Source organism: Canis lupus, chromosome 26 (genome assembly GCF_011100685.1).
Source record: "Canis lupus familiaris isolate Mischka breed German Shepherd chromosome 26, alternate assembly UU_Cfam_GSD_1.0, whole genome shotgun sequence".
In the NCBI taxonomy this organism is placed as follows: Eukaryota; Metazoa; Chordata; class Mammalia; order Carnivora; family Canidae; genus Canis; species Canis lupus.
In genome coordinates, this window is record NC_049247.1 from 7,838,202 (window position 1) to 8,079,386 (window position 241,185).

Below are 241,185 nucleotides of genomic sequence, written 5' to 3' on the forward strand. Positions count from 1 at the left end.
GCTGATGTCTCTGCCTCCAACTGCTGCCAAACCTTCCTGGCCTCCCCCAGTCCAGGGCTAAGCCATCTCCAGGATCTTTCTTTGTATAATTAAAAAGAAAAATAGAACAGCCAATGTTGCCAAACATGTATTTAAAGGGACATCGGGGGTTCAGGGAGTGAAAAATAAAAATGTCTGAGGTTTAAATTAAAAGTCTCCATGCTCAGAGGTCTCCTGACCCTGGGATTTCTCCTCTGCTGGATTGCCTTTAATCCCCTGTCCTGACTTGTAAAAGCTTTTTAGACTGAAGGCATTTATTTCTCAGAGAAGTGTTCCAGCCTAATCATGTAAAAATGCCCAGGATCCCAGGAACAGCCTGTCAAGTATGATGTGGTTGTGTGGGGCCCCAGGGAGAGTGGGGAAGTTTTTTTTTGTTTGTTTTTGTTTTTTGTGTGTGTGGGGGGAGAATGAGTCCTTGCTTTCCTTCACTATGCCCTTCCCCCACCACATCTAATCCATCAGAAAACTCGGTGGACTATAGCTCTTAACATCTTAAAACCTGAGCACTTCTGTCCAGGGGCATCCCTTTTATGTTACCCAGGCCCCCACCATCACTCACTCAGAAGTCTGCAGCGACCTGCTCCCTGGTGCCTCTGCTTCTACTCTTGATCCTCCTAAAGCCATTCTGTAACAGCAACCAGAAAAATCTTTCTAAAACAAATCTGATCCTGTCCCTTGCCTGGTTGATTAGTTTCCTATTGCTGCTGCAACAAATTACCACAAATTTCTTTCCTGGCTTAAAATGATACAAATTTATTCTCTCACAGTTTAGAAGCTGTGAGATGAATCATAAGGGGTTAAGACTAAGGCACTAGCAGGCTGGTTCCTTCTGGAAGCTCTAAGGACAAATGCATTTCCCTGCCTTTTCCAGCATCTAGTGGCTGCCTGGATTCCTTGGCTTGTGGCCTCTTCCTCCTCCTTCAAAGCACATTTGTCCAATCTCCTCTGTTGCCACATCTCCTTTTCCCTCTGACCCTCCTGTCTGCCTCTGATAAGATCTCCTGTGTTTATATTGGGTCCATCTGGATAATCTGGGATAATCTCCCCATCTCAAAACCTCAGTCTTGATCACATCTGCAAAGCCTCTTCTGCAGTAACTATGCAGTAACATAGTTACAAGTTCCAGGGATTAGAATGTGGACATCTTTTGAGGTTCATTATTCAGACTCCCACACTGCTTAAAGCCCTCCAGTAAAACCCAAGCTCCTTACCCTTAATGGGATCACCTTATCTGATCTAGCCCTTTCCTATTTTTCTCAGGCTCTCCCCTAACTAACTTGCTTTTCACTGTTCTTTCCAGAGGTCAACTCCATTCTTGTCACAAGGCCTCTGCACATGCTGTTCCGTCTGCCTAAATGCTCTTCCCCCAGTTCTTCACAGGGCTGGCTACTTCTTCCCTTTCAGACTTCAGCTCCAATGTCGCCCTCTCAGAGAGGTCTTTCCCTGTCTTACCCACTTCTCCCTGCATCCCTGCAGTCTCTCAGTCTCTCAAGTCACCTGTGTTTACTTACAACCTGTTTTTTTTTTGTTTTGTTTTTTTTTTTTTTTTTTTAGCTTATTAACTGTCTTTCTTCCCCATTAGAAAGTGAGCAAATGAGAGAAGAACCCTTCCTTCCTTGTTCACTGCTACCTCCTCAGTGACTGGTAAGCAGTAGATCCTTGATAAATGCTTATTCAATGGTTGCATGGATGGGTGATGATCTGGACAACCAATCTGGTCTCTGAGCTTCAATGTCCAGGATTCAGGCTCAGGATGGAGGTAGGTCAGACAGGCAGGAGGGTGCAACGTTTAATGAGTACTTCCTGTGTGCCAGGCCCTGTGCTAGTCCTTCCTTCATGCGATTCAACATTTATTGAAACACCTGCAGTGTGCCAGGCCTGGTGCAAGTTATTTATTCATGCATTATTTATTCAATTCAAAGAGCATTTACTAAAAACAAAAAACAAAACAAACAAAAAACAAAGAGCATTTACTGGGTGTCTACTGAATGCTAGGCCATGTACATTTATCAAACCTCTATTGTATACCAGCTGTCTCAAATCAGTGCCTAGGTACAGACTAGTTCAATAAATGCCTGAATCAATGAATGTCCTCAAGGAGCGCCTAGTCTTCCTGCTAAAATGGTCTGTGAATAAATAACTCTAACACACAAAGATAAGACAATAATGTGGGTGTGTTCAGAGGGCAGAGGGGCCCCTTATCACCTTGTACTGGCAGGTACCTTGCTCAGAGTCTTATCTTCTTACCTGGGAACCAGCTCTTTGAAGGTCAGGTAGACTTGCCCCTCACTCACCTGCCTCTCCATACCCTGGGCAACTGGGAAGGACCTGAGCACGTGCTCAGTCACTGCCTGTTATCTGATTCCTGCTGCTTCTCCTGCCAATGGTTGTTCCTTCACTCATATGCCAGGCAAGAGGGTAACAGCCAGGTCCCACCCCTGGTGCTGCTGGATGGGAGCTGGAGGCTCTGACAAGCTGCCTACCCTCCATTTGGCCCGACTTCCAGCTTAAATGAAGAATTTGGTCCTATTCCCTTGGTATAACCCTTTGACTGGACTTCTTTTTTTTTTTTTTTTTAGATTTTATTAATTTATTCATGAGAGACAGAGAGAGAGAGAGAGAGGCAGAGACACAGGCAGAGGGAGAAGCAGGCTCCATGCAGGGAGCCCGACACGGGACTTGATCCCAGGACCCCGGGATCACAACTGGAGCCAAAGGCAGATGCTCACCCACTGAGCCACCTGGCCTGCCCTGTAGTCTATTCTTATAAAAAATCAGGTGATGTGTAGAAATTCTTAGACTCCAAAGCTCACCACAGTCTGGAGGTTTTGCCTGATCTGATACTTTTTTCCCTCCTTCCTTCCCTTCTTTTTAAATTGTTTTAAAGTACATACAACATAAAATGACAATTTTAACTATTTTATTTTTTATTGTTTTTTTTTTTTTTTAAAAGAGGGTAAGATAGAGAATCCCAAGCAGAATCCATGCCCAGTGCAGAGCTGGACATGGGGCTTGATCTCACAACCCTGAGATCATGACCTGAGCCAAAATCAGGAGCTGGATGCTTAACCCACTGAACCACCCAGGTGTCCCTTTATTATTTTAATTTTTAAGTAGACTACATGTCAAAAGTGGGGATTGAACTGAGGACCCTGAGATCAAGAGTTGCATGCTCTAATGGCTGAGCCAGTGAGGCACTCCACCCCCCATTTTAACTATTTTAAAGTGTATGGTTCAGGCAGCCTGGGTGGCTCAGTGGTTTAGTGCCACCTTCAGCACAGGGCATGATCCTGGAGACCCGGGATCAAGTCCCATGTCAGGCTCCCTGCATGGAGCCTGCTTCTCCCTCTGCCTGTGTCTCTGAGCCTGTGTGTGTGTATGTCTCTCATGAATAAATGAATAAAATCTTTTAAAAAAAGTGTACAGTTCTATGGGATTAAGTACATTGAACTGTTATGTAACAACCATCACCACCATCCTTCTCTCTCTCCTTAAGTAATCTTTACCCCAACATGGGACTTGATCTCATGACCCTGAGATGAAGAGTCACATGCTCTATGTACGACTGAGCTAGCCAAGTGCAATCCTTTATTTTTAATTAATAAAAAAATTCACTTCTTAATTATCTTTTATTTAGGTCTGAAGGCAGATGTTCAACCACTAAGCCACCCAGGTGCCCCAGCAAGTTTAATAATAAAGATTATTATGCAGTTCTAAGCTTTAAAAATAGGAAATAAACATATGTATATATGTTTAAAAATAATTACATATTATTATCATAATCAACTTAAGAGACAGAAATTCACCACTTTTATAGCAACTTTATTCACAATAGCCAAAAGGTAGAAACAACCCAAATGTCAATCAGCAGAGGAATGGAATATCAAATGTACTATGTACATACTATGAATCTTTTTTTTTTTTTTTTTTAAGATTTTGGTTATTTATTCATGAGAGACACAGAGAGAGGCAGAGACATAGGTAGAGGGAGAAGCAGGCTCCATGCGATGAGCCTGATGCAGGACTCTACCACAACCTGAGCCAAAGGCAGACTCTCAACCACTGAGCCACTCAGATGTCCCCATACTAAAAATTATTTAAAAGGAAGGAAACTCTGATCCACACTATACTATGAATGAACACTAGAGACATTATGTGAAGTGAGAGAGGCCAGACACAAAAGGACAAATATGATCTATTCCACTTATATGCAGTCCCTAGAGTAGCATATTCATGGAAACAGAAAATAGAAGAATAGAGGCAGGAGGCAGCTGTAGAGGGAATTTGGGGGAACTATTTACTCATTAGGTGTGGAGTTTCTGTCTGGTATTGTCATAGGCTGGATATGGTTTTCCAAAACTCAAACTTCGTAAGTTGAAGCCCTAACCCCCAGCGTAATGGTATTTGCAGGTGGAGCCTCTGGGAGGTGATTAGGTTTATATTAGAAGTCAGGAGAGTGAGGCCCTCATGATGGGATTAGTGCCTTTATAAAACAGACCCTACAGAGCTCCCTTCCCTCATGTGAGGTTACAGTGAGGACATGACCACCTATGAGGAAGAGGGCCCTCACTGGACACCAAATCTGTCATCACCTTGACCTTGAACTTCCTAGCCTCCAGAAGTGTAATAAGCACCTGTTGTTTAAGCCACCCTGTGTACATATTTTGTTACAGTAGCTCGAGCTAACTAAGATCAGGATGATAGAAAGGTTCTGGAGTTGGATAGTAGTAATGGTTGCACAACATGAAAATGAATGCACTTAATGCCACTGCACTGTACCCTTAAAAATGATTTACATTGGGGAGCCTGGGGGCGTCTGGGTGGCTCAATGGTTAAGCATCTGCCTTTGGCTCTGGTCATGATCCTGGGGTCCTGGAATTGAGTCCTGCATCAGGCTCCCCACAGGAAGCCTGCTTCTCCTTCTGCCTATGTTTCTGCCTTTCTCTCTGTGTCTCTCATGAATAAATAAATAACATCTTTAAAAAAAATTGGGAAGCCTGGCTGGCCTGGTTGGTAGAGTGTGAGACTCTTGATCTCAGTGTGGGTTCAAGCCCCATACTGGGTGTAGAGACTACTTAAAAATAAAATCTTTAGGGACACCTGGGTGGCTCAGTGGTTGAGTTTCTGCCTTTGGCTCAGGTCATGATCTCAGGGTCCTGGGATCGAGTCCCACATCAGGCTCCTCCCAGGGAGCCTGGTTCTCCCTCTGCCTATATCTCTGACTCTCTCTCTGTCTCTCATGAATAAATAAATAAAATCTAAAAATAAATAAAATAAAATAATAATATAATATAATTAATATAATATAATATAATATAATATAATATAATATAATATAATATAATCTTTAGGGGCTCCTGGGTGGCTCGGTCAGTCAAGTGTCCAATTCTTGATTTCAGCTCAGGTCATGATTTTAGAGTGCTGAGATAGAGACCTGTGCTGAGCATATAGCCTGCTTAAGATTCTCTCTCTCTCAGGACGCCTAGGTGGCTCAGTGGTTGAGCATCTGCCTTTGGCTCAGGACATGAACCCAGATTCCTGAGACCAAGTCCCACATCAGGCTCCTTGTGTGGAGCCTGCTTCTCCCTCTGCCTATGTTTCTCCCTCTCTCTCTGTGTCTCTCATGAATAAATAAATAAAATCTTAAAAAAAAAAACAAAAAACAACAACTCTCTTTTTCCATGTGACCCACCCAGCCCCTGGGCGCATGCTCACTCTCCCTCTTTCAAATCAATCAATCAATCAATCAATCAATCAATCAAATATTTTAAAAAATGATTTCAATGATAAATCCTATGCTATATGTACTTGTTGCAATAAAAAAAAAACCTGCTTGGGATGCCTGGGTGGCTCAGCAGTTTAGCACCTGCCTTCGGCTCAGGGCTGATCTTGGAGTCCTGGGCTCCCTGCATGGAACCTGCTCTCCTTCTGCCTATGTCTCTGCCTCTCTCTCTGTCTCTGTGTCTCTCATGAATAAAAAATAAAATCTTAAAAAAAAACAAAAAACAAAAAACAAAAAACAAAAAACAACCCTGCTCATTTCAGTGGTACATATACTAAAATTGGGACAATTCAGAGATTAGCATGGTCCCTGCATAAAGATGATATGCAAATTTATGAAGAGTTATTTATTTATTTATTTATTTATTTATTTATTTATTTTAAATAAATAAAAAATATTTCATTTTTATTTATTTGAGAGAGAGAGAATGAGCATGTGTGCCCACAAGCAGGGGGAGAGGTAGAAGCAGACACCTCTGCTGAGCAGGGAGCCTGACACAGAGCTTGATCCCAGGACCCTGAGATCAGGACCTGAATTGAGGGCAGACACTTAACTGACTGAGCGACCCAGGAGTCCCAAGACCTCCATATTTAAAAAACAACAAAAACACAGTAGCAGCTACAAAGCCCCCAACATTACCAGCATTTTCCTATGGAATTCCCAATGACCCATTAACAATCTCCTCCTCCTACCTCCCCAGAAGCAACTACTTGCCTCAACTTTAGATTTATTTATTATTATTCCACTGCTTTTTTATATATATTGTTAATCTAGCTTCTTTTTTTATTTTGTTTTTTTTATTTTTTAAAGATTTTATTTATTTATTCATGAGAGACACACATAGAGAGAGAGAGAGAGACAGAGACAGAGACACAGGCAGAGGGAGAAGCAGGCTCCATGCAAGGAGCCCGATGTGGGACTTGATCCTGGGACTCCAAGATCACGCCCTGGGCCAAAGGCAGGTGCTAAACCGCTAAGCCACCCAGGGATCCCCCCCCGAAGAACTATTCCTAAGATGCCATAGGAATATATGGCCTTTCCTCGGTACTGTGGTACTGACTCACCCTCTTTCCCTGACTCACTCCCTCTTTTATCATTCTTGCTTCCTTGGGATGCACTCCTCAATAAAGCAGTACTACGCTAACCTTTGATTCAAACTGTTTTCTGAGGAACTCAGGGAAAAATATTCTGCAATTTTTCCATTCTCCTCTTGATGAACAGTTGGATTGTTTCAGGTTTTTTGAGAGTTCATATGAGGCAACTAGGGCTAACATCCTTGTTCATGCTCTCCTGTGCACTGTGGCTGTTTCTCTAGAATGTTCCTAGAACTCGGACTGCTGGATCATAAGGTTGCACAGTCCTTCAGCTTTACCATATATTGCCCAATTAATTTCCAAAGTGCCAACTTAATTTTCTAGTTTATTTCTCCCCTGACCCCTGCCCTCAGCACACTACATTGGGGTCATCCAGGTCTTCTTTCAGTTCCTTTAGCACATGTGCTCTCCCATCACGAGACCTTTGCATCTGCTATTCTTTTCTGCTGAGAACACTTCCCCTACCCTCAGCCTAGCTAAGACTCTTCTTTCCACCGAGCTCAGCTCTAAACTGAGAGCCACTCCCTTGACTTCCTCCTCAAGCCCACATCAGGTCAACCCCATCCTCTCCATGCCCACATTATAGGTCTCAGAGCCTCTTATCCCTTTCTGTTATGATACACTTTTCAGTTGCAATACTCCATCTATCTGTGCAACTGTTGGCACAAAGTCTGTCAACTCTGTTAAGTTTCACTGGCCTCAAACTGGTAGCCACCATGTTTGTGTAAGCTTATTGCCATATCTCCAGCATCCAACTCTATGGCTGGCAAATAGTAGGCCACTGGCAGTATTAGTCCAGTAGCTATTCTGTGTTCTCACTCATATTTGAGTCCAGCATGTGGGTTTTCCAGTACATCTCAGTATATTTACTGCAGGCCAAAATCATGACAACATAAACACAATCTCTTTCCTTGAGGAGCTCACAGATGGAAGTCAATAAACATTTATTGAGCCTGCTGGAACTGGTCATATTTAGTGCTTAGCAATGGTTTAATGGACTGAGATGTCACGTCTAGTGTGAGTACTCCTATAATGAGTAGTGATGAGCGTTGTTTATTGAGCATTTATTATATGCTAGGCACTCTACAAACGCTTTGCAGTTACCATCTTATCCTATCTTCATGTCCTCCTAGGGAGGCACAATTATCACCTCCATTTTACAGATGAGGAAACAGCCTTAGGAAAGTGAAGTCACTTGTTACACAGCTAGTAAATGGTGTAGACAGAATTTTTCAGCCAGAGTGCCAACATCCTACCATGTTGCTAAAGTTCTCCTGCCTCAATTACCTTGCTTTCTGTTAGATACCAGAGACTGAGCACTTAATCATCATAATAAATTGGCAATATCTACTTTTACAGGGCACTTATTGGGCGCTAATCACTTTACATCCATCCATCTTTATTCAACAAATATTTATTGAGAACCTCATGGGAAAAAAAAAAAAAAAAGAGAGAACCTCATGGGCTGGGGCACCTGCGAGACTTAGTGGTTGAACCTCTGCCTTTGGCTCAGGTTGTGATCCTGGGTCCTGAGCTGGAGTATCATAAGGGGCTCCCTGAAGGGAGCCTGCTTCTCCCTCTGCCTATGTCTCTGCCTCTCTCTGTATCTCTCATGAATAAATAAAATCTTTTTTTTTAAAGATTTATGTATTTATTTATTCATGATAGACACAGAGAGAGAGAGAGAGAGAAAGAGAGAGAGAGAGGCAGAGACACAGGAGGAGGGAGAAGCAGGCTCCACGCCAGGAGCCCGACATGGGACTCGATCCGGGGACTCCAGGATCGTGCCCTGGGCCAAAGGCAGGTGCCAAACCGCTGAGCCACCCAGGGATCCCCGAATAAATAAAATCTTAAAAAAAAAAGGATCTCATGGGCCCAGCGCTATTTGACATGTGTGTGAGGTGACAGGGGTGGACAAAAATAATTAAAATTGTTGCTTGGTGGGGTTGTCACCCTAGTGGGAGGAGAAGAACAACCAATAAATAAAATATATGATAGATGGTGACCAGTGCCACAGAGAAAGTGAAAGCAGAGGTTACTATGGAGCATGATGACTGGGGTTTCTGTGGTCTCATTTAATCCTTCCAAACATCTATTATTTTCCCATAATGGAAATGATAATGAAATTCAGAAAGGTGAAGTCACTTACCCACAGGCACAAGGTCCTCAGGCTTTGAAGTCAGGACTCTGGAAGGGCTGAGGATCCTACCTTTTGCTGTGTGCCTACTGAGTGCCTAGGATTGTAGTAAACAAAAGGAGCACCAAACGTTCTTCCCTGAGTTTAAGATCAGGCAGGCAGGTAAATTGACCTAGGTGAGTGGAGGACTCACTAAAAGAGGCTGAAGTGTCCTGGCCTTGCCCAGGGCAGACATTAAGTATAATTCCTGGGAGATGTGGATGCAAAGGCTGAAGTCAAGGCTCAGGCTGATGAGTGGATTCCAGAGTTCAGGAGCAGAAGGCTTAGGCAGGCTGGGGCATTCTGGTGCTTCTGTTGACTCAGAGGCCCAACAGTCCCCGCCCTACCCCCACAGCCAGCTCTGGGCCCCGCGCCCTTCCTCCCTGGGTCTCCCGGACTCCAGGCAGTCAAGCTGGGATACCCAGTGGCTAGTGACCAGTGATAAACCCCAGTCTCGCCTGGGGAAGCCAAGCTCACATGCAAATAGCAGCCTCCCAAACAAGGTAGAAGTCTGCAGGCCTCAGCTGCGGCAATGACAGCTGGTTCCCTCCCCCCAGATGGCACCCCCACGACTCAATTTCTGTCCAGCAGAGCAGGTGCACCAGTGATGCAGTCTGGAAAAGAGCCTGGGCTTTGGAGCCGAAAGGTGTAGAGCACCACCTCCTCCAGACACATCACCTTGTCTGTTGGACTTTTAAGAGGGCCTCATAGATACCGTGCATCTTCTTCGAAGAGTTACACTTTAAAATGTAATCAAGCTGAAGGTACACATTTTGGAGTTTGAGGAATTCATTCATTCGACAAATGTTTGTTGAGTGTATTTTATGAGCTAGGCCTCTGGGGCTGAGAAAAAGCAGTGAGCAAGACCAAGGTTAGTCTTCTCAGGGACTTTTCCTTTTATTTCTTTAATTAAAAAAATTAAAAAAAAAAAATCTCTAAGCTCGGACAGCCTGGGTGGCTCAGCCGTTTAGCGCCACCTTCAGCCCAGGGCATGATCCTGGAGACCCCGGATCGAGTCCCACATCAGGTTCTCTGCATGGAGCCCTCTGCCTGTGTCTCTGCCCCTCTCTCTCATTCTCTCATGAATAAATAAATAAAATCTTAAAAGAAAAAAAAATCTCTAAGCCCAAAGTGGGGCTTGAACGCAGGACCTGAGATCGAGTCCCAAGCTCTACTGACTGAACCAGCCAGGTGCCCCAGGGACTCTCTTTCTTTCTTTCTTTCTTTCTTTCTTTCTTTCTTTCTTTCTTTCTTTCTTTCTTTCTTCCTTCCTTCCTTCCTTCCTTCCTTCCTTCCTTCCTTCCTTCCTTCCTTCCTTTCTTTCTTTCTTCTTTCTTTCTCTCTCTTTTTTTTTTTTTTTTTGGACTTTTCCTTTTAAAGAGAGAGCCAGACAATAGACTATTAATACTTGAGTATTTTATTATAATTGTGATTAGTATTCTGAATGAGAAAGAGTTTTGTGCTGGGGCAAAGTGGGCTAACTCACCGGCTCTCAATTTGCAAGGGATGGTCTCAGATTTCTCTCCTTGGGCTCCAGATAGGAGCCAACTGTCTATCCTATTTCAGAATGTTTTATACCTCACCAGGGTTTAAAAGGCCTGCTCTCTGCCATGAATAGATGCTATGGAGTGAAGAGGAGGCTTTCCTTCAAAGGCTGCGCCGTGTATGCATCTAGGAGGCACTCAGTAAGTAACTGGTGAGTTAATGAAGGTCATTTCAAGGAGGGTGAAAAAGCCACTGACTCCATCTGCAAAGGATGTTATAATGGCTAGCTAGGGAAAAGAGAAAGTCTCAGTACTATTACTCCTAGATTTCTGGAAGGGTGAGGAATTTGGGGACTAAGGGAGGCAGAGTAGGGATGTTGGACTTTCATTAGACAGTTACTTTTTTAAAAAAAGGTAGGCTCCAAACCCAATGTAGGGCTTGAACTCACCACCCTGGGATCAAGAGTGGCATGCTCTACTGACTGAGCCAGCCAGGTACCCTTAGACATAGGTGCTGGCACTATGCTAGGAAGGAGAGCCATCCATGAGGCAGACAGAGTCCCACCATTCCCGGGGCTCCCTGTCTGCTGAGAGCATAGGCAACAATAATGTGATAAGTATTATGAGGGGGGCAGGAAAGAGAAGATATCAAAGCTAATTCCAAAAGGGTGAGAACTCTGAGAGGAGCGCTGGCAGGAGAGACTCCTCCCCCTGGAAGGATCAGCATATGCAAAGGTCTGGAGGAGAGAAAGCAGGTTTATTCAAAGAACTCAAAAGAGTTGAGTGCGTTCAGACTTTGAAGGCTTGTTGGGCGAGAGAACCAATTGGAAAGAAAAGTGGGGACATTCCACGCATTAGGCAGCCTTGCCCTTGGAGGAAAACATTTCCCCAATCTAGAACTATTTAGGTTATGAAATCCAGAAGGTCGACCTCATTTTTTTTTTTTTTTTTTTTTTGACCTCATTTTTTTTTTAAGATTTTTTATTTATTCATTGATTAGAGACACACACACACACAGAGAAAGAGAGAGAGAGAGAGAGGCAGAGACACAGGCAGAGGGAGAAGCAGGCTCCATGCAGGGAGCCCAATGTGGGACTCGATCCCAGGACTCCAGGATCTCACCCTGGGCCCAAGGCAGGCGCTAAACCACTATGCCAGGGATCCCCTCGGTCGACCGCATTTTAAGGAAGACACAGCATTTACCGACTACCTTGATATATAATAGAACACTGGTTCATTCAATCCTCATAGAACTCTGTTGTTTGACATTATGACCCCTATTTTACAGATGGGATAACTGAGGCTCAGTTTGAGCACTTTGTCCAAGGTCCTACAGCTCACCCGGTTTGGGAATTTAGATTGTTCTTTTATGCAGATGCTTTTGTTCTAGCAGTTCTTTTTACCTGAGGTAATGCGTGTAAAAGCTTTTTTGTAATAGAGCCTCATCCACATGAGGCATTATTAACTCTGGCAGGACTTCTGGCTCCATCCAGGTCAGCCTGCAGCACTCAGGGAGCCCAGGAAGGGGCAGTAATGAAAGCCAAAAGGCCCAAAAGCCTCCCTTAAAATTCTGTCTCATCTATTCTGGTTCCCTCTCTGGGGGTACTTCCAGATACTATCTTCTGCTAAATAGAGTTTGATTCTCAGAAGTTGCAAGACGTGGGAGGTTTAAAAAAAAAAAAAAAAATCGGCAGCATCAAGGACAAAAAGCCCTGCAGCAGCCAGAACACAAAGAGTTTGAATTTTGAACAAAGGGCAGGGTGAGACCCGAAAGTAAATGCTGACACATCCTCTCTCCAGCTGTGAACGGGGGTCTGAGGGCTGCTGCAAAGGTCACCGATCTCCACATCTTTGGGGCAGGAAATGCAATTCAATCTTCTCAGTCACTGATCGCTCCGCAAGATTAATGGAATCGTCTCCAACACTGGTCTCTGTTCTGACGGCACAAAAAGTGAATCAAACTTCTCGCCTCCCCGCCCTCCTCTGACTGAGCAGGGTCAGCTGATTCCCCATTTTAAAAGTTCACCACTTTTCTCCAGGAAATTTGTCTCGGGGTGTTCCTTTGTGGGGCGAAACTCTACCTGCTGGGGTGAGACCAAAGGTGACACCTTAAGATGTGAGGACCTATCTAGGCTTTTCATCTCTTCCTACTTCATCTTTCAAAATAAAATTAAGGGCAGAATCGTCCCTGAAATGGTTAACTGCCAGCCCTGCTGTCCGGCCCTCAGGGATTGGCGGCCAATGACAGTCTAGCGTGGTGAAGTAATGCCTGGGCTCTGATTTTCATTGGTTAGTGCACTTGTCCATCAATCGAAAGATGGAAGTTTTGAAAGTATCTTTGAACTTTTATGACTCGCCTCCTGGAGTTAACCCCTTAATTAACTCACCTGTTATTTCCAAGTTCCCTTCGGATCCTAGCACGGGAAGACACAGAACTCTAGACACAAAGTCTTTCCCAAATGTCAAGAGCCAGACACTCAGCTTATATGTAAGCGGCTCTTTCTAACTTCCATCAACACAGGACTGGTGCAAAAATTTAAAAAATAAATAAATAAAAGAAGGAGAAGAAAAGAAAAAAGAAGTCTTTGGGAACTCCAAAGACTTAGAAAGAGTATGGTCTGTTGTTCCCCAAAGTACTTCTTAAATTTGCAAACGTAATGCAAAATATGACAAAAATCTAGGATTTGGCAAAGCTAGGAGGTGAATGTACATCTTTAGTATATTTGGTATATTTACTTTTGATGCCCTTTTTATGCTTGAAATATTTGATACAATTTAAAAAGACAAATTGTACATGAGATGATCTTTATATAACCCTCTCAAAATTTTCTCCCTCCTCAGCAGTGATCAAACATAATGGTTTGCGGGTCCACTGAAGCTCTTCTTTCTTCTTTTTTCTTAAACGTAAATGGGATCACAATATATGCGGTATTCTGATTTTTTTGTTTCTTAACCACTCTTGAACTTTTTGAATCATGGCATTCAGATTCATCTCATCCTTACCTAATATTTTAGAATAATGCAGTTCTACAGATAGTATATGGAGAATCTCCAAGATCATATAAAGTGAAAAAGGAAAGGACAGTGGGTATATTTGTGTGACATAATCATAACAGAAAATATATATGTGTGTAAATGCATAAAGTATTTCTGATATGATACCCAAGAGAGTGTGAACGGGAGAAACTGGGTGGGTGGGGAGAGATGGAGGAGAAAGATTTGAAGCAATTTCTTTTAAAAAATATTTTATTTTTGGGATCCCTGGGTGGCGCAGCGGTTTGGCGCCTGCCTTTGGCCCAGGGCGCGATCCTGGAGACCCAGGATCGAATCCCACGTCGGGCTCCCGGTGCATGGAGCCTGCTTCTCCCTCTGCCTGTGTCTCTGCCTCTCTCCCTCTCTCTTGGTGACTATCATAAATAAATAAAAATTAAAAAAAAATATTTTAAGTAATCTCTACCCCTACTGTAGGGCTCGAACTAATAATCCCAAGATCAAGAGTCACATACTCTACCAACCTAGACCTGAACCAATTATTTATTTATTTATTAATTAACTTATTTATTTATTATTTTATTTATTTATTCCTGAGAGACACAGAGGCAGAGACATAGGTAGAGGGAGAAGTAGGCTCCCTGAGGGGAGCTCCATGTGGGACTTGATCCTGGGACTCTGGGATCTCGACCTGAGCCAGAGGCAGACACTCAACCATTGAGCCACCCAGGCGTCCCCAGAAGCAATTTTAAAACCATTTTTAAGTTGTAGAATATTTAAAAAATACAACAGAATTTATAAAGTTTTAAAGTACATTTTAAAGACTTGCACGCAGGTGCCCACCCTAGGTTAAGAAACAGAAAATCACCAGCACCTTTCTCTGTTCACATTTCTTTCTTTTTTTTTTTTTTTTTTATGATAGTCACACAGAGAGAGAGAGAGGCAGAGACACAGGCAGAGGGAGAAGCAGGCTCCCTGAGCGGAGCCCGATGTGGGGACTGATCCCAGAACCCCGGGATCATGACCTGAGCTGAAGGCAGAAGCTCAACCCCTGAGCAACTCAGGTGCCCCTCTGTTCACATTTCTTACCCTAGACTGGAGTCTCTTCCTGCCCTTTGTGTTAATCAATTCTTTGCTTTTTTTTAATGCCTTACAGCTTATGTATCAATACCTAAACAATATTTAGTTGGTTTGGATTTGCCTGATTTTGAACTTTATAGCCTTAAAAAGGATGAATAAAATGAAATTCTTGTTTCAGTAGGGTGATAACAGGTACAGAGTACAAACTTTGAAAGGTACTACACTTTAGAAAGTGAAATTAAATCTATAAGGTCCCAAGTCAGGCAATTCTAATGCATAGTGTGGTAAAAATGTTACACTGTACCAAAGAATACATTTGCTTCCCCCCCATTCTTCTTCTTTTTTTTTTTTTTTTTAAGATTTTATTTATTTATTCATGAGACACACACAGAGAGAAGCAGAGGGAAACCCAATGGGGAACTCAATCCCAGGACCCCAGGATCATGCCCTGAGCTAAAGGCAGATGCTCAACCACTGACCCACCCAGGCATCCCCTTTTCTCAGTTCATTTCCCCCCTTTTGGATTCTATTTTTTTCCAAAGAAAATCCTGTACATATAAAAGAATAAATGTAGATATAAATGTGTCCCCTTTGGTTGATGTAACTGGTCAGCACAATTTATTTATTTTTTTTAAAGATTTTATTTATTTATTCATGATAGACACAGAGAGAGAGAGAGAGAGGGAGGCAGAGACACAGGCAGAGGGAGAAGCGGGCTCCATGCAGGGAGCCCGACGTGGGACTCGATCCAGGGACTCCAGGATCACGCCCTGGGTGCTTAAACCACTGAGCCAACGAGGCTGCCCTGGTCAGCACAATTTAGTATAAATATTCTACATCTTGTTCTGTTTTGTGTTAATTTAAGGATATCATGAAATCATCCTGCTTCATTATTTATACAATTACCATATTCTTCTTCTTGATGATTTAATAACGTTTCAATGAGCAAATGGTCCAAAAATTATTTTTAATCAGTTCTCCAACTTTTAGATAGTTTCAGTCTTTTTCTGTTGCAAACAGGGCTACCATGGATTGCATGTTTGTTTTTGTATCTATCAGCAGGATATATATCAGGAAGTGGTTACCCATTTCTAAGGCTTCCTGCCCCTTCACCAATTATCTGTCCTTGAGAAGTGTATTTGTCAGGTCTGGGCAGGTGGGACAATCTTATTTTGGACTGGATGTCCCAACTGTCATTCCAAGGTGCCTACAGTGCCATGCTATTGGCAGACACTCAGAGTGAGTGGTCTAAGGGCTAATTCCAAATGTTTACATTGTATCAGATGGCCCCTTCTAGGAAACCTTTGCAGCCATCCCTGGTCCCCTTCCCCTGGCTCATCATTCCAATACTTCATTTTCTCAGGTTCCTTCATTCATTTCACAGATATTTCCAGAAGGTTGATTGTAGAGACACAGTGCCAATCAGACTCTGAGTTATATATAGTCTGGTAGGTGAGTTAAGTTCTGAAAAACAAGGTAAGGTCGCACCATCCAATAACATAGACACTAGCTACTAAATACAGCTATTTAAATTTAATTAAAATTAAATAAAATTTAACATTCACCTCCTTAATCTCACTACCCATATTTCAAGTGCTAGATAGCCACATGTGGCTAGAGGCTGCTGTGTCATACAGTGCAGACGTAAGAATATTTCTATGATCATGTCCTGGGGGACAGCTCTGCAGGGAGGCATAGTGAGGGGTAAAGCCTGTGAGCTCTGGATTCCTACAAGCCCTGGGTGCAAATCCTGTCTCTGTAATTTTATAGCTGTATAATTTGGGCAAGTAACTTGAGCTCTTTTGAGTCTCAGCCATAGAGCTAGGGAATTACAGACCCACCCTCATTAGGGCTTAGGGGAAGATCCAAGGAAATAAATGTTAAGTGGCTTTGCTTAAACACATAGCACTCAAAAATCAGGAGCTCTTATAATCATGTATGAGAATGGCTTCAGTTTCCAACAGTTTTTAAAATCTTGTGGATTCCTAACTCTCTTGGGAGCCATCTGTCCACTCGCTGTCCAGGCTGGAGTATGTCTACTATCAGAGCTGGTTCTTATATATTCCCTCTGTCTTAAAGCACAGAGCTGCTCAATCACTCTTTGATGAATGAAGAAATGAATGAATGGGGCCAACACAGCCAGGATTTGACTGGGTCTTTTGTAAGAATGAGAAGGAGAGTCTGGGAAGTCATTATTACTAAGTTTCAAAAACAACTGGCCTGGTCTTTTTTTTTTTTTTTTTTTTCTACAAGAAAAAGTACATCTCTTGGAGGAGCACCTTAATCTGCCCTCTCCTCTCACCTACTGCCCACTCCTCTGGGACAATTAGCTAACTCTAGGAGCTCAAGGGTCTTGGCCCTCCCCTCTTTGGCCCAAAATAACCTCCTCCCCCACTTTGAGCAAATGCCTGGAATTCTTTCAACGGGAGGACAAAGCCTTTCATCTGCCAATTACTGATAAAGGGAAAATGCAAATATCGCTGGGGAAGGTGATCCATCAAAGGCCCAACATTTATTGAGTGACCACTTAGGACCAGGCGGTAGGGTAGGCATTCTGGGGGAGTCCAAGGGGAACAACCCCCCCGGTTGGCCCATTCTTCTCTCTGGTCTGTAGTTTCCTCATGGTTTGTAAAGAGAAGGGGTTAAATTAGGTGACTACTCAACTCCTTCCCACTCTGACAAGCCAGAAAGTCCCCATTAGGGTGATATATGGACTTAACTGTTTTTGCACTGAGGTGCTGGCCATTGGATCTGAGGCCACATCAGGAGGGAGAGACGGATCTCTGGGAGGAAAGGTGAATTAGGATCAAGCATTCTATTTTGGTTTTGTCTGATTGTACTTAGCTTCCTTTTCATGACCCTCCAGCCTGGAAGCCCTCCTTTGCACATGTTCATTTCATTATGTGGGAGCAAAGGAAGGTGGTCAATATCCAAAAAGGCCTGTGATGGCAGAACCAGGCTCCAGTTTGGGCTGGCAACTACACTTACAAGCTTGTGACCCTGTGTGAATGGCTTTGCCTGAGACCCAGTTTCCTCGTTTGTAACATGAGGAATAACAAGACTATTACCCTTCAAGGGGTCTTCTGTGAGAAAGAAGCAAATAAGATGGTCCCTGATTCTTGACAGAGGCTAAGGGCAAAACCCTTCTCAATCCTACTAAGCTAACCTGGGCTATTTCAGTTTGGAAACAAATTTTGACATTTGCCATCTAGTGGACTGGAATTAAGACAAAATTCAAAGAACAGTTTTTAGGGGTGGGTGGAAAAGAATATACAAAGACAGGACAGGAAATTTTAAGGTGAGTATGGGGGAAGCTGTCTCTTAGGGTGACCAATACAGAGCTGATGGTTCACATCAGATGTCTAATGGGGAAGCCACTTCCTCTCCACACATCTGTCTGAGTGGAGTGTTGACTAGGGATGATATTGGGGCAGAGGAATCACCTTGATTGATCATTTCTCTGAGCCTCAGTTTCTCTATCTGTGAAATGACCCGTTCCAACCAACCCACAGGGTTAATGATAGAACTAAAAATGTGTGTGGTTTTTTTTTTTTTTTTTGCTTGTGAGTTTTTGTTTGTTTGTTTGTTTGTTTGTTTGTTTTGGCAAAGCCTGCTATAAGCATCTATACTGTTCCTTTATTGTAGCCTTGGTGCCCTGTCCTCATGTCCTCCTGATCGTTACCCCAAAGATCAGGCCTAGTTGGACTGGAGGAATGTTTAGGGCCTGCTTTTCTCATAATCAAAGTTGATTTGACTGTTGTTCATAATAGAATTACAGGATGGCACCTTTAGGATTCCAGTTTTGGGGGTGGACACAGCCAACCAGGTATATTGAGGGAAAGCAAGAGAGAGCCAATACCTCCTGCCAAGAATTTCTACAGGATTCATTAAGGGGCGCCCCAAAGTTTCCCGTACCCCATCCCAGAGCGCCTTGCACCTTTCCACCAACTTTTCTCCAATGAACGGCCAATAAGGGCTTACCCTTCGCCTGCTTGCCAGCTGCGTTAGGAGGCGCCAGATCCGATTCTCTCGGTATTTCACTCCTGAGCATCTATTTCCTTCTCTTGGCGAGCGCAGGGACCTTTAAAAACTGTCCAACTTCTGTTCCAGGGCTTGTCGCCTAGTAAAGGACTCCACAGACGCGGGCAGGATGAATGAATGAAAGGCAACATCTTCCGGTCAGCTTGGGTCCGAAAAGGCTCTAGACTGGCCGTATTTCCTGTACCTGCGTGTGTGTGTGTGTGTGTGTGTGTGTGTGTCCATATCTTTGAGTCCGGGAGTTTAAAAGTTATGCAGTCCGTACAGGTATGGAGCTGCGCTAATTTCTTCCTGAGCCCCCAAATGTCCCCTCCATATGGCAGGTCCGCATATGGGGGTCTGGAGAGGGTCGCCCCCCCCCCAAAAAAAAAACCCCAAGACATGCGGCAGAAAAGAAAAAAAAAATCAATTATATATACAAAGCGCTTTGAATTTGGGTCGGCCACGTAGGTAATGGGGTGGGGTGGATGAAGGAAGAGGAAGAGGGGTGGCCCGCGGGGGCCGTGGGCAATGGGGGCAGGGATTGAGGTGGGGGGTCGTTTTTGGGGGTGCCAGGCCTTGGGGCTTTCTAGCCAGCAAGCTCGGCTTGCATTTCCGCGCCTCCTGCTGAGGCCAGCCGTGCAAATCTGCACCTCCCTCCCCACCCCCTCCTCCTTCCCTCCCTCCCTGCCCCGCCATCTCCGGGATGCGCCCGCCGCCTGCAACTCAGCCCTCCAAAAGTCAGCTCTGCACACAACTCCCGGGCGGCGGCGGCGCCTGCGTGCAAGGCGCACTCGTGACCCAACAACAAAACAGCGATGCCAGGGCGCTAACGGCGCCCGGTGCCTCCCGGGCGCCCTCCCCGCCCCACATCTCCTCCGGCAGCCGCCCCCGCCCCCCCCATCCCGGGCCGAGTGCCCCCTCCACTAGCCCGGCCGCAGGCTCAGAGCGCGATCGGCAACAATGTTTACGTTCCGGGGATTATGACGTCGACGCCTCCCCCCCCACAACTGCTGAAAATGGTTTCCTAGGACTTTGCAAACGGATCTGCTTAAGTGTTGGTGCAAAACTTTGTAGATCTCGGCTCTGGCTTGCTTTATTTATTTATTTTTTGGTTTGTTTTCTTTGGTCTTCCCTCCTTCCCCCCTCCGCCAAAATGCAGGGGGCAGGAGTGTTGACAATTAATTGGTGAACTCTCCTAAAAAAATGGAGGCAGAGAAAGACTCTGGAAGAAGATTGGTGTGTAGCTTTTTTTTTTTTTTCCCCAAATCTGTATCTGGTAATGATAGATCTATTTTTTTTGTTGTTGTTGTTGTTTCTTGCTGCCTTTTCTCTCCTTTTCTGTATTTTGCAAGAGGACCGGAAAAAATATAATAAATTGCATGCAAAAGGAAGCAAGCGGCTTACTCCTCCAGTCCCTTGTGAGGCTCAGAGTCTCAGACACTTAAGTGGGGAGGTGGTAGCGGGGAAAGGCGTGGAGAGAGGCTGAGCGGGCTCGGGGTTCGCCCGGAATCTGGGGGGCTGCAGGGCCCGGCGCTGGGCGGTCGAGGGAGGAGGCAGGGGATGCGGGGAGTGGTGGGGGAGTCTCCTTAGGAAGTGAGTGTGCGCGCGCGCTTGTGGGGAGATGAGGCAGCTGCTGGTGCGTTTTGGGGTCTCCGATGGGAGCTTTGTGGCGGGCCGTCTGCCTCTCCCCCTCCCAAGCCCCGACCTCCCCCTCCACCTCTTCTTTTAGCATTGGCGGTCGGTCGGCGGGGGCGGCTGGGGTCTCAGCCCTTCCATTTCAGCTTTCCAGCTTCCCGAGTAGCTCGGGGGCGGCTCCAGTCTTAGAAATGCCGCCGGCCCCCGGTTCCGGCTTCCCGGCTCTGCCGCCGCGGCCGCCCGGGCTGCTATTAGCGCCGAGCGGGGCGCTGCGGCGGCTCCTCCCGGGGCCTACAAATACCCCGCCAGCCCGTGCGCCGAGCCCCCTTAGCGGGTTACATAACCGGGCTCCCGGCCGAGTGGGCAAAACTCAACATCTATCGGGGGTGGGGGCAAGGGAGAGCCCCCCCATGTCCTTTACGTTGCCTCCAAAGATGCAGGAGGGGAGTGCCCTGCATAGGGGACAGCCGGCCCCCGGGGGCGCGGGCCCCCCTCGTTATCTTGATTTTCAGCATCTTTGGCATTTGCGCAAAGTTGCTCGGGTCGCAGTGGTGGGGTGCAAGGGGTGCGCAAGTCCTGCACCTGCTTGAGCCGGGCCTAGGGTAAGAGGCGACCCCCAGTTCCCCAATAATGCCTCGGGCTCTCTGGTTTGGGTCCCCGCAGCGCCCGATTGACCGCCAGAGATACGACGAGAACGAGGACTTGTCGGACGTGGAGGAGATCGTCAGCGTTCGCGGCTTCAGCCTGGAGGAGAAGCTGCGCAGTCAGCTGTACCAGGGGGACTTCGTGCACGCCATGGAGGGCAAAGGTGAGGCGCCCCCTCTTCGGGCTGCTCTCCGCGCCGCGGGCCGAGCGCACGTGGGGAGGGAGCTGCCGGTGGCTGGGTTCGTATTTCGCGCCCGCGTCCCCCATTCCAGGGGATCCGGTGACGAAACGAGGCCGAGCACTGGGGGGGTGGGGTGGGGTGGCGAAGGAGGAGGGCAGGCGGGAACGGGGGCCGGGCGTGGGCCTAGACCCGGCCCGCGCCCACAGCCGGCCCCAGGGTGGGCAGAGCTAGGGGACCGGCGGTCGGAGGGACCTGGGGACCGACGGGTGGACGGAGGGAAGACATGTGCGCGGCATTCCACCCCTCCCAGAGCCAGCCCAGCTCCCCGTGCTGCTTGAGGTGCGGCTGCCTGGCCGGGAGAGGGGCTGGGGTGCCCCTGGGTCATTGGGATGAGGTCCCCCCCCCAGGCCTGAAGCCTCCCAAAACCCGGTCCCGTTTCAGGCCTTGCCAGTTAGGAGCTGGTGCTGAGGATGCTCGGGTCACTGAATGATGCCCCGTCAGCCCCTCGGGTCTATGGAACCCCATAACCTTCTGGTCTCTGCCAGATTGGAGCAAGGGCTGGAGCCCGCATGTATATCTGAGGCCTCTGGCCCTTCAGCCTTGACAATTTTAAGTAGGGACTCAAAAGAGAGTTTTACCCCCTCAGCCTTCAGGCTGAGATCCCTGACCCCTGTAGTTTGAAGCGAAAACTTGCGGTACCCCTTTGGGGAACAGTCTTTTCTCAGAGTGAGACCTTGAGGGCTCTGTCCCTTGTAGGCCCTGCCAGTTTAGAGGAGAAGTTGGGGAAACCTCTGGGGTTTTGGGGTGCCACCCCAGCCTGATACCTTCAGGGCCTGAGTTTCTCCTTGACCCTAGTATTAGAATGCTGTCTGGTGGTATCCTGCCAACATTGGGGTGATGTTCTGGCTTGGGTCTGAGGCCTCCAGAGGCCCTGCGTGACCTGTGGTTCTGCCTGTGGGGTTGGAGTTTTGGAGATGCCCCTGCCTACCTAGGTATTTCCCTAAGCTCTCTGGGGTTTCTAAGTTCTTTCTTTTTCCTCTCAGATAATCAAGTTTTCTTCATAATACACCATTTCCATTTTGTTGACACCTCCTCCCTCCATCCCCCTTGGAAATCCCTTCCATCCCTCAGTGAGCTGATAACAGAGGAAGTGCCTTCCCCTCCAGGTTCTGCTTGAGTGGCTGGGACTGTAGGTTAGCCCCCCGAAGAGACTGTCCTGGCTTTGCATTTTTGAAGTTTGTCTTTTGTCCCCAACTGCTTCCTGGGGTGCTGGGCTTCAGTGGTAGGAGGTCGTGGTTGGGGGAGGGAAGAAGAAATTTCTTCCAGCCAGCCAGGTCTTAAGAACATCGCATATCCAGGCAGACAGTCTAGGGGGTGGGGGGGCTAGTCTCAAATACATTTAAATTTCCTTAGCACAAGTGGGCTTTTAATTCCTTTCATTTCTTTCCCATTTTACTGAGTTTGGTGGATCCTATGAGAAAACTACATGCAGACACTTCCTAGTCATTTGTGAGGAATTCTCAGCCCAAGATCTGAGTGTTTTCTCAAGCTCATTTGTGGAAGTTGAAGCTGAGGAGAGTTGGGGGGAGTGGGGTGGTCTGCTTTGGGTGTGGGTGTGTAGGGGGTGAATTCCAGCCAGGGAGAGACCTTAAATCTGCTGTCTGGGGTCTTTTCAAAGGAGAGAGCCCTAGCGTTTTGGTAGTTAATTCAGATCCGGCCCCAAAACTTCAAGGGAGGAGCTGAGAAACAGAAGGATCCCTTAGCCTGGATTCAAAATAGAAGCTTCTTAAACTTCTCTGCCTTTAAATCCTTAGGAATCCCCATTCACTGTGAGCCCCTGGGGATCTGAGCTGCTAAGGTCAGGGCTTTCCCCAGCTCCGGTTTTGTTCTCTTCCTCTGCTCTGAGCTGAGTTGCCTTGGCCTCCTCCCCCACCAAGCTGCCCTGGTGAACTGTTTCCATGGGGCAGGGGCTTCAGGGGCCTGTGATCTCTCCTGTCTCTCCTCTGGCTGACCAGGGAGGGCTTGTGGCCTTGTGGATTGCTTGAGTTCACCTGAGGATTTGAGGCTGTGATGGTTTATCTCTGCTTTCCTCAACTCCATATTTAGGAATGAGGTTGGGTCAGATCCCCTGGTTTTGGAACTCAACATAGAAATGAAGGCCTCCTTCATTCTCCAGGGCTTTCAATAAGGGATTTGGGGGTCTATGCTAGACAAACCCGAGACAGAGAGCTGCCTGGTGGATTTGCTTTGGGCCTCGCTGTGCCCCCTTCACGCTACCTTCACCTGAGGGGAGCGCCCTGGTCAGTTACCCAGGGGAAGCAAGGATGGCAGTAACCGGAGCAGAATTACACTATTAAGACAACAAAGCTGTGCCCAGTTCTCTAGTTATTTTGGCACCAAATACACAGTTTCCAGGGAAACCAGCTTTTCCCCCCTCCCCTTCACTATGCAGGATATTACAATAAGATCTTCCCTGATGCTCAGCTACAATGAGAACCCTCCTCCCAACCTCCTCTCTGGGGCTTCAGATCCTCCCAGGTGGTATTCTTCAATTTTGCTCTGCCTTTACTTTCTGAACTCAGCTTGGGGTGCATTTCTCTCTCCCTCTTTCTCAGTGATTGCTGGGGCTTTTTCTGTGAGGGGCTCTTTCATGAGTCTCCCTCCTCAACCTCCCTGGCCTTGGGCTGCTCATTGACAAGTTCTGACCCGTGGGGCATGCAGGGAATGACGGAGTAGGCAGAGGAGCGGATAGTTGGCATGGCTTCTCTTGGGCTTTGCCTGCTCCATTTCCCTGTCATTTTACAGGAGAGCTGGTGCCCTAGACTGGTGCTCGCATCTAGTATCACCATGTTCCTTCCTCCGGCCTGCTGATCGTGGTTCATCTCTCTTCTGTGACTTAACTAACCTGTTTTAATTCCGATATCCAAACAGATTTCAACTACGAGTATGTGCAGAGAGAAGCGCTCAGGGTTCCCCTGATATTTCGAGAAAAGGATGGCCTGGGGATTAAGTAAGTTGCTGAAATGAATTGTTTCTTCCCACATCTTTCTCCTTGACGTAGTTTATAGTTCAGGATAGATTTCTTCTATCCTTTTCCCCACCTCTCATCACAGAGAAGGCTCTTTCTTCATTATCTGGGGATAGTATCTCTTTGTTCAAGGCCTGGCAAAGGGGAAAAACCCTCCAAAGATTGGTCTCTTCCAGAGAATTTGGGCAGAGAGGACAGAGGGTACATAAACCGCGTGTTGACGTCTTTCCCTGACCTAGCCCAGTTATGTGTGGTGACTTCCTAAAGAGAATTGTGCCTCTCTCCCAAGTTAGGAAACTGAGGCAGCGCCTGAGCTGTGAAGGGATTGGCCAGTCTCTAAGCCCAGAAGAAAGGGCACCTAGATACATATTTTTCTTCTCAGACTCCCATTATGTGGGAAAGTGGTGCTCTTCTGTGCAGGGCATGTTCTCTAGGATGCTAGGCTCCAAGTCTTCTCTTTTTCTGCCTGCCCCAGCACCTGCCTCCACTGTGTCTTGTTTGGTTTACATTCTCTTAGAGATCTGTCAGAGCTCCAGGTGGGGTCGGGGAGAGATCCAGGAGGAAGGCTGGAAGAACAGGTTTCCGCCCAGGGCGGAGGTGGAAAGGAGGCTGCTGGTGTCATCCCAGCTTGCCTCTTTCTCCAACATCTAGCTACTGCCAGGCTTGCTCAAGAGTCTCGTTCCAAGGGTAGAAATCAAACCTTTGACATCACTGTTAATTAATAGTGAAGGTCACCATAGTCATTATGACCGGTGTTACGGAATTCCTGGAATTGGAATGATGTGTGTCTTTTTTTTTCCCCTTTCAACTTAAAGAGATCCCTGCAACCCTCCATACAACTCCTTTTATGGAGAGTGTTTGCTAGCGGAAGAGACACAGAGAGAGCTGCCCACCCTAAAAGAAATCAGGTGTTTGAGTGCCCAGCTCGGGACTTACCCTGGACACATGATGATTCAGTCTTCCTCTCAAAAGTGGCATGGATACTGGATTTCCTGTCTTTTCTGTGGCAGTGCTGAGCTCATATCGGGGAGAGTGAGGGGGTTGGTTTGCCTACTGGGGTGAGGAAAGGGCTCAGTGGTTGGAGATTGACCCTTTCTGGGGGGCACTGATTGGTCTATCACTTTCTCTCTAGATGATCTCATTTTGGGTTCCCAAACTGAGTCAAGGGAATGCTCTTGGAAACATGGCCTTCCCCTGCCCCCAGAGTTGGGTCTAACTCTCTTGTTCTTGGCTACCCGGCAAATGACTGTACTTCTCTTTTTCCAGGATGCCCGACCCTGATTTCACAGTCCGAGATGTCAAACTCCTAGTGGGTAAGTTGCCTGCTGTGTGTGCAGCTCAGAGATGCCCAAAGTAGGGAGTACAAGGGGCAGGAGCTCTTTACCACCCACCTATTTAGATCTTTAACTGCCCCTGAAAAGAAAGTCCCTGTGGGAGGAGGCAGGAGCAGGTGTGAGCTGCAACCGTCTGGTTCTGGAGAACAGGTCAGATTGCAAAGTCATAAGAAGCTGTATGAAAGAGTGTTTGCCAGCACACAGTTTTATGAGGCTGATTTGGACCCTAGCCTCCATCAGCAATACAATCTTAGATCTTTCCTTTGCGTTTGTTTGTGGGTTGCTGAGTAAACACTGGGTGCTTTGTGACCCCTGAAAGACTTTCAGACTTTCAGAGGGGAGGGATCATTCTTCCTGCTTCCTCAGGGTTCCAGACAGGTCTAGGGTGAGGTTTAACACCCAGTGCCCAGCAAATGCTTGTTAACTCCCTGAGCACCTGCAGAGCGTAGCTGATCACTTAGTGCTTCTGGACACCAGACCAGGTAGCCAGTGGCATTTCAGATATGGAAATCCTTTAATAAATCCATTCTTTTCATAAGTGTTTATCAATTAGCTCCTACATGATAGCAAGATCAGAGGTATGAACATGACAGGCAAGATCCCTGTCCTCTTGGCTGGAGTGACAAGCAACAAATAAGTAAACAGGTTTTAAAAATCTGTATCATTTTGGAAGGTGATAAAGCCTATGAAGAAATAAAGCAGGGTATTGGGATAGAATGTGATGGAAGCTGTATTTTATTTTATTTTTTAGTTTTTATTTATTTACTTTTTTTAGAGAGAGAGTATGTGTACACACACACACCCAATGGTAGGAGAAGGAAAGATAGAATTTTTTAAAAAATAGATTTTATTTATTCATAAGCGACACAGACAGGGAGAGAGAGGCAGAGACACAGGCAAAGGGAGAAGCAGGCTCCATGCAGGGAGCCCGATGTGGACTCGATCCCAGGATTCCAGGATCATGCCCTGAGCCAAAGGTAGCCGCTGAGCCACCCAGGGATCCCCCAGATAATCTTAAGCACGTTCCATGCCCAGTGTGGAGCCTTATGCTGGGCTAGATCTCATTACCCTGAGATCATGATGTGAGCCAAAATCAAGAGTCAATGCTTAACAGCATACTGATTGAGGCACCCAGGAACCCCTGGGAGCTGTATTTTAGATTGGGTTGGGTGGTCAGAGAGGGCCTGGGGTGTTGTGTACATTTGAACAGAGGCCTGACTGATGAGAAGCCAGCTGTGGGAAAGCACTTGCCAGATTGAGGGACAGGCTAGGAGAGGAGTAGAATGAGTAAGGGGGAAAGTAGAAGGGAGAGGTCACAGGGCTGGGGCCATGTTGGGCCTTATAGGCCCTGGCAGGGAATTTGGGTTTGACTGCTGGTGTGATGGGAAGCCACTGGATAGTTTTAAAGTAGGGCAACGGTGGTAGCTGTGCTATCTGATCTCTTTCTTTCTTCTTCTTCTTTTTTTTTAAGATTTTAATTAAAAAAAAAAAAGATTTTAATTTTATTTATTCATGAGAGACATGCAGAGAGAGGCAGAGACATAGGCAGAGGGAGAAGCAGGCTCCCTGTGGGGAGCCTGATGCAAGACTCAATCCCAGAACCCTGGGATCATGACCTGAGCCAAAAGGCAGACACTCAACCACTTAGCCACCCAGGTGTCCGTGGTCATTTTCTTTTTTTAATTTATTTTAATTTTTAAATAATTTTAAAAAATATTTTATTTATTTATTTGAGAGAGAGAAAGAGCAGAAGCAGGGAGAGTGGCAGAGGAAGAAGCAGACTCCTTGTTGAGCAAGGGGCCAAACATGAGGCTCGATCCCAGGACCCTGTAATCATGACCTGAGCCGAAGCCAGACGCTTAACCAACTGAACCATCTAGGCGCCCCTATCTGATCATTTTTTTTTTGGGAGAGGGTTAAAAACATTTTTAAAATAATGTAAAATTCATACACTGTAAAATTCACTAACTATTTCAGAGTGTACAGTTCAGCACTTTTGGCACATCCACAGTGTTGTGCAGTTATTTCATAACATAGATCACCTATAAAGTCAACCCTGTACCTTCCAGTTCCTCTCAGCTTCTAACCCCCGACAACCAGTGACAACCATGTGCTTTTTGCCTCTGTGGGTTTGTCTATTCTGGATGTTTCATGTAAGTGGAATCATAGACTAAGTGGCTTTTGTGACTGGCTTCTTTTACTCAGCATCATGTTTTTGAGGTTCATCCATGCTTCATTCTCTTTTATGGGTGAATGAGATTCCGTTGAACACATGTGCATAGACCACATCTTGTTGATCTACTTATCAGTTGATGGATGTTTTTGGTTATTTCTATTTCTTGTCTGTTATAAATAATGTTTATGGGGCAGCCCTGGTGGCTCAGCGGTTTGGCGCCTCCTTCCGCCCGGGGCGTGATCCTGGGGTCCCGGGATCGAGTCCCACGTCGGGCTCCCTGCACGGAGCCTGCTTCTCCCTCTGCCTGTGTCTCTGCCTCTCTCTCTCTCTGTCTCTAATAAATAAATAAAATCTTAAAAAAAAATAATGTTCATGGACAAGGTTTTGGGTGAACATACCTTTTCATTTCTCTTGGGTCTATACCTAGGTAACTGGGTCATATGGTAACTATGTTTAACTTGAGGAACTGCCAGACTTTTTCAAAGCAGCTGACCATTTTGTATTCGCATTAGCAACATGCGAGGGCTCCAATTTCTTTACATCCTAGCCAAGCTTGTTATTGCCTGTCTTTTTTTTTTTTTTTTTTTTTTTTAAAGATTTTATTTATTCATTTATGGTAGACACACAGAGGGAGAGAGGCAGAGACACAGGCAGAGGGAGAAGCAGGCTCCATGCACCGGGAGCCTGATGTGGGATTCGATCCGGGGTCTCCAGGATCACGCCCTGGGCCAAAGGCAGGCGCCAAACCGCTGCGCCACCCAGGGATCCCTGCCTGTCTTTTTGATGATCACCATCCCAGGGGGCATGAGTGGTGTGATATGATTTGAGTTTCATAAAAGCTGATGTTGGTGGCTGTGTGGATGAAGACAGCTGACCAGTAGTTCTGTCAGATATTCCAGCCAGAATGATTAACTCCAAAGTGTTTAAACAGATACTCAGAAGGGGGGGTTGATTGGTAGAAGAATCTCAGTTAATTGGCGAGGACTTGGCTGAGGAGATACATTTTCTTTCTTTCTTTCTTTTCTTTTCTTTTTTTTTTTTTTTAAGATTTACTTATTTATGATAGACACAGATAGAGAGAGAGAGAGGCAGAGACACAGGCAGAGGGAGAAGCAGGCTCCATGCCGGGAGCCCGATGCAGGACTCGATCCCAGGACCCCAGTATCATGACCTGAGCTGAAGACAGACGCTCAACCAGTGAGCCAACCACTCGTTCCTCCCTCTATAAGGATTCTCTAAGAGAATGAATGAAGGCTTAGCATTATGTTGGCTGACGGGTGCTTGGTGAATAGTCCTCAGTATTATTTATTATGATGGCAGGATATGGATCTGTTGAGATTTTCTTTATGAGTAAGGTTGAAAGCTAGATTCTCATGTCTGAGATTTAGGCGATATCAGAGTCTTTTTTTTTTTAAACTTTTTATTTATTTATGATAGTCACAGAGAGAGAGAGAGAGAGAGAGAGGCAGAGACACAGGCAGAGGGAGAAGCAGGCTCCATGCACCAGGAGCCCGACATGAGATTCGATCCCGGGTCTCCAGGATTGCGCCCTGAGCCAAAGGCAGGTGCTAAACCGCTGCGCCACACAGGGATCCCAATATCAGAGTCTTCACAGTGTTGCTCTTGGTCCTTTTGAGGAACTTAAAAACCCTTTGCAGTTTTATTATGCTCTAGTCATATGCAGGCTACTCTTTCTTTCTCTGTGCTCCATTCTTCTGGTTGTTGAAGCAAGAGGACTCAGTTAGATGGGTCCTGACATCCTTGCCAGCTCTCAAGTCTGGGATGGCAAAGAAAGAGGGAAGGGTAATATTTGTACCCCATCTCTCTTGGCATTTCTGTGATAATCAAATGGATTGATGGGTATTGAAGTGGTTTGTGAAGGTATAGGGTGTTCCTACATTGGGAGGGGATACAGTTAGCGTGGAGCATTATTATGACCATTTTAGTCTCTGAGAGCACACACAGGCTACTTGAGAGCGCAAGAGGGCACATACTTCGTAGTGACATAAACGGCAAATTAACTCAAGCTGGCCTAAGCAAAACAATTCACTGGCTTACGTAATAAGTTTGGGGTGTGACCTTTAGATACATCTAGATCTAGGTGTTCCAAGAAGATCTCGAGAGGCTGTTCCAAGAGATCTCTTGTTTTCCCTTTCTGGTTCCCTCTTTTGCTTCCTCTTCCTGTTTCATTCTTGGGCAAGCTTCTCCCCTTGTGGTGGCAAGATGAGGAGCCAGCAGCTCCTGGCTTTTATCCTGCCAACTCAGGTCTTCCCTCTCAGCCCACCAGTATTTCCATCAGATGTTTCTGGATTGGCTCTAGCAGGCTTAGCGCAACCCTGGTCAGTTTCAGCAGAAGCAAGTGATCTGGGAGTGGGGAAGGAGTGATGCTCCAGGGTTGCTGGGTGACATAAACATGTCCCTAACGGAAATGGGGGTTCTGCCTTGGAAGGCAGTGTCTGGGGAAGGCTGGGCCAACCCTCAGTGTGGGATCTTAGCCTCTGTCTTCCATACTCTTGCCACCTTCCCAGGCCTCGAATCTTGGGAGGCAGCTGCTTGAGAAGGGATCAGCTATTGAGGCAAGTTGGAGCTACAGATTCTTCTCTAATGCCCCCAAACGGACTTTTCTCTATCGGCCCTATTTGTATGCCATCTAGGAATTGAGGCATCTGGTCTCTGTTCTTAGCTCCTCACCTTTAAAAACAAAACAAAACAAAACAAAACAAAACAAACAAAACAAAACAAAGGCACTTTCCATTTTTAGGACCCTGTACACTTAAAATAAAAGCTTTTTATTGAAGTATAATTTACATATAGAAAAGTCCACGTACGGTAGCCATACAGCTTGATTAAGTTTAACAAATTGAACACACTACATATGGTACCCGGCACCCCAGGTGCCACCCCTGTGTTCCCGCACAGTCGCTGCCATCCATTGTCACCTGGACTTCTAACAGCATGGATGCATTCTGCCTGTGTTCCTACTTTATGACAATGGAATCAGGCAGGTGTCCTCTTTTGGTTTCTGCTTCTTTTGCTCACCTTGGTGTTTATAAGGCATCCAGATTGTTGTGTGTAGTTGTGGATGGTTTATTTTCATTGTTGTGGTTTTCCATTATGCGACTGTATCACAACATGTTTATTCATTCTATTATTAATGGGCTTCCAGGTAGCTGCCGGTTTAAGGCTCTGTGTCTAGTGCTTCTATGAACCCTCTAATCATGACCTGTGAACAGATGGATGCGTTTTTGTTGGACATATACCTCAGAGTGGAATTGCTTGGGTCATGGGGGATGTGTATACATTTGGTTTTAGTAGATATGGTCAAGTAATTGTCCACAGGGGTTGTTGGTCTGGTTCTGATTGCTCCACATCCTCACCAAGAGTTCGTGTTTCATTTTGGTCACATTGCTATGTTGGTGGGAGCGTAGTTTAATCACATGGTGGTGTTAGTTTGCCTCTCTTTCATGACTAATGAAATTGAGCTTCGTTGTTCATATGTTTATTTGCTAGTTGGGTATACTCTTTTGTGAACTGTCTGATCAAGTCTTTTTCTCTGTTATTTTGAAGGCTCATCTCCTGTTGGTTGTAAGATGCCTTATTTGCTAGGGCCACCACAACAAAGTACTACAGACTGGATGATGTGAACAACAGAAATTTATTTGTTCACAATTCTGTAGTCAGAAGTCTAAGATCAAAGTGTTGTAGGGTTGTTTTCTCCAAAGGCCTCTTTCCTTGGCTTTGTAGATGGCTGTCTTCTCCCTGGGTCTTCATGTGGCCTTCCTTCTCTGTTTCTGTGACCTAATCTCTTCTTGTAAGGATGTCAGTCTTGTGGGATTAGGGCCTTATTTTATTTTAGATCTTATTTTAACTTAATTAGTTCTTTAAAGACTGTTCTCAAATATAATTACATTTTGAGGTCCTGAGGGTTAGGACCTCAACACATAGATTTTAGGGGACACAATTCAGCCCATAACGTAAAGTTTCTTGAAATATTCTGGATATGATTATGTATTCCAAAATCACCTCTGACTTTGTGCATTGGTTGCCTTTTCATACTCCTTTCATACTCCTGTATCTTTGAATGAACAGACATTCTTTATTTTCACAAAGACCACTTAGGTCTTTTTGGTCTATTACTTCTTTTGTATCTCGTTCAAGAAACGTTTGCACATGCCAGGGTTGGAAGACATTCATGTTTTTCTGAAAAAAGCTTTATGGTTCAAACTTTCACATTGAGATCTGTAGTTTATCTGGAATTGATTTTTGTGTTTGGGACAAGATAGGCGTCGAGATTCCTTTTTTCCTGTATGGATATCCAATTGATCCCAGTACCATTATTGAAAAAACACCCTCTCCTCAATAGCACTGACGTATTGTCTTTGTCATAAATCAGGTGACTGCATTTGTGTGGGTCTGTTTCTAGATGCATGTCCCCTGAGCAGCTCCCCCATCCCACAACCAGTACTCTCAACCCTAGATAGTTCATTTAAGAAGACTGGGATATTTTCACATCTGTGGCCTGGGAGTTGGGGGGATAGGGAGCCTGGGAAAGAGTTCTAGTTGCCTCTGAAGATGCTTTAAACTTTCCTAGAAAACATATCCATAAAGTGCTGGGTCCCCACTCACTCTCCACAGTTATGTCACTGAGGGATGGCTCCCAGCCATGGTGTCCTGCATATTATGTCTTTATTGTCTTTCTCTCTAATGAGGATACCCAAGCTAAGTGATGTTTTCTTTAGCTCCCTTTCTTGAAAAATCTTCATGACAAATCACCTCATTCACTATTCATTTATTTACCCAATTATGGTAAATAAATTGGGTATCTTTATCTTTTACTGTATGTTTATCATATGACCTCATTTTGTCCTCACCAATAATCATATAAATTAAGTGTTACTGTTCCCTTTCCCAGTCGGGGATCCCAGGCTTAGAAGGAACAACCCATGTGGCCCATAGATGGACCATTGAGTTCGGATCTGAACCCAGCTCTGGGCGTTTCCCATGCTTGTGCTTCATGACTTTCTCCTCCTCTGTGTCGTGTTGTGTCCGGTGAAGGGGACTCATCAGACATGCATGTGCCCTTAACAGGCTGTTCTTGGTAAATTCTCACTCCTTAGAAATCAGCGATAGACTTGCTTCCAGACCTTTTTTTTTCAGTTGGTTTAAAAAAATCATAGACATTTTACATCGTAAACCCTGGAAGAGTTCTTAGAATCCTTGTAGTCTTGCTTTCCCCTTTTACAAGTGGGAAAAACTGAGGCCTGGAGAGAAGTGACTTGCAAGTTGCCCAGACAGCAGATGGCACATCAGATTCAAACGTGGGTTTGAATTTCAGTGGTTGGGAGACGGTGATGCTTGTAATGCAACCCCGAGGAAAAGTAGACTTGTGTGGGGGATGTGGATGGGCTTAGTTCTGGCCATGCTGGATGGAGCTCTGGAGGAAAACTCAGGTTGGACAGACGGGACGGGAGGCATCCACCTGGCGGAACAGACAGAAATGCAAGCAGGGGGAGGTGCGTGAAGTCAGGAGGGCTGAGGCCCCTGAGCCCCAAAGGAAGAAGGGTTTCAGAGGGGTTCAGTTATGTTTCCTTTTTTACTCTTTAATAAGATGAACACCTAGCTCACTGGGTTTTTTGTCCTATTTCCCTTTTCTTGGAAAGCTACTGTTCTGAAATCAAATTTTTTTTTAAGATTTTATTTATTAATTAGAGTGAAAGAGGGAGAAAGCGAGCATAAGTAGGCAGGGCGGCAGGCAGAGGGAGAGGGAGAGGTAAGGTTTCTGCTGAGCAGGGAGTACCATATGGGGCTTGATCTCAGAACCCTGAAATGATGACTTGAGCTGAAGGCAGACGCTTAACTGATTGAGCCACCCAGGTGCCCCTGAAATCAAAATCTTGACCGCATTTGGGCCTTGGGGAACTAAACTTGCTTCTGCCCTCTGTTTACCTAATAGGAATCACTCCCCTGTGGAGTAGCTCCTTAGACTGGAACTACTAGCGTTAGCTACTGCTGAGATCTTATCACAGGCCAGGGACCACTCCCATATTATTTTGTCTGATCACGTAAAACTAGGGCAGCCCTAGTGGCGCATCGGTTTAGCACTGCCTGCAGCCCAGGGTGTGATCCTGGGGTCCCGGGATCGAGTCCCACGTCGGGCTCCCTGCGTGGGACCTGCTTCTCTCTCTGCCAGTGTCTCTGCCTCTCTTTCTCTCTCTCTCTCTCATGAATAAATAAATAAAATCTTAAAAAAAAAAAAAACTAAATAAAAAACCCAAACTGTATTTACCACTATCCCCATTCCATAGATGTCAAACTGAGGCTCAGAGTGACTTATCCACAGTCAAATAGCTAATGTGTGGAATTGCTGAGATTTATGCCCATATCCATTTGACCAAGGAGCTGTTCTTTTAACTTCTGTGCAGAGCTGTGGCTGGTTCTCAGTGTCCTGTAATCCATAGCTCTTTATTGTTTTTGGCTCAGGTGTCTTTTGAGTTTTCTTGGCTGATTGGGTTTAACCTTGATTTGTTAGTCTGGGTTTGTATCTTCTTAGGCTCATCTGTCTGGGAGGGTCAGGCAAGGTCTTGAACCCAGGGCACAACAGAGACCCAGAGAGCCTCAGGGCTCTACGTGCCCAAGGCCTCACTGCTAGGAGATAGCTGAGTGAGATTTGAACCAGGGCTGGTGCTTTCTAGAATAAACAGTAGTACCTCTGCAATGGATGAGGAGATCCTGTCAAGAAGCAGAAACAAAAACCAATCCAGAAAGTGGAGGAAGATAGGGTTTCCAGAACGATGATGCAGGACAGTTGTGGGCACTCTGTGAAGAGTGGGCTCAGGAGGAGTGTGGGGTCAGTGCCCGAGTGTGCTTTATATTAGTGTTCAAAGTGACTTTTCAGCAGCCTCTTTCCGGCTCTGAGCCCACGGCTCTTGGAGCTGACTGATGGGGCCTTCAAAGCAAGGGCCATGGGGCCACGGATTAATTTCTGCTGCTGGAATTTGTTGGATGTGTGTGTAGCCTGGGAGCCCAGAGAACCAATGAGATGGGGGGAGGAGTGGAGAAAAGGGGGGTGGGCTGAGTTGCTGGCCTACTTAGGAATGCCAGGCTCTGCTCAATGTGGAAAGTTTCTCCTGTAACCCATTGATTTCAGGAGCCTGAGAGTTCCAGGGCTCCGGGTCCCTTGCAGGATCCAAAGGGCAGTATGTCCCTGTCACTTGCTCCAGGGATGGCTGCTTCCCAAAGCGTGGAGGGCCACATTCCATTCTTAGTGCTGACCTGCCCCTCCTGTCCCCTGGGGGCACATGCCTTCTCCCTTGTGCTCAGCTTCCTGCTCAGACACCTGGCACTTATGGCCAGCTCTCCTTTGCCATCCGTGGCAGACTAGACTGGGAACCTGAGAAGATGGAGGGCTAATTCTTAATCTCCCAGCTCAGACTGAAGAGGACTGGCAGGCCCCAGTGTCCCCAGTGACCCCTGGGGCAAGCCTTTAGGTCTCCTCCCCCACCTACTTCTCCCCAGTTCACATTTAAGGGATCTGTTCTGATCTGAGTATTTGAGAACTAGGCTAAAAATCAGTGTGTCGGTCCTGCTAGAGGACTGATAAAAGACCTAACCCAGCAGTTTTCAAAGGGAGATCCCTGGAATCCAGGTCTGAGTTCTGAGTGCCAAACCCTACCCCCTGCCCCCCTCCTGTTTCAACCGGAGCTACTTGTTTTTATTTACGCCTTTGGCTCTTGTCGAAGCTTCTGTTTGAAGAAGGAGTTCTATGGCGATGAAAACAGAAGTATAAAGGTCAGTTTTTCCTGTCTTTGCACACGAGGCATCTGAGGCTTGGAGCTGGGTCAGTGAGGGTTGCTGGGACTGGAACCCAGTCCAGGGCTCCTGGCACTGTCCCAGGTGCCCCACAGGCTGCCACTGCTCATTGTGTGGCCTCCTATGGGCCGTTGCTGACCAAGGAATGAACAATCCAGGCACCCATTCCTCCAGCTTGGTTCTTCCAGTGAGAATAAAAGACCCTGTTATGGGGCTGTTTCTTCAGGGTTAAACTTGCGGTGCTTGAGAAGTCCATCTACAGGCAGGAGAAAGAGCTTCCTTACCCTTTCTGCCCAGTTGGGGCACCTCCTTATTTCATATTCAGAGCCTCATGACCCGGATCAGCTCAGTGGGCTAGTGGCTAAGTGTGTTGCAGACCCTCCCATGTGCCAGACATTGTGTTGGGCTCTTTTAAGTCTATGGGCCACTTTTACAAATAAACACCTTCCAAGTCTAGAAAGGGTGAATGAGTCTCTGGAAGCCACAGAGGCAGTAGTAGAGCTGGGACTTATAAAAACACTTTTTGCTGGAGAGAATTTTAAAAAGTGATGAGCTGGCAGAAAGTGTAATGAACGCCCATGGATGCATCAGCCAGACCCAACACCTGCCCTTGCCTTACCTCTATCTACTTCCTGTTCTCCTGCAATGTTTCAGGCAGATCTAGGCATTCCATAAAGTTTTCAGTGGATAGTTCTAACTATCTCATCCATAAAGTTTTCAGTGGATAGTTCTAAACAAGAAGGGATTTTTTTTTTTTTTTTAATTTATGATAGTCACAGAGAGAGAGAGAGAGAGGCAGAGACACAGGCAGAGGGAGAAGCAGGCTCCATGCACCGGGAGCCCGACGTGGGACTCGATCCCGGGTCTCTAGGATCGTGCCCTGGGCCAAAGGCAGGCACCAAACCGCTGCGCCACCCAGGGATCCCACAAGAAGGGATTTTTTTTTTTTTTTTAAGAAGGGATTTTTAAAACCATAGCCACAATTGTGATTTCACACCTAATCTCTTATTTTTTTAATTTTATTTTTGAAGATTTTTATTTATTCATGAGAGACACAGAGAAAGAGACAGAGACATAGGCAGAAGAAGCAGGTTCCCTGTGGGGAGCCCAATGTGGGACTCAATCCCGGAGTCCCAAGATCATGCCTTGAGCTGAAGGCAGATGCTCAACCACTGAGCCACCCAGGTGTCCCTTTTTTCTAAAAATTTTAAAAAAGCTTTATTTGAGAGAGAGTGAGAGACACCTGAGAGGGTGAGCATGAGCAGGGTGAGGGGCAGAGGGAAAAGCAGATTCCCTGCCGAGCAGAAAGTCTGATGCAGGGCTTGATCCCTGAGATCATGACCTGAGCTGAAGGCAGACACTTAACCTACTGAGCCGATCAGGTGCCCCTCTAAGAATATTTTTTTTTAGATAATCTATACTCAATGTGAGATTGAAACTTAGAACCCCAATATCAAGAGTTGTACACTCTACCGGCTAAGCCAGCCAGGCACCCCTCCTAAGACTAGTTTTATTATTTATTTATTATATTTATTTATTATTTTATTTTTAAAAGATTTTATTTATTTATTCATGAGAGATACATACAGAGAGAGGCAGAGACATAGGCAGAGAGAGAAGTAGGCTCCATGTAGGGAGCCCGATGTGGGACTCGATCCTAGGACTTCAGAATCACATTCAACCACTGAGACACCCAGGTGTCCCTTATTATTTATTTTTAAATACCTTGACATTTTCAGGGTGTTAAGGTACAGTTTTGGAAATTATCGCATCCTAGTAACTAAATGATACTATTGAAATAGATTATTTTAAAGTTGCATTTCTTTTTCACAGAATATGTTTTGTCATTTTTCATTTACTAAATGATAATGAATCTCAGCTGCTCTTTATTTTGTTCTCATTTATTTATTTTTATTTTTTATTTTTTAAAGGTTTTATTTAGGGATCCCTGGGTGGCGCAGCGGTTTAGCGCCTGCCTTTGGCCCAGGGCGCGATCCTGGAGACCCAGGATCGAATCCCACATCGGGCTCCCGGTGCATGGAGCCTGCTTCTCCCTCTGCCTGTGTCTCTGCCTCTCTCTCTCTCTCTCTCTCTCTCTCTCTGTGTGACTATCATAAATAAATAAAAATTAAAAAAAAATAAAGGTTTTATTTATTTGAGAGAGTGATTGAGAGAGATAGCATAAGCAGGGGCAGAGGAAGAGGGAAAAGCAGACTTCCCCCTGAGCAGGGAGCCTGGTGCGGGGCTTGATCACAGGACCCTGGGGATCATGACCCGAGCTGAAGGCAGATGTTAACCAACTGAGCCACCCAGGTGCTCCTATTTTGTCCTCATTTAGACTAAGAATAAAGTCATAGTTTACAGATTAATATATGTGTGCTTGTGTGGGAGGGATCTATATATAGGAGTAAACAGGAGTGATGAGTGTTGCATAAAATATTTTACAAAATGCAAGTATCAAGGTATATACATATTTGAAAACATATTTGTGCCCAAAGTTTATTCAAAATTACATGTGGGTATATATGTACTGTATGGAAGGTGTTATGTGTTTTAAAAATACCACTAATTTCAAGGGGGGAAGGGAGCAGGAGATATAGTCTTCTATTTATGGAATTAATAAGTCATGGGGATGAAAAGTACAGCATAGGGAGTATAGTCCGTGGTATTGTAAAAGCATTGTATGGTGGTGACAGGTGGTAGCTACACTGTGCTGAGCATAACACTACATATAGACTTGTTGAATCACTGTATTGTACACCTGAAACTAATGTAACATTGTGTGTCCAATATATTTCAATAAAAAAAAAAACATTTATCAGCCCAGCAGTCCTTCTGGGATATACTTGGGATATATGGACTGTGAATAACTGAATATATGACATCTAATATTTAGAGTTTTTCTTAATGTACGTATACATGTATTTTATATATCCATATTAATGTTTACACATGTGACATTTATACACACATGCATATTATATGCATTATATGCATATCACACACATATATAATGTATGTTAAACAATGGAGAAATTTACCCAGTTTAAGGGGATTTTTTTTTCAAAGATTTATTTATTTATTTATTATTCATGATAGACAGAGAGAGAGAGAGAGAGAGAGGGAGGCAGAGACACAGGAGGAGGGAGAAGCAGACTCCATGCAGGGAGCCTGATGTGGGACTCGATCCCAGGTTTCCAGGATCATGCCCTGGGCTGAAGGCGGCGCTAAACCGTTGAGCCACGGGGGCTTCCCTATATATATATATATATGTATATATATTTGAAATCTTTTTATTATAGTGTTTGATTTGCATTGTATATAGGCTGGCATCATACATAAAACCAACTTTATAGAATAGTATTGATGTGATGACCTATTATTTTTAGGGTCATCAAAACTGTACGTTTCTTGTGCATTAGTTTTATTGTGCAAGTTTGGGAATCAGGTTAACGAGTTGGAAGTATTCTGAAAGAGAAGTTCCTGTATACAATCTTGCCTATGTTAGATTGGGAGGGATGGGAAGCTGTGACTTGCATGTAAATCTCTAACTTCGGGGACACCTGGGTGGCTCAGCTGTTGAGCATCTGCCTTTGGCCCAGGGCATGATCCTGGAGTCCCAGGATTGAGTCCCACGTCGGGCTCCCTGCATGGAGCCTGCTTCTCCCTCTGCCTGTGTCTCTGCCTCTCTCTCTATCTCTCATGAATAAGTAAATAAAATCTTAAAAAAAAAAATTCTCTAACTTCTGTGCCGTGAGATGCCATGGCAGATTTGGTATTCTTTTTTTTTTTTTTTTTTCAGGCTTTTTTTTTTTTAATTTTTATTTATTTATGAGAGTCACAGAGAGAGAGAGGCAGAGGGAGAAGCACCAGGAGTCCGACGTGAGATTCGATCCCGGGTCTCCAGGATCGCGCCCTGGGCCAAAGGCAGGCGCCAAACCGCTGAGCCACCCAGGGATCCCCAGATTTGGTATTCTTAAAAGCCTTTCAGTTGTATCCAGCATTAATTGTCTGAATATTTAAAACCATTTTTTAAATTGAAAGAAATTATTTTTTTCACAACTGTTTTTTGAAGTAGGTGGTCCAAGTGTCCCTTTATCATTTATTAGAGAGAGAGAGTGTGGGGGGAAAGGACAGAGGGAAAGAGAATCTCCAGTAGAATCCCCTCTGAGCTCGGAGCCTGACCACAGGGCTTGATCTCACCACCCTGAGATCATGACCTGAGTGAAATGAAGAGTTAGATGCTTAATCAACTGAGCCACCCCATACAGGCACCGCAGAAAAATAATAATTCATTGAGGTGAAATTCATGTAACATAAAATTAATCATTTGGAAGTATAATCCAGTGGGGTTTAGTGCATTCACAGTGTTGTGCAACCATTACTTCTCTGTGGTTCCAAAACATTTTCATCACCCCAGAAGGAAACTCCTACCCATTAGCACTCCTCATTCCTATCCCCCAGCCCTTGGCACCTACTTCTTACCTATTCTGGACATGGTAAATAAATGGCTTCATGCAACATGTGACCATTAGTGATGGGCTTCTTTCATTCACCATCATGTTTTTGAGGTTCATCTGTGTTGTAGCATGGATCAGGTAACTACATTCATTTTTATGGCTGAATAATTTACATTTTAAAAAAGTTTTTATCTTAGTTCCAGTTAGTTAACAATACAGTTAACTAACTGCATTGGGTATACAATATAGAAATTCAATATAATTTGCATTTCTTAGTATTTATTTCTTTAAGTTGATAGGGGGCTTTTTTTTTTTTTTTTTTGAGTAAACTTTACACTCAAGGTGGGGCTTGAACTCCATGACACTGAGATCGAGTCACATTTTCTACTAACTGAGCCAGCCAGGCATCCCCAGTTGATAGGAGACTTTTTTTTTTAAAGGTTTTATTTATTTATTCATGAGAGACACAGAGAGAGGCAGAGAGACATAGGCAGAGGGAGAAGCAGGCTCCCTGCGGGGATCCCAGTGTGGGACTCTATCCTGGGACTCTGGGATCATACCCTGAGCCAAATGCAGATGCTCAACTGCTGAGCCACGGAGGCCTCCAATAGGAGACTTTCGAAAGAGAGAGTTACATTTAGAAAAACCAACTTTGTTGGTCATTTAGTACCTGATTTTTGTGTTTGTTTCTGTATTTATTTATTAAATGTATATGGGTTTATTAAGCAGAGTTTCTACATTTAACGTTGCAGTGTGAGTGTTACAGGATTTCTTCTCTTTCAGTGCTCGTGGTTCTTGGTCATGCCACTTCAAAGGATGACAAGTAGACCAGGCAGAGTGGTGGACAGCAAAGCGAGGTTTATTGAATATTGTACAAAGCCCCCAAAGAGGGAGGGGACCCAAGAAGGTTGCCCTGAGTTTTTGTGTTTAATGACATCTTCATCGAGATATAATTCATATACCATGTAATTCAACTGTTTAAAATGTCTGAATCGGTGGTTTTTCATCTGTCCACAGAGTTGTGCAAACATTGCCACAATCAATTTTAGGACATTTTTATTACCCCCCTGCCATAAGACACTCCTCCCCCCCCATTAGCCATCCTTATTATGTTTTAGGATCTGAAGTAGTCAGTCCATTGGACTTGCCAGCAGAGATTTAAGTGGCTCTGACTTTCTATGACTTCACTTTCTCCACCTGTAATTGTAGATGAAATTGGCCAAGTCGGTAACATGACCTACCTGCTGGCACTTTATGGAAGTGTTTCATGTGCATGATCTCATTTAAGGCTCAGATCAACCCCATGGGCTAATAACTACCATTTTTGTCTCCATGTCACAGATGGGGAAACTGATACTCAGAGAAGCTAAGCAGCCTGAGACCCAGCTGGCATTTGAACCATAAAGTCTTAGCTTAGTTGTGCAGTTGTCAGAGCTGAGTTGCTGAGCTTCTGACGCTGTGATTCCCATCTACCTGCCCAGCAGTCCTTCTGCTGGCAGCTTTGCAGATGTGACCTTGTGCAAGGTTAGGGAGGAGAGGCAGAGGGAGGCGGGAGGCGGGAGGCGGGAGGCGGGAGGCGGGAGGCGGGAGGCGGGAGGCGGGAGGCGGGAGGCGGGAGGCTGGCCTGAGAGGGGCGAGGGTTTGGGGGCTTGTTCTCTTTCACCTTCCCCTCTCCCCTCCCCCATCTCATAGCAGGTTCTCTGCCAATTAGGCTTCCCAGAAAAGCTGAGCAGAGCCCACCTGTTCCAGAAGCCCTGTTTAGGAAGGAGGCAGCACTGTCCAGGGCAGGCCAAAATTTCCAGCAAAGTTCAGGGATGCCCCCTGGTGGATCTGCACTCCTGACTCAAAAACAGCTGTTTTCTGCATCTTCCCAGGATCTAGGCGGTCACTGAAGGAAGGATCCTTTTTCACGTGTGATCTAGATTCAGTATTGCATTGGGCAGGGGCAGGAGTGCGAGGATAGGGACCTGGGCTGTGGATTATATTGAATTGGCTTCAAGTTCTAGTTCTACTACTCATGCACTGGACATTTTAGGTCCAAGCCTCAAGTTTCTCATCCATCAAATGGGTATAAGTGAAGTTCTACCTCACAGAAACACAATTAACTTAAGATAACCTGTGTAGAGAGCTTGCCTGTGCTCTGTAAATGTTAACTATTCTTATTGGCAGAGTATATTCTGGAGGACTTGAGCTGATCTTGTCACCTCTAGGCACTGGATTCTTCATTTATAAGACAGGGACAGTCCTACCTCACTTCTGGGGTGGTTGTAAAAATTAGATAATGAATCTAAAAGATAGTAACGCCCAAGTTCTCCTATGTGCACAAAGGGTTACTTTTATTATTCAGTTCCTGCTACACGAAAGGCACTGTGTATTTATTCAACAAATATTGACCATGGGCCTATTATAGGGCAGGCTCTATGCACAGAGCTGGGTATATAGCACTGAACCAGATGGGAATATTACTCACATCAGCATGTAAGTTCCATGAGGATTTTGTCAGTTTCAAGGGTTGCAAATTTTTTCCGTAAAGATTAGAGAGTAAGTATTTTGGGCTTTGCCGGCCATTCACTCTCTGCCAGCTACTCAGCTTAGTTGGTGTAGCATGGAAGCAGCCAGAGACCTATGAACCAGAGTGTGGCTGGTGCTAATACAATTTTTATATATGGGTCCAGAAATTTGAGCTTTGTATCATTTTCATATCATTTTTCCCCATCCTTTACCACTTAAAAACATAAAAATCATCTGTAGCTTATAGGCCAGACAAAAACCGGCGGTGGGCCAGATTTGCCCATGGGCCATCATTTGCTGGCCCCTGCTTGCTTAGTTTGCTCTTTGTTCTTGGAGTAGCTTTGAACAAGGTGATCACCTGCTCTGGTTATTTTCTTTCTTTCTTCTGGTTTGTCCATTTCTTTTTCTTTTTTTTAAAGTATGCTTCGGGCAGCCCTGGTGGCGCAGCGGTTTAGCACCGCCTGCAGCCCGGGGTGTGATCTTGGAGACCCGGGATTGGGTCCCACGTCAGGCTCCTTGCGTGGAGCCTGCTTCTCCCTCTGCCTGTGTCTTTGCCTCTCTCTCTCTAGCTATGTCACTATGAATAAATAAATAAATAATCTTTAAAAAAAAAAAAAAAAGTATGCTTCATGCCCAGTATGGAGCCCAACTTGGGGCTTTTACTCTACCCTGAGATTAAGACCTGAGCTAAGAACAAGAGTTGGATGCTTAACCGACTGAGCCAGCCAGGCGCCCTTGGTTTCCACATTTCTAAGTTTCCATGGACCAAATATTTGTCATTGAGCTAATGGGGAATTGAGGTATTTCCTTACCAGATGGCAGGCTTCTCATTCCAGTCATGATGCTTATTTTGTGTCCTGACAGACAGGAGGTGCCAGCTTTCATCATAAAGCACCATGAATGTGGCAATCTGCTCTGTCTGTCTTCTCCCCTGTCACAGCACTTCCATTGAACCTTGGTTGTTCCTTCTACAGTGTCTGAAGTTCTGGGGCCTTGATTATTCCCATCTTAGGGATGGGGAAGCAGAGTCCCCTTGAAGGGTTGTGATTTCCTTAAAACCTTGTTTGGTTTTTTTGGAGAGAGAGAAAGAGAGTGAGGTGAGAGGGAAGGGACAAAGGAAGAGGGAGAGAGAGAATCTTAAGCAGGCTCCATGCCCAGCATAGAGTCTGAAGTGGGGCTTGATCTCACGACCCTGAGATCATAATCTGAGCCGAAATCAAGAGTCAGACACCCAACTGACTGAGCCACGCAGGCGCCCCACCCTGAAGCTTTGTTACTTGCTGGTAGTCCCAGGACTAGCACTAAACACTCCTGTCTCCCAGTCCTGAGCTTGTCTCCTTCTCTCTGGGAAGCAGGGGGTGCCAGGCAGCTCACTCCTTTTAGTAAAAAGCGAAAGATTTATGCGATCTGAAGAGAAACCAGAGTATTGCGGCTCACTCCTTTTAGTTCAGTGGTTGTTCATATGAGAAATCATATGTCACATGTTGTACAGGACAGCCAACATTCATCATTTATTTGTTCCATCTATATGTTACTGACCTCCCACTATATGCTCAGCTCTGTGTAGATACTTGGGATAAAGTAGTGAACAAGACAGACAGGACTTATGCCCTGGAGACAATTACAGAATAGTAGGGAAGAAAGACTGCAAAAGAGACAAACTTTGTGAATTGTGATTAGTGCCGGGGAGTAATGGGGAATCCACGCATTTATGCACCAGATGCTGTGCCAAGGAGTTCTTGAGCATCATCTGATTTGATCTGTAACCATTGTCTGATTTAATCCTCACAACTAGCCTATGAAAGGAGATGGCAGGATGAAGACACAGAGGTTCAGAGAAGCCCAAGTAATTTTCTCTGGCCTCACAGATTAGGGAGAGAGACTACCAAACAGCTAATTTTCTGTGGAAATAAGCACTGTTCTAGTACTTCATATAAACAGAAAGCCTTGAGTGCCATGCCAAGAGAATTTTTGGTAGGCAGTGGGGAGCATTGAAGGTTTGAAGCAGAGAGAGAAGTGCCCATGGTCAGGTCTCTGTTTTAGAAATCTCACGCTGGCAGCATGGAGGATGTATAGGAGGGGGTAGTCTGGGGATCCCTTAGGAAGTTCTGGAGGTCGTCTTGGAGAGTAGTAAGGCTGGACTGGACCAGCGTAGAGGCTGTGGTGGTGGAGGGGAGCAGATGGAGAGAGATTCAGTAAAGGAAAACCAATGAGACGAGGTAATAGAACAGATGTGGCATACGGGTAAGGCAGGTTTTGTTTATGGGGATCCCAAGTGGGATCAGGATCCTGGGTCACCAGGAGCCATCAGTGTGTGGATTCTGCCCCTAGGTAGCCGGCGGCTGGTGGATGTGATGGATGTGAACACCCAGAAGGGCACGGAGATGAGCATGTCCCAGTTTGTGCGGTACTACGAGACCCCGGAGGCTCAGCGGGACAAGCTGTACAACGTCATCAGCCTTGAGTTCAGCCACACCAAGCTGGAGCACCTGGTCAAGCGTCCGACTGTGGTAGGCCCCTGGTCTTGGTCTCCTCCCTGATACTTTCTACCTCCTCTCCTCACCCTTCTTCTCCTGCTGCCTAGGCTCCAGGCCAGCCTGTGCCAGCCCCAGCAAAGGACAGGAAGAATGTGGGGAGAATGAGGGATGGTGAGAGAACCCAATGGAAGGGCACCCCAAGACAGCAAGTGCTGACGATGGGCTGGCTTTCAGGTAGACCTGGTGGACTGGGTGGACAACATGTGGCCACAGCATCTGAAGGAGAAGCAGACAGAAGCCACGAATGCCATTGCGGAGATGAAATACCCGAAAGTGAAGAAGTAAGACTCCCTGGCTAGTGGTGGGAGCTGGGTGGGCAGGGGTTGGGTTGGGAGGGTGTCTCACAGCCCTGTGGGGTGCTGCTGGGACTCAAAGGATGGGGGTCCTTGGCATGAGCAGGCTGGCATCTTGCTTTCTTGGAACCCAGGCGCTCTGCTCTGCATTCCCCATCCAGATGGTCCTTTGGCCTCCCTGCCAGCTCTTCCTAGGGGCATGTGATTGAGGAGGGAGGAAGAATAATGGGGACCATCTCTGTGTGCATGTGTGTGCTTGTTATACCTGTATCTACTCCCACCAAGTGACAGAAAGTCCTGGGAGTGAGCATCTTCCGAGAGACCCGCTCATCATGGACGTTTTGCTTTGGCCAAGGGCTGAGGAGGGGTCTGGTGTTCTTTTGCTCCTTGCTGTTGAGACCCGGGACTTTTCCCAAATAAGCCCAAGGGCTGCTTACTCATCAAACACTCCTTAGACGGTGTCTCCACGTGGCAGGTTGGCTCTGGGCTGGGAAGGTGGCTGCATCTAATTGCAGGGACTTCACTACACATGGACCAGTAAGTCCTGAGACCAGTTGTTTAATGTGAACAGAGGCACCTATGATCCCCTTCACTTTCTAGAATTTTAATAACGGACCCTGGGGACCCTTGGGGCTACCTTCAGGCTCTCACCATCTCAGGCCGTCTGTGTTTCCATCTACAAAACGGGAAGGAGATGCTGACTGTCCCAGGCAGGACTGCTGCTCTGGGCTTCCTAGAAGAGTTGGCCCTGGCAGCTCCAAATCCATTAGCATCTCTCCTCTGCTCAACCCTGCTGCCAGGAGTGCCCCCAGGAGCTTGAAGGCTGTGAGCTTTTCATTCAATCCACCCTTCATTCAGGGCAGAGTGAATGCAGACTCAGTGCCAGGCTTTGTAAGGGAGGCCAGCGTGCTGGCCCTGGGTTTCTCAACGCTGTGCTTTCAAGCTCTCTCTTTCTTTAATTATTTCTCAGGCATTTTTCCTCCCCTTGAAGCTGAAGCTCCTTACATCCCTTGGATCAGGGCTACATCAAACACAAGGAATGGGCTCAAAGTGGGGAGGGTGGGAGGGTTTTCAGTTTCTTTCCCATTGGATTGCAACAAAATTTCTGAAGCCCCTGAGTTGGGGAAGGAAAAGATGAACAAGACCAAGAACCTTAACCCTCTGGAAAACGTGTCCTAAAACACTGGGGATAAGGTGTAAGTCTCAGCCTAGGTAGAGGGAAACAGACCCCCAGGAGGGGAACAGGGAGAGGAGGAATCCTTTTTGGCTGGTGGCATTGGGAATTCTTCTTGGAGGGGACATTGGACTTAGGCTTTATTTTATTTTTAAAGATTTTATTTATTTATTCATGAGAGACCCAGAGAGAGGCAGAGACATAGGCAGAGGGAGAAGCAGCTTCCCACAGGGATGCGGGACTTGATCCCAGGTCTCCAGGATCATATTCTGGGCTGAAGGTGGCGCTAAACCGCTGAGCCACCCGGGCTGCCCCTGGACTTAGGCTTTAAAGGATAGAGGAGATGGGAGGGATGAAGGAAGGGATAGGGAAGGATGGGGGAGAGGTGAGGGGAGTGAAGTGCTAAGGGCTTTTAAGGAATCATGAGAGGAGAGCTGGGGAAAAGAGTGTGGGACTCAGACATTAGGGGCAGATCACAGCTTTCATTGATTGATTGGGTGATTGATTGATTGATTCAGCATATGTATTAAACATCTGATTGGTGCTGAGCACTGGACATATAGTGAGGAGGAAACCAGATGAGTTCCCTGCCCTGACGACAGAGCTTTCAGTCTCTCTGGAGACAGACATTCATCCACCAATCAGATAAACAAATGGCAACTTTGCAGCTGTGTTGAAGCAACAGAGCAGAGATCCAGGGTGCTACAGGAGCCCATACCAGGGTACTTAAGGTTGTAGGGCAGGTGTCCCCAAGATGGGGTCTGAAGAGAAAGGGGTTACTTAGGAGAAGGGGCCTGGGAAGAGCTTTCCTGGCTGTGTGCAGAGAGCCAGGTGGCATGGTTCAGAAGGGTGGGGAGAAGGGGACAGATAGACCTACGGAAGGAATGCAAGTGAGGCTAGAGCAGAGCAGGGGGTGGGCAGTGGATGCAGGGTGGTGGGTGGGCCGGGCTGGTCAGGGACCGACATGCCATAGTGAGGGGGCTGTGTTTCTCCTAAGAGCAGTCAGAAACCTCTATGAGATTTTTTTTTTAAAGATTTTATTCATTTATTCATGACACACACACACACACACACACAAGCGCAGAGACACAGGCAGAGGGAGAAGCAGGCTCCATGCAGGGAGCCTGACGTGGGACTCGATCCCGGGTCTCCAGGATCAGACCCTGGGCGGAAAGCAACACTAAACCGCTGAGCCACCCGGGCTGCCCTATGAGATTTTTTTTTAAAGCTTTATTTATTTCAGAGAGAGAGAATGCAATGGGAGGAAGGGCAGAAGGAGAAAGAGGAAGAGAATCTCTAGCAGACTTCCTGCTGAGTACGGAGCCTGACACAGGACTCAATCCCGGGACCCTGAGATCACACGATCAGAGCTGAAATCAAGAGTCGGTTGCTCAAGTGACTGAGCCACCCAGGCCTCCCTCTCTGAGAGATTTTAAGCAGAGAGGGATGTGTTCAGATTTGCTTTCTGCAAGTTCTGCTGCTGTGTGGATTGAAGGAGCTGGGAGTAGAGTGATGGGAGAAACCAGTGGATAATCTCTATGAGAGCAAATGATGGAGCAGGAGGGAGCAGAGGACAAATGGTACATGCATCTAGGAAGGTAAAATAGATCACACTGGGGGACATAGATTTCAATTACTTTGCCTCCTTTAGATATATTTGGTATATTCTTCACTTTATTTTTTATTTTTAAAGATTTTATTTATTTATTCATGAGAGACACAGACACACACACACACACACACACACACACACACAGAGACTCAGAGACACAGGCAGAGGGAGAAGCAGGCTCCATGCAGGGAGCCTGACATGGGACTCGATCCCGGATCTCCAGGATTAGACCCTGGGCTGAAAGCGACACTAAACCACTGAGCCACCCGGGCTGCCCTATTCTTCACTTTATTGAAAGTTATTAAGAAAGAAAGAAGGAAAGAAAGAAAGAAAGAAAGAAAGAAAGAAAGAAAGAAAGAAAGAAAGGTATTCCTCTAAATAGTTTAATTCTATTAATACATCAATAATCCTAATTACCAAAAAAAGGCTTACATACAATTTTCTACAACGACATGTCTTCAAAACATTAGCTGGATTGTATGGCAGATATATTTACAAACCCTGTCAGCGGCTGTGGGAACTTGTTATAGGATTTGAACCTTGTTAGGAAGGAAGTTGTCACCTTGGAAGTAGTCCGTTGGTTTGGCTGAAAAGAATGCCAGTTAATCAGCGAGGTAAAAATCCTGCAATGATGAAGTCCTCTGGGACCATAGAATGGTTCTGTGGAATTTAATTAAAATGACACTGTTTCTAGAAGTCAGAGCTTCCATGCTGACAGGCCACCTGCATTCAGGTTTGCAGGAAGGAAGAGAGGAGTGTTACAGGCCCATTACTGCCTTTGCCCTGGCTCCAGGATTTGTGTAGTTTGATCATGGCGAGGGAGTTTGGAATTTTAGTGGGTTTTGGCTGAGATACTTAAGGTGAAGGGTGCTAGCATTTGTCAGTGAGTAGCTGTAACTTTGTAGGAGAGAAAAGGTGTAAAGGTTGTATTAGTGTATTCATTATCTGTTGCTGCCTTTACTGAGTGCCCACAAATGTAAGACCCTATTCTAAGTAGTTGGTAGGCTACAGTGAATAAAGCGAAGTCCCCATGTTCAGAGGGCTTATGTTCAGGTGGGGAAAAATGGGCAAGCAAACACGTGAATCATATAATTAAGGAGATGATAAGTGTCAAGGAGGAAATATAAAGCAAAATAAAGAGGGGCGCTGGCTGACTCAGTTGGTGGAACGTGTGACGAACAGTGACAGCTATTTAGGAGTACCCCTGTACTCATTGTTTATTGACACATAACATTACCCTAAAACTTTGTAGCTTAAAAAAGAAATCTTAGCAGCTTAAAGCGGCAAACAGTTTCTGTGGGTCAGGAATCTGGAAGTGGGTTACCTGGCTCAGAGTTGCTCATGAGCTTGTCTCAAGACTTAAGCCTCGGCTGTAGTCACCCGAAGGCTTAACTGGGGCTGGAGGGCCCACTTCCAAGTTGGTGCGCTCACATGGCTGTTAGCAAGAGGGCTTAGTTTTTCACCATTTGGGTCTCTCCATAGGGCTCTCCATAGGTCTCTCTATAGGTCTCTCCTCTCTTCAAGAGGGCTTGAATGTCCTTGTGACATGGCAGCTGGTATTCCCATCTCTTTCCAACCCCACAAATGGAGAGCAAAGAAGCCACAGTGCCTATATTTGAAAGTCACATGCTGTTTGCTTCTGCCATAGTCTTTTTTTTTTTTAAAGATTTCATTTACTTATTCATGAGAGAGAGAGAGAGAGGGGGAGAGAGAGAGAGAGAGAGAGAGAGAGAGGCAGAGGGAGAAGCAGGCTCTATGCAGGGAGCCCGACGTGGGACTCGATCCCAGGACTCTAGGATCAGGCCCCGGGACAAAGGTAGGCGCTAAACCGCTGAGCCACCGGGGCTGCCCAACCATATTCTTTTAATTAAAAGTGAGGTCCTATGTCTAGCCCACACTCAAGGGGAGGGGAATTTGGCTCTATTTCTGAAAGGGGGGAGTTTCAAAGACTTTGGACATTTTTTTTTTAAGATTTTATTTATTCATGAGAGACACAGAGAGAGAGAGAGGCAGAGACACAGGCAGAGGGGAAAAATAGGTTCCATGCAAGGAGCCCAACATGGGACTCGATCCCGGGTCTCCAGGATCACGCTCTGGGCTGAAGATGGTGCTAAACTGCTGAGCCACCAGGGCTGCTCTGAACATGTTTTAAAGCCTTCATAATCTCCTAGGTCTGTGACAGGGGCATACCTCTCTCACTTAGGACCACTGGGTATTATAATGCATTCCAGAAGGAAATTAGCAAGTCTTTTCTGTCCTTACATGCTGCTTGCAGAAATGAAATTTACAGCTTAATGGAAGCAGACTGTGACTGACAAACAGAAAGGAAGGGTACCCCGTATATACCATACCTTTGGCCCCAAAATAATTGGGAGTCAACTGCATTTTTCTCCCCGTACTTTCTGAGGGTGGCAGGAAGAACTGAGAAAAAAATGGATGGTGTGAAGTGAAGCTGAAACCCAGACAGGATGAAAATAGGTGCTGGGGTGAGCAAGTTTCAAGGCTGCCCCAGGCAGTCTCTGGTGGCCATGGAAATCTTTCATCTCAAGGACTCAGTTTCCCCTTCTACAAAGTGGGGATCCTGTCATCCTTGCCTCACCTCCCAACCACACTGTAGGGAAATGGAGCCTATAGTGATGTGAGATGTGGGTAGGACAAGATGTTTGTGTGGTCTCGTGTAGACACAAGGTCTCTAACTATCATCAGAATCCTTGGCTTTTCAATCTATTCTCCCTCATATTTGCATTGGGCTTTTTTTTTTTTAAGATTTTTATTTTTATTTTTTTTGAGAAAGTGAGAGGGAGCAAGCATGAGCGGGGGTGGGGGGGGAGGCAAAGGGAGAGGGAGAAGCAGGCTCCCTGCTGAGCAAGGATGCCCCCTCCCCCATGTGGAGCTCAATCCCAGGGCCCTGAGTTCATGACTTGAGCTGAAGGCAGACACTTAACCTACTGCCTCCCGGGTGCTCCTGCATTGGGCTTTTATCTCTACAACCCTCATTTACTTTCAACTCTCCTCAACCATGTTTGCTGGTACTAGAGATGATCACCCCTGTGTAATATCACACTGGGACACGGACCTAGAGAGGCTGCGGCAGTCACACAGGGATGGAGCTGTGGGCCAGGCATCACACCCCAGGCCTCTGGATTCCTGGCTTTTCCTCTCTACCTCTCTAGCTTTACAAGAGGAACAAAGAAAGCCAGCCTTTTCTGTGCTGCCATGTATAGACACAGACACTGTGTTAGACACTTAGCACGTATATCTCAACGGTACTGGAAGTGGGTGTTAACTACCTTCATCTTATAGACATGAAACTGAAGTTCATGCAGTAGTGCTTCAATGCAGGGAACAGGTGTAGCCATTGAGTATAAGATGGGGGCTGGTATGGCTGTGGATAACTTAAAAAATTCTTCTTTTGGGAAAAAAAAAAATCCAGTGCTGGCCAAACCATGCACATTTAGAGTCTAGTTTGACCCATGAGGGCCACCAGTTTGAGGCCCCTGACTAACTCAACAAATGGGGATGCTGAGTTCGAGGAGGGGGAACGATTTAGTCTAATGTCAAACAGTTGATCAGAATAAATATAGGGCTGTATTGCTGGGTGCTATACCTAACACAGATTAATCTGATGTGATCCCTGCTGGGGCTTGAGCTGAGGCACTTGTGTCCAAAAAAGTAATAATTTTCCCATGGGGATGACTCAGTCCAGCTGTCAGGGCCTTCTCTTAGCTCATTTAACTCTATGTTTTGTGTCAAATACTTTGCTCAAGGAGCTCCTAGGTGGCTCAGTGGGTTAAGCACTCGACTCTTCATTTTGGCTTAGGTTGTAAGATGGAGCCAGGGTTTAGGCTCTATGCTGAGCGTGGAACCTGCTTAAGATTCTCTTTTTCCCCTCTTCCTTTCCTCTTCTCCTCCTTTCTTAAAAAAAAAAAAAAAAGCTTTAAAAAGCTTGCTTAAGAACACCCATCGAATGGCTGGTGCTCGAATCCAAGATGGGAGATGTTTCTTGTAATTACACTTTTTTTCTTGTAAATAGGGAGAATATACTATGGTGAAAAAAATCAACCAGTTCCAAAAAGTTCACAGTGCAATCTCATAGCAGGCCACTGGCCATCCTGTAATGACCCTGGGAAGCAGCGCCCTGGCCCAAGGCATTGACCACCTTGAAATGACATCAACATTCACTTCCCTAAAATGGGGATTATAGGGTTGTTTTAAAGGTGAAACTAGATATTATGCATTTAATGGCTTTTATTATTAGCACTTGATAATCAGAGCCCATTAGTTAATATTCGTGGATAGCCCCAGTGGATGGGTTTTGGTAAAGAATGAAGAAGCTGGATTTCAGAGTCTATATACCACTGTCTTCTGCTCCCTTGGGGTTTAGGGGAATGGTGTGGGGACAGAATGGGAGGAGGGCTATGGCCCTGGGGAGCACGCCCTGGAGGGTGGGACTACTGATTTGAGCTGAACCATCTCCTGCAGCGGGAAGTCAGTGGTTGAGTTTGACTGTAACCTGCAGACCTCGCTTCTCTAAAAGAGTCTTGGGATCTGCCTGGTAGACCTGGGAGAAGGGCTGATAACCTCTGAGCCAGGCTGCTTGGGTAAGCACCATCACTAAGGTAGTGACCTTGGTGAGTCATGACCTCGGAGCCTCTGCTTTCTCATCTGTAAAACGGGGACAATCCTGGGAGTGAACTCAGAGGGTCGTGAAAATTGTATTAAATAATCGCAGTATCACAGTGCCAGGTACTGTGTTAATACGTATATATCTCAGTGAATTCCCACAGTAACTCTCTGATGTAGGGGTACACAGCTGCTGAAGGGCCAGGCAGGGGAAGGGGCAGCAGAGGAGCATCTCAGAACGCAGGGTTGAACTTAAGTCACCTCCCTGCCATTAGGATGAGAAAACCCGCTCAGGGACGGGAAGTAAGTTGCCCAAGGTCACACAGATGATCGTCTTCTTAGGGCTGGAGCAGCGTCCCTGGTCTCTGGACTGCCATGCCTCGGATCTGACACTCCCTTCAGACCCTAGCCTTGCCCCGATGGACACATCAAGGTGGCTTTTGCTGGGTCGTCCTCTCCAATGGCAGGACGGCGCCCACACTCTCTGAAAACGGGGGCGCGGGTGTTCCTGAGCGCCTGCGGGCAGAGCTGCCCCGGCGCCCCCACCCAGCCCGGGCGAGGGGGCGGCCGTGGGCGGCGGCGGCGTCCCCTGGCGCTGGCCCGCGAGCTTCCCTGTCGCCGCCGCGGCCTCCCTCCTCCTTCCTGGCGGCCGCCGCGCCGCGCGGGTGTTCAGTTTCAGCGCGGGGATGAGCGCAGGCTGCGCCCGGCTCCCCGAGGAAGGAAGGAAGAGAGAGAGGGCTGCACGGTCCTCGGCCGGCCGGGCCTGGCAGCGCCGTGGAGGGGGCTCGGCCCCGGTCGCCTGCGCTGGGCGCGCGTCGGTCCTGCGCTGCCGAAGGGGACGCCCGGGGGCCGCGCTGCCGCCGCCGCCGCCGAGGGTAACCGCGGGCGCGCCGGGCGGGGCCGGGCGGGCGTCCCTGCGCTGCGCCCCGCGGGGCCCGGGCTGCCCGGGAGCCCCCGCTCCTCCGGGGCGCTCCGGGGCGCGCCGGGGCGGGGTGTGGGTCACCTCCCGCCCGCGGGCTGCGCAGCCCGCGTCGCGGAGCGGCTCTTTGTGTCCTCCCGGGGCTGCGTGTAAGTGTAGTGTGTGTGCGCGCGCCTTCAGCCCCGGCACCCGGTGCCAGCTTTCCCCAGGTCCCCCCACCCCCCGCCAAGACCTTGGCCCCAGGGGATGCTGCCTGAGGCGCGGGGGGAGTTCTCGCTAAGTTGGAGGGAGAAGGGCGAGGTGGGGTCGCCCCGCTTCCCGGGATCCCAGGCAGCGCCCCAAAGTTGGTGCTGCAGGTGCAGCGCCCCCTCCTACCACGCTCCTCCCCGGCCAGCGCGGGCCTCGGGAGGCAGGAACCCCCCCAGAGGCTTAGTTCGGGGGCGCCTGATTCTCAAACCCCAACTTGGAGGGTGCACTTCTGCACGGAAGCCGCCCGGGCGGTGGGTGGGGGGTTGTGGAGGGGCGCGGCTTTCCGGGCAAGGGGCAGCCAGGCGGAAGCCAGGCTGGCTGGCCGGTGGGGAGAGCTTAGCGGCCGTGGCACGGAGCCGGGGCGCCCATGTGACTGCGGTGTGCTTTGGAAGAGGAAGCTGTAGAGGTCAGTGCAAAGGCGTCACGCCAGAGCGAGCGGGAGCAGGAGTGAGGGGGGAGACCCGGAATGAGCGCGGGGCGGGTGGCGGCTGCAGGGGCCCCGGACAAAGCCGCCCTGTCACAGCCGCCCTGGCCGCGGACGCCTGCATTTGCCCCGCGGGAGGGGCGGCGGAGCCTGGCGGCCAGGAAGTGAGGGACACGGGGGAGGGGCCTCCCTAGGAGAGGCGTGGCTGGAAGTGGCACCCCCACGCTCCAGAGGGCCTCGCAGGATGCTGGAGGGCGACTTGGGAGGGCAGATCAGAAGCAAACACAACTTGGAGAACTTTCCTTGCACATAGCTGCCGCAGCTCCTAGTGATTACGTCCATGCGTGTGTGTGTGTGTGTGTGGGGGGGGGGGGGCGGGAATTGGGGCTGGGGGCAGGAGGTTGGGGGTTGGTGAATACGTGGGGCCGGGTCGCCCTTGGGCCCAAGAGCCACGCTCCGCTCCGCTCCCCGCCTCTCCGCTGCGGGCGCCTGGGTGGTTATCCAGCTGCAGACTGAGGGAGGCACATCTCGCTCCACCCCACAAACACTTAAATTGTTTTCCCTAGGTTGTTTTCTGCTGAGGCCTGAAGGGGGTGGAAACCAAGGTTAGATTAAAAAAAGAAAAGAAAAAAGAATCCAGACGAAGAGGTGGTTTTAGGAAAAAAATGAGGACTAATATTTTGAAGTGGTGCTTGGAGAGGAGGCCGGTTGGTCCGTGGGGGTGGGGTGGGTTAGGGTTTCACCCCCTGCTCCCCACTCCCAGTTCCTTGGAGAGAAGAGGGTCACTCTGGTCTTCAGAGTAGGGACCCGTCTGCGCGTGCTGGGTGGAGGCGGGAGGGTGCAGAGCGGGAGCCCAAGCCGGGACTCTAACAACCCCAGCGCCAGCCCCGCAGCCCCGCAGCCCCGCAGCCCCGCAGCCCCGCAGCCCCGCAGCCCGCGCCTGTCTTCGTGACAGGGCTGCGTCCTGTGCTGTCAACTACACCCCTCCGATGGGGTTGCTAGGCAGCGGGGCTCTGATGTGGGGGAAGGCCTTCTGATTTGTCAGCCTCCTGCAGACACATGGTTAAGGCTCCTTCCAGCCTATCCGGAGGAGGGACGCTGGGCACGCTGCCTGCATACTGCCGAGCCCCGGGTCCACCTGAATGTGAGGTGCAAAAGGCAGCTAAGAGGGAGGGGGCACCTGGAGCCCACCAGCCTCCTAACCAGCTCAGCCCCACCACCCCCATTATCTCCACTGGGGCTTGCTGCTGGCTCCTCCCTGTCTGTCCCTGCCCCGTTCTGTTCCTCCCCTCTTCCCCAAACCATGGAAAAGCAAAGTGCAGCGGGGAAAAGAGGTCAGTGGGGTAAGCATGTGTGTGTGGGCCTCCGGAGGTGCGAAGGTGCATGAGCATGAGCCGTGGGGTTGCTGCCCCCTCCGTGCTGCTGGTGGCTCTTGTGGGAAGGGGTGGGAGGGAAAGAGGGGGCCCCGGCATTGCTGGCTGCCAGGCCTGGACTTGGAAGCCTGCCCTCTCCACCCCCACTGCCCCACCTCCCCTTAAGCTCTGCCCACCCCTAGGAGGGCAGAATGTCAGGGGAGGGGGGACCAGACTGGTGAGTTCCTGTAAGGAGGGGTGGGTTATCTGGCTGTTGCTAGAGCTCAGAAGGGGGGCTGCTGGCAGGTTCTGTCTCCTGAATGCACCTCCTCCACCCAAGCCTCTGAGGGTTGGGTTCTCCCCTCTGCCTGTCCACCACCCCACCCCCAAGTGTCTCCTCTTAATCCCTTCACTTTTTTCTTAGCAGCTATATGGAGATAGAATTCCCATACCGTTCATTCATTTAAAGTGTACAATTCAGTGGTTCAGTGTGTTCATAGAGTTGTGCATTCACAGTCAAATTCAGAACATTTTTATCTCCCCAAAATGAAACCCTGTACCCACTAGCAGTCATTCCCCATCCTCACCCTCCACCCCCAGCCTCAGGCTTTGGCCACCGCGAATCTACCTTCTGTCTCTGTAGGTTTGCTTACTCTGGACGATTCATATCCAGGGAATTGTATACTATGATCTTTTTTTTTTTTTTTTTTTTTTTTTTTTTTTTTTTTTAAATTTTATTTATTTATGATAGTCACATAGAGAGAGAGAGAGAGAGGCAGAGACACAGGCAGAGGGAGAAGCAGGCTCCATGCACCGGGAGCCCGACGTGGGATTCGATCCAGGGTGTCCAGGATCGCGCCCTGGGCCAAAGGCAGGCGCCAAACCGCTGCGCCACCCAGGGATCCCTGTATACTATGATCTTATGTGGCTGGTACCCCTATCCTTTTGAGCTGCACTGCTCACTTCTCAGGCAGTTGCAGTTTGTCTTGCCGATTAACTTTTCCTGTGCGGTGCTCTATTAAGAATGTCCCATCCTGAAGGGCAGGGGTCTGATGCATTCTTAGGCATTTCTCTAGGTGCCGTACCTAGCTCTGGGCTGGACCATTGGTTGGCTCTCAGTAAATGCTTATTGAATGAATGAAGAGATAGATGAGGACTTGTGATTGGCAAGCTATGCAGGTGGTTTACAGTGGAATTCCGGGTACCCAGCTGCTGCACCGGGGGGTGGGGGGGTGGGGCTGGTGGTGGTGGCTGGCATCTTGGGAGAACTGGGAGGTACAGGAGCTGGGAAGGAGCAGAAAGGAAGCCTCTCTCACTGGGGTGGGAGTGGGGGTGGGGCAAGAGTAGAAGCTGCCTGTGAGAGATAAACCCAGTGGCCTGTGGGTTGCCAGCTCTCTCCTGGGAACCTGAAAACCAAAATGCCTCCCCCAGCCTTGGGGGCAGGTGGCCAGTGCTTGAGATTCGTCATCTGATCACAGGGGCTTCCCCTGAGGGGAACTCCGATTAGAATTGGGTTTAAAAAGAAAAGAAAAGAAAAGGAAAGGAAAGGAAATTCCCCAGTGTTAGCATTTATAAAAAGGCAGCTGGTCAAGCATCTCTGAAGCTTTTGGCTCACCTCCTGTGATTCAGGCACTGAATTTTTTTTTTCTGCTCCCCTGCTTCTGTGCCACAGGTACTGTCTGATGAGCGTGAAAGGCTGTTTCACTGACTTCCACATCGACTTTGGAGGCACTTCCGTTTGGTACCATGTTTTCCGGGGTGGGAAGGTGAGTTGAGCTGAGTCTCTTAGACTTTTGTCCAACCCTGGCTATTTCTTCATGGAGGGGCTCGCTCCCTGTCCCTCTTTTCCCTGCCCCACGCCCAACCAGCTCCTACCCTGTGAGCAGTTTCAGGGCCACCTCCTCACTCTCTGTCTTCTCCTGGAGAGAAAGATCAAGGTCAACTCCTTTGCATCACATCCAGTTACCCTTCACACACCTGCTTAGCCAGTCTCTTGTTCTAAGCACCTTAGGTCAGATTAGAACTCCAGTTCTGGTTCCCAAGAACTCCCAGTATTCATTTTGCCTGCTGTGGTGTCTCAGCCCAGAGACTGCTTAACTGAAAAGTCTAGTTGCTGGCACTACCTGCCTCCAGGAACATTTTATATGAGGCACAGACGTCTCCCGGAGAGAGGAGGTGGTGTGTGCATCCAGGATGCTCCTGCTGTGTTTGCTTCTGCGTGCACTCCATACAGCTGTTGGGATGCTCCTTGAGTATACGCTTGCCTCCTTCCTTGCCTGGGTCTATGTGTATGTTTGTTTTAACCAAACGTGTTGGAAGAAATTCTGGGTAGGAAGTCATTCTGCTTGGTTCCAGATGTTTTTCCTCCTTCTCCAGAGTGAGCACAGTCTGGGTTTATTTATTGGACCATTTTATCATATAACTTAGGAAATTCCCTTCTTTTCCTTCCCTTACCTCTCCAACAAGCCTGTGGCTCAGGAGAAAGAATGTTCCACACAGTCCAGGAACTCTACCCACCCTGGCGTTTCAGCGGGAATGGAGATTCCTTAAAGGCAGGCAGGTGTGACCCAGAAGGGCGGCACCCCCTCCTCACCATCCCAGAGACCCTTTGGGCCCAGTCCTGGAGGTGGTCCCCTATCCTCCCCGCTCCTAGGCCGGTGGGGCTGTCTCCTTGGGTTGTGCACAGCCTGAAAGAAATCCAGGACTTTGGCCCAGATCTTCAGCTCATTGCCTCCTTTTCCTCCCAAGATCTTTTGGCTGATTCCTCCAACCCTGCACAATTTGGCACTGTACGAGGAGTGGGTGCTGTCAGGCAAACAGAGTGACATCTTCCTGGGAGACCGCGTGGAGCGATGCCAAAGAATTGAGCTGAAACAGGGCTACACGTTTTTCATCCCTTCCGGTAGGTTTCGGCAAGACTGGTGCTGGGCTCTCCCTCGGCCCTTGGCTCTCCCAGACACCGGGTGAAGGCTCCTGCATCCCTGTGGCCTCAGCCACGGTTTTGGGCCAAGTGATGGGGTTCTATGGGCCTGGTGGCCAGTGGCAGTCCCTGAGAGGAGACGGCCTCTGTCCCTTTCACATCACACCTGTGTCTCCCTGCCTGTTGGCTAGAATTCACTCCTGGGAAAAAGCCCAGGGCCTCCCTCAGGGAAGCATGAATGGCTTTCCCAGGACTTCCTGTGGAGAGTTCTGTATGAGGGGATGACAGTGGTACTGTGGGGAGGGGTCTGGGTTCACCCCCTTGAAGGAGGAATTGGGTTATTTTACCCAAGGAAGCGCAGTGTATGGGAATGGCAGTCCCAGGCAGGTTCTGGGGAAGGGCAGACCCCAGGGTGGGGGGTTTTACAGGGGTGCCTGAAAGCCTAGGAAATGGGCAGAAGAGAATATACCTTTTGGAAAGGGCCCAACATGGCAGCCTCCCTTCTGCGGATCAAGGTGAAATGTAGTTGAGGTCAATGTCAGCTCTTACATTTGGACTCCCTCCTTCCCCTACCCCCCAAAAAATTAAGAAGAAAAGAGAAAAAGAAATCAAGGCTACAAGTATAGTAGAGGGCAGTTATTAAGAGCGCCAGCCCTGGAGACAGGCTACAAGGCCTTAGTTTGAATTTTAGCTCTGGTGCTTACAAGCTGTGACTTCCTAGAAACGACTTTACCTCTCTGTGCCTCAGTTTTCATGTCTGTAAAATGGGAGTGAGACTTCCCAGGGTGGTAGTGAGGACTGAGTGAATGAAGAACTACATGCCTACAGCTATTTGGTGATGGACCGAGGACTTCTGGGCAATTACAAGCTGAGGCACCAGTGAGCATGACATGCCCTAGGGGTTAGGGAGTGCAGTCCTTGGCTGTATTAACAGTAACATTTTCCCCAAGATGAGGAAGGTGACAGTCCCACTGTTGAGAGGAAGGGGGTCAGGTCACATAGAGCAGGTTGTATTCCTTTTGGTTACTATACTTTGGAGAGTAAGTTGACCTGGAGATAGGAGTCTGGATGTCACATCAGGTGAGATGAATTTGAAGAAGGAATTGAGTGGATTTTACCCAGAGAAGCAAAGCAGGTGTATGAGAACAGCAGTCAGCTAGTTGAAAGGTTGTCTCTTAGAAGAAGAGGTCCAGCCACGTGGTGTTGGAATGACTCTGGTCTGCTAGGTAGTGAGCTCCCTGTCACTGGGTGTATATAAGTAGAGGCTATATATAAGGCTGTGCCAAGGAGCCTGCAGGGAATTTGCCACTGAGTGTGGGCTTGAACCTTACGAGTATCCTTTGAAGCAACTAAGATCTATTGGATGGAGAAGCTGGTCACACTTAGGTTTCTGAGAGTTGAGTTGGATGCTAGCCTTGGGTCTGGACATGAAGCACTATGGTAGCACCTTCCACTGAGGGGATGAGGCCTGCACACTTGTACAGAAAGTTGGGCAGAAAGTAGAGATTTCAATATTAGGGAAATTGGGGATTTGGAAGTGGCAGGGTGTAGTGGGGGTGACTTTGTTGCCATGGCTCCAGGTCCATCCTCAGACTTGAGGAGGGGAAGGACTCCTATGTAGGACAGAATGGGTTGTAATTGGTGGGCAGCATTTATGGTACGTACCCTGGCAGATGTGGCACAGAAGCTCGGGAAGGAAGTGGTACCCTTCTAGAGTGTGTTCAAGCCACTCATTAGGTGTTGGAAGATTGGCCATGGTAGATGCAAGGGAACTCGATAATGCTCTTGGCTTTGCTGCTGATGCTCATTGTGACCTTGGGCTGGTCTCTTCCCCTGTCTGTGCCTCAACTATCCTATCTCTACAACGAGTGGGGTGGGGCTGAACTGTGGAACCCTTAGATCCCTCCCAACCTGGCCCCCCTGTGTGCAGGCCTCCTAACCTCCCTGGGAGGACAGACCTTCTTTTTTCAGGACCTTTTTGCAGAGGGGGGAGGTGGCTCATTGCTTTCCTTTAGTCTGGGATGGGAGGGGTGTTCATTTTGGTGACTTAGCAAGTTGGAAAGGGTCTTGCGAAGCGACATTGGAGCTCCAGCAGGGGTGTGACTATCCGTTGAAGGCAGGAGGAGGATTTGAACTGCAGCTAGTGGGCTGAGTGAGACCCCGGCAAAGACTCCTGGCCCCGAGGGTTGTGAGTGAGATGCCAGCCTGTTCAGGAAGTGGAAAAGTGGACAGTTAAAATTTGTCACCTTCTCAGGGGGAGGGGGTACGTATGGTTCCCAGGCATTGATTTCTGCAGGGACCAATGAAATTAAAAAAAAGAAAAATGGGAGCTTGTAGTTATAAACTTGCAGTTTTGCTAAAGACGGGTGTTAATTAAAAACAAAGCAAAACAAAAACACCCTGGCATCTACTGTTGCTGATTTTCACAAATGGAAGATGACGCTAAAAAAGTTGGAAGTACATGATTTCAGAATAAAGGACAGTTCTTTAAATCTGACAGTTTTGAGTTTATGAAAAATCTGTGCCATCTTCTTTTTTCCCATTTTGTTGCCAACCAGTGAAAACTGAGGGGCTGGAGTTATGGAGTCACAGAAGTCATTGGGCACCTGGGGATTCTTTCCAGCCCCAGCGCCCCCTGCGCTGTGGACAGACACACATCTGGGGGTTGGGAGAGTTGGAGTGTGGTTTTGGGTGGACAGTGGAGAGCTAACCTTGGAGAAGCAGGCATCTCTCCATGTGGGTTCTTCTTCTTTTTTTTTTTTTTTAATATTTTATTTATTTATTTATTCATGAGAGACACAGAGAAAGAGAGGCAGAGACACAGGCAGAGGGAGAAGCAGGCTCCATGCAAGGAGCCCGATGTGGGACTTGATCCCAGGTGTCCAGGATCACACCCTGGGCTGCAGGCGGCGCTAAACCACTGCGCCACCAGGGCTGCCCCATGTGGGTTCTTCTGTATCAGGAGTAGAGAGGCTAATTCTGGCATTTCTCACCTCTGACCTCCCACCATGGGTCTTTGTCACTACAATGCAACCTTGGACCTGTGTCCTCGTACCTCATGCTGGCCTCACATCTCCCTGTGGGTCATTTAGCAGGTCTTCAAAGCTCTAAGTTAACCAGAAAGTTAATAGGTTCGGATGGTTTTAAATGTTACAGTGTCTTTATGAGATGTGGTTTAACTCTTTCTTTTTGTGTGTGGCCTGGGTACAGGCTGTGGCCTGGGTGACAGTTCTCAGGCCTCATTCCTGGGTGGTCTGGGAAAGCTGCCTGGAAGAGGAAGACTTGAAGGTGGCTGGGGAATGTTATCTGGAGAAAGAGGTGCAGGTTTGTCCTGTTGATGAGGCAGAGGCAGTGGGAATACAGTGGCCTCACCAGGGTGCACACAGCCAGGGGCAGGAGTGGCTGGCAAATTACCCAGACTTAGCCTGATCATTAGGTGGAAGGAAAACTTGAGGTGGAAATCATCCCCAAGGAGTGGGAAGTCAGATGGACCCAGTGACATCTTTTTCCTTCATGTGATGTGACCTGTGGCCAATGCCCTGACCATGCTGATGCGCTCAGCCTCCCCCTCTGGCTGCACCAGCTTCAGTGAACTATGGCTAATGGTAATAATAACTCATATTACTGAGCGACAAACATTTTACATACATTACTTACTTTCTTCATAAGCAATGGGAAGAAACATTTCTTTTTTTTTAATTTTTATTTATTTATTTATTTATTTTTTTAATGCGTTTCTTTTTTTTTTAATTTTTATTTATTTATGATAGTCACAGAGAGAGAGAGAGAGAGAGAGAGAGAGAGAGGCAGAGACACAGGCAGAGGCAGAAGCAGGCTCCATGCACCGGGAGCCTGACGTGGGACTCAATCCCGGGTCTCCAGGATCCCGCCCTGGGCCAAAGGCAGGCGCCAAACCGCTGCGCCACCCAGGGATCCCTAGAAACTTATTTCTTTATTTTTATTTATTTTATTGTTTTTTAAAGACTTTATTCATTTATTCATGAGAGACACAGAGAGAGAGAGGCGGAGACACAGGCAGAGGGAGAAGCAGATTCCTCACAGGGAGCCCGATGTGGATACCATCCCAGACCGGGATCACGCCCTGAGCTGAAGGTAGATGCTCAACTACTGAGTCACCCAGGCATCCTGAAACTTATTTCTTTAAACAAAGAAGATTCATGGGGGTGCCTGGCTCAGCGGTGGTAGAGCACGCAACTCTTAATCTCAGGGTTGTGAGTTTGAGCCCCACATTGAGTGTAGAGATTACTTAAAAAAATCTTTTTTTTTTTAAAGGTTTTATTTATTTATTCATTCATGAGAGACACAGAGAGAGAGGGAGAGGGAGGCAGAGACACAGGCAGAGGGAGGAGCAGGCTCCATGCAGGGAGCCCGATGTGGGACTTGATCCCAGGTCTCCAGGATCATGCCCTGGACTGAAGGTGGCACTAAACCACTGAGCCACCGGGGCTGCCCTAACAAAATCTTTTTAAAAACTTTTATTTAAAAAAATATTTTATTTATTTATTCATGAAAGACACAAAGAGAGAGAGGTGGAGACACAGGCAGAGGGAGAAGCAGGCTCCCCACAAGGAGCCCAACACGGGACTCGATCCCAGATCTCGGGATCAAGCCCTGAGCCAAAGGCAGATGCCCAACCACTGAGCCATCCAGGCGTCCCTTAAAAAATCTTTTTTTTTTTTTTTAATATTTTATTTATTTATGACAGATAGAGAGAGAGAGAGAGGCAGAGACACAGGCAGAGGGAGAAGCAGGCTCCATGCACCGGGAGCCCAATGTGGGACTCGATCCCGGGTCTCCAGGATCGCGCCCTGGGCCAAAGGCAGGCGCCAAACCGCTGCGCCACCCAGGGATCCCCCTTAAAAAATCTTAAATAAGTTTCCTGAGGCCCAGAGAGGTGAACTAGTCCAAGGTCACACAGTTAATAAGCAACAGAGCAGGGCAAGAGCCCAGATGTGCCTAGTTTCAGAGTTGACCTGGTTCTCATTCTCCATTAGCCTGGGAATCAGCAGACTTATGATCTGGTCTTCCTTCTCAGCTATGTGACTTTGGGAGAATTTTTTGCTCATTTAACAAACTTCCTTAAGGGCCCACTTGGCAGTGTGGAAAGTGTTAGGAGGGACTATAAGACAGATTCTCTGTGTCTTGAGTTCATGTCCAGCCAGGGAGCAGCCAGGATGGTGGAGGCCAGAATGGGGACCTGGGAAGGACCCTGAGGTCAGTGGCTTGATCTGGCCTGAAAGTGTTTCCCATCTTTGCCTTGTATTAAGAATCACCCATGACCTAGGGGAGCCTGGGTGGCTCAGTTGGTTGAGCATATGACTCTTGATTTTGGCTCAGGTCATGATATCTAAGTGATGGGATCAAACCCCACATTGAGCCTATGTTGGGCTCCAGGCTTCGTGGAGAGTCTGCTTAGAATTGTTTTCTCTCTCCCTCATCTTTTCCCTCTGCTCCCCCTTCATTCTTTCTCTCTCTCCCTCTAAAATAAATAAATAAATAAATAAATAAATAAATAAATAAATAAATAAATAAATATTAAAAAAAAAAAAGAAAGAATCGCTCATGACCCCAAATTCAGGGGTAGCCCTAGGTGTTTTTCTTAGTCTTGGGACATTCTGAGAAAAAGTAACCTGAAGCTACTCAATAGTGTAATGTGGCTTGGGCCTCAGATGACCTGCCTGTAAAATGGGTAGAGAGTAGGGAGATGGTAGCAGTGAAGCAGGCTAGATATGAAGCGGAGGGAGTTGGGGCTCCAGGAAACCGAATGTTTGCTGCTCATCTCTAGCCAGTTAAAGTTGGATGAAAATGGCCTAGTGGGCCCACCTTCCTGTTTTTCTAGAGAAGGAAATAATTCAGATTATCTTGTGAAATTTCCCCATTTTTGTAACACAGGTGGATCAAACTAAACATACTCCTGAGTCTACCGCAGTCTGTGACTTGCCAGTTTGGATCATTGGTACCAGCTGTGAGGTCCTAGAGAGGAGAGGCTGCACCTTGGCAGCTGGCCTGCCCAGCCTGGGGCCTGGCCCAGCTCAGGGAGTCCATGAAGGAAGCAGGTCTTGGCCCTTTGTGAGGTGCATGACTTTTGGGTTTACCCCTACAGCAGCCACAAAGACAGACAAAGGTGGATGGGGGTGGAGAGGGCTTTGGTATCTGAATCCTGAGTGTCTGGGTTGTGGGTGAGAGAGGCTCCCTGTGCTCCACTGGCCCTCAGGTCCCAGAGAACACCTGTCCGTAGGTTTTGTGGGTCGCCTGCTTTCCTTCCACGATTGGATCTGTCCCCTGTCGCTTGGCCTGAATTGCCTCTGTTATTGCCTTCGTATTGCTAGTGACTCTGGCCTGAAAGCATGCACAAGGCAGATACCAGCCCCCCCAGCCCAGTCACCAGCCTGGGACACCTGCTCTCTCATGCTTACTGGGTGCAGCTAAGGAGACATCACCAGGAGGGTGGGGATGGATGGAGTCTATGAACACTGTTGTTTCCCCTCCCTGGTTCTTCTGGAGGGGAATGTTTAAGTCATGGAGCAATCTGAGGAAGGCTCGGGGGTGGAACTTGGCAGTGACTGATCCATTTGAGGCTGCCTGACCCACCTGTGAGGTCCTGGCTTGAGGGATAGAGGGGAGTGGGTAGAAGTTTCTAGAACCCCTTGAAATGCCTGGGGGTATAGATTTCCTGTCACTCCACTTGAAACAGAATCTCTCTTCTATTTCCTGCTTTGCTCACACAGCAGGTAACAGGTTGGTGTGTCTGCATTTTCTACCTGACAGGACAGAAGGGAGAGTCCAGGGCTGATAAATGCAGATCTACGTGGGTACCACTCTTTGCAAACCTTCAAGGAGGAATGAGATGACCACAAATATCAGTGGCAGTTGCTTACATGGACTGAGTTCTTGCTCACCAGGTCCCCCACAGGGGAGGCAATGATCTCCCTCATTTCACATGGGCAGATGGAGGCCAGGAGAGGGGATAGTCAAGTGCCCCCTATTGCATAGTGAGTCAGCCATGGAACACTTTTCCCCGGAGGTCTGGGGAGCTTGGGCTTTCTCTAGGGCTCTGCGTCAGCATGTGAGGAGCATAGGAACAGGACCCAGGAATCCTTGCCCCATTCAGGCTTTACCCCACCATATGCATCTGCTTGACCTCGGCAGTCCTAGGTCTCAGTTTAGGAAATGTTGCTTAAGTAACATTGATGGTGGTAACAAGAACAGTAATAGCGTAGCTCTGCTCAGCAAAAAATATATTAAAAAAAAAAGTACAGCTGAGAAAATCAGGTGCTCCACAGCTGAGGTGGAGAGGCAGAAGCAGATGTGGAAGCCAAGTCGGCAGCTGTACTTGTCCTGCACAGAGGTGCGAAGGTGTCGGGAAGGCGCCCAGGTGTTGGCAGGAGCGCACCTGCCCAGTGGAGCCAGCAGTGTGGGGAGCTGACAGCAGAACCAGGTTACACAGAGTCTTAGTTCTTGTGCTCTGGACTGGTGGTTCCCCTGGCCTCCCCCATGACTGCCTGCTCATCCCACTCCCTGATGGCTCAGCACCCTGAGTGTCCCACAGATGGTGTCCATGGCTACCTGTGGCTGCCTGTGACACGGGGTTGGCATCTTTTCGGTGGAGGTATAGGGGCTCTGCAATTGTCCTTCAAGCAAACAAATGATTCACATGAGTTGGAGAAGAGGGGCCAGGAAAGAGAAGACGTGGGTGCCAGGGCTCAGGATCCTGGGGCTTGGGTTGTCCTGTCTGTCACCTTTGTCCTGTGCTGACCCTGTCTTTCACCATGAGTCTCTCTGCCTCTGTCTATCCTTGTCTCAGCTCTATCTCTCTTGTTTCTCTCTGTGTGTCTCTTTGCCTCCCTGGCATATTTGCAGTCCCTTTTCCTGGGACCTGTAGGCCTGGTGCACTAACTAGTGCAGAACGGGTTAGGCCTGGTGCACTAACCCGTGTAGAACAGCAGTACAGCATAGCCATCAAAAACGGAGGCGCTGTGTGCTCGCTTCGGCAGCACATATACTAAAAATGGAGGCGCTGTCACTTAGTAGTTGTGGCTTCATTCAGCAAGTCACTAACCTTCTCCTAGCCTTCGTTTCGGCATCTGTAAATGGGAGTGGATTATAATCCTGCCTGTCCCCTAGCTCTGCACTATTACTGTAGGCGGGAGTGCATGTGGGTCTGTTGAGCTCTTGAAACATTCCTTTGCCAAAGGAATCAGGTGGCTTGATTTGTCTGGCCTTCACAGACCGAACAAGGCGACACTCTGGGTTCCAATCATTATAACTTCACTTTCCTGTGTGTCGGGCAGGCATGTGTCTGGATCTTGTAGTTTTGGCAAGATGTCACTCCTGAGTTGTGGCCTCAAGCAATCCTTCGTGACTCCTCCTGAGACTGGTGGTCTCTGGGATTCTGAGGGGCGGGTGAGCACCCTGAATGAGAGGGGTCCAGCTCCCTGGCCAGCAAGGGAGGGAGACAGGGCCTGCCTCTGCTGGCTGCTGCGGCCAGGCCTGCAACAATACGAGGAAGCCTTTATCAAGGCCATCCAGCTGCCTACCACCGTCTTGAGCCAGCTAAGGGTCCGTGCCTGCTGTGGTCCATCAAGGCTGTGTGTCTGAGACCTGTCAGCCAGCCAGGAACCCTGCCTTCTGCATCAGGCAGCCCGAGTATCCTCAGTTCTGGCCCTGGTTGCTCACTGAACCTCCTGTGCCCTTCTGCATGCTTCCATAGGTGACCCTCCCACCCCAGTGGTCCAGGAACCAGTGACTGATCCTCTCTCTATGCCCTCCCCACCCCAGGTTGGATTCATGCAGTCTACACCCCCGTAGACTCTCTGGTATTTGGCGGAAACATCCTGCACAGCTTTAACGTGCCCATGCAGCTGCGGATCTATGAGATCGAGGACAGAACACGGGTAAGGCCGCTTCCTTCTCTCCTCGTGGGATTGCCCAGCCCCTGAGCTCTGTCTGGCGCTCAGGGTATGTGGGACAAGTGATTCCAGAATCCTCCTTGGTCCCCCCTCCCTCCTGTTCCCTGCCTCAAGCAGGGCCTTGGTCCTTGCAGGGGCTATTGGCAGGAGTCCCACCCAGAGCCCCTGGAGTTTCTGTTCAGCTCCAGGCCAGTGGCGGCCAAAACCCCCTTCTCAAAGAGGAAGTATCTTTTGAGAAAGCACTGTGAAATATCGGGAACCCTGCCTCTTTCTTCTCGTGTGTAGGGAGGGATGCAAGGGAGTTGGGCAGGGGATTTTGTGGTTATTACTGCTGTGGTTCAGAGGGGGGCCTTGGAAAGGTCAGCTCTTGGGCGTGTGTCCCCTCCATCCAGGGACCCCAAATGTGAAGTAGTGCCCTGAGGAAGGCAGTACCTGTGAGTCCCTCAGGATTGGCTCTGAGCTCTGTCTCAGTGTCTTGCTTGCAGGGTGGGGTGGGGTTGGGGTGTGGAGGCTCTTCCTCTTGACGGTGACAGTAACATGTAGGGTCTCCTTGACCTCCACCACCCAGGACTGGGCGGGGGGATGCTGAGGCTTAGACACCTGACCCGGTGCTCCTCTCCACTCCGCTCCATGAGCTTCCTCTGGAAAGTATTGGCTGCTTGCATCTGCACCCTCTTCCCATTGTGGAGTTTGGCCAAGTGTCCCCAGACATTTGAGACAGATTTGAGGGAGGGAAACGGGCCAAGACAGTGCCCATTCTTTCTTCTTTTTTCTTATAGTTATTCAAATATTCATTTCTTTTTTCTATTGAGATAGAATCCGCATACCATAAAATTGACAGTTACAATGCCCAGTTCAGTGGCATTTGGCGTATATTCACATAGTTGTGTAACCACCACTCTAATGCAAGGATATCTTCATACCCCAGAAAGAAACCTACTCATCAGCAGTTACCTTCCGTACCACACCTCCCCACCCCACCCCCCAAGCCTTTGGCAACCAACACTCTGCTTTCTGACTCTACGGATTTGCCTCTTACTGGACGTTCTATAAACCGAATCATATATTGTGTCCTTTTGTGATTAGTTGCTTTTACTTCTCATGATGTTTTTAGGGTTCATCCATGTTGTAGCATGGATCAGTGCTTCGTTCCTTTCTGTGGCTGAATCAGAGTCCATTGTATGGATAGACCATACCACATCTTCTTGGATTTTGCCCCAGATGACTTTTTTTTACCCTAGGGAGGTACTGTCATGCCGGGACTCTAAAGAAGCATCTCACTGAGGCAGATGCCTTGGGCCCAGAGTCCCCACCTTTCTTGGTCTTGTTTATAGGCCCTGATCTGCACAAAATCACATACATGGACCAAAATCTTAGCTGCTGTGTATCTGACTTCTCTAACAGTCTCGACGTTGAGGGACCTTGTCTGAGGGTTTCCTGGGAACAACCTTGAGCTGTATTCAGTGGTCAGGTGTGCTGACAAGGGCAACTGCACATCTTCAGATTGATGGGTTTGCTGCTGGGATGCCTGGATCTTCAGAGACAGTCTTGTTTTGTGGATTTTCTCTGTTGCCTGCCTACCATCCCTTTTCCGGTCTGGGGGAGGCCAGCCGCAGCCAGCCCTGGTCTGGTGGATGCTTCTCTGTGGCTTTCTGGGTGTGAGTGGTCATCTCAGTCTGGGTCAAGTGCTGTCTGGGGCTTCAGCCAACTGTTCTTTGGCCAGCCCTGAAGAATGGGCCAGTTTGCGTGTGAGCAGACTTGGGCGGGGGTGTATGGGATAGAAAAGAAGAAATCTAGAAGAAGTGAGGCCCACGACTTTCTAGCCAATTCCTGAAAGCCAGAATCAGGCTGGGATTTCTAAAGGCTTTGGCAACTTGCTTGACAGCTGTCCCCCTCCCCTGGGGAATCCGAATTGTATATCTCCGGGGATTTGGGCCCCATGATTCCATCAGGAGCCCAGCTCCCCTCCCCTGCTTGGTGGGAGGTGGGAGGGAGGGTAACAGTGTGGAACCCCCAGCGTCACACTGAGTGCCTGTAGGATATCATGCCCATGTTGAGATAAGCACGGCAGGGTCCCCCCCCCCCCACCAAGGCCCACCGTCCCTGTTGTCTGAGTAGGCGCCCCATCTGGTTTCCCTGAGGCACGTTGATGGGTGGGGGGCTGGTGGGCAGGCTGGCGGGCAGGCTGGGTTGGAAGCAGCGGCAGGCTGTTTAATCTGCTTTGATTTCTGGTCTTTGGAGAGGGCTTGGCTACAAGGCCCAATTGTTTATGTCTTAGGAGCCAAGGCAGACAAAAGATGCTGGGGAGAGAGCACTGGAAGCCAGATAAAATGCCAGGGCTCCTTGTCAGCTTGCTACAGCTTAATTCCTTACATCCCTGCGAGCTTTCTTAAGAAGGTTATGGCCATTTAAAAATAGTTTTTCAAGAGTCCCTAAAACAGGGCTTTGCTTGGAAACCAAAGGCAGGGGCTGGGACATGAAACTGTCAATCTTTAAGCCTCATGGTGTGGATTTGTCTTAGAAAAAGGATTTGCCTTTATGGCCCAAAGTGAGGACCCTTTCCATCCAGACCAGGGGAAACCCAGCAGTCTCCTATGTTTAGGAAACCATGTCTTACGCACAAGGATTTTAATATTGGGGGGGGGGGGGTGGATGATAGATGACTTCACTCTGCTGCCCCTGTGGCTCTGTCCTGCCAGGGCCTGGTGGTTTCTATGTGAAGAAACCCACATGCGTACTGCCCTGTGCAGATTCAATCCTCTCATTGTAAAGACACAGGGGGCAGAAGGAACGACACCAAGGAATGGATGTGTTGCACGTTTATTATTTGAAGATAACGTCACAACAACCATCACGACATATTTTTTAACTCCAGTTAGCTTGATGAGGAACAGGGATGGTCCAGTCGATCATTCATTAAACTGCCGTCTCTCTTATGTTTATCTTTTTTTTTTTTTTTTTTTTTTCCTAATGGCTCTAGTGAAAGCAGCTTTCTCAGGAAAGGTAACGCCGCACGCTCCATTCCCCCTCAGCCAGTGAATATCTATTTGGAAATCGCAAATAATTTTCCCTTCCTTTCCTCTTTTCCTCTACCATTGGATTTTTTTTTTCCATTGACTTTTTTTTTTTTTCCAGGAGAAAAACAAATTTTAAGACTCTTCCACCCACCCTCATATTTTAGTTTTTCAAGTCCCTTGAGACCTAGGAGTTTTAGATGCACCAAAATACCTTTGGTTCTGATCTCCTAAGGTCACTCAGCTGTTAGAGGAGGGGCTAAGGCCAAGTGCTACTCTCAAGGGCCTTTGGGAACTCACAGCTACTCCTTGAGATCTGCAGATATAGACGGATTCCCCCCCAACCCCCAGGCTGGGAGCGCTGCATGCTTTCTGAATGCCTTGCCTTTCGGTGAACAGCTCAATTTGGTGAGGCTCCGAATTTGTCAACAAATAATGTTGAGCAATCGTGTGTTTAATGTTCCCAGGCATGTGGCTGAAACCTTTTGGAGGCGAAGGGTGGAAGGCGACAACCCGTTTGTAAGTCAATTCTTTGCAAATTTTTGTTTCCTGCGGTGCTCTCTTGGAAAAAAAAAAAATAAATAAAATGAAAAATTTTGAATTCCTTCATCAGCATTTGTTTTCACTCAGCTGGTTTCCCTTGGGTTCAGCAACAAGGAGGGGAGACTTCTCTTCCTCCTCTCCTGACATAGAGCCAAAAAAAAAATTTTTTTTTCCTGATCTAGAAAGATTCTTGGGCGCTGGTTGTGCCCATCAGTGCAGAGCGGCTTGCATGGTTTCCCAAAATTTGAAAGGACAAAAGCAACTTCAGAGATTTGCCAATCGAATCTGAAGTCAGGAGATGTGAATGAGGGTCGGAGAAGAGGTGGGCCTGCCCGCCTTCATCCTGCTCTGTTGGTATTGGCAATTGGTTTCAAAATCATCGCTTGGTCTTTGCTCTGGAGCGGGGGTAGGGCTGAGGCTCCCAGACCCTTCTTCACAGGAGGTCAGGCTCTGTCTCAGTCTGAAGTGCCCCTCTCCTTATAAACTCGGAAGGGCATTGATCCAGTGACGGTGAAAAAGGATGAATGCTATCTCAACATTAAAGCCGGGGTTCTCAGGAACGTAGCTGGAGCCAAGGAAACCGCTAGATGTTCCCAACTCCATGCATCCCCCCGGAGGAGCTCAAAAGCATGCGGCGGCCAGGATCTCATTCCAGCACACCCCATCCGCCAGAGGTGGGGAGGTCAAATGGATCCAATAAGCAGATGGGAGAAGCAAGACCCCCAACGTGGGCAAGACCCCCAACGTGGGCAACCGTGGGCCTCACGGTTGAAAACTGAGTCAGTGGGGCCTGGGGTGGCTGGGGGGACTGAGCTGGGACTCCCAAGGCAGAGTTGGGGACTTTTCCAGGTGGTCATTGTGAGAGGGGCAGGAAAATGCTATTTTAGGGCACATGGAGGTCTTAGGTCTGCTTGTCTTTGCCTTTATCCCACATGTAGAAAGTTGCCTATAGGCTGTCGCAGGGAAAGGTAGGAGGGTGTCCTGGCTTGACATCCAACTCCCTGGGTTTCTGGAAGTTAGGAGAGGTGAAGAGGGGTCTCTTGCACAAGCAGAAGTTCCTGGAGGCAGACACCCTTGGCGAGAGGGCAAGAAAGCGGGCCCGGAGTGCATGTGGATGTGCAAGATCTATAGGTTCAGGATGCAGTTTCCGGAATGTTCATCAGTGCAAGGCCATCAGTGGAATTGCTTCTTTGCCATCTTTCTTTGCCATCTTGTCCATTTAGACCCCGTGCTTCCACCCATCAGAATCCTCCTGGAGCCCAGGGCTTTTCATAGTTCTGATACACAAAGCTATCTGCACCTACACTTCCTCCCCTCAAAGAAATGGCCCAAAGGGGAGCTCCCTCTGGGCTCCTGCTCCAGTCCCAAGCGTGTGTCTCCTGGTGTTAGAGCCATCTGGGTCACCCTGGGGACCTGTGTCCAAGGGAATCTTCTGGGAGTACAGGTGGGGCAGTGCCAGGTGGTTGTTGGGGAGGAGCAGGGGTGGGACCCTCTGAAGCCCCTCCCCCTGGGGTAGGAGAGGCCACATCCCCTCCCTCATTGGTCGCCCCCTGTCGCCTCCCTACCCAGAGTGCAGGAGATGCTTGGTAGCCGGTTTGCAAATGGGTAAGGTTTGGGGGTGTGTGTATCAATTTCTGTCTTTCAAGGGGCAGGGAGCATAGCAGAGTCTGTGCAAGAATTTTTGAGAACGAGGAGGAGCCTGTGTTTGTTGTAGCTGGAATCAGGCTCACATCTGCAGGTACCCGCACCCTCTGTCAGCAGGTCAGGGAACAATTCTTGTTTCTCTGCATCTCACAGAAGCACAAAGTGGACCCCAGTCCGCCTTCCCCTGGTGGCCTGTAGCTCCGGGGGCTTTGAAATGATGCTCTCACCTAGGCCTCTTTTTCCCCCTCTTCCTCTTCATTTATGCATGCTACTGGTATCTTGCCCCTTTCAGCGCCTCTCTCCTGCCTTCCAGCTCCCACCTCCCCCATTTTTCCTCCTCACACCATTTGTGCTCTTGTTAAGATGGTGAAAATAACTCCTACCCGCAGAACCCCACCCCCACCTCCCCATTTTCTCCCTTGGTTCTCCTTTGCCTTACAGAAGTTGACTTCCAACCTGGGTCTTTGCTTTCAGGTGCAGCCCAAATTTCGTTACCCCTTCTACTATGAGATGTGCTGGTATGTCTTGGAAAGATACGTGTACTGTGTGACCCAGCGGTCCTACCTCACTCAGGAATACCAGAGAGAATCCATGCTTATTGGTGAGTGCAATGTGGACCCAGCCGCTTCCACTGCTCAGTTGGGCAGGAAAAATTTTTTCAGTGTGGCCCTTGAGAGTCTCTGGGTTCTTGGAATTCTTTTGAACCAGTGTTGGGCAGATTCCTAGAGACCCCTTAGGAGGGGAAGCCATCTTTGTCAATGTCCCATTTGGAATACAGAGTCCAAGAAATTGAAAGTGTGATCCTAACAGAGTCACCTTGGTGGCCTCCAGGTCATGCTGAGGAGTCATTCCCAGGCATGGTTGCTGAAACAGGATCCCTACAGAGCAAAGAATCCTGGTTGTTTTATTCCTCCGTGGCCACCAGCTGATCCCCTATTCTTAGCCCTCCACTGCACCTAGGGGTTGGGTTTTTGTCTATATAGGAGCAGGCCCATGGGATGCAGCCAATCCCCCAAAATCTGAGGCCAGCTTGGAACCAGCGGGGAGGGGTGACCAGGGCTGGAGACACAAGCATGGCAGAGCATTGGGTGGTTCTGACGGAGGTAGGGAAATAGCCTTTAGAGCCATGGCTGCTGCAGGGAGCCCTGCCTTAATGCCTTTACTTAAAGGGACATCACCCCCCAAATGGCTTGATCCTGGAATCTAGACTTCTAGATGCCTGCCTGAACTTGCCTGTAACTGTGACAGTGAGCCCTGAGGAGCAATCTGGAAGAACATGGGTCTTCCCCCACTGCCTCTGAGCTGAGGGGTTTTCTGGATCCAGAGTCTGCTGAGACTCATTTACTGCTTCTTTCTCATCACAGGATAGAAAAATAGGATCGATCTGTCTCCTGTAGGGTCTACACAGTTTCTCCTGCAATCTCCATGATTTTTAGATACCTTATTATTTTTTTTTTTCTCATTGTAGAAAGCCTCTACCCTCCTTCCCTTGACTCTCATCCTTAGTGACTTTTTTAGAGCTTTCAGATTGGGCATATGATGGAGAACAAATAGTTCTCCTGAACTATTTGTAATAGAACTCAGCAAAATAGTTCTGCTGAGGTCTGTATCGGGAAGTGGTTATTTACTTCCTAGAAATTCAGTTTTGCCTGGGGAGTCTCTTATGGGTCTCGTACATGTCAGATGATGCAATATTCAGGTGTTGAAAAGTCCTGAAACCCCACAACCTGCTCTTTGGAAGCTCCCAGCCTGGTAGGAAATGGGAAGTTAGTCTGAAATAATGAGGGTGACCCCTGTGGTTGTAGTAGCTTACACATTCCTGTGAGGACCAGAAGTTTGATTTTTGTGGCAGTCCTCAGGACCAGGAAACGGAGGGTCACTTCTCTCATTTGGATATTTTAGAGCTGTAGGAGAACATTCCCAATTCCATTCACAGGCACCAGAGGAAAGCTTGAGGCAGCATTTGCGTTGTTGATGCCTGCTTTTTTCTTGAAATTTCTTGCCTCTGATTCCTCTGAAGCCTCACTGCTTCTCCTGCCAAAGTAAAGGGGAGACATCAGGGAGATGCCTCATTTATCAAATGCTGGTTGTGTGCTAGGACCCAAGCTCAGCGAAGCCTTATTGGATCCTCACCTCAAGTGTTCAAGGCAGCATTTTTTGTCTTGTATTTTTTAAAAAAGCATTATTGGGATATAGTCCCCATACAATTAATATACTATTTAATGTGTACAACTCAGTGGTTGTTTTTCATATATTCCCAGAGCTGTGCAACTATCACCAGGCAATTTGGGGTTGTTTTCTTTACCCCAGAAACATGTACCCTTGTGTTATCTCCTTATCTCCCCCACCCCCAGTTTAGGTACCCATTAATCTACTTTTTCTGTCTCTATAGATTTCCCCTTGTTCTGGACATTTCATATAAATGGAGTCGTTATAGAATATATGCATTTTTGGCCTTATTTTTATATGTTGACAAATAAAATGCCAGGTGCATTCAAGGAGGTGAAACAACCTGTCTGGGTATACATAGCTGGAAAGAAACAGAGCTGGAATTTGATCCTATATCTGATTGACCACAACCTTTCTAGAGGCTAAGGCACAGACAATGTATTAGAATTGTCAAAAGGAGCTTGATGTCCAGAGTAAAAGGGAGGCATAGTGAGTGGAGTTTCCAGGGACTTCCAGTAGGGAGTTTAGGGCATTAACCTCCGTGTTTCTGTGACCCTCCTGCTTCTTGTAGATGCCCCAAGAAAGCCCAGCATAGACGGCTTCTCATCTGATTCCTGGTTGGAGATGGAGGAAGAGTCTTGTGAGCAGCAGCCTCAAGAGGAGGAGAAGGAGGAGGAAGAGGAGGAGGAGGAGGAGGAGGAGGGTGCAGATAAGGTGCCCAAGCCTCCCGCCGATGGCCCTCCGTCACCCACCAGCACCCCTTCAGAGGACCAGGAGGCCCCTGGGAAGAAGCCCAAAGCACCTGCCATGCGGTTCCTCCAAAGGACTTTGTCTAACGAGTCAGAAGAAAGTGTGAAGTCCACGACGGTGCCCACAGACTACCCTAAGACACCCACTGGCTCCCCTGCCACGGGGGTCTCCGCCAAGTGGACCCACCTCACTGAGTTTGAGCTGAAGGGCCTGAAAGCGCTGGTGGAGAAACTGGAATCCCTCCCAGAGAACAAGAAGTGTGTCCCTGAGGGCATCGAGGACCCCCAGGCACTCCTGGAGGGTGTGAAGGTGGGCAGGGGTCACATCTGGGCCTGGGCAGCTGAGAAGGGCTAGGTAGGCTCCCAGGGGCAGCTCAGTGCAAACTGTCCTGAGGTCTCTCTGTGTGGAAGAGGGACTTCTGGTCCAAGCAAGCCTGTCTAGGGCTTCTGAGCTGAAGCCATCATTGAGAGCTAAAGGGGAAGCTGCCTCTGTAGTTGACAAAGACTTCTTTCTTAGCACTTGTTGAAAATCTGAGGCTTTACTGGCAGTAGGCATTATAGCTATACCCATAGTGAGTGCTCTTATTAGGTCTGGAGACAGACCCTTTCACCCTGGGCTGGAAGACTTGCTGTTCTGGGCTGGCTTCCCCTGGAGCATGAGTCTGTGACCAGGTTGCATATGAGCATGTTGCACATCTGGGCAGTCCTCCAAGTGCCCAGCTAAGGTGGGCCATGTAGCCACCTGGGGTTCAGGGGTCTCTAAGTAGAGCCTAATTATTGAGAGTATGTTCATTGAGCACCATCTGGGCTGGCCACTGAGGGAACAGAAAGCAGAAGCCATAGTCACTGCCCTCAGGTAGCTCACCAATTAGCAGGAAAGCAAGCAGGAGAAGAAGCCAGGAGATAGGGAAAATTAAGAAGCACGTAGCATGGTGTGTACCCAGGGCATGGAAGTAGGGTGAAGGATACTCATCAGCCACACCAGGTGCCAAGGGCTCTGGAACAGTTACGCAGAGGGCATTTGGCTTGGCCTTTAGAGGCTGCATAGGCGTTCTCCAGATGGGGAAGGCTGTTACAGGCAGAGTGCAGATATGCAGTGTGTGCATTTCCCAGGAAATAGACTGAGAGGTCTTCTGTAGTAATCATCATCATAACATATTTGTTGAAAACTCCCTACCTGTCTGGGACCAGTGCTAGGCAAGGTACTTGAGTTGTCTGTACTTATCTGACATGGAAGTAGGTTCAGAGAGGGTAAAGGATATGCCTGAGGTGACAGAGCAAGTATTTGCCCTAGGGCCCCCCATCAGGCAGTCTAACAGGGACCACCAAAAGAGGGAGCCAGCATACAAAATCATCAGTCCAGATCTATTTCACTTTATGTAGAAGGTGTTTCCTTTCAGGTGCTGGGAAAGGAAAATCTTATAACTGGGGGAAATTGCCAGCTAAAAGAACTCTGTGGTGATCGTCCCTGTAAGGCAAATCTTTACTTGCTTTGGGTCTTTTTCATTGACTCTTGACTTTTTTGGAAGTTGTTGACCTCTGTTGAGGGTTTTATGAAAATTATGAAACGGGCAAAATTTTGTATGCTGTGTCAAGGGGCCTTGGACTCCTGAGCCTGTTCCTGGACCCCAGGTTAAGAATCCCTAATCTCGTGGCATGGAGTTTTATATGTTATGTTTCCTAAAGGAGACCTTAGAATTCTGTTATGAGGCTCCTTTTTCCTTCTGAGGTCCTTTAAAGTAAAAACAAGGAATTTTCATCAATAATAAAACCATTAACAGCATTGGGGCCCCCACAATGTTGTAAATGAGTTAAAAACGCATTCATCTTATGAGGAAGTATTGTTCTTTGCTTGTGGAAAGCTCTTTTTTTTTCCTTTAGAAGTATCTTTGTGTCTGTGATCTGTTTGTGTGCAGTGTTTCTGATTGGTCAGATTTCTTTCTAGATTTGGGACTTGGCCCCTCCTGTCTCTCACCTATACTCACCTGATGTGATGAGACTGGAGTCAGCTGTTGATGGTGTGGAGGAGGACTGGGGTAGGGGTTTAGATGCATTTCAAGGAGCCTGGCCTCCTCCCTCCTCCTGTCCTCACCATGGGGTGGGTTAACTGGCAGGTTGTGATAATACTTTTCAATGGCCATGTGCTGTTACAGGTGTTTTCCATATATAAACCTCCAGCAACCCTTGATAGTGATTTTATTATCCTCATGTTGCAGATGAGAAAATCGAGGCACAGTTAGGTTAAGTGATTTGCCTAAGGCCACACATGCTCAGTTGGGGAATCCTTGCACTCACTCCCTACACTGCACTGCTTTGTTTGGCTGCTGTAGAGAAATTTTTTTCCCTTCTCAGAAGCCATCCTACACTTATGGAGAAGGTAGTAAGGGGATTGCTTTGGTGTCCTCTACAGAACAAGCAATGGTTCTGGCCATGGAACAGAGTTTGTAAATTGGCAGTCCCTGGCCGAATCAAGCCTCTAGGCATTGTTTTTGGCCTGCACAGTTTTAAACATATTTTTATAATTACTTGCCAACATTAAAATATCAGAAGAGTCATAAAAAAATATCCTAGCTATCCTGGCCCATGTTCTTGACTGGCTGCAAACCACAGGAAGTGAGTAGCAGCTGACCTCATATACCCCAGTCCCCACCACTCCCTACTGCCTCCTTGAGCATGTATTTATTATTAGGTTCACACATCATATAATATAGCCACTTAGTTCATTTATTGAATTTATCTATTTTTTTTAAAGACTTTAACTATTTATTTGAGAGAGAGAGCACACGAGAGACAGCACAAGTGGGAGGGAGGAGCTAGCTCCCCACTGATCACAGAGCCTGATGTGGGGCTAGATCCCAGGACTCTGGGATCATGACCTGAGCTGAAGACAGATGCTTATCTGACTGAGCCACCCAGGCTTGAACTTACCTGTCTTTTTCTTTTTCTTTTTCTTTTTTTTCCCCTAAGACACCAGAAGAGATGATTTATCATGTACATGTTAAATTCAGCCACAAAAGAAAACAGAATTAGTCTCAAAAGTCACAGGTCCAGGACAAAGGGCCAAAAGGGACTATTTTTTGGTATGAACAAGGTGGTTCTCTCAGAGGTGGTAGTAGTAATCAGATGGCGGTGGGTGTTCTAGATCCATTAAATCAAGTTCTAGAAAGTAGGCATGCAGTCCAACAATTTGTACCAGCGTCACTGGCCTCTGGCTTTTCTTATTTCTTCTTCTGTGTCTTTTGTCGGTACATAGGCTAATGCTTTACTTGGACCTCTGCCTCATCTTTTTTGCTTCAGTGTGCACATTGGCTTCTTCCTCCACTTGGCTGTCATGGCGTGGAGGTTTCCAGAAGATGGCGCTAAGGCCAAGAGAGCTGCAACTTGCCTTATTTTTAGAGATAAATTTATGTTCTTGAGTTTTGTCTGGGGAGGCCTTTTGCAGCTTAAAGAGCTTGTAAATTGGGTAGACAGGTCTTTTTAGAGCCCCAGGAGAACTGGAGCATCTGCTTGTGTCTCTAAATGCTGTGTGGCCAGGAGTCTGTATGGGGGAAGTGGGCCAAACATCTCTTCTGGAACAGGAGGGTTCTTGGCTGTCCAGCCTGGCCATCGGCCTTCTCAATCCCTGGATACCCAGAAAAGAGGTGGAATCTCAGACTAACCTTCAGAGTGAGAGTGTTGTCACAGAGGATGAGCAGCTTCTTGGCTGTACTTGATGCCTTGGTTTTCTCTCTCCTCAGATTTTGGGGTTTTGTTTGCACTGGCTGAGAAATAAAACACAGGAAATGTGCAGAAATCTTGGCTAGTGCCTACTGCTGTCACTACTGTTGAGTGATTTGTGTGTCTGGCAAGTGGAGGTTCCCCTTTGGTAACTAACCAGTTTTGATCTTTGGTCCACTGCTTAATGGAATGGTTCATGGTAATGGGAACCCCTGAGATTGGAGACAGTCCCCTAAACAACTCAGTCTCCGGAGAAGTAGGTTTGGGCTTTTATCAGAAACCCATTTTTGGGGCACCTGCATGGCTCAATTGGTTAAGTATCTGCCTTCGGCTCAGGTCATGATTCCTGAGGTCCTTGGATTGAGTCCCACATCGGGCTCCCTACTCAGCAGGGAGCTTGCTGCTCCCTCTCCCTCTGCCTGCTGCTCCCCTTGCTTGTGCTCTCTTGCTCTCTGACAAATAAATAAACTCCATTAAAAAATACACTAGGGATGCCTGGGTGGCTCAGTCGGTTGGACATCTGCCTTTGGCTAGGTCATGATCCAGGGGTCCTGGGATCTAGCCCCACATTGGGCTCCCTGCTCTGTGAGGAGCTGGCTTCTCCCTTCCCTCTGCTGCTGCTCCCCTTGCATTTGTGCTGTCTCTCTCTCTCTCTCAAATAAATAAATAAAATGAAAAAAATATACTAGAATTAAAAAAACAAACCATTTTTTCTTTCATTTGTAATATATTTTTAAAACTTGTGCTAAAATGCACATAACACCATTTTGTCTTAAAATTTTTTTGTAATATTTATTTATTTATTCATGAGACACACACACACACACACACACACACACACACACACACACAGAGAGGCAGAGACAGAGGCAGAGAGAGAAGCAGGCTCCATGCAGGGAGCCCGATGTGGGACTCAATCCCGGGACTCCAACGATTCACGCCCTGGGCTGAAGGCAGGCACCCAACCACTGAGCCACCCAGGCGTCCCCCCAAAATTATTTTTTTAAATTTACTAGATCACCACTTTAGAATCTTCAAGAGTCTTCAAGAATGTGCCATCTCAACCATTTTATTTAATTAAAAAATGTTTTTAACATTTTTTTATTTTTAGGTAATCTCTACATCCAGTATGGGGCTCAAATTCACAACCCTGAGATCAAGAGTCATGCACTTTCCTGACTGAGCCAGCCAGGCACCCCAACCTTAAAGTACCCAGTTTAGTGACTTAAGTACATTCACGATATTGTACAGCCCCCACCTCTGTGTGGTTCAGAACATTTTCATCACCCTGGACAGAACCCTGTCTCCGCTAGTGGTCACCCCCCATTCCCGTCCTCCTTACCTCCCTCCTCCCACCCCCGTCTGCTTTCTATCTTTTTTTTTTTTTAAGATTTTATTTATTCATGAGAGACACAGAGAGAGAGAGAGAGACAGAGACAGAGACAGAGACATAGGCAGAGGGAGAAGCAGGCTCCATGCAAGGAGCCCAATGTGGGACTTGATCCCGGGTCTCCAGGATCATGCTCTGGGCTGAAGGCGGTGCTAAACTGCTGAGCCACCCGGGCTGCCCTGTTTTCTATCTTTATAAAGTTTATAAAGTTTCAAGTATTACAGTGTTACATGATCTATGTAAGAAAAATTAAGCGTTAGAGGCTAGAGGCTAGAAAATGTCCCCCTCCCCACTTTCCCAGCCCTGGAGGTAACCCTGTTACTCATCTGCTGAACATACTTTTGGAGCTTTCCTCTCATCCCCAGGTATACATAATTTGTTAAAAATTAGAGCATACTGTTTTACAACTTGCTTCTGTCCCTTCAAGCTTTCTTTTTTGTGTCTTCCTGTAAGTCTAGCCTCCTCTTTTTGTGGGCAGAACTTTTGAAAGTTGAGTTTGTCCTTCCTATGACCCTGTGGTTTTGGCAGGTCTGAGAGAGCTCATTTGTACCTTGAGAACTTGCCTTGAGGGGTCTGGCTTTAGATTCAAACTAAAATGACCACCCTACTTAATTTATTTTGTAAAGAGAAGCAAGATTTCAGGATCTTGTAAAAATCTAAGAAAATTATTTCTGGGGCACCTGGGTGGCTCAGTCAGTTAGGTGTCTGACTCTGGATTTTTGGCTCAGCTTATGATCTCAGGGTCGAGAGGTTGAGGCCCCCATCCAGCTCCATGCTCAGCATGGAGTCTACTTGGGATTCTCTCTCTCTCTCTCTGTCCCTCCCCCCCTCAAATAAATAAATAAAATCTTTAAAGATAAAGATTTTATTTACTTTATCTGAGAGAGAGAGGGAGGGAGGGAGAGATCACGAGCAGGTGGAAGGGCAGAGGGAGATTCAGACTTCCTGCTGAGCAGGGAGTCCAGTTCAGGGCTTGATCTCAGGATCCTGGGATCGTGAGCTGAGCCAAGGGAGGATGCATAACTGACTGAGCCACCCAGGCTTCCAGAAATAAAATATTTAAAAAAAGAAAGCCATTTCCTTTCCCTGCCTTTATGAAACCCTGTGGGATTTGGCACTGAGATACCTCCAGTGACTTCCTTCTTTCGAGACACTTGTGTTAGAGATGCAGGATATTGGCCTGTACCTAATGGGAAGAATAAGAAATCAGGACATGAGACCCTTGAGTTTAATTTCGGCTTCTGTTCTTTGCTGCTTGCTGTGTAGTCAAGCACTCCACCTTTCTGTTTATCTGCAGGTAAAACAAGGGTATTGGACTGGCTGTGCTTTATCTTTCTGGGGACCAGATTCAACAGTCCCTTGGCCACTCTGAAGTGATTAACCAATCGACACCTGAGTGTCTTCACTGTAAAATGGGGAAAATAATGGGGATCTGTGTCGTCAGATTATTTTGAGGGGCAGTGAGGTAATGAACACCTAGCACTCCTGGTAAACTCTTGGAGAAAAATTAGGTATTCTTAGGTACACAGTCAAAGGAGAGCCAGACTGGCTTTGGCCGCTCCCCCATACCTCTTATAGGTTAATGATCACCATCCATATAAGTTTCTCAGGGCTGCCATAATAGAGCCACAGACTGGCCTAAAACATCAGAAACTTATTTTCTCATGGTTCTGGAGACTGGGAGTCTGAAATCAAGGCTACGCTTGCTCTGAAGGCTCTAGGGGAAGAAGGATCCTTTCTTGTCTTTTCCAGCTTCTCATTGTTACCAGCAGTCTAGCAGTCTTTGGCATTCCTTGGCTTGTAGCTACATCACTTCCATCTCTGAGTTCATGCAGATGTTCATCTTTGCTGTGTGTCTTCTCTTACAAGGACACTATCATTGGATTAGGGCCCACCCTAATCCACTATGACCTGTTCTTAACATGATTATATCTGCAAAGACCCCATTTCCCAAAAAGGTCATATGAGGTTTGGCTGATGGATTTTAACAAAGGGGCACCCTATTCAACCCAATGCATCATCGTCTTTTTTCTCTTCCATCTTGGGTTGGCAACAGTAAGATGGGAGTTGCTCTGCATACTATTCCTTCTAGAAGAATCTGTACTTTCTACTAGAACTCAGGGAGAGAGCTGTGATTTCCCAATGGAAGAAAAGGAAGGTGTGCAGCTATTGGGGGCAGATCTACTCCTCAAATCGATTGTAGATGACTTAAAAATGCATGCCATGGTTGTGAGGGTTTGGGTCTAAGTGGGTAGTCACCACTAAGGTTGGCTGTAAAAGAGTGTTTGTCAGATACCTGCAAGGTGATTCTGTAGGGGTCATTGTTTTTTTTTTTTTTTTTTTAATTTTATTTATTTATGATAGTCACACAGGGAGAGAGAGAGGCAGAGACATAGGCAGAGGGAGAAGCAGGCTCCAAGCACCGGGAGCCTGACATGGGACTCGATCCCAGGTCTCCAGGATCGTGCCCTGGGCCAAAGGCAGGCGCCAAACCGCTGCGCCACCCAGGGATCCCTGTAGGGGTCATTGTTAATGAAAATAATGCCAGGCTCTCTTCCCACAATGCCTTGCCCCCCTAGCTGCCAGAGTGTAAGCTTGGTATGAAAATATCAGCTTGCTGCAGATAGCCACCTTTTTTATTACATGGAATTGTGGGACTCTCTGGAATTAGGGGGTGGAAGAGCCAGTGAGGGGCCATTGTTTTCAGGTGTTTTATATATATATATTTGATATTTAAGAAAGAAACCAGTTGTATTGTTCTTTCATCAAAACACAAATGTAAGAGGAAAGAAAATAATCCTAAATGAAGGGTACATTATCCAAACAGGTATTCTCTCTTAAGACCAAAGTTTCTGGAGTCAGGCTAAATCCCATGTGCCATCTGTTAGCCAGCCAAATGCTCTTGGAAAACATGATAAAATAGAGAAAGAACACGTGCCTCATTAAATTCAGCGAGGCAACATGCATAAAACCTTGTTTAGCACAAGGACTTTAATAGAGCTTATTATTAATATTATTTCAGACAGCTTGGAATGAAAACAGGCCCATTTAGGGTTAAGTGTGAGAGTCTGTGAAACCCATGACCATGGAAAGTGTGTACAGTTTTACTGATCAGTCTTGATCCTGGAATACACCTGCTTGTTTGAGCAGCCCCACCTTGCTGTTTTGCAAAATAGTAAAGTGTAGGGCTCAGACTCCTGGCACTGCTGGCTTTTTAATTTATCACCATCATCCCCTACCCCACTCTCATAACTGCTTCAGGGGAGCCAAGAAGCAGGAAGCCAGTGAGGGGTCTGCAGCCTCAGGGGCTTGCTCCCATCCAAAAGATGACCCAGAGCAGAGAATGGCAGATCAGTTTCAACCAGGCTGGGTTGCTCAGGCTCTCCTGCTGGGGCCTGGGTGTAATACTGAGCCCTGTGCTTGGTATTTTTGTTGGGCAGTGTGGGGATGGAGGGTTGATACAATGATGAATGAGACAGGTCTTTCACCTAAGGAGCTCCCACTGTGATGACAAAACAAACCACGCATACTCCTACTTCTCTGCCTGTACCACCTCAGGGAACGAAGGAGAACAGCAAGAGCGAGATATCTGAGTTCCAGACATCTAGGGCAAACCCTAGACCTGAAAAATGGGTAGGTTTATCTGTGTCACTTGGGACTTTATTTTTGCCTACAATTAACTGGTGGGCTCCTGAATCACATTATTATCCTTTCTCTTTATGTAGCTAAATCAGCTTTTTATTTTTTATTTATTTTTAAAGATTTTATTTATTTATTCATGAGAGACACACACACACACACACAGAGGCAGAGACACAGGCAGAGGGAGGAGAAGCAGGCTCTATGCAAGGAGCCCAATACAGGACTCGATTCCGGGAAGCCAGGATCAGGCCCTGAGCCAAAGGCAGACATTCAACCGCTGAGCCACCCAGGCGTCCGTAAGTCAGCTTTAAAATTTTTGTTTTTAATTTGAGAGAGAGCACGAGCAGGGAGAGCAGCAGAGTGAGAGGGAGAAGCAGACTCTCTGGCTGAGCAGGGAGCCCGATGTGGGGCTTGATCCCAGAACCCAGACATCATCACCTGAGCTGAAGGCAGATGCATAACTGACTGAGCCATCCAGGCACCTGCTAAATCAGCTTTTAGATTGCCCTTCCAACTAAATAAACTTTTAAATTTCTCTGTGCTTAGAACTTCTTAAGTGGTTGAATTCTGCAAACAGAGGACAGGGTGGTGTGTATTCCAGTAGGAAAAATAACATAAGCCAAAAGAGATGAGCCAACAGTTGTTGAGCATTTACCATGTACCAAGTGCCTTCCATGCATTATGATCCTCAGCACAACCTGGCAAGGTGGGGACTGTTATCATCCCATTTCTCAGATGGAGAAACTGAGACTCAGGTGTTGTCACTTGCCAAGTTATGTAGCTAATAGGCTTGTAACCACAGTGCACTATGACAAGGGCAGTGTGTTAGCTGCCTGTGGCCACTGTGACAAATGACTACAAACTTGGGAGCTTGAAACAACAGAAATTTACTCTCTACAGTCTGGTCTACACCCTGGGAAGGCTTCTGGGGGAAATTCTTCCTTGTTCTTCTAGCTTCTGGTGATTCCTGGTGTTTCTTGGCTTGTGGCTATGTCACTAGTCTGTCTCTGTCTTCTCATGCCTTCTTCCTTACTGTCTCTGTTCAAATCCCCCTCTTTTTTCTCTTACAAAGACACCAGTCATGGGGCATCTGGGTGGCATATTCGGTTAAGCATCAGCCTCTTGGTTTTGGCTCAGGTCATGATCTCAGGGTCATGAGATTGAACCCTGCCTTGGACTCCATGCTGAGTTTGGAATCTGCTTGGGACTCCCTTCCTCCCCCTCCTCCCCTGCGCCCCCTCTCCTGTGCAAGCGTGCGTGTGCTTTCTCTGTCCAATAGATAAATACATCTTAGAAAAAAAAAGATACCAGTCACTGGATTTTGTACCCTAAATCCAGGATAATTTCATCTGATATTCTCCACTAATTACATCTGCAAAGAACTTTTTCCAAGTAAGGTCATATTCATAGGCACCAGGGATTAGGATTTGAACATACCCGCTTGAGAGATCTAGTCCAATCCCATACAGATAAGTGTTTACAGGCAGGCATGGGATGGTTGGCTGGGGCGGAGGCAAGGATCTTGGGCGTTCCAGAGTGCATGACGCCCAGTTACCTGTGGTATGGGGAGGACCCCTCAGTCTACTGGGCTCCCCAGAAGAGCAGCATGAGCTGCTCCGTGCCTTGTTACTCTTCCTTTATCTGTTGGTTTGGTTGGTGGTTAGTGATTCTTTCCTGATGCCTGCCTCTTCTTTATTATCATTAATTATTATTAACACCCCATCCTAAGGAGCAGTGGGGCCTGAATCCATTTCGCTAATTAAGTCCACAGAGAGAGTTGACATAAGAGGGAGCAGAGGCCCAGTACATCCGTTGTCTGTGGTTATCTTGTTGGGTCAAAAGCAAGGCAGTTTTCAACAGAAAGGGCCTCGTAGCCTCCATCTTTCTCTTTTAGAAAGCCTGCCCTGGGCTCTCCTACGCGAGAGGTTTATGGGATGTAATGCAGAGGGCCCTGGGCTGGTCCTGGCACCTGGTTTCCTAGTCTCTGCTTCCAGGAGTCCCAGGGAGTGTATGAATTCTGGCGGAGCCTAGCGATGCCAGTGACATGATTCTCTTCAGCACAATTTATTTCTCAGAGAGACAATCTCCAATTAGAATAATCTCTTCTTGTAGCTTGTCAAAAAATGCAAATACTTCCCTGTGCGACAGAACCGTAAGCGCCTCCTGGTGGCCACCACGGGCCATTGAGGGGATTTGCTTCCTGCAGGGATTGTGTGTGTGAGATGCCCACTCCAGAGTACTTGGGGAGGTATTTATTAATTATTATTATTTTTATTTATTTATTTAATGACTTTTTTTTTAAGTGAAAAGGAAGCTGGGCATGGAGCCCAATGCGGGGCTTAAACTCATGACCTGATCAAGAAGAACTGAGCTGAGATCAAGAGTTGGACTCTTAGCCAACTGAGCCACCCAAGCACCCCCTCTATTAATTTTTAATTATTATTTATCATTAATAATATGTTTATTATTAATAACACTTACACCTTCAGAAATAGCTTTTTGTAACCACATTCCTCCACAGAGACCTCACCTTGCTTGTGAGTTATGGACTCCAGCTCTGATATTGAAATGACAGGAAATCTTGAGACAGTTCAGAAACTCCAGGAAGACCAAGGCGAGTGGACATTATTTTCAGTCTTACACAGAGAAGCGGTTGTATACTGGTAGCCTGTAACCCAGACTGGCCCACAGATACTGTTTGTTTGGCTCACATTTTTTCATTTTCATTTTGTTTTTTGTTTGTTTGTTTGTTTGGTTTGGTTTTGGTTTTGGCTTTTAAATTTTTCAACCAGTTGCCAATATTTAAGCAATTTAAAGTAAAACTCTGGATCTTTGATTTCTTCTGAAAAATCAGAGATTAGGTGGAGCTTTCATTCCCACAAAAGGTTAGTAGGTTGGAAGGCAGCATTTGCTACCTTTATTTATTTGTTTTCTAAGAGATTTTCTTTCTTTCTTTGACAGACACCATGAGAGTACAAGCAGAGGGAGCAGCAGAAGGAGAGGGAGAAGCAGGCTCCCCACTGAGCAGGGACCTTGAAGCAGGGCTTGATCCCAGGACCCCAAGATCATGACCTGAGCCAAAGGCAGACACTTAACTGACTGAGCTGCCCAGGTGTCCTGCATTTGCCCTTTTTAAACTAGGCCTGCATGCCTGGGTGGCTCAGTGGCTGAGCGCCTGCCTTCGGCCCAGGGCGTGATCCTGGAGACCCAGGATCGAGTCCCACATCGGGCTCCCGGCATGGAGCCTGCTTCTCCCTCTGCCTGTGTCTCTGCCTCTCTCTCTGTGTCTCTCATGAATAAATAAATAAAAAAGAAAAAGATTCTATTCATCTAATCACGAGAAACACACAGAGAGAGAGAGGCAGAGACACAGGCAGAGGGAGAAGCAGGCTCCATGCCGGGAGCCCGATGTGGGACTCGATCCTGGGTCTCCAGGATCACGCCCTGGGCCGAAGGCAGGCGCTCAGCCACTGAGCCACCCAGGCGTCCCTAGAATCTTTAAAACAACAACAACAACAACAACAACAACAACAACAAAACCCTGATGTATTGTAGAAGAGGGTGTGAAATTCATGTGGATTATTAAGAACCATGAAATGTCAACAAAATTTTATGCTTATTCAAGCCCACATTGGGCATACGTGGGTCTTCCCTTTTGTGATTGGGGCAAACTTTGAAAAATGCTTTGTAGAGTTAGTGGCTGAATTAGTTCTCTGTCTTGCGAGGAATAGGCGAGGATGACTCACTTCTGTATTTGTTAATTGGATGGTGAATGTGAGCCCAGATTGTCTCCTAGGTGTTGTATTTTTTTAATAATGGAGTATAGAAAAAAAATAGAAAAAAAATAATGGAGTATAGATCAGCTCCAGAGGTTGCTGGAATGGTATACTGAGGCTTTATCACCCAGTGTTACTAACTGGGCTTATAGTTAGATGGATCTGGTCAGTGTCAGGATCTATCACCTCCCAGACCCAGATGTGTGACCTTGGGCAAATCAAATAACCCCTCTGCACTTCAGTTTCTGCTTTTGTGAAAGGGAGAGAATCAGCTCTATCCCACAGAGGGAATTAGTTCAGAGCAAGCACCCAATAAATGCTCCAAAGAATGGTAGTAAAATCACACCTCACTTCATGGAGTAAAGTCAAGGTTAGTGATATCACTGTTCTAAGCTGTGGCTTCCTCAAGGTCATACAGTCTGCAAGTTGTAAAACTTGAACCCAGGTCTTCAGACTCTAGAATCAGTGTTGTCAAAGGCATAACAGTAATGGCTTAACTAGTGAGATGTCAGGTCTCCTGTGGGTAATTTTTAGAACTTCTGAGTCCATTCCTTAGAAAGAGACTGCTTTGCTCCATTCTCTCCTCCCTTTTTAAAAAAATTGTGGTAAGGGCAGGGCACCTGGCTGGCTCAGTTGGAAGAGCCTGTGACTCTTGATTTCAGGGTCATGAGTTATAGTCCCATGTTGGGTGTAGAGATTACTTAAATAAAAATAAAACACACACAAAATTTTTTAAAATTGTAGCCAATTATACATAACATATAATTTATTATTTTAACCATTTTTAAGTGTCTAGTTCAGTGGCATTTTTTTTAAGATTTTATTTATTCATGAGAGACACACAGAGAGGAGAGAGAGAGAGAGAGAGAGGCAGAGACACAGGCAGAGGGAGAAGCAGGCTCCATTCAGGGAGCCTGACCTGGGACTCGATCCCGGGTCTCCAGGATCAGGCCCTGGACTGAAGGCGGTGCTAAACCGCTGAGCCACCGGGGCTACCCGAGTTCAGTGGCATTAAGTATATTCACCCTGTTGTGCAGCCATCACCACCATGCATTAAACAACTCCCTGCTTCTCCCTCCCTCAGCCACTGGCAGCCACTACTCTGTTTTATGCTTGTATGACTCTGACTACATTAGGCACCTCATATAAGTGGAATCATGCACTATTTGGCCTTTTGTGTCTGGCTTATTTCACTCAACAGAATATCCTCCAGTCCATCCACATTACAGTATGTGTCATGATTTCCTTCCTTTTTCGGGCAGAGTAATATTCTCTTGTGTGGATAGATCACATATTATTTATCCATCCATCCACACTGATGGACGCTTAGGTTGTTTTCAAGTATCATTTGGCTGTTGTGAGTCATATTGCTAGGAACGTGGCCCCCTCTCTTCTTGAAGGTTAAGGTTGAGTAACACCATAGTTAGAGCACAGGTTGTGAAAAGGCAGGGTCTCCACCCTCTACCGGCTGAGTGGTCTTGGACTGTTCTCGCACGCCCTAGGCCCCAGTATTCTCATCTGGAAATGATGGTGGTCCATCTCACAGTGGGGTCAAGGGGGTTGGATGAGATAGTAGATATGGCGTTTTTATCTTGGTGCCCAGCACAGAGCAAGCACTCACTACATCCTACTTTTATATATTCATTTGACGACATATGTGGTGTCTGCCTCCTGATGGTTCCATTTAACTTCTCACCTAGCCAGTCCCACCTACCTTGTGTGGTGGACCAAGTGGGAATGGCTCACTTGGGTGCATGTACTAATGGGTGCAATGCCTCTATTTAATTCAAAACCAAAACTGATAAATTCATCGGCTTTTTATCCTCATTGGGAATTGGCAATTCTAAACAATGTCAGTGATGAAACACTCCTCCCCCCAGGCATGGATCCTTCCCACTGCCCCAAACATTCGATAGCATCTTTCATGCCCCATGTGAGGTCCACACTGGAGCTGAATCATGCTTATATTCTTGGTTCCCTTATATTGTATTTCTTGTTAAATATGCTACATCCATGTTAGAAAAATTGGCAGCCTAATAATCCCATTGTCCTTTATGGCAGCTGTTACTACTGTCTGATTGACATTTTAGGGGGCACCTGAGTGGCTCAGTCGGTTGAATGTCCGACTCTTGATCTCCACTCAGGTCTTGATCTTGGGGTTGTGAGTTCAAGTCCCACGTTGGGTTCCATGCTCGAGCCTACTTAAAAAAAATTGCTTCTTATGATAGGACTTTACGTTTCAGAATGGTGTTAGATGGACAGGAAAATTCAGATACTACAGAGAGTTTCCACTTATCCACCCCCCACCCTGCCCCAGTTTACTCTAGGATTAACATGGTATATTAGTGGAGTACATTGGTTACAATTAATCTAACATTGATACATTATTACTACTAACTAAAGTTTAGAGTTTATTCACATTTCCTGAGTTTTTACCAAGTGTTGTATATCTATTTCAGGGTCCCACCCATGATAGCCCTGTGTATTTGTAATGTCTCCTTAGGGCTCCTCTTGGCTGTGATGGTTTCTCAGACCTTTTTTGGTTGTTGTTTTTTTACTTTAACAGATTTGAGGAATACTGGTCAAGGATTTTGTAGAAAATCCCTCTTTGGGGATTTGTGGTTTTATTATTTTTTTAAGTTATTTACTTGAGGCTTAGTGTAGGTTAGTCATTGTGCAAGATGAGGGATATAGCAGTGAACCGAGACGTTTATAAACAGCATTTATAAATCAGTGACATTGATACTGGACTTGAAGAGAGCTATATGGACTGAGAATTGAACCCAGACAGCCCCGAGTTTGACTCTTGATCACTGTCGTATTTGCTACCTCCCATGGGCAGAGGAAAGTTCTGCAGGTGGATTTGGCGTAGTAGGCACATTTTGAAAAATGTGGTAACCACAGGATGATGAGAAAACTAAGACAATAGAATAAATAAGAAGTAAGTTGGATTCATTTCCGGTGAATAGATTAGGGAAAGTGAGTTAAAATAATCTCTTTTTTTAAGTTAAAATAATCTTTATCTACATTTCTCTTTTGAACTCTTCTGCTCTTCCTATTAAGTTCTACTGTGCAACTTTTTCTGTTTTTAGATGGTCCTGCAGGAATGTTTTTGTGCAATCCAAAAATTAATGGTCAAAGTCAGGATAGCCCAGTGGCAGATCTGTCTATCCCTTAATGCTTTTTCATGGCACACTGTGGATGCAATAAAAAAAACCGATGTGTGAAGTGGTCATGGGGTGGGAAGTCTGGTGCCAGAGAGTGGGGTTCAGGGGCTCTATCCTCCTGGTCTGGGCCAGGATCCAAGTCCTTTGAGTCTTTCTGAGCCTTGATTGCCTCACCTCTAAAGGATAACTCCGTGGAGTAGCAACACATGGATGAAGTTCTAAAATGAGCCACCACATTAGGACAAAATCTGGTAGAGTCAGAATTACCCTTGAAAAGTCTTCAAACTACCCACAAAGATGTGAACACAGTGTGCCGTGTGGAAGACCCTCACACAAGCTGGGAATATGTCTCACAGCCCACTTTTCTGCCAGCATTTGGTCAGATGACTCCATCCTTGGTTAAATCAGATGAAGGATCTACTTGTATTTATGGCCCACGTTGTAATAAGCGATGACATGTCTTTACATGCCAAGATTAGAAGAAACATGGCTTGCTGGCCGATGGAAGAAAAGCGATCTCACAGGTGTCAAGACCTTGTGTTTGGTTTTGGTTTTTGTTTCTCTGCATACATAGTTGAGTTTATGTACCTTAGGGCATTGTAGTGCACCACCCAGCGCACTTCCAGTGTACTCGGTAAGGATTGAATGAGATTGTATGCATGAGAGTCCATGGTGCTCTAGACAAATGTTTGATTATCATAAATGTGATCAGTGAGCAATATATTCATGGTAGTCATAAGGAGGTGTGTGATATGCTTTTTAAAAAAATTTTGGAAAGGAGGATATTGCATGTCTTGTGGCATCTGAGGAAGCCCGGTGACTTGATTTCTACTGAGTCTGTGTTTGGTGATTGACTCTATAGAGGGCTCTGTCTTTTATTGGGTTAGGTTTGGTCTTAGCCTCCTTCAGGGACCTCCCCTCTACTGTGGGCTAATATGGCTCCTTTGTTTGGCCACAGAATGTCCTGAAGGAGCACGCGGATGACGACCCCAGTCTGGCCATCACTGGGGTCCCTGTAGTCACTTGGCCAAAGAAGACTCCAAAGGTAAGACACAGATCGCCCGCAGCTGGGATACCAATCCCACTGCCTTTCACATCTTCTGTAAGATGAATGTTGGCAGCTTTGCAGTGAAGACTCCTGGCAGAAGGCACCCTAATTAAGATGAATGGTTTTGGTGATTTGTCCATTCCAAGTTTTTGTTTTTCAGGCAGTGCCCTCTGGTGGTCACTCAGAAAACTGTGGGGCAAGTGATGCCTCACTTTTCCCTATCCTTAGGTGACTTCTATCCCTTCTTCCCTCTCTCCTTTCTTTTCTTCTTTCCTTCTCTTTTTCCTCCAGGTGCGTCAAGGGCTGTTCCCTTTCTTTTGAAAGTTAACTTTTTTTCTCTTTTAAAACTGATTGATGCTCACCATGAAGATGTCTAATCAAGTAGGAAAGTACAAAGACGCTGGGGGGAACGAGAATAACATCACTGAGTACTTACCAGGAGCAGGTGGCTTTACCTCGTTGTCTGCATCCCTCACCTTTCTTAGACTCCAATAACCCTGTGAGGCAGACACTTGCGATTCTCATTTTACAGATAAGGAAACTGAGGCTGGCAAAGGTCAAATCAATTGTGAGGGCTCTTGGTAGAGCCGAGGGCAAGATGACTAGTTTATGTGACAGCAGAGACTAAACTGTTAACCAGTATCCATCTCGAGTCCACTATCCAGAGAAAACCAGTCTTCTTCCACAGTCTATGCTAGGGTGGGACATGTATGTATCAATCCATTTGTCCACACTTAGCCTCACCACTTTCTTAGGCAAGTTATAGAAACTCCCTGAACCTTACTTTCCTTGTCTGTAAAATAGGGTTATAGTAGCACCTACTTCAAATGTTGTGACTGGATGAGACACTAGATGAGACACTAGATGAGACAATGCATTGTTGAATTTGTTTCTGGTTAACTATAAAAAGAAAAAATAGAACAATGCATGCAAAGTTCTTAGGACAAGGACTGACCAGTAGTGAGTGCTCTTTAAATGTTAGTTTTAACTTAAGCAGCCTCTTCACTGATGGATGTTTTTTCTGATTTTTTTTTTCTGTCATGGGAAACATTTAGAGGAACATTCTAAATCTGTGCTGTCCAGAATGGTAGCTGCTAGCTCTATGGCTTTTGAGCACTTGAAATATGGCAAGCCCAAATTGAGATGTGCCAGAAGTATAAAATACGCAGCAGGTTTCAAAGCCTTACTGCAAAGAACACTGTAAAATTTTACTTGTTAATTCTTTTTTTTTTTTTTAAGATTTTATTTATTTATTCATGAGAGATACACAGAGAGAGAGAGAGGCAGAGACACAGACAGAGGGAGAAGCAGGCTCCATGCAGGGAGCCTGACGTGGGACTCGATCCCTGGTCTCCAGGATCACACCCTGGACTGAAGGCGGTGCTAAACCGCTGAGCCCCCCAGGCTGCCCGTTAATTATTCTTTTTGAAAAATTTTGTTTATTTATTCATGAGAGACACAAAGAGAGAGGCAGAGACACAGACAAAGGAGGAAGGAGGCACCATGCAGGGAGCCTGATGCAGGACTCCATCCCAGGACCCCAGGATCATGCCCTGGGCCAAAGGCAGACACTCAACCACTGAGCCACCCATGCATCCCGCTCATTAATTAATTTTTTGTATTGATTGCAGTTGAAATTAGGGTTGTTGGATTTTAAAAAGGATGCCTATTTAAATTTGAATTTCAGGTAAACAAGTAAAACTTTTAAGTATAAGTACAGCCCACATATCACATGGGATACACTTACACTGAAAAAGATTATTCATTGTTCATCTGAAATTTAACTGGGTATACTATATTTTTATTTGCTACATCTGGCAACTCTAGTTGAAATGATAGTATTTTGGATATATTGGTTAGACAAAATGGATTATGAATATTAATTTCAGCTTTTTCTTTTTGCCTTTTTAAATGTGGCTACAAAAAATGTAAATGTACATGTGTGGCTCACTTTATATTTCTGTTGGACATTGATGTTCTGGGTTATTCCTTCCACCTTTGTTTGATTATCTTCTCAGGGTATATTCCTAAATGTGGAATTGCTGGGGAGAAGGAATCCCTATTACTTCTGATTCTCTTTGAAGCTTAGTGGGAATTTAGGTGATGATAGAAACAAAAAAGGGATTTGCCTTCATAGCTCCTGCCTTTTGTATCTCGATCTGTAGGAGCATATGGGGTTTTAATGTTTGCTTTCCTCTACATGGGCAATAAATACAACTGCCATTTCTGAGACCACAAACTGTACTTGCAAACATAGCACCTTGCAGCAACCCAGCCAGGCCCCATGACTACTCTGAACCTGAAGAGGAAACCGTGGCTTTGCCTCACTGCCTGCTTCCCTCTCAGGGGAAGATGCTCTGGGGGAGAGATCAGGGTTTGCAGAACACAGGCTTTTAAAAAACAAACTTGCCACTACCCACTATAATCTCAGAATTAATGGAGGAGTCCAAGTGTGCTTCTCTGGAGGAAATCTACTACCAATGTGTCCTGTGCTCTGTGCCTGAGACCATCCAGTTTATACTGGAGAGGCCTATAGGCATTATTTTTTTTTTTTTAAGATTTTATTTATCTATTCATGAGAGACACAGAGAGAGAGGCAGAGACATAGGCAGCAAAAGAAGCAGGCTCCCTGCGGGGAGCTTGATGTAGAACTTGATCCCAGGACCCTAGGATCATGGTCTGAGCTGAAGGCAGATCCTCAACCCCTGAGCCACCGAGGTACCCCGAGGCTTATAGTCATTAAAAAAACAAACCAAACCAAAAATCATCAAGCCTCTGCCTCCTTCCTTCAAAGCGCTGGAAATTGGAAGCAGGCTCCTGGGGGGAGTAACCCTTATCTAAGATTTTCCTGGAGGATTGGTGTACAAGCACTGGTCTGTACACAAGGTCGTATGGCTCGTATCATCAAATCTGGAGAGGGGATAGACTGGAGCCTTAGGCTGATGAAGGGTGAAAGGAGAGCATTCACTATGTCACAATACTTTGGGGATACTAGTATGGGTTTTTTTTTTTTTTTTTTTTGACATCTTATAATAAAACAAATATAATTTGCTTACCATAAAGTTCTCTCACTTAACGTGTACAACTCACTTTTTAGTATATTCAGTATATTCAAAGAGTTATGCAACTATTCCACAATCTAATTTTAGAACATTTTCATACCCTCTGAAAGAAATCCCATCAGGTGTCAGTTCCCCCCCGCCCAACCCCTAAATCTTCCCCTTCCGCCAGTCCCCAGCAACCACTAATCTCTCTATCTCTATGGATTTGCCTGTTCTGGACATTTCACATAAATGGAATTATCCAATACCTGACCTTTTGTGACTGGCTTCTTTCACTTAGTATAATATTTTTAAGCTTCATCCACATTGTAGCATCTGTCAGTACTTCATTCCTTTTTATTTTTATTTTTTTAATTTTTTAATTTTAATTTTTAAAAAATATTTTATTTATTTATTCATGAGAGACACAGAGAGAAAGAGGCAGAGACACAGGCAGAGAGAGAAGCAGGCCCAATGCAGGAAGCCCGATGTGGGACTTGATCCCGGGTCTCCAGGATCATGCCCTGAGCTGAAGGCGGCACCACTGAGCCACCCGGGCTGCCCTTCATTCCTTTTTATGACCAAATAATATTCTACTGTGTGTATATACCATACTTCATTTATCCATTCACCAGCTGATGGACATTTGGGCTGTTCCTACCTTTTGGCTGTTGTGAATAATGATGCTGTGACATTTGTGCACAAGTATGTATATGGACACGTGTTTTCATTTCTTGGGTTGGCACATATGAAGTGGAATTGACTAATCATGTGGTAACCCTGTGTTTAGTTTTTTGAGGAATGGCCTGACTTTTCCGGGGTAGCCGCATCCTTTTACATTCCTACCAGCAATGTATGAGACTTTCAGTTTATACCTACATCTTTGCCAGTGCTTATTATCTGTCTTTTTTATGAGAGCCATTGTAGCACCGTCTTTTTCTTTTCAACTTGCTTTAGGATTTCTCAAACTCATTTAAGTTTATCCTGATTTTGCAAGGGCTGCCATCACAAAGTACCACAAACTGTGTGTGTGGCTTCCAGGACAGATGTTCATTTTCTCATAGTTCTGGAGGCCAGAGGTCTGAGAACAAGATGTCAGTTGGCATGATCTATTTCTTCTGGGGACTGTCTTCTGGGCTTGTTGATAGCCGTTGTCTCTGTGTATCATCACATGGTTTGTCGTCTGTGTGTCTGTGTTCTAATCTCCTCTTAGAAGACACCAGTCATGCTGAATCAGGACCCACCCTAATGACCCCATTTTAACTTCATTACTTCCTCTTTTCTTTTAAGATTTTATTTATTTATTCATGAGAGATACAGAGAGAGGCAGAGACATAGGCAGAAAGAGAAGCAGGCTCATGCAGGGAGTCTGATGTGGGACTCGATCCCAGGACCCCGGTATCACGACCTGAGCCAAAGGCAGACACTCAACCACTGAACCACCCAGGCATCCCTAACTTCGTTACTTCTTGAAAGACTTTATCCCCAGCTACTCACATTCCAAGGTGTATGGGGGTTAGGGCTTTCATGTAAGAATTTGGTATGTGTGGGGAGGTGGGGGATACTATTCAACTCATAGTGTTTACCGTACATTATTTTAGAGCCATAAAAAGATGTAAATAATGTAATAATGTATACCATGGCCCCCTACTCAGCTCTAGAAATAAATTATTGCCGGTACAGCCAAAACCCCCTGAGTACTCCTCCTCAATGTAGGCATCAATCTTTAGATGTCTTTTTTATCTCTTATTTGATCCTTACAACGATGCTGGGAAGTGTGGATAGTGTTATCTCTGGGTGCAGTTGAGACTGGGAACTCAGAGAGGGACACAGGTATGCCTTGGGCCACACAGCTTGTGAATAATGAGGCTTTAATCCCTAGATCTGAGGAACTCAGTGAAATGTGGTGGTGGTGGTGGGGGAGGCATGCCGTTATATGTAAGCATTTCCTGGCTGGTGGGGTTAAAAAGTTAACAGGAAAAGGAGAAGTTAAGTGAACGACTGACTGCCTGGGCCGCCCAGGGTCTCTCTGTTCCCAGGTTTGCAGTCGGCTTGCTCCCAATTTCATGTGGGTTGGGTTGAAAGATCAAGGGTGCTCGTTGAGGCTGTCAGGATGCGAGGTAGGGAGCGGTACTGGGTCTGGGTCAGGTTACTTAACAAGTAATTAATGCTAAATGATGATGAGCAAGAAATGCTTTGATCTCCTACCTTGCCTCCTGGAGAACAAAGTCCTTTTCTGGAACTGATTAGGTGTCGTGAGGTCATTTCTGATGCCGCGTCTTTCAAATCAAAGATGCTACTGAACCACCATTCGTCATCATTCACCCGATTGGCTCTTTCCACCAGTGGTGATAGATTTGTTTTGATCTGTCTACACTCTGGCTGCTTTCTTTTATGACCAGGTGGCAGGATTTGGGGGGCCTGTCTGTGACCTTAGAACCAAGCCAAGGGAACTTTGCTTATTTGAGGCCCGACCTCTGACCTCAGCCTTATTAGCAAGTTGACCTTCTGCTCAGCAGCCAGAAGGCTAGCTTGCTGGTCCCTTCACAAAGAGGGAAATTGAGGAAACCAGGGGGGGGGGGGGGGGGGGGGGGGGGGGGGGGGGGAGGGAGGCGGGAGACTGAGCCACAGCTGCCTCTGGAAAAGTGAGCCTGTCGATGCATCCTGTTCTTATTCTTAATCCATTACCGCTAGGGGCCAAACCGGGCTGCCACTTGAATTTCAATTATTGGCAGTTTTTCTGGAGAATAGGAGCAGAGGCTGAACTATGTATGAATAAGTGCCCTGATGGGGGACATGGGACAGCCCTTCTCAGTTAATGGATCAGCTTCCTTTCAGGGACATTATGGGGCACACAGGAACCACAGCAGGAAGTGACACACACACACGCACCCCTGATGTATGTGTTCCCCTTCGTTCTACTTACTCTGTCTCTCTTCCCCTTCCTCTGCAGTTTCTCATTTAGATCTGGAAGGCCTGAAAAGTGTGGGGTCCCTTTGGAGTGACACACAGCCTTTACCTGAAGGAGAGGCACATAATTCACTAAAAAGAGGCCCCATGTACTTCCTGTTCTTTCTCTGCTCTGGTCTCAATTCCTGTCACCCCTGGAGTAATTAGGTTGAGGAAGAGGAGGAGGAGGATGACGATAATGAAGACCTTTCATTGTTGCCTTCTTGGGCCCAGGTAGTTTCCCAGAAAGGCATCGTGGTCTGATGAGAGCCGGTCCTCAGGCCAGCGGCATTAGCTTTACCTGGGGAACTTGTCTAAAAAATAAAATACAGCTTCCTGAGCCTGGTCTGGGACACTGAGATTTAGTAGGTTTGGTATGGGGCCCAGGAGTCTACACTTTCTTGACATTTGTTGGGTAATTCTCATGCATGACTAGGGTGGGCTCTGGAGTCAGACGCACCTGGGGATTGAACCCTGGCTTTGCCACAAACTAGCTGTGTGGCTGTGGGCACATCTGAGCCTCATAAAAAGGGGCTCATAATGCCTTTCCTGCAGAGTTGCTGTGAGATGCTGTCTCTAAAAGACCTCAATAGTAGGCCATTAGTCAGTGATAGCTATTGTAATTTTTTATAATTGTGGTTTACAAGTAAAGGACGACCCTGAATCAGCCCTCTCAGAAGGCGATGCTCTCTAAGAAATAGAGGATGCAGAAGGAAGGGACTGGAGCAGGGGAGGGGGGTGAATAGTTGAGAGACATTTCCCATCCTTCAGTTATTGTTGGCTGGTGCAAAAACTTAATCTCAAGCAAAGACCCTCATGGCTTCACCTCCCCAAAGTAGTCATGGCTGAATGGAAATGACTGGTTCAAGAAAGTGCTTCTCCTCCTGCATCTCTTCCTCTCTCCCCCAAATGGAGTCCTAGTTGTTGTGGTGACCATTGCCTTAGACTGTGCCCCTGAGGGTTTGAAGCTGCTGAGACCACAGGCTTTGCTCCTGGGCCAGGGTAGGAGTTGGGGGTATCTAGTCCTTCCAGCTTCCTGAGAGCAGGTAAAGTCCAGAGGAGAGCAGCCTCTGAGAGTGGGCATGTGTAATGCCCACAGGCAGGGAGGAGACCAGCAGTGGGAGCGCTGGCACTAGCAGTGCAAAGAAAGACAAGAGAAGCGAGTGGATGGTGGGGAGGATACAGTGAGGGAAACCAAGGGAAAAACAATCTGGGGCCCTCGCTTGGAATCTCGACGGTTTTCCTCAGTGACAGCTGAGTCATTAGTAAAGTCCAACAGGTTCCCAGGAGCGCAGCAACAAAACCTGTGATCAAAGAATATCCACAGATGTGGCCTGCTTGCTCTGAAAAGTGCTGTATACAACATCAGTAAACAGCAAGATCCAACTCAAAGAAAACCATCAACAGTGAAGTTGGGACCCAGGTCTCTGGACCAGCTTTTATGAGCTCCATTTCCAAATTTGTTAGTGGCTGAACCTATATGATGTGGTACCTTCTGGTGAGCCAACTGACAAGGATCCATCAGAGCCCTCTGATGGTGGAGTGGAATGGAGGGCTTTTTGGTGGAGTGAACCCAAACAGATGGTAGAAGTTTCTAGACTCATACCACACATGAGACCTAGAAAGGACAGAACTGTGACTTTACCTGCTGGCTTTTTGTAGGTAAGAGTTCTGACTTCTCCCCATGTCTTCACATTCTTTCTTGGCTCTGTACATGCCCAGGTCTAAATTGCCTTTCTATAAGGACACCAGTCATTACTGAATTAGGGCCCTAATAGCCCCATTTTAATCAAATCACTTTGGTAAAGACCCTGTATCACATTCTGAGGTCCCAGGGTAAGGGGTGGATAGTACCTCACTGTATGAATTTTGGGGCAGATACAATTCAGACTGTAAACTTGAGTTGAGCCTTCACTAAATCTCCATCTTCTTTGAATCGTGTCCCAGATCCTTGACCTGGCCTGGAGTGCCCAAGTCTTCAGCTGTGGTTCTACCTTAAAATCTTTAAGATTTTCTCTCATCTGCTCAACATTGCAGGGGAACTGAATGACTCCATATTTTCCAATTACTTGGTCTTTACTCTTGCTACTCCCCTTCTAGAAATGCCCTTCTTATTTCCCCTGTGCGTAAAATTTCCACCTCTGAGCCCAACCAAGCCCCCTTTTTCACCAGGAAGCTTCCCGGGCTGGATGTTCAGCCAGATAGTTGTATCTCCAGAGCCCCCCACTTCAGCCTTCTCTGGCCTGTTGGCCTATTCCGTGGGCTGTACCAAAGGGCTTTCTTGTCTCTCTGGCTTCTAATTTGGCTCAGCCAAAGAGAAGTGACCAGCAGGAGATGAGAATGTGGGAGGAGAAAGAGGTTGGGGTATTTGGGATACCTCGTGGGATCATGGCAGGTTGTCTGTTTCTTTCTTTTGAAGGCCACGATTCCTATTTTGTGGCCTTCTCCAGTTTTCTTTCGGCATTTCCAGTAACTGGCCCATCCTGTAGCCCATCAGCCAAAGGGAGGTAATGGCTTGTGGCTGTCACCAGACTCAGGGTGTAACACTGAGCCTTGTAGGTTTCCCTAACCCTACTTACGCTCTGTAAATTGAGTCTCTGTTAAACTCTCCTCCATGACCTGGTGTGAGGCTGCCAGGGTGCCATCCATTGCCTGCCAAGATCCTGACGGCTATACTTCCCCGTCTTTCTTTCCATTGGACATCTACATTCTACTCTGCATTTTGTGGCTTCCACTGGCTTCTTGAAACTGGAGCTCATCTTATTAATATTTCCTTCCCCATTTTTGTATCCTATTATGCACGATTGCTCCTAGATAGCAAGGGCTCAGGAAATGTTTGTTGAATGAATGAACTCAATCACAAGGTTTTCCCAGCTTTTCTAAAAGATAAAATTGGACTCAATCCATTTCAGGCTCTTGGCTGGCTTTCTTTTACCTGCGTCTCTTTGGTGAGAATGTGGATCTCTCCTTAATGTAACTGCTATGTCCCAGTCCCAGCTAACTGTCGAAAGAATGCTAAATGGAATGTTCAGGGCTCCTGGGTGCTCTTGGACCCTTTTGTCCCTCAGATTTAAGCATCCTTCTTTATCCCACCGGACTTAGAAATCACCTGGAATTTCTCAGCCAACATCTATGTCATTTTAGATTCGCTTTATTGGAACTTTTAAGTCAGCGTTCAGCTGAAATAACCTGTAATTAAAGTCTGCACCAAGGATTTCTTTCTTAGTCTGATAACCTGCTCAGCTGTCTGTGTTAATAATGCCAAAGACAAATTCTTGGAAAGCAACTGAAATATTGCGGGCTCCTGCCTTCGGTGGGGTAATTAGAAAGCCAGGCAGGCACTGTAAGTGATTGCCTGCCATTATCATGGTTTTATTTCGGGAACAATGGCCTATCCTTCAGACTTTTCTTTTTGTCGAATGTCATCATATATTTCCCATTTTAAAGGAGGATACTTGATCATTGACATGAAGAATAAATTGTCATGCTCTTTTATTCTCTCCCCACCCCGACTCTGTAATTTGGCTTTGTTAGAAGGATGGATGTGTATGCTACCAAATGATGTTGTCAGGTAATACGTTCTCCAAATTTGGGTGATCTAGAGGGGGGGGGGAAGAGCACAAGTAGGTGAATACAGTTTAAATATGTGCATTGTTTAACTTTGCTTTTTGTTATAAAGGTGACAAGAGCAAGTGCATTTGTTGGGATGAGGGCAACTGTGTGTAATTATACAGGAGGAAGGTAGGCAAGAAGTGAACACTGTAGTAAAACTTGCTCTAAACCACTGACCTTCTTTACCAATGCATGTAAATAACTAAACAGCAAAAACACTTTTTTTTTTTTTTTTTTTTTTTTTTAGCAAAAACACTTTGAAGGAGTTGAGATCATATAGATTCATTTCTGTCTTGGTTAGTGTTTATGGGACAGGATGCTACCATGGAGTGGATCATTGGTTTGAGTGTTCCATATTGATTGACCTGTTCTTCAGGGAGAGGGTGTTTTTTATTTCTTTTTCTTTGATTTTTATCAAATTAAAAAAAAATTTAAATCCTCTATTCATGAGAGACAGAGAGAGGCAGAGACATAGGCAGAGGGAGAAGCAGGCTCCCCGTGGGGAACCCGATTCAGGAATCCATCCCAGGGCACCAGGATCACAACAAAGGGGATGCTCAACCACTGAGCCACCCAGGTGCCCTCATACTTTTTTTAATTGTGGGAAAACATATATAACATTAAATTGACTGTTTTAACCTTTTTTGGGCATACAGCTCAGTGGCATTAAGTATATCCACATTGTTATGCAACCCTCAGCCCTGTCCATTGCCAGTGCTTCTTTTGTCATCTGCAAGTAAAACTCTAAAGCCCTTAAAACAAAAAGTCCCTGTTCCTCCTCCCCTTGCCCCTGGCAACTACCCTTCTACTTACCGTTTCTATGAATTCTAGGTACCTCATGTTAGTGCAATCCGATAGCATTTGCCCTTTTGTGACTGGTTTATTTCACTCAGCATAATGTCCTCAAAGTTCATCCATATTGTAGCAGGTATTAGAGTCTCCCTCCTCTTTCACGCTGAACAGTATTTTATTTATTCATCCACCCATGGACACTTGTGTTGCTTCCACTTTTGATTACTGTGAATAATGCTGCTATGAACATGGATGTATAAACATCTTTTTGAGTCCTTACTTTCAGTTCTTTTAGATGTACACCCAGAACTGGAATTGCTGGGTCATATGGTAATTGTATGTTTAATTTTTGCAGAACTGCCATACCATTTTCCATAGCAGCTGCATCAATTTATACTCTTACCAAGGGTACACAAAGGGTTCCCGTGTCTCCACATCCTTGTGGAGTTGACAGTTGTAGCTTTCTGGTTTTGATAATAGATGTCCAATGGGTGTGAAGTGATGGGTGTTATTTCTTTTTAGCTCACTTTATTTTTATGGTGAAATATTCTATAGAAAGTTATGGGCATCAAGACATTCTGCCCCTAAATACTTAATACTTAATTGCATCTTTGAAAAAGAATAATGTTTTTCTACACAGCTGAAATCATGTGATTACATGTACCCAAATTTACAATTTCTTAATACCACCTAATGCCTGGTCATATTGAGATTTCCCAAATTATCCTTTGCAGATGCTTTATCCAAACCAGGCTCCCATCCAGAACCGTACATTAAATCTGTTTTTAATTCTCTTTCAATCGAGACCTTTCTCAGGACATTGATTTGTAGAGAAGACAGAACCATGTGTCTTGCAGAATATCCCACTATCAGCATTTGTCTGATTGCTTCCTTGTGGTATCATGTAGCTTTTCTCCCTATCTTTTGTAATTTTTGTACACTGGAAATTAGATCTAAAGGCTTGGTTAAAATTCAATATCATGGGTTGTGGATTAAGATGACGGTTGTCTGATACCCCATTATTCAGTTAGGTTTGTCCTTCTTTCCTGCAGAGAATAATCTGGAAGGGGAAACATTGACCTCTGCTTTGCTGCTTTCCTCCATCATTCACTGATGGTTTCAGTACCAGCTAGTCATTCTTTCCCGTATCAATAATTCTATCAGGAGATGAAAATAAAACTTTAAAGTTTATCATCCCTCCCTTGTGAATTAGCTGGCATTCCCATCCCCCAGTATTATTGAGAAATAATTGGCTTACATCACTAAGTTTTGTTTTGTTTTGTTTTTGTTTTTGTTTTTGTTTTTGTTTTTGTTTTTGCAGAGCATTCCCTCATCAGTTGGGGCTACCCTTAAACACAGTTCCTCCTGAAAGGACACTATGCGTGCTCAATTCTTTTCCTTTTAAATACCAATTTTCAAAGTAAGAAGTTGGTTTAATGGCCACTTCAAATGGTGACAGATAAGCTTGTCAGGCTTTTTCTATGTTGAGTGTCATGATACACATGGATTTTCATAGATCCGGGGGGCTTTTCGAGGCAAATTGGCCTGGTGGAGATGAGCCATTCTTTCAAGGAAAGCAAGAATGGTAAATGAAGAGAGGCCTATGGCTCTAGTCAAAGTGTGTGTGTGTGTGTGTGTGTGTGTGTGAGAGAGAGAGAGAGAGAGAGATCTCCTATCCCTACTTCCAGCCACACCAGCCATTATGTATTTGTATTCTCTAAACAAAAGGCATTAGAGTACCTAGTACCTACCACAAGAGCCAATCAGACCACCACCACCACCACCACCACCACCACGCCTGTTAGCCGCTCATTTAAGAGGTGATTCAACTCTCTGGTTTGGTTAGTTTCAACATGCCCCGCGGTTTAGGACTTATACATTTCCTAACCAGGTTACCTTTCAGGAATAGAAACTGAAGATCACTCTTAAGTGGTGGCAGGATAAAAAATATATATGAATGTATCCCACTGTATGGATATGCCACATTTTGGTCACCTGTTCATCAGTGGATGGAATTTGGGGGTTGTTTCCGCAGTTTGGTTGTTGTGAACAGAGCTGTTCATCAACAATGAACATAGTTTTACTCCTGTTTAGTCTCTTGTCTCTCTACTTTATCATCCTGTCTTGAGCAATCTTTGGATTTAGTCTTTTCCTTTGAAAATTTTGAAAACACAGAACTTTTTATCCTGATTCTCTAAGGTGCTTCTCTGGAGGATGGTGAGGCAGGTAATGGGACAGGTGCCTGGTTGGGAAGGAAACAAAGTGGGGAGAGTTGGTTTTGTTAAGAAAAATATTTTTAAGTTACGGAAATCTTGGTGGTAGGCCAGAATTATGCTCACATTTTATGTACTTTTAGCCCCTCCTATTCCACCCTCTCACCCCCTTCACTCCTCCACCCCCACCCCACCCCCACCTCCCAAGCCCCAGGGGAGAGGGGTTTGTAAAGGAAACTCATTTATTTTGTCCAAATTGAGTGCTCAGCCTTAGCCTGGATTTTTGTAGGGCAATGAATAGAGAAGGGAAGTAACTTCCTAAGGTCAGCGAATGAACTGGAAATGGGGTGGATGGCAGGAAAACATTTCTCAGATCAATGCCAATCACCTGTTAAATTAGTTAATCTTTTAAAAAAAAAATCCTGTACCTGGTCACAAATCTTCCAGTGAATGTAAATATTTGTTGGTTGATTTTTGGCAATGTAGAGAGACATTATTAGGAGAGGGACAATATTTAACAGAAAGCCCAATCTGTTTAAAGGACCCATATGACAAATATGCATGGGTTTTTGTTTTTGTTTGTATTCATGAGAGACATAGAGAGAGGCAGAGACATAGGCAGAGGGAGAAGCAGGCTCCCTGTGGAGAGCCTGTTGCAGGACTCGATCCCAGGACCCTGGGATCACGACCTGAGCCAAAGGCAGATGCTCAACCACTGAGCCACCCAGGCACCCCATATGCCTGTTTTGTTTTGTTTTTTTTTTTAAGATTTATCTATTTATTTATTCATGAGATACACACAGAGAGAGGGAGGCAGAGACACAGGCAGAGGGAGAAGCAGGTTCCATGCAAGGAGCCCGATGTGGGACTTGATCCTGGGTCTCCAGGATCACACCCTGGGCTGCAGGCGGCGCTAAACCGCTGTGCCACCGGGGCTGCCCTATGCCTGGTTTTTATTTTTATTTTTATTTTTTTTAAAGATTTTATTTATTTATTCATGAGAACACACAGAGAGGATTAAGAGAGAGAGGCAGAGACACAGGCAGAGGGAGAAGCAGGCTCCATGCAGGGAGCCCGACGTGGGACTCGATCCCAAGTCTCCAGGATCACGACCTGGGCTGAAGGCGGTGCTAAACCGCTGCGCCACCCGGGCTGCCCCTATGCCTGGTTTTTAAATGCTTGTGGAATCACTCTCCAGGGGGAAAATAGAAAGCAATTTAATAACATTAGTAATTTCCTCAACAGAAATCACAGTAGCCCTTGGTCGGTCACATGGACACTCCCTGAACTGTAGTTTTATCCAGCCAACCCTAGAATCAGCCCTAAGTTGCTATGTGACACAATGTAAAAATTCCTCTTATTTACATTTTATTACAAAAACTACTCTCCAAGAGACCTCCTTTCTCCACTAAGGGGGGAAAAGTCTATTGAGAGACAGAGAGACAAATGATAAAATATAGTAAAAGAACTGAAACATGCATTCTCTCTTGCTTAAAAAGTATAAATGATTACTTGCACTAGGAAGCTACTCTTCACATGCCTGTTCCATCATTTCTATTCCCTCCTTAGGGGCACGTTTACAAATGGGTTCCATTGGTTTAGGAGATTGCTGGCCAGTTACTGGTCTGGATTCAGAGACTCCATTCTCTTTCCCTGCCCTGATCCTCTGGGGGAATAACGTTCCCAAGCTTTAGCCATGCCCTTTCTGACATGGGCACAAGGGAAGGGGCCACATGCAGGACGGACCCTTATCCCCGGAAATGGGGATGGAGAGGATGGTTTCCTTCCTTTGACCTAAGCTCACTGCCTGTCTGGGCACTGGAGACAGTGTGCTATGCCCGTAGGTGGCTAATTCTGGGTACAATCTCTCAGCAAATCAGAGGTCATTCTTGATGTCTCATGATCTGATAGGCAGACCAGAAAATTAAATGACACTCAGAGAGAAAACAGGGAAGTGGGTGCCCACTGTGACTGAGGCTGATTGAGCTCCCATCTGTTTCTTTATTTTCTCACCAAAGTTCTGGATCCTCCTGGCTCAGGGTGGCATCAGCTTTGGGAAGTTCTTTCTAAGAACATAAGCCTTGGCTAAGTGGAGCCAGGAGCGTGTTCAGCTCTTAAGGTCACTCAGAGATGAGGTCAAGAGGGAGAAAGGACAAACCTAAAGCCCAAGTGTAAACTAAATTTTTGGGTGGCAATTTTATTGGGCCAGGGCTAGCATAATGTATTTTATATACAGTCCAGCATGCTATTAACACAAAACAAAGGTTGGATAATTGTGTGTGCCATTTAGCTAAAGGAAACTTGATCAAGGGAAGTAGAGGAGTAAGAAGTTCTTTGCAAGTGTCAGAAGAGGAATTTTTAAGAGGTGTTAGGATAGTGGCTGGCAGGAGCCTTCTTAATGTTTGGAGAGGACCGATTGCATTATCATGTCTTAATCCTGGTTTCCTACTTGCACAGTTGGCCCCTGACAGATGATCAGATAGCAGTTTGACTACCAAAGGTTACCAAAATCATACCTATCTGCCTTCAAAATTGAATTTGAACGGAGAATACAGAATTTGCAAAATTTAATTAGAGACATTAATTTAATTCTACATAAGTCTGAGTTTTTCACTTGGATTCTTATATCGGTCTTATTTGGCATCACCCTCTTCTTTTGTCTCTGGCATGAGGCATTGGAGTGGTGTGATTAGCAGCCTAGGCTCCAGGCTCCAGCTGCCTGCAGGTTCAGATCCAGGTCCTTTCATTTCCTAGCAGCAATATACCTCAGTTTCCTCTTCTATAAAATGGGTGAACAATGGTACATGCCTGATGGGACTGTTTAAATGGATAAAAGAGATAATGTCTACAGAACACTTGGCACTGGCTCTCGCCCTTCAACCATGCTTAGCAAATATTAGCTGCTATTATTGCCTGGACCCCTGGAAGGTGGCAGTGGGGGGAAGGATGGTGTCTCTGGGTGGTATTATTATATAAGGGACCCTGGGCTTGAGAGCTACTTCCTAATTTCCTTTGGATCTCTGTTTCCTCACTCGTGAAGTGAAGGGGTCTGGTTGAGGCCCCTTCTCATTCAGAAATGATGTGGTGGAAGGAAGTTTTGTGTTAGCTACATAGCTTGTTTATCAACATTTTTCCTTTCTCTTCTTTGCGCCATGATTAATGAGAACCGAGTTTTTTTACTTCCTTAAATACAGAAAAGAGCTTTTGAGAGTTCAAAAGAAATCGGCCCAAAGACAAGTCTTAAGTAATCTAGCACTCCTGATAAGCAATGGGAGAGATTTTCAAGAAAAAGTCCCGCTTCCTTACCCTCTCTCCTGATGCATTATGGTATTTGGGTGTCTTTGTACCTTTGCAGTTCTGACCACAGTGAATGACAATGAAGTGAAAGCATGATTAGCATTTTATCAGCCCCTCCCCCTTATTTTAAGGGACTTCCTACAGGGTAGAATGGCCCCTAAGAGGTCATCAGATAGATATAGACTTAAGTCCATCAGGATAGCTTTTTAAAAGCTGAGATCTTTGGGGATGTAGTGAGGTGGAGGAGAGGGATATTCTTTTGCTTTTTGTTTTTGTTAACCTTGAGTGGATTGTGAAAACTATAAGAAGGGAGGAGGAAACTCAGAATAGATATGTTTTAGTAAAGATCAAGTCTGCTGGGATTTCTTCCCATACTGTCAGTGGGTGTATAAATTTTCATACAGCCTTCAAAATCTACTCAGTAAAGTTGACATCCCTGTTTACTCACTCCTGCCGACCCCTTGCTAGAAACCACCTGAACTTTATTTACAAGGTCTCTGCCACACACATTCTGCCTTCCTTGAAAGCACAAGTGATGTCTTGCCTGTGGGTCCCTTGTGTTCTCACAGTGGATTTTGTGGTCAGTGGCCTGGGCATGAATAACAGTTGGACAACACTGCAGAGTTGATCACTGGGTTTCACAGCTAATGAGATTTTTCATGGGAAAGCTTTTGATCTCCTTGCAGAACGTTGCTCATCTTTCCATTGGGTAAACTTTCCCATTTTACAGATGAGATTGAGCAGGTGTACGGGTATGCGTGTTTAGTGTCATATTGGACATTCCTAGTTAGTTGGTAAGAAGAGTGCCAGCTGCTCAATAAGTCATTCTGCTCCTTGTTTTGGTTGTGGTTTTGATGCTTATAAGAGCATCGATCAGTCCAGCTAATGGTCAGAACTCCTCCTTCAGAATAAGGGCTGTGGGCATAAGTACCGCATAGACTTTTTTTGTTGCCGTTGTTAATGAATCTCAACCCAGATTTCCAGTAACAATTTTATGCAAGAGTGGGCTGCTTTTGGATTAAGCATTAAGAGGAGCCTTTACAGTTTAAGAATTCAGGAGCCCACACCTTCTGGGCCAGTGTCGGGTCTCTGCCAATCTCCTAAGAGAACTAGGTTCAGGCCTGTAGCTCTCTGCCCCCTCTGAGATCACCTCCAGGGCACATCGCTTCCAGGAGACCACCAGAAGGAGGGTTCGTGTCCAAGAGGGTGGGGCGCCCACCTCGGGGGGCAGAGTGCATTCAGGGCGTTCTCTCTCGTGACCTCCAAATCAGCAAGCAGCTCTATGGGAACTCCCGTCAGCACTACTGCACATTTCATGCTGACTCCTTCTCCATCTGTTAAGGCAAACCTGAGGGCAGAGAGGGCAGCATCAGGGGACCGGCCCAAGGTAACTGCCCGCTTCCGGGGAACTGGCCCGCCCCCCGGGTTCGCGGGCATCAGGTCCCGGACCCAGAGCATGTGCAAACCCGGGAGCTCGTGTGCCCGCCGCCGGGTGCACAGGCACTCTTGCCTGGCGTCGCGTGCAGAGCCCCCCCCCCCGCCCCGCCCGTGGCCTGTGCGCCCCGGGGCTCCCGCGAGACGCCCCGCAGGACCACACAAAAGACCCCACCCCAGGTCGGGCGTGCATTTCCTGTTCGAGCGGCGGCGGCGTGCAGCCACCCATGTGCATCCCGGGCGCGCGGGCCGGCGGGCCGTGGGGCACGCCCCCACGCAGTCCCAGTCCCCGCGCGCCGGCCGCGAGGGGCCGCCCTCGGCGGGCCCGCCCCCATGTCACCGCAGGCCGGGCTCCCTTTGTGTGCGGCCCCTGCGCCGCGGCCGCGCCATTGGCCCGCCGGCCCGGGGGGCCAGCCCCTTCCTGGCTCGCTTCATGCATATGCATGAGCGCCCCGGCCCTCCCCTCGTCGGCCCCTCCCCGCCCCCTCCCGCGCGGGCGTGCGAGGCGCGCGGCGCGGCTCCCTCCTCGCGGCAGCAGGCGCCCGAGCCGAGCCCGAGCCCGAGCCCGAGCCCGAGCCCGAGCCCGAGCCCGAGCCCGAGCCAGGGCGAGCCGAGCCTGCTCCGGGCGGCGGCGGCGGCGGCGGCGGCGCCGCTCCAGCCATGTCAGCGCGCGCGAGCCTGGGCCCACCATGAGCCATGGCCATGTCCGTGAGCGCCGAGGACGACGACTATGAATCGGAGCCGGACCAGGTCGGCGGCCCGGGGTGGGGCTGAGGGAGGGATCCGCCCGCCCGCCCGCCCGCCCGCCCGCCGACCTCCCGGCCGACCGACCGACGCGCCCGGGGCGGCCGCGACGCCGCCGCCGCCGCCGCCGCCGCGATGAGGAGAAAGTTTTGCAGCCGCCGCCGGCGGGGCCGCCAGGGCCGGGCCGAGCGGGGCGCGGAGGAGCGCGGCAGGCCGGCGGCCGGCCCGGGCAGGGGGCGTGTGCGAGCGGCGGGGCGCGAGGGCGGCCGGCCGTGCGGCGGGGACAATGTGGGCCTCGCCGTCGGGCGGGCCCTGCGGGGCGCGGGCCGTGGCCCGAGAGCAAGTTGCGGGCGCGGGCGCGGGCGTCCAGGGCGCGCCTCGCCGTCCCCTCGCGCCCTCCGCGGCCCACGCGCGTGCCGGCCCCCCGGGCGCACCCGGACCTGCGGCCGCCGGCGCCTCCCTCCTTTCTCTTTGCAAAGTTGCACCGGGACCCTCGGCCTCTGGGCTGGAGGACGCCGCGGCCCGGGGCCCGTGGGCCCGACGGCCCGAGCTTTTGTCTGGGCGCCGCGCGCCCGCCGCCCGCCGCCCGCCGTGGGCAGACGGAGACAGGAAGGGCTGCGAGCCGCGGGCCGGCGCGGGGAATCCGGAACCGGCGAGTGCGCTCCGCCGCGGCGGGGCGGGAGGAAGCCGTGACCCCAGATGGCAGTGCGTGGCCTCAGTTGGATTCAGAAGAGAAAGCAACCTCTCCTGGGACCCGGGGGCAGAAATCTGTGTATAAAACAAAGCCGGGGTGTGTTTACGGCGTGAATTTACTCCGCGAAGATCCGTGTTTGGCAGCGGGGGAAGAAAGTTGGGGATTGACCGAGTATAATCTGCACAGTATTCGCAGCAGGACGCAGGCTAGGCAGACTTGTCCGAGGAATTAAGCGTCGGGTGGGTTGAGTTATCATGTGGGCACGGGACCAGGCGAATAAGGTGCTTATTTATAATCCTGGGTGCATTTCCTCGGTGGAATAAAGATGTTTTGGAATGTTCAGGCCGAGATGTAGGAACGTTTTTCTCCTCCATTAGGGGTGATTGAAGAAGCGCTGTATGTGCTGCACTTAAATTGTATGGCACATGTCATTAACTGTTTTAATCTAACAGACCAAGTTAAATTTTACTGTTTAGTTCCATTTTGTTGTTTTCCGAGTTTTGCTGGATGTCTTTCAGGTGCATGCCCCTTATGGTGTTCCTGAACCTCGCTGGTCTCCTAGATGGGATTAACCCAGAGTCAACTCAAGAGGTTTTGTCTTGGAACTTTTATCAAGTCAGTAGCACAGTGTGTGAATGGTTCTCAGTTCCTGCTTCTTGGTTCACACCAAATCTTGGCTTGAAACTTTTTCAGTTCAGTTTGATTCTACCTAATTAATCCCTGCCAGCAGTTTACCCTTCCTGCATCTGCTCATTCATAAGAAGACACTTGTACTCAACATTGACTCTTCTTTGGTGTTTCAGGATTGAGGTTCCTGTTACCTGCTTTGTTTTGTTTTGTTTTGTTTTGTTTTAAGTTGGCCACACCCTGTGGCTTAGGGTAGATACAATCTTTGACAGAGTATGAGACAAGACTTCATGTGTCTCTGGGCTAAAAAACACGTTTTCAGGTCTGCCACTCCTGTGAGAGAGTTCCATCAGGAGAAGACCTGTACTCCCTGTAGCCACATTACATTCCTCCTCCACTCAGCAGTCAGCACTGTGTGGCACTTCTGGAGCTGTCAGTCAAGTTCTTGAGGTTCACCTTAAGATGATGAGTTCCACTCAGGTGTATTGAGATGACTCCTAAGGCAGGTCAACGGGCAGCAGGTTTTTCCCATATTCCCAATAGAGACGGTGGTTGTTAGCAAAGGACCCTGCATTTGCGGAAGCTCCAGGCTATGGCTCAGGGCCCCTTGCCTCCTCCTTCCCTTCCTCACTAGTTTCCCCAGCCTCAGGATTTCTCGGGCCTGATAACAGTGGCTTCCTCTAAGGATCTCAGAAGCACTTGTGATGTCCACGGGAGAGTGAGTCTCTGGGCTCTAGACCCCACTCTTCCGTGAAGTATCCTTCATGGAGGGGTGCCAGTCTTGGAGTATGAGTATGCAGGTGTGCTTACCATCTGCTGTTAAGTGACCAGTGGAGGCCCTATTGGAAAGTAACTAATTGCCCAGTTACCCCCAGCAACTGCACCTAGCCCCTTACCACCACCCCTCATCAGAATTTTACCTGTTCTACTCTAAAATTCTGTGCATGTCTCTTGTCCCCACTTGAGGCCGGTGTCTCTTGTCCTTACCTGGGAAGCACTTCCTTAGGCCTGTCTGCCCCCTCCTTCCCACTGCAGCCTAGGTTTTCTCTGCTCCCAGTGTGGGATGGGAGCCAGTGGGTGGTGGTGGCGGCGGCGGTGGCAGCAGCAGCGGCAGCAGCAGCAGCAGCGGCGGCGGCAGCAGCAGCAGCAGCGGCGGCGGCAGCAGCAGCGGGGAGGAGACCCCTTGCATGCTCTTTGCCAGTGCTCACTCCTGGGTAGGCTGTCTCCTGTGGACTTCCATTTGCTTCTCCAGTGCAGGATGTGTCAGAAAATTGTTTAGCTGTTTTCAGTTTGAGGAGATACCCCTTAAAGAAGGGCTGTTCATGAGAATTCTTGTTGCATTTTGTTTTTCATTGTTTTTTAAACCTTGAAATGAAAATAGCTTTGTTCCTTTTTTTTTTTTTTTTCTCCCAACAAAAGTGATTGTTGAGGCATCTGGGGGGGCTCAGTGGGTTTAGCATCTGACTCTTGATATCAACTCAGGTCTTGATCTCAGGGTCATGAGTTCAGGCCCTGCCTTGGGCTTCATGCCAGCTGTGGAGCCTACTTAAAATATAATAATGAAATAAAAGTGATTATTGTCTGTTTAAAAAAAATAAAAACAATTAGAAAACAATGAAGAGGAAAGTATCTCAGGAGTTTATGCAGCTGGGGCGCCTGGGTGGCTTAGTCGTTTGGGTGTCTGCCTTCAGCCCAGGTCTTGATCTCAGGGTCCTGGGATCAAGTCCCCATCATGGGGCAGGGGATGGGGCGGAGTCTGCTTCTCCCTTTTCCTTTGTCCCTCCATCCCACTTGTGTATATGCTCTCTCTTTTTCTCAAATAAAATCTTAAAAAAAAAAAGTTTATGTACCCATAACTAATGTGTTACTCATTATAGCTTATTGAAATTTAAGACTGAGAACCATAAACCTTCCTGAAATTTTATGTAAAGGTTTGTGACTGTGTGCATTTTTCTGGGAAAAGGTCCTTAGCTTTCCTCAAGTTCTCCAAAGGTCATCCCAAACCCTGGGTTTCTGGTAGCTCTTGTGTTTTTATTCTCTTGCTCCTTACCCTTAGTATATGAACAAATCAAAGCCATCACTGGAGTCTACAGGTGTGTATTAAGGGACCCCACATTGCTGTTAAAGTCCAGCTTTTCCTGGAGTGTCCATTATGCCTAAAGATTTGGGAGTAGATGAATGTTGAGATAAATCTGTGTTATGCAGTAGAATATAACATTAGCATGACAAAATAATTCCATACTGTTTGGGGGGTGATGGCTACCCCTTGTGGGGCTAAGTATCAGTGTGCTGCTGTTGGGAGTAGCTTCTTGGGAACTGCAGCCATGTTTCACTGTTTTTCTCACTCATCTTGACAGTCGTCCGTTCTTGAAACTCTTCCCTGGTTCAGGGAAATGACACAACCTCCTGCTGCTCTGCCTGCCTTTCTGGCCGTTCCTCCACAGGTTGGTCTTTCACACTAGCCTTTGAATATTTGTAGTCTTGAATGTAGTAGTGTCTAGGACCCCCTTTTCACTCTGCCTTTTCTGCCTGGACAACCTCATGGACTTCACTAATTTGATGGTATGTGATGCTGACTCCTGATTGTGGCCGGCCGTGTTCCCTCCTGGCCACCTTCCTTGAATGTCCCATTGGCCCCTCAGATTTTGTGTGTCCACGATGGAGTCTTTGATCTCTCTCTCCTCCCTCTCCTAAGCCCCTTGTTCTTCTGTTGCTGAAACCAGAAACCTCAGAGCTTTTCAGGACTTCCCGCCTGTGTACCCCATGTTCAGGGAGCCTCTTGGGTCTGCTTCTGAAACATCTCCTGAATCATCCCCTCCTTGTCAACCCATGTGTGTGTGCCTTCATCATCTTCAACCTGGGCTACTGTAGTATACTCATCTCCTCTCCCTGCCTTTCATCTTGCTTATTACCCCCCAAAATTTTTACACACTTGCCAGAATGTGATCATGTTGCTCCTGAATGTAAAGTCCTTTACCTCCCCTTTACAGGGGACACCACTTCTGTGCCCTATGAGGCCCTGGAGGATTAGGCTCCTGCCATCTCAAAGACTCTCTTCCAGTAGCCATATCAGGCTACTGCATGTGTTACGTAGTTTCACATCTCTATCTTATTACTCTTCCTTCTGACTAGAATATCTCCTCCCTACCCCACCCCTATTCCTGGCCTGCATAGGCCTATTCTCCCTTAAGACCCTTAGTCACCACCTCCTGTGTCTGTGACCCTCTTCCCAACCTCACCTCCCAGTGAGATGAGGCATTTCTTCTGGGTCGCACGCCAGGATTCAGGCTTTAGAGCCCCTGCCCAGGCTTGTATCATGGCTTCTTGTTCCCTGGCCATATGACATTAGGCAGATGACTTGACTCTGCTCTGCTGTTTCCTCACTTCTGAATGGAGAGAATTTGTTTTAGAGATTACTGATACAAATATTGAAAAGAGTCAATAAGTGTTACTTTTAATATCATTATCATCATCACTATCACCTTGCATTTCATTTACATGGTTGTCTGTCATTCTCCCCCTGGATTGTAATGCCTTTGAGAGTATGGAACACATCTTACTCGTCTCTGTAGTCCCAGCACCTAGCATTGAATCTGACACATAGTTCTCAGCCAGAAAACACTTGGGTAGGCAGGTGGGTGAATGTGTGACTCATTAATGAATGAGTCTCCAGTGCAGATTACATGCTCTGTTGGCTATTGAAGTTGAGTATCTTTTCATGTGCTTATTCCCCATTTGTATACATGGGGTTTTGTGGTTTTGTTTTGTTTTGTTTTGGAAGGGGGGGGGGCAGAGGGAGAGGAAGAAAGAGAATCTTAAGCAGCCTCCATACCTAGCATAGAGCCTGCCATGAGGCTCAGTCTCACAACCCTCAGATGGAGACCTGAGCTGAAATCAAGAGTTGGAGGCTTGACCAACTAAGCCACTCAGGTGCCCCTGTATATATGTTTTTGAAGAAATTCCTTTTTAAATCCTTTGTCCATTTTCAAATTGGAATATTTGTCTTTTCCTTGTTTAGTTCTTAGAGTTCTTTATATATTCTAAGTACTAGTCCCTTACCAGATATATTATTTGCAATATGTTCTCCCATTCTCTGGGTTTTTCACCTGATTGTGCCCATTTTAAGCTAAAAACAGAAGTTTTTAGTTTTGAAGTCTAGTTTATCTGTTTTGTTGCCTGTGCTTTTGGTGTCATGTTCAAGAAATCATTGCCTAATTCAAGGTTATGAAGGTTTACCCTTATGTTCTAAGAGGGTAGAATTTTAGCTCTTACACTTAGGTCTTTGATCCACGTTTGAGATAATTTTTGCATACAGTGTGAGGTAAGGGTTCAACGAAATTCTTTTTTTTTTTTTTTAACTTCATTCTTTTTGCATGTCCCTGCACCATTTGTTGGAAAGACTATTCTTTCCCACTACTAAGTTGTCTTAACACACTTGTTGAAAATCACTTGGTCATTGAAAATTGTTTGGCCATAAATATTATAAGGGTGTATTTCTGGACTCTCAGTTCCATTGATCAGTATGTCCTTATGCCAGTACCACATGGTCTTGTTTATTGTAGCTTTGTTGTAAGCTTTGAGATCAGAAAGTACTAAGCCTCCAACTTGTTCTTCATTTTCAAGATCTTTGTGGCCTTTTCCAGGTCTCTGTCATTTCCACATGAATATCAGGATTGGCTTGTTGATTTCTACAGAAAACCAGCTGGGACTTTGATAGAGATTGCATTGAATTTATCGGTCAGTTTGGGGAGTATTGCCATCCTGACAATATTTTTTTTTTTCAGTCCATGAACATGGGATGTCTTTTCATTGATTTAGGTTACTGCAAGTAATTTTAATCCTAGTGTTTTAGAGATGAAGGATCAAAGAGGTTCTGGCCATGAATATTCAGGAGAAGAGTATCTGATGTATAGGAAGCACTCCATAAATATTTGTGGAATGAATGAAAGAACTGCAGTCATAGTGTTCTCTTAAAGGAAGATGCTTAGGAGTAGCTGGTGGAGAAGAGATACTGGAATACTATGGTTTCGGGGTGGGGGGGAGCGCATGTGGACTGTAGATTTCCTGAACAGGTGGAGCTGGGCTGATCTAATCAACAAGTAGCCTTGGGATTGAAAAGGCTGGTTTGTAAGTGAAAGTCAGTGGATGTCATCATTCCCTTTTGCTGAGAAGAATAGTTCGTGCTGAAATTAACAAAGACTCATTCTGGGTTACTTGAACAAATAGAGGTGAAGATAGGATAGAGTGGAATTTAGAATTGGGTTTTGAGGGGATCCCTGGGTGGCTCAGCAGTTTGGGGCCTGCCTTCAGCTCGGGGCGTGATCCTGGACACCCAGGATCGAGTTCTGCGTCGGGCTCCCTGCATGGAGCCTGCTTCTCCCTCTGCCTATGTCTCTGCCTCTCTCTCTCTCTCTGTGTGACTATCATAAATAAATAAAAATTAAAAAAAAATAAAGATTTTTTATTTATTTATTCATGAGAGACACACACAGAGAGAGAGGCAGAGACACAGGCAGAGGGAAAAGCAGGCTCCATGCACCGGGAGCCCGACGTGGAATTCGATCCCAGGTCTCCAGGATCACGCCCCGGGCCAAAGGCAGGCGCTAAACCGCTGTGCCAAAAAAAAAAAAAAAAAAAAGAATTGGGTTTTGAACCTTTAGATATCATGCAGAAGAGATTAGGACAGAAGCTTCATGCCAGAATGATAGGGCTTTGGCTTGTTTACCTTAATAGAGACCCTCCAGTGTCTTTCTCACCTGTTGATTTTTCTGGGTGATCTGTCTTAGGATCCTGCATTTCCAGTGTTGCTCAGTTGACTTCTGACAAGCCTGCTGGCGCCCACTTCCCACAAAAGCTGGCCATGAGGCTGCAGGCAGCAGCGGCTTCTCTAGCTTGACTTGGCAGCCAGCTAGAGAGGGCCTGAATCAAGGTCTTCAGAAACAGGGCTTTCTCACACCTCTTCCAGGATGTTGTCTGTCATTTGCTCTGTCATATTCCAGGATGTCTAAGCTGCCATTGGGATCCAGGAGGGAAAAGTGCTTCTCTGGGTGGGAATATGCTTTAGAAAGCACTGGAAGGTAGGCTTGTTTCATAGTTGCACATGTGCTCTGTGACATTGCCTGGATCGCCCCAGTGTTTTACTTCAGAGAGACAGTGTCCTCGTGGCCAGTAACAACAGAGGTACCCAGTGGCTATTTATACCTGACGTTCCTGAGTGGGAGGAGAGTTGTGTTTGGACTCTAGGAATTTTTTGCTGTCCTTCACCAAAGCAGCTAGTCCTTAGACTCTCCTGCTCTGGGAGTGGGGGTGCGGGTCAGAGTTTGAGCCCCTCATCTGTGGCTTGTCCTTGGAGGCTGGACTGCACTGCCCTCTCTGTACCAGACTTGAGGCTTAGAATCCTCCAGGTCGTTGCCAGTTTGAGGGATTGGAGGAGTGAGTTGCTTCTAGGACCTGTGCTCTCTCTCTACAGGGGTAAAATTGGATTCGTGAGCTGTGAAAAGAGGGAAAAGCCTTCTTGGTTTCCATTTCGCTGAAAGTGAATGTGCTTCTCTGTGCCTTTTTCCGGCACCTGTCCTGCTATGGGCACGAACCGTGGACGCACTCCAGGGGTGTGTGCTCCCGTCCCGTGGACTCCCACCCTGCTGCGCTTGCTCATCTGCTCTGGGTTATGGTGTTCAAGGCACTTTTTGGGTGTATGCTCATCCTCTGCTGGCTCTGTTATCTAGGGCAAGTCACTTAACGTCCAGTCTCTTCATCTGAGAAATGATGGCTCTCACAGGGTTATTGTTGGGAAAATAAGGTCCTATCATATATAGAATGATCACAGTTGTAGGCAGTCAGTAAATATCCACCGTCGTTGTCAGCCTCCTCATCGGCTGCTTCCACCTGGCACATTTGCTGCACTTCGGTCAGCTGCTTAGTGTTCAGGCCCGTGGCCCCTACATACCATTCTCAACTCCAAAAGCTCTGAAAACTACTTTTTTTTTAAGCTACTCATCTGGCAGCAGTATCTGACATGAATGGATGCATGTAATTTATCCCACTTCCGATGTTAAGGACTGCTAAGCTCCTCCTATGTGTGACAAGAGGTGCCCCAGATCTCACTGGGGGGCAGCATAAGGACTGGTGGGAGGGGGCTGTGAGACCTTCACTGCTGGAAGAGAGTGGCTTGCGTGGGAGCTGTCCCTTTGCCGACGCAGCTGGTGGTGTACAGACCAACCTATGGGCCTCCTTGGGAACACGGCCACTGGCCAGGCCACCCTACAGCTGAGGATGGGCCTGAGTGTGGAGTGGCTCTGTGGGAGAAGTGGGATCGGGGTAGGGTCTTGAGGACTGACAGGCCACTGGAGCCAGGTCTCCTGTCTCCCTTTCCTCTGGAATTCAGAGCTAGTTGAATGGGATAAAGGTCCAGGGTAGCAGTGCTTCCTGAGGTGAGCACTTCAGATGCTTTGCAGTTCCTTTGAGTGTTGGCAGGCTGCTAGGAAGATAAATTGAGGGAAGGATCCACCTAGGTGTCAATACCAAAGGGGGGTGGTGGTATGGAGTGTGAGATTTTCAGCTCTCTGCAGGGACCACTGCACTGCAGAAAAAATGGTTAATGGCGAGGCTTTATTCACAGGTGGGCTGTGTTTCTTCCTGGTGTGGTTCTGTGATCTCGATAACCCCTGTGATGTTGGGGGGAGGGGTCTCTGGAGGGAGGACCCTTTGCACTGTTGTGATACATAGTCACCACATTTCTGGACCCTCGAGCTGAGAAGAGGAGGGGATTTTGTTAGGGATCCAAGTGTGGGAAGCAAGTAAAAGGCTGGGACTGGACTTGAGATTAATTGGCTGCAAAGGGTCTATAAGCATTAGATGCCAATTTGATCAGATAGTTTTGGGGTAAGGAGTGTGTCTCCCTCATCAATGAACCATTTTTCAGCAAACTCCTGTTACTTGGAAAGATGCTTCAGGCAGCACACTACCACCCTGGTCCCTCCCACTGCCGGTCCCTGTACACTGGAGACCTCAGCAGACAGTGTCCTCCAGCAACTGGCCTGGGAGCTCCCCCACAGATCCTGGTTTGCAAGGGGCTCTGAGGCTGCTGGCCCAGAGAGCAGGACCTGTGGGCTGGCTGGTTTGGTTTTGTGTTTTGCACTGCCCTTGCGTTCATCGTCCTTTTCTCTGCTTTCTTCAGAGTCACAGGGAGTGAAGCATTTGGAGCCCATGTAGAGAACTCAGAAGTCAAGGCTCCTTAGGGTGAATGTCTCATTCTGCCAGGGTTTGTTTGGTTTATTGAGCACATCCTATGTGCCAGGTCATCCTGTTAGAGGATAGCGGTGACAAGATAGTCTTGATACCTGCCTTCCTGAGCTCTCTGTCTCAAAGTGAAGGCTCCTGAGAAATACTGCCCGTGGGAGGTGCCCTGCCGAACACAGGCCAGGGAGGGCTGTCAGAAGACTGGGGCCTGCAAATTGAATAGGTCTTACCCAACTGGAGTAGGAAAGGAGTTTGTGTTCCTGGCAGAGGGGACAGAGTCTTCCATGTGGCTGTGTATGGCCTCTCCAGGGAAATAGAACCTGGCTGGAGGCAGGCAGGGGCCTGTGCTGAGACGTGGTGGCCGTGGAAGGGTCTTGAACCAGGACTTGCTCTCAGAAGCAGGGTGTCCTCTGTTCACTTGCTGGGGCTGCCATGATGAAGTACCCAAAACTGGGGCGCTTAAAACAACAGAAACTTATTCTCTCACAGTTCTGAAGGCCAGAAGTCTGAAATCAAGGTGCTGACAGGATTGTCCTCTCTCTGAAGACTCTAGGGGAGGATCATGCCTTGTCTCTTCCAGCCTCTGGTGGCTACCAGCTTCCTTGGCTTAAAGACACTCCAGTCACATGGCCATCTCCTTCCTGTACCTCCACACTTACTCTCTCTGTGCCTGTGTCCAAATTTCCCCTTTCGTGAGGACACCAGTCCTATTGGATTAGGGCCCACCCTAATAACTTTAATTGGATCACCTCTGTAAAAGCCCTGTTTTTAAATAAAGTCACCGTCTGAGGTCCTTGGGTTGGGACCTGAGCAGATCAGCTCTGGACACCCCACACTGGGGGTCTGGCCAGGCCCGTGGCCCATCTCACCCGTCCTGTGTGCTCTCCTGCAGAACCGGGCGGTAGGTCGGCCCAAGGGGAAGCTGGGCCCAGCCTCTGCCGTGAAGTTGGCCGCCAACCGGACAACGGCGGGAGCTCGCCGGCGCCGGACGCGATGCCGCAAGTGCGAGGCCTGCCTGCGGACCGAGTGTGGAGAGTGCCACTTCTGCAAGGACATGAAGAAGTTCGGGGGCCCCGGGCGGATGAAGCAGAGCTGCATCATGCGACAGTGCATCGCGGTGAGTGTGGTGGGCATGAACTCTCCAGAGATGCCCTGGGGGCAGAGTAGGGGTGGCCACACTGCCTTCCTCTGGTTGCACCCTGGCCCTCTCTGAAGCCAGACCCCACCTCCCTGGCTTGTCTTTCTGCTTGTTAGTCTGTCTGGTCTCTCCCTTAAAGAGAATGTTCCAGATGCAGAATCCTTTAAGTGATGCTCTCTTGTGGAGAGAAAAGGGACTGTGACCAGTGCTGTTTCAGATTTCACATTGCAGGATGTGGGGGCATACTTACTGCACCAGGCTCCTTTTTCTTCATAGGCTGTTGGGGTTAAAGACTCCTTCCCTCCCTGGATGACTGAGTACTTTGAAGTCTCTGCCATTAAAGATGTCAGCCTGTCCTGTCTGTGACCCCATTGCCAGCATTTACGGTCCAGTTCATGATGGTTCTAGGCCCTCCCTTCCTTCCTATCCTGCTTTCAAAGTCAGAGGTCCTGGTGGAAGGTCAGTGCCCCTCCTGAGGGGGCTGCCCCAGATGAAGAGGATTGATTTATGGTGCTTCGGAGCTAGGCTGCTAGAGAGCTCGGCCAGCCCCTTGGCTATCTCACTGCCCCAGCCCCACTCCAAGACAGGGCCAGTGCACACAGGCTCTGGCAACTGGGCACAGCCCCAGGTTCAGTCCGTGTGTCTGTCCAACACACACATTGCCTTTCCGCAGGGTGCTGCTCCCAGGCCCCGAGGTCCTCCCTGTGGGAACAGTGATCTCTGCTCCTGTGGGAAAGCAGGCTGGGCAGGAGGGACAGGATTCCTGGGTGAGCTCCTCCGAAGGCTCAGCCTGGCATGGGGCACATCCTTCTCTTTGGGTGCTTTTCCTCCTCTGAGCCCAGGGTCACTTTCCCCTTCTTCCTCTGCACGTACTATGTGAGTTTTTGTTTTAGTTTAGTGGTTTTTGGTTTTTGATTTTTTTATTATGGTCAAAAACACAACAGAATTTTAACCATTTTCAAATGTCCAGTGCAGAGTGCAGTCATATTACATATACCCCCATTGTTGTGCAAGCTGATCTCTGGAGCCTTTTCATCTTGCCAAATGGAAACCCTATCTCCATCGAACAACCCCATTTTCTCTCCCTCAGCCCCTGGCAACCACCTTTCTACTTTCTGAGGTGGCTGCTTTAGATACCTCATAGAAGTGGTGTTTCTCCTGCGACTGGCTTATTTCACTGAGCATAACCTTCTCAAGGTTCATCTGTATTGTAGCAGGGATCAGGATTTCCTTTTTTTTTTTTTTTTTTTTTTTTTTTAATTAGTAAACTCTGTGCCCAACGTGGGGCTTAAATTCATGATCCCAAGATAAGGAGTTGCATACTCTACCAACTGACCCAGCCAGGATTTCCTTCTTTTGAAGACTGATAAGGGGCACCTGGGTGGCTCAGTGGGTTAAGCGTCTGTTTTCAGCTCAGGTCATGATCTCAGGGTCTTGGGATGGAACCGTGCATTGGGGGCAGGCTCAGCAGGTGGCCTGTTTCTCCATCTGCCCTTCACCTTGCTCCAGTCTTTCTCAAATAAATAAAATCTTTTTTTTTTTTTTAAGATTTTATTTATTTATTCATGAGAGACACAGAGAGAGGCAGAGACACAGGCAGAGACAGAAGCAGGCTCCATGCAGGGAGCCCAATGTGGGACTTGATCCCAGGATCACAACCCTCACTAGCTGAAGGCAGATGCTCAACCATTGAGCCACCCAGGCATCCCTCAAATAAATAAAATCTTAAAAAAAAAATGAATGAATGATATTCCACCATTTGCATATGGTACATTTTCTTTACCTGTTCCTCTTTTGATGGACATTAGTTGCTTCCACCTCTTGGCTTTATGAATAATGATGCTGTGAACATGGGGCGGGGGGTGGTGGTGATGCCCAGCATCTCTTTGAGATCCTGTTTTGAATTATTTTGGATATATACCCAGAAGTAGAATTGCTGGATCATATGGTACCTCTACCTTTTAAAAGATTTTATTTATTTGTTTGAGAGGGATAGAGATCATATGTGTATATGCGCACATGAGTATGGGAAGAGGAGAGAATCTCAAGCAGGCTCTGTGGCAAACGTGGAACCCATCGTCTAGGGGCTTGACCTTATGACTCTGAGATCATGACCTGAGCTGAAATCAAGAGTCGGGTGCTTACCTAACCCTAACCCAACTGAGCCACCCTGGTGCCCCAGTAGCTCTATTTTTAATTGTTTTGGGGATCACCATACTGTTTTCCATAGAGGTTGCTCCACCTTAAATTCCCACCAGCAGTACACAAGGGTTCCATTTTCTCTACATCCTGCCAATACTTGTGATTTACTGTTTTTTTTTTTTTTTGATGCTGGTTACCCGAATGGATGTGAGGTGTTACTTTGATGTGGTTTTCATCTGCACTTGCCTGATGATTGCTGATGGTGAGCATCATTCAAATGTTTGCTGGCCATGGCTTCTTTGGAGCAATATCTGTTTAAGTCCTTTGTCCATTTTTAATTTGGGTTGTTTTTGTTTTTGTTGAGTTGGAGTTCTTCATGTGTTCCACATATTAGCCCCTCATCACATACACAGTTTCTAAATATTTGCTTCCATTCCATAGGTTGTCTTTTCACTCTGTGGATTGCTTCCTCTGCTGTACAGTTTTTGTTTCATTGCTTGTGTTTTTGTTACTTGTATCCAGGTCATTTCAGTGAGTTTCAGGAAATGTGGGAGTCCTCTTGAAATGTTGTCTCTAAACATGCCTATATATATATATATATCCCCTGCCCCCTGGAGTGAGGGTCCACGTGACCCACTGCATTCTGTCAGGATTTGAGAGGTTGTCTATAGGGACTGTTGGTCTTGAGAACAGTGTCACCTAAAAGCTGGCACAGGGCCGTGACCCAGCGCTGTCTCTTGCTCTTCAGCCTTGCTCTGCCCCTGCCCATGTTCTAGGCCCAGCTGTGGGACCCGTCTCTGCTGTCACCTGTGCTTTGCAGCTCTGGTGCCTAGTTCAATGTCTGCCACAGTGTGACTGTTGATTGAAGGAAACCTCACTTTTGCATGTCTTTCTCCAACCTGATGGGGCTTCTGGAACTTATAGTCAGTGTAGACTTGGCCTGACCCTCAGCATCCTTCTTAACTCTTCTAACCTTTCCACTTTGTTGTGGCTCTTCCTGCCATGGTTTACCCACCTCTGGCACATGCAAGCCACCTCTCTTCCCTTTCCAGGCCCTTCTGTCTTGATGTCCCACAATCGATCTCTCCCCATGATCAGCCTTCCCTTTGCTCCTCTTTGAAAAGCTTCATCCCTCACACTGTCTAGCTCTGTCTCCCTGCTGGCTTGGGCCTGGGTTCCCCTCCTGAGTCTACGCAGTGGCTTTGCCTGTGGTTCTGCCTGACGATTTCAGAGTCTGTCCCCTACCCTGGCCCACTCCATCATAGATCATCTTCTGGCCAGCAGGTGCTCCCCACCCAGTACCCCCAGCTCTGGGCTTCCTGTGCTCCTCTGCCCCAGGTGCTCCCCGTTGCTGAATTCCTCTGGCTCTTGCTTCTGTGTCCCTTTCCACTTGGGTTGGAGATCCTTTTTCCTATTCCTACTCCCTACTTCTCTCTGCCTATAGAAGCCCAAATACCCTCTCCTGGGAGTCCTCCAGAAATCAGCCACTTGCTGTTTCCCATTGCACTTGGCACATGACTTTCCCATGTCTTCCTAGGATGTCAGCATGTTCTGCCTCCGAAACAGCTCGAGGGAGCAGCTGCCTTCCTCGTTACGGTTGCCCCCCTTTGGTTGCTTGCTTCAGGCTTTAGCCGATGTTTATTAAGTATTTGTTGAACAAATGATGGCTCTTTTGCCTTGAGTATTCTATTTATTTGAATTCAAATATTTGAGCCACTTTATAGACTTTTCACTTATTAGTGGAGCATATATCTTATTTGAAGCTCTTCTAATTCAGTGTAAAAAAAAAAAAAAGTATGTTTCTCTGGATTCCAGGTACTGAGGTGTGCATAAGGGGAAGAGTGAGTGTCCACAAGGTGTTTATAGTCTAATTCATCAGTTCTCAAACGTGGTCCTGAGAACTCCTGAAAATTATGAGTACCTGGAAGAGCTTTGTTTATATGGGTTATTTATTTTTATTACTTGTATTCAAAATTAAAATGGGGAAGTTTAAAAAATACTTTGAATTCATTTGAAAAAATAAACCCACTACACGTTAACAAAAATAACATTTTTATGAGAAATAACTACATCTTCCAAAATAAAAATGATTAGGAAGAATGCATTGTTTTATATTTTTGTGAATCTCTTCTTTTATGTGGGTTCATTAGACAAGACCTGCGTTTTCATTTATGTGTGTGTCTGCATTCTGTCGCAATACCTTGTTTTGGAAGAACTATGTGAGGAAACTGGCTTCACACAGATCTGTAGTTGGAAAAGGGAGAGAGGATTTTCATAGTCTTTTCAGGTAGTGGTGGATATCTCTGATACTCTGCTGGTACTCAACAGGTGACAGTTTCTTAAAGGTTAGTTGCAATGTGGAATCTGAAACTGTATCAATGAACTTTTCATAGTGTTACATTAAAATTCATTAGTCTTTCTTGCCCCTGGAAAAGTTTATTTGCTCATGCATGATGTTACAACATCATGCATTGGTTATTTGAAAAATACTGGCTCACTGAGTTATACAGATTTTCCAAATATGGGCACACAGTGTTATACAATGTAAAAAAATAAGGGGGGGGGGAGTAATAACCACATTTGTTAACACTACTACCACCAGTCTCCTGAGAGCTAAGTCTTTAAGGAAGCTGTCCAGTTCATGGTGACTAATATAAGTTTTCCAAAATTCTAATTTCTATTTTAAATTTTGAATTTTATCATTTATAACAAATGCTTTACATTCGTTTTTCTGGAAGTGACTGGCTCATTTCATTTTGGTCTTTGAGAAATCTACCAATACTCTTTTTATTTTCTTTTTAATCAGTTATTCTGTCAAGTAGAATGATGTTCTATGGAGAAAATAACCAAGTCAGATCACAGCTTAGTCACGAGTGCCTTTCCTTTAGATAACCATCGTCCTTTGGTATGCAGCAATAGTGCTTTATGTGTACTTCCTATTTTGTCATACAGAACGTTCAAAGGATACGTACTAAAATAAAAAAAATTTTTAAATTAAAAGGTTATATACTCTTGGGCCAAAGTTTTAATAAAATTAGTTTTTTTCTGCTTTGCCAAAGACCTTTCTTGGTGCAACCTGGTGATCTTTGTCACAAATGTGTGGCAGTGACAAACTCTGTGCTGCCCTGACCAGTGCCAGCAGTTGTACTCACCAGAGCAAATGTCAACATAGTTGGAAAAGGCAGATAACATCTTAGTGTTCCTCTGACTGTGCTTTTGACCCCGCAGACCTCCCTGTAAAGGTGGTGGGGCCTGTGCTGTGATAGCGCTGGTGACGCGCAGCCTTGTTTCCCCACCCCCACCCCCACCCCATGGGTCTTTCCTCCTGTGTGATGCTGCCTGTGGCCTCCATGGTTCCAGGGCATTGCCAGGCATTGCTCACTCCTGGGCCTCCTGGCTGTATTTTTCTCCATATCCCCTGTCACAACATACACCGTTGTTCATTTGTCTGCCTCCTTCCACTAAACTGTAAGCTCAGGATGGCAGAGACTTTTTTTTTTTTTTTTAAGATTTTATTTATTCATGAGAAACACACACAGAGAAAGGCAGAGATACAGGCCGAGGGAGAAGCAGACTCCATGCAGGGAGCCTGACGTGGGACTTGATCCTAGGTCTCTAGGTCTCTAGGATCACACCCTGGGCTGAAGCCAGTGCTAAACCGCTGAGCTACCCGGGCTGCCTGACTTTTTTTTTTTTTTTTTTTTTTTTTTTTAGATTTTATTTATTCATGAGAGACACACAGAGAGAGAGGCAGAGACATAGGCAGAGGGAGAAGCAGGCTCCCTGTGGGGAGCTTCATGTAGGACTCGATCCCAGGACCCCAGGATCATGACCTGAGCTAAAGGCAGATGCTCAACCACTGAGCCACCCAGGTGCCCCAGAATGGTAGAGACTTCTTTGTCTCGTTCGGTGCTGTTCCCAGCACTTAGTATCTGGCATGGAGGTAGTAGCCAGATCAGTATTTGAATGAACGAGTAGATGAACGATGGGCGGGGCTTGGGCTGGCTGGCTGCTGACTCCTGGCCTGTGACCTGCTCCCCACGGGGCCTGCCTCCTGCTGACTTGGCTGTGCTCTGTCCGGCTCTTCAGCCAGTGCTGCCCCATACCGCCGTGTGCCTGGTGTGTGGCGAGGCAGGGAAGGAAGACACAGTGGAAGAGGAAGAAGGAAAGTTTAACCTCATGCTCATGGAGTGCTCCATCTGCAATGAAATCATCCACCCTGGATGCCTTAAGGTGAGCAGTCCCGGGGGGGCTCTGGCCATGTTGCTCAGCTCCCCCCTGAGGGCCTCTGGTGGTGCTGATGTCAGGGGGCTGTGAACTCCCTTCCCCAGAGGACCTCTGAGTCTGTAGGGTGCTGAGGACAAGAAGGGTCTGGAGCAGCTCAGCCCTCCACTACCCATGTCTTGAAGGGAAAGAACACGTACCCACCAACTTCCCAGCCCCTCAGCCACAGACTGGAGGGAGAGACCGGATGGTTGTGTTGCTTGCTGGCATCCTGGGTTGGGGCTTCTGGGAGAACAAGGCCTGGCCAGAGGAGGACAGGTCCTGTAACAACAGGTGGTTGCGTTAGTGTTGCCGGCTGCCAAGAACCTGCTCCCTTGGTGTGCCCAGGGCAGGGCTGGCTTCTTGTGTGGACTGCTGTGCTGTTCCTGCCTGTCTTAGGCAACAGGTTCTACCTCTGAAAGGAAGAGGCTGCTGTCCCCACCCCAGAGCCCAGAGAGTGTCCTCATACCTGGCACCTCCCCATCAGCGCAGGTGTCAGCCTGTGTGTATCTGTGTTTAAGCAAGATCAAAGTTGGCCTGCCCCAGATGTTACCTCCACCCTGAAATGACTCTATTCCTCGGTGGCAGTAGTGGGGGGTTTGTCCTGAGGCTCATCGTCCTGTACACACCTCCCACTCTGAAGGGAGCACTGTGATTTTTTTCCTCTGCCTTTGGAAGTCAAACCTTCATGTTTTAGTTGCCTGGTTATTTCGTCTCCTGGATCAGAAGCTTTGTGAGGGCAGGGACAGCCCCTCGGAATTGCTCCCACTTAGCACCCAGTATGGTGCTACTAATGATTGAACAAAGGATGGGGTCCTTTCTGCCCTGAGCCAGCTGCTTTACCCAGGTTATCTCACTGAATTGTTGCAGAATGATGGTGAGACAGGTATGTTGCACTTCACGATCTAGGGCACTGGCCCATGGAGATGGGGTGATTTGCCTGTGATCCCTGTGCAAAGGTGGATTTGGGACAAAGTTAGGATGTGACCCCTGGCCAGAATCCACAGCCCATCCATCTTGACCATCTCTGTTTCCTCTTGGTCAACAATGGGACAAATGACATTTGGGAGGGGGTGTTGATGTTTCTGGCAGATGTGGCATCCTCTGCCCCCTCCCCACTTGCTGACTGGCGTGTGTCCTTTGCAGATTAAGGAGTCAGAGGGCGTGGTCAACGATGAGCTTCCAAACTGCTGGGAGTGTCCGAAGTGTAACCACGCCGGCAAGACCGGGAAAGTGAGTGCCGGGCTCCAAGTCCCAGGGGTCAGCCTGGGAGGGGTGGACCTTGGCCTTGCCAGATGCAGCCTGTCCCTGCCCTGTTGAACGGTGGGGTGTTGCGGGTTCCCGGAGTGGGGCACGTTCAAAGATATACAGTTTGTTTGTTCCTTCTCTCTTTTTGGCCTACAAGCAAAAGCGTGGCCCTGGCTTTAAGTATGCCTCCAACCTGCCCGGCTCCCTGCTCAAGGAACAGAAGATGAACCGGGACAATAAGGAAGGACAGGAGCCCGCCAAGCGGCGGAGTGAGTGTGAGGAGGCGCCTCGGCGCAGGTCCGACGAGCACCCCAAGAAGGTGCCCCCGGATGGCATCCTGCGCCGAAAGTCGGACGATGTGCACTTGAGGAGGAAGCGGAAATACGAGAAGCCCCAAGAGCTGAGCGGGCGCAAGCGAGTACGGACTTGGGGGAGCGGGCAGTGTGGGTGGCCTTGGCTGGTCCTGGGGGCGGGAGCACGGGCAGAGGCGGGCACGGGCAGTGAGGACCACTCAGGGTCCTGGCCACTGGCTGCCCTGGGCAGGTCACATAAGTCCTGAGAGCCCAGCCCAAGAGAGCCCAGCGAGTCACTCCTCTTCCCACTCCTTTAGGCCTCGACGCTTCAAACGTCCCCCGGTTCCTCCTCTCACCTCTCGCCGAGGCCCCCTCTAGGCAGCAGCCTCAGTCCCTGGTGGAGATCCAGTCTCACTTACTTCCAGCAGCAGGTGCTCCCACGTTGCCCCGCCCTTCTGAGGCCCTGGGGACTCCCGAGTCCCGGGCTGCCCCCACCTTCCCACCCCTCCCCGGCCCTCCGGCCCGTTGCCGCAGCCATTCCAAGGCATCTGTGCGCTGCAGCTCCCCAGGCCCCAGGCCCAGATCACCGGCTCGTGGTTCTGGCGTGGAGCCTGGGAAGCTGAAGCTGCCACGGGGAAGGCCTGCGGATCTGGGAACCTCGGAGGATCCTGGCCGCTCCGCTCCGCCCACCGGCCCTTCCCGCTTCTGCCACGAGGTGGCGCCTGGTGGTCTCCGCTGGGAACCCGCAGGCCCTGCTTCCAGGACTGGCTCCCAGAGCCCAGTCGGACCCCAGTGGGCAAATTCTCATCTCAGGGTCTGCCCCAGGGTGGGAGGTCAGTTGGGTGGGAACAGTTCGACCACACTCTTTTCCTTCCAACTTCTCTCTTAAAAGCCGCAGTCAGAGCCCACCGTCTTCTAGTACAGGGGAGATGGGATTCATGGGAAAGGTGATCCTCCATCCCCTACTCTAGAGACTGTGGATTCGTGGTGGGGTTGAGGATAGAGGGGACCAAATCCTGTGAACCCTGGGAACAAGCTCTGCATGCTTTTTTTCCTGTGACAGCTAAAACCTGGCAAAGAAGATAAGCTTTTCAGGAAAAAGGTACCGTCTTCCATTCTCCTGTCTGCCCCTCCCCCCATGCCTGTTCCTGGGTTCCAGGGTGGAGGGGCATGGGTGGGTGCAGCCCTGAGCCTAGGGGCTTAGCTGCCCTCACTCCCCCTCCTCCCTCAGCGGCGGTCCTGGAAGAACGCCGAGGACCGGATGGCTCTGGCCAATAAGCCTCTCCGGCGCTTCAAGCAGGAGCCGGAGGATGACCTGCCCGAGGCACCCCCCAAGGCCCGGGAGAGCGACCACTCACGCTCCAGCTCCCCCACAGCTGGACCCAGCACAGAGGGGGCAGAGGGCCCTGAGGAGAAGAAAAAGGTAAAGATACGTAGGAAAAGGCGGCTTCCCACCAAGGAGCTGAGCAAGGAGCTGAGCAAGGAGCTGAACCAAGAGATCCAGAAGACGGAGAACAGCCTGGCCAACGAGAACCACCAGCCCATCAAGTCAGAGCCCGAGAGTGAGAGCGAAGAGCCCAAGCGGCCCCTGGGCCTCTGCGAGCGCCCCCACCGCTTCAGCAAGGGGCTCACTGGCACCCCCCGGGAGCTGCGACACCAGCTGGGGCCCGGCTTGCGCAGCCCACCCCGTGTCATCTCCCGGCCCCCTCCCTCCGTGTCCCCACCCAAGTGCATCCAGATGGAGCGACACGTGATTCGGCCACCCCCCATCAGCCCCCCGCCTGACTCGCTGCCCCTGGATGATGGGGCGGCCCACGTCATGCACAGGGAGGTGTGGATGGCCGTCTTCAGCTACCTCAGCCACCAAGACTTGTGTGTCTGCATGCGGGTCTGCAGGACCTGGAACCGCTGGTGAGGGGCACTGGCTCAGCTTGGATGGGGGAGGCAGCGAGGGACTGGCCTGGTGTCGGGCTCCAGGCTAAGGCTTAGATTAGACCAGGAATGGCACGTGTGTGGTATGTGTCCCCACTTCAGTCACTCATGATGACCTTTCTTTCCTTTGAAGCTCAGTCCCGCTTAACACTTCTTCTCATAGAGTTCCAGGTGGCTACAGCAATCTGGTCACACTGGTCTTGTCAGAAGAAATGAACCCTGTTTGATGGCCTGATTCGGCCCTTGGAAGATGAGCTCTAAGGACCAGGTGGATTCCTTGTCCTTACAGAGGTGGCCAGGTTTTAAAAGCAAGGGTTCTGGTTACTGAGCTTACCTTCAGCTGTGATATTTCCTAGCTTTCTGGCTTCTGCCAGGTTATTGCATCTATAAAAGGGCAAGACATGATGTCTGCCTGGGACGTCGTTGTGAGAAGTGGCGTGTAGGGGGTGTAGTAAAGCCCCCGTAAATACTTAATGGAGAGCAGGTACTGGAATCTTCCGTGGGCGCCTGCAGCAGAGCAAAGGTGCCCAGGTGTGGGCAGGATAAGAGTTGAGCGGAGAAGGATCAAGGGTGGAGTCGGGGAGGAGTTGCCACAGCCATGCAGGGGGCTCCCTGCATGAGCCCGTCTGACGACGCCCCTTGTGTTGGGCCTGGCCCGCAGGTGCTGCGATAAGCGGTTATGGACCTGCATCGATCTGAACCACTGCAAGTCCATCACACCCTTGATGCTGAGCGGCATCATCCGGCGGCAGCCAGTCTCCCTGGACCTCAGCTGGACCAATATCTCCAAGAAACAGCTGAGCTGGCTCATCAACCGGTTGCCTGGTGAGCACTAGGCCAGGGACCCCGGAGGTGCAGTGGTGGGAGCCAGGAAGCATCTCCTGACCTGTCACCCTCCCCCGTCCCCCAGGGCTTCGAGACTTGGTGCTGTCGGGCTGCTCGTGGATTGCGGTCTCAGCTCTCTGTAGCTCTAGCTGTCCGTTACTCCGGACCCTGGATGTCCAGTGGGTAGAAGGACTAAAGGACGCCCAGATGCGGGATCTCCTGTCCCCACCCACAGATAACAGGCCAGGTGAGTGGCCAGGCCCAGGGCGTGCCCCAGGGGGGTCAACATGGAGCTGTGTGACCGGGCCATGCCATTGGACCTGGTTTTCACCACAGGGCCTATCTGGTGCATGTGTTCGCGAGCCTTCTCTGGTCTTAGCCCTTTTCCAGAGGATGTGGAGACTATCTCAGGTGATGTGTTCTTGGTCACCTTCAGGCTTAGAAGGGATGCATGAAAGCAGAGGCTTCTTTGCATACCCAGCAGTCTTCTGTGGGGTCTTTGCATGTGCCTGATGCTTCTCTGTTCATTTGTCCTTCATTGGCTTCAAGCCTCCATAAACATGGAGAGCAGGCAGTTGTAGCTGGGCATGGGCTCACAAGAGGGAGCCTTCCTGGGCAGCCCTGGTGGCGCAGCGGTTTAGTGCCACCTGCAGCCCAGGGTGTGATCCTGGAGACCTGGGATCGAGTCCCACATCAGGCTCCTTGCATGGAGCCTGCTTCTCCCTCTGCCTGTGTCTCTCTCTCTCTCTCTCTCTCTCTCTGTGTGTGTGTTTCTCATGAATAAATAAATAAATCTTTAAAAAAAAAAAAAAGAGGGAGCCTTCCTTCCGATGGTTGTGGGGGTCCTTGCTCACTGCCTGTAGCTTACATGGTGATCCAGAGGTGCTGTGCTGTCTCTCTGTTCCAACTGGCTGAGTACTGCTGGATAGAATGTTGGCTGTGTTTCTAAATGTTCAGATTTTTCCAGACAGAAGTGTGAGATTTGATGTGAAATCTTTGGATGTTTAAATGTATGAACTAATTGGGGGGAAACACTCAGTGGTCAAATGAAACTCATGTGTGATATGTGTAGCTGGTGAGTGTGACCAGATCTCTCCGGTCAGGCCAACATGCCACCTCTCTTCTTCCTGTCCCCTTAGGTCAGATGGACAATCGGAGCAAGCTCCGGAACATTGTGGAGCTTCGTCTAGCAGGCCTGGACATCACGGACGCCTCCCTGCGGCTCATCATACGCCACATGCCCCTGCTCTCCAAGCTCCACCTTAGTTACTGTAATCATGTTACTGACCAGTCCATCAACCTGCTCACCGCTGTGGGCACCACCACCCGAGACTCCTTAACCGAAATCAACCTATCAGGTCAGTCAGGGGCACCCACCCGGGGTGTACCCAGCAGAGTCTGCCAGGACCTCAGGGGACATTTGTGGGAAAATGATCTGTGTGCCTGCTATTGGGGCAGGTGTGCACCCATAAACAAGACAGACACCTGGCCTAGGCTAAAGGAGAAACAGTAAACACAGCAGTTGCTGGATCGGTAAGAATAGCTGTCCCCAAATGGTGTTGGTAGCAGCAAGAGCACAGAGCCATGGTTCCTGACCCAAAACCCAGGCTTGAGGAACTTCTCCCAGGTGGTGCAGACATGCTGGCTGGTACAGAGGAGAGGGGAGCAGGGTAGCGGGCAGTGAGGCCAGGCAGGCTGGCACTGATGAGATAGCTTGGTTTCTTCTGCTGGTGTGCACCCTGATATCGGGGTCTGGTGGAGGAGAGAAAAGCCTCCAGCTGGTGCCACTGAGGGTCTGCGCCTGCAGGATCCTCACTCTGCTTGCTGATGGTGCTGGAGTTGGTTTGCAGGGCCCCAGGGTGTGACTTGTGGTGAGGTGGGTAGAGAGCGCGGCCCGGCTCAGCCAGTCCTGGTCTCACTGCTTAGGACATCAGATGGGGTCCATTAGGTTTACATGGGACCTGAAAATAACCACTTTTTTCCTCTAGAAATTAGCAAGTAATAAAGGACCCCTTCACGTCACGCTTGGTAGATAAACACCTTCCAGTCAGCTGTGCCACATTTGGGGAGGAATGGGGGGTTTGGGGGGTTGAGAGAATTCTCTACCCATTCTCTGCTCAAGCCATTCCTCTTTCTGGGGGAGTTTTGGTGGCAGGGGTCATCCCACCAGGGGAGGCAGAGGAAAGCGAGCCATCCTGGGCCAAGGGTCCCAGCTCAAGCCTCCCCTTGTCGGCTTGTCTGACGCTGGAGTTGCCCTGTGAGGGGCCCAGATGGGCCTGAGTGTTGTGGTGACTGTTCCCTGCAAGCAACCCTGTATGTGCTGCAGCAGTCCTGGCACATCCTCCTCCTGCAGTGCCGTCCACGACATGCTTCCCCGGGTGGAAACTGCTTTTGCCTCTGCTTTTCCATGGTCATCCTTTCGTCTTCGTACGTAGAGACCTCTGCCGTACAGGAAGGCAAACCTCTATAACCCAGTCTCTTTTATTCATCTCTTTTTTAAAAGTTTTCCCTTGCCATCAGTATAAGTAGTTAATGTAAAAATAAGTCTATGGCACAAAATAGGCAACAGTTGACATGCTTCAGAATCCATGAACTTGAAGGATCTGGTCTAGTGACAAAATGAAGTCACAATTGTCTAGCTCTTGTTATTCAGGCTGAATTTTACCATAGAACATTTATTTGGTGCTCAAGGCACCCTTCTCTTCCCCCAATTCTCACCAACACCCCCCACACAACCAACCACCTTAAAATCTTCTGGTGTTGCCTCTGTACTTCCACACAGCAAGCCTCTGTTGCTATTTCTTGATTTTTCTTTTTCCACTTAGGCATTCTGTATTTATTAGCTTGCTGTGGACTAGAGGATTACTACTTTTACATCTTCTCCCCCCAGTTGTTTTTTTGTTTTTAAGATTTTACTTACTTGACAGCACAAGTAGGGGCTGTGGCAGGCAGAGGGAGAAGCTGAGCAGGGAGCCCAATGCAGAGCTCAATCCCAGGACCCTGAAATCATGACCCAAAGGCAGACAACCAACGGACACCCCAGGCACCCCTCCCCCCTTATCTTTTCAATTCATAGTTAAGTCTACTGTCCACTGTTGAGCTAAATAGTGTATTATATTTCCCTTATTGCACACCTTTTTTTTTCCTGGAATTAATAATTGCCTCTTTTTTGTTTAGTCTCTAAGGAGATTCTGCAACAGACTTGAATACTGTTCTATCCCCACACAAACCCCTCTGGCCCAACAAGTTTTTGTAGGAGCCCTCCATTCTGGCCAGCCTTCCTCCCAGACAGCAGTTTCCACTACCATCCGAGAAATCTTCTTGGTGTGTGTCTTGTGTAGGGTCCCCACTGTCCTTGATCTCACATTCTTTTCTTGCCTCTCTGATTTCAGAGGACATTTAGACTTTGTATGTCCAAAAACTTTTCTTTTCCCTTGCATTTAATTGAGAGCTTAACTGGCTCTGGGAACCATGTTGTTTCAGAAAGTGGGAGGTGTTGCTCCTTTTTCTTTGCCTTCTAGTCCAATCGGAACCATTTGATTCTTCATCTTTCAGTGAATATTTTCTCTAATCGGAAGTTTGTTAGGACATTTTCTTTGTTTCTAGTTTTCTCTAATTTTTGATGAGCCTTGGTTTGAATCTTTTCTTTTCCACCCACATTCATATGAGAAACAAATGTCCTGGGGGATCCTTGGGTGGCTCAGCAGTTTGGCACCTGCCTTCGGCCTGGGGTGTGGTTCTGGGGTCCCAGGATTGAGTCCCGCATTGGCTCCCTGCGTGGGGCCTGCTTCTCCCTCTGTCTGTGTTTCTGCCTCTTGCTCTGAGTCTCTCAGGGATAAATAAAATAAAAATAAAATCTTAAAAAAGAAAAAGAAACAAATGTCCTTTAGCTCTGGGAAATTTCCTTGAATTATTTAATTTCCTTTTTTTCTGTTTTGTATTTACTAGTGCTCCTGTTTTCTCTTTTTTCCTCCTGTTTTCCACCTTTGTGTCATCTTTTGTCTCACTTTTCTGGGAGTTTTCTTCCACCTTACCACACAATTCATACAGTGGTTTTGTTTTGTTTTGTTTAGATTTATCTAGAGCAAGCAGAGGGAGAGGGACAAGCAGACTCCTCCCCACTGAGCATTTAAATTAAATCCTGGAATGTTCAAAGATTTTTGACAAGGTGCCACAACCACGTAGTGGGTAAAAGATATTAACTCAAAATTATTTAGACCTAAACATCGGAGCTAAAACTATAAAACTCTTAGAAGGAAATGGGAAAGTCTTTATGACTTTGAATTTGTGTTTTTTTTTTTTTTTCAATTTTTAAGATTTTATTTATTAGACACAGAGAAGCGAGAGAACACAGGCAGGGGAAGCAGAAGGCAGAGGGAAAGGTAGACTCCTGTGCAGGAGCCTGATGTGGGGCTTGATCCAGGACCCTGGGACCATGAACCTGAGCCAAAGATAGATGCTCACCCAACTCAGAAGCACCCCCTCCCCTTTTTAAAAAAGATTTTATTTATTCATGAGAGAGAGAGAGAGGCGAGACACAGGCAGAGGGAGAAGCAGGCTCCATTCAGGGAGCCCAACATCGGGCTCGATCCCAGGATCCTGGGATCATAACTGGAACTGAAGGCAGATACTTAACTGAGCGACATAAGGCGGTCCTGAATTTGTCAATGGTTTCTTAAATACAACACCAAAAGAAAACAACAAAAAGACTGAACTAAATCAAAGTTAAAAAGATTTGGCCAGGACACTTGGGTGGCTCAGTGGTTGAGTGTCTTCCTTCAGCTCAGGGTGTGATCCTGGGGTCCCATGATCAGGATCAGGATGGAGTCCCACACTGGGCTCCCCACAGGAACCCTGCTTCTTCTCCTGCCTATGTCTCTGTCTCTCTTGAATAAGTAAAATCTTAAAAGAAACAAAAAACACATTTGTGCCAAAGACATTAATCAAGGGAGTAAAAACACAAAACACATTTGCTATCAATTGTAGTCTCTTGGTCTATATCACCTTAATGCCAGTAATACATGCTGTGGCTTTGTAGTGAGGTTTGAAGTCCTAAGTGTGAGTCCTCCAATTTTGTTTTCTAGACCTAGCTTTGGCAATTCAGGATCTCTTACATTTCTACATGAATCTTAGGATGGATATTTCTATTTCTGCAAAAAAAAAAAAAAAAAACTATTGGTATTTTATAGCAACCATGTTGAATCTGTAGGTTGCTTTTTGAGTAGTCAATGACATTTTAACACTATTAAGTCTTCCCTGAATGTGGGATAGCTCTCCATTCCGTATCTTTAAATTCTCGCAGCACTTTTTTTTAGTTTTCAGTGTACAAGGTCATGTCACTTTGTTGATTAAACTTATTCCTATTTTATTATTATTATTAGTATTTTATTATTTCTGATGCTACTGCAGGTGGAATTAATTTTCTGATTGTTCTTTGCCAGTATATAAAAATGCAACTGATTTTTGTGTGTTTGTTTTCTATTCTGACCTTATTTACTTCTTTATGCCACCTCCAAACCTGGGACTAGGATAAAACAGGCCTAGTGTCAACCTCATGAGTCTTACAGTTTGCCTGCACTGTTTTCATTCCCACTCGCCTGAGTGGGGAAAAAAAAAAAAAAAAAAAAAGTGCAGATACTAGTGATGACAAACAGAGGCCTCAGGCTGAATGCCACTGAGATGAGAGAATTTGGCCTAGAGGAGGGAACGCTGAGCCTCAGTTGGATGCTAACTGGCCTTGAAGCCAGTCGACTATGGATTTAGTTCCAAAACCGGGTATGGCAAAGTACATGTTGGGTATGTGGTAGAAGAGGACATCTGTAAGTGAGAGCATGATGGATTCTGAATTCTGGCTTCACTTGCTGTAGCCAGAATCTTGCCAGCCTCTTGTAGCACCTTGGTCTTCTGCGTGGATTTCCAGCAAACATTTAATAAGGGGATGCACAGGCATGCTGTGCCTCGCTTGAAAGCACTGGTGCCCACATGAGGGAAAAGGATCCCAAGATGACCATACAGATGTTCTCACCCTCACCATTTGCTTCCCACTGATCTGAAGAGAGTAAGCAGATAAGTGCACAATAAGTTGATCAGGAGGTATTTATCAACAATAAATTAGGTGGGAAAAGCAAGCTATTTAATATATTGTGTGATCCTATCTTTGTTAACATAGACAGGAGACCTATTTATGTAAGAATATAAACATATAAAGAGGCAAGGGTAAGCTTCTAAGTGATTTCACTTGGAAGTCTGAAGGCTTTTCAGGCATACATTAACCTTTATAACTGGTAGATGGAAGCATTCCCAATTTAAAGAGAGCCTTCCAGCAGGTACGGTTTTTCCTAGGGCACCAGGGGCTGGAATATGCCCCAGGGGCCTGGCGTGTTCTTCCTTGCTCTGAGCTGGGGTTTTGGGGGAGGGGGGCTTTCAGCCTCTACAGTTCCTGCACCTCACATGGTCTCCTCCTCCCTGCAGACTGCAATAAGGTTACTGACCAGTGCCTGTCCTTCTTCAAACGCTGTGGAAATATCTGTCATATTGATCTGAGGTACTGCAAGCAAGTTACCAAGGAAGGCTGTGAGCAGTTCATAGCTGAAATGTCTGTGAGCGTCCAGTTTGGGCAAGTGGAAGAAAAACTCCTGCAGAAGCTGAGTTAGTCCAAGGACAAGTATGTAAATAAGGGGTGGGTGGGGGAGGGGGCGTGGCTGGGGAGGGGAAACAACTTTACAAAAATTAGGGCTTTTATTTTCAAATTGGAACTTGAAGCGACAGACCACACGATTCCATTTTTCAAGACTTGCAGAGGGAGAAACCATTCTCCCACATGTTCGGGGGATGAGTGAACCGGACACTTCCCCTTTGGTCTCTGAATTAGAACTGCACTGCTTTCTGGACCATTTCTAAGGCGGCCTTTACCAAGAAGACATTCCTGCTGGAGAGAAAGATGGACTTTGAAGAAATTCTCTTACTGAAGCATGAGCTTAGAAGTTTTTGTTGGTGGTGGTGTTTTTGTTTTGGACACCTCATTCCTTGCAACTCCAGGGGTTGGTGTCAACATACAGTGGACCACACACCACATCTGCTGCCGTCGTGATATTTTTTGTTTGTTTGGTTTTGTTACATCTTACATTATGCAGAAATATTTTTGTACAAATTGTTTAAAAGTTATTTATGCAAGGTTTGAATGCATACCTGTGTTTTTATTGTTTTGAGATTGCCAACTTCCCTGGTTTCCTTAAGGTAGGAGAGAACTTAACCTGTATTTCATCGACACAAATAATCCATCTACACATGTGCCCAGATATGGCAAAGCAGGTGAAGACCTTCCGATTAAAAGCATGTTTAACTGGAAGCTGAGAGCCTGCTTTGTCCATCAAGAATTACATAAGCATGTGGATATGTTATAGTCGAAGTAAGACACTCTGCCAAGTTTCTTCTGTATAGAATTTACCCATTTCTCAAAATTTAAAAATTCAGACTTCAGCCTTTGCACTCAGGAGGGTTTTGCGCCAGCATGAGCTCTTGTACTCTACACAGATCTAATTTATACAGTGGGTCAAGAAGTAGAATAAATGATCCAACATAGCCTTTCTTTTCCTTTTTTCTCTCCTTTGAAGTGAGTTGAGTTCTCGTTCAAGGTTTATAACATGGCTATTTCCTAGTTGTAAAGTTATGCCTTCATAAGTGCCATTGTTGTAAGGTGGTGTTTTCCTAGACTTTCCCTGACGCGGTTTTACCTTTGTTGAATTTGTATAAACAATTGTACAAAAAAAAAAGCACTCTTGGCCTTGGAGAGTTTTTGTTCTAGGAGTGGATTAGAAATTTGAGAAGTCCAGGGATCCCTGGGTGGCACAGCGGTTTAGCGCCTGCCTTTGGCCCAGGGCGCAATCCTGGAGACCCGGGATCGAATCCCATGTCAGGCTCCCGGTGCATGGAGCCTGCCTCTCTCTCTCTGTGTGACTATCATAAATAAAAAAATAATAATAATAAAAAAATAGAAATAAAAAAAGAAATTTGAGAAGTCCAGAAGCCGTAGTCCCAACATTGGTATAAAGAACTTCTCTTACTCATCAGAGCAATGCAGCAGCCCCATGGTACACGGTGTCCCGTCTTCACAGAGCACACTTACTTAAGGCAGAAGTAGTTAGTGGGAGAGAGTGGCGCCACCCCTCTGGCCATGAGTGGGGATTTGGTACAAACTGCCTCAAGGGGCGAGGTAGCTTACCTGAGTGGGTGCCTCTGACCACAGCTGTATGAAATACCTTCCGTGGTCACTTGGTGTTGCCACTGCCACAGGGGAGTGGGCAGGGGGTGTCTGTTTCCTCAACCTCTCCCTGGAGGCGGCTCCTGGAGGCTGCATGCTGCACACGGGAGTCTTGGGCCGGGGCAGCTGGAGGCAGTTGGTTATGAGGTGATGTCTCCAGCTGGTAGACACAGAAACTGGGGAGAAGTCATTTTAGATCACAGAATTTTTTAACAATAGGGTACTGCAACCTTATACTCCCATATAGAAAGGACTGCTTTAGTGAAGCTGAAAATGGGAGAAGATAATCCACCTTCCTTTTTTTTTTTTTTTTTTGCCATGAAATGGTTTTAGATCCTGCCCAGCCAGTCTCATGCATCCTATTAGTTTAAACCCAGAGATCCTTTGACTCAAATTGGAGACATATGCAGCTGTTGTACCCCAGAATTTAACTCAGGAGATACACTTTACAAAGGTAAGATTAGTTTAAAAAAGAACCCATAAAGATTTTATTAGAGAGCAAGAAGATGAGCCAGAAGGGGGGGGATCGCAGAGAGGGAGAAGCAGACCCTTTCATTGAGCAGGAAGCCTGTTGCAGGGCTCGATCCCAAGACCCCGAGATCACAACCTGAGCCGAAGGCAGATACTTAACTGAATGAGCCATCCAGGGGCCCCAACAACTATGGTTTATTTATACAAATGTGGCTTACCTTTGTAAGCCTGTTCATCGTGGAGCGCCCCCACAGACATCAGCCTGAGCTCTAAAGGCCTCCTCTTCTTTAGGAATTGCTTTAAGGATAACAATGCTCCAGGTGAACTTCTGGAGTCAGAGGGCCTTGTTACTCCTGTAGCGTTTCCAGGAGTACACAGGTCTGCCAAGAGGAGGCGGAGAGGGCTTCGAGGACCAGGGAGCCAAAGCTACTATAGGGACATGCCTCATATGCAATCCTATGCGACCACTGCAGGACAGTGGCCTGCCTCAAACCTGGAGTGTGGTTGCATAGGAGTTCCCCCGCGTGTACTGAACAAACCAGTCAAGGTTATACACCAGTACAGTTTATACACAGACCTGTCATTTTTAAGCTTGCAGGTAGTTGCTCGGAGTCCATAGACCATAACTGATGAAGCAAAAAAAGGACCATAAACCAGAGGCTGTGCTTTTTCGATTATCACAGCTTCCTAACCCAGAAAAGCTCCATCCCGGCTTCCTCTAGGGAACTGAGGCTTCCAAAGGATAAACACCATGGCACATCCAAAGCATCAGATGCCATCCTTCCATATTGTGAGGATATGAGGACAGGGGTGAGGAACAGCATTGTATTCCACTGTACACCTTCAGACTCTTACCCATATATTACCTATTCAAAAAATCAAAAGCAGCAGAGCATGCCACTAGAAAATGCACATTGCAGGGGAAATATCTGCCCTCTTCCAAACCAGTTAGTACCTTTGGTTATTTGGTTATTTTAGTCATCAAGCCTCTCAGGCTAAAAATTTCTTTTGGCTACTCACTAAACCTGGATTAATTCAAAACACTATCTTAAAAAAAAAAAAATACACTTTTGAGTTTTTGTTCTCTTGCTAAAAACAAGTATCTGAGACCACTTCTTTAAATCCAAGAAGAAACACAAAACAAGCTGATTGAAGCTGAGACAATGTACAAATAAATCTCAATTTTCTAACTTAAGACAAACCAGCACCTGCTACTCAGCTTCTATTTCAGTGTGTTCACTATCACTTGCTGGCCTGGATTTGAAGACTTCTTGCCACCAAATTAGCAATTTGTGGGCAAGATTGCAGTTTTGGAGTTTACGGTCTCACAAGAGGTACAGACAGGGTAAGTGCTCCTAAAGCTTCAGCAGGGATTCGGTTTTATTGCTCCTGCAGCAACGATCTGCTCAGGCTGCTTACTGTGAACTGTGGCCAACACCCGTCCAGGGCGCTGTAGGCAAACAGGAGAGGTTACTTGAAATATCCACGAGGTTTTGACCCTTAAAACCAGAAGAGGTGGGAAGGCATGCTTTTCTCCACAAGGCAAACTTTCCTAGTCCAGGGGTGGACTATCTGCCTCCCTTGCTATAATCATCAGATGTGTGACCAACTTATGGATTCTGAGCACTTAAAAGGCATGTGTGCTACCCACTGTAGAATCAAAAAATAAACTGAACAGGCCTCAGTTCAGAAGTTAGGCATTTCTTAAAAACATACCTACACAGCCTACCGGTGGGAATGAGTCCACAGTTGGGTTTCAACCAAACACCACCCTGGTTGGAGTTAGTTAGATGTGAAAGAAAAGCAATTTCAGATCATTCATGTCCCAGGAACCATTCTGCATGAGCCCATGTCAGGTTTCTCATTTGCTGGGTGGTAGCAGAAGAGTTAAGAAAACATCAGCGTCAGAGCCAGGTTCACATTCTGATGTTTGCCACTAACTTTTTAAAGTATCAGGTATTTTATTATCACTTTTTTTGGTAACAGCTGTATTAAGAGATAGTCACATATGAAATAATCCACCCACTTTGTAAGTAATCTCTACCCCCCAACTTGGGCTCGAACTCAACAACCCTGAGATCAGAATAATATGCTCTTCTGACTGAGCCAGCCAAGGGTCTCAGCCACTTTCTAAGACTTCAGACAAGTTCTTTAATTTCCCAGAGGTTCCCCATCTGTGAAGCAAGGCAACAGCAATTTCAGAATGCTGGAGAACTAGAAAGCCCCCAGCATAATACTTGGTCACAATAAACAGCAAATCAATAGTTAAGCTAGTGGTACATCAGCAGCCAGGAAAGGTGCTGGATCAGATGCAGATACCCATTCATGCTGTACCCAAATAAATTAGGAACTAAGTAGGACAATGTAAGCAAAAGCATTTTTTAAAATCTAATTTTATTCCTAAAGTTAAATTAGCTAGCGGTAGCACTGAAAATACACTTTCACTATACAAAACAGTGTAAACTGGTTCAACATTAAGAATTTAACACACACACTTCTCTAATGAAAGCAGCTAGATGCAGCCCTTGCTCTAAAAAGCTGTACCTGAACAGAAATGGACATGTTAAGTCTAAGGCCCTGGCAGTTGACTACAGAATGTCAGTTGTTCCCAATTATGTTTAAACGCAGAAATAGCAACAATGTGGAAACTTACATTCATCAAATAGTAGCATTTAAAATATACATGACTAATAAAGTGAACATTCAGAGGGGCCACTGCTCAGTGTGTACCATGTTGGCCACTTGTGGACAGTGATCTCATCCAAGAGAACAGAAGTTTCAAACATCTGAGTAGTTTAAGTTAAAAATAGGATGAAGGAGAAATAGAGAACAGGATAAATGTTCTCCGGAGAGAGTAGCTGATGCTGTGAGCAGTCTGCCTTCATCAACAATCAGTGATCACAGATGTGGGATGAAGCCCCGCAGAACCTGGGAAATGGCGTGTCCCCAAGCTGGCAGGCACATGGCACATACCAACATTGCCACAACTTAGGATGAATCTTTCTGTCCCCAGTTAGTAGTGAAAATAATTTTTAAAAATAGTTTCAGGGGATCCCTGGGTGGCTCAGCGGTTTAGCGCCTGCCTTTGGACCAGGGTGCGATCCTGGAGTCCTGGGATCGAGTCCCACGTCGGGCTCCTGACATGGAGCCTGCTTCTCCCTCCTCCTGTGTCTCTGCCTATCATAAATAAATGAATAAATAAATCTTTAAAAAAAAAAAAGTTTCAGCCTTTGTACAGGAAGTTTCCAGGCACTCCTGTATATTGAAATGTCTGGGATCGAGCTTGGGGGCGAGTGTCCTGTCGGGAAGAACCCAGGCTTCAGGACTTGAACACGTGCACGGCGCGCACCACATACTGCCGGCAGATGGGACACTCACTCATGCGCTTGCCACACTTGGTGCAGGTGACCATGTGCCCGCACTCAAGCAGGACACAGTCAATGACGGCATCCATGCAGATACGGCACAAGCGATCATCTTCCTCATCCTGCAGCTGCAGTCGCTCGCCATCTGAAAGGCAACAGAGAGCTGGGGCTGTGGACACAGTGCTGCCTGATTGGCGGGGGGGGGGGGGTGCCCTCACCAGTCATCTGGAGAGACCACGGCGGGCCCCAGATAAACCCGGTGTCGTGAAAAAATAATCCAGCTTCTCTGCACTTCCATTCCCTCCACTAGCAATGGCAGTAGTAATAATGCCTATACCTTGTAGAGTTTTGTGAATACATGAGAAATGCTTAGCTTAGGGCCAGGTATGAAGTGCCCACAAATATTAGCTACTTAGTTCTATTTTATAGCTGTAATTCAAAGTTCTTGTGAGAAGAACAGATTACTTCTGTAAGTGAAAATAAAGAGACCTAAGGTTGTCTCTATACACGGGCCTCAGAGAACATGACTGGAATTTCCCACCCAACTGTGTGGCCTTGGGAAAAGTCAGTCTCCAGAGCTTCATCTCAGTAGGAAGAACTTTATTTCCACACTGATAGAAAAGTTCTGAAGAGTCATACGTCAAGTAGCCTGTACTTGGGGGAAAACCAGTTGGAGTCTAACTGCAAACAGACCGGCTATCCTGGCTCTGAGGCCCACCCAGATTTAGGTTCTGAGAAAATCTAAGCTCTGAATAAGAAAGGTGGTGAATGAGTTTAAAAGTTCACCTCAGCCCAAGATTTGGCCCCAGAGCTCAGGATACAGAGGCTTCCTTTTCTTTAGGGAGATCTACAGAGGATCGATGGGAATATATCACAATTATAGTTAGAAAGAACAGGAATTCACTATTGAAGGGCCAGTAGTCTCTGGATTTAAGAGAATAATGCCATTTCAAAAGATTCTTGTAAACCAGGGAAAAAAAGGATTCATGGGATAAGACAATTGATGAGCCAGTGGAGAAGACCCTAGAGGGCTCTTGAGTAAATCAGAGTCTAGGCTTTGGTCCCCTCCCCTGCATGGAAGTTTCCTTCCAAGAGTCACAAGTTCTGAGCATAAAGCAGAGGAGCCAGGGTTTATCAAGGCTATTAGGTAAGGCTATAGAGGTGAATATCTCAATCTAAGTGACTGAAGACAATTAAAGTAGGGAAGATTCCAACTGTACTCATTTTGAGTATTCCACAAGTCTGGAGGTTGAACCAGGGAGAGAGTAAGCAGTGAGGTAACTGAAAAAGGCACTTTGGCAAATGTGTATGTCATGGCCTCCTCTACCATAAACTCCCGGAGGGTGGGAATGAATGGCTATGCATGACCAGAGCGTACTGTACACGCTTGGCATTTACACTTATTAAATAAACGGATTTCTCCCCTCACTACCAGAATGCCATTTCCCAGCCACAGTCTGGGACCTCTGAAGGCTCTGAGGCTTAAGATTCTTGTATCTACCCTTGTGGCCTCATCTTAGGAAATAGGTATGCCAAAATACTTCCCGCATATTCAGGCATAAAGCTGTTTACCAATAATTGCTGCATTATAACCAGATTGAAGGGAAAAAAAAAAAAACCCTCACGATGATAAAAGTTAGTGGGAGGATTGTTTAGATAGGAACATATTTGTCAGTCTAAACACCATTGAAATATTCTTTCTTGCCTATAAATGCTCTATGGCTTGGCCCTGTTACCGACTAAGGATTTCTGTTCCATGCCTCATCAATAAATAGTTTTGGAATTCTTAACTTCAGCTTTTCCCAACTTCTAGAGAAACCTAATACTCGATGCTAAGAACTACTTAACATCTTGGCTCTAGGTAATATTTTTTTTTTTTTTTTTTTTTGCAGTTAGGATTTAAAAGCTACAGTTGAGATAACCAAAGTATTGGCCTGCCAGGTTAGTGAGAAAACATGCATTTTCATAGAGACAAGGGAGTGCATTAGAGTTCTAACAAATTATGGCAAAGAAAACCAGACTCAACAAATGACCTAACTCACTTGCAATGGTGGTTTCAGAGCCAACATCACATAATAAACTTACTAATTAACAAGTTCATACCTCTAATTCACTCAATAAAAGGATACATAGTTTTGTGAAAAATTTTGACCTCATTGTGATAGAAACAACCCAATTTTTAAAAGACTAAAGAAGGATAGTATGGGGGAAGAAAGAAAAAGGAAACCTACATGACTTTTGGTTTTCTTCATTCTCTTTGTATAACCGGTTTACTTTCTCTACCAGCTCCCATTTTTCACAACAGCCAGAATAGTTGACAAAATTCCGAGCCAGGATTTCCTTCAGCTGGCGCACGCTCATTCCTTCCACATCTTCTAGGCTTGATAGGTCAGATAGTGAAGCTCTTACTCGCTTCTCAGAGAGGCCAGGAGTCTGCAATCACAGAGGGCTTCCATTAGCTCTGTTCGTGCAAACGCAGACCTCTCAGAGCAAGGGAAACTGCATGTTCTCCTCGTCCTCTAGTCACTATGAGCCTTGGATATTCTTCCCAGACTTCTAATCATTTTTTTTTTAAGATTTTATTTATTTATTCATGGAGAGACACAGAGAGAAAGGCAGAGACACAGGCAGAGGGAGAAGCAGGCTCCCCAAGGGGAGCCTGATGCAGGACTTGATCCCAGAAACCTGGGATCACGCCCTGAGCTAAAGGCAGGCACTCAGCCACTGAGCCGCCCAGGCATCTTTCATCAGTTCTTGAAGTGTTTTCTATATTATGCTACATTCAAACCAGGAGAAACATCCAGCACTAATCTAGTGAAAGAGTCCACATAGGCACTCTCCCTGCCTGCCAGGTTGACATGTTAAGGGAATTTTATAGGAGCACTCACCCGCTCCTCCAAGTTTTCTTCATCGTCATCATCCTCATCATCTTCGTCATCATCTTCATCATCCTCCTCTTCTGTGTTTGCTGAAGCTATTTCACTTTGTACCTACACACATAATTGATCTGATTAGGTCAGGAATCATATTTTCCTAACAGTATCAACTCTGTCAATATTGAACCCTGGAGAAAACCCTTCCACAGATCTTCCCCAAGAATGTCCCTAGTACCTGGCATACTCCACAATGACCTTGGATCTGGAGTGCTGCCGCCCCTCTCAAAGAGCTGGGCCCCCCACGATTTCATAAACCTACCTTTCCTAAAGTTATCTCAAAAGCCAAATTCCTATGTGTGGGTGAATTTATAACATCTAACCAGAGTATTAACTCCCTGAGAAGGTCCCATCATGAAATGTCAAAGCCACAGCTGTCAATGCATGCAACTACCCCGCCTCATCATCAAAGGACCTGTGTAAGGCTGGTCTAACTGGAGCCTCTAAGATACAGATAGAAGCTAAAAGCTCTAAGTTCAGCCCAAGCGTCACAGGCAATTGATTTGAAAGACACCAATCCTACTACATCATACTTAGACATTCTGATTCTCAAGAATGCTTTCTAGACTTCTTCATTGACAGCTAATGCTAGCTCTAGTTTTTAGAAACTCAACAATCAGAGTTACTCTTTAGGAAGAACAGAAAGACCTTCGAAGATCTTGACTTGGGTTATGTACCTTCTTTCATGTCTTTCTCTTCAGACTCTACTTTGACCATAGCTCTTTAATAGTCTAGGTCAGTTCCCAATTTCAAATATTCCACCCCACTGGTTCACAAGCAACACACTGCAGTATCCAAAGACCCACATGTTCCAAGAGGGGTCATATACCCAAAAGCGGCACAAAAGGCAGATGTATCTTGTGTTTGCATCATTGTTATATCAGCTTTCATTTGGGAAAACAGTAACTCCTAGGTTGGACTTCTTTAATTTATGACTAGAAGGCAACTAGACCAGATTTCCCTCTGCTTTTAACTGCTTCAGTGAAGAGAATTAAATGTGGAGAGAACTCCTCAAAACAATCTATTCAGCATTTCAGAATCATTCACCTATACAAACTGATTTATTACAAGCTTTTGAATGTTATTCAATCAGGATGCCCAAGGACCTCACTGAGACAATATTGTGCCCCGGCATTTCTTTGAAATTAGTAATCATATTCTTTGATTAATTCAGATGGCTTTTTCCCATTATCTAAATCAGAATTAGAACAATTTTACTGTAGCAAGGCAATTGGACATTAGGGTAACTTACACTATTGTGTCCATGGTCACTGACAAATAATCTTGCAAATATTTACACACTACTTTTCACAGTCATTAATAGTATTTACCTTAAAGGAAACTGAAGTAACTAGTCAAGAGACTAATGGGCTCAGACAGTTGACTTTGTGGCTACCCTGCACCCAGGCTCAGAGACTCACAGCAAGAGAGCCTACATGCACAGAATTCAGCAGCGTTTGGAACCTCTACTCCCACTGGGGGTCATGAAGCCCTAAAGGCCCCATGATATATGGCCAACTAGAGGTGCCAGGCCCTTGGTGTAATTATACCCTCATACCTGTGCCAGAACTCCAGATCCCAAGATCTGGTCTCCACCCATAAAGTCTCCCTGAAATGAAGACACGGTAGCAGAAGGGGCTGTATGGTTTGAAAAAAATGAATGTGCAAAAAAGCCAGAACTCTGGGATCGTGAGGAATTCAGGCTGCTTGTGTCCAGGTCATCCTCAGAGCCCAGCCCATGGTGGCAGAGTACTAAATCTACCAAGTCTTCTTTCTCTCGACAGGTATCAATTGGGATATTTCGAAGAATGAGATATTGCCGGAGATCCTTGACTTTTAGTCGCATTAACTGAGGGCGCTGAAAGGCCGTCTCTTGTAATAAGTGACATGTGGAACATCTACGGAGATTTTCTTGTAAGACTGAACAAACGGAGCAAAAATCCTTCTTGCAGTCGCAACATACATGCTAAAGAAACAGCAAGAAAAGCAGCAGTTAATGATAGCCAGATATAAGCATGCGTTTTCTTTCTGCCTGGTATTAAAATTCAATTTTAGTTCTTATGAAGTCTCCCATGGCACCCAACTACCCTCACGGCCATGCTTGTGTTCCAAAAGCCATGAAAATCAAAACACTCACTACTGAGGCAGTTTGGATTCACAGAAGTTCAATATAGCCCTTTAAGAAAAACATACACTCTTGTGTTAATGAATTAAAACCTTTCCACCCCTTGATACAAACATGTAATTAGAACAGAGATGACTTGAAGCACATGGAGCAGAAAGCACAACCATAAACTCTTCCTACTCTTTCCCTACGTGAACAATTTCCCCATTTAAAGAGAATTTGGGGGGAGTGGGCTGGGGAGAACACAGAGAAAGAGGCAATTCACCTCTCAAGGTCATTCAAATTGAATAGAAGATCTCTCTCTTGTGGTAATCTGTACCTTACCGAGCCTTAATCACACTCAAAGCCACTGCAATAGCAAAGCTTAAAGTAGACATGAAGATGTGGTCCTTTCTGCTTGCTGTATTGTTCCCACAAGCTAACACCTTGCTCCTGACATATTTCAGATGACTAAACTGATGATGATCAAAGACTGTGAGATGGCCTTACAATATGATGGTACTCAGAAAAAATGACTTTGTCTTCGAGAAAATAACAGCCCAAATGTTTTATGCTGAATCTCTACACAGTTATTTTATACTAATTTCTTCAATTGAGTTAAGAATGTGGGTAGGGATACATTTTTTGAAACTTGAGATCAGTTATAGTAAATTATCTCTGATCAAAACTGTAGACTAATTAAATCTCTTACCTCTACAACATAAGCATAATGAGGTAGAATCAAAGTATACAGAGCTCAAAAGATAAGATCCCTGAGCAACATGAGAACAACTTGTCAGAAAACTTGAGCAGTAATACGGTCCCTTCAACTGAGTACTTTTCTAAATGGGAAATGGTTAATAAGAAATGTGGGTAATTTTAATAAAAAATGATTCATTAGCATTAACATATAATCAAGAAACGTGTCCTTTGTATATAACATTTCATCCAACTCACCTTCTTTCTAAAGACTGAAAAGGAAAGTCCACAGGCTTTGCAAACTATATTAGGCCCTTCCATAGGTACTGATGGGTAAGTGGAAAAATCAGAATTTGGTGCAAATCTGAATGGACCGGTACCTCCTGCAAATCCTGACTGCTGGCCCCTGACAGCTCCAGTTCCCATGACTTCATTCAGCAGCCCACAGCATGAAGCCCACATAGATGTGGCACCCGCCTGGAAAGAACACAGGTAAAGACCATAGTTTAAAGCTGAGTGGAGGGGATCCCTGAGTGGCTCAGCAGGTTTAGTGCCTGTCTTCGGCCTGGGGCACGGTCCTGGAGTCCCAGGATCGAGTCCCACGTCGGGCTCCCTGCATGGAGTCTGCTTCTCCCTCTGCCTGTGTCTCTGCCTCTCTCGCTCTCTGTGTCTCTCACGATTAAATAAATAAAATCTTTAATAAATAGAAAAATAACTAACTAACTAAATAAATAAATAAATAAAATAAAGCCTGTGCTCTCCGGGAATCTCAAGGAACACCATTCTGTAGATATACATTTGCCCTAAATAACTTTGAGATTATTCCTTTAACTGAGGTACAATCAATGTAGAATGAATTTTAGGTGTACAATTCAAAATATTATATTCAATATACTCAATATATACTACCAAGATATCACAAGTCTAGCTACCATCCTTCATTCAACTGAGCCCCTCCACCCATTTCACCTACCCTCTTAGTAACCAGCAAGTTGTTCTAAGAGTTTATTCACTTTTAAATTCCACATATAAGTAACATCATATAGTATTATCCGTCTTTCTTTGCCTGATTTCTTTCACTTAGCATAATTCTCTCACGATCCATCTGTGCTGTTACAAATGGCAAATTTTCCTTCTTTTTGATGGCTGGGTAGTAGTCCATTGTATGGACCTAGCACCTCTTTATCCATTCATCTACTAATGGACACTTAGATTATTTTCAGATCTACATTATTATGAATAATGCTGCAGTGAACAGGGGAGGGAAGCATAGAACTTTTTGTTTTTTGTGGGCTTTTTTTTTTTTTGGCATAGAACTTTTTGAATTAGTGTTTTCATATTCTTCAAATACCTAGAAGTGGAATAGCTGAATTATGGTAGTTCTATTTTTTATTTTTCAAGAACTCTCCATATTGTTTTCCACAGTAGCTGCACTAATTGACATTCCCACCAATGGTTCTCTTTGCTCCATATCCTTGCTAACACGTATTGTCTTTTTTATGATAGCCATTCTAATAGATATGGGAGGATATCTCACTGTGGTTTTGAGAGATTATTCTTTGAAGCATCAAAATTTTAAGCTCTGGAAAGATAAATTTTTGGTATTTTCAAAGAATATTTGGCAATGGGGAAGCCATGACATCGTTAAACAAAAGTAAACGATACAGTTATGAACCCAATTTTGTTTAAAAAAAAAAAAAAATCCACAAGGCAGTCCGGGTGGCTCAGTGATTTAGCACCACCTTCGGCCCAGGTTGTGATCCAGGAGACCCGGGACTGAGTCCCATGTTGGGCTGCCCAAGCTATAGGCTTTTAACGTATTTTATATAAATTGAGCTTTTCTCTACTTTCCAAGCTCTTCAGAAACAAATACATTACTGTGACATTAAAAAAATATATTTTTAAAAGGCAGTGATTGTGATCCTGTCTTTTCAAACTGAAAATACTAAACAGGGGCACCTGGGTGGCTTAGTGGTTGAGCATAAGCCTTTGGCTCAGGTTGTGATCCCGGGGTCCCAGGATCAAGTCCCACACATCAAGCTCCCCGTAGGGAGCCTGCTTCTCCCTCTGCCTAGGTCTCTGCCTCTCTCTCTGTGTCTCTCATGAATAAATAAAATCTTAAGACAAAAAGCACTTAAAAAAATACTAAACTATTTCTGATGACTGGATAACCACCACAATCTTCGAGGGCATAAGGGCTATTTGTCACTCCACTAAATGGCCTGAAATTAATGTACTGCCTTTTGTTTTTTTTTCCTCTGGTCTCTTCCCTGTGAGGCATCACTGCTCACATTATACTCACCTCCAACAACCTGTCTCTTTCTTACTGCAGACACAGAAACCTGATAACCACGCTTGTCAGACTTGTATGTGAAAATACATTTTTAATGAGGACTCGGTACTTTCCCATGCAAAAGTATAAAAGCTATAGCATTTGGAATCAATGAACTTTTACCCCTTGTCCTAATTCTTAAGCACATTCTAGACTCCAGATAATGTAATAGGTAATAAGAGTCCAGGTAGGTGAGATGTGATTAGTTAAAATGGCAACATAGTTCCATATTTTATTATCTAACTCTAGCAAACACTATTTGTCCAACAAGCTCTTTAAAAAAAGTTTTTTTAAAACAACTTTAAAAGGCTATTTAGAATACTATAGAAGAATCATGCTATTCTTGCTACTTCCCACATATAATATGCTATTTAAATATAGGGAAAGGAGAAGGTAAAAGCAATAAGAAACCACAATACACAGTTCAAACAGTCTCAAGTATCCGGATCATTGACTTGAGTATTAAATAGCTGCATACCCTATAATTCTAGAGAAACAGTGATGCCTTTAAAAGTCAAGTTAAATTGTAATTAATAGTTCATATCTTTAAATAAATATATACCTCAGAACTCTGGAGCCATGATATGTTTAAACATAAAAGCATGAAAATCTAGATGAGGGGATCCCTGGGTGGCTCAGCGGTTTGGCGCCTGCCTTCGGCCTAGGGCGTGATCCTGGCGTCCCAGGATCGAGTCCCATGTCGGGCTCCCTGCGTGGAGCCTGCTTCTCCACCCCTCTCTCTCTCTCTGTCTCTGTCTCTCATGAATAAATAAATAAAACCTTTAAGAAAAAAAAAACCTTCATGAAGATAATGAATATTTATAAAAGAAAAAGTAAAATCTATTTCTTCAGTCACATCCTGGGATCCAATGTATAAATTCAATATTGCATGTATTGTGCATAACTCTTCTAAAGGATCTTATTTTGTGTACTATATATGTCGGAATATAGTGTACATTGCCATATAATGTAAAAAGACAATGCAACCAACTGTCATACCAACTAAAATACCAAATAAATTTTGAACAGTGGAAAAAAAAAAAAGAAAATCTAGATGAAGTTCATTTAAAGTGAGTGTTCTTTTTTGTGGTGAGCACAGCATAATATATAGATGTGTCAAGTCATTATGTTGTACACCTGAAGCTAAGGTAACATTGTATGTTAACTACAATAAAAATTTTTTAAATAAATTTTTAAAAAAGGATTCTTTTAGCAAAAGATTTATCCTCAGTGCTTTAAACAATGACCTATTGGGGGGGCCAGACTCAGTCAGTGGAACACGTGACTCTGGATCTCAGGGTCATAAATTCGAGCCCATTAGGCTAGAGATTACTTTAAAACAAAGAGACACCTGAGTGGCTCAGTGGTTGAGTATCTGCCTTTGGCTCAGGGCGTGATCCTGGAGTCTTGGGATCGAGTCTGAAGCATCAGAATATTTTTTAAGATTTTATATTTTTTTAAAGTAATCTCTATCCCTAACAAGGGGCTCGAACTCATGACCCAGAGTCCAAGAGTTACATGCTCCACCAACTGAGCCAGGCAGGTGCCCCCAGAATTTTTTTAAAGTTCCTCCACGTGGGGATCCCTGGGTGGCTCTGCGGTTTGGTGCCTGCCTTTGGCCCACGGCGTAATCCTGGAGTCCCGGGATCCAGTCCCACATCGGGCTCCCCACATGGAGCCTGCTTCTTCCTCTGCCTGTGTCTCTGCCTCTCTCTCAAATAAATAAAATATTAAAAAAAAAAAGTTCCCCCACGTGATTTGAATTACAGTGGAGGATAAAAGGTTAACAATTCCTCAGTTTAGGTGCTCTCTTCTTCCTGCCTACATGGTTTTAGCTGGAAAACCACTCTCAGCAGAGCGCTGATGAGAAGAGGCTGTGGTTACTTCTAAAGCTTGTGCCTCTTGAGTTCCAGGACCAAGACTTCAGCCAAACACTCCTTACAACCTGTCGACAATTTTTCCCCACAGGAGTAGGACATGTATCTAGTGTTTCCTCTCCCTCTGTGGTCTGCCCTAATCCCTCCAGAAAGGCTCAGCTGAGTTTTTTTTAACAATCTCGTCTGAATCTTAAATTAGTTCCTTTCCACATACCGGCCTGGAACTTTTGCTGAAATTGGTACCTGCCTTCATTTTTACTTTGTTCCCTCATTTTATTTACTCTTTGCTTTCTGGCCCCAACTTTTTGTTTAAGTTATTCCTCTGTATGTCTTGTGTGAAATCTCCAATACTAGGAGGAAGACAGTGATTTCTGGGTTAAAGACAGTCATTGTTCAAACTATTTTTGTCTTTCTTCACCTCCAAGTTGAAGAATCCACTCAGAAGATGAATCTCAGGATGCCTGGGTGGCTCAGCAATTGAGCATTTGCCTTTGGCTCAGGGCATGATCCCGAAGTTCCAGGATCGAGTCCCACATCAGGCTCCCTGCATGGAGCCTGCTTCTCCCTCTGCCTATGTTTCTGCTTCTGTCTCTCATGAATAAGTAAATAAATAAATCTTTAAAAAAAAAAAAAAAGGATAATTCTCCCAGGCCTGATTAGACTCCCATTTCCTTGCCTCCCCTTTTGTATGTTTCATCTTCCAGCACTTTCCCATTAAGTCCACATTTCCTAAATTTTTTTCTGCATGACCCCTCAGGGCACAGGCATCCCTACCTCAAGCCATCACCTTTACATTCACCTAATAATGCCTGAAGTGTCCTATACCAATCTTTCCCCTCTCAACTGTCCACATTTTGTTGCTACTTGATATAACAGTCCCAATTTTCAAGTGGTAGAATCTATAAAAGCAATTAGGGAACTGTGTCAGAAAGCACTGTCCCAACAGTTTACTGAATGTGGGCTGTTGAAGGGGAGAGTCCCTTGGAGAGCAAGCATGCCAACCAATCCTCTGAGCTTTTGACTCTGCCTCTATTTCCTTGAAGTCTAGTTACCGTATCTCATAAAGTAATAGCCAAAAAGCCTTTCCCCTTTGCATTCTTTCCTTTAAAAGCTTTAAATTTAGGGATCCCTGGGTGGCTTGGCAGTTAAGCGCCTGCCTTCGGCCCGGGGCATGATCCTGGAGACCTGGGATCGAGTCCCCACGTCGCGATCCCTGCATGGAGCCTGCTTCTCCCTCTGCCTGTGTCTCTGCCCCTCTTCTCTCTGTGTCTCTCATGAATAAATAAATAAAATCTTTAAAAAGAAAAAGCTATAAATTTAGAGACTCAGGTTCATGTTCTTTCTGTCCTCCCCACCCTTTAAGATCTTCCACTAGTTTAAGCAGCCTGCATTCCCTTATCTTTTATTCACTCACTGTTCGTTCACCTTTTGGTAGTAAGACTGAAGCATATTTTCCAAACTACTTCATTGCCTCCTAGATTTTCTGAGCAAACTTAACTCCTAGACAGTACACGAGGTACAGCCCTTTGGCTTTTAAATTTGTAGTAAATGGAGTTGTTGCTCTGTCCCGATATCATAAAGGTGTGCTCTTTATGCAAGGGTCACCATCTTGTGTTAAAAAAACAAAAACAAAAAACTATCCTTCCATGAAGGAGGCCAAAGTCTGAATCTTTAAAAACTATAGCTATGATCTGGGTTTACGTGACTAACAATTCTAAAGGCTACTTGGGATCATGACTGAGAGCAGGACTCTACAGGCTAAACCACATGAATCCAAGAGGTTGGAAGGAACAATCTGTAAAGGTGGCTACATTTCCTAACTTGACCATAAATGTAGTTAAATAATGGAGAGTAACTAAATAAGGCAACTATCTACCCATGCCTGGCACAAAACTAACTTAGGGAATTCAGGTGTGATTGCAGTTTATTTTCTACCCACCAATGACTAGTGAAAATAAATGATTTTCATAATGATCTAATCTCTTTCCTACGTGCCTCCTGAGGCCAAAATTGCTCCTGAATAGTCATGTGACATCACCTGCCCGGCTTATACTAGCTAAGGTATCACATTAAAAACATACATGGCCTGTGGTAAAAAATAAAATTCTAAAGCCTCCTGTCTGGACTGGCTCAGACATCTAGATCTCCTTATGTTATTCTGGTATCCAATGCCAGTTCTTAGGTTTTTTCCAAAGCCAGTGCACCAAGACTTTAGGGGAACAGTAACTATCTTTTTTTCCACTCCCAGTTTGGAACTAATTAAGAAATAATACAAACAGTAAATGTTTGCTTGTTTACTTATACCAATCCGAAAGCATGCCTTTAGCTCCATAGCCCATTGGTCTTAATAACAGACCATTAGCAAAGACGACCTATAGCGGCTTACCATCTAGTTGACCAAAATGCTATCACCCATAGGAAGACAGATCTGGGAAGGTCCCAGAAAGTACTGTTTTGGCTCCTGTGCTAAAACTCACCAACATAAAAGCTCTTCTTTCTATGGTAGCATGAAGACTGAAAGTATCTGTCCTATATTGTTCCCTCCTAGAGGATGATTTAGAAAGTCTCTCCCCTCTGTAGGAATATAAAGGAGGGAAGGGGAGTGTATTCACAAACCTGAACAATTTGCATGTGAGTGGGACTGAGTTTCCACTGCTGTGACATTTATTTCCATGATACACCAGCAATTTTACAAGCACTCTCTCAGATTCCTCAGTCAGATTCATAAAATAGAAGTCCATTCTGAATCACCGTTTCAGTCAACAAAAGCAAGAAAAAATATGTTGTTTCTTTGCGAGCAATAGCAGTGTTCATTCTGGCACAGAGCCAGGGTTATTTTCCTTTTTTAAAGATTTTATTATTTTTTTATTCATGAGAGACAGAGAGAGAAAGGCAGAGACATAGTGACATAGGCAGAGGGAGAAGCCAGGACTGAACCCCGGATCCAGGGTTGGGGGGGGGGGGATTTAACATTCTTTTAGATTCCCTGGGGAGCAAACAATTCCAAAGTGCTCAATTAAAAAGTTTGCTACAAACTTTGAATCCTATTCTAAACCACATCAAGATGTGATCACTTTTAATGATCCCACAAAATATTATAGTAACCAGGCAAACTAGAATGAGTAATAAGAAAAGCCATGCTGGTTTCCACAAAAATTAAATGACAATGAGAAAGTTGATGGATTCACAAACAGCAGGGAATAACCATATTCTAAATCATTTGTTTTGTTTGTTTTTAAGTAAGTTCCACACCCAACGTGGGGTCTGAACTCAAGACTCTGAGGTAAGAGTTGCATGCTCTACCAACTGAGTCAGGTAGGTGCCCCTATACAATTTCCTTTGATTAAAATAGGTAAAGAGCAATAATAAATAATGCCACCTTATAAGAGTTGCTTGCCATAACTCTAAATTAAATATAATACTTTAAATTTGGATAAACCCCTGAATTTCAAATTCAAGAATATTAATTTTCTTGGATGTTGTATGAAGCTAAGACCAGGCAGGAATTGAGTTCTTTCACTAATGAAAGTTTCCTTGGAGTATTCACTCACCACAGGTGTTATTTTAAACTCCAAACAACTTTGTTTGCTAAAACTCAATGTCCTTGTGTTAAACAACATGAAAAGGTGTTTCAAAACTTAGCACCACTGATAAAAGAATGAGTTTATAGTTTATTTATTTTTTTATAGTTTATTTTTTTTAAGTTTTTATTTATTTATTCATTCATAGAGATGCAGAGAGAGAGAGTAGCAGAGACACAGGCAGAGGGAGAAGCAGGCTCCATGCAGAGAGCCCGACTTGGGACTCGATCCAGGGTCCCCAGGATCACGCCCTGGGCTGCAGGCGGCGCTAAACTGCTGCGCCACCGGGGCTGCCCGAGTTTATAGTTTAAATTTCAATTAGGTTAAAACTTTCCTACAAAATTTAAGACTAGCACAAGAAACAAAGCAAAACAGAAGAAACAGTTAAGATGATTATCAAAAATCTTTAACCTATTTAAAGCCACTTGAGAAGCATGTGCTCCTTAAAATGTGAAAGCATTTCTTATTCAAACTGCTGCTTCAACTGAAATAAAATTTCCGAGAAACTCTACCTTTAAAATGACCAAATAATCAGACTGTATACCACAAAGGAGGAAATTCTACATCCTAAATTCTTTCTCTCATACTATTTGGACACTAAGCAGACTGCAAAAACAGATGATCTTAAAAATATTTATTTTTAGGCAAGAAATTTCACCAAATTGATAGATATTTACAGTAAGGTGTTCTGGAGATCATAGATATTACCTTCCTCATATTTGGATTTTGTTTTTTCTTTTTTTCTTTTTTTTAATAGTATACTTGATCCTTAGCATCACTCCTCCATTCTTCAGAGAAGGGAAACAACAAAAAGGAGGGGTGCCTGGGTGGCTCAGCAGATTAAGCAGATAAGGGTTAAGCAACTGCCTTCCAGCTCAGGTCAGGATCCCAAGGTCCTGGAATAGAGAGCCCTGCAAAGGGGCTTCCTGATCAGTGGGGAGCCTGCTTCTCCCTTTCCCTCTGCCATTCCTCCTGCTTGTACTCTGATGAGCGCTCTCTGGCAAATAAAAAAATAAAATCTTAAAAAAATGAAAAGGAAATCATATCCAACAGATTACTTTCTCCTTAATTTCTCATTTTGAGCTTGAAAAAATGAGCATCATTTGTACAACCAGGGGTGAGATCAACATAAAATGGAAAAACAGTAAGGAGGATTAAATAAAATTAATACAGGACACCAAATTGGATTTTTAAACCCCTTAGAGGGAATTATTTAGGTGCTACTCTAAGGTTAAACAGTTACTTGAATCTTTGAGAGGTAACACTTCAAAACATTCAGCTTCTAAACAAACAAGTTAAAGGAAGAAAGTAAATACCCGGGACGCCTGGGTGGCTCAGCGGTTGAGCTCCTGCCTTTGGCTCAGGGCGTGATCCTGGAGCTCCAGGATCAGAGTCCCCACATCAGGCTCCCTGCATGGGACCTGCTTCTCCCTCTGCCTATGTCTCTCATGAATAAATTTTAAAAATTTTTTAAAAAGAAAGTAAATACCCATTCCCTACATACTAAAATCAGCTACTCCTGGGTTTGAGCAAAGATGTAATTTTCCGATTGTTAACTCTCAAAAGTTATTTTAATCCCACGGAAGGAAGTACTTGGTTCAATGAATATTCACATTAGAATTCCATGGCATCAAGAATCACTGACTTTGGGCAGCATGGATGGCTCAGCGATTGAGCGTCTGCCTTTGGCTCAGGGCGTGATCCTGGAGTTCCAAGACCAGAGTCCCACGTCAGGCTCCCTGCATGGAGCCTGATTCTCCCTCTGCCTGTGTCTGCCTCTCTCTGTATCTCATAAATAAATATAATCTTAAAACAAAAAAATCACTGACCCTGCCCAGAAATCTACAGGTGAGTATAATCCAAAATTAATTTCAATTTTAAATAAAGTTAAATAATAAATAGCCAAATCCTGTATTTCATGAATCTACTTTCCACAAAAACATAAATGAAAAGCAGCTAACAAAAAAAAAAAAAAAAAAAAAAGAAAGAAAGAAAAGAAAGAAAAGCAGCTATCTTCCTAACACAGTCCTCTTGTACAGACTGATGTCTATTTAGGTCCATCTGTTTGCTTCATAAAATATGTATCTTTTCTACATCTTCAACTACCACTAAACTGTTTCTAAAATGTCTACTCAGGGCCCCTGGGTGGCTCAGCTGGTTAAGCGCTGCCTTTGGCTCAGGTCAAGATCCCATGGTCCTGAGATGGAGCCATGAGCTCTTGTTGGGCTCCCTGCTCAGAGAAGCCTGCTTCGCCATCTGCCCCTCCCTCTCCCACTTGTGCTCTCTCTCAAATAACTACTTAAAAAAGAAAGTCAACTCAGAAAGCAGTTTCTTCCACTTAAGTTGATTTTAAAGAACTTAAAAATTTCAATCCTGGACCCATCCCTACTTCTCTCCTACATCTAGTTCACTGATGGGTCACAAATTTAATACTACTCAAGATTCCGACTTTCTTTGAGGCCATATATATGTATATATACATACATATATATACGTATGTCTGCGTGTGTATATGTGTATATACATATATATGTATACATATGCTTTATTTCTGAATCTTAACATAGCAAGATGATGTTTTCAGGAAAGCTAGTTTTAGATATTTTAATATTTAATATCTTCATACTTTAACATACAGTTCAAAAAGTTACCTACTTCCAAAACTCTTGTTTCCGGCGGCCAGAAATACCCTTCCTTGCTCCTGAGCGATTTGTTTCTGATACCTTACATTACATTCTGCTTTGTAATGTGGTTACCTGAGAATATTTTTTCTTTTGATTGGTAAACTCCTTAAAGGTAGAATTGCAATTTCAATTACTCCAACTCAGCAAGTCTCCCTCTTTACTAACCCATAGGAAACGTTCAAGAAAATACCTGCGGAGTTTCTCTAGCCACTTGACACTATCAATTTTCCACAGCAAATTTTTGGGAGCTTTGTGAAGGTATAGATTTAAGCTAGCACTTCACTTTTACTTCCCTTATCCACAACAAGCACGCTTCTCCATAGGGATTGATGAAATTGTCTAGGTCTGAAAGAGTAACAATCACCTTATGACTCACCCCACTTGGTTTGAATTCAGCATATGAATCAACACTTGAATTGATTGTTGTACACAGAGCTCTTTAGAACTCTCAGACATCAAGTTGAGAAAACCAGCCCCCAAAAGTAGGCCAGAATCAACCCTCCCCCCTTTTCTTAAACTTCTCAGTCACTGATGCTCCCACGCTCTCGCACCCACCTTGAAGAATTCAAGCTGTCAAATTACTTGCTGCGTACCTAGTGGCGACGGAGACACATCCAGTTTGCTAGCGCTCTAGGTCACGGCCCCAATGATAAGCTTAGGAAGAAATCCTTCAGAAGGGTGGGATCCCCGCCCCGAGGCATTTCCTAACCTGTTAGCCTAGCCCCAGCCTCACGACTTCCCGCACTACTCCTTTTCCCTCCGTTCTGCAGTCTCTGTCCTGCGACAGTCCCGGAGCGTTCCCGACATCTGGGTTAGTTCAAGGACTCGGGGCGGGAGGGGTCACGCTGTGGGCAAAAGGCACCGAGGGCTGAAGCGGGAACTAGGGGGTCCGCCTCAGGCCCCCGAGGAAGCGGACAGGGCTAGGAGCAAAGACGGGCCCACCACGCTTAAGGGCGGTGTGGGGGGGGGGGGGGGGCGGCGCCCGGCTTCCCCCCGCCTTCCCCCAGGCTCGCTGAAGGGAGGGCTGTGCGAGATGGAGAGGTCCCGGATCCCAGGGTCTCCGCTCTGGGCCGGTTAGGGCCCGGACGCCGGCCCGGGACGTCCCTCAGCGGAGCTTTCCGAGGTGCCGGCGGGGTGAACCGCTGAGGCTAAAGGAAGGCACTTCAGGCGCCCCGGCCAGTCAGGAGAGGCGAAGAGGAACTGCCCGGCCCCACTGGCCCCTCACCTTCATGGCCGCGACCGCCGCGTCTCGGTCGGCTCTGCCGGGGAACTAAGCACCATACCAGCCCTTCGCACAGCCGCCCTCCTGCCTTCTAGGCGGCGACTACGGCGCCTCTTGTGGCGACCGAGCGTCCCGACGTAAGAGGCGTAGTCACGCCCGCCTCGCGCCCCCAGGAAGAGCGCCGAGCGGCGGCCGAGTCGGCCAATCCGGAGCCAACGCTCTGGGGGTTGGTCACCAGAGCCAATGAGGAGGCGGGGGTGGGGCGGGGCCTCTGGCCTGCCGGGTAGGCGGAGGAAGACTCCGTTCCGGCCCGCGCGGAGATGGGCGGGTCTGGGCGTGGCGGGAGGGGCCGCTGGTGCTGATTTCTTGGTGGTTCGTTGAAATAGGAGTCCGCGTTTTCTGAGGAACCTGTGCGGTAGATTTAGCTTTGTAGCTATATGGTCGAGTATCCGGGGCAGGAAAGGCAGGAAGAGACGTGGTAAATTTGAAAACGCCGGTTGGTTTGAAGTTCCCCCCCCCTTTTATTTTTTTAGTAATAGCCGTCAGAGCAGGGCCTCGAATTTCCTCCCGAGGTGTTCAAGCCTCTCACACTCGGTGGTGACCTTAGTCTCCTCTCTGGAGGGTCGGCGAGCTGAGGCAAGCTGCTCACTCAGACACCTGACTTTCATAACAAGGTGTTATTGCGAACAGTTAAACCAACGGTTCTCAAATCCCAGCTGCTCTTTCCGAGCGACGTTCAAAATAACCAAATCTTAATCCTAACACAATGAGGGAATTCGGATGAAAAATTGAGTTCGAAAAATAAAGTATGGATTTCTTCAACCCGGCTGAATGTCCCAGGGTTGGTTTACCTATACTTTCTTTCCCCTGTAACTCCACCAGTGTTTAAAGAAGGAGACATTTAGATGTCAATTCACTCACCTCTCATAGGATCTGTTTTTCTTTTAAGATTTTATTTATTCATGAGAGACACAGAGAGGTAGAGACACCGGCAGAGAGAGAAGCAGGCTGCCCGCCCAGAGCCGGATGCAGACTCCATCCATCCCAGGACCCCAGGATCACCACCTGAGCCAAAGGCAAATGCTCAACCACTGAGCCACCCAGGTGCTCCTGTTCTATTTCTCTTAAGTAGACTTGTTTATATGCACTACATCAGATTAAATAAAACACAAAGGCACACCACTTCCTTATGCTGCAAGAATACTTATTTTTTAAAGTTATATTTTACCGTGCTTAATGCCGTTTAACTTCTTACCCTATATAGTCCTGAATTTTCTTCTTTGGCAATAAAAATACAAAGAAAGCCTTTCACCATGTTGGGGCAAGCAGCTGAGCTTCACTGGAAAAGAAAGTATTAATTTATTCTTCTAATTAAGCACAAAGAAACTCAATAAAAACTTGCTGGTAGTACAAAGCCATAATTCTCCCTCCTAAGAAAGGAAGCTGGCAGGCCTACCTCAAAGTTAACGAATAAACACATCAAAAGATACTCAACATCATTAGCCATTAGGGAAATGCAAATCAAAACCACAAAAAGATACCACTTCACACCCACTGGGATGGCTAAAATCAAAGAGATATTAGTGTTGTGAGGATGTGGAAAAATTGGAACCTTAGTATATTGCTGGTGGAACTGCAAAATGGTGCAGCTGCTTAGGAAAACAATCTGGCAGTACCTCAAAATGTTAAACATAGAGTTACCATATGACCCAGCAATTCCAGTCCTATGTATAAACCCAGGAAAGATAAAACATATGTCCACCAAAAAAAAAAAAAAAAAAAAACCCACAAAAAACAAACCCACAACCTCATACATGAATGTTCATAGCAGCATTAATCATAATAGCCCAAAAGTGAAAAAATCTAAATGTCCATTATTTGATGAATGGATTAAAAATGTGGTTTTTCCAGAGGCACCCAGGTGGCTCAGTCAGTTAAACATCTGAATTCCTGGGGATCCCTGAGTGGCTCAGCAGTTAAGTGCCTGCCTTGGGCCCAGGGTGTGATCCTGGAATCCTGGGATGGAGTCCCACGTCGGGCTCCCTGCATGGAGCCTGCTTCTCCCTCTGCCTGTGTCTCTGCCCCTCTCTCTGTGTGTCTCTCATGAATAAATAAATAGAACCTTTAAAAAAAAATCTGAATTCCTTCGGCTCAGGAATATTTAGCCAAAATAGGAATGAAGTACTGACACATGCTACAACATTGGATGTATCTTGAAAATGTTGATGCTAAGTGAAAGAAGTCAGTCACAAAAGGTCACATATTGTATGATTCCACTTGTAAGAAATGTCCAGAATAGGCAAATACATAGAGACAGCAGGAAGTAGAGTAGTATTTGCCAGAGGTTGAGGGAAGGGGTTAGGGAGAAATGAAGTGCCTGCTAGTGGGCAGTTTCTTTTTGGGGTGATGAAAATTTTTTTAAAGTAACTGTAGTGGGGGCACCTGACTGGCTCACTCAGTGGATCATGCAACTCTTGATCTCCGGGTTGTGAGTTCAAGCCTCACATTGGACATAGAGTTTATGTTACAAAAACAAAACAAAACACCCCAAAACAAACTAACAAAAACTTAATAAAACTAGCCATGAGGTGATATTTGCACAGCTCTGTAAATATACTAAAAACTATTAAATTGTACTATTTAAAAGAAATTTTTATGTTCCACTCCCAGTATGAGCTTGAACTCACAACCCTGGTATCAAGAGTCGCATTCTCTACCGACTCAGCCAGCAGGCACCTCTAAATTGTGTTATTTAAATGAGTAAATTGTATGATACATGAATTAAATCTCAATACAGCTTTAACGATAATAGAGATATTGAGAAAAAAACATACCTAAACAAAGAGTTAAAGCAACTGGAGAGTAGAGGAAGGCAATTAAAACAACCAAGGGTACACCTGAAACTAACACTATTTGTTAATTATACTGGAATTAAAATAATAAATAAATGAAACAACAGCAACAACCAAGGATAGAGAGAGATTTAAGTATTAGAGACCATTTAAAAACTGCAATTCTTAAGAAATTCTTGAGGAAGACTTATTTATGCTGTAAGATGGAGCCCCTAGTTGGGCTCCATGCTCAGAGCAGAGTCAGCCTGGGATTCTCTCTCCCCTCTTTTCTGAGCCCCTCCCCCACTCATGCTCACCTTCTCTCTCTAAAAATAAATAAATAGAGGGCACCTGGTTGGCTCAGTGGTTGAGTGTCTGCCTTCGGCTCAGGTGGTGATCCAGAGGTCCTGGGATCGAGTCCTGCATCAGGCCCTATGTCTCTGCCTCTCTGTGTGTCTAAAATGAATGAATGAATGAATGAATGAATGAATGAATGAATAAATAAATAAAATCTTTATATAAATACATACATAAAATCTCTTAAAAAATCATAAGGGAGTAAATAAGGCACACATGAGTTCACAGTCTCTGAATAAGTTGGCACCTCCTAAATCTTGAGAGGCATTTTGTGCTTAAGCATCATACTTTTTTAATAAAGGAGATACATTATATGATCAAAATTTTTCCTTTGTTTCAAGTTTTATCTGACACCTTTCTTTCAATTGTGTATTAATTGTACCAATTGTGATTCAGGAAAATGTAGTCTGTTTGCTAATCTAATCATAACAGCCTAGTACTTTGTATTTCAGAGTCAAAAAACTATTACCAAGATACATGGGATAATTTATTGCAGCTCAACTACTTGTTTAGGAGGTAATTAGACTGTTACTTCCAGTTGGGTGTTTTTAATCCCTCAAAAAAACTTTATTGTATTCACAATGTGTATAAGTCAATTAAATAATTTCAAAACCTCTCTCAAATTCAAAACAAAGCAAACATTATCTACAGTTTTTGAAGCTACTGAATAATCTTTCTTTCAACATCATGTGTATTCATAAAATAATAGGGTATAAAGCTAGCTATTTTTATTCTAGCAATCGATTTTCTCAGAGATAAAAGGTCATGGGGCACCTGGGTGTGCAGTTGGTTAAGCACGCAACTCTTGATTTCGGCTCAGGTCATGATCTCAGGGTCATGGGATTTGGCTCTGCGCTCAGCACCAAGTCTGCTTAAGTTTCTCCCTCTCCATCTGCTGCCCTCCCTGCTCTTACTCTATCAAATAAGTAAATAAATCCTTAAAAATATATATATTTAAAATGAAAAGTCATGGAACAGACATGTGAGTCTTTTTGCAAAGTTGTTTAGCAACCTGCTACACCAAGCTATTTCTTATTTTGGAAGATTTCAAACATATATGAAGTAAATAGAACAGTGTGATGAACTCTCATGTATATATCATCCAGTTTTCACAATTCGTTACCTTCTGCCTTCATCTCATATCCAGCACTTGCGCCTCTCCACCCACGCACCCCCCGCCTTCAGAGGTAAGTCACCTCATTAGATTAGTGTAAGACTCTGGTTGCCTAGATGTGAGCCAAATAAAAGTAGTAGAGACTTGGATCTGGTTTGTTTGTTCTGTTTATCCTTGTCACCTTCACAAATGTAACTATTTTATCCAGTCAATGTAATCCATTTTCTTTGTGGCCATTGCTTAAATTTCATGACTTACAAGACCGAGGGGATTTTCTAACCATCCTTGATTAACTTGCCTTTGCAAATACGAAGACGTAGATAGGGCAAAAAATCTACTGGCCAGTAGAATGAAAAAGCATCTCTTCAGTGAAATGCCTAAGCCAGGTCTTATCTGAATCCCAGCTGTCTGATTGACTTCTGCTACAGTAAAAATAGTTTCAACAATACTTACTGTCATTTTAGGGAACTGTCTGTGCAGCTGGAGAACAGATGGTTCCACAGGATCATTTTGTTTTGGACTCAGGCTCTTTCTGGAATTCTGCTGGTGAATTACTTTGCCAACTTGAACATATAACCCTCTTCTACCATCATCTGTAAAATGAAGATAATGGTTATTAACTAGCAGTTTATGTCTTACACTTTGCTGAATGGTAGAAGAATCCTGGAAAGTGCAACAGAAAGAGAACTTTAAGGTGTTTTCTAGAGAGTAAAACAAATAATGTGAGTCCTTTTTATATTTCTCTAAAGTAAGTGGGAGCACTTTACAAGCTTTCCTCCACCCCCTTGGCCCCCATGGGAGAAAGGGGACAGGGTTTTCTTTTCAAGGCTTGGGAAATTGAGCCACAGAAGTGAGCCCTGCTGCCTGAGGCTTTTGAGGCAGTGATGAAAATGAGAAGAGCTGCCAAATTTTCTCTCCAGCCTAGTATTATGCTCACTTTTTTTTTTTTTTTATGCTGGCTTGTATTACTACTCTTCTAACAGAGACACAGACCTTGTAAAACTAGTTAATTCTTGTACATTAGATCCGCATTCACATACAGCCTCCATGAATATTGTAAACAGTATTGGGGAAATAATTCATCTACCACTGAAATGTGGAGTTGGTACCATTTCCCCCTGGTACTGATGTTTCCTAACATTTGATTATATTAAGCACCCACTATGTAGTACCAAGCACCAAAAAGAAAGACACACCCCCTCTCCCCGTGGAGCTTAAATAGTCATAATAAAATGAAATGTCAGAAGTGGTTTGTTGGTGGGGTGCCTGAGTGGCTCAGGTAGTTAAGGGTCTGACTCTAGATTTCCACTCAGGTCACGATCTCAAGATTGTAAGGTCAAGCCCCGTGTAGAGAGCCCTGCTTCTTCTGCTTTTTTTTTTTTTTTTTTTAAGATTTTATTTATTTTTGCACGAAAGACACACAGAGAGAGGCAGAGATACAGGCAGAGGGAGAAGCAGGCTCCCTGCAGGAAGCCCTGTGTGGGACTCCATCCCAGGACCCCGAGATCACGCCCTGAACCAAACGCAGATAGTCAACTGCTGAGCTACCCAGGCATCCCAAGAGCCCTGCTTCTGACTCTATCCTAGGCATGGAGCCTGCTTAAGACTCCCTCTCTGCTCCTCCTCCCCATCCATGTCCCCCCCCCACACACACACACACTCTCTCTCTCTCTTAAAAAAAAAGAAAAGAAAATACATAATTAAAGAAGAGGAGGAGGAGGAGAGGGAGGAAGAAGAAGAGGAAGAAGGAGAAGAAGTGGAGCAGCCCGGGTGGCTCAGTGATTTAGCGCTGCCTTCACCCTAGGGCATGATCCTGGAGACCCAGGATCGAGTCCCACGTCGGGCTCCCTGCATGGAGCCTGCTTCTCCCTCTGCCTGTGTCTCTGTCTCTCTCTCTCTCTCTGTCTCTCATGAATAAATAAATAAAATCTTTTTTAAAAAAGTGACAAACAGGGATCCCTGGGTGGCGCAGCGGTTTAGCGCCTGCCCTTGGCCCAGGGCGCGATCCTGGAGACCCGGGATCGAATCCCACGTCGGGCTCCCGGTGCATGGAGCCTGCTTCTCCCTCTGCCTGTGTCTCTGCTTCTCTCTCTCTCTCACTGTGTGCCTATCATAAAAAAAAAAAAAAAAAAAAAAGTGACAAACAGGGGCACCTGGGTGGCTGTGTCAGTCAAGCATCTGCCTTTGGCTGGGGTTGTGGTCTTGGGGTCTTGGGATTCGAGCCCTGTGTCTGGGTCCCTGCTCAACGGGGAGTCTGCTTCTCCCTTTGCCCCTCCCCATTGCTCGTGATCTCTCTCTTTCTCTCAAATAAATAAATAAATAAAATATTTAAAAAACAAAAAAGAAAAAGAGGGATGCCTGGGTGGCTCAGTGGTTGGGTGCCTGCCTATGGCCCAGGGCATGATTCTGGAATCCCCAGATTCAGTCCCACATCGGGCTCCCTGCATGGAGCCGGCTTCTCTCTCTGCCTGTGTCTCTGCCAATCTCTCTTTATGTGTCCCTCATGAATAAATAAATAAAATCTAAAAGAAAGAAAGAAAGTGACAAACATAGTGGTTGTATGGTGCAGACTGGCTGTTAAATATTAGTTGTTGACTCTCATAGTGTGCTGACACTGAACAACATCAAAAGAGGATCCCAGGGACTGTGGGTAGGTCACTAGCCAGGGACAAGATCCAAATCCAAAAGTCAAAGTATGTATCTATTTATATTATCACTTTGCATCATCCTAAAGTTGAAAAATTCTAAGTCAAACCCTTGTAAGTCAGGACCATCCATACTTAAAATCTAATGTGTTTTCAATTAATTACTAGTAAGATTTTGGGACACTTGGCTGGCTCAGTAGGTAGAGCAAAGGACTCTTCACCTTGGGGTTGTAAAATTATTGTTAAGATCTTGCTTCTTTTGGCTATTATTTCCTCCTATATTAAGATCCTTTAGTTACAAGTAATCCACCCAAATAAGCATGAGTCATTAAAACAGAGGATGGACATACGAACTCAACTGAACAGGCCAATCCAGCAAAACTGAGCCAAACTTAATCTATGCTCTCACACTGGCACCAGGGCACAATTTATTTCTCCCCATTTCTCAGCTCCATACTGGTTCCATTTTCCAGCTGGTTTTCCAACTGAAGCAGACATAGTGGGGAACAGCCTCAAGCTCCAAAGCTGCATGGTTTACCAAGCCTGGTTAGCAGGAAACAGTTTTTGTTTTTTGGTTGTTGGTTTTGTTTTGTTTTTAGATTTTATTTATTTGTTTATGAGAAACACAGAGAGAGTGGCAGAGACATAGGCAGAGGGAGACGCAGGCTCCCCGCTGAGCAGGGAGCCTGATGGGTGACTTGATCTCAGGACCCCAGGATCACAACCTGAAGCAAAGGCAGATGCTCAACCACTGAGCCACTAAGATACCCTAGTGCGAAACAGTTTAAACAAATATCCAAGATCAAGTGTGATTGGTCTGACCTGGGTCTTGTGCCCAAGGCTGAACCAATCACTGTGGTGGGAGAATAGGAGCAGTCCATTGGCTAAAAATGGGACTGACTCCCCCCAACCACACGGCCGAAAATTTCCCACTACATCTGAAGATTGTTAAATACCTGTATCCTTCCCTGACACCTTCCTTACTTCTTTTTCTTTTTAAAAGATTTTATTTATTCATGAGAGACAGAGAGGGAGAGAGAAAGAGAGAGAGGCAGAGGGAGAAGCAGGTTCCACGCCAGGAGCCCGATGCGGGACTTGATCCCAGGACTCCAGGATCAAGCCCTGGGCCAAAGGCAGGCGCTAAACTGCTGAGCGATTCAGGGATCCCCCCCTTAGTTTACTTTTCAAGTACATATATTGTAGTGACACCCAAAGAACACAGTTTTTGTAATTTGCTCTTGATACTTCAATCTGTGGGTATGAATTTTTTTTTTTTAAGATTTTATTTATTTATTCATGAGAGACAGAGAGAGAGAGCGAGAGAGGCAGAGACATAGGCAGAGGGAGAAGCAATCTCCCCATGGGGAGTCTGATGTGGGATTATGGATCCCAGGACCCCGGGATCATGCCCTGAGCCAAAGGCAGATGCTCAACCACTGAGCCACTTAGGTGCCCCTGTGGGTGTGAATTTAAAGTCCCAAGTTGGAAGCTCCAAAACTTAGATTTGAGAAAAAAACAAAAACAAAAACAAAACACACACACACACACACACAGACACACACACACACATTTCAAAGCATCCTAAACATGATCTTCGAGATGGTTTAAATGTCTGGCTGAGTGAGTAACCTATTGTTAATGAGTTAGGCAAAGCAGTGCTATCAAAAATATTATTAGCAAGAGGGCTTCTGGGTGGCTCAGTCCTTGAGTCTGCCTTCAGCTCAGGTCCTGTTTCCAGGGTTCTGAGATAGAGCCTGCTTAGCAGGGAGTCTGCTTCCCCCTCTCCCTCTGCCCCTCCACTCATTCTCTCTCACTCTCTCTCTCAAATAAATAAATAAAAATTTTAATTAAAAAAATATTAGCACGTAGGGGTGCCTAGCTGGCTCAGTCAGTAGAGCCATGCTACTCTTGATCTTGGGATTGTAAATTCCAGTCCCAGGTTGGGTGTAGAGATTACTTAAAAATAAAATCTTAAAATGTTAATAGGTAAATGATATAAGCCAAGGTTTTTTTTTTTATTTGTTTATGTAAATGAGTGATCCATCACTGAGTTTTTAAGTTTGTGGTACTTAATAAAAAAAAAAAAAAAGAAAGAAAGAAAAGAAAAGAAAAAAAAAGAAAAGAAAAGAGAGTCCAGATATATTGTAACCCCTGGCTTTTCACAATTCTTGCCCAATCTCTAAAGAACTACTCTCTAAATCTTATTTCATTTCTAAGAATAGAAATATCCTGGAGGGGGAAAAAAAAAAGAAATATCCTGAAGAATTAACCCAATTAGGGTACCTTTGGTAAATACCAAAATCTATCTTCACTTTGGCAGGGAAATGAGAATTATCTTGAGCAGAATTATCTTGCTTGGAGAGAGTGAATTTTTTTTAATGTTTTCTTTTTCCTGCTTACAAAACAGAAACATATTAATTGTGGAAAATATGGAGAAACATACAAAAGAAAATTAAGATCACTCACAATTCCACTACTTCAAAATTACTACAAGCATTTTATGTATATCCTCTGACAACTATAATAGCAATAATTAACATTTACTTAACCCTTTAGAATGCTAGGTGCCATGCATTAGATCATGGATGCTCTCATTAATTATATCCTTATAGGGACACCTGGGTGGCTCAGTGGTTGAGCAACTGCCTTCGGCTCAGGACGTGATCCTGCAGTCCTGGGATGAGGTCCCGGCACTGAGCTCCCTGTAGGGAGCCTGCTTCTCCCTCTGCCTATGTCTCTGTCTCTCTCTGTCTCTCATGAATAAATAAATAAAATCTTAAAAAAAAAGGATTTCATCCTTATAACCATTCCATGAAGGGCATGCTATTATTAGATGTTTTTTTTTAAAAAGATTTATTTATGAGATAGAGTGTGAGCACCTGTGTAGACACTGAGATCATGAAAAGGTTACCTATCATGTGACTCCATTTATATGAAATGTCTAGAACAAGTATATCTGTAGACACAGAATGCAGATTGGTGGTTTTCAGGGTCTGAGGGGAGTGAGGAATGGGGAGAAATTGCTTAACATGTATGAGGTCTCTTTTGAGGTGATGAGGATGTTTTGGAACTAGGTAGATAGGGTGATGACACAACATTGTGAATGTACTAAGTGCCATTGAATTGGTCACTTTAAAATGTTTGATATCACCTCAATTTTTTTTAAGTAGGCACCACACCCAACATGGGACTTGAACTCACCACCCAAAGATCAGGAGTCACATGCTGTAACTGACTGAGCCGGCCAGCCACCCCTTCATCTCAACTTTTTATTTTTCATTTTTAAAAAAGATGTTAAAAATGAAATGAAAATGTTATTTGAGAGAGAGAGAAAGAGCGAGAGCATAAGCTGGCAGAGGGGCAGAGGGAGAGGGAGAAACAGACCATCTGCTGAACAGGGAACCTGATGTGGGGATTGATCCCAGGACCCTGGGATCATGACCTGAGCCGAAGGCAGCCATTGGATTGAGCCACTCAGGTACTCTCAACCTTTTAAAGAACAAAATAAGTAAATAAAAAGCCTTTGTTTTCTTTCCAGCCCTGTCAAAAGTTTGATAAATTCTTCATAGAATTATTGTACTATGGTATCGTACACATCCAAACTATTTTCTTTTCCCTATCATTATTTCTACTCTCAATACTTATTTACATGTAGAAAACTATTGTCATGATGCTTCACAACTTAATTTCCTCCTTAATGCTTTCTCTGGAAAAAAAATAAGTAAATTATAATTTATGTTTTAGGATAATTTGTATTTGGAAAGGAAGAATCATATTCAAAAGTTTACCATTTTTCTCCCTATTGCCCTAGAATGGCTGTAGTGAAGATTATTGAAAATTTACATTCCAATCCAAAATGGATTCGTTATCAACAGGGAACAAAATGAAATGTTCAGTCATCTCCCTAAGACTTGTGCTTGGCACCTTTTTTTTTTTTTTTTTCTGTTTTAATATTTATACCAAGATTTTTGGAGGAGGCTGGAAAGGCAGGGATGTTTATCATTTGAGCAAAAGATATTAAGGTTCAGGTATATAGTTTTGAAGGTAACCCTAAATCCACGGAGGGAAAGCCCCTAGGGTTGGTATTGGTTTCTACTCTTTCCTCCTCTGCATATTCTCCTCACACCCTGCCTGGTCTTCAAATCTGGTCTACTTCCTTCCCACCCTGAATGATCCTGAATAAAGGGCATTCAGGAAATATGTTGGAGAATGAATAAATGAATGCAGATGTGCCAAATGAGAGTTGAAGACTGTTGTTCCATCAATTCTGGGGAGAAGGAAATCATTCCAGCTGGGGTGATCAGGTAAGGCTTCAACTTCAGTATGTCTAGGCCTCTGATCCTGATATAACCTGACCCATCTGCTTGTCTTTATGGTTGTCCTCATGACTTCTGCAGACTCTTTAGAATGAATTACACTTCAGGTAAATCTAGAGGAATGCATCGCCTTATCCTTCAAACTGGCAGACTTCCTAACAGAGTATATCACAGCCAATGAAAGTGCTCCTGGAACCTTAGGCTTAAGTTTGGGGGTAGTTTAACATTCTTCTTGCTCATCACTAACCTGTTGTCAGATCTTCCTTCAAAATATCTTCAGGAGGTCTCCCTTTTTTTCTATTTGTCTTTTTTTTTAAAGATTTTATTTATTTATTCATGAGACACACACACACACACACAGGCAGAGACATAGACAGAAACAGGCTCCCTGCAGGACTCAATCCCAGAATTCTGGGACCATGCCCTGAGCCAAAGGCAGATGCTCAGCCACTGAGCCACCCAGGTGTCCTCCGCTTTTTTATTTTATTTTTTTAAAGGTTTTCATTTATTTATTCATGAGAAACACAGAGAGAAAGGCAGAGACACAGGCAGAGAGAGAAGCAGACTCCCTGCAGGGAATCCAATGCAGGACTCAGTCCCAGGAACCCAGGATCATGACCTGAGCTGAAGGCAGAGGCTCAACCGCTGAGCCACCCAGGTGCCCCCCTTTTTTATTTTAGAGAGTCAGAGAGAGACAGCATGTGCATGAGTGGTGGTGGGTGGGGGAGCAAAGAGAGAAGGAGACAGAGAATCCCAAGCAGGCTCCATGCTCAGTGCAGAGCCCAACTTGGACCAGTCTCATGACCCTGAAATCACAACCTGAGCTGAAGTCAATAGTCCAATGCCTAACTGACTGAGTCCAATGCCTCTTCATTTCTGTCTTTTAAAGACAAATGATACAAATGATCTGCTGTTTGTAGAAACCTGGAAAATGCAAATAATAATAATAATAATAATAATAATTTTAAAAAATATATATGTGCTATGGACTGATGTAGTCCCCTCCATTCATATGTTGAAGTCCTAAACCCTCAATGTGACTGTATTTGGGATAAGGCTTTTAGAAAGTAATTAAGGTTAAACGAAGTCTTTAGGTTGAGGCTCTAATCCAACATGATTGATGGCCTTAGAAGAAGAAGAAGAGAGATACCCCAATCCCCATCACTGGCCATGTGAGGACAGCAACAAGGCAGCCATCTGCAAGTCAGGAATAGTGCTTTCACCAGAGACTGAATCAGCTGGTATCTTGATCATGGACTTGCCAGTGTCCAGAACTCTGAGGAAAAAATTTTCTATTGTTTAAGCCACTGAGTTTATGGTGTTTTGTTATGGCAGCTAGAGCTAGAACAACATATAAGAAGGAGTCTGGTATTACCAGAATCTTTTAACCCAGAAGATAATTGGTAACACCACTTCTTTCCAGATTTTCTTTTTCTTTCTCATCCAAAAACTATCTTTGTCGTCTTATATACTTGCTGTCTCATGCTTTCCCCTTCTTCCCAAATTACAGCTCTCTTATTGGACTTACGATGTTCTCCTTGGTCAAATTCATCCAATTCTGCCTATACTTGGGGGCTTGCTTGTCTGGATTCCTTTAGCATGAGGTCAGAAATCTTCTTGTTCAAATCCTGCAAGAGGATAAATCCATACTAGAATGCACTGCTTTAAAATAAAATTGCGGGCAGCCCTGGTGGCTCAGCAGTCTAGTGCCACCTTCAGCCCAGGGCCTGATCCTGGAGACCCGGAATCGAGTCCCGCATCAGGCTACCTGCATGGAGCCTGCTTCTCCCTCTGTCTGTATCTCTGCCTCTGTCTCTCTCTGTGCCTCTCGTGAATAAATAAATAAAATAAAATTGCAACCATTTTTGTTGATTAGGAAAATGCCTGTCTGAGTTGGTGAAAAATCTGAACTATGACATTTATTTTAATTAATCAATTAATTTTTAGAGAGAGAGAGAGAGAGAGCATGAGTTGGGGAGGGAGCAGTGAGGGGCAGAGGGAAAGGGTGAATCTCAAGCAGACTCCCTGCTGAGCATGGAGCCCAATGCGGGGTTGAAGGGGCGCTGAGCCCACGACCCTGACTGAGATCATGACCCTAAGATCATGAGGTGAGCTGAAATCAAGAGTTGGACGCTAAACCAACTGAGCCACCCAGGCACTCCCTGAATTATAATGATTGGAAAGAGATGTGATTTTAGCATGTTCAAATCTATGCAATAACTCTGAATAATACAAACAAAATTCAGGAAAATTGAAATTCTTGGAAATTTGCTTTTATGAACAGATATATATGATTTCTCTGGTATTCAATAACAAGTTTATGTTTGTATAGTGCTTTATTGTTTCCAAAATGCTTTGCCATTATTTATTTATTTACTTACTTATTTATTCATGAGAGACACACAGAGAGAGGCAGACAAAGGCAGAGGGAGAAGGAGGCTCCCTGAGTGGAGCCCGATGCGGGACTTGATCCCAGGACCACAGGATCACGCCCTGAGCTGAAGGCAGAGGCTCAACCGCTGAGCCACCCAGATGTCCCTGCTTTGCCTTCATTATTTATTTTGATCCTCAGTCTCAGAAGTAGGGGAGACAGGTATTCTGTTTTCCATTGAAGAGGTAGTAAAAAAGCTAGTGACTACTTGGAAAGTCAAAAGTCACCCAGCTTATCAGTTTTTATTTTTATTTTTATTTTTTTCATTTTATTTATTTATTTTTTTGCTTATCAGTTTTTTTAAAGCTTTTCTTTTTTTTTTTCTTAAGATTTTATTTATTTATTCATGAGAGACACACACAGAGAGAGAGAGGCAGAGACCCAGGCAGAGGGAGGAGCAGGGAGCCTGATGTGGGACTCAATCCTGGGTCTCCAGGATCACACCCTGGGCTGCAGGCGGCACTAAACCGCTGAGCCACCAGGGCTGCCCTGCTTATCAGTTTTTAAATGCAATATAATAACAACTAATATTTATTATGGTTTGCTAAGTCCTAGGTACTATTCTAAGCACCGTACATGTATCTCCTTATTTAATGCTTATAATAATCCCTGAGGTTTGTACTGTTTGCATTCCCATTTTATAAACAAGAAAACTGAGGCACAGAGAATTAAGTAATTTGCCCAAAGTCCCGTGATAGTAAGTGGTGGGACCAGGTTCAAACCCAAGCCAGCTGCTTACAGGGCCCACACATCTAACCAGGTTCTGAAAAGTGGTAGATTCACAACAGACATTTCAGAAGGACGGAGATGTTGTATTTCAAACAGGTTAAGAGGAATCTACTATGGCCTGGTTTGCATGGTTCATATACCTAGAATTGGTTCCTATGCAGTGAGAGAAGAATCCTCAGGATTGATTGTCCAAAGAAATGCAGGATTCACAGACTCTTTGTTAATGATATTTAACTGCACTCCATTTGTAATATTCTGCATTTCTGATAACACACTTGCACTCAAGTGACAATTCTGTTTCCTCAGACTGTAAGCATCAAGGTGCAGATCTTAATGTCTGGTTTCTTGCCACCCAATATAGTGCTGTGTTTAAAATTGTTTTTTACCTTGTTGGCCAAGAGGAAACAAGGTAGGAAAAAGGACATAAAGAATCTGGGCTGTATTCTGCTACCAAATAGCTGAGTGACCTCCAGGTCTGGTTTTCCTCAACCTCTAGGCCTTGAGTTAATTATGAAAAGATTACCAGCAAGTAGCTTTTGTTAGAAAATGCAGAGTCATATACTTTGTTTATTGGGGTAAAATTCACATAACATAAAATTCATGATTTTTACTATTTTTATTTATTTTTAAAAGATTTCATTTATTTATTCATGAGAAACACAGAGGCGGGGACATAGGCAGAGGGAGAAGCAGGCTTCCTGTGGGGAGCCTGATGTGGGACTCAATCTCAGGACCCCAGGATCATGACCTGAGCTAAAGGCAGACACTCTACCAGTGGGGGCACCCAAGTGCCCCAATTTTTTTACCATTTTAAAGTGTACAATTCAGCAGCATTTAGAATATTCACAATGTTGGGCAACCATCAACACTGTCTGGTTCCAGAACATTTTCATCTGGATATGGAATACCCAGAGCAGCTAAATCCATAGAAATAGAAAGTGGATTAGCAGGGGCTGGGGGGAGGGAAACGAGGAGTAACTGTCTAATAGGCACAGTGTTTCCTTTTGGGGTGATGAAAATGTCACTGAACTATTCACTTAAAATGGTTAATTTCGTGTAATACTAATTTCACCTCAATTTTTTTTAAAAAAGTGGGAGAAAGTAAATGTAGCTTTGTCTAGTCAGAGGCAAAGCACTTCAAATATAGACAGAGATGATACGGATTGGTTAATGGGAAGAACTCCACGTGAGATCCAGCCCGAAGCCCCTGTTCCATCTACCATGCTGTACCCTGAGATTTTAAGAGTGGAGACCAGTTAGGCCATTCATCAGCTTTGTGTGATGGAACCTTCTCAAAGTATGACCAGAGGACTGGCAGGCTCAGCATCATCTGGGAGCTAGGTAGTCTTTCAGGATCCCCCACCGCCCCCAACTACCTGAATCAGAATCTGTATTTTGCCGAGCTTCTCAGGTCATTTGAATGCATCTTAAAATTTGAGAAGCACTCATTAGAATACTAAGGGGGTTCAGGCTATCCTGCTTTTGGCAACCCAATAAACATAACTGGACTTTTCTGCTGAAGATGCATTGTGGCATGATTGCTTGCTGAACTAGTTCCCAGCAGTCTTTTATTAGCATTCTCCCCTGAAGGCGCTGGAAAATTTATCCACCATCAAAAGACTTACCCATTCCTTTTGATGAACTCAGCTTCAGGGAAGAATAAGTCTGGACAATCCAAATCACCTACCAGGGGCTAGGAAAAAGTTGCAGTAGCTTCCAAATCAGCAAGGGAGAGACTGCCTTTGTATATGAGATGTGGCTGAGTATATTCAAGGAATTACATGTTTTAGAGTGCCACTTCTGAAGTGGATTCTAATTGGGTGGTTTTAAAGAGGCTGTTCCTTGGCCTGGAGTACCCTGCCTCTTTGTGATTTGAATCTGTCTGTAGCACTTGCTCAGTATTCCAAACTTGAAAATCAAAAGATAAAAGTCTACACAATGACACTATATTCTTCTAACTAATTTTATGGTAAAAGTTACTTGATTTAACTTTCTGTCAACAAAGAACCAATTGTTGGGGCACCTGGGTGGCTTCAGTGGTTGAGCATCTACCTTTGGCTCAGGGAGTGATCCCCGGGTCCTGGAATCAAGTCTCACATTGGGCTTCCTGCATGGAGCCTGCTTCTCCCTCTGCCTGTGTCTCTGCCTCTCTGTGTGTCTCTCATGAATAAATAAATAAAATCTTAAAAAAAAGAGAGAGAGATACCCAACCATTAACATATTTGACGAATATTTATCATATGACAATTATGTGCCAGATGCTGCTATACAGCAGTGGCCAAAACAAGGGAACTATAACAGGGTGACATAGAAGTTACCGCTGGGTTGTGATATGATAGTCAATTTTATTTTTTTCTGTTTTATCCTTCTTTCGTTTTTCAAGTTTTCTGCAATCATACATTATTTTGATAATTGGCAAAAATACAATGTTATGTAAACATTTTTTAGTAAGTCCAGGGTCAGGGATGCCTGGGTGGCTCAGTGTTTGAGCGTCTGCCTTTGACTCAGGGCATGACCTTGGAGTCCTGGGATCAAGTCCCACATCGGGCTCCCTGCGTGGAGCCTGCTTCTCCCTCTGCCTGTGTCTCTGCCTCTCTCTCTGTGTTTCTCATAAATAAATAAATAAATAAATAAATAAATAAATAAATAAATAACATTTAAAAAAAAAGTAAGTCCAATGTTGTATCAGTTTATTTATTTTATTTTTTATAGATTTTATTTATTTATACTTGAGAGACCAACTAAGCCACCCAGCCTCCCTTATTACAATTTTTCTACTGTTAAACCTACTTAAGTACTATATATCCTGATCAGGATAACAAGGTTAAGTATTAATATGCACCTGATAAAACAGTTGAACATGGAAATTGACCTTTCTGACTCTTCCTCGTGTATGCAAGAAGGAACCAGAGAGATTTTTCATGTGTGCCTTATGGAAGCCCACCCACATAGTTTGCAATAACACTACACATGTATAAATACACAGATATGCAGTCAAAATGATTGCAAAATGAAATAAGATACACTTCTGAAAAATTAAACTTGAGTCATTTAAAAAATCTTTTTATTTTTAAAAAAATATTTACTTATTCATGAGAGACACAGACTGAGAGAGAGAGAGGTAGAGACACAGGCAGAGAGAGAAGCAGACTCCCCACAAGGAGTCCAACGCAGGACTCTATCCTGGATCCCGGAATCACAACCTGAGCCAAAGGCAGGTGCTCAACTGCTGAGCCACCCAGGCAGCCCTAAAAAATCTTTTTAAAGTATAACTTTGTGGGGGTTACCTGGGTGGCTCAGTCTGTTAAGCGTCTGCCTTCAGCTCAGGTCATGATCCCTGGGTCCTGGGATCAAGTCCTGCATCATGCTCCCTGCTCAGCAGGGAGTCTGCTTCTCCCTCTACCCTTCACCCCCCTTATGATCTCTCTTTCACTCTCTCACTCTTTCAAATAAATAAATCTTTAAAAAAGTATAACTTGGAGTTAAATGTATAATCTAAGAGTGTATATTAATTATATACACTTTATAATTAATACACTTTGTATTAAATGTATAATCTAAAAGTGTATATTGTTTTAAATCGAGGTAAAATACACATAAGAAAATTCACCATTTTAAAATGTGCAATTAAATGGCATTTAGACATTTACTGTGCTGTGTGACCACCACCTCTGTCCAGTTCCAAAATATTTTCATCCCTCCCCCCAAAAAGAGGCCTTGCACCCATTAAGCAGTCACTCCCCTTTCTCTCTACCTCCAGCCCCTGGAAACAACCACTCTGCTTTCATCTCTATGGATTTGCCTATTCTGGATGTTTCATATAAATGGAATCATTTGTGTTCACCTCTGTTACCTTGTGTCATGTTTTCAAGGCTCATCCATGTCCTAACATGTATGTATCAGTTCTTCATTCCTTTTTGTGGATGACTAATATTCCATCACATGGACAGACCACATTGTGTTCATCCATCCACCAGGTGTTGGACATTTGGACTGTAACCGTCTTTTGGCTATTGTGAATGGTGCTGCTGTGAATATTCTATTCGTGTACAAGTTTTACAGGAATGTGTGTTATAATTCTCTTGGCTGTTTACCTAGGAGTGAAACCACTACCCCATATGGTAACTCTATGTTTAGCATTTTGAGGAACTGCCAAACTTTTCCATTCCTGCCAGTCATGCATGAGTGTTCCAGTTTTTCTACATCCTTGCCAACATTTGTTATTGTCTGTCTTTGGTTCTATCCCTCCTAATGGGTGTGAAGTGGAGTCTCATTGTGGTTGCCCCTATTTATGGCTCATCTGAACTAGACTGTGGCTTCCAGGAAGGCCTGAGCTGGATTTGTTTTGCTCATCACTCTTTTACCAGTTTCTGGCTAAGCGCCAGCATGTGCTAGATGACAGCAGACTATGTGATGAATAAGAATCTATAGCCACCATTATTTATGTCCTAGTCCTTCTAGATGTCTCCTCTGGCATTTATAAGTTTTGCTAGGGCTGGTCAGAAACATTGGTAGACATAAAGCAGTTGAGGGAGGCCTGGGTGGCTCAGCGGTTGAGCGTCTGCCTTTGGCTCAGGGCATGATCCTGGGGTCCTAGGGTTGAGTCCTGCATCGGACTCCCCACAGGGAGCCTGCTTCTCCTCTGCCTATGTCTTTGCCTCTCTCTTTTAACTTTTTATATTATTATTATTTTTTAAAGATTTTATTTATTTATTCATGAGAGACACACACACAGAGAAGCAGAGACATAGGCAGAAGAGAAGCAGGCTTCATGCAGGGAGCCCAATGTGGGACTCGATCCTGGCACCCTGGGATCACACCCTGGGCTGAAGGCAGACATTCAACCACTGAGCCACCCAGTGTCACCAAATCTTTTTTTAAAAAAAGAACATAAAGCAGTTGATAAAAGGAATGGTGTTAGAAGTGTTGAAGTTCCTAAATCTAGTTTTCAGTTCATAAATTCATTGCAATAATATTGATATCGGTTTTGGGAGAATTCTAAACTTTCGTTTGCTAATAAAGACATCAGTAATACTCTTGTCTATGAGATATTGACTGGGTTGAACAACAGATTTCCTGAATGCCTGTCCCAAGGGCTACCGTCCTCAAGGGCTGGAGGGTGGGTGTCTAGGTTGTAAGCACATCACATGGATTAGTTCACCTTTAAGACACTCTTAGAACAGATTCATCATTTCTCTGGGACAATGGCTTTCTTCTCTGAAACCTTTCTCTCTCCTTAAAGATGCTCATTCTTTTGCTCATTCATTGACAAAATGAAAATACAGAAGATGTGTTTCCTTCCTGTCTTTCCTTACACACACTGCAAATAAAATACCTGTTCAAAGAACTTAAGATAAACAGGATATTAGAAACTTTCTCTGGCAACTTAATTGCTTTTGTGGTTCAAGGCCATTAAGAGCTTGAATGTAGAGTGGAAGAATCATGCAGTTTTTAAGATTGAGTAATGCTCCGAAGTTCCAGAAACTTATGGGAATGATGACCTCCAGTGCTTTGGCTGGGAAGCATAAAACCACTTTGAATTTTCCAATACACCCGGCTTGACAAGGATCAGTTAATCACTCCCTTAAGCTTTATTTTTTAAAGATTTTATTTATTTATTTATTAATGAGAGAGAGAGAGAGAGGCAGAGACACAGGCAGAGGGAGAAGCAGGCTCCATGCAGGGAGCCTGACCCGGGACTCGATCCCAGGACTCCAGGATCATGCCCTGGGCTGAAGGCAGGTGCTAAACCACTGAGCCACCCGGGGATCTCCTCCCTTAAGCTTTATTTATTTTTATTTATTTATTTATTTATTTATTTATTTATTTATTTATTTATTTATTTATTTTTCCCTTAAGCTTTAGATCAAGTACACACTATATCCTGAACTCTAGTAGAAATAGGCATGTTCTTAGACACTAAATATGACATGCTATGGATCTGTTTCCAATTCGTTCTGATCAATCTCTGAGATTCCAAAGTTAGGTTCTGACTTTGGTTTCTAACATTAGGAAGTTTTATTCACAGCTGGTCACAATATGAAGTGCGATATATTTGGAGGAAAGAAAAAGAATGAAATGCTAAATCTAAAATTATTCAATTTAGGTCATGCTGTGGACTAAATTATGTGTCCCCCAAATTCACCTGATGATGAGCATGTGAAAGTATTTGGAGGTAATTAAGGTATGATGATGTTATGAGGGTGGGGTCCTCACGACAGGATAAGATCCTTCCTTCTAAGAGGAAACACCAGAGAGTTCTCTCTATTTCTGCCATATGAGGACATACTGAGAAGGTGGCCATCTGCGAGCCAAGAAGAGAGCTCTCACCAAAAACTGAATCAGCTGGCATCTTGATCTTGGGCTTCCCAACCTCCAGAACTCAGAAAAAACCCTGTCTATGGCATTTTGTTATGGCAGCCTGAGCGAACTAGATAGCTCATACATCTATTTATATAATTGTTTGGTAAGATTAAAAACACAAAAATCAGATCTATTCCTCTTGGATCCAGTTTTCCCTTTGCCTAAATAACCAAGGTCTAAGTATGGACTCCAAGAGGATGAGAAGGGACTGCTTCTAGTAGATAGCACTTTAGTCCAAATTCTTTCCCTGTATCATCACTTGTCATCATGTGACTTTGTAGCTCCTCTTGCTTAAGAGGCAGAGCCTATTTCCTGACCTGCGCTAGCCTTGAGCCTTATGCTTCAGCTAATAGAATGTGGAGTGAGTACCGATGTGTCCTACCACTGGACTGAGGACTGTAGGGTGTACTTGTCTCTACTTTCTTGCATACATGAAAACATTCTTTGGGGTAGCCTGCTAGAGGAAGAGAGACACATAGAGCCACTCCAGGTGTCCTAGTCACAGCCACTCCAGAACATCCAGTCAGCCAGCCCTGAGATCTGTGATCTAGCTCCAGCAAGATTAACGGAGCTCCTAGCCTACCACCTCAGATGTGTGAGCAAACATGTTTCTTATTCTACGTTGGAAGTTTTATAATTGTTACACAGCATTATTATTGCAGCAGGGAACTATACACTACCACTATTTGGCACTGGATATTCATCAAACATCAGTGATCCAGAAACTCTTGCAAACTAAAACACATGCAATTTTTACAAACCAAGGATTTAACAACCTGCAAAGAAGGAAAAGCAATGAACAAATACAGTTTCTGCTTCTATTACAGAAAGCAGCTATTTCTACTGGAAACTGCCATTTAGTCAAGTATTGAGAGTAAGTCAGGGTATCTTCAAAGAAATGAAAATTATGAGTGTAAAATGTACTCATATACTAATGAAAATTACATAATGTATTTTACCTTTCAATTATTAGCACTAAGAGATATTTGAATTGGGTTCAAGCAAGCAAATGATGATAGTTGAGAGGAGAAGCATAAACTCACCCCCCCCCCCAGCTAATTCATTTGTTTATTGATTCTTCGAATTGCAGATGGTGATGTTTCCTTTGGATGAAACAAGAGGTCCAGAGACAACTAGAGTTTCTTTCCCCAGAGAATGAGGTCAATTCAGGTCATGAGCTTTGAGAAACTGGAATGTTACCTTGGGTCTAGAAATACTTAGTGATGCTTGCCAGGCTAGTGATCAAGTTTCCTCAGCAGCTCAGTTAATGACTCAGAACTTTCTGTATTAATTGAGCCCTGAGACTCTACATGACTCTCTCAAAGTCGGGGCTCATTTTATTTAATAGGAGATATTTTCTTCTCTCACAGCTGGATTTTCTTGGATTATCAACAGAGATTGTTTACACATGTACACAGGAGACCTGGTTCACACAGTACATTTTCCTTGCTCAGGGCGATCAGAGCAATTATCTACTTCCTCTAACAAGATGTCTTAGAATTGCACAACCACCACAGTTAGGGTTTGTCATTTTCAGAAGTTTTGGAACTGATCAGCAGGTAGAGCATGTGTTCTGTGACACTGCTGGCTTTCCATCTGCTGTGTGAGCTGCAGATGATGTGCTGACACTTAGCTGCTGGAGAGCTACTGCCTAATGAGCAATGGGGAAAATTGGTTCTATTTGGCACACTTCTACTTGGGGTGTACAGTGTTCAGAGATACAGAAAATCATGAGTACAGTCACCCATTACTCAAAATAACTTAAAACATCTTCCATAATTACTCAGTTCTTTCATAGTCATGACATTGCTAATCATGACTCCTGATTAAATAACAAGCTGAGTTCCTGATGCTCATTAAGATGCAGAGGCCACCCTCGTTCATTGCTGGTAGGAATGTGAAGTGGTGGGGCCACTGTGGAAGAGTCTGGCAGTTCCTAAAAAAGTTAAACATAGAGTTACCATATGACCCAGAAATTCCACTACTAGGTATATACCCAAAAGAATTGAAGACATCTGTTCACACAAAAACATGTACGTGAATGCTCACAGCACCATAATTCACAATAGCTAAGTAGTAGAAACAACTTAAATGTCCATTGACAGGTACAGAAAATTAAATGTAGTCTATCTTTACAATGGATTAGTATTCAGCCATGAAAAGGAATGAAGTATTGACATATGCTACAACATGGATGAACCTCAGAAACATTAGGCTAAAATGAAAGAAGCCAACACAAATGGCCACAGATTGTATAGTTTCATTTATATGAAGTGTCCAGAATACACAAATTTATACAGAGAGAAAGAAGTTTAGTGGTTGCCAGGTGTTAGGGTGAGGGGGGACAGTGAGTGCTAATGGGTCTGGGGTTTCATTCTGGGGCCATTAAAATGTTCTGGAATTAGATGTTCTAGAATTAGATGCTTGCTGATTCTTTTCCCATCCAATCCAAACCTTTGATTGTAAATGTGACTATCCCAGATTCTAGGGAAGACTAAGTGGCTGCCTGAACCACAGAACTAGTTAGTTTTCAAAGCCAAGACTAGATCCTGGGGGGGTGGGGGGGGTTCTGATTCTCAGGTCAACTTTCCTCTTGTTTCATCAATTGAACACATTTGAATCATATTTTCTCTGATTGGCAGGAGAGTATTTGGTGACTGGGGAAGCAAGGGGGACAGTCACTGAATACCACATAAAATGAGAAAGGCTCAAATACCCACCATTTGCTTCAAAGTGGATGGAACTGGAAGGTATTATGCTGAGTGAAGTAAGTCAATCGGAGAAGGACAAACATTGTATGTTCTCATTCATTTGGGGAATATAAATAATAGTGAAAGGGAATATAAGGGAAGGGAGAAGAAATGTGTGGGAAATATCAGAAAGGGAGACAGAATATAAAGACTCCTAACTCTGGGAGACGAACTAGGGGTGATGGAAGGGGAGGAGGGCGGGGGGTGGGGGTGACTGGGTGATGGGCACTGAGGTGGGCACTTGACGGGATGAGCACTGGGTGTTATTCTGTATGTTGGTAAATTGAACACCAATAAAAAGAAATTTATTATTTTAAAAAAAAGATGAGAAAGGCTCATATAGGAACAAATCAAGGAGCCTGAAGCTTTTTCTGAGGGCTAAACAGGTCTGGCAGGATAAATTGCTTTTAGAATTTTCAATTATAGGGGATCCCTGGGTGGCGCAGTGGTTTGGCGCCTGCCTTTGGCTCAGGGCGTGATCCTGGAGACCCGGGATCGAATCCCACATCAGGCTCCCGGTGCATGGAGCCTGCTTCTCTCTCTGCCTGTGTCTCTGCCTCTCTCTCTCTCTCTCTCTCTCTCAATCTGTGTGTGACTATAGTAAATAAATAAAAAATTTTAAAAAAAAAGAATTTTCAATTATATATTAATAAAGATGATCTTGGTTGCAAGAGCCAAAAACCTTCCTCAATCAAGCTAAAGCAAACAAACTTTTGTTGCCCCAAACGAAACAAATATTTGCTCATTTTTGTGGTTGGGTGATTATCTGCTAGGAAAGCTGATACAGTAGAAGGATGAGCTGCAAGAACTATGATCTCAAGGTAGAAACAGAAGTCAATGGACCATAGCTGTCTATTTCTTTCTCCCCTCTCATCTACCTCAATTCTGCTTGTTTCTCTTTGCAAATCAGCCTTGTTCTCTCTTCCTACAGGTAGACTTTTTTTCCCCTGGCACCAGGGAATATGGCATCAAAAGCCCTGTTGGCAAACCCAAGACAAAGAGGGAACTTTTTTCTCCACCGTCCATACAGCAAACCTTGGAAAAGGATCTGATTGGCTGTGCCAGAGCCTTATACCTATCTCTATATTCAGAAGGGCATGCTCTGTAATAATTTGCTCAGATCAAAGGCAACACATTTTGGGGGATGATAGTAGAGAATGCTCAACAGACAAAATAAATAAACCTAACTCCACTACCAGTTATAAATCCTTACTTCTTTTATTGACTTGGAGGGCTGCTTTGAAATGTGAAAGGTGAAAAAGATCTGCATTCAGTTTTCATAAAGTGAGGGAGGTCAACCACACATCTATAACAGCATGTTCTTCCTGGTCTCCTGGAGATAGACACTGACTTGTCTCATCAGGGATTTTTTTTTAAGATTTATTTATTTATTGGGATCCCTGGGTGGCGCAGCGGTTTGGCGCCTGCCTTTGGCCCAGGGCGTGATCCTGGAGACCCGGGATCAAATCCCACATCGGGCTCCCGGTGCATGGAGCCTGCTTCTCCCTCTGCCTGTGTCTCTGCCTCTCTCTCTCTCTCTCTGTATCTGTCATAAATAAATAAAATATTAAAAAAAAAAGATTTATTTATTTATTTATTTATGAGAGAGAGAGAGAGAGAGAGAGAGAGAGAGAGAGGCAGAGACACAGGCGGAGGGAGAAGCAGGCTCCATGCCAGGAGCCCGATGCGGGACTTGATCCCGGGACTCCAGGATCGTGCCCTGGGCCAGAGGCAGGCGCTAAACCGCTGAACCACCCAGGGATCCCCTCATCAGGGATTTTTGACTTGTGACCTATGCCACTTTTTTTTCTCTATGAGGTCAAGTAACTGTTTTATATATTCACTGCTGTATCCCTAAGCACTTAGCACAATGTCTGGCACATAATAGATATTCAAAATTATTTGTGGAGTGAATTTTAAGGATTTGAAGCACACCTGACTCAAAAAAATCTTGGCAATAATGAGCACATACCAGATGCCAGGTGCCTATGTCAGAAATTGAGACTGCAGAGATTGAAAACACAAATCTGACGCCCACCTTTGAGGCACTCACAGTCCATCAGAGGAGCAAACAGAACATACATGTAATAAATGGGGCTTGCACAAAGTGCTATGAAACTGTCACATAACCTTAGAGAAGATGATGGTATAATACATCCCTAAGAGTTAAAGTGTTTTCAGAATTTTAATAGGATTTAAGCATGTTCTTAAAATCAAATATATACAGATGGAAACAGAAGTTGGAACTTCTGTTTCCAACCCAAATGCTGGCAGGTGAAGCTGCGTCAGTGGGTAAAGTAGGGTAAATGGGTGACACAAACTGCCTTTTTAAAAAAGATTTTATTTATTTATTTGAGATATATATATATATATATGTATGTATATACATATATATAGAGAGAGTGTGTGCGCACAAGCTGGGGAGGGCCAGGGGAAGAACCTGCGATCATGACCTGAGCTAAAGGCAGGTGAATCAACTGAGCCATGCAGGCGCCCCTCAGTATGCCTTTACATTAAAAAAGGGGGAGGGGTGCTTACAAAAATAAACTGAGGCAAAGAAGTTATTTGCATAAGACATTTCCTGTGAAAAGTCAGTTTCCCCTTTTACAAATAAGTAACAGTTACTGAGATACTGTATGTGATAAAATGTACAGAGTTGTATGTCAAATATATATGTAATTGTGTGTCTCAGGTACACAGAGCTGTGAAGATATAGAATTAAGGGTTTTTATTCCAAGCTACCAATACTTCTTTTCCAGCACAGTAATTTAGTCTGCCTCCTTTCCTGTTTTTGTGAACTAAGGCCATATATTCATTCATTAGTCCTTAAACAAATAGTGATCGAGACACAAAGGCAAGGCACTGGGCACAGTGACTGTGTGTGAGTGTGTAGCCAAAGTTGAATAGTCATGGTTTTTCTTCCAGGGGTCACAGAGACAACTACAGAAGGCAAGTCAATATTCATAATAATCGGGCTACAGATAAGTGTCTTGGGAGAGATACAAATGGATGGAAGGGGAATTGTAAAAAATCAGTTTGAAAATATTGTCTAGGGATTGATTTTGCAGGGCTACGAATGTCAGACTAAAACATCTTGTAGTTTATGGGGCAGGAAACGAAAGTGGTATCACCTCCTATTTCCAGTAAAGATGCAAGGCCACTTGCAACCTGACTTGTCTATCTCCAAATGGCATTTGTGAAATAGAGAAAAAAATGCTTCCTTGGGTATTTTTTTTAAAGATTTATTTTATTTTAAAGATTTTATTTATTTATTCATAAGAGACACACACACACACACACACAGAGGTAGAGATACAGGCAGAGGGAGAAGCAGGCTCCATGCAGGTAGCCCAATGTGGGACCCAATCCCAGATTCCCAGGATCAGGCCCTGGGCTGAAGGCGGCGCTAAACTGCTGAGCCACCCAGGCTGCCCTAAAAATTTATTTATTCATGAAAGACACAGAGAGAGGCAGAGACATAGGCAGAGGGAGAAGCAGGCTCCCTGCGGGGAGCCTGATGTGGAACTCGATCCCAGGACCCCGGGATCACCACCTGGGCCAAAGGCAGACGCTCAACAGCTCAGCCGCTTAGCCATGCAGGTGCTCTCAAATATGAATTTTATTTTTTTAGTATTTTTAGTATTTTTGTATATTTTTTATTGGAGTTCGACTTGCCAACATATAGCATAACACCCAGTGCTCATCCCGTCAAGTGCCCTCCTCAGTGCCCGTCACCCAGTCACTCCCCCAACCCCCCCACCTCCCTCCCCTTCCACCACCCCTTGTTCGTTTCCCAGAGTTAGGAGTCTCTCATGTCCTGTCACCCTCTCTGATTTTTCCCACTCATTTTCTCTCCTTTCCCCTATAATCCCTTTCACTATTTTTATATTCCCCAAATGAATGAGACCATATAATGTTTGTCCTTCTCTGACTTACTTCACTCAGCATAATACCCTCCAGTTCCACCCACGTCGAAGCAAATGGTGGGTATTTGTCGTTTCTAATGGCTGAGGAATATTCCATTGTATACATAGACCACATCTTCTTTATCCATTCATCTTTCGATGGACACCGAGGCTCCTTCCACAGTTTGGCTATTGTGGACATTGCTGTTAGAAACATCGGGGTGCAGGTGTCCCGGCGTTTCATTGCATCTGTATCTTTGGGGTAAATCCCCATCAGTGCAACTGCTGGGTCGTAGGGCAGGTCTATTCTTAACTCTTTGAGGAACCTCCACACAGTTTTCCAGAGTGGCTGCACCAGCTCACATTCCCACCAACAGTGCAGGAGTGTTCCCCTTTCTCCACATCCTTCACAAAAGACTTGATCTTTGACCTCTTGGTGATTTTTCTTCTTGCCCATGGCAGCTGTCACTTTTCAGGGATAGCGGTCAATTCCGGCCACCAGAGCATGGCTGTAGGGACGGTCTGAGGTGCCCTCATCACTGTTCTTCAGGATGATCGCTTTTGTCGGAGTAGCTTCCGGCCAGGACCAGCACCACCTTCCGGGGTTTCATGAACTTGCCCATCTCGACCGCAGCCACTCGAGCTTACAGCAGAAAGGAAGCTCAAATACGAATTTTAAAGGTGTAAATTTTCTTCTTCGTGTAAATTTTCTTCTTCTTCTTCTTCTTTTCTTTTTCTCCTTCTTCTTCTTCTTTTTAAGATTTCATTTATTTATTCATTCATGAGAATCTCACAGCGAGAGAGAGAGAGGTGGAGACACAGGCAGAGGGAGAAGCAGGCTCCATGCAGGGAGCCTGACCTGGGACTCGATACCGGGACCCCAGGATCAGGCCCTGGACTCAAGGCGGCGCTAAACCGCTGAGCCACCTGGGCTGCCCCGAATTCTGCTGCTTTTAAACAGAATTGTTTCAAAATTCAATTTTAACTGTTTTTAATTAAACAGATGGGCAGGTCCTCCACCCACCCCAACCTGAGCCATTCAGCCCCAGGCCCCCGAGCATCCATCATCTATCTCCCTTCTACAGTCCGACCCCAAGTCTCCCGGGAACCTAGTTGTTCCGCTGGAGTTTCTGTAGGGGACTCCGTCTTTAAGTGCACCGTCTTTGCCCCGCCCTGCACAGCACCCCCGGACATTCTGATTGGCTGTAGCCTTCCCATGTGCTCTGGTCTGGCTTCTCTGATTGGCCGACGGCTCACCGCGAACAAGGATTACCCGTTTCCTGGGCTACAGCGAGGGTGAGCGGAGGCCTAGGAATCCCGGTAGCTGGCGGGCTTCTGACTTAGTCCGGGGGCGCCATGGCCAGCGTCCACGAGAGCCTCTACTTCAACCCCATGATGACCAATGGGGTCGTGCACGCCAACGTGTTCGGCATCAAGGACTGGGTGACGCCGTATAAGATCGCGGTGCTGGTGCTGCTGAACGAGATGGGCCGTACGGGCGAGGGCGCCGTCAGCCTCATGGAGCGGCGGAGGCTCAACCAGCTGCTCCTGCCGCTGTTGCAGGTGAGCGGCCCCCATCGGCTCCCGCTCATCCAGCATGCCTCTCCTGAGCACATGCTCCGTGCCGGCGGCACGAGTGTTTCTCGGATACTCTTTAAGCCCTGGAGGTCCTCAAAAAAAAAAAAAAAAAAAAGGAGTCAATACCACCTGCTCACAATGAGTACTTACCATCCGTCTGGCAGGTGATTTCCATGCATTTTTTGCAGGTTCCTGTTTGGCTCTAGCATTTATTTAGCTAAGTGATGGGGGGAGGAATTCTTTTCTAAGATCCACCCATCTTTTTTTTTTTAAAGCTTTTATTAAAAAAATAAAGCTTTTATTTATTTATTCATGATAGACACACACAGAGAGAGAAGCAGAGACACAGGCAGAGGGAGAAGCAGACTCCATGCAGGGAGCCTGATGCAGGATTTGATTCCGGGTCTCCAGGCATCACGCCCTAGGCTAAAGGCAGGCACTAAACCGCTGAGCCACCCAGGGATACCTATCTTTTTTTTTTTAAAGTATTAATTTACTTAACACACACACACACAGAGGCAGAAACGTAGGCAGAGGAAGAAGCAGGCTCCCCGCAGGAAGAAACAGTTAAAATGGGACTTGATCCCAGGACCTTGGGACCACGACCTGAGCCAAAGGCAGATGCTCAGCCACTGAGCCACCCAGGCAACTCCTTCACTCCTGTCTTCTGTAGAAAAGGGGCTACACCAGTCCTGAGCGTTGGAGTCAGGTGAATCGGGGAGGCTCCCAGAGGACCAGAATAAGTAATGGTAATGATCTAAAACTGACAGCCAACCTTGAACACTTACTGTTTGCTAAGCACGTAACGTGTCTCCTTTCATTTCGCAGACTCAGGTGATAGCTTCAGCAGTTACTAGCTGTGTGACTGGGGCAAGTTCCATAACCTACTTGGGTCTCTGTTTTCTCTCTGTAAAATGGGGACAGTAATAGAAACTGTGTTGTAGGATGGCTGTATTAAATTAGAAGACCAGGGCACCTGGGTGGCTCAGTGGTTGACATCTGCCTTCAGCTCAGATCGTGAGGTCCTGGGACCGAGTTCCGCATCAGGGTCCCCACAGGGAGCCTACTTCTCCCTCTGCCTACGTCTCTGCCTGTGTCTCTCATGAATAAATAAAAATCTTAAAAAAAAAAAAGAAGATCCATGGAAAGCATGTCACAGTTTGTGGCACATAGTAAAGTGCTCAGTGTTAGCTATTGTCATTTGAATGGGGTCTCATAGAGCATATATCTTCTTTTATATTTGTTGTGGTTTTTCTCGTTCATTTGTGTGATTTTATGACTCATGTCTCTCCTCTTCTAAGCTACTATGAGGGCAGTGTTTTATCCTACTTTTGTTCACTCTTGAATCCCCAAAGCTTAGTAGAGTGCCGTAAATAAAAGTGTGGAGTAAGTGATATGGGACATACCCTTTTGTGACAGATGCGTGTATTTAGGTGAATGGGGAGGACTCAGAGGAAGAGGAGAGTTAAGCTGGAACTTGCAGGATGAGCAGCGGTGGCAGAAACAAAGATCTAAGGTCCTGGGCCCCCACATTATCAATATGCTTGATAAACGGCTTTTTAAAAAATGATTTTATTATTTATTTGAGAGAGAGAAAGAGCAAAGGAGAGCGAGAGGAAGAAACCGGTTCCCCACTGAGCAGAGAGCCCCATGCAGGGCGCTATCCCAGGACCCAGGATCATGACCCAAGCCCAAGACAGATGCTGAACCTACTGAACCACCCAGATGGCCCAGGGACTTTTTTCTTTTCTTTCTTTCCTTCTTCTTCTTCTTTTTTTTTTTTTTTAAAGATTTATTTATTTGAGAGAGAGGGAGAGAGAGCATGTTGAGCAGGGGGAGGGGCAGAAGGAGATTAAGCTCAAGACCTTAAGATCATGACCTGAAACCAGGAGTCTGCTACTGACTGAGCCACCCAGGTGCACCTAAACAGCTTTTTAAAAATATATCACCCAGGGACGCCTGGGTGGCTCAGTGGTTGAGCGTCTGCCTTTGGCTCAGTGTGTGATCCTGGAGTCCCGGGATCGAGTCCCACATCGGGCTCCCTGCATGGAGCCTGCTTCTCTCTCTACCTCTCTCTCTGTGTGTCTCTCATGAATAAATAAATTTTAAAAAATCCCACAAAATATTTAAATATATATATACATATATATATATATATATCACCCATATTAATTGGGGGAGAGAAAGAATACTGAGAACACAGAGATTAAGTGGCTTGCCTGGTTGGTTGAATATAAGTAATGGGGTCTTTACTTGTAGCTCCCAGTCTTAGATGCATTACTATTATTATAAGTGTATTTTCCTAGTCCATTATTGAAATAAAAGTCATAATACTGAAAGATTTGGTACTAGAGAAAAGAAACAAAATAGTACTCGTGTTTAACTCACACATCTTTCTGTCTTTGCTCGTGTGTTTTTTTTTTTTTTTCTGTCTGAAATTCTCCTTTGTGGTTCTTTGGCTAAATACTATGTGATCTAGAAACATTCCCGTCAGACTTCCAATTCCTTTGTTTAAGGTTCGGCTTTACACATTAGTTAATTTTTAAAAAAACTAGTTAATTTTTAATTACTCAACTAATATACAAAGATCATTGTAAAAACTTCAGCTGATACTAAAATTGATGGAGTTATGGTTCTACATGTCATCCAACCCTTTTCCCCTCTCAGAGATTATCACTGTTATGTTTATTCATTCAACTATTTGTGGAGTCACAGGTCAGAACAGATCTTTCTAGACCTTTTGCGAAATCCATGTGTATATAAATAGGTAGATGCATATGAATGTAAGGATAGGTATGTATCCTTTTTATTTAATTTTGCTTAAATTTATTTTTTATTTTTATCTTTTTAAAAGTTTTATTTATTCATGAGAGACACAGAGAGAAGCAGAGACACAGGCAGAGGGAGAATCTGGCTCCCTCTGGGGAGCCTGATGTGGGACTCGATCCCAGGACCCTGGATTCACGACCTGAGCCAAAGGCAGATGCTCAACCACCTAGTCACAGGCGCCCCATAATTTTGCTTAAGTTAAAAAAAATTTTTTTAAGTAAATAAAATTCTATTCTACAGCTTGCTCCTTTCACTTAACCAGTCTTGGAGATCTTTCCACGTCAGCACATTTGAATAGAGCCACTTCATTCTTTTTTAACAGCTGCATTATATTCCACAATAAGAAAAGAAACAACTCATATTAAATATAAACAACTCCTAATATTAAGTAAATTTACAACATATTATAAGTTATAGATAACTATTGATGGGCTTCTAGATTCTTTTCAGTTTTTCATCATTTCAAACAATGCATGCCAAATATACCTTCCCCAGAATTGAATTGCTTTCCACATCTAAAATTGGCATATATAGTATCAACTTACTCTCTAAAAAAGATCCAGTGTTTAGTTTTAAACCTCAATTGGATTGTATAATCTTGACAGCCAAGGTTGCATACTCTGTCTTTGCTGGTACCTTTTACGGACTTGGGCATATAGTATATCTGCCTACTTTACAAGGTTTTGGGAAGGATCAAATGAGATTGTGAAAAAATAGGATTCCTGTGTTTGAATAATGCTTTCCAGTCTACAAAGCACGTTGCCTTTTCTTACTCTTTCTTTGTCATAAACAAGGGAGATGGTTATGATTGTCTACGTTTTATTGATAAAGGAAACTAGCTTTGCCATGATTACAAAATAATAAAAAGGAACTCCAGGTCCTCAGAATACAGTCTATGCTTTGTTTCCATTTTTAAACCTTTGCCCCAGCTAACCAAGAATGGTTTGCAGATTTGAAGTATTCCTTTAGCGTTTTATTTATTTATTTTTCCTTTCCTTTAGCGTTTTAGATAGTTGTTTTCCTGATTTGAGATTTCACATTTGGAATGATTGTTAAAGCAGAGGGGTTGATAAATGAATTCGTGTTTACAGTATATCATTCTCCAGCTCCTTAAAATTTATCTATGCCCTCCTTGTCTTCTTTACCCAGGGCCCAGATATTACACTGTCTAAACTGTACAAGTTAATTGAAGAATCTTGTCCCCAGCTGGCAAATTCAGTACAGATCAGGTAAGCTTCCTTTCCTTCTGGATATGTGAAAATATGTTTATGTAGATGAAAATTAGAAAAATGTACATGGTAATGAGTTCTCTAAAAATATATCTTTGTTACTCTCCCTTGTTTTTCTATGTACTGTACTTTTTTTTTGAAAAATGGTTAACATTAAACATTCTGTTTCAATTTTTTTTTTAAAGATTTTATTTATTTATTCATGAGAGACAGAGAGAGAGGCAGAGACACAGGCAGAGGGAGAAGCAGGCTCCATGCAGGGAGCCTGACCCGGACTCATCTCTGGTCTCCAGGATCAGGCCCTGGGCTAAAGGTGGCGCTAAACCACTGAGCCACCCAGGCTGCCCTGTTTCAAATTTTATTTTTCTATATGGATCTACCTTGTTCTTCTTAGTCGTTGCAAAGCATTTCATTTTTGCTGGTTGATGTGCTACTTTGACAAATTTTATGATCAAGGATACACGAGCAGTGACGCTTTTTAGAATAAAGAGAGTGACATTCTGGATTGTCAAGTTTGTTTTATGTGTCACCATTTTTATGAATTTCTGAATTGCTCTTAAAATAGATTTATTGGAGATAATTGTGGAATATGAAACATGAGAAGATGTTCAGAGGGACTTCCTAAAATACGCACCTCAATTTTCTCATTCAGAATCAAACTGATGGCTGAAGGCGAATTGAAGGATATGGAACAATTTTTTGATGACCTTTCAGATTCTTTTTCTGGAACTGAACCAGAGGTTCACAAAACGAGTGTAGTAGGTATGAAGCTCTTCTAAGGAGAGCAGAAAATGTTTTCATTGAAATGAGCAGCTTGCTTAATCACATGTATCATTACTCTGCCATATCTGAACAAACACAATGGGGTGTTGGACATGTTTTAATTTATATTTATTGCCTTGCCATTTTGTCCTATGTTTAAGTGACTGTCTTGTGGAAAATCATCTTCTGTTTTGTCTATAATAGTCCAATTATTAGCTCTGGTCCTGGGGGCATTTAGGGTTTCAGAGCTCTTTTTCACAGTTCTCTGGATTCCTTGTCTGCATTGTACGACAGTAAGTCAGGGTCGCCAACTAAACTTTTATGAAAAGAGGTAAGTAAGAATATATTATTGCTATAGCTTATAAAATGAGGGCATACATGAAATTTCTTGAGGCTTGTCTATTAGCTTTCTATCCATGCTCCATCCATTTGGCTTTTTTGCGTGGTAGTTTTTATGTTATTCAGCATCAGCTATTATATTGATCTCCTGTGTGCCAGGCTCTGGACTTAAAAGATAGACAGGGACCTTCTTATGGAGATCACATACTGGTAGGGTGGGGCCAGATGGTAAAAAGTAAACAAATAAATGAAATAATTTCAGATAGTTCCATCAGCCACGAAAAAAACATATTGGATGGGTAAAGATGATGGAGTGTAGGGGGTAGAGGGTGAGGTGAGGACTGAACCCTGAATAAGAAGAGGAAATTAGTTTTGTAAAAGATGGGGGAAGAACATTCTAGGTGGAGGGAATAGCAACTGCAAGTGTCTTCTTTTTGATTCTTTTGAAGGAAGAATTGCAAGAAATAGTTTCCACTTTGTGTAGCCTGGATTTCAGTTAATGCTTCACCTGTGTTTGTCTGTACTGTAGGTTTGTTTCTGCGCCACATGATCTTGGCCTACAGTAAGCTTTCTTTCAGTCAAGTGTTTAAGCTGTACACCGCACTTCAACAGTACTTCCAGAATGGTGAGAAAAAGACAGTGGAGGATGCTGATATGGAACTGACCAATAGAGAGGAGAGTGAAAGAAAAATGGAAAAAGAAGAACTTGATGTATCTATAAGGTAACTTGGGTTTTTCCAATAGGCATCCCTTTCCTGTGAAATAATATAATTATAGGCACAGTAAATCCTCATTCAGAATTCATGTGCTGCCTGCTATGATTTTGCCCCTTCAGATCTAAGAAGTTGACCCATATGGGCTGTATCACTGGGCTCCCTGCCTTCTGATTCCTGATGGGGAGGCACTAAGGGCTAAGAAGAGTGGGGTCAGGCTGTGATCTGCTGGCTCCCTTCCTTCAGGGTCATGGTGGACTGGCTGTTGGGTCACAGCTTCTGTGACCTGGTCCTCTCTGCATTCTTCTGGGGTCTGGGAACTAGGACAATGTCCCAGGCCTGGGGTGTAAGGTACCCCATGGTTACCAGTCCTGGGGACTGTATTGTTCCTTATGGCTTCTCTGTCTCCTGCCCCTAGTTTCACAAGCTCCTTCCAAATCCCACCATTTAAATACGCCATTTGTTTCCTGCTGGGACCCTGACCAGTAGTGTTCCTTATGTCACAGTTGATTCATTCAGTGAAAATGTATGGTGTGCCTATTAAAGTTTAAGCAGTGGGGGACATGGTGCCCCTGTTCACCTAGTTGTTCAAGCTCAAAACTTAGGAGTGTCCTTGGTTTCTCCCGGCAGCCTAGTTGTTCTTCCACAATAGTCTGGACTTAGTTCACTTGTCTGTATCACTACAGCTGCCCCTGCAGCCCCAGCATCAAATCTCTACTTCTATAGCCTCCTTGTTGGCCTCTTTGCCTTCACTCATGTTTCCCTGCAATCTGTTTTTCATGTAGCATCCAAGGGAAACCTCATGAGCGTAAATCATACCATGGCACCCTTCTGCCCCAAACCCTCAGTGACTACTGTTCTTGGAGTTTAGACCCAAATCCAAGCTTTTCATGGCCTCCATGCCTGTGTGATCTGGCCCCATCATCTTCTCTACCTCTTGCTCCTTGCTCTCTGCTTAACTCTCAGCAGTCCAGCTGCTCGGGCTTGGTTTCAGCTTCATGAGTACTCCACACTGCTGTGGGCTTCTGATTTCAGCTCTAGTGTCATCACACAGGCCTTCTGTGACCACATATCTGAAGTAACCACCGTTCCAAATACTTCTGGCTTCTTTAGTTCCTTCATGACTCTCCTCATTAAGTAACTTGTTATGTTTATTGCTTAGTCCTTTGTATCTATGTCTTCTGCCTTGGCACCCCTTTGGATCTAAGACCCTTCTCCATCTTGCTTCATTGCATTTTTACCAGGGCTTAGTTTAGTGCCTGCCTCCTAGAATGTCTGTGAATATGTGCTGGATGAATAAATGAATGCAGAGAATCAACATAGGCAGCCTGTCACCCATACTGGTGAGTGGTCCTGGACATAAAGCAGTTTTTATTGACTTCACTTAGCTATCTCAATTCCCCTCACCTTAACTGTTACCTGGGATCACTTCCCAAATAAACATTGCTACTCTGAGGGAAAAACACACACATGTGTGTACACATGGATAGTATATTCCATATTCCCTGACCTCAAGGGCCCACAGTGTGGCAAGGAAGACTGACATCACAGATCATTATGCTGCAGTGTGCTCAGAGTTTTATCAGCCTCACCTGCTAAGGAGGCTGGCTAAACCACCTCGGGGGTATGGATAGTTCCTGAGAGTGGCCTTTGGTTACAAGATTTGTTTGGCACATGCTGGGTGCATGAGATTATAGTATCATTAAATGCTTCCAAAACCTCACTTACTCAGAATTGCTTATAGATGCCTCTCATCTGGTGGAGAGGTGGCACAGTGTGGGTTTAAGTCTGGCTCTGGTGACAGACTCCTGGCTTTGGGTTCTGGCTCCTCTACTTACTCCCTGTGAGACTCTTGGCCAGTTACCCTCTCTGTGCTTCAGTGTCCTGATTTGCAAAATGAGGCATCATATCACTTCCTCAGGGGGTCATTGTGAGGATTAAACATGAGATCCACTAAAATGAACAGAGCTGTGCCTGGCATGTAGTAAATATCCAACAAATACTGGCTGTTCTTGTTCTCTACTTTCTCTATTGGCTCAGCCTTCTAAGGAGTGCTTCTGGGCTACAGGGTGGTCTTTGCTCTGGCTACTTGATATACTTCAAGTAGCAGAATATCACTTCTTGTGAAATGCTAAAATTCAGACTTATTTTGGTTTGACTTTCTCCTAAATTAATCTGATGTAATTAGGTCTAACTGCATCATTTTATTTTTATCCTGTTCTAAGAGCTCATCTGTGTGTGACCCAGTATATTTATCATGAAGGTATATAGTTTCAGGCCAAATGACTATGTTGTAATGTCACATTGTATGCACTATACTAAAACAAAACAAAACAAGAACAAAAGGGAAAAAAAGGTCTGCAGTGAATTTTGTGCATAAAACTTTTATAAAAAGTTGGGGTGGAGGGACATCTGGGTGGTTCAGTGGTTGAGCGTCTGCCTTTGGCTCAGGATCCTGAGGGTCCTGGGATCGAATCCTGCATCAGGCTCCTTGCATGGAGCTTTCTTCTCCTCCCTCTGCCTATGTGTCTCTGCCTCTCTCACTCTGTTGGTCTCATGAATAAATAAATAAAATCTTAAAAAAAAAAAAAGTAGAGGTGAAGAATTTGATACCATAAGAACTGAGAATCAAATCACATATATACATTACAATTTTATATCTTCAAAGATAAAACTGGAATGTTTTCCCACCTACAATGTATAGCAGCAGAATGCTCTGCAATGGTTAAAAAATGTATATCAATGTAATATTTCAAACTTTTCTTTTTTTTTAAGATTTTATTTATTTATTCATGAGAGGCACACACAGAGAGAGAGGCAGAGACACACGCAGAGGGAGAAGCAGGCTCCATCCAGGGAGCCCAACGCAGGACTCAATCCCAGGTCTCCAGGATCACACTCCAGGCTGAAGGAGGTGCTAAACTGCTGAGCCACTGGGGCTGCCCTCAATGTAATATTTCATTCATAATTTTCCAGTAAATGACATTTCTGGATAAAAAAAGGTGTATAGTTTTAGAAAATAGTGTACATACAGTAACTGAATTTTGTCATTGAAATTAAGGAGATATATTATTTGTTTTGAGATATACTATTTAAATATTTTTCTAATTAAGTATTACAATTTTTTGTCTACAAAGAAATAACCTTTCTTGTAATAAGATTTCTTTTTATTTTATAGAATATATTTCAATTAAAAATATATTTACATTTATTTCTTTGTTAAAGAGAAAAATTTCATTTTTTGGTGATCTTTTCTAATATTTTATTGCATTATGAAAAGTTTCACAATTTAGCCCTTTTATTCTTCCTTTCTTTATGTTTTTTCTTTTTTTTTTTTAAGTTCTTGGAATGTTTTCAGGTCTCTTTTCTTCATGAAAGTTATTTTTCTTGTCCTAGACATTTGTATTAAAATTAGAAAGGAGGGAGGCAGCCCTGGTGGCGCAGCGGCTTAGCGCCACCTGCAGCCCAGGGTGTGATCCAGGAGATCATTTCCCCTTGAATGTTAATTTAGAAGGGAGGGAAGAAATATTCAGGCAACAAATGTTTATCATTTTAAAAAAGTCCAATCACAGAAGAGAGGGCACACTGAAATTGAGCCTCTGCTTTGTTTGCTGGCAGTTGCCAAGTGCCTGCAGTCAGGAGCAGGCTGATAGGATTTGCCTATGTGAGTCTACAGTGGAAGCTACTGGTCTGCAAGCCGCCTGTAATTACAGCTTCCCTGTGCTTCTAAAAGGACCTAACAGGGATCCCTGGGTGGCGCAGCGGTTTGGCGCCTGCCTTTGGCCCAGGGCGCGATCTTGGAGACCCGGGATCGAATCCCATGTCGGGCTCCCTGGTGCATGGAGCCTGTTTCTCCCTCTGCCTGTGTCTCTGCCTCTCTCTCTCTCTCTCTCTCTCTGTGTGACTATCATAAATAAATAAAAGTTTAAAAAATAAAAAAATAAAAGGACCTAACAGAAGTAGAAATTCTCTGGTAATTCTTCACTTGCCAGTGATTTAATATAAATCTCCCAAATTCCTGAATTTATTCAACAAATACTTACCAAGTGCTTCCTGTGTACCCGGCACCATGTTTCAGTGCTGTGTTGTCAGCCAAGAGGAGGAGGCCCTGTCCTCCTGGAGTCTTGTGGGGAGGGTCAGATAAGAGAGAGGCCGTTGGTAAGTAATGTAGTTTCAGAGTAAGTCTGTGCCGTTGAAAGGAAATGGGACCCAGGGGTAGAGGGACTGAGGTTTTGGCTGGAGAGGGGCCAGGTGGAGAGGGAGCCAGGTGATGAAGGAGCCGGGAGGAAATGCCAGAACGCACGGCACACACACAGCTTCCACGACGGGACAAGCCGCCATGTTGGAGGCACAGACAAAACATTGTGGCTTCGGGAGAGGGGCTGCTTCACGCCCTCTGGTCACATCCTTCAGAAGGGTGGTGTCCTTGCTTCCTCCTCGGATGTCTGGTAACTGTTCCTGCCCCAGTCCCTCGTCTCCCCTACTTCTGTCAATACTCTGCTCAGAAACCTCCAAGGATTCCACAGTCTCCCCACTAGGTGTTCAAGACCTTCCATAGTTGACTCTTTCTCTTTCTTTCTTTCTTTTCTTTTTCTTTTTCTTTTTCTTTTTCTTTCTCTTTGTCTTTTTTCTTTCATTCTTTCTTGTCTTGTCTTTCTTCCTTTATTTCTTTCTTTCCTTCTTTCTTCCTTCCTTCCTTCCTTCCTTCCTTCCTTCCTTCCCCCTTCCTTCTATCCTTCCTTCCTTCTTCCTTCTCTTTCTTCTTTCTTTCTCTTTCTTTCTTTCTTTCTTTCTTTCTTTCTTTCTTTCTTTCTTTCTTTCTTTCTTTCTTTCAGAATTTTATTTGAGAGAAAGCATAAGCTGGGGGAGGGGCAGAGGGAGAGGGAGTAGCAGGCTCCCCACTGAGCAGGGAGCCCTACTAGGGGTTCATTCGCAGATCATGACCTGAGCTGAAGGCAGACACTTAACTGACTGAACCACCCAGGAGCCCCACCGCTGACCTCTCTGACCTTAGTTCAGTTTCTCAGCTTGGATCCCTTGCCTCAGGCCGTCTAGGGTCTCATCTTTTGTTTTCCTTTCCTGGAATGCCTTCTTCCTTATCATTTTTTCTGCTCCTTCCCAACTTGCAAGGGATTACCCCATTTCTCAGTGCAGAGTCATATTCACATTTGGCATTTATCACTTACTGTCATCTTCTCACCTGGGCTGGTCTTAGCCTTCCCCAGGACTTGTAAGCCTATTAACACATTGTATGTCCTCCAGGACCTAGACTGGAGTTTTATGCATTGCGAGTATTCAGAAACAACAACAATCCTCTGTTGGTTGATCTCATATTTTAAAATTTTCAATTACAGTGGTAGATTAAAGCCCCTTAGAGTAATCTCCAGACTTCTGAGAATCTGACAGATGCCATGTACTGGGTCCGTATTAGAAATGCACATCTTTGCCAACTTTTTTTTTTTTTTTTAACATTTTATTTGTTTATTTATGAGAGACATAGAAAGAGAGGCAAAGACACAGGCAGAGAGAGGAGAAGCAGGCTCCATGCAAGGAGCCGAATGTGGGACTCAATCCCAGGACTCCAGAATCACACCTTGGGCTGAAGGCAGGTGCTAAACCACTGAGCCACCCAGGGAACCCCAGTACATGGACTTCTTAAAGCCCATTCATGGACCCAGCTTAGATGTCGTTGATTTACAGCAGTAGTAAGTCTAAATTTCTGTCTCAGCAACTAGTAGGATTTATAAGCAAGGTAACCTTGAGCCCCTTTCCCAAATGAGTGGCCCTTTTCCTAAATTGAATACCTCTGTGGCTTCTCACAAGTTATTTTTTTCCTGCATGTATTTTGGGGCCCTGAGGAAGCAGGAGGAGTCCGTAAAGGATGGTTTGGGCCCTGGTGTTTTTATTTGCTCCTCCCAAGCTGGTTCATGTCAGCCACGATTGCCACCAGAGAGGCCACAGCCAAATTTGATCTTCATTTATGGGAACTGTATTTCCCTTCTTTTAGAATCATTTTGCATGATTCTGGTTTTCTCTACTAACCTTATTGGTCATGTGTTTTTCCTTATAAGCTACCCTCAATTTTCAGGGCATGGGGTTTAAGGAAATAAAGCATTTGGTAATAGCATTGTAGGCTTTAAGATTTTATTAAAAAAAAAATTTATTTTTAAGTAATCTCTACACCAAACATGGGGCTCGAACTTAAAACTGTGAGAGTAGGAGTCACAGGCTATACCGACTGAGCTGGCCAGGGTGCCCTGACCATTGTGGACTTTAAAGGCAGTAGGGTCAGTACTGTGTGTCCAGTTTCATTCAGATTCTTACCTATCTCCAGCCTTTTTATGTGCAGCCATACTTATTCCAAGCCTTGGGTTTACCTTGGTTATGGCGCATGTTAAGAGCAAAGGGCTCCTTACTGCCCAGATACTTAACTGTTTTTCATTTGAGAACTTGGCTGGTGAATTTGTTTTCCATTTCCCTCCCGGTCACTGTTGTGTCACCAATCTTTGTTAGACCTGGGTTGGGGCTGGTTCTTGACAGCTCTGATGATGGCAGAATCTGATACACTGCCCCAGGGATTATTAGGTAATAATTATCAGAAATGAAACCAAGAGAATATTAGAGCAGCATCTCCCAAAGTGTTTTCTGTGGAATACTAGTGCTTCTTGAAAGGTACGAGGAAAGGATTCTTCTTTGTTCAATGAGTTTGGTAAATGGTACATTCTCTTTTTTAAGATTTTATTTATTTATTTACTAGAGAACAGAGAATGAGAGAGGCAGAGACATAGGCAGAGGGAGGAGAAGCAGGCTCCATGCAGGGAGCCAGATGGGGGACTCGATCCTAGGCCCTGGGACCATGCCCTGAGCCGAAGGCAGATGCTCAACCACTGAGCAACCCAGGCATCCTGGTAAATGGTACATTAAACAAAGTAAATAAAGTTTCTTTCTGTTGGATTTCTCTCCCATACATCGTGAATCTCCAAGTAAGATAGAGTGTGTGTGACTTTCCCCACAATATGTAACCTCAGAAGAATTTTCCTTCAGAATATCCATTCACATATCGTTTACATAAAAGTTGGACAAGTACTGCATTAGATGCAGGGTGCTTATAAAAGCATTATTGATGAGTAAATATTGATTTTTATACTTACCATAATCCTATAGAGAAACCATTTCTTGGGCAGCCCGGGTGGCTCAGTGGTTTAGTGCCGCCTTCAGCAGCATAGGGTGCGATCCTAGAGACCCGAGATCAAGTCCCACGTTGGGCTCCCTGCGTGGAGCCTGCTTCTCCCTTTGTTTTGTATCTGTGCCTCTCTCTCTCTCTCTGTGTCTCTCATAAATAAATAAATAAAATTTTAAAAAACCCTATTTCTTCAGCGTCTTGTGGCAAAAGGGCATTACTCCTACTTTGCTCTCACAATAAGACTTTTCTGTTGTGCATGCATAGATTTCTCAAGCCTAGGTTTATATCCCTATATTCCTTGTTTGTTGATTCTGCATGATGTAAATTTCTAGGCAAATGATTATTTCTTGGGAGAAGCCACTTTTTCCTGCTCTTGAGTACACCACAACTTGTATCTGTAGCAAGGAGTTAGAAACTTCACTCATTCATTCATTTCCCAAACCCTGAGTACCTGTTTTGGTCCTAGGGATGGTGCTGGGTTTTGGCATCCAATTGCAAGTAAAAGCATACAGGTGTGGCAATGCATAGGTTCTGTTCTCAGCCTCTCTGGGAGACAATGGGAGCTACAGTGAGAGATATCAGGAGAGATTCTCAGAGGACATGACACTTGAGTCAGTCTTGAATGATGGATGGTGTACTGCAGTTCAGCTGGGTGGGACAATGGCCCTGTAGGCCAAGGAAGTAGTGGGGGCATCTTGGCTCAATAGGAGGTCTGTGAGGAGGTCTCAGGCCGGGGGCATGGATGAGCAAGAAAAGGCAAAGGTGAGAGGTAGTGAGCAGCTAGGGCCACTCATGGAGCATTGTGCCTGTCCTGCAAGCAGTGTGGACTTTATCCTGGAAGCTGAGGGGGTACCACTGCAGAGCTTTATATCAGGGGTACCATGAGATTTGTGCATGGTGGAAAGATCACACTATGTAGAACTTAGGTCTATAACTGTCCACAATGATATTGTGTGAACTTTGGCGGGTTGTTCAATATCAATTTTTATTTATGTTTTTTTCTATTCCTTTTTTTTTTTTAAGATTTTTATTTATTTATTCATGAGAGACACACACAGAGAGAGAGGCAGAGACACAGGCAGAGGGAGAAGCAGGCTCCATGCAGGGAGCCCAATGCAGGATTCAATCCCAGGTCTCCAGGATCATGTCCTGAGCTGAAGGCAGACTCACTCAACCACTAAGCCACCCAGGCATCCCATGTTTTTTCTATTCCTGAGAGGAGAGAATTAATTGTAAAGGTTTTGAGCTCTTTTTGATAAAGCTATTTGACTTACTATTCTTGCTGTTGTGTAATTCCTTTTTGTTTGCCATTTAAAATTTTTATTTTAGTTTCAGTTAGTTACTATACAGTGTCGTATCAGTTTCAGGTGTACAATATAGTGATTGAACACTTCATAAGACACTTGGTACTCCTCACAACAGGTGTGCTCCTTGGTCCCCCTCACCTAGTTCACCCATCCTTGTTATGTAATTCCTTAGTAGTTTTGTTTTATTTTTTTCCAGAGAAGAAGAGGTATCTTGCAGTGGGCCTCTCTCCCAAAAACAAGCAGAATATTTTCTTTCTCAACAGGTATGTTAATTCTGTTATTTTATCACAAACTTTTAAAAACAAATCCTGTGGAGAGGCACCTGGGTGGTTTAGTCAGTTAAGCATCTGACTCTTGATTTTGGCTCAGGTCATGATCTCAGGGTTGTGGGATCAAGCCCTATGTCAGGCTCTGCCCTCACCGAGGAGTCTACTGGAGAGTCTATTCGTTTCTCTCTCTTTCCCTTTGCCTCCCCCCCTGCTCTCTCTCTTTCTTTTTTGTTTTTTAAAGATTTTTACTTATTTATTCATGAGAGACACACAGAGAGGTGCAGAGACATAGGCAGAGGGAAAAGCAGGCTCCATGCAGGGAGCCCAATGTGGGATTCAATCCCGGAACTCCGGGATCACGCCCCAAGCTGAAGGCAGACGCTCAACCACTGAGCTACCCATGTATCCCCCTCTGTCTCTTTCTCAAACAAATAAATAAATAAAATCTTTAAAAATGATAAAAACAAATTGTTATTTTTAAAAAAAAATTTTTTTTAATTTATTTATGATAGTCACACAGAGAGAGAGAGAGAGGCAGAGACACAGGCAGAGGGAGAAGCAGGCTCCATGCACCGGAAGCCCGATGTGGGATTCGATCCCAGGTCTCCAGGATCGAGCGCCCTGGGCCAAAGGCAGGCGCTAAACCGCTGCGCCACCCAGGGATCCCGATAAAAACAAATTATATGTCATCACATATGCCTCTTTTGTTAGGCTTATTAATGAATTTACATTATTTCTTATTCTTTGTCCTCTCTTCTTCACTAACTATACAGTGGTGGTTGTGTGTTCTTTCTGATTTTGTGTGTGATTTTCTTTTTCTGTTTCTTTTTTTTAAGATTCTATTTTTTTTAAAATAGTTTTTTACATTTTTTTTAAGGATTTTATTTATTTATTTATTTATTCTTGATAGACATAGAGGAGGGGGTGGGCAGAGACACAGGCAGAGGGAGAAACAGGCTCCATGTCAGGAGCCTGATGCGGGACTGATCCCGGGATTCCAGGATCACGCCCTGGGTCAAAGGTAGGTGCTAAACCGCTGAGCCACCCAGGGATCCCCCTAATATTCTATTTTTAAGTAATCTCTACACCCAACATGAGGCTTGAACTTAAAACTCCAAGATCAAGAGTCGCATGCTCTACTGAGCTAGCCAAGTGCCTCATGATTTTATTTTTCTTAAAGCTATGATGCAAAAAAACAAAAAAAAAACAAAAACAAAAACAAAAAAAAAAGCTATGATGCATGCTGATTTTATAATAGTGTGTGACTAACACAGCCCAAAGATGTGATTTGGAAGACTTACTTCCCTTCGGGATCCCTGGGTGGCGCAGCGGTTTGGCACCTGCCTTTGGCCCAGGGCACGATCCTGGAGACCCGGGATCGAATCCCACATCAGGCTCCCGGTGCATGGAGCCTGCTTCTCCATCTGCCTGTGTTTCTGCCTCTCTCTCTCTCTCTCTGTGACTATCATAAATAAATAAAAAAAAAAAAAAAAAAAAAAGACTTACTTCCCTTCCCCCAACATTTTATTATGGACATTTTCAAATACAAAAGTTGAAAAGCATTGCCTAGTGAATATCCATATACCCACCACATTATTATTTTGCTCTGAGCTTATCATATACCTTCACATCCCTTATCCAGCCATCATTTCATCTTTCATTTTTGATGCATTTCAAGTTGCAGACATCAGTACACTTCACACCAGACATTTCTTGATGGTGCTTTTCAGCCATACTTTTTCATTTGCTTGGTAACCAAAGCCAAATATTTTTCTCCCATGTTATTATTCAAGCATAGAATTTTGATATTTTGCTCTATTTTTCTAATTTTCTTTAATTTGGTTATTAATTTTCTTTCTGCAGAAAAATGTAATGTTTAGGTCTAGATGAAAAGTGATAGAAATCACCCCTGCAGATGAATTTCAAACAGATTAGAAAAACCCATTTAGACAATTGGTTAAGTATGGAGGAGAAAATATAGCTAGATCCTCATACTTCAGTATATTACAGATGAATTAAAGGGTAAATGTGAATATTTAAAGTTTTAATTAGACCAGAAGGAACTACATATTAACTTTTAACTGATCTCTGAGTGGGGAAAGACTTTTTAAACATAAAAGCTATGGAAGTAAACATGTAGGAAGATCATCATTTGATTTTTCAGCATTAAAATTAAAAACGTCTGCATGTCAGAACACATTCCAACAAAACTAAAAGGCAAACAATAAATGAGAAAATAAGCATGTTTATTTGCAATAAACATGACAGTCACAGTTTACTTTTGCTTTAAAAATCATATTTTCAAAGACTTTGATGAGATAAACTTTATAATATATTATTAGAAGAAAAGAACGGAAAGTAAAATGATATACCATGTTCTAATATGTAAAAAATATGGAATATGTGTATACCTGTATGTATACACACATATATATCCCACACACATAGAAAAAAGACTGGAAAAAAAAAAGACTGGAATAAGACACTATTAACAGTATTATTTCTGTGTGGAGGGGTTACACATGATTTTTGTTTCCCCTGTGTGTCTTTCCAATGTTTTTGGTATCTTTTATAATGATATAATGAATTAAAATGAAATTAGAAATTAATAACTTCTAAATAAAAATTTAGGTAAAAATGAAGTGTCTGTAACAAAGTTAAGTACTAATATTTAATTTAGAACTAGTTTTATATATTTTGTATGATCATTGCTGGTACCATCTACATGAAACAGATAGCTGAGAGCTATGAGGCCCTTTGCAGTGCTGGATGCACTACCGATTCTGGAGGTGGTCACAGTCCGGGGTGGGGTCACATTGGTGCTTTAATGTAGTTTGATAGGTACTACAGGAAGAGTTAATGCATAAGCAGGGGCCTTATGGTCCAAGTAGGGGCTTACCGGACCTTACCTAGTCTAGAAGGTGATACAACCAAGTGGCTGAAGTCTAAAGTGGGGTCTGAAGGAGGAATAGGAGTTTGCAAGGAATGCAAGGAACATGTGACTGGGGAGAGGTAGTTGGGAGGCTCTGTGTTTCAGGAAGAGGAAATAGTGTTTTGTGTGGTCAAGAGGAGAAAATAGCTGTAGAAAAGACCATAATCAGGATGCTGGTTAGGATGCATTTCCATATGTTTATTGGCCATTTCTTTCCACCAAGTTGTCATTTTTAAATTTCAGGCTTCTTTGTTAAAAAATGATGAGACGAAAGCCCTCACTCCAGCATCTTTGCAGAAAGAACTGAACAACTTGTTGAAATTTAATCCTGATTTTGCTGAAGCGGTGAGTCATTTGAGTTGGAAAGCCATGATGAGGCTACTCTTTACATTGAAGAGCCATGCAAATGAGGACTGGCCCATTGGCCCTGTTTCTTGGAAGGAAAGGTTGGCAAGTCAAGAAGCCTCCATAGGGAAGCTTTCCCTCCCAGCCCTCATCCCCAGGCCATTAGAGTTTTCTTCAGTCTATTGCTCTTCTCATTCATGCATCGTTTCTCTGAGGCTCCAAATTTTGGGTAAATGATAGAGTAGACTTTGTTTTTTTCTTCAAGTTTTGGGGCTAAAAATTATTTTCCTTTCTTTTTTTTTTTTTTTTTTAATTCAAATAGTTCCATTCCTTACTGGATTTTTACCCTGAAAACCTTCTCTCTCTCTCTCTCTCTCTCTTTAACTTTCTAGATAGTAGCTGGATTTGACATCTTTATTCTCCTGCAGCAATACATCTGCTTTGCTCGGTAGTAACTGGGATATGCCAGTTGGAGGGAAGTTTAATTCAGTGAATCAAACAAAATGAAACTAGTGTCAAAACCCACGATAATTACCTTAGTAAACTAGTTAGACTCACTGTATTATGACCTGGACATTTACAGAAATTAATTCTATGATTTTTATGTGAATTCAGGAAAAAAAAACCTTTACTTTTGAGCTCACAGTATTCCTTAATACCCAAGCTGGGTGGGTGCCCCCCACCCCCACCCCACCCCATCACCCTTGGGTGCTCATATAACCAATGGCATAGTGTTTGTATATTTAGGATAAAACCCTGACACAAATCCTAATGGGGCTCCCATTTTTCATTTGGGGACTCTTAGGGAGGAAACTTGTTTTATCCTGCTTGTGGGGGAAAGATGATGCTGAACCGTGTTACTGGGGGGCTGGTGGAGGGACCCTGGTGTTTGCAGTCAGGAAGACGCTCTGAGCCCGACCATTTAAAATACATGGATTATTTCTTGTTTCAGCACTATCTCAGCTACTTAAACAACCTTCGAGTTCAAGATGTTTTCAGTTCAACACACAGCCTCCTTCATTATTTCGATCGCCTGATCCTTACCGGGGCCGAAAGCAAAAGTAACGGAGAGGAGGGTTACGGCCGGAGCCTCAGATACGCGGCGCTGAACCTGGCGGCCCTGCACTGCCGCTTCGGTCACTAGTGAGTCCGTAGGTCTGTCCCCGCTGAACCTAAGAGTGACTCTCAGGCGTTAACTGGGATGTATATGTTAAGTGCTGTTTTATTAAAAAGAGAGAGAAAGGAAGGGAGGGAGGGAGAAAGAGAAAGAAAGAGAAAAAAGAAGGAAAGAGAGAGACCTTCTGACCTGGGCTTGTCCGTAACTTGTGAAGAGGGAAGCTTTCCCTGGACAGGAGTTTCCACTTCTGCTTCAGCAGTCTGCCCCCTAGTGTCCCTGTGGAGCATGACTCTCGAATTGCATGACCTCTGTCATTACTTCTAAGAACAACAGGCGTTGAATTAAAAGGAAATTAGGTCATTAGGCCAGAGGTTCCCAAAAGGATTTTTCGGAGGTAATAATGGGGATACTAAAGCTATTTACAGTGTTTCAAAAAGCCAAAAGGAAGTGGTAGTGGACTGGATGAAACACTGTACAGTTTACTAAGCCGAACGTTTGTGCTTTTGTTTTTTTTTTTTTTTTTTTAAATTTTTTATTTATTTATGATAGTCACACAGAGAGAGAGAGAGAGAGAGAGGCAGAGACATAGGCAGAGGGAGAAGCAGGCTCCATGCACCGGGAGCCCGACGTGGGATTCGATCCCGGGTCTCCAGGATCGCGCCTTGGGCCAAAGGCAGGCGCCAAACCGCTGCGCCACCCAGGGATCCCACGTTTGTGCTTTTGGATGAAATTCAGGCAGCCCAGTGGGGTGACATTGGCTTATGCCATTGCTAAGATATGCTTACGATTTTGATGAATACGACTAGGAAAATTGCCCAATTATTATTCAGTAAATAGAGTTATGTGGATAAAAACTTAAAACACAGAAGCTATTTTGGAAACAATGAGATAATGTAACTAATTTTGAAAAAGTAGAGAATTATTAATTGAAAGAGTCAATAAAGCCCCCTGTGGCTTTATCCTCTTTGAGAGAAATGTGGTCTCTGCTACAGGTATTTTGAATAGAAACTATTGGGTGTATTAATGGAAATATAGCATCCAAAGTTCAATTGAGACTTCGGCAACCCTTGATGTATGGGTTAGCTTATCAATTTCTGATTGTCACATTTAAAAGGAACATAGGCTGGAATTTGTGTGGGGGACAGTCTCCTTGTAGGTGTTCAAAGCCATGTCATATAAACTGTGGGAGAAGGGCACATGGGTGCCTTAGTGGTTGAGCGTCTGCCTTTGGCTCAGGACTTGATCCTGGAGTCCCGGGATCGAGTGCTACATTGGGCTCCCTGCAGGGAGTCTGCTTCTCCCTTTGCCTATGTCTCTGCCTCTCTCTGCATGTCTCTCTCTGTCTCTCATGAATAAATAAATAAAATCTTTAAAACAAACAAAAAATTAATAAATATTATTTTTTAAAAAAAAGGAGATCCCTGGGTGGCTCAGCGGTTTAGCGCCTGCCTTCAGCCCAGGGCGTGATCCTAGAGTTCCGGGATCGAGTCCCGTGTTGGGCTCCCTGCATGGGGCCTGCTTCTCCCTCTGCTTGTGTCTCTGCCTCTCTCTCTCTCTCTCTCTCTCTGTTTCTCATGAATAAATAAATAATAAATATTATAAAAAACAAACAAAAAACTGTGGGAGGATATGAGAATGGTGGGCCCGGAGAGAAAATGATTTAGCCAAGCATGTGTTTGGCATCTTTGTGTCGTGAAAGGCCATGTGAAGACAGTGTAGATGACTCAGGGTATGATTCCTGGAGAACTAGAACTGGGAAGTGCAAGGGAAGGGCCATGCTTTGCCCATGGTAAGGAAGGTGGTCCCACATGGAACCTCTGTGGAAGTGTCAAGGTCTCAAGCCTAGACCAGGTGTGTCTGTAAGGGAATTCAAGCAACAGATTGATAGTGGGACTCAGAAAGATTCAAATCTGCTCCAAACTCCATGATTTTATGAGATGCTGTGTTATCTTTTGATCATCAACTTCTTTTTGTCTGCCCAGCTGTCACAACCTCTTAATCAGGACCTTTCATTTTTTATGTTCTCCTAATAGCAACATGATTTTATTTTTTAAGATTTTATTTATTTATTCATGAGAGACAGAAAGAGAGAGGCAGAGACATAGGCAGAGGGAGAAGTAGACTCCCTGCGGGGAGCCTGATGTGGGACTCGATCCCAGGACCCCGGGATCATGACCTGAGCTAAAGGCAGAGTCTCAACCACTGAGCTACTACCCAAGTGCCCCAATAGCAACATCATTTGTAGTGTTTACCACTGACTGATTTCTCTGTTCAAAACAGCTTCTGCTAGGGTTTGGAAATTTGTATCCTGCCTTCTGGATACAAGTAATCTGTTGATGTATAGAATTTATATATTTACATTAGGAGAGGTGGCTAACTGCATCAAATTAATTGCTAATTAATTTACTCAAGTCCATGCATCATTGTTTCTAGTCTTGGAGTTGTGAGCCTGTATAAATATTTGTCCCTTAGCTTATAGGATTGTGAGGATTTTTTGAAAATTGGTATACTTGTTTATTGAGCATCTGCTGTGTAACAGGCATTGTGTTAGGTGTTGAGGGTACAGCAGTGTAAAAGGAGGGGAAAAACCCCCTGTTCTCATGGAGTTTATGGTTGGGGAGATAAAGAATAAACAACATTACACATAATACCTAAAGGTGATAGATGAGGATAGAGGTTAGAGAGTGCTGTTGTTTTCATAAGGGATATTCCTCCAGATATATGCACAGATCACTCCTTCAATTTGGAAGTGTCTGTTTAAATAATAAGGTAGCAGGTCAACCCTCCTAACCTCTGTTAACTTAATATTTGAATAGAGATTTAAAGTGGTCTTTAATCTACCTGAGAGCTACCATTGGGTAGATCTAACTTTTCTTCCTACCTGGGAAAAGTAATCTCTCTTTAGTTTTAGCATATTATCTATACAGTTCTCCCCAAAATCTTTTTTTAAAAAAAACTTAACATTACTTATTTGGTCTTCAGATATTCAAAAAAGTTAAATTAACTGATATTTATTGAGGGTCTGTGTGTGATGATATGCTTTCTGCCCTCCAGTAGCTTATGTCCTATTGCATCTCAGCTTTGAAAGGAATTTAAAAGAAATGTAAAATAGATAAAAATGTATCAGGTCTCTTTATTTAAATAAGTGGTTATTGAGGACAATTCAGCTCTCCCCAATTAAAATGGATTATGTGAAGCTAATGCTAATTTTAAAGAAAATTCCTTATGTAAATTTTTCTTAAATAAGTGATACCCGTTGAATTTCTGATTTGATTTTCTGTAACTCTGCACTTACAGAAATTCTTTTCTGTGACTTGCCACCAGGAAACCCAAAATTTAAGAGCTTGCCCTCTGTAGGTTTGTAAATGAGTTGAAGAAATAAAATTAACACAGATTAAGTAAGTAAAAGGTGATACACAGTAGTATTTAATTAAGCACTGCAAGGTGGATTACAGATAGCATTCCTGTGAGTGTTTCCAGAGGTGGGAGCTCAGTGGGGCCAAGGATAGTTGGCTGAATTTCCATAGAACTTGAGATTAGGGAGACATCCCAGATGGAGGGGAACCATGTCAGCAGAAAAAAAAAAAAAAATCTCTGAAGTGATTATTCTTAAACTACTCTAACTAGTTTTGAAAAAATACAGAAGTATCAAATGCCTTTGTAAAAGAAAAAAAATTCACATAATGGGCAAGGGAATACAGTGAAAAGTGAGATATTGTATCCTATCCTCACCTCTCCTCCCAGGGGGGACAACTAAAGTAAAAATCTTAGGAGTGGAGATCAAGAAAAGCCATTCCTTCTTGCCCTTTATAGTAGAAATCCATCTGAGAAAGGACATGTTCTGTGTCATTTATGTTAATATTTCTTGCTCCTGGGAGAGGGAAGTGCCCCTGATGAAAAAAGCTCATTGTTGACAACTTCTAACCCAGAGGCCTACTGGGAATGAATTACTGTACAGATGCCTTCCTGTTACATTGCTTGGAGATGTTTGTGATTGTTAATGAGTTATTAATGTTCAGTCTGCTTCTAGTCAGCAGGCAGAGCTTGCCCTGCAGGAGGCGATTAGGATTGCTCAGGAGTCCAACGATCATGTGTGTCTCCAGCATTGCTTGGTGAGCCACCCTCTCCTGTCTTGGGAGTTCTGCCCATGTGGTTGAGTTGGCCTTCAAAAGGTTTCATTCGCATTGGTTGTTTTGCAGTTGGAAGGCCATTAGCAGTGAAGGGAAACTAGGTGGTTGTGGGAATCCAGAAAAGGCCAGCCATTGTTATTATCTTTCTTAATCCATGATCTCTGTTTTGCCCTGGAGTGTATTTCTTGTCTACAAATTTTAATCCAAAACTACCACATTAAACATTGGCATTAACAAAAAGGTGTATGCCACACCTTGTACCTGATGAGACATTGTCCTATGAAAGCATAAACACCACACACAAGTAGAACACAGAATTCATTTAACATTTCCTGAGAATCTCAATTTCTCAATTAAAGGCCTTCTGAGAGCTTCCTGGTTTTTTTCTGAAATATTTGCCACTCATTACTGTCAGGTGAAGATCAATGGCTGTTTAGCTCACTCTGACAATTTTAATGTGTTTGGGGTTTTCATTTAGGTTCATACTTGATGAAAGAGTATTTTAGAGGATTTATCTTGTCTATTGTTAAATATTTCTTACAACTATTATGATATTTCAGTAGAACATTAACCGTTATCATCATTGAGATATATTCTGATGATTTCTCTTACCAGAGCTGGCTTTATGTGCTGGGGCAGAAGAGATCCGATAGCTATGTTCTGCTAGAGCACTCTGTGAAGAAGGCAGTACATTTTGGCTTACCGGTAAGACTCACCTTCGTATGAGATTGTTTTACTAAGCCATGTGGTTTTATTCTTGGTAGTTTCCTGACCTTAACTATTAATCACATCACTAAATCCTGTTTGATAGGTTTCTCTCTGCTTCTTTTATCTTTTTTTTTTTTTTTTTAAGATTTTATTTATTTATTCATGAGAGACCACACAGAGAGAGGCAGAGACATAGGCAGAGGGAGAAGCAGGCTCCATTCAGGGAGCCTGACGGGGGTCTCGATCCCAGGTCTCCAGGATCAGGCCCTGGGTTGAAGGCGGCACTAAACTGCTGAGCCACCCAGGCTGCCCTCTGCTCCCTTTATCTTAATAACATCTATAAAAGTTCCATTGATCAATTTGTTGAGATCTTTGTTTAGTGTATTGATCAACATTGACTTCCACACATTTATGTAGAAAAATTTCAGGAAAGACTTATTTTTAAACCAACAATTGGCAAACTACAGTCCATGGGCCAAGTCTGGCATGCTGTGTGCTTATCAATGGCCCTCAAGCTAAGAATGGGTTTTACATTTTTAAATAGTTGGAGGGGAAAAAACAACAAAGACTATGTGACAGAGACCAAATGTGGCCTGCAAAACCTAAATTATTTACTACGGTGGCCCTTTATAGAACCAGTTTGCTGATCTTTGTTTTAAAAGTCAACAAAGGGGCAGCCCTGGTGGCTCAGCTGTTTAGCGCCACCTTCATTCCAGGGCGCGATCCTGGAGACCTGGGATTGAGTCCCACCTTGGACTCCCCTGCATGGAGCCTGCTCCTCCCTCTGTCTGCATCTCTGTCTCTCTCTCTGTGTGTGTCTCATGAATGAATGAATGAATGAATGAATGAATAAATATAAAAGTCAACAAAGCCAGGAACCAGTAAACAGGCACATTTGTCCTTTCTTATTTTAAGTGCAGGGAAGGACCTGAATTCTAGTCTGTGGTGACAAATCCTGAGGGGCAGTGAAAGGGCTTAGTCTTCACATGTGTAGTAGTAAAGACTGTCAGAATCTAGATTACTTTCGCTCACAGAACCTTAACCTGTCTTGAAAGCATCTGCTGAAAACTGCACCATGGCAGTGGGACTGTTTAAGCATTCTGTCTCATAAAGTTTGCAGCATGGTCCAGGAAAACTGAAAGTAACATGCATAATAACTTATTGTATATGCTTTTTAAAAATAGAAGGGGTGCCTGAATGGCTCAGTCAGTTTAGCATCTGATTCTTGATCTCAGGTCAGGTCTTGATCTCAGGGTTGTGAATTTAAGCCCCATGTTGAGCTTCAGGCTGGGTGGGGAGCCTACTTAAAAAAAAATTGAGGTTGACACATTGACACATGGTATATACTTCTTAAATCTGTAAATTGTCCTTTGACTCATTTTGGAGAAAGAACACTTACATGTATGGAATTGATTATCATGACAAAAATAAGTTGTCCCTTATAATAAATGATAGATTTCGTAAATACAATTTTTATTTTGGATTTAAGCTGACTTTTTTTTAAAGATTTATTTATTTATTTTAGTGGGGGGAGAGGCAGAGGGAGAGGGAGAGAAAAAAAAAATCCTCCAGCAGACTCCCTGCTGAGTGTGGAGCCTGACCTCAGGCTCAATCTCAGGGTCCTGAGATCACCACCTGAGCTGAAACCAAGGATCAGACATTTAATGGTCTGAGTCACCCTGGTGCCCCTAAGCTGACTTTTTTAAGTTGTGCTTCCACCTTTGAAAATTACATCAGAAGTTAATGAAAAGATAATTATGCTCATAATAGGCATCCTTTAAAAAATCTCCTACTCCAGGGGGGCCTAGCTGGCTCAGTTGGTAGAGCATGCGACTTTTGATCTTGGGGTTGTAAATTAGAGCCCACATTAGGTGTAGCAGATTACTTAAAATTAAAAAAAATAATAATTGAAAAAGGAAACAAAATATCTCCTACTCCATAATGTGCCCAGCACTGTTGACGGGTACTGTTTTGTTTTTATTTATTTATTTGAGTGGGAGGGAGGGTGTACACACATGAGCAGAGGGAGAGGCAGAGGGAGAGGGAGAATAAGACTCCTGGCTGAGCACGGAGCCCAACACAGTGTTCGATCCCAGGATTCTAAGGTCATGACCTGAGCCGAAGTTAGATGCTTAACCAACTCAAGCCACCAGGCACCCCAAAGCAAAGTTTATTGAGCAGTAGTAAAGTAATAGTACAAGGCTCCCAAAGTGGGAGGGAACCTAAGAGGGTTGCTGACAATAATTCTTTATGATAGAGTTGATGCCCATTTTATAGACGAGGAAGTTGAGGCTTGGTTAAGAAGCTAACTGACCCCAAGTCACAGAGTAAGTGACAGAGACAGTGTTTAAGTCCAGGCCCATTATATCAAAGCCCTGGCTCTTCTCAGCATACCGTCTGCCTCTCTTCCACACCCAGTTTTTCAGGAACGCAGTTCATATGGGTCAGGTACTTTCCTTTTAAATAATACTGTTGGTTGGTTTGCATGTGCTAAAATGTGAAATACGGCAAATTTCTGAAGAGTGAAAAATCCCGTCATGTAATCTCTGCTTTGAGTCATGGGTGTGTCTGTCCACTTAGTACCTCGCCTCCCTGGGAATACAGTCCCTAGTTCAGCAGAGGGCTTTTGCTGGGAAGACAGCAAATAAACTGATGGATGCCCTAAAGGACTCTGACCTCCTACACTGGAAACACAGCCTGTCAGAGCTCATCGATATCAGCATTGCACAGAAAACGGCCATCTGGAGACTCTATGGCCGCAGGTGGGTCTTCAAGCAGACTGTCAGGGCTGTAGGGCCATGAATCCTTCTAAAGATGAGCAGAAGCTAGCAAACTGGTTCTGTGAAAGGCCAAACAGACAAGTCATTTTCCCCTTTGATGACAGTTGTACGTACAGGGGATTAAAGAAAATGATCATAGTCTTAAAACACTATGTATTTTGTACAGACTTGGTAAAGTTCTTTCCTGTGCTCATTCTTTTTTACTCCTCCCAGCTGCCCTGTGAGGTAACTAGTAGGTAGGCTCCATTCCAGGATGTGAAAACCCAGGTTCACACATCTAATCTGCCCATGATCACAAATGTCGTTAGCAAGTGACAGAGCCAAGCCTCAAACCCAGCTTCTCTGGCTCTGAGCCCTATGCCACTATGATCTGAGACACCTCTCTTCCCGTCCTCAGGAGGCAAGGGCCACAGTTGCTCAGGTTGAGCTTCCCTGTTAATCAATATGTGTCCTCTGGAGTATTGCCGGCCTCAAGCCTAATTTTCCATTTGGCTTCCTTTAGCTTGGAAGTATACTTCTGAACTAGGTTTTTAATCCTGGAGCCTTGTCAGTACCCTACCTTCTACCTAGACAATCTGCTGTTTCTAGGAATCCAGTAACGAAAGGAAGTGCTTGCCTTACCAGTTGTGTTTTTGTATACTTGAGATAATTTTTTGGCATGATGTGATCTGAGACAGCTGCAAACACTGGCCACTGCTTACATTGCCAGAGCAGCTGGTGCCAGGATGGCATCAGGTCTGAATTTCTCCGTGAAAACTAATTAACACACTGTGACCACAGGGAAATTAGAGGCAGTCAGGGGGTCTGGAGCTTCGAGCTCCCTCCCGCTCGTGCCATAACCACTGCATGTTTCCTTTGGGGCTGCACCCCAAGGGTGCTTTTCTGCTTTCCTTGTGCTGAGGGTGGGACAGCTGACAGTGAGAAGCAGCTGCTCCCGCTAAGCCAGAGCCTGCAGAGGGACTTAATTTCCTTCCATTTCCCCTTAAGATAGTTGTAGGGTGTGGCTGAAGGGCAGCCTGGGTCTCTTGACTGAAGGGAATTCCTGTCCATCTCCTCACCCAGCACCATGGCACTGCAGCAAGCCCAGATGTTGCTGAGCATGAACAGCCTGGAGTCCGTGAATGCGGGTGTGCAGCAGAACAACACAGAGTCGTTTGCCGTCGCCCTCTGCCATCTTGCAGAGCTGCACGCAGAGCAGGTAGGCAGGTAGGTGGGCCTGTGTGCTTCTGGAGCAATGGAGGCTCTGGCATGTCTTGCCTCTGCTGCTTGAGAAAAGCACGGAATAGGACTTGGACAGTCCTGGTTGACTGCAGAGGGTATAAAGGTGAAATCCCATTGATAGAAATGGACTGCGTGTGGGGTCTATAAAGATTGTTGAACTTGGGATCTCTTTGCATTGACAAAGGGAATGAATGAGAGGTCAGCTATTTCCATGTAACACATGGAATAAAAAGGAGCCTTTGAAATTTAAGATATGTTCATAGGAGATGGGAAAGCTACAGCAGTTAAATTTAAGCCTCCAACACAAGTCTGACTGACTCCAAAAAGGAGCAGCGGGAATTGGATGCAACTTGACTTATAGCCCAAGTAATTCTACAAATTATCTTTATAGGAGATTGATCAAAGGATCTCTCATGCTGCTCTGGGCTTTCTCTCTCCTTTGCTCCAAAATGTCTTCTTGCATGGGAAAGAAGTCAAGGAAACCTTTTACCCAAGCCCTCTATCTCACTAAGCACTGCCTTGGCTATAAGTGCATTTCCTTGATCTGTAGCTTTTCTCGACTTCTCTGTGATGTCCATTATTGTTAGGTTGTATCGTAGCATTCAATGTTCCCTAATCTGCAGCCTAAAGATCTTTGGATGGTACCTACCTTTTTCAGAAATCTGTAAATACTTCCCTCTACTAATTGGTATTTTAGCATTTGACAATCCTTTAGGTATCTGTTGTGACAAAGGGGATGAGTGGGCTCTGGCTGATGGGTCCCACATGCACCTCCATCAGCTGCCTTCTTCCTGCACCTGGGAGGCATTGCCCATGTTTCCTGATGTCAGAACGGCAGCCAGCTGCAGCTTCAGCCAGCTTGCTTTCCCCCAGGAATCTGCACATTCATCACTTTTTTTTTTCCCATCTTAATGGCACTGGAACCTCTTTAATATCTCTTTTCCTCTCCTGGTACCATGGTTAAGTGGAGCATTTGGTAATGGGTGAGTTATTGACCCTTCAGTTATTGGTGTGAGCCTCGTACGACTTTTCTTCCCCTAACAACTTTATTGAGATAACATTCATATGCTATACTGTTCACTCACTTTAAGTTACCCCATATATATGGCTTTTTTTTTTTTTATGGCTTTTTGAAGTCAGATTCTCCCCACTGACCCCAGCCTTAAAATGCGTAACTTCCTTTTAGTTCTCTTTGAGTTATGTAGGATAGAAATGATTTTGTTTTTTCCTTGCTGGACTGAAAACTTACTTTACAAAAATTTTGGTCTTGGCTTGATACTTAAGCCTTGAAACTTTCTCCAAAGCTAGTTATTAGAGTTCTGTGATTTTTCCTGGGAGATTTTTCCTGTGTTTTGGATCTGTATTAGTATTTCCATCTTCATTTCCCTTAGATCCCTGGGCTTATGTGAAGAAGCTGCTGACCCCATCACGACCTGGTTCCAGTGGCCAGATGTGTTGGGAAGCCTTAGATTTACACTGCTAGACACTAGGCGGTGGCCTCTTTGTTTCAATTTAGTGCCTCCCCCTCTTTCCTCAACTTGCCTTAGCAAGACCTTCCTAGTGCTAGAACATCAGCCAGGTAGCTATACCCATGAGGCTGATGATTGTCACATTTTTAATTGTATAGGTTTGGTAGGCACCTGGGAAATTAAGCTTGGCCAACAGTAGAGAAGGCAGTTTTATCATGCGTCTCCATTTGCTCCTTTATTTCCTTTGTGTGTACTTCAGATTGTGTTCTAGAATTGATCTCCAAATAAACTGGGTGCTGCGCTTTGGCGTGGCAGTGACAGGAGTGTGGGTGGAACCTAAAAAGAAGTTACAAGCTCTGAATTACTGTTTCTGACCTTCCTCCTGCAATCCAGAGGAAGCACTAGGACAGCCAGCCCCCTTTTTCCTTTTTTATAATTCTAGACCATCTGGTATCATTCCTCTCCCGGCCTCAGGAGAGGCAGGTCACAATGGGAATGTTTGTGGGTCTACTGCAGTGTGTCTGTCTACTTGGCCTAAAAGTTTGTTAACCCATCTCAATCCACATCCCCAACTCACTGTGGCAGTCAGAAAAATAATTGGTAAGACTGGCCAGATAAAAATCATAAGAATAAAAAGATGATTGACCTTTTATTGTAATTCAGTGTAATTTCCACTTAATTCACTTCAAATAAAAGTTCACTTGCAGTCTCATTGAACTTCTATATAGACAGAAGGCTTTTCACCTAATCAAAGGATTGGGACAAATTGAAAAGCTTTTGGATAGTCCATAAGAAACATTCTAATGACATAAGGGTATTTAAAAAAAGACACAAACGTGTATTCACATAAAAAACACAAATGAAAAACAAAAAACAAAAAACATAAATGACCAAAAAATATGAAAAATTTTCAGTCTAGTCATTAAAGAAATTAAAATTGATACAGTAAAATACTAGTTTTGCCAGTCAAATAGGCAATCCTTAAATACTGTGGTAGGAGAAAGGCACAGAGTGCTGGTATGAAAGTTTGCGGCACATTTCCAGAGGGTAGTTTAGTAACGTGTATCAGAGGGCTTAGAAGTGCCTGCCATCTGACCAGCCAGTTCTACCTCAAAGGTCTTATGCTGAGGAAATGATTTGAAAAGTGGACAATTATGCAAAGGTGTATGCACCAAGATACTGTAGCATTCTTAAAATGGATGAAATTAGAAACAACCAAACTATCCCAAATTAGGTTATTTTGATGTGTCATAGTTTATTTACTTAATAAAATACTATGATATAGCTTTGTATTTGTGAACACTGAAAAGATTGATTCAAAAAATATTTGAGTGCCTCCCATGTAGTAAACACTGTTATAGGCAATTTACAGAAAAAGTGTGTATAGTGTGTATACCAGTTTTTAGAATACATGCATGTTTTTATTTATGTGCATAAGAGAAGTTTATTTTTATTTTTTAAAGACTTTGTTTATGTACTCACGAGAGACACAGAGAGAGGCAGAGACACAGGCAGAGGGAGAAGCAGGCTCCCTGCAGGGAGTCCAATGCAGGACTTAATTCCAGGACCCTGGGATCACGACTTGAGCCAAAGGCAGACAGACGCTCAACTACTGAGCCACACTTCTGCATAAGAGAAGTTTAGAAGGATATGTGCCTAAACATTCCTGTGATTATCTTTGGTGAGATTGAAATTTGTCTTTTTCTTATCATTTTAATTAATTAATCAACTTATTTATAAGATTTTATTTATTTATTCATGAGAGACACAGAAAGAGAGGCAGAGACACAGGCAGAGGGAGGAGAAGCAGGCTCCACACAAGGAGCCTGATGCGAGACTCGATCCCAGGACTCCGGGATCAGGCCCTGAACCAATGGCAGATGCTCAACTGCTGAGCCACCTGGGCATCCCTATCGTTTATATTTATTTTGTAAGCTTTTTCCTAGAGTGAACATGCATTACATGCATATGTAATTTAAAAAAATTTTTTTTTAATTTTTATTTATTTATGATAGTCACAGAGAGAGAGAGAGAGAGGCAGAGACATAGGCAGAGGGAGAAGCAGGCTCCATGCACCGGGAGCCCGACGTGGGATTCGATCCCGGGTCTCCAGGATCGCGCCCTGGGCCAAAGGCAGACGCTAAACCGCTGCGCCACCCAGGGATCCCTTAAATTTTTTTTTTAATGAACAAATGAAATATACTAGAACCTTCAAAAATATGACCTCTTGATGTAGGACAGCCTGTGCCTTGTGTCTTCTAGGGTGCAGCACCATGAATAAGGTGAATCATAGTGACATCCTATGAGTGGTGTGGCAGGTGTGATTTCAACATAGGTGTGCTCATCAAATCATGTGTTTCTGCTTAGGGTTGTTTTGCTGCAGCTTCGGAAGTGTTAAAGCACTTGAAGGAACGATTCCCGCCTAATAGTCAGCATGCCCAGGTAATCTGCCTTTGCATGTATTGGATTTATTTCCGAAGAGACCATGTCTACTGTATTGTTGTCAAAGCGGAGTATTTTAGGGTCTCCCCTCAGTTTCTTGTGTCTGGGTTCCTTTCGGTGTCATCTGTGCATTGAAGTGTATATAGGTACGTACCAAACTCTACACTCTGTTCAAAAGGGCAGAGAAATAAGATTTATTTATTTTTTTATTATTATTTTTTAAAAGATTTTATTTATTTATTCACGAGAGACACAGGCAGAGGGAAGAGCAGGCTTCCTGCAAGGAGCCCGATATGGGACTCGATCCTGGATCACGGGATCTTGCCCTGAGCCAAAAAAGACGCTCAACCACTGAGCCACCCAGGTGTCCCAGAGAAATGATTTAAAGATTTATTTAGGGAGCTTTTTTTCTTCCTGTCCTCATGGTTTTAAATTAGGATTCCTTATATCTCTAGCTGTATGGATCATCCGCGTCCATGGCGCGGTCTTAGGTCTTAGTTTGGTGTTTTCTCTTACTTGGCAACTCCAGTCTTTTCATCTCAGAATTAAATGACCTATGGGAAGATGTTGTCCCCAGAAGGAATTAATTTTATAAAGCACTCCCAAGCCCTCTGTTCCTTTTTGCACTGATGACTGTCTCTAATGGGGCCGAAAAAGCTATTACACGGACCTCTTCTTCCTGCCTTTACCAAGTTTAGTCTTCATTGGATTAGAGAATTTGAAATCCTAAGAGACCATGGCCTGGCAATCTCCTCCTGCTGGCCCCTGAGGCTGCTTCTCCCATAGGTTGTTGGCTCCACTGCACTGGGTATGGTGTGGATGCCCATCTGCATGTGAAGTGTGCTGGGGTCTCATTGCTGCTTTCATCAGGCTGAGATCTGAATGCAAAGTGCCTAGCTGTGAAGATGGTATGCAAACAAAATAGAAGATAGCACCTAAGAATGATGCAGAAGGAAAGAGTTAAGTGTAGTTCTGTAGCAGTGCTAATGCAATGGAACAGTTTGGTTTATAGACCTAGCTGTTAAAAAAAAAAAGGCAATTTAATTCACAGTTCATAGAAAAAACATATATGGCCAATAGCTATATAGCAAGATGCTCAGCCTGACTGGCAATTAGGAAAATAAAGGTGAAAGCAATAATAAGCTCTTTCATTAGCTATAAGATTGGCTAAAGGTCAAATACCCAACAGCACCAAGTGTTGGTGAGGATGAGGAGCGACAAGTAATGTCATATGCTACTGGAGGGGGGGGTGTATAAATTGGTGTGACCTGTTTGGAGAACAAATGGGCACTGTATTAAAATGAAGGTGCATATGTCCTACAGCCGCATTTCCACTGCTTGCTGTAGACTTGAGATAACTCTTGCACCAGGAGAGATGTTTGAGAATGTTAATTGCAGCATTGTTCAGAAAAGTGAAAAATTGGTCCTACCTAAATACTCATCAACATAAGAATAGATAAGTTGTCCCATATTTATGTAATTGAAAACTATTCATGGGTGAAAAGGAAGAACTAGAGCTACTTGTATTAATATGTAGAAGTCCCAGAAAAATAATGTTGAGCTTAAAAGCAAGTTTTCAAAAGATACATACAGTATAATAGTTTTTACTTTATACAAAATTTAAAAACATACAAGAGAACTTTCTGGGCTCAGATCAGAACTCATTTGTGGTTATGTGGCTAAATGCACCAAGAAGGTTGGAATCATCTGTAAATACCTGACCTGTTATGGTGCCTCCCTCAGGAAAATGGTGAAGAAGACTGAAATAGGCCAGCACACCAACCACTCTTGCTCCTTCTGTGGCAAAACCAAGATGAAAAGATGAGCTGTGGGGATCTGAGACTGAGGTTCCTGTGTGAAAACTGCAGGGGGGTGGGGAACTGACCTGGACCTACAGTACCACTTCTGCCTTCACAGGAACATCTGAAGAAACAAAGTCAAAGACTAGATAGAAGCTCTACCTTTTGAAACATTGCTAGCCTTAAAAGAGTTAATTTATGTAACAAAATTACTTTGGGTTGTTGTAAATTTATAAATGTTCCAATTTGCAGTGCATTGATTTCACTTTCTGAAAAGACTTGGAAATTAAAAATCCTTCTAATTTTTATTGGGTAAAAACATACAAGATCATACTATATATTGTTTAAGGGTAAGAATATATGCTATAAAAGTATAAAAACATGAATGGGAATGATAAACATCAAATCAGGTGCTTACTTTGGACAGAGAAAGATAGGAATGGAATTTGCAAAGAACTTCAGTAGTATGTGATAGTATCTGAGCAAATAAAGCAAAATTGTGATTTGACAAAGTTGATGATTGGTACACATGTGTTATTTTAGTCTCAGTGCTTTTTCACAACCTTCAAATATTTATAAAAAACATTTTTAAATCTCAAGAAAATGTGTATTAATTGTTGTAAGGATATTAGCTAAGCAAGCCGGAATATTTTTGTATCTCTGTTGAATGATAAGGTGAACCCTTGACATTTTGTTCTTTTCTTTTCTTTTCCTATTAGCTGTGGATGCTATGTGATCAAAAAATACAGTTTGACAGAGCAATGAATGATGGCAAATACCATTTGGCTGATTCACTTGTTACAGGAATCACAGCTCTTAATAGTATAGAGGGTGTATACAGGTAAGAGACTTCAAGAACTGCAACCCCAGGATGCAGTAATTCTAAAATTGCTTTATTCTCATTTGTTTAATTAAAGTTAATTTATTAACTTTAGCTTAGGAAAAAACTTTTTCCCCTATTTATTACCTATTTATTCCAGGAAATTAGGAAATACAGATAAGTAGAATGGACAAAATAAGTATTACCCAGAGATAATCACTAACATTCTGATATTGATAATTCCAGACTTTTTTGTTCTTGTGTGTGTGTGTGTGGGGGGGGTATATATACACATGTGCTTACACACACACACACACACACACACACTTCTTTTTTAACAAAAATTCTATCAGGATAAGTTCTTCCCTATGGGAGGTTCACAGTCTAATTGAGGAAATAGAAACTCTAACGCTGAGAGTGACTTTACTTGTAAAACACCAGCATAACCATTTGTGTTTATTTTGTTTCTTTGTCAGGAAGGCAATTGTACTACAAGCTCAGAACCAAATGTCAGAGGCACACAAACTTTTACAAAAATTGTTGGTTCATTGTCAGAAAATCAGGAATACGGAAATGGTGATCAGGTGAGGAAGGTTCCCCGAGCATCTCCTGCAGGTGGTCCTTTGTGCTGGATGTTCTCATCCCATGTCTTCCTCTTTGTGGGCAGTGTCCTGCTGTCTGTGGCAGAGCTATACTGGCGATCTTCCTCCCCAACCATCGCGCTGCCTGTGCTCCTGCAGGCTCTGGCCCTCTCCAAGGAGTACCGATTACAGTACTTGGCCTCAGAAACGGTGCTGAACTTGGCTTTCGCTCAGGTAAGCTGATCTCTGTTTTTATAGCACATATTTGTGAGTCTGTTATTGGTGAGTCTGTTACTACTTTGGGGTTTGGAAAAGGATGATGATGAGCTTTGACTTCTTAATGTTGAAGTCTGGGAATGTAGTCTCATGGTCAAGCCCTCCCTGGAAGTCTGAAGTTGTGAACTCCATGACAAGTTGACACCTCCCAGTAGCACTAGCTGTACTGAGCTGTGTATTTAATAAAGGGGGTGCGCTTCTTCATTGAGAACACTTGTGTCACATTAATGATTTAGCTGGCCCAGAGCTGTGCTTGATTAATAAGGGGATAAATAAAGAGATGAGGAAGTTGTATGTTTATTGAAAGATTTTGGAAATTGTGTTTTATGTGTTTTCTATCTCCCGCTGAGGAATGTGAAGGCTGGGAGAAAAGGGACCTTGTTTTCTCACTGCTGTGTCCTCTGTACATAGTAAGATATACACATAGTAGGCTTTTAATAAATATTTAGTGAATGAATGCATTTTGAACTCACTGGCACTAGAGGAATTTACTAACTAAAGCAGAGATTCCCTAAACCATACATTAGAATTAATTGGGAAGGGCAGCCTGGGTGGCTCAGTGGTTTAGTGCGGCCTTCAGCCCAGGGCCTGATCCTGGAGACCCTGGATCGAGTCCCACGTCGGGTTCTCTGCATGGAGCCTGCTTCTCCCTCTGCCTGTGTCTCTGCCTCCCTCTCTCTCTCTCTCTCTCTCTCTCTGTCTCTCATGAATAAATAAATAAATCTTAAAAAAAAAAGAATTAATTGGGAAGATTTTAAAAATATCTACATATCTGGCCTTGCTTTGAACACATGGAGTCAATCTACAGGGAAGGAGCACAGGGATCTAATGTTTTCCTTTCTAGCTTCTCTACTGATTTTTTTTTTTTTTAAGATTTTATTTATTCATGAGAGACAGATTGAGGCAGAGCCACAGGCAGGCAGAGGGAGAAGCAGGCTCCATGCAAGAAGCCTGACGTGGGACTCGATCCTGGGTCTCCAGGATCCGGCTCTGGACTGAAGGCAGTGCTAAACTGCTGTGCCTGTATTTGTTTCTTAATAAAGATAAAAATACAAAATAATTTACTATTTTAATCATTTTAAAGTGCACAGTTCAGTGGTTTTAAGAATATTTTAGTGTTTTGCAACCATCAACACTGTTTAGTTCCAGAATATTTTCATTACTCCAAAGAGGAATCTTGTACCTGTTAAGTAGTCATTCCCATTTCTCCCTCCCCCTGAACTGGCAGCCACCAATCTACTTTCTGCCTTTGTGGGTTTGCCTATTCTGGATATTTCATATAAATGGAATCATACAATACCTGGCCTTATGTAGTCTGTCTTCTTCACTTAGTGTAATGTTTAGGAGTAGAATTGCTGGGTCACATGAGAATTCTGTATTTAATTTTTTATGGAACCACCAAACTGCTTTCCACAGTACTGCAGCATCTTATATTCTCACCAGTGATGTATGAAGATTCTGGTTTCTCTGTGTCCTTGCCAGCACTTGTTATTTTCCATTTTTTTATTATACCCAACCTACTAGGTTAAATAAATAAATAATTAAATAAATAAATAAAGTTCTACCTATTGTAGTTTTGTTTTGTTTCGTTTTTAAAGATTTTACTTATTTCTGAGAATACACAGAGAGGAGAGAGAGAAGCAGAGACATAGGCAGAGGGAGAAGCAGGCGCCATGCAAGGAGCCTGACGTGGGACTCGATCCCAAGTCTCCAGGATCAGGCCCTGGGCCGAAGGTGGCGTTAAACCGCTTGAGCCACCAGGGCTGCCCCCCTATTGTAGTTTTGATTTGCATTTCTCTAATAACTAATGATATTGAGCATCTTTTCATGTGCTTATTGGCCATATATATATGTTCTTTGGAGACATCTAAGTCCTTTACATATTTTTCAGTTGGGTTATTGTCTTTCTGATGTTCATTTGTAAGATTGTTTTGTATATTCTGAATACTAGACCCTTATCAGATATATGATTTCTGAATATGTTCTGTCCTCTGGGTTGTCTTTTCACTTTCTTGATCATGACCTTTGATGCACAAAGGTTTTAATTTTGATGAAATACAATTTATCCTTTTTTTCTTTTGTTGCTTATTCTTATGGTCTACTTAAACTGTTGCTAATCCAAGTTCATGAAGATTTATACCTATATTTCCTTCTAAGGATTTTAATAGTCTTAGATCTTACATTTAGGTCTTTTTATCCATTTTAAGGTAATTTTTGTATATCGTGTGAGGTAAGAGTCCGAGCTTTATTCTTTCACATATGGATGTCCTGGTGTTCTAGCGCCACTTGTTAAAAAGACTATTCTTTTCCCATTGAATGGTCTTGGCAACCTTGTCAAAAATATTGATCATGGACATACGGGTTTATTTCTGCACTCTCAATTCTACTCCATTGATCTCTATGTTTGTCGTTATGCCAGTACTGTTTTGATTACTGTATCTTTGTATTAAAATTAAAATTTGGAAGTAAGAGGGATGCCTGGGTGGTGCAGTTTGTTGAGCATCCAACTCTTAGTTTCTGCTCAGATTATGATCTTGGAGTCATGAGATCCAGCCCCCTGTTGGGCTCTGAGCTCAGCAGGGAGTCTGAGATTCTCTCTCCCTCTCCCCATTTCACTCCTGCTTTCTCACTTTCTCTCTCCCTCTAAAGTAAATCAGTCAGTCACATCAGGAAGTAAGAGGCCTCCAACTTTGTTCTTTTTCAAAATTGTTTTGGCTATTGGTGATCCGTTGTGATTCCATATGAATTTTAGAAAAGCTTGTCCATTTCAGCAAAAATGGTATTTGGAATTTTGATAAGGATCGTGTTGAATCTGTAGATGCATCTGGAGAGTGTTGCCATCTTCACAATATTAAGTCTTCCAGTCCATTAACAGGATGCCTTTTATTTAGGTCTTCTTTAATTTCTTTAACAATCTCTTCTAGTTTTTAGTGTATAATTCTTAGAGTTTCTTATTTAAACTTATTCTTAAGCATTTTATTCCTTTTTTTTTAAGATTTTTATTTATTTATTCATGAAAGACACACAGAGAGAGAGGCAGAGACACAGGCAGAAGGAGAAGCAGGCTCCACGCAGGGAGTCCGACGTGGGACTCAATCCCGGGACTCCAGGATCACGCCCTGGACCAAAGGCAGGCGCCAAACTGCTGAGCCACCCAGAGATCCCCTATTCTTTTTGATACCATCACAAATGGAATTTTTAAAAAAGATTTAATATATTTATTCATGAGATACAAAGAGAGAGACAGAGACATGGGTAGAGGGAGAAGTAGGCTCCCTGCAGGGAGCCTGATGCGGACTCAGTCCCAGGACCCCAGGATCACACTCCGAGCCAAAGGCACTCAGCAACTGAGCCACCCAGGTGTCCCTATCATTAATGGAATTTAAAAGATTAATTTCATGGGGCACCTGGGTGGCTCATTTGGTTAAGTATCTGACTCTTGGTTTCAGCTCAGGTAATGATCTCAGGGTCTTGGGATTGGACCCTGCATTGGGCTCTGTGCTCAGCACGGACTCTGTTTATCCCTCTCCCTCTGCTCCTTCCCTGCCTTGAATAAACAAAATCTCCAAAAAAAAATTTATAATTTTTTTTTTATTTTTTATGATAGTCACACACAGAGAGAGAGAGAGAGAGAGGCAGAGACATAGGCAGAGGGAGAAGCAGGCTCCATGCACTGGGAGCCTGACATGGGATTCGATCCCAGGTCTCCAGGATCGCGCCCTGGGCCAAAGGCAGGCGCCAAACCGCTGCGCCACCCAGGGATCCCCAATTTCATTTTTGAATTGTTTGTTACTAGTGTATTGGTCTTACATCCTGCAACTTTGCTGAGTTTAATACTTGTTATAGGTTTTTAAGAATTTCTTTAGAGTTTTCTATATATAAGATCATATTATCTGCAAATAAACAGTTTTACTTCCATTCCAATTTGAATGTCTTTCATTTCTTTTTCTTGCCTAATTGCACTGGGTAGAACTTCCAGAACAGTGCTGAATAGAAGCGGTAAGATTGTACATCCTTATGTACATCCTTATTTTTGCTTGATCTCAGTAGGGGGGTTGATTTCAGTCTTTCATTGCTTTTTTTTTTTTTTTTTTTATTCATTAGAGACAGAGAAGCAGAGACACAGACAAAGAGAGAAGCAGGCCCCTCTCAGGGAGCCCGTTGTGGGACTCAATCCTGGGAGCAGGATCATACCCTGAGCAGACTCTCAACTGCTGAGCCACCCAGGCATCCCTTGCCTCAGTCTTTCATTGTTAAATATGACATTAGCTGTGAGTTTTTCATAGATGCATCAGTATTAAGTTGAGGAAGTTCCCTTCTACTCCTGGATGTTTTTATCATGAATAAGTGTTGTGAAATGTTTTTTCTGTTTTGTTTTTTTTTAAAGATTTTATTTATTTATTTTTGAGAGACACAGAGAGAGAGGCAGAGACACAGAGGGAGAGGCAGGCTCCCCATGAGGAACCTGATGCAGGACTTGATCTCAGGACCCTGGGACCACCACCTGAGCCAAAGGCAGACGCTCAACCACTGAGCCACCCAGGTGCCCCTATTTTTTCTGTTTCTATTGATTAGATCATGTGGGAATTTTTCTCTTTATTTTATTAATAGGGTGTTTTACATATAGATTTTTGCATAGTGAACTGTTGCACTCTTGGGATAAATCCTACTTGGTTATGATGTATGATCTTTTAAATATGCTGTTGGATTTGATTTATTAGTATTTTGCATCTGTATTCATAAAGAATACTGGTCTGAAGTTTTCTTGTGATATCTCTGTCTAGTTGTATTAGGGTAATAGTGGCCTCATAAAGTGAGTTAAAAAATGTTCCCTCCTCTTCGATTTCTTGGAAGAATGAGAAGGATTGGTGTTAATTCTTCTTTAAATGTTTGGTAGAATTTACCATTGAAGCCATGTGGTCCTGGGTTCTGTTTTGGAAGTTTTTTTTTTACTCATTCAGTTTTTTTGGATATCCTTTACTTGTTATGGGTCCATTCAAAAATTTTTTTTAAGGGTGGAGCCCAGTGTGGTGCTTGAACTCATGACCCTGAGACCAAGACCTGCTCTGAGACTAAGTCAGATACTCAACCGACTGAGCTACCCAGGCGCCCCCCGTTCAAATTTTCTATTTCTTCTTCTTTTTTTTAAAAAATATTTATTTATTCATGAGAGACAGAGAGAGAGAGAGAGGCAGAGACACAGGCAGAGGGAGAAGCAGGCTCCATGCAGGGAGCCCAATGTGGGACTCAATCCCAAGTCTCCAGGATCAGGCTCTGGGCTGAAGGCGGCACTAAACCACTGAGCCACCCGAGCTGCCCTTGGGCTGCCCTTCTATTTCTTCTTGAGTTAGTTTTGGTAATTTGTATCTCTCTAGAAATTTGTTCATTATATCTAGTTTAATTTGTTGGCGTACAGTTGTTCATTCTTATATATTCTTATATAATCCTCTTTTTTTCCTGTAAAGTTGTTAATTAACTCCCTACTTTTATTCCTGATTTTTATCATTTGAGTCTTCTTTCTTTTTTTCTCTTGGTCAGTCTAGCTAACAGTTTGTTAATTTTCTTGATCCTTTAGTTTCATTGATCCTGTTGTTTTCCTCTGTTTTGTTCATTTTCACTCTAATAATTATTTCCTTACCTCTGTTAGATTTGAATGTAGTTTGCTCTTTTTTTAGTTTTTTTTTTTTTTTTTAAGATTTTTTTATTTGAGGGAGAGCGAGTGGTGGAGGAGAGAGAAGAGGGGGCAGGGGAAGAGGCCGACTCCCTGCCAAGCTGGGGAGCCCAATGCAATGCAGGGCTCAATCCCAGAACCCGTGGATCATGACCTGAGCATGATCTGAGCTGAAGGCAAATGCTTAACTGACTGAGCCACCCAGGCATCCCTCTTTTTTTTTTTTTTTTTTTTAAGTTTCTTAAGGTGCAAGTTCAACTTACAGATTTGAGATCTTTTTCTTTTTTAATGTATGCCTTTACAGCTATAAATTTTCTTCTGAGTACCGTCTGTAAGGTTTGGATGTTGCATGTGTCTTCATTTCAAAGTATTTTCTAATTTGCCTTGTGATTTCTTCTTGTACCTATTGGTTGTTTAAAGATGTGTTGTTTAATTTCTATATATTTATGAGTCTTCTAGATTACCTTTTATTATTGATTTCTAATTTTATTTCATGTGATCAGAAAAGATACTTTGTATGATTTCAATCTTTTAAAATTTAGAGTGTTATTTTGTAATGTAACATATGCTCTATCTGGAAGGTATTCCATGTGCCCTTGAAAAGAATGCGCACTCTGCCTTGGTTGGGTAGAGTGTGCTCCCTAACAAGTGACTGTTAGGGTTGGCTGGTTCATAGTGTTGTTCGGTCTTCTGTTTCCTTGCTGATCTGTCTAGTTGTTCTCTCCTTAGTGAGTGGAGTACTGGAACTCTCCCAACTTTCATTAAACTATTTCTTCCTGTGGTTCTTTGCATATTTTGGGGTTCCATTGTTTAGTGTATATATATTTATAATTGTCAATTCTTCTTGATGAATTGACCCTTTATCAGTGTATAATGTCTTTTATCTTTTGTAACAGTTTTTTTTTTTTTAAGATTTTATGTATTAGAGAGAGTGTGTGTATCAGAGTGTGAGCAGGGAGGGACAGAGGGAGAAGGAGAAAGAATCCAAAGCAGATTCTGCACTGAGTGCGGAGCCTGATGCAGGGCTCAATCCCATGACTGTGAGATTATGACCTGAGCCAAGAGTCAGATGCTTAACCAATTGAGCCACTCAGGTTCCCCTTTTGTAACAGTTTTTGACTTAAAGTCCATTTTGTCTGATATAAGAATAGTCATTCCAGCTCTCTTTTGATTACTGTTTGCGTGAAATATCTCTTGTGTGCTTTTATTTTCAGCCTATTTGTCTCTTTTAACCTAAAGTGAGTTTCCTTACAGATAGCATATAGTTGGATAATTTCTTTTTCAAATGTATTGTGCTAATCTGTGTCTTATAATGGAAGAGCTTAATTCATTTAATGTAATTATGGATTTGAAAGGACTTCTATTTTGTTAGTTTTTTTCTATATGTCTTACATCTTTTTTGTTCGTCAGTTACTCCGTTACTGTTTCTTTTGTGTTAAATGGATGTTTCTTATTTTGTTTTACTGTATGCTTTTGAGTTATTTTCTTGGTGGTTCCCCTTCTCCCAGTGATTCTTACACAGCAAGAATGATGCTTTGAGTCTTTGGAATCACCAGTCTAAGGGATATTGATTCTGAATCTTTTTGTAAAGGCAAAAACCTTTCTAAAGTGTGAGTAACTACTTCCTACTGTATCTATCATAATCTGAAATCAGATTGTCACACATTGTTTTCTCGGAGTGTGGAGCATATTAAATGTAGTACATGTCAGGGAGAGCATAAGCCACATGGCTCTTCAGCAGAGAAGAGCCAGAAATGAATCCTTTTCTGTCATGGGCAGTGGATGTGGATGTGTACAGTACCACAGTGTTTCTTTTACAGCTCATCCTTGGAATCCCAGAACAGGCCTTAAGTCTTCTCCACATGGCCATTGAGCCCATCTTGGCTGATGGGGCGGTCCTGGACAAAGGCCGAGCCATGTTCTTGGTGGCCAAGTGCCAAGTGGCTTCAGCAGCTTCTTATGACCCACTGAAGAAAGCAGAAGGTAGGGAGCCATTCAAAGATTGCAAGGCAATACTACTGCAGAAAAAAATTAAATTTAGGCCCCAGAAGAAGGAGGACACTAAATTTGGGGCGGTATTTAAGTTCTCAAATATATGTTAAAATTTCATGCTGTATTTAAAGGACTTTGACATGCATGCTTGGCATGAAGTTTGAGGGTAATTGAATCCTGATTTTTTTTTTTTTAAAGATTTTATTTATTTATTCATGATAGTTACACAGAGAGAGACAGAGAGGCAGAGACACAGGCAGAGGGAGAAGCAGGCTCCATGCATGGAGCCCGACGTGGGATTCGATCCCAGGCCTCCAGGATCGCGCCCCGGGCCAAAGGCAGGCGCCAAACCGCTGCGCCACCCAGGGATCCCCTAACCCTACAGAGTGAGGGTCCCAGGCTGAAAATCAGGACTAAAGATCTTTTTAAAAACCTCACCCTAGTATATTTTTTTTTCTTCTCAAAGAGTAGAATACAAAAGTATCTGGTACATGTTAAATCAATAAAACTAGATGTTCAGTTCTGAAAATTATGTGTGAAATGTTGAGTTAAACATGTGTGATTTTTTTCTCATTTTCCCTCAGCTCTGGAGGCAGCCATCGAAAATCTCAATGAAGCCAAGAACTATTTTGCAAAGGTCGACTGCAAAGAACAGATCAGAGATGTTGTTTACTTCCAGGCCAGACTCTACCATACGCTGGGCAAGACCCAGGAGAGGAACCAGTGTGCGATGCTCTTCCGGCAGCTTCATCAGGAGCTGCCCTCTCATGGGGTGCCCTTGATCAATCATCTCTAGTGGGAGTATCCCTGCTGGGCCCTCAATAGACTAGAAGATTTTGAACTTCTTTACATCCCCTCCCTCCATGTAAATGATGTACTTGATGTCTGATCAATAAACTGCATTCTGATTCATTTCTCTTATTTTGTGGTTAGAATATACGTATTTGTTTTCTCCCCCTTTTTTTAAAGATTTTATTTATTTGTTTGAGAGAGAGAGTGAACATGCAAGAGAGAACACAAGTGGGGAGGGGCAGAGGGAGGGGGAGAAGCAGACTCCCCACTGAGCAGGGAGCAGGGACATGGGGCTCAATCCCAGGACCCTGAGATCATGACCCCAGCTGAAGGCAGATGCTCAACTGACTGAGCCACCCAGGTCCCCCTCCCTTATCTTTTTTGATAGCAAAAGATACCAACTCTTCGTTGATGAACAGCTTTTTTATTAATAAGTTAGTGTAAATTTATGTTCTATTTGAGCAAAGTTGCCGATATCTTATTAGAATCTGTACATACTCTCCATTATCACATGAATTTGTTTAGCACCTACCTCAGAGTCAGCTTTTTTGGGTATTGGTAGGTCTCTCTAGGGGGTCAGTATGGGTATTTCTGAGGCTTGGATTTTCCTTCTGAAGCTTCCTTGTTTTGTTGGACTGAGCTGGGGCTTATGATGTGCCTGTGTGTCCTCACAAGCACATGAAGGTCCTTGACTGGAGTAAAAGGAAGAGATCTTTTTATGGTTTTTGAACCAATTACAAGAAACCTGTTTCAATCATGGTATTTGCTTTCTTATCTCTTTCATGTGAGTCTATTACTTCTCTCTTTAACTATATAAATGAGGGACGATAATAAGTCTAGGAATTCATCATGAATAAGGTGATGATAAATTAAGAAAGGGTCTGAAGCTCAGAGTTGTGTGGATGCTATCACTCAAATATATAGTATTTCTAATTTATGTATCTCAGCCCTGCAATTAAGGAGGGCCAGCTATTGCTTTGTCTGTCAATGAATTTATCTTATCCCCCCTGTGTTTGTTCACAGGAAAATCACCATGTTTCAAGTCCAAAACAGCAACAAGGAACCAACCAAATTTTGCAGTTTCTATCATTGGCTCTTTCTCTGTTAAATTTAAACCTTCTGATGGGAAATAATTTATCTCTAGAGCTCTTTGAAACAGTGTAAAACAACTCCCACTCATGGGGTGCATTTGTTGGCTAAAGACAGCTGCTCTGGAAACAAGAGACTCAGTGTGGAGATAGAGACAGTAATTGGTGTGATGTTTTAAAATCTTAAATTAATTTGAAAGGTTATATGTGTAGATGGTAAAAATTAAATGTTCTTTTTTTTTTAAAGATTTTATTTATTCATGAAAGACAGAAAGGCAGAGATGTAGGCAGAGGGAGAAGCAGGCTCCAGGCAGGGAGCCTGATATGGGACCTGATCCTGAGACCATGGATCACACTCTGAGCCAGGGGCAGGTGCTCAACCGCTGAGCCACCCAGGCATCCCTAAAAACTATATGTTCTTAAGAGTTATAGAGTAAAAAGCAATTCTTCCCAGGAAGTAACCACTATTATCAATTTCTTCTTATTCTTCCAAATATATTCTCATTTGATATCATTTTTGTTCATGTATTTAAACTATAGTCTTTCCAGTCTGGATATGATCTTAATCACTCTGCCTCAACAGAAGAAGTTCCAAGAGATGGGGCAAGTTTACTCAGCTGACCCTTATGCCTCAACATTAAAAACTAGAAATCATCAGACCTGGCTAGGACCACCTACATAATTTGTAGGGCCAGTGGGAAGTAAAAATACAAAGCCTATATTAAGTAGAGGATTAAACCAAGTAAGGGGCACAGTTTACATGCTCATGAAGTCAGCCTGCCTCACTCTGCTCCCAGCCTGCACGTTCACCCTTGCAGAACTGAATTCAAAGCTAATAGTCTATGGCCTGCTGCCACCTGTGACTTAGATTTGTTAGTTGATGCCTGTCTCCTCCAGGAAGGAATAGTGGGTTAAATGGGAAGTTGGAAACGTCAGAGTGACCCCCACACACAGAACTGTCGGTTACAGCTAATTGGCTTTTTTCCTGGTGGAGCATTTGTGAGGGAAGGATCAGAATAGTGTAATTATAGGTGGTTTAACATAAAAGTGTAACTAAATGATGATTTGGTTAAATGGAAAATGGTTGGGTGAGCAGGGAATTGAAGCTATACAACCAGTGGACATTCAGGTCTCTACTAGAGACCTTACAGAGAAGAAAGGTGTGGTGACCCAAGCCAGTGGCTTGGCATGGTGAGAGCTCTATCAGCAGGTTTGGTGTTGAGTATTTCCAGCCCTGAAGGCAAGTGGGTACAAATATCTTAACACTTACAGAGTGGGGGGCGGGGCGGGGGGCACCTGGATGGCTCAGTTGGTTAAGCATCTGCCTTTGGCTCTGGTAGTGATCCCAGAGTCCTGAGATTGAGCCCCGCATCAGGCTCCCTGCTCAGTGGGGAGTCTGCTTCTCTCTCTCGTGCAGCTCCTCATGCTTGTTTTTTCTCTATCAAATAAACATTTTTTTTAAGATTCTACTTATTTATTCATGAGACACACACACACACACACACACAGGCAGAGATACAGAGGGAGAAGCAGGCTCCATGCAGGGAGCCCGATGTGGGACTTGATCCAGGGTCTCCAGGATCATGGGCCAAAGGCAGGAGCTAAACCACTGAGCCACCTAGAGATCCCAATAAACATTTTTTAAAAGATTTTATTTATTCATGAGAGACACAGAGAGAGTGACACAGACACAGGCAGAGGGAGAAGCAGGCTCCCCACAGGGAGCCTGATGTGGGACTTGATCCCGGATCCCAGGATCACGCCCTGAGCCTGAAGACAGATGCTCAACTGCTGAGCCGCCTAGGCATTCCACTCTGTCAAATAAATAAAATCTTAAACCCCACAGAGTGTCCTGTTGTAATTTATGTATGTTAACATTTAATCTTTACAACACTCCTAAGAAGTAGGCAATAGCACTAATCCCATTTAACAGATGTAGAAACTGAGGCATGAGGAGGTTAACTTGCTCACCCAAGGTTACACAGCTGGTAGGTTGCAGAACTGGGAATCTAACCTAGTTGCTGCATTACCCTAGAGCTGCCTGTTTCTGGAGTTTTGAAAAGTACTATAATGTTTCCTGTAAACATTCTTTTCCAGTTTGTTGAACATGTAACTGGTGATACCAGTCATCACTTATCTAGTGCCCAGTATAGGCCAGACAACTATGCGAGGTACTTCCACGCATATTATCTCTAATGCTTGTAAGCCAAATACCATTTTGCATTTGAGGAAGCAGCCTCTGAGATTTTGCCTGACCTAGCCCCTCATTAATAAGGCTCAGTGAGGATTCAGTCCAGGTGAGACAGGTTTCTCAGTCTTATCACCGGGGCACCTTTGTGTGGACCTGCATGCCTTGAATACCTCTACTTGTTCGGAGTGTTTTATATTTCTCCGTGATGTTTTTGAATGGTTTACACTAATTTTTTATTTCTTTTTTGTTTTTTAGAGATTTTATTATTCATTCATGAAAGACACAGAGAGAGGCAGAGACATAGGCAGAGGAAGAAGCAGGCTCTGTATGGGAAGCCTGAGTAGGACTTGATCCCAGGACCCTGGGATCATGACCAGAGCCGAAGGCAGGCACTCAACCACTGAGCCACCCATGCACCCTATACACTGATTTTTTTTTTCTTTCTCATAGTACATCTAAGACAAATGAAGAGCTTCTTCATCTATGTCCCTGCAGACTTCTCCTTTTATGCTGTTGTTCATGTTTGAGACTAACAAACATGTGAATCTCACTGCCCATTGAAGGGAAACTTCTCAGGCTCTTTTTCTTTTCACTTTTTTTTTTTTTAACCAGTGTTTTTCTACTTTCCTATTGGATGGGAAGGAATTCAATTAAAAAGTCTATCTATGATTAATCCTGCTGCCTCTACCTTGATGTTCAAGGTTTGGGAGGTGGAATATTCCAGTGAACACTATGGGTACAACACAGAACAGTTCCTATAGGAAGAGGCAAAGCCTTGGCAGGAGCTTATGATACTGCCATAGAGGATAAGATAATTTTTAAATCTTACTTTTCAGCCCCTCCCTTGTACTATCCAAGTTTTCTTAAAAATAAGATTTGAATGCTTTGTTTACCTATTTTCTTGGCAATCTGTGTTGTCAAGACAGCAAGATGTTTGCCTAGCATAGGTTTTTCTAGTGTTGTTAGAGAAGAAAACCCAAAAAGCAAAACCAGTTCTTACTTTCATATCTCTAAGAAGAAAATGGTTTCCTTCAGTGGGATGATTCCTAGCCTAAGAAAGGCCAAATGTCAACGAAAGGGAATTACAGTGTCCTCTGCTTTGTTCTAGTTCACTTTAATAAGAAAGGTACATAATCGATGTGGTTTTGTTTTTTTTTTGTTTTTTTTTTTTGTGTGTGTGTTTTTTTTTTTTAGCTCTGTACTAAGTATATTAGTAGCGTCTCTGAGCACTTATGTGCTAGGCACTGAGCTATTAACTTTACACACATCACTGAACCTGTCAGTTAAGTTTGTTGTCTTCATTTGACAGCTGATGAAACCAGAGTCCCTGGCCAAGGCCAAGGCCACAGACCTGACAATTAGCAAAGCTGAGATGTGAGCTAGGTCTGTCTCGATTCCAAAGTCACTGCTTTTAACTACAATGCTGCAGGTAAACAAATTTCAGATGTGATACTTATCTAAATTCCAGGAATTGATATATGGCTCTACTGGCAAGTCAGACCCCATTAGTGAAAAGGAAAGAATAGAGACAATTGGGTGGCTGAGATCAAATACGTGGTACAGTCCTTGTAATAGGAGATCACAGAGGGGAGAGGTCAAGGAGAGCCTGGGTCATAACATTTCAGGAAGTTCTTCCAGAAAGAAGTGGATCTTGGGCTAGAGTTTTGATTTGAATGGGCACTTTCTTGCCTTTCTCACATAATTGGCTTCTCACTTTATACAGCTGTGTGTGTGTATATCTAAGTTTCTGCCTATTAGCTATTGTGTTCTAATAAAATCTAGACAATTTAGTAACATGATATAAACATATAAAATTATGTATTTTAACAAGTAACAGGAAAAGACATCAACCAATATCTATTTTAGTTTCTTTAGTAAAGAAGAGGTTACCAAACTATTGCTTATATGGGTTGAATCTGGCATACCACCTGTTTTTATATGTCCTGCTAAGAATGGTTTATGCATTTTTAAATGGTTGAAGAGAAATCAAAACAATAATATTTTGTGACATGTGAAAATTATATGAAATTTAACTTTCAGTATCTATAAATAAGAGTTTTATTGGAATACAGCCACACCCATTCATTTGTCTATGGTTGCTAGAATGGCAGAGCTGAGAAGCTGCAACAGAGACCACATAACCTGAAATTCTAAAATATTTAATATCTGGCCCTTTACAGATAAAGTTTTCTGACTCCTGACATAGAGTCAGAGATGTTCAAAATGTTCCCCAGCAGCCTCAATACATAGTTTTGAGGAGAAAAGAGCAAAATACAGAAAAATACAGAACTATGCATCCACCATTCAGAACTGACTTGACATTTCACCATTTGCTTCTAATTCCTTTAAAAGTAAAAGGCATGAAACTGTCCAACATTTCTTATGCTCCCTGTCTTTATTTTCTGTCCCTACGTCCATCTTTGTGGCAGATTGTCATGAATTTAATTGACACTCAATCCCCATTGACCTTTGAAAAAAAACACTACGCAAGCAGGTGTCTATGAACAAGATAGACTATGTGGGGTTTTAAAATACAAATTTTACATCATATTGTAGTCTGTACCTTGCTCCTTTACTCAACATTCTGGTTTGAGGATCTTCCCACGTGTGTACAAGTAGATCTTTTTTAAGATTTTATTTATTTATTCATAAGAGACACACAGAGAGGCAGAGACATAGGCAGAGGGAGAAGTAGGCACCTCACAGGGAGCTCGATGCAGGACTTGATGTGGAACTCTGGGATCACACCCTAAGCCAAAGACAGATGCTCAACCACTGAGCCAACCAGGCGTCCCTGTACAAGTAGATTTAATGTAGTTCCTTGGAACTATTGCATAGTATCCCATCAATTATCCAATCAAATAACACATTTCATTTATCCATTCCCCCCATGAACAGTAGGAAGGTTGTTTCTGGGCTTTTACTGTTACCAACAAAGGTGTCCGTGGTAACATCAGAAATGGTGGTCCTCTTACTGAAAGCTCTCAACTGTTTGTCAGCATGTAAATACCAGAGGATCTAAACTGAAGGGGGCTGGAAATCCATCCAGTAAAAAGGACTTTTTTTTTTTTTTTTTAAGATTTTCTTATTTACTTATTCACGAGAGACACGGAGACATAGGCAGAGGGAGAAGCAGGCTCCACGCAGGAAGGCTGATGCAGAACTCGGTTGCAGGACGGCCGGATCACGACCTGAGCCAAAGGCAGATGCTCAACCACTGAGCCACCCAGGTGCCTCTGGCACAAGAGGACTCTGAACCTTTCATTACTTTGGCCCTTGATTCCCGTCTGGACTCTTGATTACCTTTTGGCTCCCTGGCAGGGTCAGCGAAACATGCCCTGGGTACCTTTTGGGTCAGGACTATCTAAGGTCGGCAGGTCAGACAGCCTTTGAGATCTTCTTTCTCCCTCCTGCAGCGCCGTTCCCCAGCTGGGGGACTAAACACTCTTAAGGTTCCGGCAAAGGAGGGCGCCCCAAAGGGGTAGAATGTTTGTGAAGAATATATTGTTTTCCACAAAAAAGCATCTAAGTAGCCCTGGGGGAAGGCCAGAAGCTCATTGTTTCGGGTAGTTTTGTACATCCGGGTGGAGTGGATGTGGGAAAGGAACAGAGTTCCCCGGCCTTTGGGGCGGGCCCGGAGCCCGGGTCCGTGGGGAGGCGGGCAAGGAAAGGGGTTCCCCTGGATGGGTGGGGACCCGAAGTCCAGGCCGCATCCACCGCCCGGCGCCCGGGGCAGAGGCCGCGGACTCGGGGCGGGACCTCGGCCGTCCTGCCGACTTGGGGGACTCCCCGCGACCCAGCCGCCGCCCCGCAGTCCTCGCGTTCGGCCAAACA

General features: G+C 44.9%; 3 protein-coding genes, 3 long non-coding RNA genes and 1 other non-coding gene across 37 annotated transcripts; 4 read left to right on the plus strand and 3 right to left on the minus strand.

Moving 5' to 3' along the window:
* Positions 1–6,073: 6,073 nt before the first annotated feature.
* Positions 6,074–6,175, plus strand: LOC119866273. Its single transcript, XR_005379595.1, has one exon. It is a non-coding gene; the product is annotated as a U6 spliceosomal RNA (small nuclear RNA).
* A 4,502-nt stretch (positions 6,176–10,677) lies between these two features.
* Positions 10,678–140,437, plus strand: KDM2B (lysine demethylase 2B). Of its 18 annotated transcripts, none has more exons than XM_038574980.1 (24): positions 10,678–10,776; positions 20,965–21,109; positions 24,059–24,137; positions 25,422–25,468; positions 44,777–44,955; positions 45,157–45,263; positions 57,301–57,394; positions 58,377–58,530; positions 67,348–67,463; positions 73,154–73,280; positions 75,420–75,907; positions 92,248–92,334; positions 120,871–121,095; positions 127,348–127,491; positions 128,668–128,754; positions 128,918–129,187; positions 129,380–129,493; positions 130,126–130,164; positions 130,294–130,973; positions 131,656–131,819; positions 131,905–132,066; positions 132,959–133,177; positions 138,291–138,483; positions 140,413–140,437. In XM_038574980.1, the coding sequence occupies exons 1-23, from the start codon at positions 10,702–10,704 to the stop codon at positions 138,470–138,472; spliced, it is 3,984 nt and encodes a 1,327-aa protein (XP_038430908.1). In that variant the 5' UTR covers positions 10,678–10,701; the 3' UTR covers positions 138,473–138,483; positions 140,413–140,437. The 18 variants fall into 18 exon arrangements, with proteins under 18 accessions (XP_038430908.1, XP_038430909.1, XP_038430914.1 ...); XM_038574981.1 differs by having other exon boundaries at positions 128,927–129,187; XM_038574982.1 differs by lacking the exon at positions 10,678–10,776 and adding an exon at positions 19,593–19,902.
* RNF34 (ring finger protein 34) lies at positions 133,720–161,501 on the minus strand. 13 transcript variants are annotated; one of them, XM_038575002.1, is made up of 8 exons: positions 152,546–152,676; positions 149,910–150,128; positions 148,407–148,814; positions 146,804–146,905; positions 146,147–146,348; positions 143,929–144,060; positions 140,041–140,255; positions 133,720–133,737 (listed from the first exon to the last, which is right to left on the minus strand). In XM_038575002.1, exons 1-8 carry the CDS (start codon positions 152,585–152,587, stop codon positions 133,735–133,737), a joined length of 1,323 nt encoding a protein of 440 aa, XP_038430930.1. In that variant the 5' UTR covers positions 152,588–152,676; the 3' UTR covers positions 133,720–133,734. The 13 variants fall into 13 exon arrangements, with proteins under 13 accessions (XP_038430930.1, XP_038430929.1, XP_038430931.1 ...); XM_038575001.1 differs by having other exon boundaries at positions 133,720–133,740; XM_038575003.1 differs by lacking the exons at positions 133,720–133,737; positions 152,546–152,676 and adding exons at positions 136,949–136,969; positions 161,351–161,501.
* Positions 161,502–164,585: 3,084 nt separating this feature from the next.
* LOC119866088 lies at positions 164,586–174,237 on the minus strand. The gene is made up of 3 exons (XR_005378987.1): positions 174,139–174,237; positions 166,103–166,242; positions 164,586–164,634 (listed from the first exon to the last, which is right to left on the minus strand). It is a non-coding gene; the product is annotated as an uncharacterized LOC119866088 (long non-coding RNA).
* A 10,447-nt stretch (positions 174,238–184,684) lies between these two features.
* On the plus strand, positions 184,685–186,089 carry LOC111092663. The gene is made up of 2 exons (XR_005378988.1): positions 184,685–184,900; positions 185,815–186,089. It is a non-coding gene; the product is annotated as an uncharacterized LOC111092663 (long non-coding RNA).
* Positions 186,090–189,601: 3,512 nt separating this feature from the next.
* LOC119866147 lies at positions 189,602–197,311 on the minus strand. The gene is made up of 3 exons (XR_005379146.1): positions 197,173–197,311; positions 191,155–191,273; positions 189,602–190,458 (listed from the first exon to the last, which is right to left on the minus strand). It is a non-coding gene; the product is annotated as an uncharacterized LOC119866147 (long non-coding RNA).
* Positions 190,145–234,201, plus strand: ANAPC5 (anaphase promoting complex subunit 5). Of its 2 annotated transcripts, XM_038575015.1 has the most exons (17): positions 190,145–190,351; positions 194,345–194,424; positions 195,077–195,186; positions 196,055–196,247; positions 204,925–204,991; positions 208,173–208,274; positions 209,227–209,417; positions 213,422–213,503; positions 214,137–214,226; positions 216,810–216,991; positions 218,072–218,207; positions 222,067–222,141; positions 224,660–224,781; positions 225,237–225,344; positions 225,428–225,575; positions 233,109–233,271; positions 233,865–234,201. In XM_038575015.1, the coding sequence occupies exons 1-17, from the start codon at positions 190,145–190,147 to the stop codon at positions 234,074–234,076; spliced, it is 2,268 nt and encodes a 755-aa protein (XP_038430943.1). In that variant the 3' UTR covers positions 234,077–234,201. The 2 variants fall into 2 exon arrangements, with proteins under 2 accessions (XP_038430943.1, XP_038430944.1); XM_038575016.1 differs by lacking the exon at positions 195,077–195,186 and having other exon boundaries at positions 190,336–190,351; positions 233,865–234,192.
* Positions 234,202–241,185: the final 6,984 nt, after the last annotated feature.

Coding starts and splice junctions, on each gene's coding strand:
- RNF34 (XM_038575001.1), bottom strand. CDS start 152,587: ATGCTTTTATGTTTAAACATATCATGGCTCCAGAGTTCTGAG. Junction 150,129..152,545: donor CATGGCTCCAGAGTTCTGAG/GTATATATTTAT, acceptor TGTTCTTTCCAG/GCGGGTGCCACATCTATGTG. Junction 140,256..143,928: donor CAAGTGTGGCAAGCGCATGA/GTGAGTGTCCCA, acceptor ACTTCTCCCCAG/TTTCTGTGTCTACCAGCTGG.
- KDM2B (XM_038574980.1), top strand. CDS start 10,702: ATGAATAGATGCTATGGAGTGAAGAGGAGGCTTTCCTTCAAAGGCTGC. Junction 10,777..20,964: donor ATGCATCTAGGAGGCACTCA/GTAAGTAACTGG, acceptor GGGTCCCCGCAG/CGCCCGATTGACCGCCAGAG. Junction 58,531..67,347: donor CACGTTTTTCATCCCTTCCG/GTAGGTTTCGGC, acceptor TCCCCACCCCAG/GTTGGATTCATGCAGTCTAC.
- ANAPC5 (XM_038575015.1), top strand. CDS start 190,145: ATGGCCAGCGTCCACGAGAGCCTCTACTTCAACCCCATGATGACCAAT. Junction 216,992..218,071: donor TGGAGACTCTATGGCCGCAG/GTGGGTCTTCAA, acceptor CTCCTCACCCAG/CACCATGGCACTGCAGCAAG. Junction 225,345..225,427: donor AATACGGAAATGGTGATCAG/GTGAGGAAGGTT, acceptor CTTTGTGGGCAG/TGTCCTGCTGTCTGTGGCAG.